The sequence below is a fragment of the Lissotriton helveticus genome, chromosome 1_1 (genome assembly GCF_964261635.1).
Source record: "Lissotriton helveticus chromosome 1_1, aLisHel1.1, whole genome shotgun sequence".
NCBI classification, from domain to species: Eukaryota; Metazoa; Chordata; class Amphibia; order Caudata; family Salamandridae; genus Lissotriton; species Lissotriton helveticus.
The window spans coordinates 1,436,208,102-1,436,496,459 of NC_136057.1; the positions used below are offsets into that span (position 1 = coordinate 1,436,208,102).

The following is a 288,358-nucleotide window of genomic DNA, read 5'->3' on the forward strand; positions in this document are numbered from 1 at the left end:
TATATAAAAACTCTGCTAGCTGAATTCAACACATTGCGCTGGTCGTACTGATTTTTGGCGCTGGGAGCTTGTTCTGTGCTGTAAAATCAGCACAAACTGCACCAGGTGGTACGCCAGGGGGTGCTTCTTCTTTCTGCCACTAGAGTACATTTTGTACAAGAGCATCAGCTTTCTTAACAAGAACGGTTGCAACCTGCCGCGACTGCCTGCATTAAAAAATCTCACTGGGAGGCTGTTAGCATTTTAAAATTGCGCTTGGGGATGCAAATTCCCTCTTGCCCTCACCAACGTTTGTGAGCTACGCATGAGAAAAACTCCACCACATGGAGTGATTAACAGATTCAGTCAGCCATGAGGTCCCACAGTCAACTGATATGGAACAAACTCTGCAAGCAAAAGTGAAACACAAATTTATAGAGCTCTACACACAGATTCCAATAAGTATCAGATGGCTTTACAAAGCCAAAGTTGTCTGAGATCAATAAGAGACCACCTTTAATTACAAAAACAGACACTGTTTTGGCTTAACAAGTTCATCCTCATTTCTTGCCTAGGGAGCCAAGATGTGAAAGACAGGCTCTAAACCTCATTGACAGGCACCTCCTTTAGATATAGCTGCAGTAATTCAAGTTATGCTAGGGCAATAACTCGCATTTTAACTATTATTTAATTCCACTGAACAAATGCCTAATTATTTGTCAGTATATGGCAAGCAAATACTTCAGAATCAGTTATATATTTTTAATAGTAGCCCATTAATTTCCTATTTTCTGTTGTATATGTTTGTACCCGAATTGTCATATTTCCATTGTGTGTAGTACCTTTATATGGTAGCTTCTACTTTTCTCATGGTTTATTGTAAGGAAATGGACCATTAGATGTGTGGCCTGCACAAGTAATGCTTCCACATTACTGGGAACCAAACACCCCATTGTAGTGCTTGACTCTCTCAGGGTAGCGGAGCAGAGCAGTCCAAGATCTACTCAACGGAGGTGGTATGGGTTAGTAATCACCATTAGATGGCATGCAATAATAACACTCAATAAATGATTGCCAGTCTTTGCTTTTTCTTTTGTAAAAGGAAAGGCACATTTATTACACACACACACCACTCAATACTACACAGTAATTTATAAACATACATAAGGCTGATGGAAATTCCTTTTGATGACATTGTGTGATCACCTCTGACCCCTTAAAGGGATCAAGATCAACAAACCATAAGTCAAAAACCAATGTTTCAGAAGTACATGCAATCAGCCATCATACCATGTGTAAATGAACTTTTTAATGTTAATAAAGCATATACATTCTGACCAGTAACATTATGATATTCAATGTCAACTTTCTTGTCTAAATAAAGCATTTCAATAAAGTAATTTTATTTAAAATTAACTTCACGTCTGTGAACTTTTTAAATACTTTCAACCATTGAAAACGCAATTATAGAAACAGCCTCTAGAAGGAATCTGAGAGAGAGAGAAACTTTGTTTATTTAGACCATGGTCTTTTAAACAGTACAAAACAAAACACGATCAGGATTCAAATAGTACGAACAGTCTAAATTCTACTACATCATAAATAATTTAAATTCAATACGTTAAAAGAAGGTGGCACCCTCAAAGACACACTATTCATTGAACCCAAATTTTACAGAAATCTCTAGGTTCCTAAAAGAATAAAAAGAAAAATTCACATTTGCAGAAGACCTAAAAACACTTAAGATCAATGCCCCTCCTTCAGTATCTCCCTTCCAAATTCTTTTATGGCCTTCAGGAATTTTCCCAATCCTATTGCAATTTCTAGCGAGGGCATATCTGTAAGTAAACAAATCACTTGGGCACGCGAAGTTATCTTATGTGATACAAATATAGGACGTATAAACAGTTTCCGTATGTCAAGTACAAATGTGCAATCAAGCAATATGTGCAACATGTCATTTCTTAGTCCTAGCCCACAGTTACAATTACCATCTGGGCCAATCAGTAGAGTCCTTATTTTTCCGTCTATCTTCCAAGGTTTAACCCCAACTCGGGTCCTTAGAATTTCGTATCTTAACCCTTGGTTGGGCAATATATCCAAGTACGGAAACCAACCTTCATTTACCTATTCTTTAACCACTGGACCGATTTTTTCTATAGCATATAATCTAGGTCCTGTGACCTTGAAAAGGACTGACCTTGTTCCCTAAGCGTTTTCTTTGTAAACTCGGCCATCAAGTAGTCCTGGGAAAGTCTCACATTAGGGCGCCCTGCTACTTTCTGGAGGATTCTTCTCACGTCCTTTGCCCAGCCAAGGCTACTTATTTGGATCTCCTCTCTACACCATTGTGAGACCTTCTGTATCACTCCTGGGTCTTGACGCTTCCAAAATCTTACCAGGGTCATTTGGGATTGCACACTCCAAGAGGTTAACCCTAGTTCCATTCTGATTGCTTGAACCATTGTACAGTTAGGTAAAGACAATAATATTTAAACAAAAATTCCCTCTTCCTGATCCCACACATGTTTACCACTAATGTATAACACCTCTGCCCCATACAATACTTGGGGGGGGGATCATTGCTTCGAATGCCTTTAACATTGGTTTGTGTGTCATATCGCCATATTCTTTATTAAACTTTTTCAACCCACATGTGGATGAAAAAGATTTTGCTTTTTGAGCCTCCAAATGGGTGCGCCATTTTAGCGCACTGTCAAACCAGAGGCCTAGATATCTATATTCTTTAACTGCCTCTAATTTGTCATGGCCCAAAAACCAATTAAAATTCTTCTGGCTCTTCCCAAAACATAAAACCTTGGTTTTTTCCATATTTACAATCAACATATTCCTATCACAATAATGTTTAAAAGCATTTAATTTCCTTTGAAGTCCTATTTCAGTTGGGTCAAGGATCACTAGATCATCAGCGTATAGGAGACAAGGCACTTTGTGACCACTCATTCTAGGGCTTGCGCTTTTTTCCACTTCTAGTGCCGCGGGGAGATCTGCCAAAAAAAATGAAAATAACAGGGGTGCCAAAACGCACCCCTGTCTAAGGCCATTCCCTACTGTTATCTTATGAGTTAGTGACCCCTGCGTGTCTCTAATGACCTGGGCCCAATCCCTCTATGTAGCTCTTTTAAAATCAGCAACAAGCCATCCGGGATTCTATATTTTAACATATCTTCCCAGAGTGTATTACGGTCCACAGAGTCAAACGCTGCCCGAAAATCGACAAAACAACAATGCAACTTCCCATTTTGTTCTATCGATTTCCGGGCCAGGGCCCATAGGGCAAAACAGTGATCTATTGTGGAATGGCCTTCTTTGAAACCACCTTGTTCCACTGGGATAATTGATCCCTCTTCTGCCCAAGTCTTTAACCTACCTAATATTATTTTAGCAAATATTTTTTCTCCACTATCGAGTAGGTTAATTAATCTATAGTTCCTTGGTGCGTAGACATCCCCTTTTTCATGGATCGGTCTAATTATCGCACCCTTCCAATTAATCGGAGTTGTCCCTGTTTCTAGGATTACTGAAAACATTTGGGAGATAAATTCAGCCCACCATGATGTCCGTGACTTGATTATCAAGGCTGGCAGGTTATCTGGGCCAGCAGCTCTTGTTAAGTTTAGGGTCTTTATCGTAGTAAGGACATTTTCTGCTGAGAAGTCTGGTTTTAAATCATCTAACAGACCACTCCAGTCCCCTTGTACTTCCTCTTCAATTTCTCTCCCCGGGGAATACAATTCCTTCAAATAATCCTCCCAGGCGCCCTCTTCTACCACACAATTCATTGAAGCAACTGAGGCCTCTGATACTGATCGAACTAGCTTCCAGAACAGTCGTATGTTCTTAGATTCTGTTGCCTTCAACAATTTCCCCCAGCATTTTTCCTTATGGGCTCTTTTACTACTATAAAGAAGCATGGTGTATTCTTTCTTTAGTTTGACAAGATTTTCTGCTCTAGACTTATCAATTTTTTTACGTAAATTGCGCTGTTCTCTCCTTAGTTCTCTTTTCTTATTTAAACAGTCTATATTAAACCAGCTACCTTGCCTAACCTGTGTATTTTGTTTACTCTTGTTGGCCTTTACATCTATTCTAAGTTCGACCTTGATACTTTGTACCACTTGATTTATTTTTTCAATGTACCAGGCCAGAATTAGCCCAGCTACACTTCCTAAAGTGATATTTTGTTGGAGCCTGGTTAACCTTTCTATATATTCTTTGGTTAACCATGTTGAAATGCGCCTGAGATAATCCATCTGTTGTATGATTACTTTCTCGGCAACAATCTGTTGGGAATATCCCAACTCCAATTCTAAAATTTTGTGATCACTATCTTCTATATGGTTAACCCTAAAGCCCTTTATTAAATCGAAGTTCCATGCTGGCATAAAAACATAATCTATGGGGCAGTTTTGTGTCCCTTGTTTGAAAGTTTTCTTTGCCGGGCAGTCTTGTGGAAACCTACCATTCAAGCAGAAGAGACTCTTGGTCGCTAGGTAGTTTCCCAGGCTTACATCATGCATTGAGCAAGGACTTTCAGAAAACTTTACTTGAATTATATCATAGGACTCCAACAATTCCAAATACATGAGGTCATGCAGCTTAGGGTTAAGTTTATGATTAAAATCTCCTACCACGAGATCCAGCGAGGGTGAAGCTAGGTGCCGAGCGGGTGCCGAGCGTTGCGGGCGGTGTGCCATTGTCGCTCCCACCCCCCTCCTGTGTTCTATGGGGCGTGGATCTATTTCTTTACAAACTCCTAGGTTCCTCACAAAAGAGGTAAAAAACCCCACTACTTACGAGTTTGTTTTTCTTTTTCTTTGTGCACCAATTTTACACATAGTGCTATTTTTAACTTTCACGACCATTGGCAAGGCGGGCCTTAGCGTGCCCCTCCTGTCATTGGCACACTCTCTTACCGGTCCTGATGAAAGCCCAGTAAATTTATACACATAATTGGGCAGAAACATGTTGACCTTCTTTACAGGGTAAACACCAGTATAAAGTAATTGGCTAGTTTCCCTTCACATATATTTTTAATATGTCAGGTTAACCAGTGAATAAAGTTTTTTGGTATAACCTCCGACATTTTTAATACTTTTCACACTTCATCTTCACAAGAACCAGCTCCGCAGTCTCCTGGCGTCGCAGCACACCGGGGAGGTACTCGATCTCTCCCGGTGGACCCGATGATGAAGCATGTCACCACTAGGGTGAGTGAGGGTTTCCTGAAAAAATAGTGTGTTTTTTCTTGAATTTTGGTCCTACCATCGGATCACTAACAACTGGCCTCAAACTTCACGTGCGACACCCGTCTCTCTCTGTATACACCTTACCTGGATTGGTCACTCTTCTTTTGATTACTTAAAATCTCCTACCAACAAAATCAAATCTGAATCGTACTTTTCACACAATAAATCTAAATCATTCTTAAAATATCCCATTTCAACCCCATATTCCTCCTGGGCACCCCATTGCATATACACATTTAAAACCAACACATTTTCTTTCTTATTACCAACAGCAATTAGGGTTATTCCACAGCAGAGCAGCCATTTACATGTTACAGTGAGCTGGGATACATTTTTCACTAACTTTGTAGATAGTAATGTCAGTAAACCCCCTGCAGGGCGGCTGGATCTAGATTTTACTGCCGGACGATAGACTTGCCGGAACCCATCCACTATGGGGGTCTCGCCACATAGCCAGGTCTCCTGGATACAAATGATCACATTATTTTTCGCCAGATCTTTTATCCGTTCAAGCTTTATTTGATTTCCTAACCCATTTATATTTCTGGAGACTGATTTTAGGCCATGTGGCTTCCCCATTACCTATTCCAGATCACTAAGGGTCCCATACCCATTGGAATCCTCTAAATAACGCTGGGAGGGCCCTGGGGGGCTAGTACTAAGGCTCCAATTCTTCCAAGAGTCCTCCGGAGCAGAATTCTTTATTATAATGTTAAGATTTCCCAAGCCTAACCCTGCATCTCTTTCTTGTAGTCTTACTTGCCTTTTTCCAAGCCCTGCATGATGCCTTAAAAAAGCTGTTTCGTGCAGAACGATCTCTTCGGCCCCTACTTCTTCAATGGGTACTAGCCGAATCCCTGCTTTTAATATCTCACTCTCTGCTCTCTCTATGGCAATTTTTGCCAGGTCAGAGTAAACTTGTACCTTAGTAAACTCTTTTCCATCAAAGGTTGGTTTAAAGCCCACCTGTCGGAGGTCTTTTGTGCTGATTCCTTTCAAGTTGGGGCAATGGGCGAATGAGTTAAGGAGAAGTGATCTATTTAAATACGAACTCTTCTTCTGTTTTTTTCCCGCCCCTTCCCATTTTTACTTGTTCAAAATACAGCCACTGTTTCCTTTAACCTCCATTCCTTTTGATTTTGGCCCCATATGTGGTTGTTATATATTAGTTCTAACCTCATCCTCTAATATGTTACTCAAATGATGCCACTCTTTATGGGTAGCAATTGTGGTAGGTTTTCTCGTTATATTGCTTGGGGCATGTTTTATGCGTCTAGTCAGCTTCTCCTTATTATTTTGTTTTCTACTGTCGATACCCTTTTTTGCTTGATTCTTTGCTGGTTTCTCTGCGCTTCCTATTCTTACTCTGCTCACACTCTCTCTCTTGTTTTTTGGGGTCTTTTATTTTAACACTTGTTCCGTTAGTCCCAATGGTTCCTCCATCTCTCTCCCTTTTCCCACTACTCTGCCTATACCCTTTCTTTGCGCGCCTTTCCTAATGGGTCTCCCCTGTCTTAATAAGGTATGTCTATTATAATCGCCCCTTCTTTTTACCAGCATTGGCCATCTTGAGATGTATACTTCGTGGTTGGCAGGTGGGGGTTCTATATTGCCAACCTCCTCCCCCACACAGTTGGTGTTATATGCTCGGGTCAGGAACTGGTCTTAACATTGAAGGCATTTGTCCCCTAATTCCTTGTAGTTCACCCTGAATTTTTGAAAGGTACGAATTCTGTGTTTTTAAAATGTCATGATTTGACATTGTCACTTCCAGGATTCCCTGGAGTGTTTTTTGCAACATTAATATCAAATCCAACATTGAGGAGGCCGGATTTGTAGAAGATTCTGGATTAAGCTGTAGAGATTGATAACAGTCTTTAGTACCCTTGGACCCTGTAGTGTGCTCATCGTACACTTCATGTCCCTTTGAGTTTACGTCCGAGGCAGAACCATCTTCTTCCTCTTGTCCTTGGTTTTCACTATTTATTTCCTTATGGTCGTGGAGTAGAGACAGCATTGGAGACGAGGATAGTCGGGGTGACATTATTGGTCTATTACGAACAGTTAAAAACTGTAAGGATTGGTTAATTAGATTTTCAGAGTCCAACATTTGTTAATCAAATATAACGGAGGAGCCTCCCTTCCATGATTCCTCCCCGGCTATTTCCAGATCAGATGCAAGGGGCTTAACTGGTGAGAAAACCCTTTTAAAATGTTTTCCCACAAAGTCTTTCAGGGAGTTTGAAGCTATTCCCCCCTTTCGTCCCACTTGTGATGACTCCTTGGGTATTTTCTCTTTTTTCTTCTGTATACGTTTGGATTTTGGTTTTAACCCAGGGTCCTCTGAGCTTTCTCCCGAAGCATTTTGATCCGTTGGGGGGACTTTAGGTATCTTTGTCTGTCCCAGTGCGCTTTTATTCTTCCTTGGAGCCATCAAATGAACTTTTTGACTCAGAGATTGCGACTCAGAGATTGCGACTGCACTCGACCCTAGCTGACTCAGCCCCTTATTCCCAATCACTGTCCTCAGGACAGGGGTAGCCAGTTAAGGTAAAAAAAATAAAAGAAAGAAAGAAAGAAAGGGGGAGGGAGTGAGAAAACTCCCTTTTACCCACTTACCTCTGTTGTGCTTTTGTGGGTATCCCTGCGCCGTGCCCGTGCCCATCTCTGCTTGCACTTAGGAGGCCCTTGCCTCTCCTTGGTTCTCCAAAAGCCTGTGACCCGAGTCCGGCCAATGCTGGCTCACGTTATCTTGCCACGTACCTTGCCCCTTGAGCCTCGTGCCTACGCCTTCCCCGGTTTAATCCGATTTCCAGCGTCTTCCTCCACTTCTCCACTCAGTGCAGGTGCTGGAGGGCTCAAGGGGCCATGCGGCGGCTCGAATACCGCGTCTATCACCTTTTTCCTACTCTCTGCCCACTCCGGCTATTGCAGGCTGGGGGCCACGGGGCTGCGGGATGCGGTGCGATACAGTCCGATGCTCGCGTTCTCGCGTCTCTCGCGACTTCCGCTCTGATCACGTGTAGGTCACGGGTCATGGGGGTTACAAACAGCACAACAGGAGACCACAGTAAGTCCTCTCAGGCGTTTCGATCCGGCGCCTCACCACAGATACTGAATCCTGGAACCTAGAAGGAATCACATTTTGATTGCAAATATGTATCCATAAACTTTACCCCTAGTGGGTGCTGTACAACCTGTGCATTATTTTGGACACCTTTAGGCTACACTGATTGTGACCATGTAGCCCCTAAAGGCCATCACATTTCAATCACAAACATGTAAATATAAAATGTACCCCTAGAGTGCGTTGCCCAACATATACTATATTTCTTTAACCACAATAATTGCAGCCATAACCTTAGCCCCTAGCTGGTGCTGCAGTCTGAGCTGTGGAGCTCCAACTCCAGCCTGGGGAGTGCTTGAAGAATGTAAGCAATTCTGGGTAGGTCACTCCTTCCAAGACTCAGTTAATTTAGGGTCAGTACTTTGGGGTAATTCTGCTGGGGATCGTTGGGAGAGCTCCAGTCCTCTTGCAGCATCCCACGCCCTTTTTTATGTAATTGGTGGTGCCCCCTGTCTGTTCTGGGGCCACCACACCATCAAAGGCAGAAAGATCGGCAACTGGGGAGGCACTACAAGGCATTATGGGGCCCTCCCTCCTGGGAGCGCACATGCTCTATTAACGGTTTTGTTGTGGGTTCAATGGGGCCATGCAGCCCAGCGCAGTTTTGCATCTCATCTGGGGGTGCCCGGTCTAAACCCGGGCACCCCAATGCCTCATATGTTGGGAGGCAGCCCAAGGAGCTGACCCCTGGCTGTCTCCAGCCAGCTCACCATGCAAGCAGCACTCTTTTGCGCTACCGTGGGAGCTGGCAGTTCTTACTCCAGCGGTGGCCGCCTGCTTCCCTCAGACACAGGTGCAGGGAGCAGGGCAGGGCGCACTCCCCCATCCTCCTCAGCACACAGGGTCAAGATCCACCACCCGCTTCCACCTCTCACCTCCCCGGGTGCTCCCCTGTCATCACCAAACATAAGGGGTCTGGAGTTGGGGGTCTTGGAACCCACAAACCGTCCTGGGGGTTGGGGTACCCTGGCCCACTGGATGCCAGGGAGGGGACCCCATGTACACCCCCTCCCTGCATTTTTCTTTGAAAAAAATAATAAAAGATCCATCATGCGGCAACCACTGGGCCCTGGTCTACCCCAGGGGTTTTTTAACAGCTTCACAGCAGAGTTCCACATGCTCCGAGATTGTGTCTGGGGTCGAAGAGCAAAATCCTTCTCTTGCTTATATCATAGGTTCCTGTGGAGCCGATTTTCTTAATCTTAGGCTCATTTTGCTCATAGTGGCGAGCCCAAGTCACTTAGAGCACTTTCCCTAGGCCTTCTGTCCTCTAAGGGACGAAATTTACAGACAGCTGGTTTCACTGGCTCCCTGCAGTAGCCTTCCTCCTTTTTCTCCTCAGGGGCTTCTCTCCTCCTTGGCACAGAAGTCCACTCTTTCCATCAACTAGTCCTCAGGGAGTGCAAGGGGGCCATCTTCCCTGTTCATGGGGAGAGCCCCATGGTCCTGGGATCAACTGAAGTCAGAGTTCTTAGTCTAGTTGACCATCAGGGGTCTTCAGGGGGTTCTTCATTCCGATTGCCCATGGCTGCAACCTGCAGTCCCAGTGTCCAGCAGAAAGTCACAACCAAGAGAAAGCACTTCCCCTTGTACAAGACCTTATAAATGGGGGCCAGTAGGTTCCAAACAGAGGGCACCTCTGGCCTGTCCTGGGGTGCCACATCACCTCTCTGCCACTGCCTCAACCCTCCCGTGCAGCCTTCTGGGACATTTCAAGATGGCATCACCCAGGTGTCACTTGCCACATCTGCTCTAGCGAACTCAGCTCCACCTCTTATTGACATCACTTCCAGGGCCTTTCCCACCAAATCTTCAAATGGAGCACCCTTCTATGTTGCCTCCAGAGGTTTGGGCTTCCTTCTATGTTCAGTGGACGTGGGCAACCAATCCCCGGTACAGTGTGACAGCTGATTGATTGATACAGATCATTCATCATCACCTCTTTCCTCCTCAGGAGCTGAGTCAAGTACTGTTAATTGCTCCCTTAGTGTGGAGAGGACTCTGTTCCTGCCACTGGAGAAACATTTAATTAACTTAGCAATACAGGGTGACAAAAGGCCTGAGCTCTGATCCTGAACTGACCCAGAGAAATATGACATTCCTGGACATATTTCTGGAACTTGCAGAAATGATTTTTCCAGACAGGTTGCACCCTTTGGTTATGTCTCTAGTATCTGTATGCCAAAGGGAAGCAAAGCTGCACTCTAAGGCAGCCTTCCCCCTGTGTGTATAATGGAGTGTCACTGTGGACAAGACAATAACTCACACTGACTTTCCCTGCAAGTGTACACTAACATTATGAGGCCTACTCCGGGTCAGTACCCAATCCTGAAGATTCCCCTCTGTGCCCTGTGCCAGTCTACCTGTGCGCAGTTACCGGGCTGCACACAGTAACAGTAGTCTCACATGCAGAGCCCTCACACATGGGCACACGCATGTGCACACATCTTCATGTGTAACCAGCCAAGTGCCCCTTACCCTTGCTGTGTCGCAGTGGCCTTATCTTAAAAGGTGGGCACTGGTAGTAAACATGTTCAGTCCATTTACCATGAGTTTACAGTGGGTGAGTTACAGGTTGTGAGACTCGCTCACAGTAAAGAGGTTACATGCCAGGTGGACAAAAAGCAAACAATCTGGGCAAATTTGATGGGCAGAAGCCATTTCCCTACAATTATCTATTATTAGTTGTATTTGTGTGTTTTATTATGAATCTTGTAAAATAGTTTGAAAACCAAAAAGCACAAGTATTACTGACCTCACGATTGCAATGGATAAATCATTAGCACCAGGACAACTTGTAAGTGATGCAAATATAAACTGCCTCCTCAGTGAAGATAATTTTATACTCCCATATCCTACAAAAGAAAGAGTATAACAAAACCTGCACATCCTAGAACTATATTGCAGTGCATTAATGAAAAATAACAATACTGATATTCCAGTAAAAAGGAACGAACAATAGTGGGCAACAAACTTTTTTGTTTCAAGGGCGAGCATCTTGGACACACTGTTGTTGCAACAATGGTATCTCGGCCGCCAAGGTGTCCTAGAATCGCAATATCTTGCATGGTTTTGAGGTTCCCGGATCTCAGAAACCGCTGCATGAAGCCCGCAGCTGCAGGTTGCGAGATTTACTCACCTGTAGTTGTTTTTCCCCCTGCTCCTGAGCTCCAAGCTTCTTCTCCTTGTTTCTCCAGCCCAAAATGGCAATTACCTGTCTGAAGGTTTGCAGCTCCCTTTTAAAGCTGATGCGTGGCTAGTCCAGTTCAGGTTTTAATTCCTGTTTCTTTGCCTTTTCCATCAGGGCTGTTTCTTCCTTGATTCCTTTCTGGTTTTACTAATCCTTTGTATTTCCTTTCATGTTATTTTTGATGTCATTTCCTTTTCCTGGCGTTTTACTACATAAGAGACTTTGGTCTGGTTGGAGGGTGTGTTGCAACAGAGCTGTGTTCCTTCGCTTGTTGCATCTCTTTCTCCACTTGCTGATCATGACCGCGGCGGTCACAAAGACCACCCTCCGCGCTTCCCCCACGGGCAATTGTTGTGATTGTCTGGCGGAGCGGTCAGCATGGGTAAAATGACGGTGGTGCCTAGCAGGCACCGTCCACCAGATTACAGTGCTGGTGTCAGCCAGCCTTTCCATGGTGGTGGAACCGCCAGGGAAAGGCTGGCAGGGGCTGGGTTTGGGGTCCTGTTGCGGGCCCCCTCTGTGGGGGGGCGGGTATATGTGCACTGTGTGATGGCACTGCATGGTGCCTACCACGTTGTGTATGGAAATGCACTACGTGGCATTTTGGCATTGCAAACGGTGCTGCAGCCAGCAGCACTGTTCGCAATGATAAGGGCCCTGGATACACCCGCCATAGTGGCGGGCACATCCTAACTCACTCAGCGGGACCGTCACCTTACCGGCGGACGGTCCCAGCAACGCAACGATGGCGGGCAGACTAATGTCCGCCCGCCATCATAATGAGACCCTCAGTTGTTAAAAATATTGTTTTTTTATTATTATTATGTATTTTAGTATATATTTTATATGTATGTTATGTACGTTTTTTGTATAGGAATTGTTTGTATTTTTAATCTATGTGTTACATTTTTAGTAGTTATTAAAACATTTTTTTTTAATTTTGCGCTTTTAGTTCCGTTGTGGGTTGTGGGTTTATAGGAGAATATGGTGGGTAGTCATTTAATTATATTACATTTATAACAACATTTTATTTGAATTTTGCGTTTTTGTTTCGGTAGCGGGTTGTGGATATATAGGGGAATAGGGTGGGAAGTAAATTAATTATATTGCATTTATTGAATAATTTTTATTTATTAATATTTGTTTAATTGAGATGTTATAGTGTTAAATGTGTAAAGTAATGTAATTTATTATTAATTATTAATTGGTTATTGATTAATTTTAATTCATTCATTGGTAATTAATTATGGTAATTGTGTAATTAATTCTAGGTGTGAGTTGTGGTGTTTTGAGGTGTACGCAGCCCCGCCCACCCTTTAGAACGCCCGCACCACGGCGGAATGTTCCCCGCGGTAAACGGGTTAAATAAATTTTTATTATTTCATTATTAGTTGTTAATAGTAATAGTTTTTAATTTTAAAAGAAGTTTTAATTGCGTTTTATTATTTTATAGTTAAACTTAGGTGTGTGTTGTGGGTATTATTGTGTTAAAGTGTGTGTAGTCAATGTTTATTAGTTTTTTATTAATAATATTTTTTAATTCATTATCAATTATGTTAATTATGTAAATACATTTAATTTAACATGTTGAGGTGTTTTGTTATTGGTGTGGTGTTATAGGTTAGGAAATAAAAGAAATACATTTATATTTTAATAATTTCTTTTTGTTTGGAAATATTTTCTAGATTAAAATATTTTTTTATTTTATTAATTTATTATTGTATTTATATAATATTTGTAGGTTTTTGTTATATGTAATTAGTTTTATAATATGTGTTCTTTTTATATGTTTAATATTTTTTATTTGTATTTTTTTAATTTTATTAATTTTTTATATTTACATTTTTTTATATGTACATTGTTTTATAAGTGTTTGAGTGTGAGTAGTATTTTTTTTTCTCTGCTATCCAACACTCTCCCCACTGTTGCATTCACTGGAGTGGGAATAGTAATGTTTACCCATTCACTATCCAGCACTTTCCCTACTGTTGCACTCATTGGGGTTGGAATGGAAATTTTTACCCCTCCGCTATCCAGCACTTTCTCTACTGTTTCACTCACTGGAGTGGGAATAGTAATTTTTATCTCTCTGCTATCCTGCACCTTCCCTTCTGTTGCACTCACTAGAGGTGGAATAGTAATTTTTACCTCTCTGCTTTCCAACACTTTCCCTACTGTTGCACTCTCTGGAGTGGGAATAGTAATTTTAACCCTCCGCTATCCAACACTTTCCCTACTGTTGCACTCACTGGAGTGGGGATAGATTTTTTTACCCCTCTGCTATCCAACACTTATCCTACTGTTGCATTCAGTCGAGTTAGAATACTAATTTTTACCCCTCTGCTATCCAACAGTTTCTCTACGGTTGCACTTTTTGGAGTGGGTATGGTAATATTTGCCCCTCTGCTATCCAACACTTTCCCTACTGTTGCTCTCACTGGAGTGGGAATAATACATTTTACTCCTCCGCTATCAAGCACTTTCCCTACTTTTGCACTCACTGAAGTTGGAATAGTAATTTTTAACCCTCCACTATTCGGCACTTTCCCGACTGTTGCACTCCCTGGAGAGGAAATATTAATTTTTACCTCTCAGCTATCCAACACTTATCCTACTGTTACACTCAGTGGAGTGGAAATAGTAATTTCTACCCCTCTGCTATCCAACACTTTCCCTACTGTTGCTCTTACTGGAGTGAGAATAGTAATTTTTACTCCTCCGCTATCCAACACTTTCCTTACTGTTACTCTTACTGGAGTGGGACTAGTAATCTTTACTCCTCTGCTATCCAACACTTTCCCTGCTGTTGCACTCAGTGGAGTGGGAATAGTAATTTTTACCCCTCCGCTATCCAACACTTTCCTTACTGTTTCACTCACTGGTGTGGGAATACATTTCTTTACCACTCCGTTATCCAACACTTATCCTACTGTTGCATTCCGTGGAGTGGTAATACTAATTTTTACCCCTCCGCTATCCAACATTTTCCCTACTGTTTCACCTTTTGGAGTGGGATAGTAATTTTTGCCCCTTTGCTATCCAACACTGTCCCTACTGTTGCTCTCACTCGAGTGGGAATATAACATTTTACCCCTCCATTATCCAACACTTATCCTACTGTTGCACTCAGTGGAGAGGGAATAGTAATTTTGACCCTTCCGCTTTCCAACACTTTCCCTACTGTTGCACTATTTGGAGTGGGAAGAGTAATTTTTACTCCTCCTCTATCCACCACTTTCCCTACTGTTGCACTCACTGGAGTTGGAATAGTACATTTAATTATTTTGCCATCCAACACTTTTCCTACTGTTGCTCTGATTGTATTGAGCAATTTAAGTTTAAATATTTTTCATAGTTTGTTTAATTTATTCTAGATTGTTGTTATATTTTGAATTGTTTATATGTATATATTATTTTTATATAATTTTAACGTTTTAAAATAAACTAAAGATAATAGTTTATTAATTATTTTAAAGTAAATATATATATATATAAATTATTATGTTTGTGTGTTTATTTTTTTTAATTAAGTTTATTTGTAAATATTTGGTAAAACTGTAATTACATTTAATTTATTTTGTTAAAATAATATTAATATGTAATATATATATATATATATATATATATATATATATATGCAGGATGCAGGCAGTAAACAATATTTGATTCCAGGTTTATTCCACACAACGCGTTTCGGCAAAAGCCTTGATCACGTGATTGTTTACTGCTGCATCCTTCCTGAGAGCATACGAATCTAACTTTTTCTTTGGGACATTGATGACCGGCGCGCTTCACCGGAGTGTACACCACCCTTCGAGGGTCCCAGCGCTCCAGTAGGAACTTTCCGTTATATATATATATATATATATATATATATATATATATATATATATATATGAAACAACAACCTCCTCTCCAGTGAAAGAAGCAGAAGCCACAGCCGGGGTGAGAAGACAGCTCTGTTTATTAGTAACTAAGGCGAATGCATTTCGGCCGGTGTGGCCTTCGTCAGCGCCAGTAAAAGTTCAAAAGGAATCCCACGATGTGCAATTTAAATGAGTCCACCCGCACTCTGGTAGGTGCAATGTAAGCTCCGCCCCTAAGCTCAAATTAGCTCAGTTCAGCTGGTCCAGACGATCTCGGGACTCAGTTTCCCAGATTGCAGCAGTGGCTCCCGGGTGAGTAAAGCTTAGGGACGTTCCGGGTAGAGTCCGGGAAAATAGCAGGGGGTAGGGCACTTGCACAGCGTTGACAGGACCCCCCAAGTTGCAGAGCTCCCTCGGGTCCCCGTAACCTCATCTGCCGTCAGTCCGATCAGGAAATGGGCGAAGGCGGGAGGACAGTGAATCCCGTCTGAGTTTAAGGTAAAATACCTAACTGCACCGCTGTTGTCTTTGCGAACTGCTGGCGAGCCTGGAGAATTTCCAAAGCAAGGAAGAAACAACAATGCAGCAGCATGGGCCAGAGTCTCCAGGCCACTCGCGATGAAGGGGCTTCTGAACGCGCTTCTGGAACACGCGTAGAATTAATGAAACAACAACCTCCTCTCCAGTGAAAGAAGCAGAAGCCACAGCCGGGGTGAGAAGACAGCTCTGTTTATTAGTAACTAAGGCGAATGCATTTCGGCCGGTGTGGCCTTCGTCAGCGCCAGTAAAAGTTCAAAAGGAATCCCACGATGTGCAATTTAAATGAGTCCACCCGCACTCTGGTAGGTGCAATGTAAGCTCCGCCCCTAAGCTCAAATTAGCTCAGTTCAGCTGGTCCAGACGATCTCGGGACTCAGTTTCCCAGATTGCAGCAGTGGCTCCCGGGTGAGTAAAGCTTAGGGACGTTCCGGGTAGAGTCCGGGAAAATAGCAGGGGGTAGGGCACTTGCACAGCATTGACAGGACCCCCCAAGTTGCAGAGCTGCCTCGGGTCCCCGTAACCTCATCTGCCGTCAGTCCGATCAGGAAATGGGCGAAGGCGGGAGGACAGTGAATCCCGTCTGAGTTTAAGGTAAAATACCTAACTGCACCGCTGTTGTCTTTGCGAACTGCTGGCGAGCCTGGAGAATTTCCAAAGCAAGGAAGAAACAACAATGCAGCAGCATGGGCCAGAGTCTCCAGGCCACTCGCGATGAAGGGGCTTCTGAACGCGCTTCTGGAACACGCGTAGAATTAATGAAACAACAACCTCCTCTCCAGTGAAAGAAGCAGAAGCCACAGCCGGGGTGAGAAGACAGCTCTGTTTATTAGTAACTAAGGCGAATGCATTTCGGCCGGTGTGGCCTTCGTCAGCGCCAGTAAAAGTTCAAAAGGAATCCCACGATGTGCAATTTAAATGAGTCCACCCGCACTCTGGTAGGTGCAATGTAAGCTCCGCCCCTAAGCTCAAATTAGCTCAGTTCAGCTGGTCCAGACGATCTCGGGACTCAGTTTCCCAGATTGCAGCAGTGGCTCCCGGGTGAGTAAAGCTTAGGGACGTTCCGGGTAGAGTCCGGGAAAATAGCAGGGGGTAGGGCACTTGCACAGCGTTGACAGGACCCCCCAAGTTGCAGAGCTGCCTCGGGTCCCCGTAACCTCATCTGCCGTCAGTCCGATCAGGAAATGGGCGAAGGCGGGAGGACAGTGAATCCCGTCTGAGTTTAAGGTAAAATACCTAACTGCACCGCTCCGTGTATATATATATATATATATATATATATAATCAATATTTTTTACACCTGTATTTTGTACATCGATTTTTTTGTACTTACCTCTGTAGGTATGGGAGTCGATATTTTTGTAGTCTATATTTTTTTATCAATATTTTTAACATCAATATTTTTAACATTGATATTCTATCATTGAACCGTATTCTGGGTTTTTGGTTTTCTTCATTCCTTTGACATCTTTATCCATCATAAAGCTTTCTTTTGCCTTTGACTTTTTCCTCCTGAAAAGGTGGCAGCTTCTCGAGAGCACTTGCATACCACATATTCCAGAGTGCATGGCATTGTGGCTTCCTGAAACAATTTTTTCAGAAGCTCCAAAAATGTTACAAAAAGGCATGAAAGGCCTTTAAGAGAAATGAATGCAGGCATTTTGTGAAATAAAAACCTACTTGCTCACTATGCACCTAATGGTAACACTATCAAGAGCTATATGTGCCTGAATCGTAAAGTCATTAAACCTGTGTGCAGTGAACCTGAAGATATACTCCATGTCGCAGTTTTGTTAAGTTGAACCAACCTCCAGAAAACAAAATGCATTTATCATTTCATCAACAGGTTGTTAAAGTCCGCATAAAAGCCACATAAGAACACACTGAGCAGAACTTGGCAGTTTCCCTTCACTGTTGAATGCCAAATACAGAAATCGACTGCAGGAATTTCAAGACAGCAAAGTCCACCATTTATATCTACAAACACACACCAGAAGAAAATAAATCGAGACAATATCAATCAATCAATCAATCGTAACACTTGTATAGCGCGCTACTCACCCGGAGGGGTCTCAAGGCGCTTGGGGGAAGGGGGCCGCTACTGCTTGAACAGACAGGTCTTGAGTTGTCTCCTGAAGGCGAGGTGGTCCTGGGTCAGCCGAAGGTGGATGGGGAGGGAGTTCCATGTCTTGGCCGCCAGGTAGGAGAAGGATCTGCCTCCGGTGGTGGCTCTTCGGATGTGTGGTATGGCGGCGAGGGCGAGGTTAGCGGACCGTAGCTGGCGGGTGGGCGTGTGGAAGGTCAGGCGGTCGTTGAGGTACTTGGGGCCCAGGTTGTGGAGAGACTTGTGTGCGTGGGTGAGGAGCCTGAACGTGATCCTCTTGTTGACGGGGAGCCAGTGCAGGTTCTTCAGGTGGCCGGAGATGTGGCTGCGTCGAGGGATGTCCAGGATGAGTCGGGCGGAGGCGTTCTGGATGCGTTGTAGTCTTTTCTGTAGCTTGGCTGTGGTTCCGGCGTAGAGGGTGTTTCCGTAGTCCAGCCGGCTGGTGATGAGGGCCTGGGTGACTGTCTTCCTGGTTTCGATCGGGATCCAACGGAAGATCTTGCGGAGCATGCGGAGGGTGTGAAAGCATGAAGAGGAGACGGCGTTGACTTGTCTGGTCATCGAGAGGGAGGAGTCCAGGATGAAGCCCAGGTTGCGTGCGTGGTCTGTCGGCTTGGGGGCGGTGCCCAGGGCTGGGGGCCACCAGGAGTCGTCCCAGGCGGAGGGTGATGGTCCAAGGATGAGTACTTCCGTCTTGTCTGAGTTCAGTTTCAAGCGGCTGTTCTTCATCCACTCGGCGACGTCTTTCATCCCTTCGTGGAGGCTGGTTCTGGCGGTGTCGGGGTCTCTGGTGAGGGAGAGGATCAGCTGGGTGTCGTCGGCGTAGGAGATGATGTTGAGGTTGTGTTGGCGTGCGATGGCTGCGAGAGGTCTCATGTAGATGTAGAAGAGGGTGGGGCTGAGTGATGATCCTTGCGGGACGCCGCAGATGACTTCGGTGGCCTCGGAACGAAACGGGGGGAGGCGGACTCTCTGTGTTCTTCCAGCGAGGAACGAGATGATCCACTTCAATGCCTTCTCTTGGATGCCGGTGTTGCTGAGGCGTTGGACTAGGGTGCGGTGGCAGACAGTGTCGAACGCGGCGGAGAGGTCCAGGAGGATGAGTGCCGCTGTTTCCCCGTTGTCGAGAAGGGCTCGGATGTCATCGGTGGCTGCGATGAGGGCGGTCTCGGTGCTGTGGTTGGCTCTGAAGCCGGACTGCGAGGGGTCGAGGGATCCATTCGTCTCGAGGAAGGCAGCAAGCTGTCTGTTGGCGATCTTCTCGATCACTTTGGCAGGAAAAGGGAGGAGGGAGATGGGGCGGAAGTTTTTGAGGTCGGTGGGGTCCGCTGTTGGTTTCTTCAGTAGGGCGCTGAGCTCGGCATGCTTCCAGCTCTCCGGGAAGGTGGCGGTGTCGAAGGAGGTGTTGATGACGTCTCGGAGTTGGGGTGCGATGGTGGAGTTGACCTTGTTAAAGACGTGGTGGGGGCAGGGGGCAGTCGGAGATCTGGAGTGGATGGTGTTCATCGTGCGGGCTGTGTCTTCGGTCGTCACTGCGGTCCAGGTGCGGAGGGTGGCGGTGGGGTGCGTTGGTTCGACGATTGGGTGCGAGGATGGTGCGCCGAAGCTGTTGTGGATGTTGGCAATCTTGCGGTGGAAGAATGAGGCGAGGGAGTCGCAGAGATCTTGTGAAGGGGTGATGTCGTTGTTGCCGGTGCTGGGGTTGGAGAACTCCTTGACGATGCTGAAGAGTTCCTTGCTGTCGTGGGCGTTGTTGTCCAGTCGATCCTTCAGTGATTTCTTCTTGGTGGTGTGGATGAGCTGGTGGTGCTTGTGGGTGGCGTGTTTGAGGGCGGTCATGTTGTCAGTGGTCCGGTCGAGGAGCCAGGCTTTCTCGAGGGTGCGGCAGGTTTTCTTGGAGTCCTTGAGTTCGTTGGTGAACCAGGGGGCCTTCTTGCTTCTGGGTCTGCTGGGAGGGTTCTTCAGTGGTGCGAGGTCGTCGGCACAGGCAGTCAGCCACTGCGTGAAGTTGCGGGCTGCTTCGTTGGGGTCCGGTGTGCTGGCAGGTGGGTTCTGGCTGAGGGAGGTGGTGAGCTGGTCGGCGGTGATCTTGCTCCAGTTTCTGTGAGGAACCTGCATCGCTGCTGTACAGATACTGAATAACTCAATATACTGCTCGGGGGGGGGGATATTGCCACTACAGAAGATACTTAAAGAGGACAAGGGTACCCCATTAATGAAACCTGGGGTTGAGAGTACTTGTAAATAATACAATGGTTTTGGTGGCCTCAACGAGGTCCTGAGGGGATATTGTAAATTATGAAGTTAATTCATAAAATTGAGTCTGGAGGAAGGTCTCGGTCGAATACCATATAGGTCAATTTTATTAGAATTTAAACAGAAAATATATAAAAAGGTTTGTAATAGCGATAATACATTTCTTATCAGGTGCTCACATATGTGACAAAAAAGTGCTCAAAGTGACTTTAGTGAATTAAAAAACATTTATATACATTTATATACAAAGATGTCACCACAAGGGTATTCCATTTTTTATTGTATATAATTTGTGTGGGAATACCCTTGTGGTGACATCTTTGTATATAAATGTATATAAATGTTTTTTAATTCACTAAAGTCACTTTGAGCACTTTTTTGTCACATATGTGAGCACCTGATAAGAAATTTATTATCGCTATTACAAACCTTTTTATATATTTTCTGTTTAAATTCTAATAAAATTGACCTATATGGTATTCGACCGAGACCTTCCTCCAGACTCAATTTTATGAATTAACTTCATAATTTACAATATCCCCTCAGGACCTCGTTGATGCCACCAAAACCATTGTAATATTTACAAGTACTACAGAAGATACAGCATTGAAGTTGCGGGCTGCTTCGTTGGGGTCCGGTGTGCTGGCAGGTGGGTTCTGGCTGAGGGAGGTGGTGAGCTGGTCGGCGGTGATCTTGCTCCAGTTTCTGTGAGGAACCTGCATCGCTGCTGTACAGATACTGAATAACTCAATATACTGCTCGGGGGGGGATATTGCCACTACAGAAGATACAGCATTGGAGATCTTAAAGAGGGACTACAACCTTGGGGAATACCGAATAAGAATTAAAAGCATCAAGCAGACAGTCAGCAACCAAAGAAGCGCTATCAACTGTAATAAAGACAGGCAGACCCGGAAACTAGAGCAACATTCATAGAGATTCATAGAGATTTTGCTATGAGTAGGTGTGGTGTACTCTTGTAGTACTTTTAGCTTACCTCTGAATTATAGTTGTAAACCGGGAGTACTGCAATTGTAAGTAAGTCACAGCAAATTGTGGGTGACTCAGCAAGGCCACATATCTGTAAATAATTAAAGAATAGTTCTAGTAGGACAAGAAAGTAATTTTATTGTCCACTGCTCCGAATATGAAGCAACAAAGAGATACTACAAGATTTTTAAATTATAATCACAGACTTTAAACAGCTCTTTGTCTTTTTCTCTCATCTTTTCTTTCTTTCTCTCCTTTCAGGTATCTCTCTTTCCTCCAATCTATAATGTCTAATTGATGTCTCAAGAAAGTTGAAGACAAAATTGTAATCAACTAAATAGTGTCAATATTGTACGACAGGAGTCCTGATAATAAAATACAATTGCAAGGTGTGGTCTCTTCTAGGCTTAAATGGGCTGATCTGTGGGTAGAAACATTGTTTCTGACGTTACCGGTTGGGCAAGACCGAACTGGGATTAAAACATTTCATCTGCCCCTGAAGGCTGAGGCGTGATAAACTGTAGCTACTCAAGGCCGAGGTGAGCAAAACTGGGGTTTAAAACACTGTATCTGTTCCCCAGGCTTAGAAGGTCTAAAGTGGTGTTTAAAACAGTGTCTAACACTAATGTATCCATTGGTATGGGAGCTAAGACTATGATTAAAGGCGTATCTCACCAAGAGATGTTCATTTATCTGACACACGTATCAATAGGGTATTACGTGGATCTTGGGGTGAGGAGGGAACAGGTGAGAAGGGGTTATTCATGGGGGAAGGGGTACCTAATCTTGAACATACGCAAAAGATTCCTTAAAAAACTATTGAAACATGAAACCGTGTGGAAGCTCCCCAAGATTGAGGTGGGATACCCTTTGGTTATATAATATTGCATAGATTCCTCAAGGCTGTGATGGGCTAAACCGGTTTGACTTTGAAGCACAATATCTGCTCATACAGGCTGAAGTGAGATAGACTGATGAATGAAACAATGCATTTACAATCGCATCAACTCCTCATCTGCCCTGCCAAATAAATACACTGAACACTGGATGTCCAAAAGGCGGCAACACAGTAACTCTGTCAGATACTCCATCCTACAAAATACTCTTCTTTCCCCTTCGGGGGTACCATGCTCCCAAATATGTCCTAATGATAGTCCTGCAAGCAGCTTTCCTGACCCAACATGCACATGATCTTGTGCACTTTCCACCTACCCTTCTCCTCCACCCCATCTCCCGCAAACTTAGCAATTCGTAGAGTCCTTCCGTCTCCCAGGTAAATCTAAACATTTTATCTGGCACAAGGAGCGCACTTGGCATAATTATGGACATTTTCTGTAGGATAACAATGGTCCAACCCATTGGAACAGTGATGTTGATATTTACTGACAGGTACATCAAAGTAATCTGTGGCACACAGAAACCTTATTTATAGGCACAAGGATAGACACAAAGGATGGAAGTTCTATATCATAATAATTGACATTTTATACGGCACTTTTATACATATGTTCTGTGTAAAACATATTTTACAGCACAATTTTGTCACATGTTCTATATCATAGCGATATAAATGATCAATGGCGCAATCATGAACATACTCTATGGCACAATGATGGACGTGTTGTATATCACAGTTGCTACATATTGTATGTAACTTTGCGTGAAGGGACCATCCAGTGTAGGCAGAAAAAAACAGCTCTCTTTACCTAGTCCTGCATCTCTAACAATCACCAACAATGGGTATTCCGGAATGTTTCTTTGGTAGATGTTGCCTGCTTGGGTTTTGCAACCTATTGTGACATCACTTAATGGATGGCACCTTAAATCATATATAATACATGTGTCTTACAACATATCTTTAGTTGCTAGATTGGGAATATAGGGAGGATGCGATGGCCAAGGTGCAGAGATCAGTGAACGAGAAGAGTGGAGCTGGAAAATAGGGATAAAAGGTAGATAATAAGGAGCCCAAAAAGAGGAAGGAAAAGAAGAAAGAAAGAGGGTGTTTGGGATGGGCAGCGATAAAGGAATGTTGTGGATAAGTGATAGAAGCAGGAGGAAAGAAACTGAAAGAGAGCAAAAGAAGCACTGGCCAAGACATGCTGAGAATTCCAAACCGCAGCAGAAATAAAGAAAGAAAGCAGCAATCATTTTGGTGAATGGTGACAAAGAGAGCTTGACAACCAAGACTTGAAGTGTGCATCCATCACAGCAGACTCCTAGTTCCTGAGTCAGAAAGGTAAATTCCACTTTTGAGTAATTTACACTTTTAAGTAAGTTTACTACTTTTTGACTATTCACAAAATCCGAGTGTAAATTTACTCCAAAAATGTAACCTACACTCAGATTTTGTGATCAGCCAAAAAAGTAGTAAATTTACTCCTAACTGTAAACTATTCAAAGGTTTGTAGCTCTCAGTAAGTTATACTTTTGTCATAAATTTATACTCAGCATATGTGAATAGTTAAAAAGAGATAAGTGTGCTCAAAAGTGTAAACTACTCAAAACTGTAAGTTACCTTTGTTAATCAGGCCCTGCGATTTCATATTTTTGTTCTATCTTTAACAATATAGAACTGCAAATATTTAAATCCCAAGATTGAAGCTGGATATACATAATCACAGGATGGCCCACTGCCACAGGCCAAAAATGCAAATAGATTATCAGATGTTTTCCAAGCTGGAAAGATGCCTCAGGAAACAACAGAATGACAACAAGACACCCACCAAAACCAACTGGTTCACAATAGGAGAAATCTTAAAAGCAATTGACAGCTTGGCAAATAAAAAAGCATCCAGCCCATATCTTATAACAAATGAGCTCTTCAAAAAGTAAAAAGAATAGTGGATCCCAGTTTTGCGGTGCCACTTCCCTCAAGTTTTCCACCTTCTGATCAAGCCCAGTAATTGTTCCAGCCTTTATGAAAGGGAAAATTGATGATGCAAAGTCATATAGTCTCATCAATGTTGAAGAAAGGTTTTCACCAAAATCATCCTCTAAACTCAGAATAAAAGATCAAAGAGAATAAGATAATGTCCCCTTGCCGGTGGAGCTTTGTCCAAGATATAGCTACTTTTGACCCAGGCTGTCATCCTAAAGTACCTGATTACAAAATATGTGACACAAGGAAAACTCTAACCCATGTTTGAAGAAAACTCGTAAGCATTCATCCTAATCAGTAGATGCACTCTGGTCTAAACTAATGCAATAGAAATGAACTCTCATCTTGTCAACCTCATTGACCAACTGTAGGCATATACCATAGCACAAGAATGCTACAGAGCATGGGATCTATCGACAAAAAATTCAAGCCAATGGAATTATACAACGATGCCTACAATCTCCCGACACTTCTCCCAGAAGTAGCTTACAACATGCAGGAAATAGGACAAGATAAGACTACAAACTTGTTGGCTTAATGGTTCTAGCAAGAACTCCATTGCTTAAACTGATGAACATAAAGGCAGTTTGGTGCAATACTACTTATAAAGTTGTGAATGTGGGATAATTACAATTTGAACAACTTTAGTAATGTAATCTTTAAATCACTATTTTGTAATTATGCTGTTTAACCTGTTAACTGATAGGTTCCATCTCACAATGAAGGTGAGGAGCATTTTTGGCAACTGAAAGCGTGATTTTCAAAAACTGCTGTACATGTAGAAACTAAGGGGATGATTAGGATGACGGGTGGACTTAGTCCGCCAGCCATCCTATCGGATTTCGGGACCGCCCGCCATAAGGGTGGGGGTTCCGTGGGGGGTATTAGGATGCGCTCGCCACAGTGGTGGGCGCATCCTACATTTTTAACATTGTGGCGGACGGTGCACTCAGCACCGCCCGCCACAATGCTAAAAATGCTTGTAATGCTTTTGCAAACACAAAGAGGCAGGCACCGCACGGTGCCTGCTGCATTGTGTATGCAAATGCAGGGGGTACCACAGGTACCCCCCATGTGCACCCCCCACCTCACCTTCACCATGAGGGCCCACAGGGGGCCCCCAAAGTGAAGACCGCCGGCCTTTCCGTGGTGGCATTGCCGCCACGGAAAGGCATCTCACAATGCCCATACTAATATGGATGACGGTGTCTGATAGACACCGCCACCATATTAAACCTTTTCGCAAGTCGACCGGGGCGGAAAAGCGGCGGACGATCTTTCCGTCCGCCGCGGTCCCCCCTGCCATAGTAATATGGTAGGGGGGGAAATGGGTGACGGGCAGGTGGCGGGCGGGCAAGGATGTCGGGCGAATCGCCACCGCCCTCATGGCGGTGGCGATCCACCCGGCATCCTAATGGGCCCCTTAGTGTACTGTTGATATTTTTTAAGATGGTCTATTTCATGGTTTCTTTCCCTCCCTTGACTTCAGCCCTGCACCTCTTTATAGAACAATGAAACTCACAGACATATATATATGTTCCTAGAATCTTCTGAATATCAGGTATAAATGTACGTGCAGCTCCTCCTTGGGGAGCATGACTTCTTGGCCTAAGTTGTCAGGCACTCTACTCTCTTTTCAGTGACACCATTCAGACTCAACCAAAAGAAGAATCCTTCAGTTTTTTTCCACACTAACCTGAGTGGAAATCGTCTAGAGCAGAATTCCCATGTGCTATTGTTATGTCCAGATCTTCAATCATAAGCAGGAATCATTCTGGTTAAGTATAGGTTCTTTATTAAGAAACCTTCACAGCAAGCACGAAGCAACGTCAGCTCAGTACAGGAACCAGGCAGTAACTGTCCAAGCTAGAACACTAAGCAAGGAACCTAGAGAGAACATTCTAAGCTATAGAGAATGAAGAGAGAGAGAGTATACAGACAGAACCATAGATACCACACATCTCCCTTCCCCAAAGAGAAAAAAAATGAAGGCAAAGAAAGGGAGGAAGAAAAAAAGAAGGAATAGATTAAAGATGATAGTCCTTGAGGTAGGCAGGAGCAGAAATGTTGCGAGAACTCCGCCTGAGAGGAGGAGGAAGATTAAGCTGAGCAGGAATGACATTGAAAGTCGAATCAGAACCAACAGAATGAACATCAGAGGCATGAACATCATTGTTGACATCAGAAGGAGAACATTGGTCCGACAGTGAGGAAGAAGGACCAGGAAGATCCAAATCATCACAACCATGAATGGCTGAAAAGTCTCTTTGATGAGAAGACGTGGAAGGCTGAAGATCCAAAGATGAGGAAACAGAAAGGTTGTTGTCTTCCTGGTCTTTTGAGTCCTTGGGAACAAAAGGATTAACAATAACAACATTTCTTTTACTCCACCACTTCCCATTGGAAAGTAACACGGCATTCCTGGAGACTCTGACAACTTTGGAAGTAGGATAGAATTTTGAGGAATGACGACTGTTTTTGAGAGGTCTTTTGACCTTGACGGAATCACCCACATTGAAAGTAATCACTTTAGTTTTGAATTTATCATCATAAGCAATTTTCATCTTGTTTTGCATAGAAACAACCTTGTTGCGAACCTGATCAACGTTGGGTAATTTACCATCAACCTTAGTTTTGTCAAGAACCCAGGGAGGGCTAAGCTTGGAAGAGCCAAAACGTTTCTTTAATAAGACAAAAGGGGTAATTCCAGTAGTGGAATGGGGTGTGTTATGATAGTTCCACAACCTTTCTTTAACAGCTTTGGAAACATCCAGATTCTGCATGCAGGCTAATTGGATGGTGTCTTTTAACATTCTGTTAACCCTTTCAACCATGCCATTTCCTTGTGGACTGTAAAGGGCAACAGTCAAATGTTTAATGTCAAGATTGGATAAGAACTTTTGAGTGACTTGGGACTTGAACTGGACACCATTGTCGGAGACAAGAAATTTCGGGATACCTTCTCTGTGAAAGAGGTCATCCAGAAAATCAATGACACCAACCGTGGAAGGATCAGACATGAACCTGCACTCAACCCACTTGGAAAAATAGTCCACCAAAACTAAGGCGAATCTCATATGAGGTTTCAAGTTGTACATGGGACCAATAAAATCAATGCCCAGTTTCTCCCAGGGGCCCTGAGGATAGGGAACAGGAATAAGGGGCGTATTCCGCAGCTTAAGGGACTTATCAGCTTCAAAACAACAAGAACACCTACCCACAAAATTTTCAACATCAATATCAAGATTGGGCCACCAGTAGTAGAGTCGAAGCCTTTTCTTGGTGCCTGTGATCCCTAGATGACCCAGATGAGCCAAATTCAACAATTTAAGTTTGAGTTTGTTGGGAGGAATTAACAAAGATCCCCTCATCAAAAAATCATCTTCAACAGTAAGTTCATCTTTGACTTTGGAAAATAAACGTAATCCAGAATCAAGATTCCTGTCAGCGGGCCAGCCCTTGATGACATGATCCTTGAGTACATTTTGAACCTTGTCCAATTTAACACAATCCAACCACTCATCCTTGCTGATGATATTCTCAGAGAACAACAACCCATCAACCATGCCTACGACACATTCAGAGTCCTCACAAAGTGAAGAAGAATTTACACAATCTTTAAGGGGACACCTAGAGAGGAAATCGGCACGGGTGTTTTTACCCCCAGGGATATGAGAGATGGAGAAATTAAAATCGTACATCCTTGAGAGTAATCTGACTAAACGAGGACTGAGATTACTGTGGTCTTTATCAGACAAAAGGAACACCAAGGGTTTGTGGTCAGTCACCAAAATAAATCTTCTACCCCAGAGGTAAGTCTCAAAATGCTTGGTTGCCCAAAGACAGGCCAGAGCTTCCCTCTCAATGGTGCTGTATCTGCGCTCTGCAGGAGAAAGAGATCTGGAAGAAAAACCAACTGTCTGTTCCACCCCGTCAACCAATTGAGACAAAACAGCCCCTAACCCAATGCCACTTGCATCCACCGTGACAATAGATGGAATATCATCTCTGAAAGAATGAAGAGAGGGGGCTTGAACAATGAGGTTCTTTAAGTGCACAAAAATCTTATTAAGAGAGTCATCCCAAACAAACTTTTCGCCTTTCCTGAGTTATTTTCTTAAGGGTTCAGTTTGCAGGGCAAAACAATCCACAAATCTTGAATAGTATTCACAAACACCGAGGAAAGATCTAAGTTGATCTTTGTTTTCCGGACTGGGACTGTCAACAATGGCTTTAATAAGGTCTTGTTTGGGAGAAATGCCACTGCTAGATATGTGATGGCCAAGGTAATCAATGCTATCAACCATGAACTTGCACTTTTCTTTCTTTACAGTAAAACCATTGGTTTCCAAAATGTTCAACACTTCAGACAGTTTCTTTAAATGGTCATTACCACACTTAGAATAAATAAGGATGTCATCTTGATAAGCCAACACATTGCTGCAATTGTTAAACATTTTATACATGAGCTTCTGAAAGACAGAGGCAGCAGACGCAAGCCCAAAAGGCATGCGTAAGAACCTGAAGGGACCAAAAGGTGTATTAAAGGATGTCAAATCACGGGAATCTTCACTGAGTTCAACCTGGTGATAGGCGGATCTTAAGTCCAAGCACGAAAAGACTTTAGAATCACCAAGTTGAGCCAACATGTCTTGTATTTTGGGCAGGGGAAAACAATCTATTAAAATGTTTTTGTTTAAAGACCTTAGGTCGATGCATAGCCTAATGTCTTTGCTGCCCTTTTTTTTCGCAATAACGATGGGGGCGACTCATTCAGAAGAATTTATAGGCTCAATAACTTTGTCAAGGCATAGCTGCTCTAGGTGTAATTTTAGTTGTGACCTAACAGATAAGGGAACATTCCTGACTTTATGGACCACAGGAATGGCATCCTTTTTGAGAACAATGCGGTGCTCAAAGTTATGAACGAGACCCAGCTTGTCCATGAAAAGAGCCCTATGTTTGGCTAAAAGTTGTTGTAGGTCAAGATTGGAGGAAGAGGAGACATCAACTAAAGAAATAGGACAGGATGTACCTGGTCTTAAAACCATGCCAAATTTGCCCTGATCTTTCCAACCTAAAATGTTGTACCCATTTTTAGCAACATATATTTTGGTAGCAATGGATCTGTCCTCAAATTTTATGGTATCATTGAAGAATCCCAGCATGTCAATGGAATGCCCTCCAAAGGAAATGGTGTGAATATCAGGAGGGAATAATTGGGAAGAATTCCAGTGTAAATTATATAAAATGTCAGTGACAAAGGTGATTGGAGAACCAGAATCCACCGTCACTTGAATTACTGTGCTACTAATGGTGATATCGCAGATGGGACCACCATCATCCAATTCAGCATCAATGTATAACACAATCTTTTTAGAAGAAACAACGGTACATACATTCTCAGGTTCAGAAAACTCAACATTTTCAATCGCATTAATTTTCACAGGATTTCTGTTACATACTCTGGTAAAGTGACCAGTACGTTTACAATTGAGACAAGTTTTACTCAGAGCTGGGCAACCTTTGAAATTGGCAAGATGTGAAGAAGAACCACATCTGAAACATGCAAAGTTCTTTTTAGGTTCTCTAGAATCTTTGTTTTTAAACTGGGGAAGTTTTGGTTTGATGTTTAGAGCACTGACAGCTTCAGTTATGGTGTCACCTTTACCTTTGTTCAAAACCCTTTGAGAAGAGACAGATCTCTCGATTCCCCTCGCAAGTTCAAGAGTTTCGTTGAGAGATGGATCCCTACAACAAAGCAATCTCTCTTGGACCTTTTTGTTATAACAGTTAACTACTATTTGATCTCTGAGGTAAGAATCGATATTACCATCGAATTCACAAGTTGCTATCAAAACTCTAAGTTCTGTCAAGAAGGTTTCAATTGACTCATACTCAAATTGATGTCTAGTATAAAATTTGTGACGCTCCACCACAACACTAGTTTCGTCAATGAAATATTTAGCTAATCTAGAAACAGCTTCTTGGAAACAATCCCACTCGGTTTCATGAGGTTGAGGAGAAACAGGTAAATGATCAAAAATGCGTTGACCTTCAGCTCCAAGACTGTTATAGAGTAAAGCTAATTTCCTGTCTGGTTCATATTTCTGACCATCTAATGCAATAATGTAACTGCCAAAACCCTTGAACCATTGTTTCCATTTAGTTTTAGGTACACCAGGCTCAGGAAGAAAATAAGGAGGTGTGACAATATTTTGAGACATGTCAAGGCAATAATGAGTACAGAGAATACAATAAAACAAACAAAATTAAAACACAAAATAATATCAGTCAATTAAGGGTTAAAGTACTTGTTAAGATGTGCACATCATCGAGTAGAATTCAATGAGATGTGCTGTGGTAGAAACAGAATCAAAGACTAGAGTGGATGAAAATCAAACCTGAAATCGAATAAGTTGTTTGAAATCCAGGACAGCGTTTATCAAAAATAGGCTAAAAGAAAAAAACGCTGTAATTATAATGAAGAGTGCGTAGCTCACCGTGACTAAAGTTGTGATGAGTTTGAAGAAACGAGCGCACGAAACTGAATGCGCTTGTAATTGAGGAAGGAATACTTGCGTGACCTTTACCAAGATGGAGTCACGTTGGATTCACGTAGGAAAAACGTGAGGCGCGTCACTCCGTTAGAGACCAGGCGGAGAACTGTGACGTGCGCGGAGGCTGACTGGGAGGAGGGACGAAGATGGCTGGAGTGGAAGACTCGGTCAGGTACGTTCCATTGGAATTCTCGAGCTGAAACTCGCTCGAGGGAGGGAACGTGGAGTCTATGTCGCTCGAGACAGACACGCTCGAGATACGCTCGAGGGTAACGGTTGCGCAGCTAGTTTGAAAGTGGCGCTGGACCGTGGAAAATAGTCAAAAAATTTTAAAAGTTGAATACGACCTTTGAAGAGAAATCGCGTATATTGTTGAAAGGTTTCATGCGCTTCTCGATGGTCGAGTAGGCCTCCCAGTGCTTCAGTGGGTGCTGAGGGTGTGAAGGATTCAGGAAAAATCCCAAACGTCGCCAATTTGTTATGTCCAGATCTTCAATCATAAGCAGGAATCATTCTGGTTAAGTATAGGTTCTTTATTAAGAAACCTTCACAGCAAGCACGAAGCAACGTCAGCTCAGTACAGGAACCAGACAGTAACTGTCCAAGCTAGAACACTAAGCAAGGAACCTAGAGAGAACATTCTAAGCTATAGAGAATGAAGAGAGAGAGAGTATACAGACAGAACCATAGATACCACAGCTATCAATGTGGGTCCCGTCTGACCTTTGTTCCTGGTTAAAAGGTATCAGCAATGCTCCCCATTGGCAGAATAATTCTTCCTTTTCCTTCCCCAACATTACCTCTACTGACACCCAACACATAAGATACTCACATATTCACGACTATCTTAGAGTGGGGTAAATGCGTGCATTAAACTCCTCGGAATAGAAACTACTATGTGGAATAGTGCACAGTAACTCTATGCCAACACAGTTATTCTGATGAATCTGACTAGTAGCATGTTACTAGTGTGATGTAACCGCATGTAACAATAATTATGTGTAGGCTGGAACTCATAATGGAGGATTCTGAGTCAATAATTCTCTGTGGATGAAAATCATCTGGGCCACCCAAGAAGCACTTACCAGCATTAAAACACCAAAGGGAAAATAAGAAAACTATTATTACACTTCCCAGGGTCTTTCCTTCAGCATTAATGGTGGCTGATTGCACTTTAAGAATCTGGAAATAGAGGCAAATAAGACTGCGCTCCATTAGGTGCTAAATGCAGCTCAGAGAAAACAATCACCCTGGACGTCATTTAGGGGTCGCTACTGTAACCCATGGCTTGTACTTTGAGACCCCTGGCACTGCCTTTGCGACCCCTGACCTCAGAGATGGCAAAATCACTTCCAGGAATTCAAGGCCAGCTCGTCATTACGGAAGTGGGTTGCACTCCACTTTAGTTGGTCTCTGTTAATTTTTTATTACAGTAATAGTGAATAACATGCTATTGTTCACAATTACTGTAATAAAGAATGGATTACAATTCCCTGGAATATGACCCTACCTGGAAGATAAGGTAAGTAAAAAAATCGTTTTTAAATATATGCTGTGTGCGTGCTAACGGGTGAGAGTGTGTTCAAGTGAGAGAGAGTGTGTGAATGTGTTTGTATGTGTAAGCATGCATGCATGTGTGAATGATAGTAAAGGTTGAATGGCATGTGATGTCACTTCCGGTACCACCAGGATTTTGATGCATTTGCGTTCATGAAATCACCTGGTGGAATCTTGCTGGAAGTCTACACAGCTGCTAACTGGTGAAGAACAATGGCATCCTTTTTTTGTAAACCTTTTTATTGAGTTTTCAGGTTCAGACAGAGGAAACAGAAACAACATCAATTGCGATTATTCAACTTTTAGTTACATTATGTTGCCAGAGTGTGGTGCGATTAGGTTGTCTGAGTGTTTGGGGGTGGTGTGTCCGACGCATGTGGTATATGCGTTTGAGAGTGCCCTGGGACGATAGTGTAGTGTTTGGTTCTTGAGCATCGCTAGTGTGTCTCTGTTGTTGACATGGATTGTCTACAAGTGTTGTTTTTAACAAACCAACTGAGGGTGTAACTTGGTAGGTGGAGCTAGGGATGGGTTTTAGGGCTTGTGGTAGCGTCTTGTCTTCGGCGGCCTGGTTACCAATAGGCCTTGCTTTCTTACTGTGGCGCTTGCAGGTGTTGTGAAGGGGTGGGGAAGGGGGAGGAGGCTCCCCGCAAGCAGGTGTCTGCAGGGTGAGAGGTGATGTGGGGCATGGTGTCACCAGGGTGGCCACCGGGGATTCCATGGGTGTCATGTGTGCCTGTTTAAAGCTGTGGAGGAGGCCTGCCCATGCCATGGATACGGGGTGGCGACGTATCCCTTGTGCCTCTTCTAGCCTGATCACATCTTCTTCTGCCGTGCCCCATTTTATGACTGCCACCATCCATGCTTCTATCTGAGGTCCTGTAGGTGAGCGCCAATGTAATGTGATGCTTCGTTTTGCTAGGAGAAGGGTTAACATTGCAAACCGCGTTTCTATCTTTTTCTGGTGCTTGAATATGCCATGATTCAGAAAAGGGGGTGGTGATGGACAGAGCATCTGAATTAAACAGAAAACTCATACCCAGTCAAAAGATCAGGGCTTGATCCATCACCGTTTTTTAGCTCACTGCACCATCCCAGTTCAGAACCTGGCTACATGCAAATTAGTCTGTCCCTGGCCCAGTGCATCATGGGAACAGGGCAGACCAAACTACCAAGCCAATTCTTTACTGGAAAGGAAACAAGCTTCCGGGGACCGGTTTCTGGCATTGCAGCCGTCTTCGGCCCGGCTTGCTTGAATCCTGATGGTTGGCCACCACAAGCGTGGAAGGGTATGCTCAGATGTTAGTCCCTTGCTCACTGCACCATCAGGATTCAAGCAAGCCGGGCTGGAGTGGGAATAGTAATTTTTACCACTACGCTATCCAACGCTTTGCCTACTGTTGCACTCTCTGGAGTGGGAATAGTAATTTTACCCCTACGCTATCCAACGCTTTCCCTACTGTTGCACTCTTTGGAGTGGGAATAGTAAATGTTACCCTGCCGCTATCCAACGTTTTCCCTACTGTTGCACTCTCTGGAGTTGGAATAGTAATTTTTACCCCTACGCTATCCAACGCTTTTCCTACTGTTGCACTCTCTGGAGTGGGAATAGTAATTTTTACCCCTACGCTATCCAACGCTTTCCCTACTGTTGCACTCTCTGGAGTGGGAATTGTAATTTTTACCCCTACGCTATCCAATGGTTTCCCTACTGTTGCACTCTCTGGAGTGGGAATAGTAATTTTTACCTCTATGCTATCCAACGCTTTCCCTACTGTTGCACTCTCTGGAGTGGGAATAGTAATTGTTACCCCTTCGCTATCCAGCGCTTTCCCTGCTGTTGCTCTCTCTGGAGTGGGAATAGTAATTTTTACCCCTACGCTATCCAACGTTTTCCCTACTGTTGCACTCTCTGGAGTTGGAATAGTAATTTATTCCCCTACGTTATCCAACGCTTTCCCTACTGTTGCACTCACTTGATTGGTACTAGTAAATGTTACCCTTTCCGCTATCCTACGGTAAAAATATTGTAAATGTGTTATTAATATTACGTTTATATATATATACTTACTTATGGACCATAAATACATTTCTGGTATCAAAAAACACATCCAGGAGTATATATCATTTAATATCAACTCCACTGCTATTAACCATGTATGGGACGCATGTAAAAGCAGCATTAGAGGCTATACACAGCAATATATTTTCCGGGATAATGCTGAAAAAATGAGGGCTAGAAAAGTCTACTATATTAAACATTTCTCTAGCCGAGCAACAACTTTCAGACGCTATAACACAAGGCAAATCTAACATTAAAGAGCTAAGTCTTAGACTTATTTCATTAAGGGCATCTCTCAAGAAAACCCTCAGGGAAAAATTTAGCACTAAAATCCATGAATACAAACTCGCACAATATGAAGGCGGTGACAGAATTGGGAAAATTCTGGCTTATAAGGTAGCGGATAAAAAGGCAAAAACTACTATTAAAAATATAAAAGGACTTGACTCTAAAGTCTATAGTAAACCAGAACAGATTTTGGGTCAATTTGCTAAATACTACTGTCACCTCTACACTCCAGAAAAAATACCTACTCTAGAAACAATAGAATCATATCTAGAGAAACATATTCCTGAAAGATTGGACTCAGAAATAACTAGACCACTAAATACTAACATTTCTATCGAAGAACTTGGCACAGCTGTAAAGGCACTCCCCCCAAACAAGGCTGCAGGTGAAGATTGCTTACCTGTGGAAATCTATAAGGTCTGTGAACAGGAACTTCTCCCTCTACTTAAACAAGTGATAGACTTTGTGGGAGAAACAGGAGCTGCCCCTGCTTCATTGCGTACAGCGAAAATAGTATTCTTTTTAAAAAAGAACAAACCACCGGAAGAACAGGGATCATACAGGCCAATTTCTCTAATCAACACTGATGCTAAAATCTTCGCCAAAGTACTTGCCAATCGTTTAGCACCGATGATGCCAATCTTAGTTAACTGCCAACAACACGGATTTGTGCTAGGTAGGGATACCACCACCCATGTCAATACTGCAATAACTGCTTTTGATGTCGCGGCGACGACTCTCACCCCACTCGGAATGATCATGTTAGATGCAGAGAAGGCATTTGACCGAGTGGGGTGGGAATATCTCTGGGCAACACTACTGGCTTATGGGATACAGGGGCAGTATCTAAGATGGATCCAATCTCTGTATAAGACACCTACAACAATTGTCAGCTATCTGGGGAATAACTCGGATAACTTTTCAATAAAAAGAGGCACTAGACAGGGGTGTCCTCTTTCACCCCTGTTATTCGCTATAGTCCTAGAACCATTCCTAAATGCATTAACTGCCCAAAAACATATAATCCCAATAGAACATGAAGACATGTGTCTAAAAATTACAGCTTTCGCCGACGATATAGCCATATACACTACTGATTTAATACGGGCTATACCTAAAATAATCCAGGAAGCAAGAGAATTTGGTGATATATCGGGTTATAGACTCAATGTCAATAAAACGCAAGTGATAGCAAACTATCAACCCATACTTCCGATCACAGGGCTTTGCCAAAATGCTACTTATTTAGGAGCGAAACTTACCTCTAACATTGAGAAAATCATCCCTTTAAACTATGATTCTTTGCTTAAAGATATTGCTTCTATGCTAAAAAATTGGAATAAAATACCTCTTAGTTTGATCGGACGTATCAATATAATAAAGATGAGATAGTCCCAAAAATACTATATTTGTTTAGATCTATCCCTCTACAATTAACTAAATTCTATATTAAGAAAATAGAAAGTATCTGTAGCAGCTACATCTGGGGATACAAAAAAGCTCGCCGATCAATGACGGTATTGAAACTGTCTATTGAAAACGGGGGACTAAATTTCCCAGATCTAAAAATGTATTTCTTCGCCACCTTTATACAACGCATACGTAGCCTTATGTCTAACGATGTCCCCACATTTTACCATCAATTTATGTTAGGATTGCAAAGCAATCAGTTCCTATTCCGGGTACATGACCCAAATTATTTCAAGAGAGTCAAATTCAAGACTGCCAGAGCCATCAAAAAAATTTGGGACCAAATAATGGATATTGAAAACATCTCTTTTTTTAATGCTGAACTCCCAATATGGGGGAATCCTGGGCTACCTAACATCTTCGCAGATGGCGCTTGCACTCAATGGAAAGATCAGAATATTAACAATCTCGGGAATCTTTATGGTCCAGATGGCCTTGTAAGCTTCAATACATTAAAAATACTCTTAATCAATAAAAAGAAAATTGAGAGTGTTGAACACTCAGACACTTTACAGTTTATCTATTCTAATCAGACTAAAGCCATTATCAGTAAGAGCTATATGCTCCTTAACAAAAGTCAAGTCGGCGATTGTGGCAAAATGGCAGATAAATGGATTAACAGGCTAGGAATAAACATCAATCCAAGCCAGGTCGCGGGTTCACTAAAACAAATAAATCGAGTCGTCCAGTCTTCAAATCTGAGGCTACAATTCTATAGGACAGTCACTCAAATATACTATACGCCTCAAAGAATCTCTAGCTGGACTTCTGGCAACATCTCTAACGAACGCACTAAATGCTCAAAATGCAATATGGAAGCAGCAGGCATAGAGCACATGCTCTATGAGTGCCCAAAACTTACCACCTTCTGGTTGGGAATAACTGATGTTCTTAACAGGAAGCATATACCAATGCATACACTCTCTGCTCATTTAGTTTTGTTAGACATACAAGACACTAACAGCATATACAAAGATCTGCTAACTATTATTTTTGCTTGTGCTAGATTGGCCATCACGCGAACATGGATTTCGAAGGAACCCCCTAGCGTCATGGAATGGTGGTATCTTATCCATGAAATACATACTATGGAACTCTCATTGGCCACACTAAGAGGCTCTAAAGCCCTAAACGGAAGGGAAAAAATATGGGGAACATTTATTAGTTAAACGGATTAATATTCTCGGAGACCGACATGTTATATATATATATATATATTTTTTTTTTTTCCTTTTTTCTTTTTTTTTCTCTTCTTTCTCTCTCTATAATGATAATATTATGTACAGAGAATCATGCATATATGTACAATTGAGTTGATTTTATTATTGTATTTTCTGTTCTTTCTTGCAATAAATAAAAAAAATTTAAAAAAATAAAAAAAAATATATATATATGTATTAACAAATCAATTTGTAGTTTTTTTTACTTACATTAATTATTTATTAGTTTTAAGGTTATTTAAGTATTTTAAGTATGTTTAAGTTAATTATATTTATTATTTCATTAACTTTTTATTAATTTAAATTATTTTTAAAAATTCGATATTTTGACTAACTATAGTTTTTTACATCAATATTTTTGATTCGATATTTTTGTACTTACCTGTTTGGAGATAGGAGGTCGATATTTTGGTATTCTATATTTTTACCTCGATATTTTTGTAACTCGATATTCTTGACGTCGATATTGTTTCAGTGATCCCATCCAGATCTGTAACTCTCTATGGAATGGTGCTTTACCTAAGACTCTCTCAACGAATCTCTGCCAGATGTCAGCTGTGTGTCTCACTACATAGGGGAGACTCGCCTCCGTCCCCTGCCCTTCATTAGTGCATTCTGAAGTGTCAATGTATCTGCCCTTCCAGCCAATAGGTGTTTTCCCAATTGTCTGCTTCTGCCAACCATTGAGTCGCAGGTTGTAATTGAGCGGTGTAATAATATAAGTCAAAGCATGGAGCCTCCAGACCACCCTCCTCATAGCTGCGTATAATAGTGTTGAGGGTTACTCTACTCCTCCTTCCGGCCCAGAGCAGTGCCGTGAGAATCATATTCAGTGTTTTGAAGACGCGTGCCTGTAGCGGGCAGTTGCGTTCTGTAATGCATATAGAGTTCTTGGGAGCATCACCATCTTGGAGATGGCCAGCCTGCCCATACGTGACAGTGGAAGGGTATTCCAAAATGTCACCGAGCTCTGTAGGGATGTGAGTACCCAATCTATATTCATGGCCAGCGCCAGTGTGTCTGACGGCGCAACCTGCATCCCTATCTCCCATCTAAGAGCCAGGTCCGGGAGATCTTCCAGGGCCACCGAAGCCAGTCCAGCCAATGGAAAGTTTAGAAATTTATTACGGTTAAGCCTCAACCCAGATACCTCTCCAAACCTATCCAATTGACGCAGCGGTTCAGGTACTGCTTCCAGAGGGGAAGCCAAATAGAAAAGTGCATCGTATGCATATAGGGAGGTAACTTGACTCGTCTCACCCACTCTGATTCTCCACTGATCCAATTCCGCTCTCAACTGGACCGCCAGTGTTTCTATGGCTAGGGCGAACAATAGGGGCGAAAGTGAACACCCCTGCCGAGTGCCCCAACCCAGCTGCCACTCTTTTGAGTGCTCACCCCCTAGTTTGACCCTCGCGCAAAGATCTACAAGTATGCCTTAATTGTATTTTACATTCACAAAGTAATTTGACCAAATATGAAAAAACATGTTTTTGAATCTTATATCTTCATGCGCCAAGCAAACAAAGGTAGAACGAAAAAAAGAACAATAAACTGAATGCTCTTCGTGACATTCCTAAACCTCAAAATGCAATTGGACTTGTATTGGAAACAGGCTGCAGGCACACCGAGCTGTAAGAGCAGATAAGTGTCCACTTTATAAAAGTGACCTATCTAAAATAGTAATGTGAAATCCAACCTTACCAGTAAAGAGGATTTATCTTTGCCATTCCAAAGATATAAAACATGACATAGATACTCCTTTCTAACCAAGGATTACAGCTTAAAGAGTGTATTAAGGAATTCCCTATGTTAATCTATGAGAGGGTTAGGCCTCACGGTAGTGAAAAGTGAAAGTAGGTGTTTTTCACTCAAAAGTACATGTCCTACGTTTTAGTAACATAGCATCCTCCCTTATGGGCTACCTAGGGCTTACCTTAGGGGTGACTTATGTGTAATAAAAGGGAAGTTTAAGGCTTGGCAAGGGGTGTTTAATGCCAAGTCGACACAGCAGTAAAACTGTGCACAAAGGCTCTGCAGTGGCAGGCCTGAGACATGTTTAAAGGGCTACTTGTATGGGTGGCACATTCAATGCTGCAGACCCACAAGCAGCATTTAATTTACAGGGCCTGGATACATGGTATACCATTGTACAAGGTACTTACAAGTAAATTAAATATGCCAATTGTGTACACACCAATGTTACCATGTTTAAGGGAGAAGCATATGCACTTTACCAGTGGTCAGCAGCGGTAAAGTTCTCAGAGTCCTAAGACCGACAAATAGATTCAGTAAAAAGAGGAGGTAAAGAGGCAAAAAGTTTGGGAGATCACCGCCTTAAGGCTGACAGGTCTAACAGTATGGTATAGGATTCTGTGTGTGTGTTTGAGTATTGAAGTCAGTCGCATCACTTTTGGAAGTCCCTGGTTTAGCAGGGGTCAAGAAGCACAGAGAGAATAGTTACTCAAATACTGGAAATGTATCGCCTGCATTCCTGTGGCTGGAGATTGGAGAAACCCTTAATGAATGGCAAAATATGCAACACAATACAGAAACTTTTGTTGTCTAATTTATGAGAAGGGTTATTACAGATGGATGATATGAGTGTAGAGTGCACTCAATCCCCTTTATCTTGCACAAAAACATAAGAAGCCCTGTGAGATAAATTTGCAATAAGAATCAGCCTTGTATGGGATGCTCCCAAAAATGATATGTACAGTACTTGTGTACAATAGTAATTCTTACCAATGTAAAAAGCCTGCTATGAGAGGCACACATGAGATGTTCACAGAAGATAGGTATGTGAAATATGCAGAATGAGGGGAATGGGCAAAGCTCAGATATGAGGTGTTAGTGGTGCAGACCAGAAACATATTGTTTGTGTGTGAAGCTTACAAATTAATACAGTGGGTGGAAGGTCACAAATGAGTAGTGGGTGGGATGCACTAAAGCACATAAAGTGTGTTATATGGAAGGCTCACAAAAACTATAAAATGCTCAAAACTAGCAAATATGCCTCATGCAAGATTCATTTGAGCCAAAATATTGAGCATTTAATTGAAACAATGACTGAAGGCGTGGAGGCCTTGCTCAAGACAATACTGATTTATTTACAAGTGAGATTTGGATAGTTGTGTATTAACAGTGAAGTCATCTTTGGGGAATAGTTATTACTACCAAAAAAAGGAGTGGCCTGGTTTGGTAGCCCCGATACACAACATCATTTTCTCGAAGTGTGTCTATTGTTCGTGTATTTGCTTTTATGTTAAGAAGCTCAGAGGAAAAACATACCCTATGTGTGATAATATTTACAATACTGGGATATGAGGGGAGGATTATTGCCGCCTGGCCACTTAGAGGACAATATTCTCCCAAAGGTTACAGAATTTAGAGATGCATGTTTTGATTTCTTGGAGAAACTTGATTATAGATATCCTTGATCTGGTAGTACGGAAACCATTGAGCCATGGAGGGGTTACTGATTCACTATGCCATTTTGAAACACTATTTCCCATATTTTATGGAATAGTGCATTATAGATATAAAAAAAACAACTTCTCATTTGTGGCCGCGGTACTTGATGGCCTTGTGTATTTAACCACCTCTTTGTATAACTGTGTGTGCTGCACTTAGGCTGATGATTTCTGTCTTGTGCGACAAATAATGTACAACGGATTTACTACGAGTAAATTTCATATATATATATATATAAATATATTTGCTCACGGGGTGTGTCCAACGATAGAGAAGCACTTGGGCACAGAAGAGCTTTACCCCATCAGCTTTATTTTGGTAAAAACAATCGGCCTCGCCAGACCTTCAAGCATCTGACTGCTGTCCGGACGCGTTTCGGGTGTTTCCCTTCTTCGGTGGCATCACAGTCTTTGGAGCACATTAGGGTCCCGCCTTCCTATTTAGCCATATCGTACGCCATTGATTGGCTGCTCTGATTGAATCTGTACGTTGCGTTGTGGGAGGCGTAGTCCATTCTTTCATCTGCTGATAGATGTGCTCTTTTCAATTCATGCTGTAATTAAGGCTCCACATGAGCCCTGGGAAGCGCAACTTGTTCACAATACACCTTCTGTGCCCCATATATAAAGCCACTTACTCCGTGACTTCGTGGCCCCCTTCTTCTGGGGTGGTGACTCCTCAGCAGCAGGACGGCCACTTAAAATATTTCCTCTCCAACTTCCATGAGGCAAATAGAGAGACACGAACCACTGTCAGTTAAGGCTTGATGTTAATTTATTTCCTCGAAGATATGACGCATTTTGGACTGCTCTAGTCCTTGCTCACATACATTCGAATGCATATCGCCATGTTTTTTAAATACGTTTTTTTGACTGCAAACCACGTGATACCTAGACATAAAAAAAACACTTAAAAGTTCATTCAGTATTAGTCAAATTGTAGTCTGTTTTAGCAACATAAGTATTGGTTAAGTGGCATATCGGCATTAATGTGATTATAATTACAAGCTGATGGTTAGCTCTCTGGGTGGGGAGAAGGAGAAAACCTTGGTAAGGAAGGCGAAGATTTTGTCCCAGAAGGGAGTAACACATACACAATGCAGTAGGAGATGTTGTAGGTCCCCAACTTTCTCATTACAGTTCCAGCAAGTGGCATTGTCTCTAATATTATGTGAGAAGAGACGCGCCGGTGTCCAGAAAGCTTTATGGAGAAGCCAAAACTTCGTCTGGGAGAGTGTAGGGCTTATTTTGTGTCTCGTAGTCGATTCCCAGGTTTTGGATCAATCCAAATCTGAAATTGGTAGTGAGGAGTGAGATTCCCAGAACTGAATAAGATCTTTATTAAGATTGGAATGCTGTGGCCGTAGAAGTTTGTAGAGTCTGGAGACCTGGTGGCCTAATTTGTTGAGATTACCAAGAAAGCTTGGGAGAGAGGGAGACTTTGTGGATAATTTTGCTTTGGTGATCGCTGTCTTAATGTTCAAGAAATAGTAAAACTCCAATCGATCGAGGTCATATTTGGTTTGGAGTTCATTAAAGGAGAGGGGGTAAGAGTCTCATGTGGGAAGAATATACCCTTATTGATCCATAGTTCATTGTGTAGCGGCTTTCCTTTGTAGAGTATAGAGGGGTTGCACCATAGCGACTCCCAGTCAGAGTGTCTTATTCTATTGTTCAAGAGTTTATCAATTTTCAGCAGGGAGAGTCTCGTGTTTTTAAAGACAGACTTCGAACAGTAAGCCGTATTCGCCTTAGCAGTGAGGATGGACGCTGGTGCAAGATTTCTAAAAAGGGCTTTTTCTACAGCCAGCCACACAGGAGTCTAGTCAGTGGGAGGTGATAGCCAATATGAGCCTTGTTTGGCAAGGAAGGCTGGTTGGTAAAGTTTGAAATCCGTTAGATTGACCCCTCCCAGGGATTTATCGAGGCGTAGCTTTTTTATACTGATCCTAGCCATTTTCCCTTTCCATAGGAACTTAGAGAGGAGATTATCTAATTTATGGTGGAAGTCTTGGGATAGGGTAAAGGGGACCATTGTAATGAGGTAATTAAATGGGGGGAGATTATCATCTTGATGGTCTCAACCGTACCCCACCAAGTTATAAAGCGGGGAGACCAGCCATCGAGTTGTGATTTAATTTTATTTAGTGTGATGGATTCATTATGATGTAGGGTTTCGAGAAGGAAGCTGCCAAATTCAGTACCCAAATATTTAATAAAGCCAGTCTGCCATGTGAGACCCGAGCTTCCGAGCATGTGGAGAACAGCCATTACAACGCGGGGATTACCCCACACTGCCATTACAACGCGGGGATTACAACGAAAGTCGTTACAACGACTTTCGCTGGAGGGCGCTGTTGGATAGGGAATAGTTTAATTTTCTATCCAACACCTTCCCTACTGTCAACGTGGGCTGGAGTTGGAATAGAAAATTAAACTATTCCACTATCCAGCGCCCTCCAGCGAAAGTCGGTGTAACGACTTTCGTTGTAATCCCCGCGTTGTAATGGCATGCGGGGTAAAAGCCCACGTTGTAATAACATACAACTGAGCATGTCTCTGGTGCCATGTATGTTTAGGGGCTTGACCTCTGATTTGTCCCGGTTCAATTTGTAACCGGAGTATATAGAGTATTTCTCAATAGACATCATAAGGGCTCCGATAGAGGTCTCTGGGTTTTCTGTGACTACTAAAATATAGTTCGCGTAAGCCGCTAATTTCACCTGTGTGTCCCCGAAATTTACTCTCGCTATGTCTTTATTTTCCTTTATGTCTGATAATAGTGGCTCAAGGGCCAGGAGAAACAGAGGTGGCGAGAGGGGGCAGCCTTGTCTGGTGCCTTGTTCTAAACTAAATGGGTTGGATGGGGTGCCATTAATGGCGATTCGGGCGGTTGGAGAGGAATATAGTGGCATTACCATATTAATGTAAGAATTCCCCAGATTAAAGGCTCTCATGCAATGCTCTAAGAAAGACCAAGAAACTCTATTGAACGTTTTTTCTGCGTCCAGGGTGATGGCAACCAAGGGGGCGGATATTGTTTTGGCTTCCTCAAGTATGTGGCATAATAACCTTGTGTTACCGTTGGACAACCGGTATTTTAGGAAGCCCACTTGAGAATTACTGATTAATTAAGAGAGGACGGCATTAAGTCTGCTAGCCAGAATCTTCGTGTACATTTTGCAATCCAGATTTATGAGTGAGATAGGCCGATAATTTTTAGTTAGGAGGGGGTCTTTACCCTCCTTCGGGATAACGATTATAGTAGCTTTGCCCATTGTATTAGAGTCACTGCCTGAGGTAGCAATCGAGTTGAATAATTTTAGAAGCATGGGGGTGGTTGATTAGTGAAATGCTTTGTAGAAGCCCACTGAAAACCCATCTGGGCCCGGGGCTTTATGGCTTATGAGGGATTTAATAGCGCCATAGATTTCCTTGTCCGTGAGGGGGGATCCTAGTGTAGCACTATCTTCGTCAGAGAGCTTGGGGAGTTTCAAATGGTCTAGGTATTTAATACAAGCGTCCGGCTCGAACGACATCTTATTTTTATAGACGTACTCATAAAAGGTTTGAAAGGAGGCTAGAATTTTGTCTTGTTTGGTGTAAGTGTTATTAGTGGAGTCTTTAATCGATGTTACTGTTAGTAGTTTTTGTCTGTGTTCGAGATAGGACGCAAGCAGTTTGCCTGCTCTGTTCCCCTCACATAGTTTCATGGCCTTGAATTTATTGATCCATACACCGGCGCGCCTGCTAACGATAGTGTTATATTCGTATTTCTTTTTGATTAGCTGGTCTAGAACCGGCTTGTTGTCTAGATTAGATGAGTAGGCAGTTTCTAGGGCCTTGATATCTTTCTCAAGAGTGTTGAGCTCTGCGTTTAATTTTTTATTAGTCCTCACTCTAATGCCAATAATCACTCCCCTTATGTGGCTTTTAGGGCATACCATACGGTGGAGATTTTCGTTTCTGGGGAATCGTTCAGTGCAATATAGTTCCTGATAGTGTTTTCTATCTGTCTCTTTCCCTCAGGGTCCGAAAGTATTTCCTCATTGAAACGCCAGCGTTTTGGGGGTAAAATAGAATGAGAGCCCGCAAGTTTAATACTAATACAAGAATGGTCAGAGACTAGCTTAGGCGCAATGTCTGTTTCTTCTATGAAGTGCGTGAAGGGGTTAGATATTAGAACATAGTCAGTCCTGGAGTATGAATTGTGTGGAGCTGAGTAAAATGTATAGTCCCTTCCATCAGGGTGTTGGAGGCGCCATGAATCCTTAAGGAGAAATTTGGTGCACAGACACGAGAGTGACTCGTGAGAGCGAGAAGGTTGGAATGAGCATTTGGATTGTCAGTCTAGTAAGGGGTCTAATGGGAGGTTGAAGTCGCCGCCTACAATTAAAAGTTCGTCTTGTGGAATATTCTCTATGGCTAAAGAGACAGATTCCCAGAACTCTGGGTCATCAGAGTTAGGACCATAAATGTTTACCACGTGTATGGGGTCTTTGTCTCTCATCAGGTGGGTGATTAGTAGCCTACCATCTGAGTCATGAGTGTGTGAGGTGATTGAAAGGTTTGATGTCTTAGAGACTAGAGTGATCAATCCTCTCTTCTTGTGAACAGCCGAAGAGCATAGTGTATGGGTGATCCAGTTGAGGTTTACAAAGCTTGCATCCTCCTCTGAGAGCTTAGTCTCTTGTAGTAATATGATATCACCTTTTGATTTCAAAAGGTAATCAAAGACCTTGTGATGTTTCACTGGGTGGTTGAGGCCCTTGACGTTCAGGGAGACAACAGTGAGATTTCCTAGAAGGGATTTGGGTTTAGTCATCTAGAGCGTGGTGGTCGCTGGTAGAGTAGATGACATTTGGTTTTGCAACCGTGAGAGTGCTGAACTGTGTTGCCGCCATCTGGGTGCCAACACGGCAATGTGTGAGTCTAGCTAATTGGGGGTTATGTGGGTTTTCTTCAATGAGAAGACATCTGTGAAGTCTAGATCGAGACTTGTGGTAAGCGCACTTCTTGTGTAGTATTACTGAAGAGACATTTTCACCAAAATAAAGGTAACAAAAAACAGATCAAAGGGAAACAACCAGTTCAGTTTTCAACCCCAGCCCCCAAACCCACCCTCCTCCCCTCCCCCCTCCCCCCTCCCCCTACCTTATCTCCGCCCTCCCTCCTGACCCTCCCCCACCCACCCAAGCAAATTGAACTTAGATGCTGCGACTGAGGGCAGCCTAGAGATATTGAATATAATACTAATGCATCAGGAGAAACAAGGTTAAGAACTGCACCCCATTAGCGGTGCGGAGAATAAAAATGCGCATAGGCGATAACAAAGTCAAGGACAGACATATCTTTAGAACAAAGTTAGTGGGCATGAACTTTGCAAACGATGCAAATAAGCGAAAGTTACATAGCATGCGTATTACAGGGTCTAAAGAGACAGCTTCCAATCAAACCCTAGGAGCTCTAAACGGTTATTATGAATTGTCCAAAAGGGGGTGCAGAAAGAGGCCCACTGACATATTAAAGGCACAATCGTTAACATTGTAAATATTGTAAGCTATTGGTAATTGCCAATAGAAGCAGACAGGTGGTAAACTCTGTAGTTAATTTGTCACTCAAAACTAGCAAGAGCTATAGTAAAAAATAGCCTAGGTATGGGTAGATTGAAGGAAGACAAGCTATATACTGTTGACAAGGCAAAATCTATACTGTTAAAGTAGAGACAACAAGGTCAGTAGAGACAGCAAAGTCAGAAGCAGTATACAACAATACCAGTAGCGGATAGTGATCAAGAATGTCAGGCAATAGAAGAGTCTTGGGTCTCCGTTTTCCTCTTGTTGGTGGAGCCACTTGACAAGTCCATGCACTGTGTCAGAGAGTCTTCCAAGTGTTGCGCCAGGTCACGGCGGTTTGAGTAGAGGAATGGTCTGCCATTTTCGATAATCATACATTTTGATGGGCCAGCAAAGGAGAATTGGATATTTTTCGCTTTCAGCTTATCCCTCAGGAGGAGGAATCCTTTCCTTATTTCAACAGTTTCTTTAGAGTAATCTTGGGTGAATATTATATGATGACCTTCCCACAAGATGTGGCGATTCTTCCTTGCAAACTTCAAAATGGTTTCAACATCTTGGTATCGGAGTGGCTTACAGATCAGGGGACGAGGGACTTTCTTCCTTTGGACATTGAATGTTGGTATCCTATGCACTATGTCTAGTTCTAGGCCATTTTCGAAAGTGATCCCCATTATCATTGGTATCCAGACCTCGAGGAAGGCCACACATGAGCCTGCATCTTTCTCTGAGTTCTCCGGAACACCAAAGAAGCAAATGTTCCCTCTCCTATTACGATCTTCCAGTTCGGCGTTTTGTCTTCTAAGGTCGTCTGTGGTGCATTGGAGATGCTTTATTATCTTTGATGATTGAGAGGTCTTGTCTTCTACGTCACTTAGGCGCTGTTCTGCTTTGCTGATGCTTTTATTCATAGCGCTCATGTCCGCACTAATTGCTGTAAGCTTGAGCTGCATGGTGTTGGTGTTGCTCTTGGTAGATTTGACTAAGTTATGTACTTCTGCAAGTTTTTTTAGAATCATATCCATAGTGGCAGTTAAGTCTGATCTGGCTTTGATGGGGGACTCTGAAGGTGATGGTTCCGGGCGCACCTTCTTAATATTGGACTTGCTTTCTCTATCAGCCATTGTCAAGACAAGTTGAGAGGTTTGCAGAAAAGAATCGCTGACGTTACTGTCTCTGGTGAGGGAGCTTCTCGCTCCACCCTGTCGGCAAGGGGGAATCCTGAATTGTACTATGCTCCAGGTGTTGTAGCAGTCATGAACTTCAGGGCGCAGGTAGATGAAAGGTTGAGCTGAGCAGCCCGATTGGAGATTCACCTGCAGGTCGCAGACAACACACCTGCCTGAGGATTGTCACTGATAGTGGTTGTAGAGATTGTGAAACACCAACAATAGTAAGAGCTGAGCAGTGAGGTCGATTGTTGACAGTCGATCACAGCCAGGTAAGTTACAGACATTGGATCTTAATCCAGAGGTAAATCTCCTCCACAGGAGCCCTCTGAAAGAAGGTACAACCTTAGGAAAAGGGACAATATTAGGAAACCTGACAGGTATCAGGATACTGATACACGTTCCTCTCATTCCTTTCAGGGTTCAATGAAAAACTTAAAGAGGGAAGGACAGACAACAAGAGCGTACAAAGTCCAGAGACAAGCTGCATGCTCAAGACTATACTTCCAAAAAAGAAGATAAAGTCAAACCGAAATCTCAGTTCAAAGAGGAAGGTTGCAGGTCTAAAGATCAGACATGTCCAGAAATCTGAGGACTAATGAACGGGGAGTGGACTCTGACGATGCTAGACAGTGCGACAGAAGTAACAATAGCTCACCAGAACCTGATGGAATTTCTGGTGACAGCGGACTTGAATGATTATATCACAGTGGAAACACCTGATACTAGAGTAAGTGCCCAACATAAATTATGTAAAATAACACTCCAAATGGAGGGGGACAAGCCCAGGAAAGTTAGAGGTCTCTTTTGGAAGAACCTGACATTTGGTTATGGCATTTTATTAGCTGAACAAGATTAGCCACCAGAAATCATCATGGACTACCCTTGGGGAGAAACAGTAATGCTACCAGCCTTTTCCGACCCTGTTCCCAAATATCTAAAATACACATATGCATGGGAGTGGGCGGTAGCCCTAGCCCCGGCATTATATAAAAACCATGTTGGATGGGATGAGGATTCAACGCACCACATAATTCCATTAAAAAATACTCCGACTCCACAGAGGCAGTATCCAATAAAGCAAGAAGCTGAAAAACAGGTCAAGGTGATCTTAGATCAACTTGAATACCAAGATTTGATCAAAACTCGAATAATCCTTTGGTTCCCGTAATGAAACCTGACAACTCATATCATCTAGTTTTAGATTACAGACATTTAAACACTTACATAAAGACATTTGCAGTACAAAATGCACACAGTGCCGCACTAATGAATCACTTTGTGCGAAAAAAGACAAAACAACACTAAATATCTCAAATGGATTTTTTGCCAAAATATAGCAACTGAAAGCAGGTATTTAACCGCATTCTCTGCTTTAGGCTTCCAGAGGCAATTTTGTAGACGCCCCCCAGGGGAATAAGAACAGCCCGGGGTTATTTTCGGCCAGAATAACTGAATTACTTCAAAATCTGGATGAAGAGGCATTGCCCCATGTGGATGATAGTTATCTAATGGATGATGACCTTGAGGAACATTTGAACAGAGTAAATACCATAATATTGGGATTTGCATCTGAGGTCTACAAATTGAATTAAAAAAATTCAAAGATAGCCCACCTCAATGTCCTTTTTCTGGGATATGAGCTTTCAAGTGAAGGGAAAAGCCTAGAAGCTAACTTTTTAGAAAAGTGTGAAATGCTATAACCTCTGAAATCATTAAAATATTTACAATCAATACTGGGTTTCCGTAACTTTGGCAGAACATACGTTTTGGATTACGCAGAAAGAATTAAACCTTTCTATGATTTGATCAAACCGTATTTTTCAGTTAGGCAAATGACACAGGAACACACAAATAATCTTTGTTCCCTACAAACTGATATGATAGCTGCAAAAGACTTACAGACCAGCATAAATGTACGCAACTTGGTGATCCGTATAGTTGCGGGTCAATCAGGATACACCTATCTAACATATAATGAAGGTGAAACAGTACCAATTGCATACAAATCACATTTGTACACAAATGCTGAGATGTTCTTTGCATCAACAGAAATGAGTCTTACAGCAGTACAGACTGCTGTAGTGAGAGACAGAGCACTGGCTCAGGGAAAGCTAATAACTGTCGTAACACCAGTACCAGCCTTGGAGGCAGCAACAAAGGCTAGCTTTCCTAATGCTAAAGCCTTACATCCAAGATGGATACAATGGGCTAATTCTCTCACTGCAACAGATGTAGAATACAAGTACGATCCAAATCTAAAAACACAAGCATTCCTGCAATATGAACAAGAATATTATCTCCCTAATGAAATTATACCTCTAGATCAGTTTGAATATATAATTTACACCGACGGATCTGATCAACCAGCCATTGGGAGTAAACAGCAATGCAGCGCCGCATGCGCAATCGTTAAAGGATGCATGCAGGATGGAAAGTTTTACCCGAGTTGTATAAAACCCCAGTTACCAGGACTTCACGGCACAGCTGGCAGACTTAAAAACCCTATTACTGGCACTGGTAAATATGGATCGAGAATTCTCCACACTAATCGTGTGTGATTCCTTTTACTGTGTACAGTCATACTAAGAAATACTTACACAACTGGGGACAAAATGGGTTCAAAGATGCAAAAGGTGTCACAATTAAGCACAAAACACTATGGGAACAGGTAGCGGAGTTGAAAAATGAACTACCAAGGGCTCACGTGATACAAACACTGAGTCATCAATGTGAATGCATTCAGGTTGAAGGGAATTCATTGGCTGACTAATCCGCAAAGGGGCTGTATGCAGGGCTTCCGTAGCTGCAATCACTTGTTAACAAATGAGAATAGACGGTGAGATTATGGTTGCAATTATTGCTACACGCAATAAATCAGCACTACCAAAAAGATTTCCATTCAAGTTCTCCTACAAGTTAGATGCCAATAACGTTCCATTTGCTCAAATTCCTGGAGTGGGGGATAGAGTAATACCAAATATGGTCAGAGGTTAAGTTTAATTCTAGCAGCACATGAGTGAATAGGATCTGCACAAGCAGGAGTTACGGCAACTGTTTCCTTACTGAAACAACGCTACTGGTAGCCAGGATTAACAAAGCAGACTAAGGTCTATGTCTTGAAATGCAAAATCTGCTGGCAGATGAAAGGCTCCACCACACCACGTCCAGTGCAGACACCGTTATTGATATCAGACAAACCACTCGTGTGTATTTATTTGGACCACTGCGGCCCCTTACAAACAAATGGGGCTTACAGGTATATCAGGGTTGCAGTGGATTCCTGCTCTAGATTCCTATGGGTGTGGCCCCAGCGCTCGGCTGATGCTCAAACTGTTATAAAAGATTTGCGAGTCTTTATAGGGACAAACGCAATTGGCACATTACCTTCTGACCATGGCCCCGCATTTAGCTCTAGGGCTTACAAGGAAGCCATGGGAGGTTTGGGTGCAGCATTGCAGTACTCCTCTCTGTACCATCTCGAGGAAAATTAGGTAGTGGAAAGGAAAAACCAGGACTTAAAGCAGTCTTTAACAGTATTAGACTCGGGTAAGAGCTGGGTAAAATATTTGTATGGAGTTCAACGAGCATTAAATAATATGCCAAGACATTCTCTAGGGGTGTCACTCCTTATGAGGTACTATTTGGGACAAGAATGTGGGTACCTGATCTTCATTATGAAGGCACAGTAGCAGATGAAAAACCTTTTGACATCCATAAATGTTTGACTGTTTTACAGGAACTAAATGAATCCAGAGCACTACAAAGCAATGTCCAAGTAAAGAGAACTGCCACAGGGAGTCAAGTCAGTCACGGCAAGACCTGTCTGGGTCCCTAAAGTTGGGGATCTTGTCAGAGAGAAAATAGCAAACAGAAAAGAATTTGGGCCATCATACTGAAAAGCCTGTACCTGTCCTGGCCGTTGAAGAACAAGAACTATACTCCTGCAGCTTCTTGCTGGAAAAAAGTAGAAAAGATTGGTCTCAATCGACCTAATCAAACCACAGTATGTGGCCGATACTGAATAGTAGGCCTCATGGACTCCTGAGTAGCCGATGCCCTCCTCTCGCTACTATAGAAGTTCAAACAGAAAGATTCATCACGTTTGAAGAGTTCCCTGCACAGAATGATGGACAATGCAATAATGCCATGGAACACGTTCCTCTTGAAACTGAAGTTCATAATCAGAATCAAAACCAAAATGAAAGACAAATTTCAATTCGACCAAACACAGATATCTATATCAACATGACTCAAAAAGTGCAAGCTACAGTTTCCACAAGACCTGCGGAAATACCGACAATTGATCGAACTGCATCTGGCTACTTCATAGACTGTGATACGTTTTCTTTTAATCCAAGTGAACGTGAAACAATGCCAGTCTAAGAAACACGCAACCAGCAAATTAAAGATTTTCTGAACTTTCTTAAAAAAACTTACCTGGTTTCACCTTGAATAGAACTCTGGGTAGTTACTGGGATACTTTTCTTTCTTGTCTGGATAGGCTTAGTAACTGTCTTTGGTATGCTTATAATTGGAACTTACCTTCGACAAAGATCTACAGCTCAAAAAGTGAATCTGATTCTGAAACCTCACCTATCATCACATCGAGAAAAAAGAGACTTGTCATCAGTGAACATTAGAGCAGTTCCTATGCCTGATGGTATAGTATGGGACAAGGTTGATTATGATATATTTGGACTGACAGAACTTTTAAAAATTCCATACTTATTTAAAATATCATTGAGTGTGATCATTACCTCCAGTCCATTTTTCCATGCTTGGGATTATGAAACTGTAAATAATATGCTGTTTGAATTAGAAGAATCTGCTGCATTTTCTAATAGTGAAATGTTGGAGGACACGTCATATTTTGAAACTATGCATTGCTATCAACATTATGGTCATCATTTTCGGCATAAATCTGCTAATTCCAGAAATGTTTTCACATACCACCAATGGGAACATTGCCCAACACCGCCGAAAAGCAGTTCAAAGACATTTGAACAGAAATTTCCATATTTTTCAGGGTTTAACACGTCAGACCCAGCCTCATGTTATTATACTTTTGCACAAACACCAACACAGAAAAATATGTTGACAAACACCAAACAAATTTGTTCTGCTTCCTTTATTGCACAGTTATCTGAACAAGAGTTTGACTTATGGAACGACACTATAGACTTAAAATATGTATGGGGTACTAGAGACTGGCAGGTCCAGGGAACAGAGGTGCTATTTAGACAATGCCTCATTCCTCAGCAAATCATGGTTTTGAATAACACCGTGCAACAAATTTCCTGTCTTGGAATAGCCAAGAACAAAGACTTGAATACACCTCGGATGCCCAAACCATCACTTACCGAGGGTAACATAACATCACAAGAAGGGATTACGTTAGATGAGATCATACAATACAACAGATCAGACCTGGATTAGACGGGATGAATGATTTGGCCCACAGACACCAATAGATGTCAGGAAAGATTCATGGGTAAAACCAAAGGGTTTAATATCCACAGGCTAGATCCACGCCATGTACAGAGACAACATCCAGGGGTAGTGACATCATATAGTGTTGGGAAGTTGTGCCTCGATTGTCTAAAAAAAATTGACACTGTCACAGGTTAAACCACACTTATCCTTACTTACAAAGAACGTGGATCTATGGGATTTTTTATTAGGTCCTAGAAATTCACGTCACAAACGTTTCTATTATGCTGTCTATAATGAAATCTGGAAAATATCCAAACAAGAGGCCGCGGAGAGATTATGTGAAATAGATTGTATAAACCTAGGGAAAGCTCTAGCCATGGTTAATAATGGTTTAACTACACTAACCTCCAGGATATATTCACTGGGCAACATTGTATCTTCTGCAATAGATAATTAGAACAGGATGTGTCCATATTACAACACAGGCAATAACAATTGCGTTCTATTATGGTGTTAAGCTGGATGCTGCAATCTTTGCATGCACGCTATGTGCCTTGGCGTTTCATCAACAGTATGCCTCTGTTTTCTTCATACAATCTAACAGAAAAACAAATAGAAATGGCACAAAGGGGAGCAAAATATACAATGCTGCATATTCAAAAACTGGATAGAGTAGCCTCTATAGTGGCAGAATCACCGTCCACAGAATGGTTAATCCATAGCCACATAACTCTACCAGTCACTACTTTCCAATTTCAATATTGCCTTGAATAAAAGCTGGCAGGCAGATATAAAGAAATTGGTAGGGAATTCATCAAGGAATCTTGGGATTATCATACAAATTTCGATGCCGGAGTGGGGATAGAGAAGTGTTTTTGAGCGGTACAAACTGTGAGAACACTTTAAGTGGATCACTCATATGTCAGGATATAATGGTGCATGGGGCCTGTAACGGATCAGGATCACTGACATAATATCGACTGACAAAATATCGACTACCCCAAATATCGAGGAAAAAATATCTACAGACAAAATATCGAGTTTGTATGTACAAACAGGTAAGTACAAAAATATCGAGTACAAAATATCGTTTACAAAAATATAGTTTTAAAAAATATCGACTTTATTAAAAACAGTGTTAAATTAAATTAAAATGTAAAATTAATTACTAAAATATACTTAAAAATACTTAAATTAAATTATATTAATTAAATATTTAATAAAAGTTATAAAAACATTTTTAACAATCATATTTGTTAAAACATATATATATATATTAACATAATATAATTAAATAATATCCAATATTATTAACGTACAATAGCAAAATGTAAAAAATACTATTCCCACTCCAGTGGGTGCAACAGTGAGGAAAGCGTTGGATAGCGTAGGGGTAAAATATACTATTCCCACTCCAGTGGGTGCAACAGTAGGGAAAGCGTTGGATAGCGTAGGGGTAAAAATTACTATTCCCACTCCAGTGGGTGCAACAGTAGGGAAAGCGTTGGATAGCGTAGGGGTTGAAATTACTATACCCACTCCAAATAGTGCAACAGTTGGGAAAGCGTTGGATAGCGTAGGGGCTTAAATTACTATTCCCACGGCAAAGAGTGCAACAGTAGGGAAAGCGTTGGATAGCGTAGGGGTTTAAATTACGATTCCCACTCCAAAGAGTGCAACAGTAGGGAAAGCATTGGATAGCGTAGAGGTAAAAATTTTAAAAGTTATAAAAAAAATTTAACAATCATATTTGTTAAAACATATATATATATATATATATTAACATAATATAATTAAATATTATCCAATATTATTAACGTACCGTAGCAAAATGTAAAAAATACTACTCCCACTCCAGTGGCTGCAACAGTGAGGAAAGCGTTGGATAGCGTAGGGGTAAAATATACTATTCCCACTTCAGTGGGTGCAACAGTAGGGAAAGCGTTGGATAGCGTAGAGGTAAAAATTACTATTCCCACTCCAGTGGGTGCAACAGTAGGGAAAGCGTTGGATAGCGTAGGGGTGAAAATTACTATTCCCACTCCAAATAGTGCAACATTAGGGAAAGCGTTGGATAGCGTAGGGGTTTAAATTACTATTCCCACTCCAAAGAGTGCAACAGTAGGGAAAGCGTTGGATAGCGTAGGGGTTTAAATTACTATTCCCACTCCAAAGAGTGCAACAGTAGGGAAAGCGTTGGATAGCGTAGGGGTTTAAATTACTATTCCCACTCCAGTGGGTGCAACAGTAGGGAAATCGTTGGATAGCGTCGGGGTTTAAATTACGATTCCCACTCCAAAGAGTGCAACAGTAGGGAAAGCGTTGGATACCGTAGAGGTAAAAATTACTATTCCCACTCCAGTGGGTGCAACATGCACGATCTCCATTCACAGTCCCATGCATGGTCTCCATTCACAGTCCTATGCACGGTCTCCAGTCACAGTCCCATGCATGGTCCACATGCACAGTCCACAATGCACGGTCCACATGCACGGTCTCCATTCACAGCCCCATGTATGGTCCACATGCACGATCTCCATTCACAGTTACATGCATGGTCTCCATTCACAGTCCTATGCACGGTCTCCAGTCACAGTCCCATGCATGGTCCACATGCACAGTCCACAATGCACGGTCCACATGCACGGTCTCCATTCACAGCCCCATGTATGGTCCACAAGCGATGTCCCCAGGCACGGGCCAAGCACAGCCCCCATGCACAGCCCCCATGCACAGCCCCCATGTACAGCCCCCATGCACAGCCCACATGCACAGCCCCTATGCACAGCCCCCATGCACAGCCCCCACGCACAGCCCCCATGCACAGCCCCCATGCACAGCCCCCATGCACAGACCCCATGCACAGCCCCCATGTACAGCCCCCATGCACAGCCCCCATGCACAGCCCCCATGCTCGGCCCTCATGCACAGCTCTCATGCACAAGTCCTCAAGCACTGTCCCCATACACAGCCCACATGCACAGCCCTCATGCACAGCCCACGTGCACAGCCCCCATGCACAATACTCATGCACAGCCCCCATGCACAGCCCCTATGTACAGCCCCCATGCACAGCCCCCATGCACAGCCCCTATGCACAGCCCCCATGCACAGCCCCCATGCACAGCCCCCACGCACAGCCCCCATGCACAGCCCCCATGTACAGCCCCCATGCACAGCCCCCATGCACAGACCCCATGCACAGCCCCCATGTACAGCCCCCATGCACAGCCCCCATGCACAGCCCCCATGCTCGGCCCTCATGCACAGCTCTCATGCACAGTCCTCAAGCACTGTCCCCATACACAGCCCACATGCACAGCCCCCATGCACAGCCCACGTGCACAGCCCCCATGCACAGTACTCATGCACAGCCCCCATGCACAGCCCACATGCACAGCCCCCATGCACAGCCCCCATGCACAGCCCCCATGTACAGCCCCCATGTACAGCCCCCATGCACAGCCCCACGCACAGCCCCCATGCACAGCCCCCATGTACAGCCCCCATGCACAGCCCCCATGCACAGACCCCGTGCACAGCCCCCATGCACAGTACTCATGCACAGCCCCCATGCACAGCCCCCATGTACAGCCCCCATGCACAGCCCCCATGCACAGCCCCCATGCACAGCCCCCACGCACAGCCCCCATGCACAGCCCCCATGCACAGCCCCCATGCACAGCCCCCATGCACAGACCCCATGCACAGCCCCCATGTACAGCCCCCATGCACAGCCCCCATGCACAGCCCCCATGCTCGGCCCTCATGCACAGCTCTCATGCACAGTCCTCAAGCACTGTCCCCATACACAGCCCACATGCACAGCCCCCATGCACAGCCCACATGCACAGCCCCCATGCACAGTACTCATGCACAGCCCCCATGCACAGACCCCATGCACAGCCCCCATGTACAGCCCCCATGCACAGCCCCCATGCACAGCCCCCATGCACAGCCCCCATGCTCGGCCCTCATGCACAACAAGGGGTGGTGATGGACAGAGTCTCTGAATTAAGCAGAGTACTCTCACCCAGTCAAGAGATCAGGGCTAGATCCAACACCGTTTTTTAGCTCATTGCACCATCCCAGTTTCAGAACCTGGCTGTATGCAAATTAGTCTGTCCCTGGCCCAGTGCATCATGGGAACAGGGCAGACCAGACTACAAAAGCCAATTCTTACACTGGGAAGGAAACAAGCTTCCGGGGACCGGTTTCTGCCATTTCAGGCGTCTTCAGCCCGGCTTGCTTGAATCCTGATGGTGCAATGAGCAAGGGACTCACATCTGAGTATACCCTTCCACGCTTAGGGTGGACAAAATTATTTACAACAAGGGGTGGTGATGGACAGAGTCTCTGAATTAAGCAGAGTACTCTCACCCAGTCAAGAGATCAGGGCTAGATCCAACACCGTTTTTTAGCTCATTGCACCATCCCAGTTTCAGAACCTGGCTGTATGCAAATTAGTCTGTCCCTGGCCCAGTGCATCATGGGAACAGGGCAGACCAGACTACAAAAGCCAATTCTTACACTGGGAAGGAAACAAGCTTCCGGGGACCGGTTTCTGCCATTTCAGGCGTCTTCAGCCCGGCTTGCTTGAATCCTGATGGTGCAATGAGCAAGGGACTCACATCTGAGTATACCCTTCCACGCTTAGGGTGGACAAAATTATTTACAACAAGGGGTGGTGATGGACAGAGTCTCTGAATTAAGCAGAGTACTCTCACCCAGTCAAGAGATCAGGGCTAGATCCAACACCGTTTTTTAGCTCATTGCACCATCCCAGTTTCAGAACCTGGCTGTATGCAAATTAGTCTGTCCCTGGCCCAGTGCATCATGGGAACAGGGCAGACCAGACTACAAAAGCCAATTCTTACACTGGGAAGGAAACAAGCTTCCGGGGACCGGTTTCTGCCATTTCAGGCGTCTTCAGCCCGGCTTGCTTGAATCCTGATGGTGCAATGAGCAAGGGACTCACATCTGAGTATACCCTTCCACGCTTAGGGTGGACAAAATTATTTACAACAAGGGGTGGTGATGGACAGAGTCTCTGAATTAAGCAGAGTACTCTCACCCAGTCAAGAGATCAGGGCTAGATCCAACACCGTTTTTTAGCTCATTGCACCATCCCAGTTTCAGAACCTGGCTGTATGCAAATTAGTCTGTCCCTGGCCCAGTGCATCATGGGAACAGGGCAGACCAGACTACAAAAGCCAATTCTTACACTGGGAAGGAAACAAGCTTCCGGGGACCGGTTTCTGCCATTTCAGGCGTCTTCAGCCCGGCTTGCTTGAATCCTGATGGTGCAATGAGCAAGGGACTCACATCTGAGTATACCCTTCCACGCTTAGGGTGGACAAAATTATTTACAACAAGGGGTGGTGATGGACAGAGTCTCTGAATTAAGCAGAGTACTCTCACCCAGTCAAGAGATCAGGGCTAGATCCAACACCGTTTTTTAGCTCATTGCACCATCCCAGTTTCAGAACCTGGCTGTATGCAAATTAGTCTGTCCCTGGCCCAGTGCATCATGGGAACAGGGCAGACCAGACTACAAAAGCCAATTCTTACACTGGGAAGGAAACAAGCTTCCGGGGACCGGTTTCTGCCATTTCAGGCGTCTTCAGCCCGGCTTGCTTGAATCCTGATGGTGCAATGAGCAAGGGACTCACATCTGAGTATACCCTTCCACGCTTAGGGTGGACAAAATTATTTACAACAAGGGGTGGTGATGGACAGAGTCTCTGAATTAAGCAGAGTACTCTCACCCAGTCAAGAGATCAGGGCTAGATCCAACACCGTTTTTTAGCTCATTGCACCATCCCAGTTTCAGAACCTGGCTGTATGCAAATTAGTCTGTCCCTGGCCCAGTGCATCATGGGAACAGGGCAGACCAGACTACAAAAGCCAATTCTTACACTGGGAAGGAAACAAGCTTCCGGGGACCGGTTTCTGCCATTTCAGGCGTCTTCAGCCCGGCTTGCTTGAATCCTGATGGTGCAATGAGCAAGGGACTCACATCTGAGTATACCCTTCCACGCTTAGGGTGGACAAAATTATTTACAACAAGGGGTGGTGATGGACAGAGTCTCTGAATTAAGCAGAGTACTCTCACCCAGTCAAGAGATCAGGGCTAGATCCAACACCGTTTTTTAGCTCATTGCACCATCCCAGTTTCAGAACCTGGCTGTATGCAAATTAGTCTGTCCCTGGCCCAGTGCATCATGGGAACAGGGCAGACCAGACTACAAAAGCCAATTCTTACACTGGGAAGGAAACAAGCTTCCGGGGACCGGTTTCTGCCATTTCAGGCGTCTTCAGCCCGGCTTGCTTGAATCCTGATGGTGCAATGAGCAAGGGACTCACATCTGAGTATACCCTTCCACGCTTAGGGTGGACAAAATTATTTACAACAAGGGGTGGTGATGGACAGAGTCTCTGAATTAAGCAGAGTACTCTCACCCAGTCAAGAGATCAGGGCTAGATCCAACACCGTTTTTTAGCTCATTGCACCATCCCAGTTTCAGAACCTGGCTGTATGCAAATTAGTCTGTCCCTGGCCCAGTGCATCATGGGAACAGGGCAGACCAGACTACAAAAGCCAATTCTTACACTGGGAAGGAAACAAGCTTCCGGGGACCGGTTTCTGCCATTTCAGGCGTCTTCAGCCCGGCTTGCTTGAATCCTGATGGTGCAATGAGCAAGGGACTCACATCTGAGTATACCCTTCCACGCTTAGGGTGGACAAAATTATTTACAACAAGGGGTGGTGATGGACAGAGTCTCTGAATTAAGCAGAGTACTCTCACCCAGTCAAGAGATCAGGGCTAGATCCAACACCGTTTTTTAGCTCATTGCACCATCCCAGTTTCAGAACCTGGCTGTATGCAAATTAGTCTGTCCCTGGCCCAGTGCATCATGGGAACAGGGCAGACCAGACTACAAAAGCCAATTCTTACACTGGGAAGGAAACAAGCTTCCGGGGACCGGTTTCTGCCATTTCAGGCGTCTTCAGCCCGGCTTGCTTGAATCCTGATGGTGCAATGAGCAAGGGACTCATGCACAGCTCTCATGCACAGTCCTCAAGCACTGTCCCCATACACAGCCCACATGCACAGCCCCCATGCACAGCCCACGTGCACAGCCCCCATGCACAGTACTCATGCACAGCCCCCATGCACAGCCCCCATGTACAGCCCCCATGCACAGCCCCCATGCACAGCCCCTATGCACAGCCCCCATGCACAGCCCCCATGCACAGCCCCCACGCACAGCCCCCATGCACAGCCCCCATGTACAGCCCCCATGCACAGCCCCCATGCACAGCCCCCATGTACAGCCCCCATGTACAACCCCCATGCACAGCCCCCATGCACAGCCCCCATGCACAGCCCCCATGCACAGCCCCTATGCACAGCCCCCATGCACAGCCCCCATGCACAGCCCCCACGCACAGCCCCCATGCACAGCCCCCATGTACAGCCCCCATGCACAGCCCCCATGCACAGACCCCATGCACAGCCCCCATGTACAGCCCCCATGCACAGCCCCCATGCGCAGCCCCCATGCTCGGCACTCATGCACAGCTCTCATGCACAGTCCTCAAGCACTGTCCCCATACACAGCCCACATGCACAGCCCCCATGCACAGCCCACATGCACAGCCCCATGCACAGTACTCATGCACAGCCCCCATGCACAGACCCCATGCACAGCCCCCATGTACAGCCCCCATGCACAGCCCCCATGCACAGCCCCCATGCTCGGCCCTCATGCACAGCTCTCATGCACAGTCCTCAAGCACTGTCCCCATACACAGCCCACATGCACAGCCCCCATGCACAGCCCACGTGCACAGCCCCCATGCACAGTACTCATGCACAGCCCCCATGCACAGCCCCCATGTACAGCCCCCATGCACAGCCCCCATGCACAGCCCCTATGCACAGCCCCCATGCACAGCCCCCATGCACAGCCCCCACGCACAGCCCCCATGCCCAGCCCCCATGTACAGCCCCCATGCACAGCCCCCATGCACAGACCCCATGCACAGCCCCCATGTACAACCCCCATGCACAGCCCCCATGCACAGCCCCCATGCTCGGCCCTCATGCACAGCTCTCATGCACAGTCCTCAAGCACTGTCCCCATACACAGCCCACATGCACAGCCCCCATGCACAGCCCACGTGCACAGCCCCCATGCACAGTACTCATGCACAGCCCCCATGCACAGCCCACATGCACAGCCCCCATGCACAGCCCCCATGCACAGCCCCCATGCACAGCCCCCATGCACAGCCCCAACGCACAGCCCCCATGCACAGCCCCCATGTACAGCCCCCATGCACAGCCCCCATGCACAGATCCCGTGCACAGCCCCCATGCACAGTACTCATGCACAGCCCCCATGCACAGCCCCCATGTACAGCCCCCATGCACAGCCCCCATGCACAGCCCCTATGCACAGCCCCCATGCACAGCCCCCATGCACAGCCCCCACGCACAGCCCCCATGCACAGCCCCCATGCACAGCCCCCACGCACAGCCCCCATGCACAGCCCCCATGTACAGCCCCCATGCACAGCCCCCATGCACAGACCCCATGCACAGCCCCCATGTACAGCCCCCATGCACAGCCCCCATGCACAGCCCCCATGCACAGCCCCCATGCACAGCCCCCTTGCTCGGCCCTCATGCACAGCTCTCATGCACAGTCCTCAAGCACTGTCCCCATACACAGCCCACATGCACAGCCCCCATGCACAGCCCACATGCACAGCCCCCATGCACAGTACTCATGCACAGCCCCCATGCACAGACCCCATGCACAGCCCCCATGTACAGCCCCCATGCACAGCCCCCATGCACAGCCCCCATGCACAGCCCCCTTGTACAGCCCCCATGCACAGCCCACATGCACGGCCCCCATGCACAGCCCACATGCACAGCCCCCATGCACAGTACTCATGCACAGCCCCCATACACAGCCCACATGCACAGCCCCCATGCACAGTCCTCATGCACAGCTCTCATGCACCCCTACTGAGGAGCTTAGCTGAGATTGAAAGCGGGCCTCGGACTGCCTGTACAAACGTTCGCAGAGCAGACACCACGCTCGACTTTGAAATGAGCTGAAGCGGATTAATGTCACTTTACTACAGGTAAAGCCGGTCTCAAGCAGTGGAGTAACCCTGATACTCCTTTCAGAACGATGGTTAACCCCAGAAACACGTATTAAAAGGAACTGAGCAGATTTCTTTACTGGTTATTAAAGTCTTACATTTCTTACAAAAGAATACTACTGCTTGGACGTTGTATTGAGTGTGAGTGATACATGTATGTGCTGTGTGAGCTAGAAGTGTGCCCCGCAGCACATGCCAGACAAAGCCGTGGTGCTTTGACCCTGCTGCCCAGTGACTGTCCGCGCCTGCCAGGCAGGCACCGGCCGCCCAGGGAACGCGCAGCAGGATCCGGGCCTGTGTTTCAAGGACAGAGGCGACACTTGTCACTGCCCTGAGACTGCCTGCGCCTGCCAGGCCGGCACTGTCTGTCCAGTGAGCGCAGAGCAGCATCTGGTCCTGTGTTTCAAGGACAGAGGTAGCGATTTTCACTGGCACTGCCCTGTGCTGTGTTTCCAAGGACAGAGGTGACCCGAGTCACTGCCCTGTCACTGTCCAGGGCTGCCAGGAAGGCACTGGCCGCCCAGGGAGCACACAGCAGGATCTGGGCCGTTGTTTCCAATGACTGAGATGAAGGGAGTCACTGCCCTGTAACTGTCTACAAAACATTAGCAGCCGCTGCTGGCATGACTCGCGGGTGTGGGGTCGGCTGGGGGTTCACGCAGGGTGGAGCAGATAAAAAAAACACTTTTTAAACGTACCTGACCGGGTCCTGCGCCGCCTCCGCTCGTGGCCGGGGCCCACGTTTAGCGTTTTCCTGCTGCTTTCCAGGAGCAGGAACAGGCATCCTCCCTCCTTTCCCCTAAGCCAATCACAATGCTGCAATGGCAGCATTGTGATTGGTGGGAACAGCGCACAGCCAGGCGCCTGTAGGGAGCCTACATAGAGAAAATGTAGAGTGCGCATGACTGGTTTGGTCCCCAGAGGGCCGACCAAACAGTCAGGGCCCACCTCTGCCAAGTGTTTGGGTGAAAAGTGTCTAATTCAGGCCCTAGGGCTGCCCCAGGCCTCTGCCAAGTGTCCGGGTGGAAAGTGTCTAAATCAGGCCCTAGGGCTGCCCCAGACCTCTGCCGAGTGCTGGGAAAAAGTGTCTAAATCGGGCCCTAGGGCTGCCCCAGACCTCTGCCGAGTGTCCGGGTGAAAAGTGTCTAAATCAGGCCCTAGGGCTGCCCCAGACCTCTGCCAAGTGCGGGGGGGTGAAAAGTGTCTAAATCAGGTCCTAGGGCTGCTCCAGGCCTCTGCCAAGTGCGGGGGTGAAAAGTGTCTAAATCAGGCCCTAGGGCTGCCCCATGCCTCTGCCAAGTGTCAGGGTGAAAAGTGTCTAAATCAGGCCCTAGGGCTGCCCCAGACCTCTGCTGAGTGTCCGGGTGAAAAGTGTCTAAATCAGGCCCTAGGGCTGCCCCAGGCCTCTGCCAAGTGTCCGAGTGAAAAGTGCCTAAATAAAGCCCTGGGGCTGCCCCAGGCCTCTGCCAAGTGCGAGGGTGAAAAGTGTCTAAATCAGGCCCTAGGGCTGCCTCAGACCTCTGCCAAGAGCCGGGTAAAAAGTGTCTAAATCAGGCCCTATGACTGCCCCAGGCATCTGCCAAGTGTCCGGATGAAAAGTGTCTAAATCAGGCCCTAGGGCTGCCCCAGGCCTCTGCCAAGTGCGGGGGTGAAAAGTGTCTAAATCAGGCCCTAGGGCTGCTCCAGACCTCTGCCGAATGCGGGGGTGAAAAGTGTCTAATCAGGCCTGTTAGAATTGGGGGTCTCTGGTTGGCGCAGGTAGGTACTTCCGACAAGCAGGGACCCTCTCCTCTAAGTCAGGGAAAAGGATTAATCTCAGGAAATAACCCCTGCTCACCCTCTAGGTAGTGTGGCGCAAGCAGTCAAGGCTAATCTCTGGAGCACATATGGTTAAGCATTTGAAGTATACCCCACAATGACCATCAACCCACCACACAGAGACACAAGACTGTAGGTTTAGTAAAAATATATTTTTTATATATATACTCTTAAGCAGGCTTGTACATACAGACTTTAAAGGTTCTCAACAATGGTTCCAGTTACTCTTTAAAGTGTTGCCACAGTTGTTGAATATCAAGGACAGTACTCAGAATGCTTTCACTCACTCACAAAATGGCTTCCCCGTACTTCAAAATGGGTCAAGTCACTTTACCAATGATGCCACAATGTTCAACAGTAAGGTATGGGCCTTAGTTGCCAAGTTCGGGGCCTAGAAGGGGTTGAATACTTCCACAGCCGGCTCACTGGGCTTCAGGCACGGTTTACGATTGCTATTGCGGTGTACGCTTAAGGTTTGGGCCCTCTGGAACGCTCCTGTTCGTTCCATACGATCGCCAGCAAAAGGCCCTACTAAACCTCACGCATCCCGCGTCAGATGCGTACGCTGCAGGCGAACCCAAACAAGGGGTACGAGTTGAGGCGTTTCAAGATGCCTTTGTTACTACCCAGCGGTGCGAGACGTAGGTTTCAATGCGACTCATACCGCATCAACAGATACCGCCTTGCCAAATTGCACGCGCCTCACGGACACTTCAGTCCGGGGCTCGGTGAAACGTACGGGGTGTACCAGGGTGCGTTGGTCCTCACAGGGGGTACGAGTCGTTGGCTGCAAGCGCGACTCGCTGGCGCACAGTTCGAGGCGCTCTGGGCACAGTACCTTGTCTTGTAGATCGGGGCAGACAGCTCTTTACTGAGGTCCGACGTTGCGGTGCTTTCCTGGAGGGCGGGGTGGCGCGGAGGCCATGGGGTCGCTTCTCCGTTGGTTGGCGGTGCTCCGGGGGACACAGGCTCACAAGTGCAGAGTCCTGGGGTCCTGAAGGGGGGTCGGGGCTTACGGCGATTCTCAGTGCGGCGGGGCGCACTTCAGCAAGCTCACGGCGGGGAAGCGAACCCGACAGACGTCCTTCCTTGCGGTGTGCTCTCCGGCTCGGGGGCAACAGGGTCGCGGTGCTTGTACCGGGCAGGTCCTTTCTTGCTGCGTGGGCTACGGCTCGGCTTTGGGCGGCAGATACTGTGCTCGGACCAGGCGGGGCTGGACTTTACTGTGCGGCTGCAGCTCTTGGCCAGATCACAGGTCACTTTGCTCGGCAGGACCAGGGCTGCACAGATTCTTCAGGGTGCGCGCTTGCACAGCGCACTCAGCTTCTCTTTGTGGGCACTGCAGGACAGGCAACACCATCAGCAGTTCCTCCTGGATGTATGACGTTACAACGCATACTTTTACATCGCATGCCTTTACAACGCAGTTTTTACAACGAATACCATTACAACGCATAGTGCTTTTAGGCGCTGGATAGTGATTTATTTAATTTACTATTCCAACTCCAGTCCCCGTGGATAGTAGGGAAGATGTTGGATAGTAAATTAAATATATTCCCTATCCTAGAGCGCCCCCCAGCACAATGCGTTGTAATGGTTTTCGTTGTAACAGTTGCGTCGTAAAGGCACTGCGTGGTAAAAGTTGCGTTGTAAAGGTTGTACACCGTTCCTCCTTCAGGGCGGGTGGTAACGCCCAATGTTCCTGGGGCGCAGTTCAGGGGGCAGGCTCACACGTAAGCCCTTGGAGATTGTTCACAGCAAAGGCACAAGTTGAAATAAAAAGTCTCTCAGTCTTCTCTCCTTCATGCAGCAAGGCACCCACCACAGGCCAGTCTCTCAGGATTAGAGACAGTAGACCCCCATGCAGCTTTTCCAGGTCCTCCTCTTCAGGCAGAGTTTCTTCTTGGCGTAAACAGGATCTGATTTCTTAGGAGCAGGGCTCCTTCTTTTATACACCATTTCTTTTGTTCTTGCAGGCCAGGGGGGCCTTTGCCTAATCCAGTCAGTCTCTGAGCACTTTGTTTTCCAGGCTCTGATTTCTTTTTTCAGAGTGTGGGGCAGGGACAGCAGACGCTCCGCAGGAGGTGGAGCCAACATTGTGATGACAAGCACAGTCAGGAGCACTTTGTTGACAGTCTTCCCTCTTCCTGGGCCAGGTGTCGGGCAGAGTCATCAGTCGCTCCCCAGGGGGCGGAGCCAGCATTGTGGTGACAGAGCACAGCCCTATTCAGAGTCAAGGGGCACTCCCACCACCCACTCTGGTGGAATCCCTCTATTCACCACCTGTCATCCCTAGCCCTGTCACTCACAGAACCCAGACAGCAGATACACATAAGAGCAGAGGCGGGCTGAAATGGTTAGGCAAGCAAATGCTAACTTTCTAAAAGTAGCATTTGCAAACACAGGATATTAAAATAAACTTTACTAAAAAAAAAGTATTTTATTATTCTGAGTTCAGGCATACTAAACTTGACTTTCTACCATCTTCCCTGAGCCTGCTGGGATTATAGAGTGTAATAATTCCAGCAGCCCATTCTGGCCTATGAGAACAGGTAACCTTACAATAGTGAAAAATGAAAATGGCTGTAATTCACTATTAGGACATGCCACACACATCAGGGCTTGTCCTACCTTATGCTTACAATGCACCCTGCCCTTGGGCCTACCATAGGGGTGACTCACATGAAGTAAAGGGAAGGTTTAGGGGCTGGCAAGTGTGTGCACTTGCCCAGCCAGCATGACAGTCCCAGACTGCACGCAAGTTCTGCAGTGGCAGACCCTAGACATATTTTAAAAGGCTGTTTCTGTGGGTGGCGCAACCAGCGCTGCAGGCCCATTAGCAGTATTGGTGTTTACAAGCCCTGGCACTCCTGGTGCACTTTACTGGGGACTGACAGTAAATCCAATGAGCCAATCATGGAAATCAATTACAGGTACACTTTACATTGGGAGCACTTGCACTGCGGCACGGATTGGCCGTGGTGCAGTGCCCTGAGCAGCGAACACCAGCAAAACATCTGAGGCACATCAGCAAAAAGTGGAAGGGAGACTCACGCCAAGGTGCCAGGTCCAACAGGCCCTAGGGCTGGCCCAGACCTCTGCCGAGTGCCGGGTAAAAAGTGTCTAAATCAGGCCCGAGTGCTGCCCCAGACCTCTGCAGAGTGTCCGGGTGAAAAGTGTCTAAATCAGGCCCTAGGGCTGCCCCAAACCTCTGCCAAGTGCGGGGGTGAAAAGTGTCTAAATCAGGCCCTAGGGTTGCGCCATGCCTCTGCCAGGTGTCCGGGTGAAGTGTCTAAATCAGGCCCTAGGGCTGCCCCAGACCTCTGCCGAGTGCCGGGTAAAAAGTGTCTAAATCAGGCCCTAGGCCTGCCCCAGACCTCTGCTGAGTGTCCGGGTGAAAAGTGTCTAAATAAAGCCCTAGGGCTGCCCAAGGCCTCTGCCAAGTGCGGGGGTGAAATGTGTCTAAATCAGGCCCTAGGGCTGCCCCAGACCTCTGCCAAGTGCCGGGTAAAAAGTGTCTAAATCAGGACCTAGGGCTGCCCCAGGCCTCTGCCAAGTGTCCGGGTGAAAAGTGTCTAACTCAGGCGATAAGGCTGCCCCAGGCCTCTGCCAAGTGCGGGGTTGAAAAGTGTCTAAATCAGGCCCTAGGGCTGCCCCAGACGTCTGCCGAGTGCGGGGGTGAAAAGTGTCTAAATCAGGCCCTAGGGCTGGCCCAGGCCTCTGCCGAGTGCGGGGGTGAAAAGTGTCTAAATCAGGCCCTAGGACTGCCCCAGGCCTCTGCCAAGTGTCCGGGTGAAAAGTGTCTAAATCAGGCCCTAGTGCTGCCCCAGGCCTCTGCCACGTGTCCAGGTGAAAAGTGTCTAAATCAGGCTCTAGGGCTGCCCCAGGCCTCTGCCGAGTGCTGGGGTTAAAAGTGTCTAAATCAGGCCCTAGGGCTGCCCCAGGACTCTGCCAAGTGCAGGTGTGAAAAGTTTCTAAATCAGGCCCGAGGGCTGCCCCAGGCCTCTGCCAAGTGTCCGGGTGAAAAGTGTCTAAATCAGGCCCTAGGGCTGCCCCAGACCTCTGCCGAGTGCCGGGTAAAAAGTGTCTAAATCAGGCCCTAGGGCTGCCCCAGACCTCTGCTGAGTGTCCGGGTGAAAAGTGTCTAAATCAGGCCCTAGTCCTGCTCCAGGCTTCTGTCAAGTGTGGGGGTGAAAAGTGTCTAATTCAGGCCCTAGGGCTGCCCCAGACCTCTGCCAAGTGCGGGGGTGAAAAGTGTCTAAACCAGGCCCTAGGGCTGCCCCAGACCTTTGCCGAGTGCCGGGTAAAAAGTGTCTAAATCAGGCCCTAGGGCTGCCCCAGACCTCTGCCGAGTGTCCGGGTAAAAAGTGTCTAAATCAGGCCCTAGGGCTGCCCCAGGCCTCTGCCAAGTGCGGGGGTGAAAAGTGTCTAAATCAGGCCCTAGGGCTGGCCCAGACCTCTGCCAAGTGTCCGAGTGAAAGTGTCTAAATCAGGCCCTAGGGCTGCCCCAGACCTCTGCCAAGTGGGGGGGGGTGGGGGGGGGTGTCTAAATCAGGCTCCAGGGCTGCTCCAGGACTCTGCCGAGTGTCTGGGTGAAAAGTGTCTAAATCAGGCCCTAATGCTGCCCCAGGCCTCTCCCAAGTGTCTGGGTGAAAAGTGTCTAAATCAGGCCCTAGGGCTGCCCCAGGACTCTGCCAAGTGTCCAGGTGAAAAGTGTCTAAATCAGGCCCTAGGGATGCCTCAGGCCTCTGCCAAGTGCGGGGGTGAAAAATTCAGGCCCTAGGGCTGCTCCAGGCCTCTGCCGAGTGCGGGGGTGAAAAGTGTCTAAATCAGGCCCTAGTGCTGCCCAAGCCTCTGCCAAGTGTCCGGGTGAAAAGTGTCTACATCAGGCCCTAGGGCTGCTGCAGGCCTCTGCCGAGTGTGGGGGTGAAGAGTGTCTAAACCAGGCCCTAGGGCTGCCCCAGGACTCTGCCAAGTGCAGGGGTGAAAAGTTTCTAAATCAGGCCCGAGGGCTGCCCCAGGCCTCTGCCAAGTGTCCGGGTGAAAAGTGTCTAAATCAGGCCCTAGGGCTGCCCCAGACCTCTGCCGAGTGCCAGGTAAAAAGTGTCTAAATCTGGCCCTAGGGCTGCCCCAGATCTCTGCTGAGTGTCCGGGTGAAAAGTGTCTAAATCAGGCCCTAAGCCTGCTCCAGGCTTCTGCCAAGTGTGGGGGTGAAAAGTGTCTAATTCAGGCCCTAGGGCTGCCCCAGATCTCTGCCAAGTGCGGGGGTGAAAAGTGTCTAAATCAGGCCCTAGGGCTGCCCCAGACCTCTGCCGAGTGCCGGGTAAAAAGTGTCTAAATCAGGCCCTAGGGCTGCCCCAGACCTCTGCAGAGTGTCCGGTGAAAAGTGTCTAAATCAGGCCTTAGGGCTGCCCCAGGCCTCTGCCAAGTGCGGGGGTGAAAAGTGTCTAAATCAGGCCCTAGGGCTGGCCCAGACCTCTGCCGAGTGTCCGAGTGAAAAGTGTCTAAATCAGGCCCTAGGGCTACCCCAGACCTCTGCCAAGTGGGGGGGGGGGGTCTAAATCAGGCTCCAGGGCTGCTCCAGGCCTCTGCCAAGTGTCTGGGTGAAAAGTGTCTAAATCAGGCCCTAGAGCTGCCCCAGGCCTCTCCCAAGTGTCTGGGTGAAAAGTGTCTAAATCAGGCCCTAGGGCTGCCCCAGGACTCTGCCAAGTGTCCAGGTGAAAAGTGTCTAAATCAGGCCCTAGGGCTGCCTCAGGCCTCTGCCAAGTGCGGGGGTGAAAAGTGTCTAATTCAGGCCCTAGGGCTGCTCCAGGCCTCTGCCGAGTGCGGGGGTGAAAAGTGTCTAAATCAGGCCCTAGTGCTGCCCAAGCCTCTGCCAAGCGTCCGGGTGAAAAGTGTCTACATCAGGCCCTAGGGCTGCTGCAGGCCTCTGCCGAGTGTGGGGGTGAAGAGTGTCTAAACCAGGCCCTAGGGCTGCCCCAGGCCTCTGCCAAGTGTCCCGGTGAAAAGTGTCTAAAACGGGCCCTAGGGCTGCCCCAGACCTCTGCCGAGTGCCGGCTAAAAAGTGTCTAATTCAGGCCCTAGGGCAGCCCCAGGCCTCTGCCGCGTATCCGGGTGAAAAGTGTCTAAATCAGGCTCTAGGGCTGCCCCAGGCCTCTGCCGAGTGTGGGGGTGAAAAATGTCTAAATCAGGCCCTAGGGCTGCCCCAGGACTCTGCCAAGTGCAGGGGTGAAAGGTGTCTAAATTAGGCCCTAGGGCTGCCCCAGGCCTCTCCCAAGTGTCCGGGTGAAAAGTGTCTAAATCAGGCCCTAGAGCTGCCCCAGACCTCTGCCGAGTGCCGGGTAAAAAGTGTCTAAAGCAGGCCGTAGGGCTGCCCCAGGCCTCTGCTGAGTGTCCGGATGAAAAGTGTCTAAATCAGGCCCTAGGGCTGCCCCAGGCCTCTGCCCAGTGTCCGAGTGAAAAGTGTCTAAATCATGCCGCCAAACATTAATCATCCCATACGCCCTCGAGTGACCTCTTAATTTCGCAGATCTGTTCATTTACTCACTGAATCTTAATATGAAACCGGGGAGAATGAGGAATTACCAGACAAATCGGAGGCAGAATTGCCCATGGATCCTAACAGTCTGGTAAGCCTGGTGTGCTGCAGAACAATCATTCTGGACTGTGGCTGTGGGTGCACTTTGGACCCCTCTCGTAGATGGTAGATCCTTCAACGTCACACACAAAGCCCACGGACATCCTCCTGTGGAATGGAAGACTGTCAAGGGTTCTGGGGGAAACAGTAAGGCGGAGCAACAAAAAAAACGAACAGGGAAAAGCAGGGCAGGTTTTCCAAACAATGCTAGGCGGTATGCCCCTAAGGGGGAGAAAGGAAAAGAGTGTGGAAGAAGAAGGGAGAGAACAGAGGAGGGTGGACGGAAAGGATGGTGGAGAAAGGACAGAGAAGACGGAGGAGTGAGAGGACAAAGGAGACTGAATTCCAAGGGAAGTGAATGCAGAGCAGAAAGACTATAGCGTGAATCGAGAGTGAGGTCAGGAGAATGAAGGGTGAGTGAGTGGTGAGGAGGAGAGGAAAAGGGGATGGATGGGGTGCATTAAGAAATAGGGAAGGGAGGAGAAAAGAAGGTGATGAGAGGAGAAGTTGATCTGGAAGAAAGGAGGCAGGCTGGTGAGAAGTAAGGGATGGGAGGGAGAGGAAGAGGGGAGAAAGCAGGGCAGTTGACAGTGGAAGAGTTCGATAAGTGATGAAATGGCGGCTGGATGGGGAAGATGAGGGGAGACTAGAGTGTGAAGTAGATGTGACGGAGAGGAAAGGGAACGCGAGAAAGGGGTGGGCCGGAGTGATGATGGACGGGGAGAGGGAAGAGAGAGGAAACAAGATTGGATGGAGAGAGAAAGGCGAGTGATAGTAAGGGAAAGTGAGAAGAAAAAGGGAAGTGGTGAAATACAAAATCGGGGGTAAGGAAAATGAGAAGAAAAGAGGCAGTGAGGAAAGGCAGGTGCGAGGGAAGGAGGCTAAAGGTGAGGCGAAGGGAAGAGGGAGAAGGAGCTCAAAGCAGAAAAAAGGTGGGGATAGGGAAGGAATTACAGAAAGAAGGAGAAATGGTATGCTGAAAGGTGAAAGGGTGTGATAGGAACGACTGGGCATGGAGGAAAGGAGCGGGGGAATGGACAGATTGAATGAGTGTACTGAAAAATTGGAGAGATTGATGGACTGAGAGAATTCGATAGAAAGAGCGGGCTGGGTGGCAGGAGAGTAAAGCAATGGATGGAAAAGGAGCAGGAGTAGGAAACGTAGGTGAAAAGAATTGGGAGAAAGAAAAATGAAGAAATGGAAATGGATGCAGAGAACTGGAAAATGGAAAGTAAGAAGGGATGAATGAAATACGGAACAGGAGAGTGGGAACAGGGGAACGCGGAAGAAGAGAGACAGAAGAAAAAGAGGGTAGGAGAGCGAAATGTAGGGTATGAGACAAGCATAGAAGAAAGAAAATATTAATGAATGAGGAAGTTAAATAGGAAGCAATGACTAAAGAAAGGGAAAAAACAAGAAGGATAAGGTGGAAGAAAAGAACGGAGAAATAGAGGGGCACGGGACAGGAGAGAGAGAAGGAGAGAAAATACGAAAACGCTATACATGTAAGAAGAGGGTGGACAATGGGGAAATGGAAGGAGGCGCTGTAACATGAGGTCAAAGGAAAGAGGAAAGGTAAGGAGGGGGGAGTGAAATATTGAAGGAGACGAAAGGAGAAAGCAACGAGGAAGGTAAGAAGGCGGGAAGGAAGGATGGAACGATGCAGAATCATTGTGCCCCTGGACACCCCCCCCTCCTCGTGTGCCTCTAACCCATACATGGCTACATGGCCCCACCGGAGCTCTAAGAGCCCCAGCTCGCCTCCCCGCACAACGCTCGTGCTCCACATTTTAGAGGGGCGTCATCTCTTGGACGAATGGGGAGTGGAGCGGGTTCTCCGCCCCATCCCCCATCCCACCGCTCCCAACTCTTTCTCGTAGATCCAGTTAGGACCCGTCACTCTACAGGAGTTGTTGCCATGGAGACGGGAGACAATGGTACTCAACCACCCTCTGGATTTCCATTGGCTGCTCTGTCTTAGCGGGTTCCAGCGCCCCTCGAACGGGTGTCTCCATGGCGACAGACTAGAGATTGGATGCTATATTCACGGAGGGTCTTGGTAGAGAAAGTGAGGGAGGTGGGGGCAGAGGACAGGGATTGTGGGGGAGGATCTGCCAAGGGGCTACTTTTCCCAAACCTTAGTCACGAATGATGCCCGCATTAACTGAGTGCCCAGGACTGGCACGAAGAGAGCCTATGCAGTGAGCAGCCGGGGCAGATGGGTCAGTTGAAGATGAGAGGACGCCAGCGAGAGGCTCTAGCCTCCATCGGTGAGTGGTGCTGCTGAAGGAACTAGAAGACCCCATCGGTCCCTTCAACTCTTCAACTGCCTGCTCAAGACTTTTTGGGAGGGATCCGGAACTAACACCAGTCCCGAGCCCCCTTCCATTGCTTGTGTAAGACTTTTGAAAGATTTGGGAGAGTCCATCGATGGAAGAAAGTATCCGATCCCAAGTGAGACTAACAGGAGGAAGCCCAGCTAGACCCATGTGAGGTCATAGAGCCTTCTGGGGCAGTAAACTGCCCTACACATACACTCGCCTCACACTAACAGAGGGTGGAGGGGGCCCACCACTGCATCACCAATACTACACCCACCTGAGACCAGCAAAGGGGCATGGCAGCCACTAGCGCAGTATACTGTGCTACACCGGTCCAGTAAACTGTGCCACACCCAGCAGTGACATACAGAACTCACTGGAGTAGAATAAACTACGACTGCCTGGAAATCGTTGCAGCTGATAACACCCCTCCTTAATGAGGACAGTAAGGGGTCCGGGAGTACTCAGCGGTCGAGGACACTCTATTGCCACCTGTATGGAAAGTGCCAAGCGGTTAATTAAACTCTATGACCATCTGCATGAGATCCCTGGGAACCTGGAAGATCTCAGGGGGTCGACCAGACCCTACACACAGGTGCATGAGGAGCCTGGAAGCGACCGTATCCAATCGTGCCAAACTAAGACCGGTGTAAAGCCACCTCTCCAGAAAACTCTTTTAGCACCTTCATGAGACCAGCAGAAGTCCCACTGGCCAAGCAAGGCCTACTGCTGCTCGTGTGTGGAGAGCGAGAAGCCTGGGAGAGGCCGGCATTTGTGTCTATCCTACTTCAACCTGCTTGAGGGAAGGCGGCGTGGGAGAGCATGAAACGCACAACACAACCTGCATCAGGCCAACCTGGGACCACTCTGTCTAGCCCATTCTAGGAGATGATCGTGGCCTTGTGAGGTTAGCAAGGCACCAGCACTGGCTCTTGTCCATTGCATAGGGCCTAAGCAGCACCCTTGTGTCAGGAAGAAGGGCCCAAGCGACTCTGTGTTTCATGCCGGAACCTATGACTCTTCCATAAAGCTGGCAGAAAAGACGAAGACCAGGAGTTCTGAGTGAACATCAATGGCAACTCTGGAAATCTTGGCAAGTCCAGACCCCTAAGGATTTCCACTGAGCGGAAAGGAAGGCGTGGACCTCACATGTGAAAGGTGCTTACAGTTTTCTTCCCCACTGGCCACCTCTACCCTCACTTCTTCGGTCCAGTGCGTCTCTTCCACTGTTACTTGGTACTGTCCGTCTCTACCATCACCCCTCACTCCTTTCCTTGGTTGTGTCTTTCGCGACCCTTATTCCTTGGTTGTCTTTAGCTATCCTTGTTCATTGGTTGTGTCTATCACCAACCCCTTTCTTTATGTCTATCTCTGCCCGCTACCGGATTGTGTATATTACAAACCTCGATCATGGTTGTGTCGATCAGAAACCCTATTCACTGTCGTTGCTTTTGCTACCCTCGTTCCTTTGTTGTTTTTTGTCACTCGCCCCACTCCTTGTTTGTGTTTTTCACTACACTCACACTCTGGATGTATCTATCTCTGCATTCGTTTCTTGTTTGTCTGTCATTTTTCCCATTTCTTGGTTCTGTCTTTTGTTACCCTCATTCCTTGGTGATGTCTCTTGCTACCCCTATTTATTAGTGGTGTCTGCTGCTACCTTCATTCCTTGGCTTTGACTCTCACTCGTCCCATTCCTTTGCTGTGTCTATCGCTGGTCTCATTGACCATAGGTATGTATACTGGTATCATTTATATAGAGTGAATGACCCTAGTCAAGGGCAGTGGAGCTCAGCAAAGAGCCACGAGGCAGAGAACAGGATCAGAGCAAGTCAGCAGCCGGGTGGAGGAGAGGTGGGCGGCCGAGTTCATAGAAAGGCAAGGGACCTTCAAATGTAATGTAGAGCGCTTTGAAGAAGTGTGTCTTGAGCTTTTTCATTAAATGAAGGTGGCTTGGGCTGTTGTGGAAGATCCTGGTTGCATAGATAGAGATGGCTTGTTTTTTTGGAATTGTTTTTCTTATACTTCTTTGTCACTATCCATAAGGTGTTGCATCTCTGGTGCTATTGGGAGCTTCTTGGTGACGTGTTCCTTAATGGCGTGATTAGTATTAAGGTTGAGTCTGATTGACTTAGCATAGAGGAAGTTGGAGTTGAATCCATGCAGGATTATGTTGTTGAGCCACATATGGAACGGTTGTCATTTGTTGCTGTTGGGAACAGAAATGTGGTCTTGATGTGTTTGAGTTTCCAGGCCATGTTGGACATCCTGGTGTGGATGAGGCACAGACAGTCATTCAGACATTAAGGGGTCCATTCAGAGACTACATTTTGTAGTACTGTATTGGTGCTACAATAGCACCACTAAAGTACTAAAACATGCTATTCACAAACCTATGAGTGTAAATTTCCACCTCCCCATCTCCTATCTTCTCTATGGGAGCTTACTACTTAGGCCCTCATTACAATGTCGGACGGACGTGGGGAAGGAACCACCCGACCATAGGTCAGCGGTTCTGACAACTTAATTAGGATGTGACCGCATATGGTGCAGTCGCAAACTTCCATTTTTCAAGGGCAGCTTGTGCGGCAGGCGGAAACCGCCCTCAGCACAAGCTCCCATTGGAAAATGGAAGTTTGTAAACATCCCTGCACTGTGTACCAGGCACCTCATGGTGCTTGCCACACGGTGCAGGGATGTTAATGCACTCATGGTGCTTGCCACAAGGTGCAGGGATGGTAATGCACCTCATGGTGCTTGCCACACAGTGCAGAGATGTTGATGGGGCACCATAAGTGCTTCCCGGGTCCATTTAGGGAGGGCCAGGGGGCAAGGGGGCTCTGCTGGGGGCCCCCAAAGTCGCTTTCCGGCAGCCAATCCATGTCCGAAAGGCCGACATGGATTGGCTGTCAAAAAACGACTTGTAATTCAGAGGGCGGAGCTGAGCCTGGTTCTGCTGTCATTGAAGGGATTACCATTCCGCTCATGTTCTGAAGGGCTCAAAGAACCAGTCGGAAGAGGAGTGGAATCCCCTTGCGGTTTTCCCTCTGTCCGCCGTGATCAATATACGGCGGTAGGAGGGAAAACTCTGGATGTCGGACGGAGAGCCTCCGTCCGCTTGTCGGATGCTCTCCGTCTGACATCCAAATCAAGCCCAAAGTAGTAAATATATGAGAGGCTGGGGGAGTGGATAAGAAAAAGGGAATACTTACAACTAAATTGAATAGGTAAGGGGGTAGTCATTTAGCCGAATCTCCACTGCTGAATTGACTTCCCTCTGCTTCATCGTTAAATCTGAGTCTCCAGCGGGTCTAATTTCCTCCACCATCTGGAACAGGGCTGCGAGATTATCCAGCCTAAGGTTGGTGAAGTAATGAGCCTCTCCCTGTCCTCTGGCTGCATTCCCCAACAATGGAAACATGCCATTGTGGTCCCTTTGTTAAAAAAACTCTACCGGATCTGTTGAAGCCTGAAAATTATTGGCCCATATCATTGTTGCCCCTTTTTGGCAAGTTAACAGAGAAGCATGTAAATAGACAGCTGTCCAATTTCATGGAGGATATTAACCCCCACATGCATCAACCTATTTAGGAAGTGCAAACGGTGCGAATCGGTAAATTCGGCCGTTTGCACTTCCTAAATACGTTTTTGGGATGCATCAAACAGAGTGCCATATTTCGCTATTTTTTGCATTTCTTAAAAATGCAAATGCAATTAAGGAATCGCATTTGTGCGATTCCTTAATTGCAATGCATCATTTTTTTAAAAATTGCGAATTTTGAAATTGGAAGTGCAAATTAACACGAGGTTGACCCTCGTGTTAATTTGCAAAAATTTATAAAAAAGCAAAAAAATGCATTTTTTAAACTTGCATGTTACAGACACACATTTCCTTAGGACACGTGTGTGTGAAACATGCACTTGAAAATACATTTCAGGGGTGCAGGGGGGGTCCTTTGGACCCCCCTCTGCATCCTTGCAATGCATCAACAAATTGCGAGTGCAAAAAAAAAAATGCAAAACGGCATTGATTCCTATGGGCCTCTAGGCCCATAGGAATCAATGTAATGCCATTCCTTAATTGCGATTCGCAATTAAGGAATCGCAATTTCCGAAAATTAAGAAATCCTAAAAACTTTTAGGATTTCTTGATGCATAGCATTTTGCATTTCCTAAATAGCGATTCCTTAATTTTCGCTATTTAAGAAATGCAAAATCCTAGATTGATGCATGTGGCTGCAAGCTCCTACACAGAACTCAATCTGGCTTTGCCCTTTTTTTAGCACAGAGTCAGCCTTGCTGCCTGCCTCCGAATCTGTACAGCGGATTATCGATGAAGGTAACACGTGGCTATTCTTATGCTCAATCTCAGTGCTGTTTTTGACACTGTATCTCACAATATTTTGGCCAAGCATGTTTGGAACAGGGACATTAGTGGCACAGCACTAAATTGATTAACCTCATTCTTGCAAGGACTTACCTTCCCCTTCTCACAAAAACCATGTCAGTTATCGATTCATTCACTGCAACAAGAAGTTCATCAGGGAGCATCTTTGAGTCCAACGCTTTTTAATGTTTAAATCAGCCCTCTGGCTGGGGTCATTGAGCAGTATGGTTTTACTATTATTATTATTTTATATGCTGATAACACACAGCTCGTCATAACTATGTCCCACAATAGTGAGTGGGTGGCCTCTTCCCTTCATGCGTGTCTGGTAGGTGTTGCCATTTGGATGGAATATTCATTGTTTAAAACTGAATGCTTAAAAGACTTAGGCTCTGGTACTGGGCAAGCATCTCAATGTTCGGTCCAAATCCTTGGTGGCCAGATAATCGGGGTCCTCCACCATTTCACGAGGTTAAGTACCTGGGCATCTGGTTTGATGAAAAGCTTTCTTTCGATGCCCAGATTAATGCCGGCACAGGAAAGTGCTTCAGGATATTGAGGCTCAAAAACATTCTTCACCTACCTCCTGATTCCCCCCAGAAAACAGTAGTCTAGGGGCTGGTCATATCCAGACTGGACTACTGCAATGTTCTGTATCTGGGTGTCACCCAATCGCATTTGAATAGGCTTCAACGCACGCAGAATGCATCAGTTCGGACTCTGCTTGAAAAAACTGCACTGGTTCCCAGTGAAACAGAGAATCACCTTGTGATATTTAGCACTGTATCTTTAATAGAATGTCGTAGATGTCATTAGCTATGTCAAACATTTAGTTGATGTAGGAAAGTTCTAATGTAAGTCAGTTGATGTTTGTTAAGCCTTGCATGTGGATGGGATCTTATATTCTTGGAATAAACCTCATTTGAAGAACTTCTACCTATCCTGAATTTATTAAGGAAGATATTTCACTGGCGTAGTCGGCATTGGAAGCTTTTTAAATCTACATGAAGATAAATTTCCATGTGAAGATCTCAACTTAAGTCTTTGTGAGTGAGAATCACCTTTAAAGACCTCTCTTATTGTTACTTGCCCTTTCCTGCCAAGGTCCTGCCTATTTGTAGTCTATGGTTACTCCCTATGATCCAGCCAGAAATCTGAGGTTGGCCACAGCCAAATTGGACTATGTTCCTTTCCTAGATTAAAAAAAAGCCAGAATTGGTGACTATGGTTTCAGTCACCCGGCTCCTAAAATCTGGAACTCATAACCAGTGGAACTTCAGCTAGCCCCCTCTGAACTGATTTTCAGGAAAAAAGTGTAAACCTGGCTTTTTGGTTCCAGCTAGGCTCTACTTGTCTGTGTATAACTCTTTTCCTTTTTCAGCCTTCTAGCGCTGGGACACTTCATGCAAAGTAATCATGCGCTTTAGAAATGGTATTATTATTATTATTAGTTGTAGTAGTGTGGGTGTAGGGAGGGGCATGCACCCACCCATAAAAGAGTAGCCCATTGCTATTCACAAACTGAACTTCTAACATTACTACAGCCAAAAAAAGCAGCAAATTACTCCAGCTCAAAGCTGTAATATACCCAGCACCACACATAGCCAACCATTGCTACTGCACTTTCCTCTCATACAAAATAATGGGACTTAAAATAAAGCCCTGTAGGAAATAATTGACAATAATATTTATCTCCCTATGGTAAAATATAGGGGACGTTTAAAAAGTACATTCAACTTTGTAATAAATAAGTAAACATTTGTTTATGTTAAATATAATTTTAAATTTATTTTACACATTTATTTTAAATGTAGAGCAAAACAAAAATTGCTATGACACAATTATCTTTGAATTTGTTTTTTTAATTAATTTAAATATACTAAGTCAAATAGCAGTTTTTTTCTGAGGTTATAATATAAAACAATCCCACTTAAATGAAAAAAATGATATTATGTATTATGTATTATGTCTCCACCTCCACCAATTTCAATGAAGTGGCCCAATGGTTGGCCATGTGTGGTGCTGGACTTACTACTTTTTCTTTTTTGGCAGTAGTGGCTTATACTCATAACGTTGGCTCCACCCCTTTTCTTAAGGAGGGGGAGAGGAGTATGTCTATACCTTGGAGCAAATTTACACTCTGATTTTGAATGAATACCAAAAAGTAGAAAATGTACTCAAAAGTGTGTAAACGTAAATTACTCACGCAAATAAGTTACCTTTGTGATTAGCTCTGTGAATGTCAAGGTTAGAGGAGACTTTCATATGGAGTAGTGTGACGTTGGTTTATTTATATATATTCATGCTGCTATTATGAGTAGAAATCTATGGGGCTTGATGTAGTGGTTCAAGGTAATGGGGAACCGAATGGGTCCCTGCAACACTGCAGGCACCAGGGTGCTTCTGGGAGATTGAGTTGTCCAAGTGGAGACGGTGGTAATTTTCTTGTGAGTAGAAGGAGAGACAGTAAAGGATATTACCGGTGAACACCATATGAGACTTTAGGGTGTGGTTGAGATGGCTGATGGTGCCAAAGGCAGCTGATCGGTGTATAAGTATAAAGAGACAGGACTCATCTTTATTTGTGGTTATGATGGGATTGTTTACTATCTGCAAGGTGCTTATTTCTGAGCTGCAGCATGACCCGAAGACTAGTTGCTAGAGTTTTGTGTTTAGACTCCTTTCTCAGTGATCTTGCTAATAATGATGGACCAGTGGTTGGCAGAGTCAATAAGATCTAGAGTGCATTTCCTGATGCACTTGAGGGCTTCTGGGAAGATGCCTTTGGTAAGGGATGTGCTGAGAGAGATTTTCCAAAGAGGGCTTTAATGAAGACCAACGTAAGACTTATTCTTCATAGCAGGGGACTTTGAGGCAGCAGATTATGTTTATGAGGTCTGTGAGAGAGGAGTTTGAAGGCAGGGGCGGCTCCTCCATTATCACAGTGGAGCGTCGCCCCACTAAAATGCACTTTGTAAAGTGTGCATGTCCCTCTGGCTGGCTGGCTTGCGACGGTCAGCCAAAAGCAAGCCAGCCAGCCAAAAATGAGAACTATTTACCTCTCAACCCAGATGTCTTAAAACAGCTGGGTTAAGAGCAAGTTCAGGGGTCCAGTGCCCACCGGACCTCTGACAGAGGCCACTCCCTCCTATTCTGACGCGTCTCTCATGCTGGTTAAGAGCATGAGACAAGCGCCAGGATTGGTTAAGGGAGTTGGCTGGGACCCTAATGTCGCAGAGAAGAAGAGGACCGGAGTTAGGAGGATGGCTGCTGCACAGTGAGTAACTTTTAATTTCATTTATTTATTTTATGTAATTTCTCTGCCCTTCCCCCCCACTCAGAGTTGTTGCCAGCCACCACTAGTTGAAGAATGTTATTTACAGGATGTTGCATAGTGGGGTGGACTGTAGCAGGGAAGCAGGCTTGGTACTTTTGATGTGTTGTTAGATATGTTGTATTTTTAACTAAAAAGGTTGATCTAATTGTTCATATATGCGGAGCATGTAGTAAGTGATACTTAATTTCTGCTGTTGGTGTTAGAACTGGCTATAGTGAGGAGTGTTGGTCAGAGGAATTTTAGTAGGGTAAGTTTATTGGGCTAGGGCCTCTTCTTCCTTCTTTCTTTTCTTCCTATCGTTTCTACTTTCTTTCCTGCTTGCAAGGGTTGCTCTTGTTGTAAGAGATGCATTTGGGGAACTAAAGTGCTGATGGTTTTGGATTGCACTGATGTATTTTTATTGGTACATGGGGATGCTTTGGGATTTGGGGATTGTGATGGGAAGGAAAATACTTTTGTGCTGTAGATTGTTGACAGAGAAGTCCTTAAATAATCTAAAAGCTTGCTATTCTCCATTGGGTTAGCCATGATGTATTGGTTGGCTTCCAAGCAGGATGATTGGGCTCACAAAATGAATAGTCCAATCCATGCATATGGGTGGTTCACTGACAGGCTGCACCATGATCAGCTAGTCATTTAGGATGAGTGTCTTGTTTTCTTAAAGATTACATTTTTGTGGAACGTAAAGTTTCTGAGGAGGTTGTTAAGTGGGTGTTGGAGGTATTGAGGAGGTCTACGACTTAATATATGAAGTCTTTGTTCTGTACTGAGGGATTGTTGAAGAGGTAGAAGATAGCAAGCAGGGTTGCAGACAGTAGGATGGCACCTGAGAGGAGCTTCTTCAGCCATGGGGCAGGCCAAGGACACCCTGTCAAAGACAGAAAGTCTTCCACCTTTGACCACATGGTCAGCACAATAAATGTTGTAGCCTGTGAAAACAAGGATTTCTAGGCTGTGTAAGAATGTTGGGATGACCCTTATTTCTGTGATGAAGAGTGCATCAAGGATGCAGGCTTTGAAGAGGTAATAGATGTATGTAACATAGAGATCACACATTAATAAGCATTGTATAGAGTATGCGCTTGGCTGTTTGTGGGTTCCTCATAGTAAGTGGAACCTTTTCGAGGTTACATCTGTGTGTAGTATTGGTGTGGTGTGAGGGCTTTTTTCTGGTCTTGTTCAGGGTGTGGTTGCGGGCACAGACAGTGAAGGAGGCTGGGTGAGGCACATGATGAATTATTACCTTGTTGGTATTTGCTGCTCTTCCAGTAAGGAACTTCGATTCAGGCCATAGGTGTTTTGTGGCCATAAGAAGTCCAAACAAGTAACACCCTTGTCTTTGTCTGCCTTTAGCTAAGGGCATTGAGGTACAAGGACACACTCTGGCAAGTTTTTTTGTAGTCCTTTGATGGGCTCCGATTTGAAGGCAATCAGTCCGATGGTGTAGGATTATTAGAAATTGTGGTAGTGTGCCTCAGGGAAGGCTCTGGGTCTTTTTATAGCTCATTACAGTCATTTGGTGAGCCCTGAGTGGCTGGAAATGGATATATGACGTTATAACGCATACTTTAACAACGCATACCTTTACAACGCTATTTTTACAATGCAGGAACCATTACAACGAATTACCATTACAACGCATTTTTTTACAACGCAATACTTTTACAATGCAATACCTTTACAACGTAAGTATTGGTAAGTATATAATATTTTTTTAAATGTAATTAATTAAATTTAATATAATTTATTTTAATTTATTATTATTTTTATTGTATTTGTACCCTGTATCCTTGTATTGGTAATTATATAATATTTTCTTTAAATGTAATTAATTAAAATTAATATAATTTATTTTAATTTAATATAAATTTTAATTTATTTTTACCCTGTATCCATGTACCCCAAAACCCAAACCTGGCCCTGAACCCTAAAAATACCCCTTTACCCAAAAACCCAAACTTAGCCCTGAACCCTAAAAATACCCCTTTACCCAAACACCCAAAACTGACCCTTAACCCTAAAAATACCCCTTTACCCAAAAACCCAAAACTGACCCTGAACCCTAAAAATACCCCTTTACCCAAAAACCCAAAACTGACCCTGAACCCCAAAAATACCCCTTTACCCAAAAACCCAAAACCGACCCTGAACCCTAAAAATACCCCTCTACCCAAAAACCCAAAACTGACCATGAACCCTAAAAATACCCCTTTACCCAAAAACCCAAAACTGACCCTGAACCCTAAAAATACCCTTTTACCCAAAAACCCAAAACTGACCCTGAACCCTAAAAATACCCCTTTACCCAAAAACCCAAAACTGACCCTGAACCCTAAAAATACCCCTTTACCAAAAAATCCAAAACTGACCCTGAACCCTAAAAATACCCCTTTACCCAAAAACCCAAAACTGACCCTGAACCCTAAAAATACCCCTTTTCCCAAAAACTTAAAACTGACCCTGAACCCTAAAAATACCCCTTTACCCAAAAACCCAAACCTTGCCCTGAACCCTAAAAATACCCCTTTACCCAAAAACCCAAACTTATAAAATTTTTACTATAATAATATACTTACCAATACTTACGTTGTAAAGGTATTGCGTTGTAAAACTATTGCGTTGTAAAAAAATGCGTTGTAATGGTAGTTCGTTGTAATGGTTCCTGCGTTGTAAAAGTTGTGTTGTAAAAGTAGTCAGTTGTAAAAGTTTCGTTGTAATGGTAACATACCGCTGGAAATGGGTCATATTGTGGGGTGATGCTGAAAGATGTGGTTCATTGGTTGTGTCTATAACTAGCCCCATCCTTTGGATCTGTCTTTAACAGCACTCATTCTTTGGTTGTGTCTAATGCTACCTCATTACTTGTTTGTGTCTATCATGAGATCCATTGACGGGTTGTATCTTTCACTATCCCTATGCCTTGGTGTTCATATCTCCAATGGTGTTCATATCTCTAATCTTGTTACTTGGCTACAGCCATATCTACCCTAATGTCTTACTCCTCTGAATCTCTCAACTCCCTTTAGTCTTCTCAGTACCTACCCATCTCCTGTTCCTTGGCCTTGTTCATCTATACCTTCATTTATTTGTTTTGTTTACTTGTAACCACATTCCTTTGCTCTGGTAATCTTCATTCCCTCCCTCATTCTGTGTCCTCTTCATTTCTACCTTCGTCTCTTGATCCTGTTTATCTCTACCTTCTTCCTTGTTCATGCTTATCTCTACTTTCTTTATTTAGGTCTCTAGATCTCTACCGTTGTTTCATGGTCCTGTTCATCTTTGCCTTGTTGCTTGGTTTTCTAGTCCTGTATTCTGGCGCCTTTGTCCTGTCTCTCTTTCTGCCCTAATTATTTAGTTGTATACTTATTTAGCAAGATTCAGTCACCATGTACATCTTTAGCTCATTTCATGGACGTGTTCCCTCTACCCTTGTTTCGTGATCTTGCCTCTGTGTACACTAGTTTGTCAACCGTACCCATCTCCACCCTTGTTCCTTGCTCCTGTCCATCTTTACTCTTGCTCCCTAGTATGTATCGCCTGTACACTCCCATAGTTTTCTTTATCACTAACATTGGTATTGATCCTCTGTTTCTATGTGTATTTCATTGTAGTATTCATCATTAAATTTATTCTGTGTTCCTTGTTTATTTCCATCTCTACCCTTGTTCATCTGTAATCTTGTTCTATGACCTATTTAGTTTTACGCTTCTTCCTTGGTATTTGTTCTCCATACTCATTACTTGGTCATGCCTAGCTCTACATTATTATTATTATTATTATTCTGAGTTTTGTATAGCGCCTGGTTACCAAATAGGCATCCCAGCGCTCGCCAGATAATAACGCTACCAAAGAATAATGCAGGGTTAAACAGAAAACAGGAACGTCTTTAAAAGTTTGCGGAACCAGAGAAGACTAGCTTCCGAGCGAAGTTGTAGGGGCAGTGAATTCCACAAAGTGGCCACATTTATCGAAAACCTTCTGCCACCGGTTCTAGCCCTCTTCACCCTCCCGACCTGAAGAAGATGTTGATGGTCGGAGCGAAGAGAGCGAGAGGCCTTGTAAGGCTGAACCATCTCCCCCAGAATAGGTGGGCCTACCCCATGCAGAACTTTATGGGCTATACAGAGTGATTTGAATTTCACCCTGTCCCTAATAGGGAGCCAATGCAGAGCCCTCAGCGCCGGGCGAGCAGACTGGCGCCTGGGGAGACCCGTCAAGAGCCTGGCGGCCGCATTCTGCACTTGCTGCAGTTTGTTCAGGGTAGATTCGGGTGCACCCAGGAATAACGCGTTGCTGAAATCCAGCCGCGAGATGATCAATCCCTGGATGAGGAGCCTCCTAGTGGACGCTGGGAGCAAAGGTAAGATCTTCCGGGCTGAGCGGAGCAGGCCAAAACACACGCCAGCAGTCTTTTTAGCATGAGTTTTAAACGAGAGGCCCTGCTCCAGCCACACCCCCAAGCTCTTGATCTCCTGCTTGGGGGTGGGTACCGGGCCCAGACAGTCAGGCCAGCTGCTGGGGGACAAAGATGGAGAGGAGTTCCCCAGCAGCATGAGTTCCGTCTTGGAGCCATTTAACTTTAGCGCTGAGCTGCACATCCACGTGTAGATCTTCTGCAGACACGAGTGCAGCCGGTCGGGATGATGCGCCGACTGGGAGAGGCCAACCACCAGCTGAGTATCATCAGCATAGCTGATGATTTTAATACCCAGCGGCAGTACCACACTCTCCAGGGGGGCCATATAGATGTTGAATAAGGTAGGGCTCAATGAAGAGCCCTGTGGCACCCCACACTGGAGAGGGATTGTAGATGATTTTTGATGGCCTTCCCACACCTCAAATGTCCGACCTTCCAAGAAGGAAGCAAACCATTTGAGAGCCACACCAGTGACCCCCACCCCCGACAGCCGTTGGAGAAGCACCTGATGGTCTACGGTATCAAAAGCAGCACTGAGGTCCAGGAGGATCACTGCCACTGATCCCCCCGAATCCAGAATGCTCCTTGCATTCTCCACGACCGCCAACAGGGCGGTGTCAGTCCCCTGACCGGGACGAAAACCCGTTTGGGAATCGCCCAGGAGGGAGTTAGCTTCCAGGAAGTCCGACAGGCGACTGTTTACCAACTTCTCAGCCACCTTACTAATACCCGGCAGCAAGGAGATCGGCCTAAAGTTGGCGAGGTCGGCGGGGTCCAGGTTAGGCTTTTTCAGAAGAGCCTTAACCACCGCCCCTTTCCAACTGGGGGGGACTATCCCTTGAGTGAGGGACAAGTTAACAAGGTCCGTCACTGGGCCACCGATGGTAGAAGCCACCTGTTTAAGATATTTAATAGGTGCTGGGTCTTTCGGGGAGCCACTCTTCATGGTCCTCAAAACCGAAAGAACTTCCTCCATCGTGACCGGACCAAGAGAGGCCAACTCCACTGATCGCATCCTAAGTTGGGAACTGAAGTTGTCCTCCAAGGAAGAAACCTCCCCCTGGCGGGGAAGGGAAGCCAGTATGTTGTCGATTTTAGTTTTAAAAAAGGAGGCCAATTCTATGCATTTTTTGCGTGGGTCCTCATGGATGACCTGAGGTTCGGGGATATTCAGTAGTTCCTTTATGACCCTGAACGACTCTTTAGAAGAGTTGGCCGCAGAGCCTATTCTCTCTTCAAAGAATCCCGCTTTTGCTACCCGAATAGCAGATTTATAGCTGCTCAGAGCCGCGCGATATTGTTTCCGGCTAGATTCACTCCAGTCTCTCCTCCAAGACCGCTCTAGCCTCTTGCATCCCTTCCTCAGGGTCCTCAATTCAGACGAATAACAAGGCGCCGAACCCACTCTCTTCCCCCTCGTAAGTTGTTTCTTTTTTGGAAGGAGGGTATCCAGCGAGTCCGAGAGCCAGGTGTAAAGATTGGCATCAGCAAAGATCGGGTTAGCTCCCTGAGGGGGTAGTGTAGCCTCCAGGTGTGCCGCCCAGGTATCAACTGCGAGCCTCGACCAGGCTCTTTCCAAGATGTGAACCCTTGGGGCCACCGCCACTGGACTATCAAATTGCCACATTGCGGACACCAAAAAATGGTCTGTCCAAGGCAGGGCCAAAGCCGGAGATGAATTGAGATAGTCCAGATTTGAAAGTATGGGATCAAGCAAGTGGCCTTTCTCATGGGTCACACCCGAGTTGGCCAAATTGATTCCAAAAGATTTGAGATCCTCGAGTAGATCTACACCCACGGCGTTAGTGGGGTCATCAAGATGGATATTGAAATCTCCGAGAAGGACAAAGTTGGCAGTTGAGGAAGCAAGAAGTGCGGTAGTTTCTAGGAGAGAGTTAGGGAAATTTCCCAAGGGTCCGGGAGGGCGATAAATCAACAAGCCTACCAAGGACACTGTAGGTGAAAGACGAAGGAAAAACTGACAGCTCTCACAATCAGTCACCCCTCCGATCTGAATCTTACAAGCCAACGTCTCTCTGAAAAGGATAGCAATGCCTCCTCCCCTCCCTATAGGTCTATCAAGATGGGATATAAGAAAACCTGGAGGGAGTGCTCTGACCATATCAGGGCCGGAGTTAGTTGAAAGCCAAGTCTCGGTAAGAAACAACACATCGAGCTCGTGATCCAAGATGAGTGAATTAATTTCAATGGCGTGACTCGGCAAGGACCGGCAGTTCAATAGGGCCATGGAAAGGGCGGTTTTCCCCGCCACTGAATTCTGGCCGGACAGACAGGCTCTACACGGTAAAAAAGGAAAGGTTCCCTCCTGTGAAAAACAACAGATGGTAGGGTGGGGCGGACGATAGGAGATAAGAACATCCCTCCCATATCGTAACCTATTGGTAGGCGGCGCCAGAGGAGCGGGCATGATGACAGGCCCTAGGCCCATCTGGGCCCGGACGGGCACAGACGGGCTGAACTCTGGCGTAACTCCGGCGTCAATTCGGCGTCCCCGCTGCGCGTGACCGCTGCGCGTTGGCATGGCTACCTATATACTGAACCAGCAAGGTAGAGAAAGGACTGATGCACACTGCTCCCACTCACCAAAGATGGCCGCCTCGAAACAGGGCGAAGGACCCGCAAAGAGCGGTGAGTTGTACCAATTAGGGTGCAAGTAGAGATGACAGAGATGAGGGTATGCGGGCCAGGCAATTTTAAAATCAAGGAATAAGTGCCCAAATTTAAAATAAACAAAAATACAAAAACGGGAGAGTTAAAACGAGCAGACTGCTACTGCACACGCACTACTAGTAAATAGCGCCACACGCTGGTCAAGGAACGCGCTGACCGAGGTTGCCTACCTATATACTCAACCAGCAAGGTAGAGAAAGGACTGATGCACACTGCTCCCACTCACCAAAGATGGCCGCCTCGAAACAGGGCGAAGGACCCGCAAAGAGCGGTGAGTTGTACCAATTAGGGTGCAAGTAGAGATGACAGAGATGAGGGTATGCGGGCCAGGCAATTTTAAAATCAAGGAATAAGTGCCCAAATTTAAAATAAACAAAAATACAAAAACGGGAGAGTTAAAACGAGCAGACTGCTACTGCACACGCACTACTAGTAAATAGCGCCACACGCTGGTCAAGGAACGCGCTGACCGAGGTTGCCTACCTATATACTCAACCAGCAAGGTAGAGAAAGGACTGATGCACACTGCTCCCACTCACCAAAGATGGCCGCCTCGAAACAGGGCGAAGGACCCGCAAAGAGCGGTGAGTTGTACCAATTAGGGTGCAAGTAGAGATGACAGAGATGAGGGTATGCAGGCCAGGCAATTTTAAAATCAAGGAATAAGTGCCCAAATTTAAAATAAACAAAAATACAAAAACGGGAGAGTTAAAACGAGCAGACTGCTACTGCACACGCACTACTAGTAAATAGCGCCACACGCTGGTCAAGGAACGCGCTGACCGAGGTTGCCTACCTATATACTCAACCAGCAAGGTAGAGAAAGGACTGATGCACACTGCTCCCACTCACCAAAGATGGCCGCCTCGAAACAGGGCGAAGGACCCGCAAAGAGCGGTGAGTTGTACGAATTAGGGTGCAAGTAGAGATGACAGAGATGAGGGTATGCGGGCCAGGCAATTTTAAAATCAAGGAATAAGTGCCCAAATTTAAAATAAACAAAAATACAAAAACGGGAGAGTTAAAACGAGCAGACTGCTACTGCACACGCACTACTAGTAAATAGCGCCACACGCTGGTCAAGGCGTGGTCAACATTGTTTCTTTGGTGCTGTCCATCTCTCCCCTCCTCACTTTTCCCTAGCCTCTCTATCGTCCTGCCTTTGTATGTTTATTTTTACACTTGTTCAATGGTTCTGATCATCATTGCCCTTATTCATAGACATTTTCATTTGTACAGCAGAACGAGTGTTGAGATTAGCACAGCCAAAGGATCTGGATATAGATGAGCAGGACCGAGGAATGAGGGTAGAGAGTACAATACTCTATATTTTAATTCATATGTTCCTATTCATCACTACCCCCTTACCTTTATTAAGCCCAGTACTATCTTAATTTCTTCTCTGAATCCATCTCTAACCATGTTCCCTTAGTCCTTCTTCTATGTAAAGTTCCTTATTTGGTCATGTTCACATCTACTGTCATTGCTTTGTCAAGGCCATATTATAGCCTTATAGCCCGCCGTAGAGGGCTATACCGGCTATTAAAGGCCCTCTCCAGCGTTAAAGGCCCCGAGCCGAAGGCGAGGGCCTTTAACAAGGGAGAGGGACTTTAATAGCGGTATAGCCCATCTACGAAGGGCTATAAGGCTATTAGAACATTCTGCCACTAGAGGACAGAATGTTCTAACAAAAAAACAAAGCCTTTTGGGAGCGTGAGGGGATTGGAATCCCCTCAGGCTCCCTGAAGCCTTTGTTCACAGCCAGAGCTGTGAACAAAGAAACATTGGAATGTTGGAGCTCCAGACTTATACCAGCCATTATAAGCCCGGAGCAGTCCATTGTTTTCAATGGAGCTCCCAACATTCCAATGTTCTAATTTTCCTTATTCCACAACCATATCCAGGTCTACCTTCATTCCTTGATCTTTTCATTTTTCCCTTTGTTCTATCCAGCTCCAACCCTATCCCTTGGTCCAGTTCACTTCTACAATTGTTCATTGGTTATGTTCTTCACTGCCTTTTTTCCTAGTCCTCTTTATCTGCATCATAAAACGTAAGCCTTGGTTTTAGCACTCTTCACCTATTCCCTTGCTACTATTCATCTTACTTTTACCTTTCGCGTTTCTCCATACTCCTGCGGGTTCTACCCTTGTTCCTTAGTCCTATACATCTCTCCTCATTTTCTAGGTCGTGTCCATCTCTTTAATTAGTCCCTAGCTTTGCTCATCTTTACACTCATTTCTAGTTTTCTACCTTCATTACACGGTGCATCTATATAATCCTTTCTTCCATGGTCCTAAAGCATGGTGCCTTCATTCTTTTATTCTATTCTTTTCTACCCTCATTCCTTTTATCTTCTAAACCACTACCCTTATTAATTAACCTGCTATTGTTAGCCTCATTTCTTGGTGCTGTTGACTACAAAAGGTGTCCCTTGTGCCTTTTCTTTCTACCCCTGCTCCTTGGTCGTCTTAATCTCTGCCCTCTTTCCTTGTTGCGGTTCATCTCAATCCTTCTTCCTTTGTCTTGTTCAATCTACCCTTGCTCCTTAGGCTTCTTCATCTCTCCCCCCCTCATTCATGCATGCTCTTCATCTCAAAGCCTAATTCCTTGGTCCTATTAAGTCTACTCTTGTTTTTTAGTTCTCTCCATCTGCCTTGGTGCTCTTCATCAATACTCCTTCCTTGCTTATGTTCATGTTTACCCTCATTGCTTGATGTCTTTCACCTTAACCTCTTGTTCTTTCATTTCCATCATTTATATCTTCTATCTTTGGACCTTTTCCTTGGTACGTCTTCTCTGTCGAACTGCAATAGAGAATGTTCCTCTCTTCAAAGATATAACAATGTTCTACTTTCCGCTGGCTGGTGGTTAATCTGAGCTTTACTGTGGTGCCTATCTTTTGTAACCAAAGGTTGGATTGGCATTCTTGCCATTGCCCCTACCAAGTGTTCCAAGATGCCCTCTGGATTGTGTGACTGCTTTTTACTTCGAAAGAATACGTCCCCACGGCGCAACATGGCAAAAGAGAAAGATTCCAAGACCAGGTCACGTGAGAGCTTGATGCCACAGGAATTAGTCTACCAGGACATCTCAGTCAGCTCCCTCGCTGAACAACCCCTTCTGGATCCAGTGACAGAGGCCAAGAGTGATCCCTTTGCCCCTTCTTTTTCCCCCTTCAATAGCCCGAGAATGGTAAGAGCCTAGACTTTATTTTTATAAGTTCTCCTATAAAGTAAAGCTCAACTGCTTCAATGGAGGAGAATCGAGAGCTGGGTATCATGAAAATGAATAATCGTTATGAGAATATGACAATGGGGCCCTGTGGATCAGGCGTTTGAGACACATTGAAACTTAATTAGAGTTTGGTGGAGCAAGAGCCCCACCGTAAACTGGCAGGGCTCCAATCCCACCAAAGTCATGGCGTGCCTGCCTCATTGAGAGGTGAGCAAAGAGCAGAGTTTCCACAGGATGAAGCATCAGCAGGTTCCCTGGTGGAATCATTTGACCTGGGGGCCTATCAACCATGAGGTAGCCCAGTCACAGAGATGGTCTACACCCTAAGTAGTCAATTTCCCTGTCCAGGATTGCCAAGTGATGACACTGACCATGTCACAAGTGATGTAATATGTGAGGTAATAAGCAGTGCATTGTGGGGGCATAAGTTATAGTTAACTAAGGTAACTATAACTGCTAACTTTCTCTGGTTTTGTCTGAGTGAAATCTGAGCCTAACTATAACATCCCTGTAACCTTTGGTTTGTTCAGTGAATTCCTAAGATTTTTTACATTCTATTTCCTAGCTATAATGTACATGTACCCTTTAGTTTTTTCAGTGAATTTTTAAGGTTGTTAAAATGTATTTTCTAACCTGTAACCTTTGAGAGTGAGTGCATGAGTGTCTCAGTGGGTATGTGAGTGAATGTCTCATTGGGTGTGTGAGTGGGTGTGTGAGTGTCTCCATGGGCCTGGGAGTGGTTGCATATGTGTATCACTGGGTGTGTGAATGGGTGTGTTTGTGTCTGAGTGGGTGCAGGAGTGTATGAGTGGTTCTGTAAGTCGGTGTGAATTTCCTCTGTGTGTGGGAGTCAGTATGTGAGTGAGTGCATGAGTGTCTGAGTGGGTCTGTGAGTGGGTGCGTGAGTCTCTGAGTGTATGTCTGAGTGGGTGCATGAGTATCTAAATGAGTGTCTTAGTAGGTCTGTGTGTAGGTCTGAGTGGGTTTAAGAGTGTCTGAGTGGGTTTGTGAGGTCCTCCATAAGTGTGTGAGTCAGTCTGTGAGTGAGTGCAAGAGTCTTTGAGTGGGACTGTGAGTGGGTGCCTGAGTCTCTGAGCGAGTCTGTGAGTCAATGCCCGAATGTGTAGTGGGTCTGTGAGTGGGTGCATGAGTGTCTTAGTGAGACTATGAATGGGTGTGTGAGTCTCTGAGTGCATCTGTGAGTGAGCGCATAAGTCTCTGAGAGGGTCTTGAGTCGGTGCATGAGTGTCTGAGTGGGTCTCTTATTGGGTGTGTGAGTGGGCAGGCTACAATTGAATTGGATGGAGGGGCTGCATGGCCCCTCTCCCCAGGTCAATTTCAGCCTGGGGACCCCTACCCCCGTGGCAGAGCCACATTTGAATGGGGGGGGGGGGGGTACACAGCCCCTTCCTGGGCCATATTCGGTCCCAGGGATCACAGGCCCACAGGAATTCTTCACCGTCAGAGGGGAAGATGGACGTTGAGAGGGTCCTCGGAAAATGCAACATTGGTCTTACATGCTGACTCCAAGCCAGTATTGAGGTGGGAACACTCCCTACCTGACAAGTTTGGACGCATAACCTAAGGGGTGGTGGGGAGGAGGGTGTAGGGTGAGTGCGAGGCTAAGCCGACACTCTGGTCTTCTGGACAGGCGTCATATAGGTGGAGTCACCCAAAATAGGTGGGGTAGACAACGAGAGACAATGGGAGACACCCACCGTACACAACAGTTTATCTTGGCAACTTCATATTGGGTGGCGTTGCAAGAATACTTCCATGGTAGAGGGTAGGGAGGGGCAAGTTTTGTTTCCGGGTTGTGTTCCACCTGGCTTTGGGAAGAGTTTCTGTTATACTTCAGGTTCAGGGTTTAGGGGGTTATTTTTTTGTTTCATGTTTTACACCACCAAAACTTGACCACTTACTTTGAGCAAACACCACATTGAACAGGAAGGGTGCCCGAGCCTCACTTGCGTCAGGAGATGACGGTGGAATAGAGGGCAGGTCCAGTGTCGAGATATATCCACAAGCTTCCAGTTCAAAGGGTGTGGGTCCAACAGCGGCCTTTGATGGGGTGGGAAGGAGCAGTTCTGGGGTGGGGGATTGTGGAACTCCCCCAGTTACGACAGAAGCACACTGGCTGGCAATCCTCTTATAGAACATTAACGACCTCCTGTGTAAAATTAAAAGAGGGGTGGTCACCTTAAGAGGCAAACCCCATACATAGCATTGCTCCAAGAGACTCGCCTGGTTGGGACCAGCACCCATGTCTTGATAGGGGCCGTTGCACCCTACTGCCCCACACTCGGTATACCCGAGGATCAAGTGGTGGGTTGCTATTCTGGTGAAAGAAGTCCCCCCTTCCAGGTCACAAAAAGATGTCACAACCCATTGGGAAGGTTTGTGGGGGTACTGGGGCTTAGAGCAAGGAACACCTATTGGTCTTTGGTGTCTACTCGCCCCCTATTCTCCACAGAGAAGTGTTTGAGACCTTGAGTCCTATGTTGCTGGAAGCGTCTGTAGACTTCCACATCGTCGGAGGGGATTTTAACACAGTTATGGATGCCTCAATCAATCAGGATTTATATAGTGCAGCTAATCACCCGATAGGATATCCAGGCACTTGCCGGCCCTGGAAGCTTATTCAAACAGCCTGGTCTTGAGGGGCCATTAGAAATCTGGAAGTGAGGTGATGGTCTGGAGCAGCGAGGGGAGACTGTTACATGTCTTTGCTGTGTTGTAGGAGATGGATCGTCCTCCACTTCTGCTCCGATAGATCCGGGGAGTGTGGGCCAGTGAAAGGGAGGAGAAGCGTAATCTTCTCAACGGATGATGCAACTTCAAGCGGTGGTTGATGTAGGCAGGTCCTTGGTTATGTTGAGCCTTGTGTGTGTGAGTAAGCAGCTTGAATTGCCATCTTCTCTGTACGGGGAGCCAGTGGAGTTACCTGAGGTGCGGTATGATGTGGATTCACCGGGGGAGGTCAAGGTTGACACTGGCTGCGACATTCTGTATTGTTTATAGTCTCTGTAACAGGTGTGTGGCGATTCCTACATAGAGAGCATTGTCATAGTCGAGTTAGCTGGTCATGAGGGCCTGTGTCAAGGTGCATCTCGTGTGCAGAGGAAGCCATTTGAAGATCTTATGCAGCATATATAGAGTGAAGAAGCAGGTGGAGGAGGCGGCATTGATCTGTAATTTCATGATGAACTTGTAAATTATGATTTTTAGTTTTCTGGCATGGTTGTAGGGTGTGGATGTGGTTTCTAGGTCTGATGGCCACCAGAAATCGTTCCCTGAGTTGCTGTTGTTGCCGAAGATCAGTACTTCCGTCTTGTCCATGTCCATGCTTTAGGCCGTTGTTCTTCATTCAGTTGGCTTCTCTTGTCATGCCTCCGTGGAAGTTGGTCCTGGTGGTGGTGGTAGGGCCATTGGTGAGTGAGAGGATGATTTGAGTGTTGTCTTTATAGGATATAATGTTGAGCCCATGAGATCTGACGATGTTGCCCAGCGGGTTCATGTATTTGTTGAAGAGAGTGGGGCTGAGGGATGAGCACTGGGGGACATTGCAGACAATATCCTTGGGTTCGAAGGTGAAAGGTGGTAGGTGGGTCTTCTGTGTTCTTCCAGTGAGGAAGCAAGTGATCCATCTAATCCAGTCCCCTTTCATGCTGATGTTGTGGAGTCTTTCTTTCAGTCTGTGGTGAAATATGATGTTGAAGGCTGCCGAGAGGTCGAGGATGATCAGGGATGCTGTTTCTATTCAGTCGAGGAGGGTTCTGATGTCGTCGTTTGCTGCAATCAGGGCGGACTCAGTGCTGTGTTTGCTGCAGAAGCCGGATTGGGAGGCATCGGGTAGCTGGTTCTGTTCCAAGTGTATTGTGAGTTGCTTGTTGATAATCTTTTCCAGGCTGGGAATGAAAGCAGGGAGATCTGATCCAGGAACACTGTTGGAAAGATAAATAATAGAGGGCACATCCCATATGCACTACATTTATGGGGAGAAGTGCAGATCACAACTGTTGGGACTGACAAAAAGTGCCTTAGTGGCCTGGGAGTAAGGCAGCGGCCTACCTGGGCTGGAGGGGCAGACTCTCCCTGCTCACCCCACTATGGATCAGCGACTCTTTGAGAGAGTTCACGGAGCTGCCCAAGTTGATTCCGTGGGCCAAGAATGGGATCTCCATGCTCAGGGATCTGGGATGGAACGGGGGCATTAAATCCTTCCAGGATCTATAGGCTGAATATGACCTACCTGACACTTATGTCTATCGATATATATGCAAATATGTCATGCCCTGCAGGCGGAAGGTATACAGTGGGATGAGCTGGAAGACTGTAGCACCCTAGAAAGCAGGATACTTCAGGACGACCTGCCCTCTAGGGATGTATGTCACTACAACGCATGCTTTTACAACGCATGCCATTACGACGCAGGTTTTACAACGCAAGTCGTTACAACGACTTGCGTTGGGGGGCGCTGGATAGTGAATAGTTTAATTTACTATTCCAACTCCAGTCCCCGTGGATAGTAGGAAAGGTGTTGGACAGTAATTAAACTATTCCCTATCCTAGAGCGCCCCCCAGCGCAATTCGTTGTAATAACTTGCGTTGTAAAAGTTGCGTCGTAATGGTAGTGTGTTGTAAAAGTTGTGTTGTAAAGGATGTTTCCCGCCCTCTAGGCCCATTTTGTTAACATATCACATTCTCCTAAACAACAGACCGGACAACCTATGGCCACTGAGAGCCAGGTGTGAAGTGGACTTGGGCCCCAGGGAAGATGCAGAATGGGAGGCGGCATTGATGCATCCACAGAAAGTGGCAATAAAAACTAATCATAAGATTATACAATTCAAGGTCCTACATAGGACATATTACTCAAGACCACCACTGTACATAAAGGGCCGGGCAGGGAACCCCAATTGTATGAGGTGGAGAGGGGCACCTTTTTTCATATTCTCTAGTCTGGCCCATATATACAGACACTCTGGAAGGGGGTAGTTGCTGAGGTAGCGGAGATCTTGGAGGCTAACATCCCATTTTCACCACAGTTTACACATTTAGGAACACCAGGAGATGCTGACATCCCCAGGCGGGAGCTCATATTCTGTGTACTGGTCTTCTACAATGCCAAAAGAGACATAACCAGTAAACGAGGGAGCCCTGACCTCCTACATAGGTGCCTCGTGGAAAAAAAGGTATGAGGCACTGTATGGAGGCAGAAAGAGTGGTTTATGAGGCATGGGCTGCTCAAGGAAATTTCAGAAATTGTAGGGACAGTGGTGGGCACACCATGGCCTGGATTGGACTAGTGTGGCTCCCTCAGGGTCCCCACTGGAAGAGGGGTGCACTGAGACAACTGAGAAGAGGGGAAACCTGGGATGGCTATCAGACGGGGGTGGACCCGACTCTCAGCTACTCTGCAATAGACTTGTCCCGCGACTTAGTATGGTGGTCAGTTCGTTTACCATGGACATTGATACGAGTGTAATGGTGGTCTGTTGTGTTGTATTGTTCTTGTGGAAAATAAAGATGAATAAAAAGAGTTTTAAAAAATACAGGTGCCCATCAAGGACTGAACGTGCGGTAGAAAGGATAAATCCTATCGAGTTTAACCCCTAAATGTTTGGCAATGGCAGCAGCTATAGGAGCCCCCCCAAGCCAGCAGTCCATAATCTTCCAATGTCCAGAGGGTCCGACTCGCCAAAGATCAGAATTTCCTACTACAGGATTATACACATATATACATATAAATGATGCTATACTTAAGTGTTGAAATTAGATTAAAACTATCCTTTTCCTTAGATCCTTTTTATGCAGCATGTGGGGGATTGGACTCCAAGATAGACAATTTCCTGGTGACCGCATAATCTAGCTAGAGCTGGTATGGTTAAATGAAGGCCGATCAGGATTCTGCCACTGGGCTTCTTTTATAACCACTTAGCCCCAGCCATTTTAAGGAAATATTAGCATCAATCCCCTAATCAATATCCCCCCAGGCTGCAATTTCTAACCACCTTTCAAAAACAGGTATTAAGCACTCGCAGGCTTGGAAGACATTGACTGACATCCTGGTAAGGAGAGTGATTGCGCTGCTGATGCTTGTGGGGCCAATACTGATCAGACTCATAGCCCCTGAAGTCGTGCGACCACTCTCCCGTTGCTGGTAACTCAGGGTGCTTTGCATAGTGATGATGGCTCAGCAAGTTTGTCTACTGGGATACTGGGAAATCTGGGTGCAATTCTGTAAAAGAGGGCGATCGAGGGAGTAATCATTTGTGTGCCCCTGCTGGACAATATCTGTTGTGTGAGAAAGACTGTTTCTGTGGGGGTATTCCCAACTCTAGATGTGGTCAGCTATTCCATCGGTTGGACCAAGGTTTATTTGATGGAGACCACTCTAACACACACCTTTCTGAGTTGATTTGAAAAGGTATAAAGGAGGGCGAGACTGGCTACCCATGGATGGGGGAAGCATGACTTTAAAATTCCTTAGCTGGAACATTGCCTGTCTGGCGTTAAAACTACAAATTGAGGGTTGGCAGACCTTTATCAAGGATTATGATATTGTGTTTATGCAGGAAACGTGGGTGGTGAATGAGATTGCATTTGATGTGTTTATGTGCTTCAAACTTCCCGCCTCTCCTTCTCCTGTGGGTTGTGCAAAAGGGGTTTTGACAGCCTGGTTTAAAGTTAACATTGAATGTAAAATCTCTCCCATCGTGACAGAAATGGATGTGGTGCGGGTCTTTGACCTTCGATGGGCAGCAAAAATTGTTTTTTATGGTGAACTTTCATAATAATGATTTCTGAACTAAGGGCAATTTGAATTTACAGGGATTGGTTTCTTTGATCAGTTCCCTAGCTGAGAACATGTCACAGGCAAGTAGACCTTTCAACCCTCTTTTGGCTGGTGACTTTAACTCCAAGTTGGGCATCATACCTTCTCTATCACCAACAATTTATCACCCTATCACAGAGGAAGTAGATCTTGATGTGAAGGATGCTAGGGGGCATCATGTGTGCACTTTTTTGGCATCCTTTGATTTAGAAAGCATGGTCCCCAATCTCACAAAATCAGCGATCCCAACATTCATTAGGAGGGGAAGTGGGACAATGATTGATTATGCTTTCTCCTCTCTGAATTTGCAGCCACTGATAATGGGGTGAGGTGCTTCCCTCAATCTATAGGGGTCATACCCACTACTATGTCAAACCAGAATTCCCATGAAGCATCAGAACACCACTGCAGGGTGTAGCCAGGTATAAACTACTAAAGATGCTGGGTATGGGTTGGTCTGGCGCTATGCCGACATGAGGCTAGTCATGAACCAGTTAATCAGCAGTTGGCAGAGTCATTTGGAACAGCTCCTGTCTTGGCTAAGTGAAAGTAATATTTCCTTCCAGGCTCAATGTGGCTTTAGGAAGAGTCTTGGCACAATTGAACAATGTCTTAATTTACATCTCAACGTGACTAAATACAAATATGCAAAGGACACTTCCATTCATCTTGTATTCATGGACCTATCAAGTGCTTTCAATTGTGTCAACAGATCCAAACTATGGAATATTCTTGTGGGCATGGGCCTTGAGGTGGACCTGGTTTCTCTCTAACAACTCCTACAACAGGTTTTCTCAGCCTCAGTTAGATTTGGGGACAATGGCGAGTGTACTCCATCCTTTAAAATCAATCGCAGAGTACGCCAAGGTTGCGTACTTGCCCCATTCAATTTTTTAGGTCTCGCCAAGGCAGCGCTTGCGCTGTCTCTTCGAGACATTCTATATTCAGGATATGTGCATAAAGCTCCAGCTACTTCCCGCCAATCTTTTTAATTGGCTACTGTCCCTGTCCATTGTATATGGTGGCTTTTCATTGGTTATTAGGCTTTGTAGTCCCACCTTACTACCTCCCTGGCTCGTTTTGTAATCTGAGAAAGAAAGAGGGTGGGACGATGAGCCAATCTTTAAGCAGGTCCTGCACACGTCGCTCCAGGGAGAACGTATTAGACACGGGGGTGTAGTTCCTAAAGGTAAATTGGAAGGGGAAGGGGAAAAGACAAAGCGTTTGTCATGTTGCCCTCACACACACCGAGAGGTGTCATGCTTCATCATTGGGCCTTGCTCCTCATCGGGCCGGCGCTGCAATGCTTGACGGGCTCACCCTTTCCGAGGCTCTTTGTCTGAGATCTTTTTTGGAGAAACCAATGGGTGCTTGCGGGTAAGGGGGCAGTGTGAGTTAATGTGCATGTGTAAGGTGATCTAAAATAGGTGAGGGTCTGTCCTAAGTTCAATAGGTTTAATGAAAAGGGTAGATCCTCCCTAAATAAAATAAACTGGTCGCCCAACAAGACTTTTGGGACTAGCCTGTTGTGGGGCCCTAGTAGTCCTCCCGGGATCCGGAGCGAGGGTATGCATACCGGCAAGTTGCGGCCACCCTTTTGAGTGGAGCAACTTTGTGCTCCTAACGACCCCTGTCAGGCAGTAGCTCCTGATACCTCGGGTTCAACAACGCCCAGTACAGGACTACTAGGGCCCCACAGCAGGCTAGTCCCAAAAGTCTTGGAGCCTGTTTGCTAATCGTGCACTTTGTTATTTTTACACATAGGTCCTGAAGAAGTGCCAACCGATTCCTCTGGAACACCTAGGCACAAAACATGTCGACCCCACCTTAGAGACCGCCCGGTAGGAACATTACATCCTCACAGGGCGACCAGTTTATTTTATTTAGGGAGGATCTACCTTTTTCATTAAACCGATTGAGCTTAGGACTGACCCTCACCTATTTTAGATCACCTTACACGTGCACATTACCTCACACTCAATGTTCCCTCTATTTTTTTTCCTCTGTGTGCGGCAGTGGAGGGTCTCTGTGCACTGCAACCATGGCTATGTGCGCCAGGAACCATACCGCGCGTGTCTGCGCCGCCAAATGGCACTCAAAACGTTAACTTTAAAAAGTGAAAAGATGGTACATTTTCACACATACAGCACCACAATAAGGGTCTTAAGGGCAGTTTGCAAATTGGATAAGCACTCTATGACATGAATTGGTTACACTGGCAAGTACACTTCAAGTTTAGAAAAGCACAAGACTTCAATGATGGTACCATCATAAGATTTTAATAAATATTCTTAACTGGAGCACAGTTCATTGGGTGGGGAAATGTTGCGAGCCTATACAATATCACATATACACAAGAAGGGAGAGGGCTGTTCAGACACGTCAAGTGGCATCACTAGATGGGTGACAGGGTTGCTTCTCACGGCGATCCTTGCCATTTTTCCAGTGCTGATAAACTCGGTCTAGGTCAACTTTCCCATTCAGGAGGTAGGCCTTTGTCCTCATCAGCATGTCCAAATGCTTCTGCTCTAGTCTATTCCTCAATTTGCTCTTGATAGTATTCATGAGGCTGAATCCTCGTTCACAGTCTGCACTCGATGCTTGAAATGTTGCACAGACATCAACAAGCTGAGACATCACACTATACTGAGCAGCATTGCGTACAGTGAAAATCACCATGTCTTGAAAGGTGCTACATAACCCACCCTTTACATGTTCTGTCACCACATATTTATACTCTCTGTACTATCGAACAACATCTTCTGGTGTTTCACAATCACCCAGGGACAAGACATTTTTATACTTTTCAACAAGTCTTTCAATATTCTCAGTCCCAAAATCAAAATGTGATTGTGTGGCTATTGCCTGGATCTCAAAACTTGCCCATTCTTTTAGCTCATCTTCAGGGAATCTTTTTTACATGTGCTCACAAAGAAGGGAAACAAAAGACAAAATAGGCCCACTGTCAAACTCTTGCCTTTCCTTGTACAACACCATCAGCTCTCTTACATTGCTGCTCCAAAAGACAGTGCCCCCAAATACTGTTGCTTAATTTGGCCAATCTTTGCTCTTGAATACTGTACAGCTTCAACAGTAGTTGAAGAACTTTTTGGGAATAGTTTGCACAAAGATGCAAATTCACCCAGAATGTCATTAAGTACTGCAAGGGAAATGTGGTAGTTGGAGTCCGATAGCTTTTTATAACAATATTTAGCAATTGGATCATTCTCCTCAACTTTCTCATGCTCAAAGTACTTAAGAACAGTCTCGTAATTACGAATTAGTGCACCAACAGCAAAATGCCTTGAAAGCCACCGGACTTCATTCAGTGGTCGAAAGTAGACAACTTCATATTCAGTGACCGATGCAATTTCATCCAGCTTTGACTTCCTTGTAGGAGATCTGGAGAACACAGTGTAGACAGTCCTCAATAATGTCTCCATCTCTTTAATCATTGGAACCCTCTTCCAGGCATCATCAACTCCCAAATCTTCTCGATGGGCGACACAATGCTGCTCAACTAGATGAGGAATGGATTATTTAAGGCGAGTAGCAACACCATTATTCTTCCCCATCATCACAGATGTGAACATGACCATTTTCATGAGGTCCAGTTCATTGGCAGTGTGGAATTCTTTCACGGCAGTAGTGATAGCCTCAGCATTACAGCTTGTGAGCTTCACTATGCCCCCAAACTGCTTTTTGTGCCCAGTTGATGTTACAGGTCGGAACTTGAAATACAGGATGAGCATTTTTGTAACAGAAATATCTGTGCTCTCATCAATTATCAAGGTGTGATACAAGGCTTGCCGAAGTTCTGTCATAGCTTCACAGTGTATCACGCTATTGATGGCCTCAAGGAACTCAAAGGCATAGTTCTTGCTCTTCCAGCTGTTTTGTGTGCCTTTATGCCCTCTGTCCCACTCTTTCTGCCCTCTGTCCCACTCGTTGTTTGTGCCTTTATGCCCTCTCTCCCACTTGTTTTTTCGTGCCTTTCTGTCCCGTGTTCCACTCGTTTTTGTGCCTATATGCCCTCTGTCCCACTCGTTTTGTGTGCGTTTATGCCCTCTGTCCCACTCTTTCTGCCCTCTGTCCCACTCGTTTTTGTGCCTTTATGCCCTCTCTCCCACTCGTTTTTTGTGCCTTTCTGTCCTGTGTTCCACTCGTTTTTGTGCCTTTATGCCCTCTGTCCCACTCGTTTTTTGTGCCTTTATGCCCTCTCTCCCACTCGTTTTTGTGCCTTTATGCCCTCTGTCCCACTGGTTTTGTGTGCCTTTATGCCCTCTATCCCACTCTTTCAGCCCTCTGTCCCACTCGTTTTTATGCCTTTATGCCCTCTGTCCCACTCGTTTTGTGTGACTTTCTGCCCTCTGTACCACTCGTTTTGTGTGCCTTTCTGCCCTCTGTCCCACTCTTTCTGCCCTCTGTCCCACTCGTTTTGTGTGCCTTTATGCCCTCTGTCCCACTCTTTCTGCCCCCCGTCCCACTCGTTTTTTGTGCCTTTATGCCCTCTCTCCCACTCGTTTTTTGTGCCTTTCTGTCCTGTGTTCCACTCGTTTTTGTGCCTTTATGCCCTCTGTCCCACTCGTTTTGTGTGCCTTTATGCCCTCTGTCCCACTCTTTCTGCCCTCTGTCCCACGGGTTTTTTGTGCCTTTATGCCCTCTCTCCCACTCGTTTTTTGTGCCTTTCTGTCCTGTGTTCCACTCGTTTTTGTGCCTTTATGCCCTCTGTCCCACTCGTTTTTTGTGCCTTTATGCCCTCTCTCCCACTCGCCGCCACCGTCACCACACGGAAAAGTGCCTCATGATCGCGCCGCTCGCTTTTTAAGAGCGGCGGGCGGCGCGACTCTCTAGCGACGTCCTGTGTGCGCGCTCCACGCTAGGTGGTGCGTGCTGACGTCAGGGGAGGTGCGCGGCCTAGACAAAGAGCCCCGGAAACGATGAGCTCGTCGAGCATTGCAGCGCCGGCCCGACAAGGAGCAAGGCCCAATGATGAAGCATGACACCTCTCGGGGTGTGTGAGGGCAACATGACAAAAGCTTTGTCTTTTCTCCTTCAAATTTACCTTTAAGAACTGCACCCTTCGTGTCTAAATCTTTTTGTAACCTCCCATGAGAACACCCCTATTACATGTGTTGTTACGCCCTAGGATTTAATTACAACCTCAAGGTACTATTTTCTTAAAGGCCTTCTGACAGGATACTCACTTTGTCCTAAACAAGCTTGGCAGTGATTACTTTACTCGCTAGCACATCTCACATTTATATTAGAATTCTATTAATTTCCTTTCATCAGCTAAATGCAGCCCCATTGGTACTCTGGTGCTTAATCTGGGTGAACAAGGAAGCAGAACTTAACCCGGAAGTAATTAGCAACTGCCTTTCCTGCAATTATTGGCTGAACATCCCTTGGCTAAAATATATAAGAAAAACATCTTTAGCCTTGGGCTGTGAATATCTTTTTCAAAAACCAGAGACGATCACAAAAAAGACAGAATGGGTTAAGGATTGCTTTTGTTTTATAAAACTTATTTTATTGTCAAATTGCACATACGTTGGAGGGCTCTGCACCCCAGATACAACTGCAGTATCAAACTTTACAGTAGCAAGGAGGCAATCAACTTTTTGAGTAACACCTAAAATACATGTTGAAAGTATACAAATAATACTAAAACCCCCTCCCTCGCCCCCCCAGAGTCGCACAACGTCCACAGAATCCAGTCCACGATTGTTACATAGAACAGAAGAGCCTTAGCATAATTACACGCACACACACAGACCCCCCCCCCTCCCTGCACCAGCACAAGCCCACATGTCCTAGCAATACCCCCAATGGAAGATCTTCCACAACAATTGGAGGCTCCAGCCACAGACCCCGATAGTCCGCCCATCATTTCCATATTTTGTAATGCTTACGTGGGCATCCCCTTGGTACAAAAATTGGCTGTTCTAGCCCCATACAAAAGTCCAGTCCATTCATCCATGCTGTCACCGAGGGTGCCCGTGGATCCCACGTGGGAGTTACGACCCAAGGATTACTTTATTAAGCACAGGCAGGCCACAAGGGAGGCTGTAGAAGTAGTGAAGCCAGCTGTGAGAGAATATTGTATGATCCAGATGTCCGCTGAATTGTTTCTTATTGGCTTTTTGTGCAGAATGTATATGAATGAACACTATTGACTCGGTTCAGATTAGGGTCTATTCACTGGATGCTATGTTTGCCACAAGGGCAATTTTCTTCTGCACATATATGCATTTGCCCGTGCAATGAGCAATCACCCCTCCTTACTGCACTTTGTTTTCTTCTGCAAATATTATCTTTCCTTCACATTGAGATTTTTATTGCCCGTTTCGAAGATATACATTTACCAAGTGCAGGGTCACCTTGCTCTTTTTCAAACAACTCAAAGAATATGACATCTGTAATGCAGTTGGCTGCTTGCTGAAAAGTATTTTAGGACAAAGGAAGAGTATGTTGTTCTAAGTGAAGTCCCATCATATGATACTACACTTTATGTCCCAAACTACTTTTCTTTGTTTCTTGTAACAATTGTACTACAGTATATTCATTGGTGATATTGTTTTTAAATAGTTTTAATTGTGGCTTGTATTTTACAGATTTAGCTAACACTGTGGCATATTTTTTTAAAATGTCTCTGCCAAAATGTAAAACTTATTTATTGTCTTTTTATCCATGTGTATTTTAAACGTGTCTATCTTTTAGGATCTACTTTGGTAGGATCGAATGAAGATAATTGATTTAAAAACAAAATACCACTCAAATTCACAAGGTATAGCTTACTGAGCTAACTATAATTTGCAGGTCTGCCAAGCATGCTTATTACCCCATATATTACATCATTTATGATATGTTAAATTACATTATAGTCAATTACAGCATAGAGTGTTGCTGAGTGTATATGTGTGGGCGCATAACATGGAAATAGCGTAAGCCTTGGAGGCAAGTAGCATTGTGTATGTTAAAAGTTATATGGCACACCCATTGACAACTTACTAAAATTTGGGGTGAAAGTATTACTCCATGATAAACAAGGTAAATGCTTAGTGCACCTGATGTCGGTTTCAGAGGTATGTTTCCAAGAAGGCTGTAGCTTCAACCTAAAGCCTATTGCAAAAAATCTGTGGTAAAAGCCAAAGCTTCTGTTGACAATAGATTATCCATTAGTGGATATTGGGCATGTACCCATGTTAAATATGTGTAATACAGTGTTACAGACAGATTCCATGTAATAAGGACATTTATAAGGTGTTGATGTTTATTCTCATAACTTCTCTGAAGATTTTAAGGCATTGTAGATTGTTGAATAATGTAGAATGAAGGAGTGTCCCACTTAGAGGTGGTTTATCTCACACTGGGGTTGTAAGCATGGCAATCACGTTTTGTGCTGTTGTGATATCTCAGGAATTATGTAGTGTATTTTAGCAAACTCCATAGGATCTGGCAGAAGGTATCTTCAGAAGCAAATGCATACATGTCAACCTCTTGACTTGAAATTGTGGGTCATGTGAAGTCTTTTAGAGGATATGTTATGTGTCATTTGTCAAATGATTGATGAAAGAAAATTGGCCATGGGTGTAGTGTTGAATTACTTCAAGTCTGTAAACCCTACTCGATTCTGTCACAATGATGGAATGATGTTAGCAGTGATGTCATCAATGATGTAATTTGAGATGTCATTAGTGCTGTCATCAGTTTAACATGTGATGAGTGATGTAATATTTCAGGTAATAAGCAGTGCATGGCAGTGGTGCAAGTTATAGTTAGCGCAGTATACTATAACTTGTGAATTACAGTGGTTTTTAAGGTTTTAAATGGCAGTTGTTATCCCTCAACATCTAACTATAACATCACTTTAAACTGTGTGTTCTTTTCAGTGACTTTCAGGTTTGTTTTGGTCAAACTTGGGCATAAACCAAAAACCCTCAAGCAATCCAGAGCCAACACCTCAGCTGCATGCAGCCTTTTGCTGTGCACACCAGGGGTTTCGTTCTTTTAACCTTTTTTCAATACTTTTTCAGAGCACAGGGACTAGGTCCCGATGTCCTGCAATGACAGCTGCAACATTTTCTTTAGAGTTGCAACCACCAATCAGATCACCCTGTATCACAGAACTGGTACCAATGTGCTGAATTGATGGATGGGGAAAAAAAGCTTCTTCAACCAGTTGGACGGTCCTATATTTTTAATTTTTGGTATTGCTGGACTCCCGTAGTACCAACCAACCAGATACCTTCATGCACAAGCTTCGCCCCTCTTTGACAGTTAATTTCCTAAAAATGGTAAAAGGAATTAAACCACATCACAAAAAGCATGGTTTTTAAGTAAAGTTCAAAATTGTTGCCAAATTCGATGTAGCTCTGCCTAGCCATTTTACCTGTATCATAGAAAAATGTCTCCTATGTGAATTAACATGGAAAATCAACATTTTTAAACCCCCTTTTTCTTGGCCCTCCACGTAATAGATAAGCAAAAGACAGTTCATGAAAGAGTCGAGGTGGCTAAACATTGTTTTGGGAAAGTTTTGTGCAGATTGATCAAACAGCGCCAAATATATTTGTGTAAACAAAAAAGTTCTTCCTATGGAAACTCTGAAATAAGCTTAACTACACATTTACGAGTGTGACACACTCACACACAAACATGCATGCACACACACACACGCATGCGCACGCACACACACACAGAAAAACCAAAGTTTTGGTTTGCTCTGGCTATAACATCCTAATGCAACATTAACGAAACCGCAGACATTCACTTAAAAACAAGAGTTAAACCAAATTAAACCACAAAAATGTACAAGTTATGTTTAGGACCACAATCTATAAGTCACACCACAGCTCTGCAAACCCTATTTCAGAAATACCAAAAGCAATGCTTACAACCTCATAATAGTTGTACCCATAAGTCACAACACCTAAACGTGCAACATAATTAATTATAAACATATACTCAACAACTAAATAGTACTATATTGATAGTCCTCTCTTTCCTAGTCTTCAGAGTATTGTAATATTCATTCTAATATCTTAGACGATTAACAACATTTGCAATTTTTAATTGTCACATCAAGCTTGAGCTCATGAGTATTGCTCCGGGCATGCCTTTAGTCATGTGCAGGATGGGATAGCTGCAAGGCATGTACCCAGCCCTCTATGGGCAGCCAACTCCCACTGCACAGTCTCTGGCGTTGCAGTGGGGATTAGCTGCAAAGCTCAGCCTATGCAAGGTGTTCTGCACCCAACAGAGCACTACCCAAAGCCATTTTGAGGTCCCGGCGCCCCATACTCCAGGGCTGATATTTAATTAAAGGGGAGGGATGCAATACCCCCCTCTCCGACCGTTTTGAGGTCCCTGGGACTCCATCCTCTGGGTCTAATATTTAATTAAAGGAGAGGAAGGCCCCTTCCCTGAGCCTTGCCAAGGCCCCAGGGACCCCATCCCTCATTGCAGGAATTTAATGTAAGGGGAGTGGGCTGCTCGCCCCCCGAACCTCACCGTGGCCCCCATTCCCAAAGGCCATTATTTCATTAAAGGGGAGACAGTGTGTACTCTCCCTCCTCGAGCCTCAAAATGTCCTGGGGACTTCATCTCCTGGGGCATGCTCAATGTTTGTATTCCAGTAAGGCCACCCCCATTATTGTGGGCCCTGGGCACCCATAATAATAATAAAACAATTATGAAAAAGGGGAAAACGAATAATAAATGAGTGGCACAAGCCACTTATTTATTATTCACTGCTCCTACCAAGGCGCATCCCATAATGCCCGACGGCCTTTTTCATGTACATATATTCTTGCTGGTGGTTCCCCTAGAAGAGGCAAGGGCATCACCAAACATTATTTTAATTTTGTGTGGGACTGCAGGTAGACAGGCCCTGCATCCAACCCCACGCCCTGCATGGCAATGCACATCTTACTTTACGTGAAACAAACTTAGAAATTCACTGAAAAAAAACTAAACAATAGAGTGCCGTTATAGTTAAGTATTGTAATATTTTGTTCCTTTGCATTAAAGAAACCCTTGGAAATTCACTGAAGAAACAAAGGTTTAAGGCACTCTATAGTTAGAGGAAAATATCAGTTAAAACATACCGTTTTAAACAAATAAAACCCCTGAAATGGACCAGTTATATTAATCTGAACTCATGCCCTAAAGTAACTATAACTCGTGCCCTCGCCTTGCGCTGCTTAGAATCTCACACTCAAAAATAGGGGGGAGGTAGAGGGTATAAAGCTAGATCCACCCTCCTTTCAGTATTGGACACAGAAAAAACAGAATACCAGATTAGGAACCTAGCTAGGGTGACGTGAGACCCCCAACTCAAGTCGAGTTAAACAGTCTTGTTCAGACAAGAAAGAAACATTTCTTTCTTGAGTCCTCTGTTTCACCAGGGTTTCCCCTTGGTGACATGCTTCATCATTGGGGTCCTCTCAATCCGCTGCGGATTGAGGCATGCTTCGACTTGCGAAATTACGTAGGAGCACTTATGTGAAAAAATTTGTTGTGCAGTGTTGTGACTCTTCCTCAGGACCACACAGGGACCAGCCCTGTGCGTTCCACTCCTAAGTGACCTAAATGTGAGGTAAATAAATAGTTAGTGAAATGTGATGTGCCACACCTAATCGTACCCCTGGAGACCTCATATTAACGTTAATATGCGGTCTCCAGGGGTACGATTAGGTGAATCACCGGTGAGGCGTGCTCTGCTCAAAGTGTGACCACGAGCCCCTCAACCCCTCCAGATCATGGGGCAATACTGAACCTCACATTAAATACTGCGATCCATTGAGTCAAATCATGTGTATTAAACAAATAGTGTACACACAGTAGGTGTAGCACATCACATTTCACTAACTATTTATTTACCTCACATTTAGGTCTCTTAGGAGGGGAATGCACAGGGCTGGTCCCTGTGTGGTCCTGAGGAAGAGCCTTGGGGAGGCTCGAAACATGTTGACCAATACTAGAGGCATTTAACTCATTAAGGTTACATTGTTTTCTCTAGTACCCCTGTTTTTAAATATACTGATTAGGAGCTAGAATAAAATTATTTTACCCACTAGCCAGCTACTTTTAACATCTTTTTTCTTCCACTCCACAAAACTGCACAACACATTTTTCACGCAAGTGCTCCTACGTAATTTCACAAGTCGAAGCACGCCTCAATCCGCAGCCGATCGAGAGGACCCCAATGATGAAGCATGTCACCAAGGGGAAACCCTGGTGAGTGAGGGGACTCAATAAATCATTTTTATTTCTTCTCTGTACAAGACTGTCTAACTCCACTTGATTTGGGGTCTCATGTCACCCTAGCTAGGTTCCTAATCCGGTATTCCAGCTTCTTATAATCTCACATAGTACATCACTCATGACATGTTCTATGACATCACTGATAAAATCACTTCAATATCTTAAATGACATAGTTGATGACAACTCTGCATGGTGGGGTGTGAGTTATACTTACTTTAGGGCATGAGTTACAGTTATAGCCCCATTGGACACTGTTTAGATCTGGCCTCAAGGGATGAGGCCTCTGGGTTGATTTGCATCACAGGGAGGGGAGCTGCACGTTCCCCTCCCTTAATTTGGAAATGACTTGTGGGGATTGGGGCTCCAGAGCCTTCTGCAGGCTTGGGGACAGGGGGGGATGCACCATATTATATTACATTTTCCCCTTTTACAAATACGGCGGGTCACTGGAGGATGGGTTCCCTGGGGCCAGAATTGCCTTGGGGTGTGTGGGGCTTGGTATCATACAAATGCACCAGTCCCTGGGGGAATGAGGTCCCCTGGGCCAAAATCAACTCAGGGAGGGAAGCCCCACACATGCCCCCTCACCATATTGGGAAAATATATGTATTTGACCCCAGGGGTTATTTGTTGATATCGAAAGATATAGGTGCCATTTCTTTTACTGTGATCCAGCTGGGGAACAGCAGGATCGAGTCAAAATTAAATAAATATTAAAAAAAACAAAAAACGTTTGGCCCCACGAAGGGGTCCCTCTGGACCACTCTCCCAACAGGACTAGGGAGTTAGGGTATCCCTAACCTGCCCTCTTATATTCTTTTTTTAAAACTTTTTCAGGACAGAGGACTATCGGCCAGATTCATCAACGTGAAATCGGCTCGCAAAGGGCCAGATTCTGAGAATCCGTCCCTTTGAGAGCGCTATTTTTGCATTTGGGATTCATCATCCCAAATGCAAAAATCGCAATTACAGACATCGCAAAATTGCGAGGAATCGCATTTAAGGAATCTCAATTAGAGATTCCTTAAATGCTATTCATGAACATTTTTAAAATTGCGATTTCGCAATATGGGGCCGCTATTTACCGCGAAGTGTAACTTCGTGGTAAATAGCGAAAACTTAGAAAAATGCACTTTAGTGCATTTTTCTAAGTTGCATGTTACACACACACACATGTCCTTGGGACATGTGTGTGCGTAACACCAGCGTCCAATATCATTTCAGGGGTGCAACAGGGTGTCCTTCGGACACCCCTGCACCCTTGAAAGCGCAAACTCAAAATGAGAATCGCTAATAGCGATTCGCACATTGATATGTCTTCCCATTCATTCCTATGGGCCTTCAGGTCCATAGGAATGAATGGGGAGTTATTCCTTATTTGCGATTAGCAATTAGCTAATCTCAAATAAGGAAGCTGTAGGAATCGTAAAATAAATTGCGCTTTGGACATGAATCCCGTTTTGCGAGTCTGTAATAGCGATTCCTTAATAATCGCTATAACAGACTCGCAAAACGGGACTTTGATGAATCTAGGTGTATGTCCCTGAGTCCTGTAATTGCTGGTGCAACAATTCTTTCCATGTTATGACCAGCCAGTCAGAGCGCTCGCTCTGAAAAAGCACCCTCAGCCAATCAGAAGGCTTAATTTTTTTTATTTCAGCCCAACGATCCAGATAAACAAAGTTTCTAATTGCTAATTTCTCAAAAACTACTGAACAAATTTACACCAATTCACAAAAAGCAAGTTTTCTCAACCAAGATCTAGCTTTCTGACAAATTTTGTGTCCTTCAGTTTCGCTGTTTTGGCTGTATTGCTTTTCAAAAATCGCTGTGGAAATTTTATGGGGCAATTGCATTTTTGGGAACCCAAACCACTTTTTCTAGGCCTACACTTTATGGATCACCCTGAAACTTTCCAAGAAAGAGTTGAGGTAAAAAGCACCCTTTCTGGAGAGCTTCGTGAAGATTCATTTAATGGCCCAAAGTTATTCGCAAACCAAAAAAGCCATTTCCTATGGAAAACGTACTTATGTAGTCCTACCTTTAACTAACCAGTGTCAATCTAGGTAATAAATATATAGAGCGGTTGTACAGCTTATTATTAACTACATGTTAATAGATAAAGAATTAGCAAAAACATGATAAAATCTAAAGTTAAAATAAATATGGACTACATAAATGTGTAGAAACCTACTATACAATGGTACTCTGAAATTAATGATCGGAAATAACTGTAATCTGAACTTGAAGAGTTTGAAAATGTAACATACAACTGTTTCAGCAGAATGGGCAGAGGAATGTGTATGCACAGGGAAGGTACACATACAGGGTGTGTACTGAGCAGAGAAGGGTGTGTGCAGAGACTTGTGATTGTAAAGCAAGAAGTGGTTTCTAACAACAGAGGGCAGAATCCACACCATTGTGTGCAACTAAGGCTTGCAAACAAGGCAACAGATTATGCCTATGACATTATGAGTCCCTGACTCAGGATCTGTTGACATTCACACCAACAAATTAAACTTAATACCACAGAAAATCTGTGAATCTGTGGTGTACTAAGTGTATGGGTACAGGCAGAACGATGACTGTTTATAGGGGAGGGGAAATGGGGACCATTGGAACAGTGGTGTACTCCCACAAAATATTAACTTTCTGTCTATTGCCAAAACCTGCAGATGTAAGCACCGATAAAGTGTGATCCGGAAATCTACCTTTTGCATAGATTTCTATGACTTCTAAAGAACACTGGGTACATCCCCCAAAATGTTTAAAAAAATGAATTTATAGGAGTAGCCTTAGCTGGGGAAATGAATCTTGATTCAATATTTATCCTAAACCTCTTCTCTTGCTTTCCATTTATTGCAGTGTATCAACTCCAAGGACGTATCAAGAACCAGTAACCAGCTGAGTGAAAAGAAAAACAGAAACATGTGAGTGGCAAATCACTGCAGCAATAAGTCATGTAAAAAACACACACAAAACCACTTAGATCAAAGACACCACTGCACCTGGTAGACCTGTGTGAGGCAAAATACCACCTTTGGATGCTTCATAGACATCACCAATGCACTCTAATATGCAACAGACTTACCTTCAGTTTTTACAGATGTCAACGTCAAAGTAAACTTTATTGATCAATTAGGTAAAACCATTACAATATAGGAGGGAAAATAAATAAATAAATATAAATACAATAAAAGTGATAAAAAGTCCATGCCAGGTGGGGAAGAGGGGGTATTCAGTGCCTAGGTCTGTCTGCTAGGTTGTTGGGGGACAATCTCTATGCAATGTGCACAGAGCTGCTTGCCGGCCATTCGAAGTGGGTTCAGTTTACTGGTCTGTCGACTAGGCTATTGGAGTCTTTCATTGTGCAAATGTACAATAGATTGTTGTTATCTTACCTAAGGCTGCCGGCAAGTCCGCTTAGCAGAGAGAGAGAGAGAGAACTTCTGCAAAGGTTCTTTTAAATTAGCACCAGAGGCAGTTGGCTTGCTATAAATATTCATCAGTGCAAACGTCCAAATGGTTTGTGTAGCCCATTGATAGAAAAAGTGCTTTGTGTAGGCAGGTTGGGGCAGCAAAGTAGGCTGGAGTTGCCTTAACCCATGGGCCATAGTTGTTGTGACTAAAAATGAACTGCACCCTTGTTGCCATGGGGAGCAGGTGGTCGAGGCAGGCAAAGCTGTCCTGGCAAGTGGGGTGCTTTCTTTTGTGCCTGGTCAGCTCCCTGAAGGTACTTTACTGTTCTGAAGATATCTGGGGGATCACCGGCATTTAGGCAAGTTATTATGACTTTTCTGAAGGTACGCTTCCTTGCCTGGTTCCAAAAGGGTGGGAGCCAGCAGCGGCTCCTTTGGTAAGCCGCACTGCCTGCACAGGGCCTCTCATTCTGCTCTTAACCATGGCGCTGCATGCGTGTTAGCCCCTTCCATGCTCATGACGAGCTCAGCTCGTCATGCAGTACAGTGCTCCTGTGCTCATGACGAGCTGAGCTCGTCATGACCACACCCGTTTTTATTGCTGTCCAGCACAGCAGGGGAATCGCTCTAGCAGCGATGCGGTTAGAGGGGAGGATGCCTAGGCGCTGTTTTAAAAAGTTAGCCTTAATCCTCCTGCTGAATGCCTCGCCCAGGTATATATTGCTGTGGTTTAAGGGAGGTGTAACCAGGGCTTTAAGTGGATGAAAAAACTGGAGGGTCTCACAAAGGGGCGTGGCCAATGTAATTAAGGGTGTGGCTTAAAACACGTAAGCTAAAAATCTGTGCTTATCATAGTGTGCCGCCCGACTAGTATTTTGCTGTTTCTGTCACTGAATTCAGATATATGATACACCAAGTAACATCATACCTACAACAAGTCAGGACTGTTGGCTTTGTCAATGGTTAGTTGCATAAGATAAATAAGCAGCCACTATGGCTTGTATATAATATCGAAAAAGCTTCCACTTAAAGCCCTGGTGACACCACAACAATGTTGCTGCTCCTTAGTTTCAAAAAGAGAAGGGAAATCCAGAGAGAAAATGACTCTCTTTATAAAAGATTTCCCTTGCCCTACAGCACTCACCTGGCATGACGTCATGCCGTAACTTTTCCATTAGTGAGACGTGAGCAGTGTGACCACGCCGACATCCATGTGCCTGCTGTCACTGCAGTCTGGAAAAAACGGACCACCTGTGGCAGTGCACAAAACAGAGCCCGAAAGAGACCCGCTTCGAGGCCCTAATAAAATAACTGCTGGTGCTCAGACCCGGTCTGACCCGGCCCACTTAAAGCCCTGGGTGTTACTGTTTACCTCAATCCATGCTTGGGCGCGTTTCTTGAGGGATGCATTGTCCTCCAGGGATGAAATTGGTTTTGAGTATTTATTTACAGAACTTCGAATTGTTTCAGGGCTAGGCGATATGGACCACAGATGAAGTAGACCTAGCAAGCTGATAGATCCTTTTAGGTATTCTCCTGCCATTGAGTTCATTTTTCATTTATTTGCAGGCAAACGTTGTGGTTGATGGTGTTCGGATTTAAACCTGTAGCACAACTTATGGTGGTAAAAGCAGCATGATATTCTGCTGACTGCTGACTAGGCTGAATTACGATCTGATTTGGGCAGGTGAGGTGTATTTTGGGAGTAGTAAGAATTCCCTGTAGACTCTTATAATCGTATTGTCCAGAGTTTTTGTGACATTACCCTGAATGCTTCACATCCATATGCCAGGGTTGGCATCACCTTAGCCCTTGCTATTTCTAAGATGGGGCTATATAACAGATCATTCAGGTTCCTGAATACCGCCCTAAGGCCAGCTGCCAATGCAAGCCCTGTCTTTTTTATTTCTTCCCTTTGGGGCTTGAAGATTCCTATATCTACTGAGTGCGAGTCCGTGGTATTTGTATTTGTTGACTTCATCAACATTGGTAGAGTGAAGAAACCAGCTGATGTTACCGCTTGTTTTACTGGAACAATTCATGATTTGGTTTTCTTTAATTTGATTGTTAGGCCATTTTTTATTGACTATTCTTGGGTCGTGTTCAGAAGATGTTACATCCCAGCCTTTATCCGGCTGAACAGCATCAGGTCGTCAGCATAGAGGAGATTTAAAAGCAAGCTTTGGGGCATGGGAGTTGACCGAAGACATGGCTGGTGGGAGCTCCACCAAAAATAGACTGAAGAGAGTGGGGGCCAGGACGCAACCCTGCTTGAGCCCGCAGCGTGTGCGAATGGCCCTTGAGAGGTTGTCCCCATTGCCCAGCTTAATTCTAATCTAGGTATTGGAGTATAGCTTTTCAATCACTTTTGAAAGCACTGGTGGAGCAGACCAGATTTATCATTTACTAGAAAGCCTGTTCCGTCGAAGTCGAAGGCAGTGCTGTAGTAAATGAAGCAGAGGTATACTGGTGACTTAGCTATTTTGGAAGAATCGAGCAGTAGGGTCAGCGCCATGACGTTTGTCAGGGTCCTGGAGGCTTCTTGCCCTACTGCTATTGAGCAGTGTAAATGAAAGGAAATATAAAGTGATAATAACGATCAGTTATTCTAGTTTGATGTTTCCTTTGAGGGTGGGCGTGTCTGCTATGCTCATGCAGGAGGGCAGGGGAGGAGTGGCTTGCCCACCCCTAAGTGCACAGTGACTGTTTGGTCGGCCTCTTGGGCTGCCCAAAAATGTCATCTGCACTTTCATATTTCTCCATGCATGCTGCATTACAGCTTGCATGGAGGACAAGCCCAGGCTCCCATTCCCTGGTTGAGCTGCATTGGCTGTTCTTACTGGCTTCCTGTCCCACAAGAAGAGCAGGAGCAAGGAACAGAGATGCGGGATACGGTGGCAAGATATGTGCATCATTTATTATTATTTGTTTTTCCCATTGCGCAACCCTGTTCCCCCCCCCCGAGCCCCCACACAATCCCCCGCCCCATGTGCCTACCCCCACCCTGTCACCCGCAAGTCATGCCGGCCACCACTGAGTGAAACCCGTATGGTCAATCAGGATGATTGATTTTGTGTTGCCCCAGTCGAGTAACTGTTCCAGTTGGATGCCGGTGTAATACTTCGCCCCATTATCAATTAGGGCAATCAGTCTACATTTTTCAGCTTTTGATTTGTCACCTCCCTTAAAGATGGGGGCAATGATGGATCCTTTCAAGGATGTTGGAATCATGACACCAGATAAACATGATTGAATATGGGACCAAGTGCCCTGCCCATTAGACTGAATTTGTCTTGTAAATGGCCTGGGGAATTCCATTTGGGCCAAGTGCACCAGTAATTCTGCCTTTTGTTACCTGTCTTTGGACTGTGGCTTCATCTATAGTTTGCAAAATACCAATGCTGCTGGGCAGTGTACCTGATGCACCGTGCTAGTGGGCTGAAACCGCTCCTGAAATTACTGGTGGGGTCTCTCGGCTAGCATTGTTATTGAAATGTGCAAAAAGAAAAGTGGCCCGGGCTTCCTCGGAAAGGTTGGACTCCGAGCATGACTGTGATGTGTTTTAAGGTATTAAGGAGCATCTTCTCAAGGACTTATCTCCAAGTTAACTGCACTTTATCGCAGCCAAAGTGGCAATAAATGTATCACCCCATTCACAAGCTGGTGCTAAAAGCCCATATCACCAGTTTACCTGCGATAACAGCCACAAAAAAATCTCCACTGATGACCCCGGCAACTAAAGCTAATGAGATGCAGATTAGGCGTTCCCGTGCCAAAAGCTGCGACAACACCTCTCCGCAACATTCTCAACTACCAGCCAGATCGGCGATAGCATCACAACACACGCAATAAGGCACGTTATCAGCAGGAATCTAACACTTGATCTGAACTGGTGGAAATTTGGATGACAGCCTGCACCACAAAAGGGAGCCCAGCCCACTGCCACACCTGAAGGGCAACAGATACCCAAGAGGGCTACAACACCCACCGCCACCACCCCCAGTACCCCCACCGAGCACCCCCCACTTGCCCCCCCGGCAAAGACATGTCACATCAACTTCATGAAATCATGTACCAAAGAATGATGTCGCACATCATGCATGTGTCATCACAAAAATGAGCATCACACAATCACCTCAGAATTATCAAACGTGAATTTATTTTAAACAAACACAGGAGAACATCAATGAAGATACATGGCGGCTCCCCTCGGGACAAATCCAGATAAGACGGTGTGTCATGCGCCCATCAAAAGACAGAGAGAGAGAGGAGGAGAGAGAGATAACCAGAGAGAGAGAAAGAGAGATAGGAAGACGGAAAGAGAGGGAGGGAGAGAGAAAGACAGAAAGAGAGGGAGAGAGAGAGAAAGATGGAAAGAGAGGGAGAGAGAGGAAGATGGAAAGAGAAGGAGAGAGAAAGACGGAAAGAGTGGGAGAGAGAGGAAGACGGAAAGAGAGGGAGAGAGAGGAAAATGGAAAGAGAGGGATGGAGAGAGAAAGACAGAAAGAGAGAGAGAGAGAGAGAGAGAGCAAGATGGAAAGAGAGAGAGAGAGAGAAAGACGGAAAGAGAGGGAGGGAGAGAGAAAGATGGAAAGAGAGGGAGGGAGAGGAAGATGGAAAGGGAGAAGGGAGAGGAAGATGGGAAGGGAGTGGGAGAGAGGCACAGAGAAAATAAGAGAGGGACAGGGAGAGAGAGTGCAGACACTGCGCACCCAGGCGTTACTGCTCACCTGCTGCCACCGGTGTGTCTCCAACCACGTGCCGGTATGTAGTGCAGTTCACCAGGTCCTACATCAGAAACAGATCCCTCTTCTGAAACAGAGTCCAGATTCATAGATGGCAAAGTACATACAAGTGCACACGCCATCACTGCCTGTCCACCCCTGCGCACCCATGCAGCTGATCCCCAGCCCCTCCCGCCGCCCAGCAGTGCCAGCCCGCCCCTGCGCACCCATGCAGCTGAACCCCAGCCCCTCCTGCCGCCCAGCGGTGCCAGCCCACCCCTGCTCACCCAGGCCTCACTGCTCACCTTTCAGCACTGGTGCGTTGAAAGAGGGCCCACCACATGCAGGTGCAAGCCCCAAGCCCGGGGCCCGCAAACATGGCACCCTAGTCCCGCTCTGCGGCACACCAGGTTGCACACTTGATTCTGGATCTTGATTTCACTATGGCAGAGGATATATCAGTGCACAGGGCATCATCGCAGGCTGCACACCCGCTCAGCCCTTAAGGTGCCACCAACTCTGTGATCCGCGAGGCAGCGCCACGTGGCGGTAGGCCCACCCTGCCCGCTGGCTCTGGCCTACACTGTGGTCCAGCAGGACACACAATTCTTGAGCAGTCCGGACCTCCAGGACGGGGCATCATTGCAGACTGCACACCCGGTCAGCAGTTAAGGTGCCCCTACCTCAGTGCACCGAAAGTCACCGTCCCGTGGTGGTGTGCCCCTGCTGGCCGCAGTGCATCCGGTGCAACCAAGTCTGTGCCCAGCAAATCATGGACCCTCTATGATTGGGTACCGTGGTGCGGACGCCATCATTTCACCTACGGCCCTGGGGAATGTGATGTTGCAGGGCCCTAGGCCCTCATGAATAAATAATAACCACACTGACACACCCAGATGGAGAGTAGAAATGGCGTCGAGCACGTGCGCCCGGCCCTTTTTATTGGCAGGGTCACATGTTCTGTGACGCGTGTGCTGGATGGGTGTGGTGTGGGTGTAAACCAACTGTGAGGGAGTGGCTGTGGCATGCTGACAACTAGACTTGTGATCTGCAGATCACTAGAGGGAAGACCTGGGACAGGTAGCGTTGTCGCCCCCCCCGTGGGCGTAAGCGGAGTGGGCTGGCCTGGAGTATGCCAGTCAAGCGTAAGGGTGTGAACAATGACCTCAGGGCTCTGGGCGTGGTTCCGTTCTGGGCTGGACAAGGAAGTAACTGATGCGCGTGTCCCTGTTGTAGTGCCGGCGCCACCCGGACCCCATTCGGCAATGTGTCACCCTGTGACTCAAGTCCCACAACATGAGCAACATGGATGTAAGGGGAAATCACTGACCCTACAGTCATCCATACTTCCACACTTGAATGATCATAGACTTGACACATCTGTGTGATTGAGAATGTTTAATGCACATTCAGTGGAGTGTTGCAGCTAGAGCAGTACAAGGGCATTCAAACCCCACATAACAATGTTTGCCCGTGGAGGGCCAGCGAGAGTCCTTCATGGAATGACAAGTCCAAAGGAAGAGGAAGAGTCCAGTCCATAATCTGAATGCTGTGTCATTGGCGATTGAACAGCATATGGCAGTCCATATTGAGGTCCAAGGTGAGTGTCGCCGAGTGTATTGGGGGACAGTGGAAGGTGATGATGCAGAGGGCAGAACCAAGCAGAAACCGGCCATATGGTGGAGATGAATTCTACTGCATCCTTCTTACCACGAAGGCAGGTTCATCCACATCTTCGTCCACTGCTGTTTCATGTGCCTCACGTGTGGGTGTGTATGAATGTACGGGTTGTACCCAACTATAGTTACTGGAACCTGGGTAAGCTAAGTAATAAGAGGAAGGGGTTCCAGCTCATTAGAACAATTTATAAATGAATTTCAATTATTAAGTTACACAGAGACTGAATCTGTCCACATTGTTTTAATCACAATGAGGAAAACATGATATATATCATCTCGTAAACAGTCAATAATTGTATTGAACAGTGCCCCGGTTGAGGGAGGGGGAGTGAGTGATAGCAAGTGAGGAAAAGGTGATGGGGAGTGAATATCGTGACAGAATAATCAATCAATTGAAAATGAGCCATTGAACAGTTACATATTCTGTACAAAGAAGACTTAAAAGTTCAAAACTGCTGTATTTACATATAACATACTCCATAAGTTCCAATAAATGAAAAGTTAGGGCATGGAGTTGTCATACAAAACAAAAAAGTTGTCGACGTTTCGACCCCCAAAGAGATGCAGGTAATTCTTATTATCCTTGCCGTGGGGTCTTCATCAGGACGGGTGGTGGGGCAGGTAACCTATTTAACATATACATTTGATTAGTTGGCTGACAAAGGATGTGTGTATTAACATCATCTATTAAAATAGCAACACAGATAATTGCATAAGCGGGCAGTGGGGAGCCTAGGAGTATGGTTAGAATCAACCAACGTCTGACTGATTACTGTTACCTCGGGCCCATACGTGGCAACGAATCGGGAATTAATTAAGTCAGGCCGAGTCAGATATTTAAACTTAAATTATTGTGCATCGAAACTGGGAGCGACGTGCAGAAACTGGCAACATGTTGGAATCGGTAGGCAGGACAAACACAGACAAGAAACCATTACCTGTATCGTGAATGGATACGGTATCTTGGTAAGGAAATTCTTTATGCTGTTTCTGAAAAAGGCACGAAATGATCGCTAAAACACGGCATAATTTGTAGCATGTTAGTTGTCAGCATGTTGTAAACGTAACTGAGGTTAAATTATTGTGGGGAGACTCACCAAAATCAAGCGTTCAAGACGCCTACCTCGAAGGTAATATAATTGATAGAAAGGCGTACTGCAGTGTCTGTCAGTTACTGAAAAGACAAAAAGAAGAAAGGCACGTTAGTGCCGGCTGACTACAGAGACTAAATCGGTAACTGCAAATCATAGCGGTACTTGGTTTGCGTAAAGTACAGGTGGGCGGCGGGGGTATGCCTCGCATCCGCAGACCTAGGGTAATGGCAATAACTCGGAACTCACCGGGTGCCGAATGAATCAGGCGCAAATGACGGTAGACTTCGCAATGGCGAGTCAGTCTTCCTGGTTAGTTAAGTTACCATGGAAATGCGGTCACGTGGTAGGGACTAATTCTGCTGAAACTGAAAGAAAGACTAACTGGCCAAGCGTTGCAGCGTTGTCATGGTAACTGAAACGCACGTTAGAAAGAACCGATCGTGTGTGGTTGGGCAGTAATAAGCACGGTTGTTACTGCTGTAGATTGATAGTAAGTTGGGACATAGGGAATACATGGTGACTAAATCTTCCAAATCTGAATAAAGAGTTACATATTGGTGAAAACGGCCGAGCATATCAGCATTATCAAGGTAACTGAAATACATACAAGGAGGAACAGATCGTGTGTGGTTTGCAGTAATAAACACGATTATTACTGTTATGGAGTACTCTTAACCCCTTCGACGCTCATGACGAGCTGGGCTCGTCATGAGGTAGCCTCCTCGCACGCTCATGACGAGCCCAGCTCGTCATGTAAAGTGCGAATCCGCAAAATCCAGCGTACGGGGGGGAATCATGCCGCACGCATGCGGTTAAGGCATGTGGAGTTTGGTGACTTGATTCTCCAAATCTGAGTAAAGAATTACATATTTTGCAAAAATATTGTGTCAGTTGGCCAAAAACATTATTACACATATGATATACAAAAATTACGGTCATTTAGAGAAATTACGGAATCGGGGAAAGGCGTACCTCTCACAAGAGGGTATAGGCCTAAGGTTCCCAACATGACTGCGCTGTTTGGGATAAAAATCGCAATGCAGAATACGTAAACATCAATAATTGTATATGATTATACACGCATGGGAGTTGGAGTGAGTGAGGCGTACCTCTCACATGAGGGTATAGGCCTCTCACGTGGGGTCCCTAACGAGGTTAAGACAGTGAACAGATCCATACATTGCACAAGTATTTCAAGGACATAGCCTGCATAAGAGCATGTACACTGAGTAAGCATGGAGCTGTTGGCCTGTAAATAGAATGAAACTTCACTAGCTCATGAGGGTATAGGTCACTTCAATATGATTTGTGCAGAAAGCCTCTTAGAGCAAGGTGGCCAGTTGAGAGAAAGAACTATCATGTTCATTCAGTCCCATTTCTATGGAGTTAAAGAAAAACATCCATTTCAACTCTCGGATGTTGAGAATGTTGGAGATGTTGCCTCCACGTGGGCCTAGAACCACTCTTTCAATCACTACCCATTTGAAGCTGTCTGGTGGGTGAGATGCTGTGGTAAAATGCTCTACTAGGGGGGCCCCTTGTACCTGACACCTGATTCTGCTCATGTGCTGTAACATTCGCATTTTGATTTTCTGTTGAGTCTGTCCTATGTAGATGAGTTGACAAGGACAGACAATGGCGTACACAACGTTGGTTGAATTACAGTTTGTGTGTGTTTTGAGATGTATTTGCTTGTTGTGGAATGAGAATTCTTTGGTTTGTATGGTTGAATCGCATGCCTTACAGCTACCACATCTGAAATGTCCAACTACAGGAGGTAGATTCCATAGAGTCGTGACAGTGGGGTCCTCCAGGGTGGTTAGAAAGGAGCGTACCACCTGATCCTTAACACTTTTTGCTTTTTTGAAAGCGTGTAAGGGTTTCGCTGGTTGTTCAATGTCATCGGATATCATGTCCCAGTATTGATTTATTATTTTTCTGATTTTGTTACTTTTCGTATTGAACGTAGTGACACATACGATCCTGTTGCTAGATGGATCCTGATTGCTCTTTGGAGACAGTAGTTCATCTCGCGGGTAGAACCAAGCTCTCTTGCGTGACTGCTTGATTAAGCGTCTAGGGTAGCCTCTTTGTGTTAGGCGGTTGGAGAGTTCCTCAGATTCCTTGAAGTAATCATCCTTATTTGAGCAGTTTCTGCGGAAGCGCAGAAACTGCCCGAAGGGCAGATTGTCCCGGAGGGCTCTGGGATGGTGACTCTGATAATGTAGGAGCGAATTCCTCTCGGCCGGTTTGCGATACAGTTTGGTGGATAGTCTGCCAGATTCCTCATATATACTTAGATCCAAAAAATTGACCGTGTGAGAATCAGATTCGATGGTGAATTTAAGAAATTCGGATTGCCGGTTCAACCAGTCGAAGAAGACATTTAATTCTTCTAGACCTCCCTGCCAGACGATGAGGATGTCGTCGATATATCTTACCCAGAGACTGAGATGGTCTCTGAATGGATTGACGTGATTCATAATGGTGTCTGCCTCAAATGCCGCCATATACAGAATGGCTACGTCAGGTGCAAAAGGAGCTCCCATCGCCACTCCCGATGTCTGGATGTAGAATTTATTCCTGAAGACGAAGAAGTTTTTTGTCATGGCTATTCTTAACAGAGCCACTATGAATTCTGTGGGTACCTGTGTCGGTGCTGGTCGTTGTTGTAGACATCGTGTGATAACTATGAGTGCTTCCTGTTGTGGGATGGATGTATATAATGAAACTACATCACACGTGGACAGCCTCTGATATTGCCGATCATAAGTCAAATTTTCTATGATGTTGATTGTATGCATCGTATCCCGCAGGTAAGTCGGTGTGGCTTCGGCCAAGGGTTTTAAGAAAAAATCGATATATTTACCCAGGGGCTCGAGGATCGAGCCACACCCGGACACGATCGGTCGGCCTGGGGGGTTTTCCATGTCTTTGTGGATCTTCGGTATTGTGTAAATTGTAGCTAGTCGGGGATGTTGTTGATTTAGGTATTGGAATTCGGTTGGCGATAGGAACCCTTGATCAAGCCCTGCTTGCGTTATTTCTTGGATTTCAATTGCCAGGGCTTTGGATGGATCCGAGCGAAGCTGTTGGTAACTTGCTCCATCGTTTAATTGGCGAAGAATCTCGGATTCATACGAGTTTAGATCTTGTACGACGATGGCCCCGCCCTTGTCCGCGGGTTTGATCACAACTTGGTCATTCCGGGACAATGCCTGTAGTGCCATCTTTTCTTTCTTGCTCGTGTTGTATTTCACAAAGAGTTTGGTGCTCAGAACTTTCTGCACATCCCTCCATACTACTGATTCGTATGCCAGAATCTTGTGAGACATACTCCCTGAGTACGGAACAAATGTGGACGGGGGTTTCAAACCAGTAATGGATATATCAGTTCTTGGTGCTGAATTGCGAAAAAAGTATTTCAACCTGATTTTCCGGAAGAATTGATACAATTCAGTACGAATAGTAAAGAGATCAGGATGGTTGGTGGGGACATATGATAATCCTTTCCCCAATATGTTGATCTCATCTTCATTCAATCGGTATTTCGATATATTGACCACGGGGCTGGTGGTAATGGGCGGTGCGCCTCCCAGTAGCTTTAGTTCACAATGTCCAGTAGTTGGTGTTACCATCTGTAGGTCTTGTTGCGGGTCGTCCGTTCTGACTTAATTAATTTCCGATTCGTTGCCACGTATGGGCCCGAGGTAACAGTAATCAGTCAGACGTTGGTTGATTCTAACCATACTCCTAGGCTCCCCACTGCCCGCTTATGCAATTATCTGTGTTGCTATTTTAATAGATGATGTTAATACACACATCCTTTGTCAGCCAACTAATCAAATGTATATGTTAAATAGGTTACCTGCCCCACCACCCGTCCTGATGAAGACCCCACGGCAAGGATAATAAGAATTACCTGCATCTCTTTGGGGGTCGAAACGTCGACAACTTTTTTGTTTTGTATGACAACTCCATGCCCTAACTTTTCATTTATTGGAACTTATGGAGTATGTTATATGTAAATACAGCAGTTTTGAACTTTTAAGTCTTCTTTGTACAGAATATGTAACTGTTCAATGGCTCATTTTCAATTGATTGATTATTCTGTCACGATATTCACTCCCCATCACCTTTTCCTCACTTGCTATCACTCACTCCCCCTCCCTCAACCGGGGCACTGTTCAATACAATTATTGACTGTTTACGAGATGATATATATCATGTTTTCCTCATTGTGATTAAAACAATGTGGACAGATTCAGTCTCTGTGTAACTTAATAATTGAAATTCATTTATAAATTGTTCTAATGAGCTGGAACCCCTTCCTCTTATCACGTGTGGGTGGTGCTGGACGTTCTCCAGCACTATGCGGCAGTGACACCTCAGAGGCTGGAGGTGGAATGTCTGCTGCACTGTGAGGCACGGACACTTCAGAGGGCGGAGATGTGGATGGAGTGGTAGCAGCAGCATTCATCAGTGCCAGGCCTTGTTGCAGCAATGCCATGAGGATGGTCTTGAGGTCATTGAGCAACCCAGCCACCTCTCGCTGGTGTGCAGCCGTGGCAGCCACTCTTTCCGCCTGTGTCTGCTCCATGTTCTTCATTAAGCTCCACATGTGTCCCAACTCCCGTGTGACATCGCCAGAGCCACTCTGACTGGACAGTTGTTCTAGTCTCTGAGTCTGGTCTCCAGCGATGTCAGCCATGGTCTGTTGGAGAGCATTGTCGCAGACTGTGGGTGTCCGTTTGGGACTGTAAGTGGTCCCTGATGGGACATAGACACCCAAGTATGGCATCTAGTTTGGCTACCATGCGGTCGAAGCCCAACCGCACATGTTCAGCCAGATTCTCCTGGCACCCCAACACACAGTGTTGGAAGGCATGTGTTCTTCGTGGGAATCCTGGGAGGCAGCCGTGGTGGTGGGTGCTGCCTGCTGTGTGGTCTGTGCAGGGTCTCATCAATGCAGCTGGGCCGCCCTGCTCCTGGAAGTGTGTTGCGGAGGCTGTCAATGAACTCTTGGAGGGCGTCGGCGTCGAAGCTGTGGTATTCCTCTTCATCATCAGAGAAGAGAGGTTCAGGCTGCTCTGCAGGAGGTGTTGATTCTCCCTCTGCAATGTGAAGGGAAGATGCAGTTTAACAATGTGTTCACATGTATGTTGTTGCATTGTACATGTCCACATACAGACTGCATGACTGTGTACATTGTGACTGTTTGGGAGGAGCTGCCTATTTGATGATGGCCAGTAGACATTTCGACAACATAACGGACGTGTGTTTGTACTTGTACATTATCACCTCACATTTCCCTGCAATGCCAAATGTGATTGGCCAGTTTCTACACACAAGCGGCACCAGTTGTGTCCTGTGTTCTGTTGTGGACGTGTTGCGGTTTGTATGTAGATGTGCTCGGCTTGTTATGTGTGTGTGCTGCATTTCGGGGGAGTCACCCCTGCAGCTCTGATTTTGCTGCCCCTTATCTCTTTCATGCGGTGTGCCTTTGAGTTCAGTGCTCAACAAGTGCTGAGATGTTGCATACTTGGGTACATTGGTCTCTTGGTGGGAGTTAGTGGCTGGGACATGGTTTGTCATCAGATGTGCTCTGCTTAATTGTACATGTGTGCCATGATGCCCATCTCCCCCGTACCTTAAGCCCCTGGTCGTTACTCTCCCTGGTGCTGTTGTGTACGGTCATTTTGAGCAGTGGCCGGTCCCCCAACTCCTCCCACCGTCTCCCCACTGATGACTGTGAAAACCATTTCCTCCATCTTGTCCAGCTCCTCCTGTGGCGCAGGACTGCCACCTCCAGCCTGCATTGCTGCCTTCTGGTTGTCGTTCGAGTTTCAGCTTTGTTTTGCGCTTGACGTCATTCCAGAGCCTCTTGACCTCTTCCATTGTCCTCTTCAGCACTCTGACTTGATTCACCTTGTCCACGATGGACTGCCATATTCCATTTTTTGTTGCCAATGACACAGTGGAGGTGATGACCAGTTGTTGATGGTGTTCTACCACCTCCGTTATCAGGATGCTGTTTTCCTGCGGACTGCACCGCTTCTTCCTACTCTTATTCTCCTTGGCCTTCCCTGACCCCAACGCCACAGGCTGGTCATCTGTGGGGCTTGTGGAGTTCTGGTTGTCCTCCATACTTGCTCGGGCAACATCCATTCTGCTTCGCTGTTGTTTGGCATTTGTTTGTCTGTTTTTTTCTACTTTCATGGTGATTTTTCCCGCTTAACGTGTGTGACTTGCAGGCCTGTCGCTGGTTTTCGCTGATTTTTGTATTGTGATTGGCCTCATCGCAACTTTTTTTAGTTCGTGTTTCGCATTTTTTCGGTGTCGCATTGACTTTATCGCGGAGATTTGATGGGTTATTGTGGGCCTATTGCATGGTACCGCCGTGTTGTGAATACAACGTTAACACAGCATTATTTTCCTCCAATAGACTGCAATAAGAAGAGTTGCGTTAAGCTACTTTTGCGGTAATTATCACATGTTCTTGAGAATATCCCCCTAACTGTTCTCCAGAAAGCATTGGGTTATAGTGCTTATGTTGGCTATGAGGGTTTCATGATGAGGGGACCAATGCACTGCTCTCAGAGCTTTGTTGAATTCCTTCTTCAGAAGTGTAATTGCCCTATTTGTGCACCTATTTTGTCCTAGCGTTTAGCGTTTACATTTGAAGCATGCTGTTGAGAGAAAGAGGCTATGAAGGCTTCCGAATTTTCTCATGGGAAGGTCTTGTAACTCAGGGTCTGTTTTAAGTGGTATTCAACTCCCTGTTCCAGGAATTCTATGGTGGTCAAGGTCCATTTTACCCTCCTTAGGTCGGCCAGGTAGATTGAACCAGGTGAGTCAGAGGTGCGGATATTCTCAGTCACATCAAGGACAAGTTCGAGCTCCTGAGGGCAAATGATTGTACTCTCCGTTCATTCACCCATTTTAAATGGGTGTACTTGCTGTAATAAAGAAAGAGATACAAACGTGTAATCAGTCAGGGAGTTGCCGTTGGTGGAATGGAAGGACATAGCTGGCGTAATGCCACCTTGGTAGATGCCGTTGAGGGCCCTAAAACCCAGATGTTCCAATTTGCCGAGCAGGTGGAGGCCTTTTTGGTCCCTCCTCCCTAACTCTGTGTTTGCTTGAATTGGGATGTCCCACTGGCGCACTTGTGCCTCAGTGAAGTCCCTCTTTGCTGATGTGCCAAGCAGATGCATATTAAAGTCTCCTGTGACTATAATCATGAAGGTCTGTGGGGTGCTCCTACTTTGAGGAGGCTGTCAGACAGCTTCTTCAAGGTCCCCACTTGCTCTTTATTCTTATTATTATTATTATTATTAAGTGCATGGCTACCCTGAGGCATCCCAGCGCTAACGGCAGAACACAGGCATAGGGAAGCGGCTACCAGTTGATATTCTGGAATAGCCAGGTTTTAAGACCCTTCCGAAAGGTGAGGTGGGATGTCTCTGAACACAGATTCAGAGTAAGAGAATTCCATAATTTAGCTGTGTTATATGGAAAGGAGCAACCCCCGCTCTGCATCCTTTGAATTTTAGGGACGTGGCTAGATTTAAGTTCGCCGAACGGAGTAGTTTCCTCGGACAATATGCCATAATAAGGGACTGGTTGATGCGGGGGCCCATACCTGTGAGGGTCTTGTGGGCAGTGCATAGAGCGTTGAATGTAATCCTCTCCACTATGGGCAACCAATGTAGGGTCTTTAGACTGGGCATGGTTGACTGCGTTCTGGGTGAACCCAACAAAAGTCGGGCGACACAGTTCTGTGCCACCCAAAGCTTCCTTAAGGTATATTTAGGTGCTCCTAGGTACAAAGAGTTGCCATAGTACTGGCGCGAGAGGACCAAGGCCTGCACCATAATTCTCTTTGCCCCCATGGAAAGTTGGGGAAGGACTTTCTGCAGCATTCTAAGGATGCCGTGACAGACCACTGACACTGCCACTGCTAGCTGGTCGAATTTAAGTGACTTATCAAGCCACACGCCCAAGCTCTTTATTTTAGACTTCGGGACTTGGGGGGCCCAGACAGGTTGGCCATGACAGTTTGAGCTCCTTGTTGGATGTGATACCTAGACACATGATTTCAGTTTTGTCTCCATTAAGTCTGAGACACGAATGTTGCATCCAGGTGGCTACCTTCTCCAGGCAGGATTCCAGGTCAGATGGAACATTAAGCTGTGATTTAGAGATACCAGCATAAGTGACAACGCTGACCCCATATGGATGGATGACCTCAGCCAGTGGCCTCATATACATGTTAAAAAGCGTGGGACTCAGGGAAGATCCCCAAGGAACTCCATAGCTCAGAGGTAAAGACCTAGAGGTGGATTCCCTGCAAAAACCTGGAATGTTCTGCCATTGAGGAAGGATTGGATCCAAGCGATAGCTCCTCCTGACACCCCGGCCCTTCTAAGCCTTTCAATAAGGATTTTAAAATTAACCGTGTCGAAAGCAGCACCGAGGTCAAGGAGGAAAATGGCCGCTGCTCCTCCCTGATCGATTATCTTTTTTACTTTTTCAACCACTAAAATCAAAGCGGATTCTGCTCCGTGGTGGGGGCGGAAACCCGTCTGGGAGTGGTGTAGGAGGACATGGGTTTCTAGGAAAGATGACAGTGTTGAGTTAATATGCTTTTCCAAGATCTTACTAGCATGGGTAACAGAGATATAGGCTGATGGTTGCTCAAAGCTTCCAGATTTAGACTTGGCTTTTTCAACAAAGCTTTTACCATGGCGTGTTTCCAGGCTGGTGGAACAAGTCCATTAGTGATGGAGAGATTAATCACATTGTTATGACTGGTATAACCACATCTTTCACCTTACACAAGATATGAGGGGGGGCGGGGTCTATAGGAGAGCCTGACTTTATTTGCGCAAAGATGTCAGATATAGTATCCATGTCCAAGAGTGGAAATTCCTCCAGAGTGTGCTAGGTGTAATCCACATGCCTATTTATGTTACAAAAGTCCCGATCAATGTCATTGCTCATTGGGGTGAGAAGATCGCTAGGCCCTGTGGAATCTGGGAATGTGTTGTATATGGTCTGAATTTTTCCCTGGAAGTATCCTGCCATTTCATTACATCGATCGGTAGTTATACCTGTAGAAGTATCCGGGAGGAAGCTCCATAAGTGACTTAGCAATACGGAAACATTTTTTAGGGGCATTAGCTGCTGAATTATTTTTGTTTCGAAGTACAGTCCCTGCGACTCTTTAATTGCAGCCTGGTAGCATTTTATGGACTCTCTGTATATCACTTAACTGGTCTCACTAAAGTCCTTCCTCCATTTCCTCTCTAACTGTTTGCAGGTCTGTTTAAGCAATCTAAGTTTAGGTGAGTACCAGGAGAGATTTTTTCTCTCATCCTGCGATGGATGTTTTTGACAGGGATGACTGTGTCCAAAGAAGATTCTATCCAGTGTGTAAAAGTCTTGGATGATACAATAATACTGGAGTCAAGTGTGGGTTTAGAGTTTTTAAGCGCTGATGACCAAGCCACAGTAGAAAGTTTAGACCAAGGAGCTGTAGTCCTTGAAATCATGTTGAATGGGTGATTTGAAGGAGAATGGGATCAATTAATGGTCAGACTATGGCAGGGGAATGTGTGTCTACTACCAGCTCCATGATGTTAGTAAATACGGGATCTAGGGTATGACCTTTGATATGTGTGGGCCCTATAACTTTTTGTATTAATTGAATTGCAGCAAGGTCTTGGGTGAGTTCCAAGACATCTCCTTTGCTTGGGTCCTCGAGGCGTAAGTTAAAATTCCCTAAGAGCGTAAGATTAGTAGATGAACTTGCCAAAGAGTCCGCCAATTCCGGTAGCGAATTGAGAAATTGTCCACCCACCCCCGGCGATCGATAAATGAGTATACCAGAGAAGGTGAATGTGGCAGTAAGTAGGATAGAAAAAAATAAACTTTTACAGTCAGGGACAGGGTTAGGTTCAACTCGGCATTTAAAGGAATCTTTAAAGATGATGGCAATGCCCCCTCCTTTCTTTCCCTCATGGTCTTTGCGCAGGATGTTATACCCGGAGGGCAGTGTGCTGACCACATCGGGTGCAGAGTCCTTGTGCATCCATGTTTCTGTTGGTTTGGTATCCTCTATAAATATATTTAGCTTCCCTGAATTGCAGCTGTTTGGTGGGTAAAGGTTTACTATGGTTGTGCTGGCTAAACATTTTTTTTAATAAAAGTAATGGAATGTACAGTTGGAATTAGTGATTCATTTTGAGTTTATGCCTTTGTGGTTCTGCTTACATGTGCGGGGTAAGAGTGAAGTAGATTAATTGTGGCTGTAAAGGTGAGTGGTTTATCTTAAATGAAAGAAGTATAACTGATCAGATAGCTGCAATAGATAAATAAAAAATTACCCAGGGAACACTTTTATTTTCATTGTATTATACCCAGTTCCTGTGGGTTCAAGGGTTACTCTCTCTCTCTTAAATATGTGCCCCCATGCCACTGTAATATGCAATATTTGGAGGTTTGCCCTTTGCTTCTGACTTTTAAAGCTGTGGACAAGTAGATTGTAAGGCCCCCTCTGATGTGTCCGAATTTTGCTTTCTTGGTCGTCGGGATAGCGCTGTGTGGGAACCCACAGATGGCAAATGGTTCTTGGGCCCAAGTCTCTTGAAGGGCAACCACAGAGAAGGTTTGAAAGAAAGTAAGGAGGTCCTCTTCTTCGAGCATGCTTGCGAGACCGGGTATATTCCATTAGCAGAATTGGATGGAAGCGGTTGTGGTTTCTGTTATATTTGCTTGTACTGCCCCAGGTCACCTTGCTGGTTGTAGATTGTTAAGGGGCCTTGCAATCCATCCCTACTCGTTTCTTCTAGACCCTGTCCTGTACTAAATCTTGGAGTGGCGAGTATGGTCACATGCAGTTATTTTTTCCTTGCTTAGTGAGTTTGCACCTAGTGCGTTTTTTAACACTGCTGTGGCACACACCTCTGTCACAGATATGCCAAATCACCAAGGGGCAGATTTACACGAAACTGACGCATCTGTACAGATGTGTCAGTTGCCCTGCACCTCCATACAAAACCCTTGCGCCACCATGGATGCGCCCTATTTACAATACGGCGCACCATGACAGTTGACAGATGCGTCCGAAATTCGGACTCATCTGTTGACCCAAAAGTGACGCATTGCTGGAGTTGTTGATGAAAATGGCACAATTCCAGGATGTGCCACATCAGATAGGTGAGTCCCATTTAAAAAGCCTTACGTCATTCCTTATGCATGGTCTTAGCAGGCATAGGGATTTGGGCGCTGTGAAGGCGTAGAGTGACGCAGTGAAATGTGAATTTCACTGCGTCAGTTCTACATGACTTTTTTAGGTGGGAATGCCCACCCTGCATACATTATACCTGGTGCAGGTATAATGTGACGCACCATGTTGTAAATGGGCTGCAATGTGGCGCATTGTTTACGCTGACGCTGCTTCACAAAAAGTGACGCAACGGCGGTGCAAAAGTGACGCAAGGAGCTTGTAAATCTGCCCCAAAGTGATAATATTGAGCTGAAGATTAAACAAAGGGCAATAAAGCACTGAAAGGGCTATGAGAGCCCAGTACCCTAAAAGAGAAAGGTTTTGATTTATTTCTAGATTAATAGAATTTCAACAATGTTCAACAATATCTTTCACTGTGGACAGACGTGTATTGGAAGCTGAGCAAGCCATCATGGAAATGCCCTCTTGATGGCCTTGTGAATGAATTAGATACTTGGGAAAGCCCATAGAGAACATCTTTAATAGAGAAACTGTAGCAAGCAGCAAAAATACTTCAAGTGTGAGTTGCAATGTCAATGGACCCATGCTTCACCACCTGAATCGTTGGAACATATATGCTAAATTCAGTAAACTTTTTTACACTTTCTTCAATTCAGCAAGCAGAAAAAGAATACATAGTTAAACCGAAACTCAAGATAAACTTGGAAGAGCAGATGCCTAACTCTTCTCTTGGGAAGAATGCGAGGAGACTTTGGGAAGAAGGTACAGTGAAGAATGACAGAAAGCTGACTTCACTACATCTTCAATTCACATTTTGTTGTACACTACATGTTTTATTGTCTGATGTAAGACCCCATCTAGGATTTAAAGGACACATTTCTTAGTTAGGTATTTGGGGGCATGCTGATGTATTGCTCTGTGTGCAAACATAAGGGTTTTCAATTTTTCACAGGTGGTCATCGGCATTCATGTCTTCAACGCAAGGTAGGCGTGTTTTCACATCACTAGATGCACAGAACCTCCATGCATCACATATTTTCTCCAACTTCCTACGGCATCCCCTACTCTCATATACCACTTTTTCAGCACCGTGCACAAGTCCCTATCTTTCTTCAAATCCTTCAGACCTGGCAGCTCCTTGCTTCCCATCATCTGGAAATATTGCACTCTGCTACAATTAGGCCCAATTGTATCCACAACTTAGAATACTTAGGGACCTCACCCTCTCCCCATATATACAACAGAAACAGTTTAGCTGAGGCCATAACTCTTATCAAAAAACGTGTCCAAAGGATTTGGAAGAAGAAGCCCACTTACATCCTCTCTCTTACATCTCCCAGAGTCATTATTTTCCATTAGGTGCAGGGCTACTCAAGAATAGTATGAGCTGAGTTGAATGTGTCTAAAACCATAGCATATTGCTATTTTGTGGGGCTTCATCAATGCTTCCTCCCACTTCTCCTGGTCAAATTCCCCCACATCTGCCTCCCAGTCAACCCTTTAGTCTCTGCAAGCTGTAAGGGGGGTTCCTAGGACCAGGGGATCAGTCAGTATCCTTGCATCCAAAGGAGAGGAATTCACTAGTTCAGTCCCTTTTTAGGTCTCGCATACGTAGCGCGCAAGCGCTGCTTTGCAGTGACCTCTTGGAATCACTCCGGGCTTTTGTTGAAACTTGTGCATGTTTTGCACTGTTTCCTATTAGTACTCGTGCTTGTATGTCGTTTCCCTTGCGGGAGCGAACATCGGCGTCATCTATTAGCAATTATCGTGCCTGCCGCTGCTCACTTCCCTAAGGTAAATGCAGCACGTCGCTTTAACTTTCACGGCCGCGGGCCGCGCTTGTCTTTCAGCGCTTGTTTCTCCTGCTCATGTTCATCCTCGGTATCGTTTTTTCTTTAACCAGCCAACATATTTTAACAGAAAGGGCCTATATGCAGCAGGCTTCTCGTATTCGTGTGTTATCCAATTAACTGTCTGCTGAAGGACTAAGCGAGAAACTGAAATCCGTCCAGAGCTGAAAAATGCTACGTGTAGATTGTGGATACCCAGGCAGCATTCACATTCTCGCGATTGACTGTTTTAAGAACATTTTTAATTGCCCTTGTGATGCAGTTGTTAGGGTTCTGAGTGTCTCTCAATGCCGTATTTGCATATACATGTCCTCTTTGATGCGCGTGCCTTTGAGCACGCGGCCACCTCACCGTAAGCTTTCGAGAGATCCTTCTGCGACAACATTAGGCGCCTGTCAAAGCAGCCACATATGTTGTACCCCTGTTGTAGCAGCATAAGTCGTGCTTTTCAAGACAACGCATCACAAGATTGTCAGCGTTTGTCTAATTGGAGCATCTGGTACACCAGCCTCAATTAATCACTCATGCTATTGACACAGCTCTTCGTTCTCCGGAAGAAGTTTCCAGACTATAGCAAAAAGTTATTGACAGGAAGAAGGTCCACAAAGCAAACAAATGGTACGTCTTCGCAACATAGTCTAGGAAAATAGCACTAGAGTGAAAAATAATACCTTACAGAAACAGGCCAATTTACAAAACCTTTTGGGCACATAGGTTGCATGATCAAAATGTGTGGAAACGTAGCTTGGACATCCCACTCCCGGTTTCGCAAAATCAGTATCTACGGATATTTCCAGTTTAAGGCAGCACTTAGAGGCAGGCACTGATTTCTTTTTATACTAAAACATGAGAGCCGGTACACAAAAGTATAAACCAGAATGACATGTAGTACTCCAGGACTAGTCTTTTGTATACTCTCACATGACTTCGTGAATCCCTCCCAATGTGCAGAGTTTTGATGGATGCGGACAAAGGTCTCTCTCCACTGATTACCACCCAGATTGCTTGATAGTAGATGCCTGTTGCCCCCTGTTTTTCTCATTGCATCTTTATGTATGCATGTATAGTCCCAAAAAGGGGTTAAGGGTCAGGAAGTTCAAGGGATACCATCCCTGTAAATAACAATATTATGTAGCAATACGGCATTTCTAAATGAATAATTACTGAGCTGTATTTGCTTATATCTCGACCACTGATGTTGACAATCAACTATTTAGCTTCATAAATTAGTTTGGATCTTTATCCTAACTAGCCAGCTGAGACATGAGAATAACGCTATCCTAAGGAGTAAGAGACAAAAAGAATAAAAGAGTTTTGTGATTTGCTGTGCCTGTATGACAGCCCTCTCTCACTGATGTATGTGCTTTGTTTCTACTCTTACACGTATGTCAAGTGCTGCTGAGATTGTGTTTTAAGAGGCAGGGCGATTATGCCATTTACTGTTATATTATATTGCTCTGTTTCTACTCTTACACGTATGTCAAGTGCTGCAGAGTTTGTGTTTTAAGAGGCAGGGCGATTATGTTATATTATATTATATAATATTTTATATATATATATTATATTATATTATATTATATTATATTATATTAAATATATTATATTATATTTTATATATATATTTATATATATATTCACTGAAAAAAACGTAGGTTATAGACCATATATAGTTAGGAATTAGCATTTAAAAAACCTTATTTTACTCACACAAAACCATTGAAATTCCATATATAGTTAGTTGCACTAACTATATATCGCGCACCCGCAATCCACTGCTGATGATGTCACATATTACATCATTCATGACATGGTCAGTGACATCACTGATGACATCACTGATGACATCTCAAATGACATCACTGATGACATCACTGATGACATCTCATTTGACATCAATGACCACATCACTGATGATATCATTCATGTGACAATACAATGCATCTCCTCACATTTTAATATAACCTCTGTTACACCCAGTGTTAAATACAGAGTATAATTTTTGAAACCATTGACACACCAATACTAGTTACTACATACGCACTCACTGATTCCTATGTCTACACACATATTCACTCATTCACCCATACAATCATTCATACATACAATCACTCATCTTTACAACACTATCATATGCACTCATACACCTATACAGACACTCACACTCTGCCACTCATCCATGGAGTTACTCACACACCTAGTCAGTCCTGTAAAGAATCAATCACACTTCCATTTTCTGATCTATACACTTAAACATAGAGTACCTTACATTTTCAAACATATACTAACACATACTTACTCTCTTATACAATCATTGATACAAGTACACATTGATCTGCACAGAGTCACACATCTCCCAGCCAGCGACACACACACTCAGTCTCCCATACAAATACTTGGACAATCAATCAATAACCCATATAGTTACTCATATAGCTACTGATCAACACATGCAGCAGTTTACAGAACAACAGACATAATAAAGCACAAATTAAGACAGTTTAGTCACTAACCCATGCACTCAGTGAGACACATTTAATCACTCACTCATACAGTCAGTCACCCACCTACTAAATGCTTCATCCAGACACTTATACATCTACTCATTCTTCAATATGTAAAACATATTTAAACTTTACAGAAACACACAGTCACTGGATGATGTCATCAGTGATGTCATCAGTGATGTCATTTGAGATGTCATCAGTGATGTCATCAGTGATGTCATTTGAGATGTCATCAGTGATGTCATCAGTGATGTCATTTGAGATGTCATCAGTGATGTCATCAGTGATGTCACTGACCATGTCATGAATGATGTAATATGTGACATCATCAGCAGTGGATTGCGGGTGCGCGATATATAGTTAGTGCAACTAACTATATATGGAATTTCAATGGTTTTGTGTGAGTAAAATAAGGTTTTTTAAATGCTAATCCCTAACTATATATGGTCTATAACCTATGGTTTTTTCAGTGAATTTTCAAGGTTTTTTAAATGCTAATCCCTAACTATATATGGTCTATAACCTATGGTTTTTTCAGTGAATTTTCAAGGTTTTTTAAATGCTAATTCCTAACTATATATGGTCTCTAACCTATGTTTTTTCAGTGAATATATATATATATTCACTGAAAAAACCATAGGTTAGAGACCATATATAGTTAGGAATTAGCATTTAAAAAACCTTGAAAATTCACTGAAAAAACCATAGGTTATAGACCATATATAGTTAGGGATTAGCATTTAAAAAACCTTATTTTACTCACACAAAACCATTGAAATTCCATATATAGTTAGTTGCACTAACTATATATCGCGCACCCGCAATCCACTGCTGATGATGTCACATATTACATCATTCATGACATGGTCAGTGACATCACTGATGACATCACTGATGACATCTCAAATGACATCACTGATGACATCATCCAGTGACTGTGTGTTTCTGTAAAGTTTAAATATGTTTTACATATTGAAGAATGAGTAGATGTAGAAGTGTCTGGATGAAGGATTTAGTAGGTGCGTGACTGACTGTATGAGTGAGTGATTAAATGTGTCTCACTGAGTGCATGGGTTAGTGACTAAACTGTCTTAATTTGTGCATCATTATGTCTGTTGTTCTGTAAACTGCTGCATGTGTTGGTCAGTAGCTATATGAGTAACTATATGGGTTATTGATTGATTGCCCAAGTATTTGTATGGGAGACTGAGTGTGTGTGGCTGGCTGGGAGGTGTGTGACTCTGTGCAGATCAATGTGTACTTGTATCAATGATTGTATAAGAGAGTAAGTATGTGTTAGTATATGTTTCAAAATGTAAGGTGCTCTATGTTTAACTGTATAGATTAGAAAATGGAAGTGTGATTGATTATTTACAGGACTGACTAGGTGTGTGAGTAACTCCATGGATGAGTGACAGAGTGTGAGAGTCTGTATAGGTGTATGAGTGCATATGATAGTGTTGTAAAGATGAGTGATTGTATGTATGAATGATTGTATGGGTAAATGAGTGAATGTGTGTGTAAACATAGGAATCACTGAGTGCGTATGTAGTAACTAGTATTGGTGTGTCAATGGTTTCAAAAATTATACTCTGTATTTAACACTGGGTGTAACAGAGATTATATTAAAGTGTGAGGAGATGCATTGTATTGTCACATGAATGATATCATCAGTGATGTGGTCATTGATGTCAAATGAGATGTCATCAGTGATGTCATCAGTGATGTCATTTGAGATGTTATCAGTGATGTCATTTGAGATGTCATCAGTGATGTCATTTGAGATGTCATCAGTGATGTCATCAGTGATGTCACTGACCATGTCATGAATGATGTAATATGTGACATCATCAGCAGTGGATTGCGGGTGCGCGATATATAGTTAGTGCAACTAACTATATATGGAATTTCAATGGTTTTGTGTGAGTAAAATAAGGTTTTTTAAATGCTAATCCCTAACTATATATGGTCTATAACCTATGGTTTTTTCAGTGAATTTTCAAGGTTTTTTAAATGGTAATTCCTAACTATATATGGTCTCTAACCTATGGTTTTTTCAGTGAATTTCAATGGTTTTTTAATAGCAAATATCATAAGCTGTCGAATGTCAAGTACGTGGTAAGTAAAAACATTTTCGTGTTTATGCACACTGATCTGCTTTGAATGCTGCCCCCCCCCCCTCCCCCTCATTTCTATTAGGAGTACTCTCTCTTTGCAGATAGTGAAGGGTAGTTAACGCAGGCCTTTGCCCCCGTTGTAATCCGTCGTGCCTGCTTCTCTCTCCATTTGATTGATTGTTATCCAAGCATTTACTGTTTTAGAATTGGTTCTCTTTGGTTCATTCTCTATTTACAAACAAGCACAGAGTCGCAATACTCTGTTTAGTCTTTGCAGATAGCGAAAAATCGTGTAAAAAAACAAAAGGAATCGAGCAAAATCAGTAGGCCACTAATGGGATCTCTTTTTGACCTCGCTAAAATAGAAACATTAGGAACAACCCCTCATGACAAACACGAAACTATTGAGATGAACTGAACTCCACACCATGATGGCTGCAATATAGCTAGGCTCCGCCACCCACCCCGCCCAAAATAACGATAAACTCTATGCAAATATTACAAATATATACAACACACCAGCAAAGTAACAGGGTAAAACATTTTATTAAACAACTATTTACATAACTATTTTATACTTTTTGTTGCCCGATCCGGCTAGCTCAATCGATCGAGCATGAAACTCATGCACTCTGATGGTTCAAAGTTTTGAGGAGTGCTTGTAACACTGTCTGAAGCCTATTTGCACTTGCTTCAGCTTCACTATTCTCAAAGTAAAGTGGGGGCTGTTTGAGGACGTGACTGCATTTGTGAACAATGTAATGCGGTGCCACCCTGAACCGCTTGACGGAGGCCCCCGAGGGACGGTGTGATCGCGCGGACTCGGAGGGGGCGCTTGGCTCCGGCTCCCTCCCCAAGTCGTGTTCTCCTGGTGTAGCCTGAGATCGCCCCCGACATAGGTGGCCGGCTCCCGGGATCAAGCGGAACTTTTTGCCTTTTGGTAACTCTTCCATTCTTGACCTTGTCCCACAATCCGTTTCACCTAAAGACACGCTGTAGTGGGGCGGCCCTTTACCATTTCAGTTGCCATTCCGCCCGCTTTTGCTACACTGTGCCTCTTCCGCTATTCAGCTGTTTACCGCCCGCTCTTTCGACTACAGCGTCTCGCTCACCATGTAGTTGAGTTGCTCCCGCTCTTGCGGTGCAGCGATAGCCGGCTGCCACAGTACTCTCAAAATGGCGGCCGGCTCTTCAGATTTGGGCGTGGTCCACTAAAATTGCCCTGCGACACCTTGGAACTCGGACGCTTGTCTGCTAGAGATTGGGCTCCATTCTCGAAAGCGTCCCCTCAGCCTTGAAGATTCTACAAAAGTCTTGGGGGCCCCCGACTCCCGCAGGCTTCTGGTGGGGAGCGGCTAGCATTATTGCTCGTCGAATGGCCACGACGGAGCTACGAAATGGTGGTGCTCTCATGCTAACGCCAGCTTCAGTCTGAAACATCCAGAAACACTGTAGACTACCAATTCGATCAGTTCCGGTAGCGCCCCAACGTGACCCGGTAGAGAAGAACTAGCCCTCCCCTCTTTCACTGATGGTTCTTGTTGCCTGTCCCTTCTGTTGTCATTTAACAGAACTATTTAGCCTGCTGAAAGGGGTTGTGTTCCGACCGCTGGTTGGTGGAGACATTTTGACTATATTCTGGACCTGCGTTGTCGCGTAATGCGTCATATGACGCGCCGCGTTAGCGCATCCGGAAGTGATCCGGGGCGCGACGCGCAGCGCGTAACGTAAGCATAACAGGTCATGTGACTTGTTAATAAAACTTTTCATTGGTTCATTTTACTTTTCTTATTCTAATGATGAAAGGCTTGGTCATATGACCTAAAAATTACGCTTTTTATTACTTTCGAACATTATTTTTTCTTAAATATATGTTATAATGTTCCAGGCTAATGTACTTTCCCGGAAAATTTACAACTGTCCTGCAAGTAAAATATATTCCTTTTTCGAGAAAAAGGGCGTTTCTTCGTCCCATGACGGAGCCGTTGAGCAAAAGAGGGTCGGCCTGCTGTCTTAGTCGCCGATACGCCTGAATATGAGATTCTTATCGATCACTTTATGTTGCAGGAGTAGAAAACACAACAGCCCTTGACCATTTATCTTTACTGCGTTCCTGCATATTATACCTTTTACCCTTCATGTAATTGGTCTGCTTTATTTCACTTGCCTTTTACTGATTCTAAAACAGTGACTATTATTAAAAACTTTACCAATGTATATACTACTACCATGTTTTCTTTTAAAAACCTTTATTGTGAAAATGTCATTATACAAATACGGGCCTATAACCACGTGGGCCGGCCACGGAGCAAACTGTAATCGTATATGATGAGTAGACATTTACACTGTAGAGGAACGTAACGGGCGGGCCATTAGGTTGCAAGAACTAAAGTGTCTAACAGTTGCGGAATCGGTGGACGTACATTTTATAATTAAAATACGACAGGGCCAGTTACAATAAAATTATCTAGATATACGTTTGCGGGCAAGTACCATGGGTGACGTTAATTCGAACTTTCAATAGTACAGTAATCAATAACACATCAGAACTTAATATCAATAGGGATATCGAAATATTCAATCTATTCTCGTCCCCGCCCGCCATGTGCTTCAAAACTGCATACGTATCTCGTGATATCAAGGTTGTGCAACCAGTACACAACAAGGAGTTACGACTCCCATTTATTCCGGCGCCATTTTGGGCGAGGACGGGCAGGTCCAAGATATAGTCAAAATGTCTCTACCAACCATCGACTATGATGATGTTCATATGCTGTATTTATTAGAGTAACACTCATCTGTCCACATGAAATTAATTTGCCACAATCTAAACATGTCATTTTAATCTTTCCAAAGTTCTTCTAAATATTTGGGACCGTTTCCCTTGCCTCTGATGCTGTCAGTGCCACTTCTTTGATGAATGTACTGGCAGGTCGGGGGTTCTCCTCCAAATCTCTCTTTTATGCAGCACTATAATTAATCGGTGCCACCTCTCCATATGACGATGCATGGTATAGTTACCATAACTATATTTTTTTTCGGTTCCTCTGGAGAGTACATCGTGGCAGATGAAGCGTGTAACGTACCGGGCATTTACCTTTTTTTGCATGTAGAGGAAAGGAAAAAAAATTCGAGCGTCCGAGTTCTAAGGTGTCCCAGGGCCATTTTAGTGGACCAGGCCCAAATCCAAAGAACAGGCCGCCATTTTGAGAGTCCTCTTGCAGCCGCCTGTCGCTGTAGCATCAAGAGCGGCCGAAACTCAGCTGAATGGCAACTGAAACGGCAAAGGGGCGCCCCACTACAGCAGACGAGCCTCCACCTAGGAAGGCCCGTTCACGCCGCCTCCCCCCCCCCCTTCGGGCACCCCACGCCGTTATTCGGAGCAGGATTGTACGATGGCCACACCAGTACGGCAACTTGCTAGACACCACCTCGGTGCCTACCGAATCTCAGCACCTTGTGGTGTCTTCTATTCAGAAAACATTGTTGTGCTGCCTTCGACCTATTCGCCGCAAGTGCGCACGCAACTCAGCTGCATAGCTTGCTAGACACCACCTCGGTGCTAACCGAATCTCAGCGCCTTGTGGTGTCTTCTATTCCAAAAATATTGTTGCGCTGCCTTTGCCCCATTCGCACATCGGTCCGCTACTGACGCCATCTCACAGGCCAACGGGGCGCCCCACGCCGACTTTCAGCATTGTAGGATGGCCACACCAGTGCGGCAACTTGCTAGACACCACCTCGGTGCCATCCGGATCTTGGCATCTCAGCGCCTTGTGGTGTCTTCTATTCAGAAAATATTGTTGCGCTGCCTTTGGCCCCATTCGCACATCGGTCCGCTACTGCCGCCATCTCACAGGCCAACGGGGCGCCCCACGCCGACTTTCAGCATTGTAGGATGGCCACACCAGTGCCAACGGATTTTCTACGCTTTTTATACCCTATGCCGCATAACAGGTCATGTGACTTGTTTAAAAAACTTTTCATTGGTTCATTTTACTTTTGGTTTCCTAATGATGGAAGGCTTGATCATATGACCTAAAAATAACACTTTTCATTGGATGAAAACTATTTTTTTTTCCCAAACGATGAAAGCCCCACCTTGTTTCTGGATGTTTCAGACTGAAGCTGGCGTCAGCATGAAAGCACCACCATCTCGTGGCTCCGTCGTGGTCATTCCGCGAGCAATCATGGCAGCCGCTCCCCACCGGAAGCCTGCAGGAGTCGGGGGCCCCCAAGACTTTTGTAGAATCCTCAAGGCGGAGGGGACGCTTTCGAGAATGGGGTCCAAGACCTAGCAGACAAGCGTCCGATTTCCAAGGTGTCCCAGGGCCATTTCAGTGGACCAGGCCCAAAAAGGAAAGAGCCTGCCGCCATTTTGAGAGTCCTGTGACAGCCGCCTATCGCTGCACCGCAAGAGTGGGCGCAACTCAGCTGAATTGCGGATTTTGACACAGTGGACCAAAAGCGGACGGAATGGCAACTGAAACGGTAAAGGGGCGCCCCACTACAGCAGACGAGGCTCCACCTGGGGAGGCCCGTTCACGCCGCCTCCCCCCCCCCTCCGGGGCGCCCCACGCCGTTATTCGGAGGGCGGCAACTCAGCTGAATTGCGGATTTTGACACAGTGGACCAAAAGCGGACGGAATGGCAACTGAAACAGTAAAGGGGCGCCCCACTACAGCAGACGAGGCTCCACCTGGGGAGGCCCGTTCACGCCGCCTCCCCCCCCTCCGGGGCGCCCCACGCCGTTATTCGGAGGGCGGCAACTCAGCTGAATTGCGGATTTTGACACAGTGGACCAAAAGCGGACGGAATGGCAACTGAAACGGTAAAGGGGCGCCCCACTACAGCAGACGAGGCTCCACCTGGGGAGGCCCGTTCACGCCGCCTCTCCCCCCCCCCCCGGGGCGCCCCACGCCGTTATTCGGAGGGCGGCAACTTACTGGACATCACCTTGGTGCCATCGTTCTGCTGCCTTGGAACTATTCGCACAACAGACCGCTACTGATGACCCACCCCCCGCGACGCCCCACGCCGGATACCGAAATCAGTGCGGCACCCAGGCAACATCACCTGGGTGCCGTCCAGAAATCTGGACGTTGTGCTGCCTTGGGACTATTCGCACAACCGACCGCTACTTCCTTCTTTTTCCCTAAAAATGTTTAAATGTTTTTACTGTTTTTGTTTTGTTGTATATATTTATAAGTTATTAAAGTTTTATAATCCTACTACTTTGTTGGAGTGCTATATATTTTTAATGTGACACATAATTGTAAAAACTTTGATGTACAAAGAGTCATCCCTGGAATCTTCCGCTTCAGGCTCGGTCCCCTCCCCAATCACAATACAGGATGGTTTTCAGATAGTAGGAACGCGTGTGGTGTGACGGATCTCATCGGGTGTGGGCCTTGATCTACTATAACTCCTTTGAAGAGGGGTGATTCTTTACAGCTGGGGCCATAAACTACATCTGCAGGGCTAGCTGATAGCCTGGGACCGGCCTGGACAATCGGACACAGAGGAAGAGGAGTGTCAGGGGGTGCGGTAGTGAATAGGGCGAAAGGGAGGTGTCGGGCGGGCACAGGGTGTGATTCTCAGGGAAGAGCAGCGCAGATGGGGGGAGGTTTATTGCCCATGCATAAGACAGAGAGCGGGGGTGACCAGTGCCTGGGGGAGATGCTTGCGAGGGTGGGGAGCCATGCTAAGGATCGACAGCGTGCAGAGAGTGAGTCTGGTCAAGTCATCTAAAATGGCTGCCGTGCACGACAAAAGTGTGGCATTTGAAAAAAGGCAAGATGGCGCAGACAATGTTTTTCAACACTTCCTGATTTCCTTCGAATCGAACGTTAACAGACGTTGGGGCATATTACCAAAGTTAAGCGATATTTATCCCTAACGATGCTTAGCAACGAATTTTTTACCGCTAAGCATCGTCAGAAATTATCGCAGATAAACCTTGCTATTATCAAGGTTTATCGCAAATGCGATAAAAAACGGCCGCAATGCATTAATATTGCTGAAAAGTCAGCGATATTCATGCATTACCGAGCTAATGCTCTTAGCCATGTTATCCACCTCCCATTGGATAACATGGCTAAGAACTGCTCAGGGCAGGTGTTACTTTTTGGAGATATTCGCGCTTAGCGCGAATATCTCCAAAAGTTGGTAATAGGAGATAGCGATGTTAGCGACTGTTTCCAGTCGCTAACATCTTGGCATGCCCACTTTGCATGTCATTAGTGATAAATATCACTGACATGCAAAGTGGGGCCCAAGATGGTCGCTATCTCCTACTAGCGGTCGCTAACTGGTGTTAGCGACAGCTAGGTAATACGGAGATAATTTTATCTCTGCTTTCTTGTCTTTTAAAGCCAAAAAAGCAGAGATAAACCCCCTTGATAATATGCCCCGTTATCTCTCCCACACTACCGGTCCCCCTGGGCTTAAACGCCGAGATGGTAGGGACTGCATCCCGTGAAGATAGGCCGAGACGTCACTCAGCAGAAAAAAAAGTTTTAAAAAAGTCTATAAACATACAATAAGTTAAAAGTCAATCATTCTTCATTCCTTGTAGTACGCTCCCCAGTCCGCTTCCCGTTACGCTAACCGGGCGCACCCCACCCAAAAAACGATATTTTTATTTTTTTTATTTTTTTTTTTTTGCCCCGCGGAGCCCTTTTAACCCCTTAATTGCTGCCGTCGGCCAACGGTCGTCACGGCCACTACCTCCCCAGTGCTGCGCACGACCGTTGGACGTCCATTCAGCACTAGTTCCAATGGACAGCGCAGCACTGGGGAGGTTTATTTACAAGCTCTAAAGGGGTTAAAGCCTCCACATCAAACCTATGGGGTCAGGGAGGATCTACTATGCCCCCTTATGGTCATTTGCCCCTTCGCTTTGGCCTCCTCTTGTCTCTCGATCCTACCGAGAGACAAGATGGCGGCCGCTACGGACTGTTTGGAATGTTTACAGACGCCGGAGAACCAATCAGCTTCGCTTCACAAAGCTCCGTAACGCGAAAAGTACGCGAACTGGAGCGCTGCCCGTTCCGCTGTTACAGATATATATCTTTTTTTGAACGTTAATTTCTCAAAATCCACTGGAGCACATATATTGAGACCTAGCAAAGGCACATCGGGCTACCAGTCCCTACATTTTCTCGGCCCCCCCTTGACGAAACCCCCCCCAAATTTTCAGGGGCTGCTCAGAAACAAAATGTTCCATTTTCCTGAAAATTTCAGCCAATTCCGTCCACAAACGCCAAAGTTATTAGACATAGAATTTTCAAAAATCCCATAGAGAAAAAATCCTAACTATATATACCTACTGGCGACCGCCAGTAGGTAATATATATATATATATATATATATATATATTATCTCACGAACTCCTGACTTTTCCGCCACCAAGATGACTGGAAATCAGGACGCGGACCACACGGTAGGTAGAATTAAAGTGCTATTTTATTTTCCATGCAGACATATATATATATATATATATAGAGAGAGAGAGAGAGAGAGAGAGAGAGCGCACAAGCAACAGGGAACTTTGCATAATGTACTTTATATATGACTAAAATATATGACTAAAATATACATTTAATTCTGCAATGCAAACTTGTAATGGAATGTATAATGTGCTGCATGGCTAAACACTTATAAGGTCCCAAAGGCGAGACCTATTGGCTATGCCAATGCTTGTTTAATATGACAGGGCATCTTTGACCTGCAGGTATTTGTATTTTTCAGACTCCACCAATTAATATTCTTTCCTGAAAGTCTCAGAGGATCATGTCTCCTTCCATGCATAAGTCTGCCAATTTTGTAATATCAATTAGGTCCTATTTGGAGGATTCTTCTAACTTTCTAGCTCCACCAATGCATCATTGTCCTCTGGGTGGGGTTGTGTAGATCTTTGTGTAGCAGGTTTTTGTATAGTGCTGCTGGGCAGTCCCTGTTGCCCATTACATATCTATCTGCCCATCTATCTGCCCTGACCGCTGGTCCTTTTTGAGTTGCAAAAACCCAGTCATTGATGATTGCCAGCTGTGTGGCCCAGTAATATTTATTGACATCTGGTAAAGCCCCCCCCCCCGTCAATTTGGGTAGTGCAATGCCGGGAGGCCCCCAATTCCATAAAATCAATATAACTACAGTCTCCATTTTTTTAAAGAATGCTACTAGGATGTGGAAGAGGATATTTTGGAGTGCATGAAGAAACCTAGGCTGGGGCACCATCTTAAACAGGGCCACCCCGCCTAATAGTGACAGGGCCAATTTTCCACTGCCTAACATCACTCCTAAGTTTGTCTAGCAAGGCATGTTCTGATCAAGGAATAATCACGTATTTGTTGTCACATAAATAACTTGGTATTTGAACCCCACCCTTGCAAAGGGCATTTCGCAGTCTTCTGGCAACCTTGGGATTTCCCCACTTAAAGTGTGTATATAAAATTTTCCCCAATTTATTAGATGGCTAGAATATGTCCCAAAGTTTCTAAATGTCTGCATAACCCCAGAAAATGACAGTTCAGGCTCTGCCATGTAAAGCAACACATCATCAGCATAGAGGCGGCATTCCATCTCAATCCTATAATAGGGTGAATCCTGTTGGATCCAGGAGGTAAGGAGCTCAAATGCTAACATGAAAATCATGGGCAACAGTATGTTGACCTCTCTGGTCCCTGTCATAACTGTTGACCTCGTATCGTTTACCTTTACCCTAGCCATCAGTTGTTGGTATCGGAGCCCTATCCATTGCCTGTATTGTGGGCCAAAACCCAGTCTATCCAGGACCGCAAACATGTAGATACACTCTAGAGTGTCAAATACCATTGTGACATCCAATTAGAGCACTAGTATTTGCTCCTGTATTTTACCGGCATATCCCAAGACTCCGGATAATTGTCAGAGATTAAGCTTCATTCCCCTATTTGGCATACAGCCAGATATATCAGGACGGACCAGGGCTGAAATTATTCGCTTCAGCCTAGTCAACAACACTTTGACAAGTATTTTGGCTTCAACATTTAAAAATTATATAGGTCTATTAGAGGCACACTTGTCTGGTGGATTGCCCTCCTTCGGTATTATTACTACTATGTTGGCTAATCTCTGATCTAACTGAAGTCTGTCCTGGTCCCAGGCCTCAAAAAACATCTTGAGCATGAGTGGGGATAGCTTGGCAGCCATGCTTTTATATCATTTGATGGGCAACACATTGGGTGCCACTGCTTTCCCCGATTGTAGATCCCTGATTGTGACAGCAATCTCATCCGCTCCGATCTCTGCCTCCAAAGCTTGCTTGTCTTCAATCGACAACCAAGGGAGTTGACAGTCCTTAAAGTAATCCTGTATATCCTCTGAGGACTTTGCAACAGTGAATGTGTATGTTCTTGAGTAGCAGGACACAAATTCTTTGGCAATTTTAATGTTGCCCCTGGTCAACGTCCCTTCTGTGGTTAAGGATTATAGGTATATAAGCTTCTGATGATGGTAGCATTTGAGGATCAATACAACATCGAACCAACACCCCCCACCTCCCGCCATCCCCCTCCCTTGCACCGCACTTCCCACGTGGAACATTATACAGGCGTATAAACATACAGGCATATATCTGCGCTGGCCAATCCGTTAATTAGAATGGAGAGTCATTAAATAGTGAGTCTGTCGATAGGATCTGAATTTGCTGACGTTGGAAAGATGGAAAGGTCAATGCCCTGGTAGTTGGCCCACGTGGTCCAGATCTTCCCATGCTTCTGCGGGCAACCCCGAGCCTGAAACACCGCCACTTCCGAGGACATACATTTATCTAATGCGGATTTCCATGCCGCCACCCCCGGGGGAAGGAGGACTTCCACTGTTGAGCAATGGCACGCGTGGCCAATGTAAGTCCTAAAAATAGTAAATGTCTTTTGTATATGTTCCCCCCAATATCATCTGTACTGTGGAGAAGAGGTAGTCAAAGATCTGCTGGGAGGTCCCAGCCTAGCACTCGCCCCAGGCAGGACAGTACTCCCAACCAAAAATGATGTAGTGCAGTACAGCCCCAGACCGTGTGTAAAAAGGATCCGTCTTCCAACTTGCATCTGAGGCAGGTGGAGGATGGATTAGCCCCCATCTTCCAGAGATGGAGGCGGGTGTAGTACACCCGGTGAAGATATTTAAACTGGATCAATCAGTATCTAGAAAACACCGCTGAACCCCTGGGGCTGGCGAGGGCCTCAGTCCAGTCATCGTCTGAGAGGGTCGGTACATCTGCCTCCCACGCTGCCCTCGTTCAGTGTCGGTTTGTCTTGGAATGGGTGGCCAGTGTCTGGTAGAGTTGGCGGATTTTATGTCCTCCCAGATCCCCCATCAGCAGTCTACCCTCCAGTGGGTGAAATTCTGGTAATGTCGTAAGGTTCTTAATCAGAGGAGACAGAGCGTGGCAGAGCTGAAGGTATTTATGGAATTGGGACTTGTGTAGATCAAACTCCTCCTACATCCTTTGGAAGGATTTAAGTGTGGGTCTGAGCATCACATCACCCAGCATCAAGATCCCTATAGTATCCCAACGACGGAATCCGGGCAAGGCCGAGACCGGTCGGAGGCGCGTGCCCCGCCAGAGGGGAGTCTCGCACGTCAGCATACCCCACCAACCCATGGACCTGGAGACGCTTCTCCATATCTGAATAACCATGTGACAGGCCGGGGGAGGGCTTCCAGGGTAGAATTGCTGTACAGGAGATCCAGCAGTGGATATACCTCAAGGAAGAGTTGCTCCTCCACGTAGGCCAGATCGTTTTGCGGGTTATACCACCAATCATTAATTACCAGTAGCAGGGATGCCCAGTAGTACGACTGCACGTCCGCCACTGCAATGCCGCCACAGTAGGTAGATTGGACAGAGGTCGCCAGAGCCACCCGGACCGCCCCGCCGCTCCACAAGAAGCTATTCAGGAGTGCATTTATTTGACAAAACCATGACGGTGGGATAGAATATGGGTAGTTTTGCAGTCTGTAGAGCAAGCGTGGCAAGGACACCATTTTAAAAATCTCCCTTCTGTGTTTTTAACCTGCAAGACTCAATTTCTACTGTGATCTCTGTGCCGCAGTCAATCCAATAGTTTCCCTGATCTATTTCCCACGTCCTATAACCTCTAGAATAGAATAGAATAGAAAAGTGGTGCCAGTGCCCTTTTCAGCATGGTCTCAATATTCAAGCATAGCCTGTGGGTTGAGCCAAGGAGCTGCTCTATATTTTCCTTTTAAATAAACTTGATTTGTATTTTGTACTTTTAACTAAGCAATAGGCACACTACTGACAGTCATTTTGAAAATAGCGCAATGTGAACAAAGCAAGCATCTGTATATACTGAACTTTAAACCTTAGGGATAGGAATATATGAAGGTATTCCCCATGCATTTAGGACGCATGTGTTCCGAACGATGTCTTAGTACGAACTTATCTTTAGGACGCATTTGCTCAGCATGCAAGTTGTTCTAACAACTTACCTTGGTGGGGTACTACATGTTGGAATAGTTTAATTTACTATTCCAACTCCAGTCTGCGCAACAGTAGGGAAGGTGTTGGACTTTATATCCAACACCATTCCACTAATACGCCCCCCTCATTAGCACGTCATTGTTACGACTTGCATGCTGAACAAATGCGGGCTAATTCCGCATTCGTTCTCTTGCTGGCGCTGTGTTGGCACAGCGTGATTCCAGCATCATCCGAAAGGACGTTTCCCCAGGGAGACATCTAGAATAACGATATAATCTGCCCTGTGTCAAAGGTAATGATGGCAGTCAGGCACTTGTCCAGAAATGTGCCTGGGCCACCTAAACTAGATGGCTGTAAACAAATACAGTGAAATGACGAGAAGATGCTCTGTACTAAGGATTCCCTCTTCTAGTGCTTACTTTGTAATAAAATAAGTCCCAGGGTTCTCGTCAGGAGGTCAGTGCAGCTTGCAGCACACATTGCCCCTGCCATGCTGCCAATGATAGTAACAACAGGACTACTAACTATAACACGTCTACAAGTGTGATAATTCGGACTATTTCAAGCATCCAAAGCTATAAGAATGGCTTAGGTTGCGCGTAATAGTCATTTTTAATATATCTTGAATAAATAATTACCTGTTGTGGTCATCTCTAAATTAGCCAGATAGTGCCACCTTGTGGCAGATTGTGCCAAGCTAGAACAACAAATGGGACACTATGGGTCAAGCTATGTGTGGCTAGAAAGCAAACAAACAATGACATGAACTGCGTCACATTTATGTGTCATCACACAAATCTAAAAAACCCATCTGCCCACCCAATGGCGGAGCTTCATCATCTGGGATTTTTTTAGAAAGAAAAAACCCCAAAATATCTCATCCAAGAGCCCCTCTAGTTGTTATCGTGGGACATACAAGGAGGGATCCGCCAGTGATGTGCCATTGCCAGGATGGAAATGGTGGTGCTGGGGGAAGCAAAAAGGTGAATTGCAGTGTAAAAATGAAAAAGTGCAAGTTACAATTAACTATTATAATGCCAAAGAACAGTTTATTAGGCGGTCATTATAATGCCAAGATTAAAATAGTGTAATGGTAGTCAAAATAGATGGTGACTATCCACTGATGTTTCAGGAGGTCGACATGTTTCAGCCAGACGGACGGAAAGTAGTCCAGTGGCTTTCTTCAGGACCAAAAAATATATGTAACACTACTGCAACTAAGTGAAAAAAGATCAATAAACACAGAGACCCTACCATGTGACGGTGTTCCAGACCTGGAAAGGGTGTCTCTGGAGAGTAGTTTGTATCCTGAAAAGTAAAACGAACACAAATATACACAATGACACATACAAAATGGACACAGACATTAGACCATAGAATGTTGAAATCAGAAGCCACATAGATCAGTGCTGTTGTCAGTGCATTATATCAGCAGACTGATATTGGTATCCATATGGTATGCCAATTATGAACTCACCCAGACCAATCTTGGGATCGGACCTCACCTCTCCTGGCACTCGCTCAGGCAATGAGGCCCCGCTCTGATGACATGTAAAAGAAAAGGAAAATATATAGCAAGAAAAACATATTATCCTGACATTCAATTATATTTTATATACAATCATGACCATTGACTGTGCCAAGCGCTGATGTTGACAATTAAGTGCCAGTGCCTAGCACCTGAAACCAACAGCTCAAATTAAGCACTCTCCTCTTGCAACCTATCTATCTATGTCTTCTTTTTTCTCTTGTAATTAATGATATTGCCTGTCCCTTGATCAACGTTTTGTATGCCTCTAATAGTTTGATCCCTGAGATTACAGTTCCGTAATTTTCTGTCAGTGCCAGTAATGACCCCTCCATATATCCTTGCTTTTAATATACTAGGGGTCCAGAATTCAATCGCTGACATCTTTAGCCATCCCCCATACTTCAACCCAAACAGGAGAGGGGTCCAAGATTCCTTTCGCCAGATGTCTGGCCTTGGCAAATTGGCCAATTTGAAAATGCTGCATCATAATATAGTCTACAACAAGCATTTGCAATGCAATAGGTCTCACATTTACACAAGTTTGAGCTATTGACATTGTAAATGACAATGCCTTTTATTTTTGTTTTCCTTTTTAAAACATAAATAAAAGGCTGTGGGCCATATGTAGGAAGCCTAATTGCGAACACAAATGCTGAAATTCGCAGAATTTCAGCATTTGCGATCGCAATTTGGGCAGTGTGCTATGTGGCACACAAAAACTTTCACGCAAAATAAGGAATCGCAAAATTTGCGATTCCTTATTTTGCATTTGCATTTAAGGAATCGCAAATTGCGATTCCTCAAATGAAATGTAGGAAGCACCCAAGTTGTGCGAATTTTGTCTTAAGGAATCGCAAATTACCACCAACTTGAGGTTGGTGGTAATTTGCGATTTCTTTGAAAAATGCATTTTTTTGCATTTTTCAAAGTACCATGTGATGCACATACATGCCCTTAGCGCATGTAGGTGCACCACATGTGCACACATGTTTATTTCAGGGGTGCAAAAGGGTGTCCTATTGACACCCTTGCACCCTTAAAAATGCATTCTCAATTTGCGATTCTCTAATTGAGAATCGCAAATTGAGAATGTCTTCCCATTCATTCCTATGGGCCTTCTAGCCCATAGGAATGAATGAGAAGGTATTCCTTATTAGCGAATCTCAATATGCGATTCGTAAATAAGGAATAAGTGGGATTCGCAAAAAATTGTGCTTATCCTACCTACATTGCGTTTTGCGATTCTCTAATTGTGATTATCTAAAAATCGCTATTTGAGAATTGCAAAACACAAATTACCTACATATGGCCCTTTGTCATTTACAATGCCAATAGCTTAAACTTGCGTAAATGCAAGACCTATTGCATTGCAAATGCTTGTTTTTAATGTTGTTAGACAATTAAAAGAAGTCTTAATACAGCTTTACATTATACATTGAAAATGTGTAGAGGATCACACAGTAGTCAGTTGGAGAAATTCAGGGTACGTCCCGCAGGTGGATGCTATATAGGCAAAAACGTACCCACAAGACTACAACACCCGTATTTGCCAACTTCATTGTGTGAACCTCCAGATGATGAAACGCTGAGCCGCTCAGGTAGTAAGCAGAAATGTAACTTGCAAATTCGCACAGATCTCTTTGTTGAGTGTGCCCCCCGCTGAGATTAGCCCCCACCGAGGAGCCTTCACCAGGCGCTGGAACCGTGAACGTTCAATCTAAGCGGGAGGCCGTCAGCACCGAGTACCGTCCGTGGAGCAAGGCTGCCAGAGAGGCTTTCTTTCAGGCGGAGCGCCCCGACCCCCTCCGTCCCCTCACCTCTGGGCGCTGGTACCCAGCTCAGAACTCTCCATAAGGCCCTCGTGATTAACAACCCTGTGGGTCCGGTCTGAGCGTGAGGGGTTTCAGCACCAAACTCAGTGGTGCGATAAAGCTGTTAAGAGGCATCCAGAGCGGAGCACCCACAGCCTGCAACGGCAGCCCCCCAAACCCCCTCCCCAGGCCCTGCCGGCTCAGTACTGAGTAATGGGCGTTGGGGTGCGGGGTAGACTACTCAAAGCCGGACAGAGGACACGGGAATGTGCATTTTCCAATCCCGTTATTTCTATTTCACTGCGAGAGAGGGTGGCGTTAGTGGTAACTACAGTAAATACAGGAAACATGCGAAAGTGCTGCGGCTGCACCCCAAAAGGAAGGACTACCCCCTCCGGTGCCACATCCTGCAAGCAAAATGGTGGCTGGTTGGGTGGGGTACCTGCATTACCCAAATATTATCATCGGCTCTGACCCTTAAAGTAGACATTTTCTCGAGAATCATTTAAATATGTATTGGTTTTCGTCAACTGCTACCCGACTCATGGTGCCAAAAAACTTGTGCCCACAGAATACACATGCTTCGAGGATCCTGAGGCGCTTTTCATGGCACTACATTTTATGGTTGAGGATTACGTTTTGCAATCAAATTGAATTATATTATTCCCTCGCTCACTTCAATCTGTTCCATCGGATGATCCTCGTCCTGTGCGAAAAGCATAGATACCAGCATCTGACAAACAAAGAGGGAGAGTTAAATGGGAAAATGAATGTCCCTAACCAGCGGCCCAATGCTTTATTGTTTATTATGCAACTCAGGCCGCGTCATTGTTGCTTAATATCTATAAAGAAATACAAACGTAAAATAATTTTAAACTAACGTGTGGCGAGGTCAACAGGTGAACATACACATTTCTCTTTTAGAGCCATCCCACTTGGACGGGCTCGGGTTGACTTGCAGCTGGCGTAAAAGGTGTATTATCTTCTTTATGGGGCCATCTGTTTGGACGCATAAAGAAGATAAGAAACCTTTTACCACAGCAGTAAGTCAAAGAAGCCGTCTGAAAGGGACGGCTCTAAAAGAGAAAAGAGTACGTCACAGGATGCTCCTTTCCAGTGGATGGCCACCGTTTAGCATGAACGCTGATGCAAGCCAATGGAAAAGAGGGGCGGGGCTTAACCCTCGCTAGTGAAACTACCTCTAAAACATTAAATCTTGCAAGCTCGACTGTGCATGTGCGCAGCCGACGCCAGCTCGACCTAAAAAAAAATATAATGGGCACCTGAGTAAAACGTATATTGTTTCACTACTGTAGTTGTGCTTGCCATATATCAAGAATTCCAAGTGCATTGGGGCCCCAACCTCCCGGGCGTCTCTCTTGGTTTCCCTAATTCTGCATCAATCACCAGATTTAGATTTCCACCAAGCACTGGAATGCCTAGGAGGAGCTGAAGCAACAAGAAACTAATCTCTAGGGGTGTGGAAGCTTGAAATTTAAGTAGGACATAGACTGCCTAAAGTTTAGCGTCATTCCTTCCCTCGGCCTGGTCTGTGTCACATATCTCCCTTACATATGATATCGGCACATGATTGTTGGGGGATGAATGGTGCCGACTACTTTACTAGGAAACCCACTCCCCTGGAATTGAAGGTGTAATCCCCATGTGGGTACACCTTGTAGCCATACTTGTCAAGTGCCTTACAATGATTTCCTTAGGTGTGTCTCCTGTACCATGACAACATCTGGGGAGGGCCGTTTAAGGTATTGCATAACAACTCCTCTTTTAAGTTTACTGCCCATGCCATTTTCGTGCCAGGACAAGACCTTTAATGTGATTACTGTCGTCATCTAGGTCTTGTCCCTCCCTTTCCTGGATTATTTCTGGATAGTTTTCTCGTCCCAAACATCTCTATACTGGGTACATATATATGTTTCCCCTCTTTCCAGATTAAACTCTGCTGGTGACTATAGTAGAACTTAATGAAAGCAGTCCCCAACCCTCTCTACTTATCCCTTCACTGAACTCTCCCTTCCCTGTAGCCCTGCATGTTAAGTTCCAAACTACCCCCCCAACTTGCAGAGTTAACATTAATAATTTAATGTTAAAATATAATAATAATTAAATCTAATTTAATGTTAAAATATATAAAAATAGTGCATATTTAGTTTTACATTATTATTTAAATTCAATTTGGGTTATTGAATATGTTATAATTAAATAATCAATATGTACTATTTTTACATTAAATTATATACATATTTATTTTGAATTATTTTAAATAATTAAATTTAACATTATTAACTATGGGATTTTTTTTAATCTGTATCTCCATTATTTTCTATAGGAAGATGTTCCAGTTCCAGTGGTAGGCCATGTGTAGGGATGTATAACGTTACAACGCATACATTTACATCGCGGTACATTACAATGCGGTTTTTACAACGCAAGTCGTTACAACGACTTACGTTGGAGGGCGCTGGACTTAAGAGTAGTGTAATTTACTATTCCAACTCTAGTCTACATACAGTAGGGAAGGTGTTGGATAGTAAATTATACTATTCCTTGTCCTAGAGCCCCATCCAGCGCAAGTTGTTGTAACAACTTGCATTGTGAAAACCGCAATGTACTAGCATCGCAATGTAATCCCCGCGTTTTAAGCGATGTTTCCCATGTGTAGTGCTGGACTTACTACAAAAGTGTAAGGGCCTGATTTAGAGTTTGGCGGTTGGATTACTACATCGCAAATGTGACGGATATCCTGTTCAACTTGTTACAAGTGCAATTGTTTGTAATGCACTTGAAATAAGGTGGACAGGATATCCATCACATTTGTGACAGAGTAACCCCTCCGCCAATCTCTAAATCAGGCCCTAAGTTAGAACAGAAGTGCAATTTGTGAATACCATAAAACAGTAAACTTACTCAAAAGTGTAAACTTACCCAAATGTGTAAGTTACCTTTGTAAATCAGGCCCTCTCAGTCAACCATCACTTTAGCTTTTCTTGCTCAACGAATAGGCTCCAACCATGTACTGGCAAACTCACTGTAGTCAACAGAATAATGTAAACTAGGTTATCAAACTTTGCTGAAAAACCCAGTGGCATAAGCAGGGCACAATCGCCTTAGTCAATAATATCTCCATCGCCCTAGACACCCTGCAGGACATATGCTTTACCCAATTTTCACCTCCAACAACCACGTCAAATACATCCATATCACAGAACTCACATGGACCAATCACACCATCGTCCACTTCAGAATCTCCAGCCCCCACACCACTACCCCCAAGATGAACAACCCCCCCCCCATCAGAGGTGGAACAAAATCTCAGAGACTAGCTGGGCGAACACCCACAACACCTCCAAGCCTGCTACTGCCACCAACCTCCAACAGGGAGTGAAAACTTCAGTGCCTGGATCACCAATTGCGATGACAGCGTCATCCCCATCAAAAGCAGCATCCAGAGAAAATCCTACAAAAAGGCCAGCTAGTACACCCAGGAACCCAGAACTGCGAAACAAGACAGCAAACAGTTGAAGAGGAGATGGCGCACCAGCAAGGACACCTCTGACAGGGCAACCTTCAAGACCTTCCTCAACCTCTACCACCGCCTGCTGAGGCCAACAAATAAGACAGCTCTTGCTGCACACATCAAAACCAGTGCCAACAGCAGCAAGGAATTTTTCAACATTGTTAAGAAATTCTCCAACCCGGATGCCAGCGAAAACAACATCAAACCATCATAGGAGCTGTGCAACAAACTCACCCACTTCTTCCATTACAACATCGCAAACATATACAGAAACCCAACCCACATCTACAGACTTTCTCGCTAGATGCACCACTAAGGTAACCAACATGAACCACACACCATTTCCCAAAACGTGGAAACATGCCAAAGTCAGCCCACAACTCCAAAAAAGCCTCCGTCGACCCCAGTGAACTCAAAAACTACCAGCCAATCTCCCTGCTCCCATTCCCAGTGAAGGTACTGGAAAAGATCATCAATAACCAACTCATGACACACATAGAGCAGAACCAGCTACTTGACGCCTCCAATCCAGCTTTCACAGCAATCTCAGCATCAACGACATGGGAACCCTCCTCGACTGTGGACAAACAGCAGTTTTGACCCTCCTCAACCTCTCGGCAACCGTCAACTCTGTATCCCGCATCACACTAATCGAAAGACTCCACCACATCGGCATCCAAGGGGAGGCGCTCCAATGGATCACCTCCTTCGTCACCATAAGAACCCAGAGGATCCACCTCCCATCTTTCACCTCTGAACCCATGGTGATGACCTGCGGTGTCCCCCAGGGCTCATCCCTCAGCCCCATGCTCTTCAACACATATATAACCCCTCTGGCTAACATAATTTCCTATGCAGACGATACCCAACTCATACTCCTAATCACGGATGACCCCACCACCACCAGACCAACTTCCACAGATGCCTGACAAATGTCGCCAACTGGATGAAGATCAACTCCCTACAGCCGAACACAGACAAGATGGAAGTACTGATCTTTGGCAACAGCAGCAACACATGGAACGACTCCTGGTGGCTATCAGAACTAGGACCTGCACCCACTCCCTCCAACTACACCAGACACCTTGGAATCATAATTGACAATAAACTCACCATGAAATCAGAGATCAGCGCTGTCTCCTACACCTCCTTCCTCACTCTGCGCATGCTACATAAGATCTTTAAGTGGCTACCCCTATACACGAGACACACAGTGACACAAGCCATCATCACCAGTGACTGGACTACGGCAATGCCCTCTATGTAGGAATCGCTGCACACCTCTACAGAGACTTCAGACCATACACAACACTGCAGCCAGACTCATCCTTGGCCTTTTCCGATTAACCCACATCACACCCCACCTCAGGAAACTCAACTAGCTCCCCGTACATAAGAGATACCAAATCAAGCTGCTGACCTACACACACAAGGCTCTACACAACCAAGGACCTGCGTACATTGATCACCACCTCAACTTCCACCAACCGTTGAGAAAACTACACTCCACCTCCCCTTCACTTGCCCATACTCCCGCCTCTACCAAAGCAGAAGTGGAGGACTCTCCTCCCGCTTCACAACAAAGACCCAGATCAGCCTCCCCATGCACCTCCGGACCATCACCTCACTTCCAAAAATCCAAATGGCCCTCAAGATCTGGCAGTTCGAATAAATCTCTGGGACTTGCAAGCGCCTCGATACCCTATCAGGTAATTAGCCACATTTTATATATCCATATTAGTTGTTTGATTGATTGAATATACAAGATAGCACTTTGGATCTCCAGCAAGGCTGCTCAGTGTCTCTCAGGGGATTAAAGCCAGATTTATTATTGCCCAAGATATTATTAGCTTGGACATAGTAATGCCACTGACAAACTGTAGCTTTCGCTTATAGTTTTAACAGTAAAGAGAAAAGAAACCCTCTGAGAAGCCCGCTGAAGCCTAATAAATGTTAAACAGAAAAATATAACAGGCAGGAAAAATGCTCTAATTGTGAATTTGCAATTTTAATGAACCAGTGCATCGCCGTCAGAGCCACTGGAGCTACAATGCTACATTCACTTAATTTCTGACCTTATTTTACAAGCAGAGGGTAGGACATGTGGTTTGATATGAAACTTAAGATAGCCGCAAATGTGCAGATGCCCAGCTCTTCTCATGGGAATAATACAAGAAGACCTTTTGACAGGAATACACCAGGGTACGGTAGCAAGCTGACTTTACTAAATCTGCAGTTTCTTCCTTGTCTATGCCAACTTCAAAAAGAAACTACGCTTACTCGAGAAGCCAGGCTAAGGGTGCAATGTACCATACCATACCATAGCATTTATAAAGCGCTTGGCTACCACCAACTGCTGTGTCCCGTACCGTACTAGACCGAAATACAAGATGGCAGTGCAATCAAAATGCATGTCAATGTGTAATAGTGGAAATGCTTTGGTAGTACTTTAAGCAAATCTAAAAAGGAATTTACAGGTTAGATCAATATTTTTTTGTACCTGAACTGTCGAGGCACGTGTTTTTTTTAGAAGAGAGGCGGCTCATGTTTCTTTCGGTACTGTAAGAAGACGTAAATTAGCAGTTGGTAAGGCCCAAATAAAGAGAACTGTGCATTTGTGAGAATCCTTGATAAACATTGGGAGGGAGCAGTCCCGAGGCACGGTGTGGGGTTAGTAGTTTATTTAGGAGCCATCATCTCCTCTGAGAAGTTACATTTTAACTAAAGTTGGATTATTTCCCATATGGATTATTAGACTTTGGAATTAAAGTAATTTTGTACCATGTTGAAATTGCCTGCTGGGCAGTCTGGCACTCTGCCACTGTAAAATGGGCCAGCATGAAAGGGCCAGTGTGTGGACATTTTTTCTTTTTTTTTAGTCCTGTGGGCTGTGACGGGTTCAAAAAACAGTTCCACACACAGGTCCTTTCAAGCGGGCTCATCTGGCAGTGTCAGAATGCCAAACTGCCTAACAACCCAGGCCAAAACTGATTACGTACCATCTCCCACCAGGTCTTCTGTTGTTTAGTAATGGTATCTTTAGTAAACGGGTCATTGAGCTCTTTCAACAACCCAAGGAGTTCTTTACAGATATTCGTACTTCTCTAGTTCTGATCGGTAATTTGTCATATTTAGCTTTAAATATAGCACTTCATAAATTTTCTGCACTTCATCCACTAATGGTTGAGGTTTGTATTGTGATCCCTTCAACCATGCCATTTCTGCCTTCCTCAAATGAGCCTTATACGTTCTGCAGAAAATCATGTGACAAATAGACCACAAAATCCTGAATCTATGTGCAAACCAGTCAGGCAAACAAATACAAACCACTTCCGGTCTATTTGTTTTAAACTTTATTTTATCATGCCTTTCTATAAATCCAATATCATGTCTTCAAATACGTTTAACAATGCACTCGTATCAAACTGGATTTGCAGTTCTTCTTTGTTAAAAGAGTTGTATGAATTATCTCCATAAAATGAGTGCCACTATTTTTTTTCTTTAATAGAGACTCACAATTTATCTCTTCCAAATTCTCCCTCAATGTATATGTTTTACATTCCCAATTACCCCTTGTTTTAGAGGTTTTGCAGTCTCTCTTAATTGGGTTTCCCATTTTCAAATGGGTATCCTCTATATTAACGAGATGCACGTTTTCCTCCTTGAAAGGGATTTACTAATTCAGCTTCTTGCAGAGTCTTCACAATTTATTCTCCTTCAAAGGGGTTTCCAAGATCTCCTTCTTTAAAGGGGTTTAAAGAGTTACTTTTTTCAAAGTGGTGGCACATTTTTACATTTCAAGCTTGTTTTCCAATTTTTCTCCATAATGTCGGTTTGAATCTGTGATTCCTTAAATTTAATTCCCAATGTATGTTTCTTCAAAGGAGGTTTCACAAATGTACTTTCTTCAAAAGGGTTGTCACTGAATTCTCCTATTTAAAACTACTTTCACAATGCGCCTTTCACTCTGTTTATGTTCTCTCAGAGCAAGACAGATGAATTCACGGCTGAGTTTCTTGCTTCAAAGACAGGATACTGTGTCTGAGCAGAATGAATCTACTGTGGAGGAAACCGAGAGACTCAACAAGGCCACAAGGTGAGAGTGCAATACAGAGATTACCGGTTCCGGTGGAGGCTAAAGTCATGGGCCATTTTATGTGGGTGGGTTGATGGAGATGAACTGGGGATCATGACAACATAATCACGCGAGCGCCCATGTGTCTGTGGCATCAGTGTGCTAACAGCACACCCTCATGCATCATACATCAAGTGCAGTATCTGTCTATAGAAATACAAGGCGTCTTGGGTGGGAAACGGCCATTACAACGAAGCCGTTTCCACGAAATCGTTAACCACGCATGCAGTACAACGCATGCGTGGTTACCACGAAAGCCTTTACCACGCATACCTTTACTACGAGGTTTGTAGTAAAGGTATATGTGGTAAAGGTAAGAAGTAAAAAAAGGGGGGCTTGGGGGGTCTCCCCCCCAAAAAAACTCACCTGAAGTCACGTCAGGTTATGTATTTAATCAGCGTCGTTTAAGAGAAAAAGGAAAATAAACTTCCGCTTTCTCTTAACGACGTATGACGTCACCACGCAAGCAATCGAGGTAAATGTTATGCGTGGTAAACGAATTCCGTTGCAACGGAATTCGTTGTAACGTCATACATTTGTCTTGGGTTTCTGGGCTGGATGAGGTGTAAAGCCAATCCAACAAACAGAGATCTACCTTTAGCAGTCTTACTTTAAAATGGACAATCCCCTCACTTTCCAGGGAATGATTGCAGCGCTTTCTTTACAGTAATTAACCCTAAAAAAACATATTCACGACTGTTATGTGGTTGCACCTTCCATGATCGTTCTCAAATTAATTTTAAAATGTAGCTGGTCTCATACATCCTTACCCCACTGTGCACTTTCTGTACAATAAAAAAAATGGCTCCACCTTTTAATCACAGCCATTGTGGCATATCAGTGGTCTTGCTACTTTGCCCAATCCCGTCACTTTGATCCCATCCATGGACTTCCTTCAAGGGCTGACCCTTGAATAAATTAAAATAAAATAAAATAAAATACAACTACCAAGGGTGCGTCACAGCACTTTCTGGCATGGAGAGCCAGTACCTCTTTTACCCACTGAACTCAATTGGTGCCTCTTTCACCCACTAAGGTAAGTGGCTGTGGAGTGTTTATACTACAGGGGAGGTTAGTAGGTGGAAATAAACTCAGAGGAAGATCCTGTGCTATAGATTCATGAAATGCTATTGACGGATATCTTTCTTCTTTATCATACGCAGGCCCTCATTGGAGGAGGTGATGAGCTGGAGCCGGTCTCTTGAAACTCTGCTCTCCTCCAGCTGTAAGTGGTTCTCTTCTTCCTCTCATGTCAGATTCCCATGTTCCAGTCTGGACTTCCAGGCTCTCACCTGGTCCTCCTTATGCTTCACCTTTCACAGAAAGTACAAGTACTTGTATAGTGAGTGAATGAATGAACTTATTTGGTGCAGCCCTAAATTCTACATCCTCAGGCTACCTTCTGGTTGATTGAAAGGTCAAGTGGAATTCAATAAAGATGTGTAAGATGTTTTGTTGAAAGTGAGTTGGCTGGGCTTGACACAGTTGTCCATGTTTGGCCTATTCCACGACCAGGATCATTAAAAGTCAAAGTATCTGTCCTCTTTTGAGCAGTTTTAGATTGAGCATCCAAAGGACAAATACTTTATTTTACTGTGGACTTTTGGATTACTCCACAGATTTTAAGGTCTCGCTGAGTGAACGTGCATGCGTTCTCAGCGAGACTTAAGTAACGGCTCTCAAAAATGCACCCAAAGACGGATTACCTACAGTGCATGTGTGCGAGCGCGTGCACATCGCACACCATTTGCCTCAATCAATCAATCAATCAAAGCATTTAAATAGCGCACTACTCACCCGGAGGGTCTCAAGGCGCTTGGGGAGGGGGGTCCGCTACTGCTCGAACAGCCAGGTCTTGAGCTGCTTCCTGAAGGCGAGGTGGTCTTGGGTCAGGTGGAGGCGGGTCGGGAGGGAGTTCCAAGTCTTGGCGGCCAGGTAGGAGAAGGACCTTCCTCCTGGGGTGGCTCTTCGGATGCGGGGGACGGCGGCGAAGGCGTGGCTGGTCGATCGAAGCTGGCGTGTGGGAGTGTAGAAGTTGAGGCGGCTGTTGAGGTATCCTGGGCCTTGGTTGTGCAGGGCTTTGTGTGCGTGGGTGAGGAGACGGAAGGTGATTCTCTTGTTGACCGGGAGCCAGTGCAGGTCTCTCAGGTGTCCGGAGATGTGGCTGTGTCGGGGGATGTCGAGGATGAGTCTTGCTGAGGCGTTCTGGATCCGCTGGAGTCTCTTCTGGAGTTTGGCAGTGGTTCCGGCATAGAGGGAGTTTCCGTAGTCCAGTCGACTGGTGACGAGGGCCTGGGTAACCGTCTTCCTGGTCTCGGTGGGGATCCACCGGAAGATCTTACGTAGCATGCGCAGGATGTTGAAGCACGACGAGGAGACGGCGTTGACTTATCTGGTCATGGAGAGGGAGCGGTCCAGGATGAAGCCCAGGTTGCGTGCGTGGTCTGTTGGTTTGGGTGCGCTGCCCAGGGCAGGGGGCCACCTGGAGTCATCCCAGGCGGAGGGCGAGGAGCCCAGGATGAGGACCTCCGTCTTGTCCGAGTTCAGCTTCAGGCGGCTGTTCATCATCCACTTGGCTACGTCTGTCATCCCTTCGTGTAGGTTGGCTCTGGTGGTGGCGGGGTCGTTGGTGAGGGAGAGGATCAGCTGGGTGTCGTCGGCGTAAGAGATGATGTTGAGGTTGTGTTGGCGTGCGATGGCCGCAAGGGGGCTCATGTAGACATTGAAGAGGGTGGGGCTGAGCGAGGAGCCTTGAGGAACGCCGCAGATGACTTCGGTGGCTGCTGATCTGAACGGGGGGAGGCGGACTCTCTGTGTCCTTCCGGCGAGGAAGGAGATGATCCATTCAAGTGCCTTCTCTTGGATTCCGACGTTGCAGAGGCGCTGCACTAGGGTGCGGTGGCAGACCGTGTCGAAAGCCGCGGAGAGGTCCAAGAGGATGGGGGCCGCTGTTTCCCCGTTGTCGAGCAGGGCTCGGATGTCATCAGTGGCTGCGATGAGGGCGGTCTCGGTGCTGTGGTTGGCCCGGAAGCCAGACTGCGAGCGGTCGAGGGATCCATTCGTCTCTAGGAAGGCGGCCAGCTGCTTGTGGACGGTCTTCTCAATGACTTTGGCCGGAAACGGGAGGAGCGAGATGGGGCGGTAGTTTTTGAGTTCGGTGGGGTCCGCTGATGGTTTCTTCAGTAGAGCGCTGAGTTCGGCGTGCTTCCAGCTCTCTGGGAAGGTAGCAGTGTCGAAGGAGGTGTTGATGATGTCCCGCAGGTGGGGTGCGATGACGGCGTCGGCCTTGTTGAAGACGTGGTGCGGGCAGGGGTCGGTTGGAGATCCGGAGTGGATGGAGTTCATCGTGCGTCGGGTTTCTTCGGTGTTGATCGGGGTCCAGGCGTGGAGGGTGGTGGTGGGGGGTGCAGGTACGGTCGTGGGGTGCGTTGGCTGTGTGGTGAAGCTGTTGTGTATGTCTGCGATCTTGTTGTGGAAGTAGGAGGCGAGGGAGTTGCAGAGGTCCTGTGAAGCACTCATGCTGGTTTGCTTGCAGCCAGCATCAGACTTCAAAGGAATCCGCTGCCCCACCCCCGCCATTTCTGGCTTTGCTCGCTGAAGGTTGTCATGCCCAAGATCACACTCGATTAAACAGCCGAGGTAATGCGCCCATAAATTATATTGTCGCTTCCTGCTACTTTGGTGTCACCTCCGCTGTCATCATTGGATCCCAGTCTTTTGCTATCTAGATGTTGTAAAATAGACATGAAAGTTTTAGTAATGTCCCGATTAGGGTCACTTTCATTAAGTCTTACAGAAACTACACTTTATGCATTCCTACGCATTCTGGTCTCGTTTCTTAGAGGTTTATGGTGCTGTTCATTCACACTTGCCAGAGATGCCGAAAGCGCTCTTTTAAGCTCCTTATTTATTATGTTCTAAGAAATGTTTTATTGTGTACTATTACGTGATGCCAATTTCTGTGTGAAGTCCGTGCATTGCAACAAACGCCTAGAGGCGCTGCTGAATTTTGCACAGCCTGCTGGCAGACTCCTGCAGGTTTACCACCACACCCACCTCCACCACCACCACGTCCACCACACACCACCACCATGTCCACCACCACTACCACCACCACCACATCCACCACCATGTCCACCACCACCACGTCCACCACCACCACCTCCACAATCACCACCTCCACCACCACCTCCACCACCACCACACTCACCACATCCACCACCACTACATCCACCACCACCACGTCCACCACCACCACGTCCACCACCACCACACCCACCTCCACCACACCCACCTCCACCACATTCACCACCACCACATCCACCACCACGTCCACCACCACAACGTCCACCAACACCACGTCCACAATCACCACGTCCACCACCACCATGTCCACCACCACTACCACCACCGCCACATCCACCACCACATCCACCACCACGTCCACCACTACGTCTACCACAGCCAACACCACTATGTCCCCCACCACCATGACCACCACCACCACATCCACCACCATGTCCACCACCACCATGTCCCCACCACCACGTCCATCACCACCATGTCCACAACCACCATGTCCACCAACACCACCACCACACCCACCTCAACCTCCACCACCACCACAACATCCACCACCACCACCACACCCAACACCACCACGTCCACCACCACTACATCCACCACCACCACGTCCACCGCCACCACGTCCACCACCACCATCTCCACCACCACCACACCCACCTCCACCACATCCCCCACCATATCCACCACCACGTCCACCACATCCACAATCACCACCTCCTCCACCACCATGTCCACCACCACTACCACCACCACCACATCCACCACCACATCCACCACCACCACCACGTCCACCACCACCATGTCCCCCACGTCCAACACCACTACGTCCACCACATCCACCACCACCACGTCCATCACCACCATGTCCACAACCACCACATCCACCACGTCCACCACCATGTCCACCACCATCACGTCCACCACCACCACCACACCCACCACCACCACATCCACCACCACATCCACCACCACTACATCCACCACCACCATGTCCATAACCACACCCACCACCACCACAACATCCACCACCACATCCACCACCACCACATCCACCACCACCACATCCACCACCACCACATCCACCACCACCACCTCCACCACCACCACGTCCACAATCACCACCTCCACCACATCTACCACCACTACATCCACCACCACTACGTCCACCACCACCACCATGTCCACCACCACCACGTCCACCACCACCACATCACAACCACCACCACACCCACCTCCACCACATCCACCACCACCACCACATCCACCACCACTACCACCACCACATCCACCACCACCATGTCCAACACCGCCATGTCCACCACGTCCAGCACCACCATGTCCACCACATCCACCACCACCACGTCCATCACCACCATGTCCACAACTACCACATTCACCACCACCACCACCACCACAACATCCACCACCACCACAACATCCACCACCACAACGACATCTACCACCACTAAGTCCACCACCACCACGTCCACCACCACCACGCCCACCACCACCACATCCACCACCACCATGTCCACCACCACCACGTCCACCACCATCACCACATCCACCACCACCACATTCACCACATCCACCACCACTACATCCACCACCACTACGTCCACCACCACCACGTCCACCACAACCACCACACCCACCTCCACCACCACCATGTCCACCACCCACCACCACCACCACATCCACCACCATCACATCCCCAACCACCACATCCACCACAACCACATCCAACACCACCACGTCCACCACCACCACATCCACAATCACCACCTCCACCACCATCTCCACTACCACCACTTCCATCACCACCACATCCACCATAGCCATAATTCACAGGGAACAATTCACCTGTAGGACGTCCAACGCCTATATCAAGGACTGCGAGAGTTGTCAATTCTCCATCCAAATCTCCTCAGCCCATTCCCTGACAGGGCTACTGATCTATCGCCCCCCAGGTGCCCCAGGCAATTTTATCAATTCCACTATCGAATCTGTATCACAACTAGCCTCGTCCACCTCCAACTTCCTGATGCTAGGTGACTTAAACCTCCACTTTCTGGACCCCACGGATCGAGTAGCCTCGGACCTTCGACATGATCTAACATCTTTAAAGATCCATCTAGTAAACAACGAGCCTACCCATGAGAAGGGCCACCTATTGGACCCTATCCTCACCAATATAGCAACGATTACCACCAAATCACTTGTGACCCTCCCATGGACGGACCATTTTCTGGTCCCTATCTCCTGGGAAATCTCCACACCGATCCTCCCAACCTCTAAAACCCAGGTTTTCGACCGACAATGGCGCAAACTGTCACCTGAGAAATGGGCTGCCTCTCTTGCAGACTCCATTCCCGAGCTCTCCTCTGACCCCACTATGGCGGACAAACAATTCAGTGATTGGATCACCTCATCCCTAGACACGATGCTTCCGAAAACCATCACCCTTAAACAGTCCAAAAGATTATCCCCCGCTTTATGGTATACTCCAGAGCTTAAAGCTCTGCGCCAAGAGTGTAAGAAAACCGAACGCTCTTGGAGACGGGACAAATCAGAAACCAAAAAAAACATCTACTCTATTTCTCTTCTAACTTATAAAACCGCTATTCGTAAAACCAAAAGCATGTTCTTTCAGGAGAGAATTGAGAAAGCGGGATGCTCCAGTAAGGAAGCATACGTCATCCTTAAAGAGCTTTTAAAACCTCCGGAACTTGGACAGGGACCCCCCTCCGACCCTAAAGCCGACCAAGAGAAATGCCAACAACTGGCTAATTTCTTCCATGACAAAATCCGACTAATTTTGGATTCAATTCCTCCCTCGAGTCCGGGGGAAGAAACCGTTTCGTCACACACGGCATCTCCCACTTGTCTTTCCACGTGGGGACAGGTCACTATAGATGAAGTGAGAAATACCTTCAATTCCATGAAGAGCGGCTCCCCTATGGACCCTGCTCCTTTTCGGATCCTCAAGGAGGTAGCCCCTACAATCATCCCCTCCCTCACTCAGCTGATCAATACCTCACTCCAACAAGGAGTTGTACCCCTGAGTTGGAAGACGGCTGTCGTAAAAGCCCTACTGAAGAAACCTTCTCTCGACCCTGAGAATCTGGCGAACTACAGGCCCATTTCCCTACTCCCAGGAGTCAGCAAGATCGCGGAAAAATTAGTCAATAGGAAACTCTCGCAGTTTCTGGAGGCCAATAACAAACTAAAAAGTTCCCAGACCGGCTTCCGACCAGGGCAGGGCACCGACATCGCCCTCCTGGCAGCGGTAGAGGAGGCCAGAGCACTACTGGATGGGGGAGGATCAGTGGCAGTGATCCTCCTCGACCTTAGTGCGGCGTTCGACACCGTTGACCACCAACTCCTCATCGAAAGATTGGCAAGAGTTGGAGTGGAAGGTACAGCCCTATCCTGGCTTTCATCCTTCCTGGCCCAACGGACCTATCAGATCTGGGAGAAGAACGCCCGCTCCTCCGAAATGCCCCTCCAATGTGGTGTGCCCCAGGGCTCTTCCCTGAGCCCCACATTATTTAATATCTATATGTCCACATTGGAGGAGGTTATCACCCCATTCGGAGTGAGCGTCGTCAGCTATGCTGACGACACACAACTAGTGGTGTCTTTGTCCCACCCTAAACAACAGAAAGCTGATCTCTTCAACTGCCTTACGCAGGTCCACCGATGGATGAATAGATCAGCCCTAAAGCTAAATGGGACAAAAACCGAGGTCCTCATACTTGGTCCAAAAGGAACCTCACTCCCCCTGGACATCTGGCCAGCCTGTCTAGGTCCTCCCCCCGATCCAAAAAAAGAGGTAAAGAGTCTGGGTGTATGGATTGATTCTGATCTCTCATTCACTTCGCAAGCAAAGAAGGTAGCAGGGACCTGCTTTGGTTTCTTAAAATCTCTGAGGAAAGTCCTGCCCCTTCTCCCCCCCAAGTCCCAAAAATTGCTAATCCAAGGTCTCATAATTTCGAGACTAGATTACAGCAATGTGATTTATTTGGGCGCTCCTGAAGCAACCCTTAATAAACTTCAGAGAATTCAGAACACCGCTGCCCGGATTGTTACAAACACCCCTACCAGATCATCTGCTAAACCTGCTCTCAAACTTCTTCACTGGCTCCCCATAAGGGAGCGAGTCAAATTCAAGGCCTTGTGCCTCGTCTACAAAACTTTGCATAACCAAGGCCCCCCAGTTCTCAGCAACTTTGTCACCCCTTACATAACCACTAGATCCCTCCGGTCTACCGCAGAAAACCTCATCAATACTCCAAGATTCAGGAAAGCCCGATCAGGAGGAAGACGCTTTTCGGTACAAGCTGCTCATCTTTGGAATTCACTCCCTCGCGACCTGCGTCTTGAACCTCAATATCTGCGCTTCAGGAAGCAGTTAAAGACGCATCTCTTTCCCTAGCTTTTTTATGCCCCCCCTGTTTGAATTCTCACCCCTCCTCTCTTTTGCTCTCAGCTCCTGATCCTCAGGTCTGCAGAATTAGGATTTTTTAGCGCTGGGATACCTCCGGGTGACTACGCGCTTTATAAAAATAAATAATAATAATAATAATAATAATAATAATCCACCACCACAACATCCACCACCACCACCACGTCCACCACCACTATGTCCACCACCACACCCACCTCCACCACCACCACATCCACCACCCACCATCACCACATCAACCATCACCACATACACCACCACCACATCAACCAACCACCACCACCACCACATCCACCACCACTACGTCCACCACCACCATGTCCACCATCACTATGTCAACTACCACCATGTCCACTACCACCATGTCCAGCACCACCAAGTCCACCACCACCACCACACCCACCACTACCACCACATCCACCACCACTACCACCACCACATCCACCACCACCGCATCCACCACCACCACCACATCTACCACCACCATGTCCACCACATCCACCACCATGTCCACCACCACCATGTCCACCACCAACAATGTCCAACACCAACAATGTCCATCACCACCACGTCCATCACCACCACGTCCATCACCACCATGTCCACAACCACCACTGGCACCACATCCACCACCACCACACCCATGACCACTACCACATCCATCACCATATCCACCATCACCACATCCACCACAACCACATCCACCACCACAACCACCACCACAACATCCACCACCGCTACCATGTCCACCACATCCACCACCACCACATCCACCACAACCATGTCCACCACCACAACCACCACCACAACATCCACCACCACCACATACACCACCACCATGTCCACCACGTCCACCACCACATCCACCACATCCACCATTACTACATCCACCACCCCTACGTCCACCACCACCACGTCCACCACCCCCATTACCATCACCACCACCACACCCATCTCCACCACCACCACCACATCCACCACCACCACATCCACCACCACCCTGTCTACCACCACCACATCCGCCACCAATACATCCACCACCATGTCTTTCACCAATATGTCCACTACCACCATGTCCACTACCACCAAGTCCAGCACCACCAAGTCCACCACCACCACACCCACCACCACATCCACCACCACTACCACCACATCCTCCACCACCACATCCACCTCCACCACGTCCACCACCACCACCATGTCCACCACATCCACCACCACTTCCACTACCACCATCTCCAACACCACCATGTCCACCACCAACAATGTCCACCACCAACAATGTCCATCACCACCACATCCATCATCACCACGTCCATCACCACCATGTCCACAACCACCCCTGGCACCACATCCACCACCACCACGTCCACCACCACCACATCCACCACCACATCCACCACCACCACATCCACCACCACAACCACCACCACCACCACAACATCCACCACCACCACCACATCCACCACCACCATGTCCACTACCACCACGTCCACCACCACACCCACCTCCACCATCACCACCACATCCACCACCACCACATCCACCACTACCACGTCCACCACTACCACTTCAACCACTACCACGTCCACCACTACCATGTCCACCACCACAACCACCACCATGTCCACCACCACCACGTCCACCACCACCACCACCATGTCCACCACCACTACCACAACAACCAACACCACGTCCACCACCACCATGTCCACCACCACCATGTCTACCACCAACACCACAACATCCACCAACACCACCACATCCACCACCACCACATCCACCACCACCACGTCCACCACCACCACGTCCATCACCACCATGTCCACTACCACCACACCCACCGCCACACCCACCTCCACAACCACATACACCACCAACACCACCACATCCACCAACACCACCACATCCACCACCACATCCACCACCACCACATCCACCACCACAACCACCACCACCACCACATCCACCACCACCATGTCCACTACCACCACGTCCACCACCACACCCACAACCACATGCACCACCACCACAACCACCACCACCACATCCACCACCACATCCTCCACCACATCCACCACCGCTTCCACCACCACTACATCCACCACCACCATGTCCACCACCACTACGTCCACTACCACCATGTCCAGCACCACCACATCCACCACAACCACCACCACAGCCACCTCCACCACCACACCCTCACCCCCACACCCACCACCACCACGTCCACCACCACTACCACCACATCCACTACCGTGACATCCACTACCACCACTTCCGCCACCACCACATCCACCACCACCACGTCCACCACCACCACGTCCACCACCACCACGTCCACCACCACCACCACCACCACCACCACAACATCCACCACCACCACAACATCCACCACCACAACGACATCTACCACCACTAAGTCCACCACCACCACGTCCACCACCACCACGCCCACCACCACCACATCCACCACCACCATGTCCACCACCACCACGTCCACCACCATCACCACATCCACCACCACCACATTCACCACATCCACCACCACTACATCCACCACCACTACGTCCACCACCACCACGTCCACCACAACCACCACACCCACCTCCACCACCACCATGTCCACCACCCACCACCACCACCACATCCACCACCATCACATCCCCAACCACCACATCCACCACAACCACATCCAACACCACCACGTCCACCACCACCACATCCACAATCACCACCTCCACCACCATCTCCACTACCACCACTTCCATCACCACCACATCCACCACATCCACCACCACAACATCCACCACCACCACCACGTCCACCACCACTATGTCCACCACCACACCCACCTCCACCACCACCACATCCACCACCCACCATCACCACATCAACCATCACCACATACACCACCACCACATCAACCAACCACCACCACCACCACATCCACCACCACTACGTCCACCACCACCATGTCCACCATCACTATGTCAACTACCACCATGTCCACTACCACCATGTCCAGCACCACCAAGTCCACCACCACCACCACACCCACCACTACCACCACATCCACCACCACTACCACCACCACATCCACCACCACCGCATCCACCACCACCACCACATCTACCACCACCATGTCCACCACATCCACCACCATGTCCACCACCACCATGTCCACCACCAACAATGTCCAACACCAACAATGTCCATCACCACCACGTCCATCACCACCACGTCCATCACCACCATGTCCACAACCACCACTGGCACCACATCCACCACCACCACACCCATGACCACTACCACATCCATCACCATATCCACCATCACCACATCCACCACAACCACATCCACCACCACAACCACCACCACAACATCCACCACCGCTACCATGTCCACCACATCCACCACCACCACATCCACCACAACCATGTCCACCACCACAACCACCACCACAACATCCACCACCACCACATACACCACCACCATGTCCACCACGTCCACCACCACATCCACCACATCCACCATTACTACATCCACCACCCCTACGTCCACCACCACCACGTCCACCACCCCCATTACCATCACCACCACCACACCCATCTCCACCACCACCACCACATCCACCACCACCCTGTCTACCACCACCACATCCGCCACCAATACATCCACCACCATGTCTTTCACCAATATGTCCACTACCACCATGTCCACTACCACCAAGTCCAGCACCACCAAGTCCACCACCACCACACCCACCACCACATCCACCACCACTACCACCACATCCTCCACCACCACATCCACCTCCACCACGTCCACCACCACCACCATGTCCACCACATCCACCACCACTTCCACTACCACCATCTCCAACACCACCATGTCCACCACCAACAATGTCCACCACCAACAATGTCCATCACCACCACATCCATCATCACCACGTCCATCACCACCATGTCCACAACCACCCCTGGCACCACATCCACCACCACCACGTCCACCACCACCACATCCACCACCACATCCACCACCACCACATCCACCACCACAACCACCACCACCACCACAACATCCACCACCACCACCACATCCACCACCACCATGTCCACTACCACCACGTCCACCACCACACCCACCTCCACCATCACCACCACATCCACCACCACCACATCCACCACTACCACGTCCACCACTACCACTTCAACCACTACCACGTCCACCACTACCATGTCCACCACCACAACCACCACCATGTCCACCACCACCACGTCCACCACCACCACCACCATGTCCACCACCACTACCACAACAACCAACACCACGTCCACCACCACCATGTCCACCACCACCATGTCTACCACCAACACCACAACATCCACCAACACCACCACATCCACCACCACCACATCCACCACCACCACGTCCACCACCACCACGTCCATCACCACCATGTCCACTACCACCACACCCACCGCCACACCCACCTCCACAACCACATACACCACCAACACCACCACATCCACCAACACCACCACATCCACCACCACATCCACCACCACCACATCCACCACCACAACCACCACCACCACCACATCCACCACCACCATGTCCACTACCACCACGTCCACCACCACACCCACAACCACATGCACCACCACCACAACCACCACCACCACATCCACCACCACATCCTCCACCACATCCACCACCGCTTCCACCACCACTACATCCACCACCACCATGTCCACCACCACTACGTCCACTACCACCATGTCCAGCACCACCACATCCACCACAACCACCACCACAGCCACCTCCACCACCACACCCTCACCCCCACACCCACCACCACCACGTCCACCACCACTACCACCACATCCACTACCGTGACATCCACTACCACCACTTCCGCCACCACCACATCCACCACCACCACGTCCACCACCACCACGTCCACCACCACCATGTCCACCACATCCACCACCACCAAGTCCACCACATCCACCACTACATTGTCTACCACCACCATGTCCACCACCATCACATCCACCACCACCGTATCCTCCACCACCATCACATCCACCACCACCACATCCACCACCAACACGTCCACCACCACCATGTCCACCACATCCAACACCACCATGTCCACCACCACCATGTCCACCACCACCATGTCCACCACCACCATGTCCATAACCACCACATCCACCACGTCCACCACCACCGCATCCACCACCACAACATCAACCACCACCACATCCACCACCACTACGTCCACCACATCCACTACCACCATGTCCACCACGTCCACCACCACCATGTTCACCACCACCACATCCTCCACCACCACCACATCCATAACCACCATGTCAACAACCACCACATCCACCACCACCACATCCACCACCGCCATGTCCACCACTACCACCACATCCAACACCACCATGTCCACCACCACCATGTCCACCACCACCATGTCCACCACCACCATGTCCACCACCACCATGTCCATAACCACCACATCCACCACGTCCACCACCACCGCGTCCACCAACACAACATCAACCACCACCACATCCACCACCACTACGTCCACCACATCCACTACCACCATGTCCACCACGTCCACCACCACCATGTTCACCACCACCACATCCTCCACCACCACCACATCCATAACCACCATGTCAACAACCACCACATCCACCACCACCACATCCACCACCACCACGTCCACCACTACCAGATCCACCACCACCACGTCCACCGCCACCACGTCCACCACCACCACCATGTCTACCACCACGTCCACCACCACCACATCCACCACCACCGCCACCATGACCACCATGTCCACCACCAACACCACCTCATCTACCACCACATCCACCACCACCACGTCCACCAACACCACGACCACCACCACCAAGCCTACCACCACCATGTCCACAACCACCACGTCCACTACCACCATGTCCACCACCACTACATCCACCACCACTATGTCCATCACCACCATGTCCACCACGTCCACCACCACACCCACATCCACCACCACACCCGCCTCCGCCACCACCATCTCCACCACCACCAAGTCCACCACTACACCCAGCACCACCACCACCACTATCACCACCACCACATCCACCACCACCATGTCCAGCATGTCCACCACCACCATGTCCACCACCACCACCACGTCCATTACCACCATGTCCACAAACACCACGTCCACCACCACATCCACCACTACCACGTCCACCACTACCACTTCAACCACTACCACGTCCACCACTACCACGTCAACCACCACAACCACCACCATGTCCACCACCACCACGTCCACCACCACCACGTCCACCACCACTACCACCACAACCAACACCACGTCCACCACCACCATGTCCACCACCACCATGTCCAACACCACCACATCCACCAACACCACCACATCCACCACCACCACCACCACATCCACCACCACCACGTCCACCACCACCATGTCCATCACCACCATGTCTACTACCACCACACCCACCACCACACCCACATCCACAACCACATCCACCACCACCACCACCACGTCCACCACCACCACAACCACCACATCCACCACCTCTACGTCCACCACCACTATGTCCACTACCACCATCTCCACCACCACCATGTCCACAACCACCACGTCCACCACCACCACCATGTCCACCACCACTACCACCACCACCACGTCCACAACCACCATGTCCACCACCACCATGTCTACCACCAACACCACCACATCCACCACCACCACGTCCACCACCACCATGTCCACCACCACCACCATGTCCACCACCATCACATCCACAACCACCATGTCTACAACCATCACCACCACATCCACCACCAGTACATCCACCACCACTATGTCCACCAACACCATGTCCACCACCACCATATCCACCACCATACCCACCACCACCACGTCCACCACCACCATGTCCACCACATCCACCACCACCTCCACCACCACCATGTCCACAACCACCACCACGGCCACTATCACGTCCACCACGTGGCCACTACCACTTCCACCACCACCACGTCTACCTCCACCACCACCACATCCACCACCACCACATCCACCACCACGTCCACCACCACATCCACCACCACATCCACCACCACGTCCACCACCACGTCCACCACCACCACCACATCCACCACCACCAAGTCCACCTTCACGTCCACCACCACCACGTCCACCACCACCATGTCCACCACCACCATGTCCACCACCACCACGTCCACCACATCCACCACCACCATGTCCACCACCACCACATCCACCACCACGTCCACCACCACCACGTCCACCAACACCACGTCCACCACCACCATGTCCACCTTCACCACATCCTCCACCACTACGTCCACCACCACCATGTCCACCACCACCACGTCCACCACAACCACCATGTCCACCACCAACACCACTATGTCCACCACCACATCCGCCTAAACCACCATGTCCACCACCCCTACGTCCACCACCACCACATCCACCACCACCACCACCATGTCCACCACCACAGTCACCACCACCACCACACCCACCTCCACCACGTCCACCTCCACCATGTCCACCACCACCATGTCCACAACCACCTTGTCCACCACCACCACATCCACCACCACCACGTCCACCACCACCGCGTCCACCACATCCACGCCCACCACTACCATGTCCACCACCAACACCACCACATCCACCACCACACCCACCCCCACCCCCATCACCACATCCACATCCACCACCACGTCCACCACCACGTCCACCACCACGTCCACCACCACATCCACCACCACATCCACCACCACGTCGACCACCACCACCACATCCACCACCACCAAGTCCACTTTCACGTCCACCACCACCACGTCCACCACCACCATGTCCACCACCACCATGTCCACCACCACTACATCCACCACCACCATGTCCACCACCACCACATCCACCACCATGTCCACCACCACCACGTCCACCAACACCACGTCCACCACCACCATGTCCACCTTCACCACATCCACCACCACTACGTCCACCACCACCATGTCCACCACCACCATGTCCACCACAACCACCATGTCCAGCAGCACCACCACTATGTCCACCACCACATCCACCTAAACCACCATGCCCACCACCACCACGTCCACCACCAACACGTCCACCACCACTACCACCACAACCAACACCACGTCCACCACCACCATGTCCACCACCACCATGTCCAACACCACCACATCCACCAACACCACCACATCCACCACCACCACCACCACATCCACCACCACCACGTCCACCACCACCATGTCCATCACCACCATGTCTACTACCACCACACCCACCACCACACCCACATCCACAACCACATCCACCACCACCACCACCACGTCCACCACCACCACAACCACCACATCCACCACCTCTACGTCCACCACCACTATGTCCACTACCACCATCTCCACCACCACCATGTCCACAACCACCACGTCCACCACCATGTCCACCACCACTACCACCACCACCACGTCCACAACCACCATGTCCACCACCACCATGTCTACCACCAACACCACCACATCCACCACCACCACGTCCACCACCACCATGTCCACCACCACCACCATGTCCACCACCATCACATCCACAACCACCATGTCTACAACCATCACCACCACATCCACCACCAGTACATCCACCACCACTACGTCCACCAACACCATGTCCACCACCACCATATCCACCACCATACCCACCACCACCACGTCCACCACCACCATGTCCACCACATCCACCACCACCTCCACCACCACCATGTCCACAACCACCACCACGGCCACTATCACGTCCACCACGTGGCCACTACCACTTCCACCACCACCACGTCTACCTCCACCACCACCACATCCACCACCACCACATCCACCACCACGTCCACCACCACATCCACCACCACATCCACCACCACGTCCACCACCACGTCCACCACCACCACCACATCCACCACCACCAAGTCCACCTTCACGTCCACCACCACCACGTCCACCACCACCATGTCCACCACCACCATGTCCACCACCACCACGTCCACCACATCCACCACCACCATGTCCACCACCACCACATCCACCACCACGTCCACCACCACCACGTCCACCAACACCACGTCCACCACCACCATGTCCACCTTCACCACATCCTCCACCACTACGTCCACCACCACCATGTCCACCACCACCACGTCCACCACAACCACCATGTCCACCACCAACACCACTATGTCCACCACCACATCCGCCTAAACCACCATGTCCACCACCCCCACGTCCACCACCACCACATCCACCACCACCACCACCATGTCCACCACCACAGTCACCACCACCACCACACCCACCTCCACCACGTCCACCTCCACCATGTCCACCACCACCATGTCCACAACCACCTCGTCCACCACCACCACGTCCACCACCACCACGTCCACCACCACCGCGTCCACCACATCCACGCCCACCACTACCATGTCCACCACCAACACCACCACATCCACCACCACACCCACCCCCACCCCCATCACCACATCCACATCCACCACCACGTCCACCACCACGTCCACCACCACGTCCACCACCACATCCACCACCACATCCACCACCACGTCGACCACCACCACCACATCCACCACCACCAAGTCCACTTTCACGTCCACCACCACCACGTCCACCACCACCATGTCCACCACCACTACATCCACCACCACCATGTCCACCACCACCACATCCACCACCATGTCCACCACCACCACGTCCACCAACACCACGTCCACCACCACCATGTCCACCTTCACCACATCCACCACCACTACGTCCACCACCACCATGTCCACCACCACCATGTCCACCACAACCACCATGTCCAGCAGCACCACCACTATGTCCACCACCACATCCACCTAAACCACCATGCCCACCACCACCACGTCCACCACCAACACGTCCACCACCACCACATCCACCACCACCATGTCCACCACCACCACCAGTCACCACTACCACCACACCCACCTCCACCACGTCCACCTCCACCATGTCCAGCACCACCACGTCCACAACCACCTCGTCCACCACCACCACGTCCACCACCACCGCGTCCACCACATCCACCACCACCACCACCATGTCCACCACCATCACCACCACATCCATCACCACACCCACCACCACCTCCATCACCACGTCCACAACCACCACCTCCACAACCGCTCCAAATACCACTCAGTGCCACGTAATTACAGGCCACATAATTACACTGCACTCTATCAATGTATCTATCTATCGCCCTCACTCGATCTATCACCTCATACTTACACTATCTATCTATCTATCTATCTATCTATCTATCTATCCCCCTCACTCTATCTATCTTTCTATCTATCTATCTATCTATCTATCTATCTATCTATCTCTCTATCTATTCATCTATCTATCTATCTATCTATTGCCCTCACTCTATCTATCTATCACCCTCACTCTATCTATCTGTCACCGTCATTCTATCTATCTGTCGCCCTCACTCTATCTACCTATTGCCCTCACTCTATCCCCCTCACTCTATTTATCTATCACCCTCACTCTATCTATCTATCTATCTATCTATCTATCTATCTATCTATCTATCTAACTATCTATCCATCTATCTATCGCCCTCACTCTATCTATCTATCGCCCTCACTCTATCTATCGCCTTCACTCTATCTATCTATCGCCCTCACTCTATCTATCTATCGCTCCTCACTCTATCTATCTATCTATCTATCTATCTATCTATCTATCTATCTATCTATCTATCTATCTATCACCCTCACTCCACCACCACAGTCACCACCACCACCACATTCACCTCCACCACGTCTACCACCACCACATCCAACACCACCTCGTCCACCACACCGCATCCACCACGTCCACCACCACCACCACCATGTCCACCACCAACACCACCACATCCACCACCACACCCATCACCACCTCCACCACCATGTCCACAACCACCACCTCCACCACCGCTTCGAATACCACTCAGTGCCACATAATTACACGCCACATAATTACACTCTACTGAATGCATCACACACTCCACACAATACCACTCAGTGCCACATAATTATATGCTACATAATTACACTGCACTCAATGCAGTATACACTCCACAAAATACCACTCAGTGCCACATAATTATATGCTACATAATTACACTGAGCTCAACGAAACATACACTCCAAATACCACTCAGTGCCACATAATTACACACCACATAATTACACTCTACTGAATACAGCACACACTCCAAACAATACCACTCAGTGCCACATAATTACACGCCACACATTTACACTCTACTGAATACAGCATACACTCCTCATAATACAACTCAGTGCCACATAATTATATGCTACATAATTACACTGCGCTCAACGCAACATACACTCCAAATACCACTAAGTACCACATAATTACACACCACATAATTACACTGCACTCAATGCAACATACACTCCAAATACCACTCAGTGCCACATAATTACACTATCTATCTATCTATCTATCTATCTATCTATCTATCTATCTATCTATCTATCGCCCTCACTCTATCTATCTATCTATCTATCTATCTATCTATCTATCTATCTATCTATCTATCTATCTATCACCCTCACTCTATCTATCTATCTATCTATCTATCTATCTATCTATCTATCTATTTATCTATCTATCTATCTATCTATCTATCACCCTCACTCTATCTATCTATCGCCCTCACTCTATCTATCTATCGCCCTCACACTATCTATCTATCGCCCTCACTCTATCTATCTATCGCCCTCACTCTATCTATCGCCCTCACTCTATCTATCTATCGCCCTCACTCTATCTCTCACCCTCACTTTATCTATCGCCCTCACTCTATCTATCTATCTATCTATCTGTCTATCTATCTATCTATCTATCTATCTATCTATCTATCTATCTATCGCCCCTCACTCTATCAATCTATCTATCTATCGCCCTCACTCTATCTATCGCCTCATAATTACACTATCTATCTATGTATCTATCTATCTATCTATCTATCTATCTATCGCCCTCACTCTATCTATCTATCTATCTATCGCCCTCACTCTATATATCTATTGCCCTCACTCTATCTATCGCCCCTCACTCTATCAATCTATCTATCTATTGCCCTCACTCTATCTATCGCCCTCACTCTATCTATCTATCGCCCTCACTCTATCAATCTATCTATCGCCCTCACTCTATCTATCGCCCTCACTCTATCTATCTATCTATCGCCCTCACTCTATCTATCGCCCTCACTCTGTCTATTGCCCTCACTCTATCGCCCTCACTCTATCTATTACCCTCACTCTATCTATCGCCCTATATCTATCTATCTATCTGTCTATCTATCTATCTATCTATCTATCGCCCCCACTCTATCAATCTATCTATCTATTAAACTCACTCTATCTATCTATCCATCTATTGCCCTCACTCTATCTATCGCCCTCACTCTATATATTGCCCTCACTCTATCTATCGCCCTCACTCTATCTATCTATCTATCTATCTATCTATCTATCTCCCTCACTCTATCTATCTATCGCCCTCACTCTATCTATCTATCGCCCCTCACTCTATCAATCTATCTATCTATCGCCCTCACTCTATCTATCTATCGCCCTCACTCTATCTATTGCCCTCACTCTATCTATCTATCGCCCCTCACTCTATTAATTCCAACTATTTATTCTACCTCACTCTATCTATCGCCCTCACTCTATCTATCTAACTATTGCCCCTCACTTTATCAATCTATCTATCTATCGCCCTCACTCTATCTATCGCCCTCACTCTATCTATTTATCTATCTATCTATCTATCTATCTATCTATCTATCTATCTATCTATTTATCTATCTATCTATCTATCTATCTATCTATCTATCTATTGACCTCACTCTATCTATCTACAGCCCTCACTCTATCTATTGCCCTCACTCTATCTATCTATCGCCCTCACTCTATCTATCTATCACCCTCACTCTATCTATCACCCTCACTCTATCTATCTATCTATCTATCTATCTATCTATCTATCTATCTATCTATCTCTCTATCTATTCATCTATCTATCTATCTATCTATCTATCGCCCTCACTCTATCTATCTATCACCCTCACTCTATCTATCTGTCACCGTCATTCTATCTATCTGTCGCCCTCACTCTATCTACCTATTGCCCTCACTCTATCACCCTCACTCTATTTATCTATCACCCTCACTCTATCTATCTATCTATCTATCTATCTATCTATCTATCTATCTATCTATCTATCTATCTATCTATCTATCTATCTATCTATCTATCAATATATCCATCTATCTATCTATCTTTCTATCTATCCCCCTCATTCTATCTATTGCCCTCACTCTATCTATCTATCTATCTATCTATCTAACTATCTATCCATCTATCTATCGCCCTCACTCTATCTATCTATCGCCCTCACTCTATCTATCGCCTTCACTCTATCTATCTATCGCCCTCACTCTATCTATCTATCGCTCCTCACTCTATCTATCTATCTATCTATCTATCTATCTATCTATCTATCTATCTATCACCCTCACTCCACCACCACAGTCACCACCACCACCACATTCACCTCCACCACGTCCACCACCACCACATCCACCACCACCTCGTCCACCACACCGCATCCACCACGTCCACCACCACCACCACCACCATGTCCACCACCAACACCACCACATCCACCACCACACCCATCACCACCTCCACCACCATGTCCACAACCACCACCTCCACCACCGCTTCGAATACCACTCAGTGCCACATAATTACACGCCACATAATTACACTCTACTGAATGCATCACACACTCCACACAATACCACTCAGTGCCACATAATTATATGCTACATAATTACACTGCACTCAATGCAGTATACACTCCACAAAATACCACTCAGTGCCACATAATTATATGCTACATAATTACACTGAGCTCAACGAAACATACACTCCAAATACCACTCAGTGCCACATAATTACACACCACATAATTACACTCTACTGAATACAGCACACACTCCAAACAATACCACTCAGTGCCACATAATTACACGCCACACAATTACACTCTACTGAATACAGCATACACTCCTCATAATACAACTCAGTGCCACATAATTATATGCTACATAATTACACTGCGCTCAATGCAACATACACTCCAAATACCACTAAGTACCACATAATTACACACCACATAATTACACTGCACTCAATGCAACATACACTCCAAATACCACTCAGTGCCACATAATTACACTATCTATCTATCTATCTATCTATCTATCTATCTATCTATCTATCTATCTATCGATCGCCCTCACTCTATCTATCTATCTATCTATCTATCTATCTATCTATCTATCTATCTATCTATCTATCTATCTATCTATCTATCTATCTATCGCCCTCACTCTATCTATCTATCTATCTATCTATCTATTTATCTATCTATCTATCTATCTATCACCCTCACTCTATCTATCTATCGCCCTCACTCTATCTATCTATCGCCCTCACACTATCTATCTATCGCCCTCACTCTATCTATCTATCGCCCTCACTCTATCTATCGCCCTCACTCTATCTATCTATCGCCCTCACTCTATCTCTCACCCTCACTTTATCTATCGCCCTCACTCTATCTATCTATCTATCTATCTATCTATCTATCTATCTATCTATCTATCTATCTATCTATCTATCTATCGCCCCTCACTCTATCAATCTATCTATCTATCGCCCTCACTCTATCTATCGCCTCATAATTACACTATCTATCTATCTATCTATCTATCTATCTATCTATCTATCTATCTATCTATCTATCTATCGCCCTCACTCTATCTATCTATCTATCTATCTATCTATCTATCGCCCTCACTCTATATATCTATTGCCCTCACTCTATCTATCGCCCCTCACTCTATCAATCTATCTATCTATTGCCCTCACTCTATCTATCGCCCTCACTCTATCTATCTATCGCCCTCACTCTATCAATCTATCTATCGCCCTCACTCTATCTATCGCCCTCACTCTATCTATCTATCTATCGCCCTCACTCTATCTATCGCCCTCACTCTGTCTATTGCCCTCACTCTATCGCCCTCACTCTATCTATCACCCTCACTCTATCTATCGCCCTATATCTATCTATCTATCTATCTATCTATCTATCGCCCCCACTCTATCAATCTATCTATCTATTAAACTCACTCTATCTACCGCCCTCACTCTATCTATCTATCCATCTATTGCCCTCACTCTATCTATCGCCCTCACTCTATATATTGCCCTCACTCTATCTATCGCCCTCACTCTATCTATCTATCTATCTATCTATCTCCCTCACTCTATCTATCTATCGTCCTCACTCTATCTATCTATCGCCCCTCACTCTATCAATCTATCTATCTATCGCCCTCACTCTATCTATCTATCGCCCTCACTCTATCTATTGCCCTCACTCTATCTATCTATCGCCCCTCACTCTATTAATTCCAACTATTTATTCTACCTCACTCTATCTATCGCCCTCACTCTATCTATCTATCTATTGCCCCTCACTTTATCAATCTATCTATCTATCGCCCTCACTCTATCTATCGCCCTCACTCTATCTATCTATCTATCTATCTATCTATCTATCTATCTATCTATCTATCTATCTATCTATCTGTCTATCGACCTCACTCTATCTATCTACAGCCCTCACTCTATCTATTGCCCTCACTCTATCTATCTATCGCCCTCACTCTATCTATCTATCACCCTCACTCTATCTATCACCCTCACTCTATCTATCTATCTATCTATCTATCTATCTATCTATCTATCTATCTATCTATCTATCTATCTATCTATCCATCTATCTATCTATCACCCTCACTCTATCTATCTATCGCCCTCACTCTATCTATCTGTCTATCTATCTATCGCCCTCACTCTAACTATCACACTCACTCTATCTATCGCCATCACTCTATCTATCTATCTATCGATCGCCCTCACTCTATCTGTCCATCTATCTATCGCCCTCACTGTATCTATCTATCTATCTATCTATCTATCTATCTATCTATCTATCTATCTCCCTCACTCTATCACCCTCCCTCTTTCTATCTATCACCCTCCCTCTATCTATCGCCCTCACTCTATCTATCACACTCACTCTATCTATCGCACTCACTCTATCTATCACACTAACCCTATCTATCACATCACCACAGCATCACTCAGCACCACCACAGCATCACTCCGCACCACCACAGCATCACTCAGGGTCACCACAACATCACTATGCGCTACCACAGGATCACTGAACGCCACAGCTTCACTCGTTGCCACCACAACATCACTCAGCGCCACCACAGCATCAATCTGTGCAACTATTCAACAACAATTGGTTCAAATATGTTCTCTCAATGTTTCAAGCTTTATTACAAATGCCACAAAAAGATGTTAATATTTAACTTCTGTTCAAGGATTTTCGTCACAATAAAATACACTGAACATAATCTTCACAAAAGTTATTTACAAAAGTTATTGCCATTATAAATTACAATAACTTTTATTTAAGTATTAATTATTAAAAGAAAAATCAAAGCCTTTGTTATTTGTAATATCAATACATCTAAGTCACGTAAATACAACACATATTGCATAACAAATGCTATAGGTGTCTTATTTGCGAAAGTTATAACTATTGGCATTGTAAATGACAAAGCTATTAATTTCGCTATTTTAAAAACCAACACATAAATAAAAAAATTGTCATTTACAATACCAATAGCTCAAACTTTCCTAATGCGAGACCTATTTCATTGCAAATGCTTGTTTTTACATGCGGCAGAGGGTTATGAAGGTGGAATTGGTTTTGATAGAGAGCCAGAGGAGTGATTTTAGGGTCGAGGAATGGAGTCCTGGGGTTAGTTCTAGCTGGCAGTCTGTTGTTGTGTTTATAAACACCTGAACTGAAATATTCACGACAAGACTCGATGTTGCATAAGATGGTAAGGATGAGATGCAAGGCAGGCGTTGATGCAGAGTAAGAGTGTATCCTGAGGACAGAAGTCAAAATATACCGAACTGGCATATTTAGGGTCGGAGTCAATTTGTATATTGCTGGCAAATCCAAAATAGGAAATAATTTAAAGCAAACTGGAATATTTGGGACAGGAGTCTATCTATGTAAAGCGAGCTGCCATATTCAATATGGGAGTCGATGTAGAGTGAGCAAATATCCAAGACAGGAGTCGATGTAGACTGCTTGGCATATTTAAGACAGAAGCCTATGGAAAATGAGCTGGCAAATCCATAAGGGTGTCAAATGCAGAGTGAGCTGGACTATTTAGGATGGAATACTCATGCACCGTGAGCAGGCATATTCAGGATGAGAGTTGATGTAGAATGAGCAAGCATTTTTAGGATGGAAGCTGATGTCCAATGAGCTGGCATTTCCAAAAGAGAAATCTATGTACAGTTAATTGTCATATTCTGGACAGGAGTCGATGCAGAGTGAGCTGCCATTTTCAAAACAGGATCTGAAGTAGGATGAACTCCATAATAACGGAGCCTATACACAGCGTGCTGGCATATTCACGATGTGCCGCAAGGCAGAGTGACCAGGCACATTCAAGACGGGAGTCGATGTACAGTGACTTAGTACATTTAAGGCGGGAGTCAATGCTCATTCCCAATAGTGTTTGGAATGCGAGAGGACAGTAGGCTCTAGCAGAGAGTCAGGATGCACTGATAGAGACTAGTGCACGGGGAGAGACTTGAATTGGACTGGTGAAATATTGGAATGCACTGGTAAAGAGATAGGTTGAGTTGACAGCTTTAGATTGCACTGAGCAAATGCTAAAATACAGTGATTAGTATATTAGGATCAGAATGATACACCGATACCGAATTAGAATGCACTAATTCATTTTGATTGGAGGCAAATTCGAATACATAGACACAGATTTCGAGTTTGTTGGAGTCCAGGTGCTTTTTATTTCACCATAAAAATAAAGACACTCTAGGGTATGTTATTTATCTGGTGCGATACATAGCCTCTATTACGAGTTTCTAGGGAATAACATGCAGATGTTTTTTGCGCACATCAGAAAATCCCCATGGTACAGTAAATGCCATTACCCTTTCCCCTCAGTTTGGCTAGCCGAAGTTTAATGAAGAGGGAAATATTTAGTGCACCCAGTAATCACCTGATGCAGTAAATTTCACCCAACTCATACTTCCAACCCCTGCACAAAAAGGAGCTTATGTAGGGTTCAGAAAACACTAACCACCACGTAATCAGGGCCGTTCATAGAGAGTTAGAACTCATTGATTATGGTTAGAGTGCAGATATAGAGAAATTGAATCAACTGACTGATTATGAGTGCACTGGTAAAGAGACTGAGTGCAAGGCCAGAAATGTTTAATGCATAGATTAAGGGTTGGATTGCACTGACAGGGTGTCACCACCTTACAGTTGGAATGCACTGGTAGATGGATGTGAGAAAGTGCCCTCTTTCTGCATGGTAGCCCCCACCTTTTACAGAACTGCTGATGTGCTTTGACTGAGTGTGCCCTGGGCTCCTGCTAATCAGGTGCCAAGGGCTTATGCTCTTTCCCTAAACCTGCATTAAAACCAAAACTCAATTGGCATCTGTGAGAAGTTGGCCTGATATATGATGTTTCCAATTCTGGAACCACCTTGTATCAGTCCAAATAACCCCTTATGGTGTCTGGTTGTAAGTCAACCTTGTAGACAAGCTATCTTAATGGTAGCATAGACTAAGCAGCCTTAAAGGCTTAACTCAAGAGGTCGTGTTAAGCGAGCTGTTTTACCAATCACAGTCCTGTAATATCAAATGAAAGAACACCACACAAGTATATATTATAAAAAATATATGTATTTATCACTTAAAATAATCCCCAGTATTCTTTATGAACAAAGGGGCACAAGCGTTAAATCAAAAGCACAGTATAACATACAAAGTTGCACAATTATGGATGAGGGCGAGGGGCCACTCAAACCATATACTAAAAAAATGGTATAAGAGATACCAATCGATCAGTGGTTAGGCCTAGGGCCTAGGGAATCGCTGGGAGCAGTCGGGACAAGCAATGCTGAAGTCGGGAAAAGCCCGCGGGATTCGGGTGCAGCGCTGAAAGCGCCCACATGCACCAATGTTAGTCAATGGTGCGTAAAAGTTACACAAGTAGAGTTTAAGGACACTTCCGCTGAACCTAGAAAGACAAAACTTTAGACACAGGCCCTAGAGATGTGTACCAGTGTGAGAACACCGGCGTTGCAATGTTACCTCACCCACAGGAAGTGGGTGCATAGGGTCGAAGTGGCGTCGGGTTTCGTCACGCAGGTTCTTGGTGCTTGAAGCTGAAGAGGCTGCAGGCGATGGGAAGGAGAAGTGTCCGGTGGGATCCAAGAGTGGATCCAAGTCGAAAAGTACCTGAAAGCAGAGGGGACAGAGTCTGGGTCACTCAGCAGTGACCAGGGTGGAACCAGGACAGAACCAGGCAATGTCGGGCGCAATCAGGTGGTTGTCGAGGAGCTTATCTCTGCTGTCACGTGGGCTCTGGGGCATCTGCGACGTCCAGGAGCGGGTCACGATTTGTCCCACGTAGGCTCTCGCCGTCGGCGCTGTCGGCTTCAAGATTGGAGCAAACAACACTTGGCAAAAGCAATCCACGCGGAACTGGAAGATTGCTTCTCACTCGGACCAGGAGGGTCAGAGTGGGGGCTCCTTTTCAGGGAAGCTGGTGTAAATCTGGAGCAACCAGAATCACAAGTCGTATTTCAAGTTTCGTTGGCACAGGGGCCACAAGCCGGGTGGCAAGTGACCGGGCCAACGCGTTGAGCCAAAAGAAGCAGAAGGGCCCCACGCAGCACTCGTCGAGTGTAGAGGGGCGAACTTCGGTGCAAGAGTGGCTCAGGGTTGGGGCTTCTCAAATCCCGGTGTACAGCTTCGAGGGTCACTCTTGGGCTGCACGGTCAGTGTCTCGTGGTCTTTTCAAAATGGCATGCCCCACGCTTCCGGTCACCTCCACGGGTCTCAGCTCTGCAGGGACTGTGGATCGGGCTGTAAGAAGGCAGGCAAGCTTGATCTCGTCGATCTCTGTCGCTCGAGTTCCGGCGGGAACTGCAACAAAGCAGACGTCGAGGGCTGGATGGTGCCTGTTTGCACAGGGTGGTCACTCCTTGACCACAAGGGAGATTCTTCAGTCTTCTACGTTGAGTAGGATGTCGAAGGGTCCAGAGTTTCGTTTCTTATGTTTCATCAGGATAATCTGAAGTGCATTGGCACTGCTCCCAGTCTTATACTAATCTAGGGGGCTGGATTACCTGCTAGGTCCCCTCCTATGGGTGGGACCCAGGAAGGGGGTGGGTACACCCCTTTCCTTTGATCCAGGCCGCGCTGGGTCGGGGGCTGGAGTGCCCCAGAACCGGTTTGGCCGGATTATGCAAGGGGCAGCCTTGTGCGCCCCAAGCAGTGTCTGGTTTCTTTCAAACCTCCCTGCTACAATCCACTATCTCCTGTCTGGGGGGGGGTGACACCTCCCTGCGACAGGAAACCCTTTGTCCAGGCCTCCTTGGCTGAGTTTCGGTCAGCTACAGGGGGTCAGACTTGTGTCTGTGGCAGAAGCATCCATTTTGTGGATCTGAGGCTCCTTTTAAAATTAACTGCATTTCAGTAAAGTAACATGTCTTCTCCCTTTAGAGGGGTGGAATGCTATCCCCGTCGCCAGGACTGGCGAGGGGATAGTATTCCAAATCGTATGACACCTTACACAACATGTTTTTATAAAGCCAAACCAAAGTTGCTATATAACCGCGAGGATTATAATGCACTTAAGAGTATATGGTATGGCATTATCCCGGAACAGCTTAGGGAGTTGTTCCCGACAGCTGCAGACAGGCTCAGCTCATGCTAGAGCTCCATCTCACATTAAACCACACACTCTGCCTCCAGGATTGATAAGGCCTTCCATAGGAGTGGCTCACAGGTTTATATGTGTCCAGATAGGTTTAGATATAGGCATACTATATCTAAGCAAGGGGTGATTACACCACCTTGCCCCAGCTGAGTGATCAGCCAGTTGTGTCAATTTTAGATAGCCAGCCAGGGGTGGCAAAAGATATGCTGCAGCCCCTGGTAGGCCTTGGATGCACCTATGCCCTGGGCACCTATAGTGCTCTGTACAGGGGCTGATAAAGTGACCCAAGCCAATCTAGTTATGCACCTAGGGTACATGGAATCCATTTTACAGAGAGAGCAGATGGCCTGGGGCCCTGATTAGCAGGGAACCAGGCCAACTAAGTCAAAAACCAGCTAAACACAAGGCAAAAAATCTGGGGGAACCATAGTCGGGTAGCCACCTTCCTACACCCCCCCCCCCCCCCCCAACGAAAGGAGATAAGGCTATCCTTGGCCAGGTAAGCCTATATTGCCTGAGTAGCCATATAAGGAAGTACCTGCACTAGCATGGGTACCCCCTGTCTCATGGTCCACTAAGCAGTCCCTCACCCTTGGGGTATTAGAGGGTCTCCACCATAGGGAATCACTACCTTGGGTGTGTTTATGCAAAGTCAAAGGCTGGTTTGGATATGGAGTATTGAAGCGAGGCTCCACTAATTTAGGGCTCAGCTTCCTCCAATTATCTTCCACCATGTGTGCCTTTTTTTCTTCAACTGAGTTGGCACTGTGCTCTCAGTGTCAGCCTCTGGCTACCTAAAGCTGGAGGCTGGGTCCCTCTGTTTGGTTTGCTGGAGGGACAGTTCAGGTTTGGGCCCTTTGGGTCCCAGGTTTGGCTGTGCCCAACAGAATCCATCTGTGGGAGGTCCCTAACTGTTTTTAAGGGGGCTCCCTCAGGAGTTTTTAAAGTTTTCACCTCACTAGGGCTACTAATCTGTTGATGGGGGTGCTTTATTTGACAGGGGGCCCTCTGGGTCTCACTGTCCTTCTTGTCCTCTGCAGCCCTGGGCTGGCTAAGGCAAGGTAGAGAGGGGCAGGTTACCTGCTCCAGACTGGGTCCCACCTGAGAAGGGTCCACTGACATCAGAGGCTCTGTCAGGCTAGGCCCAACCACCTCTGGGGCAGTTCCTTCATCAGGGGTAAGATCAGATCCCTGAGGAGGCTGATCCTTTCCTAAAGTCTGGTGAGGGGGAGATTTCTCGTCCTCCTCTGTGCTCTCAGTTTGTGTGGAGTTATCCATCATTTCAGGCTTCACAACACACATATCAGTTTGAGTTTGGGCTGTGGCCATCACAGCCCCACCAACCTTTTCAGGAGGGAACTCAGTTTGGGTTTCTGCTGTTATCATAACAGCTTTGCTATTCTGTTCAGGAAGAGCTTCTGCTAAAGATGGGTCTGAGTCTTGCACAGCCCTACCAACCTTTTCCGGAAGGACATCTTGAATTGGGGCTGTAGCCATTACAGCCCCACTAACCTTTCCATTGGAATTTACCATTCTAGAATGGGTTTCCTGTTCAACCTCATCCCAGGCTGAGATTTCCAAATGATTACCAAGTAGGCAGTCTACAGGCAAGTTTGGTGACACTGCCACTCTCTTTGGGCCAGTGACACCTCCCCAGCTGAGACTTACTACTGCCATGGGATGATTTGTTTGGATTCCATCAATGTTTGTTACCTGGTATGTGGCACCTGGTAAAAGTTGCTTAGAGGGGACTATACAGTCAGCCACCATGGTGATGCTAGCCCCTGTGTCTCTAAAGGCTTCAACTTTCAAACCATTGATGATGGGTTCTTGTCTATATTTGCTCAAGGTATTTGGGCAATCAGATAAGTTGGCAAACCCCATGCCAGTCTCATAAACAAGTTCATTTGGGGATGGGGACCTGTATAGGCCAGGGTCCACCTGGGCTCCAAAAGTAAACCCACCCAGATTCCTGGGTGTGCTCCCACTTCCTGGGGGATTACTGCTGACAGTAACAGGAGGTGTTGGAGCTGGCTTTGGAGGTATATTCTCTTTATTGCCATTCTTGGGACAACAGTTGTCTGTTTTGTAATGCCCAACCTGTTTACAGACATGACAATAAGGCTTTTTCTCAGTTGAAGAAGTGTCTTGAGACCCACCCCCATTCTTGGAGTTTTGGGGCCCTGGGGAAGTCTTTTCTTTACTTTTATCCCCACCCTTATCTTGAGGCTTGGTAGACTCCTTCTTCTGGTTACTGTCCTGATTCTTAGGCCTAATCCTGGTTCTGACCCATTTATCTGCCCTCTTTCCCAATTCTTGGGGAGAGGTCAAATCTGAGTCCACCAGGTGCTGGTGTAAGAGCTGGTTCTGACAATTACTTAGGATCTGCTCCCTCATAATCAAATTATACAATCCTGTGAAGTCATGTACTTTGCTGCCATGTAGCCAACCCTCCACAGCCTTAGTAGCACAATCTACAAAATCAGTCCAGTCCTGAGTCTGTGTCTTCTGGGTGTCTCTGAACCTTAACCTGTATTGTTCAGTGGTTAAGCCAAACCCATCTATCAGAACACTCTTCAGGACTTTGTAATTGTTTGCATCCCCATGTCTGACAGTGAGGAGCTTATCTCTCCCTTTCTCAGAAAAGGAGTACCATAAGATTGCAGCCCACTGTTCCTCAGGAACCTGCTGTACCATGCAGGCTCTCTCAAGAGCAGTTATCCACTTGTGGATGTCATCCCCTTCCTTGTAGGGGGCACAATCTTTGTCAGGTTTCTACTATCATAGGACCTGGGTTTCTCTCTAGGAATATTGCTGCCACCAGTGGCATCTAAGCCACACATTTTCTGTTCTCTTGCCAAAGCAAGTCTAGCTTGAGCCAGGGCTACCTCCTCCCTCTCTATCTGGAGTTTGACAGCCCTCATTCTTGCCTCATGCTCTTTCCTCTGAGAGGGAGTCATTCCTCTCTGAGATTCTCTTGAGGCACTAGAAATATGAGAGTCCCCTGCTGGAGATCTCACTCTTCTGTTGCCTGGGAGAATGATGTTATGGGATCTGGGGAGGTGCTGGCCCTCTCCATTCCCAAATAGGTCTAAATTGGCCTGGCTAAGCCTGGCAATAGGTTACCCCTCTGATCCTGATTTTCAGGGTCATCTACATCTGAGTCCTCCTCTCCTTCATCCACTGGAGTGGTCTCATTCTCAGGGGGTTGTACTCCATCTCCTGATTCTAAGGGAGCTGCATTCACCTTATCTAAGTCATCCTGTTATAGAATGGCTATCAGGGTAGGACTGGTGGGACTTCTGCCCCTTTTTAGCCCCCCTTGAAATGCACAAGGCAATCAAGTCTTTGTGGCTAAGTTTGTCATAGCTGGAAGTTGCCTTGGTCAGGTCAACTGTCACAGGCAGAGAGCTTAGAGCTTCACCTGTGCCAGACATGACTCTAGTGTGGTGTAAGTGATGCACCTACCTACACTAAGTGTTTCCCTACTGTACCTTGCTAGTGAGTTGTAGTCAGGGTGTGCTAATCCCTTTTATCTACAACTACTAAGTCCAGTAGAACTTAAATATGCTAAGCTTTTGATTTATATGTACCTAAGGTACTTGATGTGATCTTTCAATTTGATAAAAAGATTGCAATGGTAAAACAACAGCAAGCTCAAATCCGCACCGCTGCGCACCAATGTGAGAAGTTGGCCTGATATATGATGTTTCCAATTCTGTAACCACCTTATATCAGTCCAAATAACCCCTTATGGTGTCTGGTTGTAAGTCAACCTTGTAGACAAACTATCTTAATGGTAGCATAGACTAAGCAGCCTTAAAGGCTTAACTCAAGAGGTCGTGTTAAGCGAGCTGTTTTACCAATCACAGTCCTGTAATATCAAATGAAAGGACACCACACAAGTATATATTATAAAAAATATATGTATTTATTACTTATAATAATCCCCAGTATTCTTTATGAACAAAGGGGCACAAGCGTTAAATCAAAAGCACAGTATAACATACAAAGTTGCACAATTATGGATGAGGGCGAGGGGCCACTCAAACCATATACTAAAAAAATGGTATAAGAGATACCAATCGATCAGTGGTTAGGCCTAGGGCCTAGGGAATCGCTGGGAGCAGTCGGGACAAGCAATGCTGAAGTCGGGAAAAGCCAGCGGGATTCGGTGCAGCGCTGAAAGCGCCCGCATGCACCAATGTTAGTCAATGGTGCGTAAAAGTTACACAAGTAGAGTTTAAGGACACTTCCGCTGAACCTAGAAAGACAAAACTTTAGACACAGGCCCTAGAGGTGTGTACCAGTGTGGGAACACCTGCGTTGCAATGTTACCTCACCCACAGGAAGCGGGTGCATAGGGTCGAAGTGGCGTCGGGTTTCGTCATGCAGGTTCTTGGTGCTTGAAGCTGAAGAGGCTGCAGGCGATGGGAAGGAGAAGTGTCCGGTGGGATCCAAGAGTGGATCCAAGTCGAAAAGTACCTGAAAGCAGAGGGGACAGAGTCTGGGTCACTCAGCAGTGACCAGGGTGGAACCAGGACGGAACCAGGCAATGTCGGGCGCAATCAGGTGGTTGTCGAGGAGCTTCTCTCCATTGTCACGTGGGCTCTGGGGCATCTGCGACGTCCAGGAGCGGGTCACGATTTGTCCCACGTAGGTTCTCGCCGTCGGCGCTATCGGCTTCAAGATTGGAGCAAACAACACTTGGCAAAAGCAATCGACGCGGAACTGGAAGATTGCTTCTCACTCGGACCAGGAGGGTCAGAGTGGGGGCTCCTTTTCAGGGAAGCTGGTGTATATCTGGAGCAACCAGAATCACAAGTCGTATTTCAAGTTTCGTTGGCACAGGGGCCACAAGCCGGCTGGCAAGTGACCGGGCCAACGCGTTGAGCCAAAAGAAGCAGAAGGGCCCCACGCAGCACTCGTCGAGTGTAGAGAGGTGAACTTCGGTGCAAGAGTGGCTCAGGGTTGGGGCTTCTCAAACCCTGGTGTACAGCTTCGAGGGTCACTCGTGGGCTGCATGATCAGCGTCTCGTGGTCTTTTCAAGATGGCGTGCCCCACACTTCCGGTCGCCTCCACGGGTCTCAGCTCTGCAGGGACTGTGGATCGGGCTGTAAGAAGGCAGGCAAGCTTGATCTCGTCGATCTCTGTCGCTCAAGTTCCGGCGGGAACTGCAACAAAGCAGACGTCGAGGGCTGGATGGTGCCTGTTTGCACAGGGTGGTCACTCCTTGACCACAAGGGAGATTCTTCAGTCTTCTACGTTGAGTAGGATGTCGAAGGGTCCAGAGTTTTGTTTCTTATGTTTCATCAGGATAATCTGAAGTGCATTGGCACTGCTCCCAGTCTTATACTAATCTAGGGGGCTGGATTACCTGCAAGGTCCCCTCCTATGGGTGGGACCCAGGAAGGGGGTGGGTACACCCCTTTCCTTTGATCCAGGCCGCGCTGGGTCGGGAGCTGGAGTGCCCCAGAACCGGTTTGGCCGGATTATGCAAGGGGCAGCCTTGTGCGCCCCAAGCAGTGTCTGGTTTCTTTCAAACCTCCCTGCTACAATCCACTATCTCCTGTCTGGGGGGGGGTGTGACACCTCCCTGCGACAGGAAACCCTTTGTCCAGGCCTCCTTGGCTGAGTTTCGGTCAACTACAGGGGGTCAGACTTGTGTCTGTGGCAGAAGCATCCATTTTGTGGATCTGAGGCTCCTTTTAAAATTAACCGCATTTCAGTAAAGTAACATGTCTTCTCCCTCTAGAGGGGTGGAATGCTATCCCCGTCACCAGGACTGGCGAGGGGATAGTATTCCAAATCGTATGACACCTTACAGAACATGTTTTGATAAAGCCAAACCAAAGTTGCTATATAACCGCGAGGATTATAATGCACTTAAGAGTATATGGTATGGCAGTATATGGTAGTGGAGAAGTGTGGCTCACTGGTTAGAGGAGGCAGACCTGGAAGCAGAGGTCAGCCCGGGACCAGGGTTCAATTCCCGGCTTGGCGGGGTCTTGAGTCCTAAAATGTCCATGGACTCGACAATTCTCGCTCCGGTGCCTACTCGATTCACGGGTTCACACTCTGCGACTCTGGGCAATAGCTTGCTTAATCTCCACAACGGCCCCTCGCGGCGGGATGCCTGGCTTTCACCTTGCGGATACCCTGCCGGGGTTATCTCACAGGGAAATACCAGGACGGGTTCCCTAAGCAAGCGCTTAGAAACCGCTCGGTGATTTGCGCTATATAAATTCCTGTACATTTACATTTATATGGCATTATCCCGGAATAGCTTAGGGAGTTGTTCCGGACAGCTGCAGACAGGCTCAGCTCATGATAGAGCTCCATCTCACATTAAACCATGCACTCTGCCTCCAGGATTGATAAGGCCTTCCATAGGAGTGGCTCACAGGTTTATATGTGTCCAGATAGGTTTAGATATAGGCATACTATATCTAAGCAAGGGGTGATTACACCACCTTGCCCGAGCTGAGTGATCAGCCAGTTGTGTCAATTTTAGATAGCCAGCCAGGGGTGGCAAAAGATATGCTGCAGCCCCTGGTAGGCCTTGGATACACCTATGCCCTGGGCACCTATAGTGCTCTGTACAGGGGCTGATAAAGTGACCCAAGCCAATCTAGTTATGCACCTAGGGTACATGGAATCCATTTTACAGAGAGAGCAGATGGCCTGGGGCCCTGATTAGCAGGGAACCAGGCCAACTAAGTCGAAAACCAGCTAAACACAAGGCAAAAAATCTGGGGGAACCATAGTCAGGTAGCCACCTTCCTACAGCATCTCTGGCCACAGGCCAGCCCCTGGTAAATGGTACCACAGGTACCCAGGGCACTGTGACCAGGGAAGACCTCCAAGGGCTGCAGCACTTATTGTGCCACCATTACAGGCTCTGTACCATTACACACACACACACACTGCCTTTGCACACCGCATGTCTTGTAGCAGAACAAAGTGAAGAGTCGACATGGCGCACATCCCTGTGTGCCATGCCTACAACTCACTGCCCTGGCATAGATCAGTCACCGCTCTAGCTGGTTGCCCTATACCAGTGGTGAGGGTATAGGTGCCTGAGCCCTGTACCCCTACAGTGTCTAAGCCCATTCTTACGGAAAAAAAGGAAACCCTATTCTGTCTGTATATATGTTTGGATCACAGGCTGTCTACCACATTTAAATAATATTGATTAGGTACAGAATGTAGAAAAGTCAGCTATACTTCGACCAACATAATTCAGAGAAGTCAGCAACACTTTGAACAACACAATGGATAAAAAAAATAGTATATGTTTTTTTATATATTAATTGTTTTAATGTGTACTGTGTTTATGATGATATATATCGAATACATTTTCCTACTGTTTTTATCCATTGTGCTGCTCAAAGTGTTGCTGACTTCTCTGAATTATGTTGGTCGAAGTATAGCTGACTTTTCTACATTGTGTACCTAATCAATATTATTTAAATGTGGTAGACAGCCTGTGATCCAAACAAATATACGGACGGAATAGGGTTTCCTGGTTTTTTCGTTGGTTTGACCCCATCCCTACTCTGAACACTAGGGTTTCTCCCTCTTTTTCTTACATTTAAGCCCATTCTAAGACATTGTAAGTGCAGTGCTGCCATTAAGAGTATATGGTGCTAGGAGTTTGTCATTACAAACCCCACAGCCCCATAATGGCTGCACTGAAAACTGAGAAGTTTGGTATCAAACCTCTCAGCACATTAAACCCACACTGACACCAGTGTGGGATCTAATGAAAAATGCACACAGAAGGCATCTTAGAGATGCCCCCTGAAACACGACTTACCACTAGTGTCCAGACTGAGTGGCTACTTTCAACTGCCACCACCAGACATGTTTCTGGGCCCCTGGGTAGAGAGCCTGCTGCTCTCGGGGGCCTGAAACAATGCATATTCTGGGACGAGGTGCCAAGCCTCCTCCCCCAGGATGGGCAGGGTTCACGAAGGGGAAGCTTCAAAGGCTTGCTGCCTTTGTGAGCTTCCCCAGGCCACTTGCTACTTTCAGCAACTGGTGCCCACTTATTCTGACCCCACTCTGCGTAGGAGAACCGGCTGGAAAAACAGGTAAGGAAGAGAGGTGTGCCCACCTCTGCCAACTCTACCTCTCAGGTGGGGACGGCGAGGTGAAGCACAACTCTCAGTCCCCGCCAACTTGCAGATGGGGAGACTCAGCCAACCCGTGAAAAGTTTATGCCCCCCTCCCACTGGAGGGTGGCATAATAGGGGGGTGTACCCACGCCATTGGTCCCAACATTTTTACCTACCTGTAACGGGCACCCCTGAACCTTGCTTCCTCAGACAAGAACATGCAAGAAGAAAAGAAGAAGGATCGAACAGCCATGCCGAAGCTGACAAGAGGAGGACGCCCATTGACTTGGCCCCAGCCCTACCGGCCTGTCCCCACCTCAAACCTGCTCCAACGAAATCCTGGTGTGTCCTGTAGCCAGTAACCTCGAGAAACCCAGAGGACATGCCTTCAATCCCCAAGAATCTGTCTCTTGTTCAAACACCAGACTCCAGCTCCGCAAGGATCCGCGAGTTAGCACCACTCTGCACCCGACGCCCACGGCCCGAGTTCGAGTTGCCCAACACCAAGAGGAGGTCTCCCCAGCAATCCTGACCAGAGATCCGGTGACCCCTGACCTGCCTCAAGCCTCCAGCCGACGCCTGCAGCCTCAAACCGGAAGGTCCCCCCAACCGCGACCTGGAATTGGTAAGAAGATCCGGCCGTAAAAGGTACCCCTGCACCTAACGCCCCACGGCCTTGGGTGGCCCAACCGACAGTGTCTTACCAACCCCCAACATCCCAACTTACCTCTCCACTGCAGGCTCGGGGACCTTTGTCCGAGCCTGCAGTGCTTTTGCAAACCGGAGACTCCTTTGAAAGCTACAGTGCTTCCGACGCCAAAACAACACTATGCACCCGGCCGCCCCAGTGCCGCTGAGAATGCAACTTTTGTGCTGGCCTTAACCCCCATTTTCCCTGAGCTTAAGTCCAGGTGCTTTGCTCCCACAACCCAGTGGCCTGCTCGTCAGCAGCCGCCAACCAGATGCCCACTATCCCCCGTTGGATAACATTGGGCCTCAGCACTCTGCACCCGGCTGCCCTAGTGCCACTGAGGGTGTAACAAGAGTGCATCCTTGACCCTGGGGGACCCCTGAGTCTAAACACAAAACACCAACTCCCACAACAAAGTACTTACCTTTAAACCGATAACACTATTTTCCTCCGTATGATAACATTGACTGTTTTTCTATGAAAAGTTTCGAAGTGTGGAGTTGGAAAACCTAAAGAAATTCTTTAAAATTGTACTAACTAAGCAAAATACTTTTACTTAACTGTTTACAGGAAATGTCCCAGTGCAGTATCCTGGCATACTATTCTGTGTAAGAAAAGTAATCTCAAAAGTAACTTACCTGTAATTTCACTAAAAATTCTATACAAAGTATATTTACTGTATCCTGAAAGAATATATGACGTTACAATGCATACACTTACAATGCATGCCTTTACAACGCAGTTTTTACATCACAACATCCTTTACAAGGCATACATTTACATTGCATACCACTACAATGCTTTTTTTATTAAACTACACTTACAACGCATACCATTACATTGCATTTAAGGTAAATGTTGGATAGTGTAGGGGTAAAAATTACTATTCTAACTCCAGAGTGTGTGCCAGTAGGGTAAGTGTTGGATAGTGTAGGGGTAGAAATTACTATTCTAACTCCAGGGGGTGCAACAGTAGGGTAAGTGTTGGATAGTGTAGGGGGTACTATGCCTTGTAATGGTATGCGTTGTAATGACATGTAATGTAATGCCTGCGTTGTAGTGACATGCAATGTAGTGTCATGGGCTGTAGTGACTTGCAATGAAATGGATGCGTTGTAATGACATGCATTGTAAAGGGTGTTGCGGTGTAATCCATTCGTTGTAAATGTAGTGCAATGTAATGGTTGCGTTGTAAAGGTTGTTTCCCATCCTGAAAAGTATTGCATTATCAGTAACACTATTGTGATCAAATCAAAGTACTTTTACCATTGCAATTCAAACTGTGTTACAACTGTATATTTACTGCAAAGTATTTATCACTTACCTGTGCCAGGCTTGCTTGGTTCTAGGAAATAAAATAACTAAAAGAATGTTTTTATACAAAAACAACTGGTCTGAAGTTCAGTCTTTGAGTGTGTGAATTCATTTGCTGACTGAGTGTGTACAGCAAATACTTAAGATTGTCCTCTGATAAAGCCTTGCTGCTCGCCCACACTACCATAAATAGAGAGTAAGGTATTATCTACTTTTACTGCTGCCTACCTTTGGAGTTCCACTGGACTCTGTGCACACTATACCTCACTTTGGTATAGTATATACAGAGCCAGCTTCCTACAATGGGTAGCATAAAATAACTAAAGTGGTTATTTGGAGGATGGCAGAAGTAAGATACTCGCTGTAAACTGGTGAGTGTCCAGCTCCACCAACCTTGCTGTTCCTCACCTCCTTCAGAGGAGAGGAACCCCTGGGTTTCTGGTGGCAGAGGCACTGTCAACCCCATCATGGAAAACCTTTCCGTGGCAGTCCTCATGCAACAGACCCGCAGGCTTCTGAACCTCTGTAGAGTGGCTTATTTAGAGCGGATCTTCGGATGTGAAGACATGTCAGACATGGCAGTCCCAGGCTGGAGAAAGGCAGAAATGCACCTATCACAAAGGTAGAAAATTCCCTGCTCATCAGAGGTATGTCTTTTTTTAGAAACAAAGCCTTGCTGTACAGAGCAGACATGCAGTTTGCTTTGGTAAACTGTGGCATTTGCACTCATCTCAGAATCAAGGTTTAAAAGAAACTGAGAGACTTAGAATACTCTGATCAGGGATTAGAATGTACTGATGCTAGAATGTTCTTATCAATGTTTCAAATTCACTGACTGACTTAAAATATTGTGATCAAGGTTTACAATGATCTCGTAAAGTAGCGTTAGAAACTCTGATGCAGGCTTAGTATGATCTGATATTGTTTGGATTATCTGATCAAGGTTTAGAATGCACAGATAGAGTTAAAATATTCTCGTTGCGGTCAACAATGCACTGATGGAATTAAAATATGCAGCTCACGGTTTAGAATGCACTGATAGTGGACGAAAACTAATCAAGTTTTAGAATGCACTGATAGAGTTGAAACCTCTGATCAGGTTTAAAAAGCAGCCAACGGGGACTCATGGATGAGGCAGACTGGCAGGAAGCATTGGCATCTCCAAGGGATGTAGCAATCCCTTCGAGGGTTAGACTGCTACAACTGAAAATCCTACACAGAACATACTACACACGTACACTACTACATAAATTGGGAACACTGACACACCTCTCTGCCTGAGACAATGCGGCCTCCCGGGGACGTTCATACATACTATCTGGGAATGCCCAAACATCAAGTCGTACTGGGCAGCAATTATGACTACCATGTCACGGGTCACAGGGATAGAAGTCCTCCCAGAACCAAAATGCTGCCTTATTATTATTTGGGAACCATCAGACCTCAATCATTCGGACCAGGGCTGAGTAACACTCGGCTCGACCCTGGCAAAAAGGAATATAGCTCTTAACTGGGGATCTGGGCAGACCCCAACCCTGCAAAAATTGTGCCAAGATATGGACAAAATAATGGTGACTGAGAAAGCGGTATGTGTACATAGGGGATGCCCCAAAAAATGGGCCCGCATATGGGGAAAATGGAACACCTATTGTGGCAATATATGTGAGCCCCCTCAAGAGGACACAATGTCCGATGTTCATGAATAATTAGAAATAATCCCCCAGATGCATCAAAGTTATGTTTTGCGAGTCCTTAATAGCGAATTTTAAGGATTTGCTATTAAAGACTCGCAAAACGGGATGCATGTAGGAATCGCAATGTTATTTGCGATTCCTACTGATTCCTTATTTGCGATTCGCTAATTGCTAATCGCAAATAAGGAATGGCTTTCCCATACATTCCTATGGGCCTAAAGGCCCATAGGAATGAATAGGGAGTCATTCCTTATTTGCGATTAGCAATTAGCGAATCGCAAATGTGCTGCAATTTCAAGGGTGCCAGGGTGTCCAAAGGACACCCTGTTGCACCCCTGAAATGGTAATGTTCACTGGTGTTGCGCACACACATGTCCCAAGGACATGTGTGTGTGTAATATACAACTTAGAAAAATGCACTAAAGTGCATATTTCTAAATTTTTGCTATTTACCACGTAGTTTGAATTTGCGGTAAATAGCGACCCCAGATTGCGAATTCGCAATCTTGGAATGGTTCATGCATTGCATTTAAGGAATCGCAAATTGCGATTCCTTAAATGCAATCGCAATTTGAGAACTCGCAATTATTTGCGAATTCTTAAATTGCGAGTGCATGAACCCTTGATGCATCTCAAATGCCATTTTTGCGGGCGCAAACGGCCGAATTTTGCGATTCGCACCGTTTGCACTCGCAAAAATGCTTGATGCATCTACCTGTAAATGAGAAGACAGTGACGCTGAGCACTATATCCACTTAGAGTTATTCCTTGTTTTTCTAGTAAACTGCAAAAGACACAGGAAATTAGGAAACACCATAACTGTAAGCATGTGTGTAAAGATAATGATGACAAAAAATGATTTGATGTTCCTGTACTGATTGTTATTTGTTGTAAAATAAAAAATATAATAAAAAAAAAAGCAACCAACGATAGAGTTAAAATGCTCCGAGTACGGTATACAATGCACTGATAGTGTTAAAAAAAAACATCAGCTCATGGTTCAGAATGCACTGATAGAGTTAAAATGCTCTGATCATAGTCTAGAAAGCAATTACAGAGTTACAGTACTGGGCTCAAGGCTTAGAATGCACTGATGGAGTTAGGGTTACATGGTAGCGCGTCTGAGTGAGTGAGTGATTGAATAAGTGAGCGAGTGAGTCAGTTCCCTCCTAAAGCACCTTTAGAAATGATACTGTGTCTAGAATTGTTTGTTACAGGCTTACGCCTCATTGATAAAGCGTGCTACATTCCATTGCATTCTCCATGTATCCTAATTCCCCCCCTGGTTCTCCCTTCTAGCTGGTGTGGCCACATTCCGCTCTTTCCTACAGAGCGAATACAGCGATGAGAATCTAGAGTTCTGGTTGGCTTGTGAGGAATACCGCAGCACCTGCATTACCGAGATGGACCACGCTGCTAGGAGGATATTCACAGAATTCATAGGTGTGCAGGCACCGAAAGAGGTGAGCCAGACGCCGGGGTCTAGACATTTAGTCCTCTGCTGTATTATTGACCAGAGTTGTGTCCCAGTGTTTGTGAACCCCTTCAGCGCTCATGACAAAGCCAGCTCGTCATGGGCGTTACCTGCGCTACGCGCATGACGAGCAGGCTTTGTCACGTAACGCGGGGTTTTCAAATTTTCAGCGCGCAGCGGGAAAACCGCTAGCACGCATGCGGTTAAGCAAGATTTGCCCATGAAATTGGCATGGTAAGGAAATTCAGTTAGTTCAAAGATAATGTAGCATGGAGGACAGGAAGTGCCATCAGAAGACCGGAAGTAGCATTTAAGTACCGAGTGTAACTTTTAGAGACAGGGATTATCCTCCCAAGGCAGTAACAAATATTGAGAGATATGGAATGTTATTCAAGGACAAAAAATATTTTTCAGCCAATAAACAAGATTCACGGGCAGGAGGTTGGATTTAGTGATGTACAATAGCATTCGACAATAAGAAATAGCATTCACAGAGTGGAAATTAGCATTCAAAGACAGATAGCAGCATTCCGCCTAAGAAACAAAATACAGAACACAAAATGGCACTGAAAAATAACACAGTAGTCAGGGAAAATAAATAGAATTAAAAAACATGAGAAAAGACAGAATTGAAGACGGGAAGTAGTAATTGGCGAATAGAAATAATTCAGACAAGAATAGTTTTCAGGGGCATAAAGCATGCTTCAAGTGCACGAACTGGCATTCAAGGACGGCCATGAAGTAGCACTGAATGGCATGAACTAATATATTCAGGGGCATTAAATAGCATGGATTAGCAATAAAATATATATAAACAAGAAGCATTTACCCACGGACATGAAACCGATTTGAAGGACAGATTATGGGAAAATGAAAAGACTTTAGGGAACAAAATTCATGGACAACTGGAAATACAATAGCATTTAATAATATAAAATAATATTCAGGGACACTGAGTAGTATTCAGGACATGGCATGGAAGAGCACTCAGACACAAAAAATAGCCTTCAGTGGTAGAAAACAACTCAAAGACAAGAAGCAGCATTGAGAAGTAATAAATAACATTCAGAAATTGAACATAGAATCCGGTGACAGACAAAAACAGCCAGTGGCACAAACTAGCTTTCAAGGAAAGACATATCATTTAGGGGTGGATAACAGCATTGAGAAATGACAGGAAGTGGGATTCAAGGGCAGTATTCAATAAAACAGCCAGAGGCATTGTAAGGCATGGGTGAAGTGGGTAATTGCCCGGGGCCAAACCCTCCCTGGGAAAGTACACTTTCTGTTTACCTCGCTTGCGTTTATTTATGTAGCTCAACCTTCAAGATATAATTCAAAATCGTTAGGAACCATAGGGCTTGAATAGGAAAAACAATAGTAGTAAAATTCAAAGTTGTTCCAAATAGGTGCCCTCCAAATATTTTTTGCCTGGCCCCCAAAATCCTTGAGATGGTACTAAAAACAGCATTTAATGACTTTAAATAGCATTTGGAGGCATGAACTAGACCTCAGGAGTTTGAAACATTTAAGAGCATGAAATAAAATTCAGGCACATGAAACAGCACATCAAAAAGACAATCGACAGCAAAGAGGGACATTATACCGCCTTCGAGCACATGAAAGGGCATTCACGTGTATGACGTAGCATTCATTGACTTACATTATCATTCAAGGTAGGGTGACCAGGCGTCCCCGTTTTGCCAGGACGGTCCCTGTTTTTAAGCAGCTGTCCCAGCAAATTTCAAGAAATTTAGCTCATGTCCCCGTTTTTGGAGAGGGTCGACTGAAAACGGTGGGAGGTGGTTTTTGTGTTTTACAAAGCAGGGATAGTTAGCAGTTGTTTCAAGAAAGCAATTTAATTAGCAGGCAGACTACTGGGATTAAAAATAGCGTTTTATGTATGTTCTTACTGCCTGTTCTGTAATTCTCTACTGGGGCGCGCTCTCATCGCTTGAAGTAAAATTGCAGTCCTTCTATTTTTGTGAAATGTCCCCGTTTTTGGCTTTAAGATTCTGGTCACCCTAATTCAAGGGCAAGAACAGCGGTTAGGAGTAAGATATAGCATTTGGGTGCCTGAATCAGCGTCAAGGGTATGACATGGTATAGAACTATAGATTCGACCTAGCGTTCAGGGGAACATAAGATAGCATTCAAGGATAATTGACAGCGCTGAGAGCATGATTTAGAATACTCGAAGCAGCATTCACAGGTACAAGATAGCACACATCATGTACATGAGATAGCATTGGCAGACATGAAATAGAACTCAGGGACATGACGTAACACTGGGAGCCATGACCTAGCAGCAAAAGGGAAACAACCTTTACAACGCAACCATTACATCGCACTACACTTACAACGCAGGAATTACATCGCAACATCCTTTACAACGCATGACACTGCAACGCAGGAATTACAACCCATGCCATTACAACGCATGACACTACATCGCAGGCATTACAATGCATACCATTACAACGCATAACACTATATCGCATGACACTACAATGCAGGCATTACAACGCATACCATTACAATGCATACCATTGGAGTTAGAATAGTAATTTTTAACCCCTACACTGTCCAACACTTACCTTACTGTTGCACCCCCTGGAGTTAGAATAGTAGTTTTTACGCCTACACTATCCAACACTTACCCTACAGTTGCACCCTCTGGAGTTACAATAGGAATTTTTACCCCTATTCTATCCAACACTTACCCTACTGTTGCACCCTCTGGAGTTACAATAGGAATTTTTACCCCTATACTATCCAATACTTACCTTAAATGCAATGTAATGGTATGCGTTGAAATGGTATGTGTTGTAAAGGTAGTATGCGATGTAGTGGAATGCGTTGTAAAGGTAGTTTTTTGAAATGCGAAGTAATGTCATGCGATGTAATGGAATGCGTTGTAGTGGATGTTGCAATGTACAAACTGCGTTGTAAGTGCATGGGGAAACATCCTTTACAACGCAACTGTTACTCCGCACTACCATTACGACACAACTTTTACAACGCAAGTCATTACAACGACTTGCGCTGGGGGGCGCTCCAGGATAATTTACTATCCAACACCTTCCCTACTATCTACGGGGACTGGAGTTGGAATAGTAAATTAAACTATTCACTATCCAGCGCCCCCCAACGCAAGTCGTTGTAATGACTTGCGTTGTAAAACTTGCGTCGTAATGGCATGCGTTGTAACAGCATGCGTTGTAACGACGTACATCCAAGTGCATGTGTTGTAAATTTATGCGTTGTAACGTCTTACATTCGCAGCAAAATCACACAGCTTTCAGAGAGAGGAAATAGTATTCAATTAAATCAAATAGGATTCGAGGGCAGACAACAGGATCCAGTAGCACAATAAATGCCCTCATTACAAGTTAAGGGTTCAATTCCAATGCCTGGGTAAAGACAAATTTACCAGCTTTGTGATAATTACCAGCAGTTTTTCCCTGATAAATTAGGGAATTAGAGAAAAAGGCAAAACATGCCGAACACTATGGGGTACATTAGGATGGCGGGCGGACTTAGTCCGCCCGCCATCACGCCGTAAAAAAAGACCGCCCTCCATAAGGGCAGGGGTCTCGTGGGTGTCATTAGGATGCGCCCTCCACAGTGGTGGGCGCATCCTGCATTCCTAACATTGTGGCGGGCGTGCGGTGCACTCAGCACCGCACGCCACAATGCCAGGAAGGCATGTTGTGCACTTCCATGCACAACATGTCATGTCAGGCACCGCGTGGTGCCTGCCATGTTGTGCATGGAACTGCAGGGGGGTACCATAAGTACCCCCTATGTGCACCCCCCACCCCCCCCGGAGTCCCAGGGGGCCCGCAACGGGCCCTCCAAGCAGACTCCGCATGCCATGCCGCCACGGAAAGACATGTTCAAGGCCACATAGTAATATGGCTGGCGGTGTCTGTCAGACACCGCCACCATATTGAACCCCTTTCCACCCGGTCGACATGTTGACCGGCGGAAAATCGGTGGATGGTGTTTCCATCCGCTGCGGACCCCCCAGCCATTGTGATATGGCGGGGGTCTTTTCTGCGGTGGCGGCAATCTGCCCGCCATCCTACTGGAGCCCTAAGTGTTAAATACCAATTCTGCATGTTATGCCTCATTTTAAAGTTTAAAACTCAGAACCGGATGTATTTACCACGCATTGGCAAATGCCTCACCAAATCCACCAACTTGTAAAGAGGCCATAGCGTTCAGAGACATGAAATAGCTTCATGGGCCTAGAAATAGCATTTAAGGACGGTGTATAGCATTTAATGACTGGGAAAATATGCACAGACATGAAACAGCGTTCGGGCAATAGCATTTTATTCATGGATATTGAATAGCATTAAAAAATGTCAACGATTATTGAAGGGCATGAAATGGTATTCAGAAGCCTGAAGTAACATGCAAGAGGAGTAGAAAAGCGAATGTGGGATATTTAGAGCATTCAGGGGGGGTTGTAGCATCTATCATGTAGGGGCAAGGAACTAGCAGACAGGGAAGTGAAATAACATTAAGAATCAGGAAACAGTTTGGTCAATTAATAGAATCCGGGAACAGAAAACAGGATTTGGGATATGAAATAGTGATCAAAACATGTAGCAGTATTCAAGGTCACTAGGGCCCTCAATACGAGTGGCCGGTAATTGCTGCAATATTTATCGCACCTGATCAAATTCTTTTCTACTGCTGAGTCGAATTTATCGAGTGCGATACATATCACCCAATTACTCATTTTGGGGTAATAAGATGCATATTTTGATGCGAACTGCACCAAAATCTGTATGTTCTGGTTAATACCACACATTCCCCGCCAAGAAATATTGCCTTGTTTGGCCTACCTAATTGTGTTATATGTGGTAATAGTAATTAGGGCCCTAATTTGCATAATGTTAGTTTCAGTTCTGAAGGCTACTTTGAGTCCCGCATGCGATGTAATGTTTCTGGATACAGTTTCATACTCCTGCCACTATGTCATGTATTGCAATTAACCGGGCTATTCGTAATGAGGGCCCTATTAGCATTTAGGGACAGGAGATAGCATTTGGGTAGGAAACTCTAGACTCCACCATATAGGTGAATTCATAAACAGAAAAAAGCTGTTGAGAACATGAACTGGCCCCTAAGCAGAAGACATTACCTTTTCAGGAACACAAAATAATGGACTGAAAAACAGTTTACAGGAACATGGAATCCTGTTCAGAGATTTGAAACTGCATTCAGAAACATTATATCTAATCAAGGAAACAAAGTGGCATTCAGGAACGGAAAATATCATTGAAGAATACAAAATGGCATTTATACTCACTAGGGCCCTCATTACGATTGGTCCATTTATCTTATCACAATTATGAGTTTTGGGATACATATCTGCAAGCTCAGGCTGGCTGCAGGGGACAAAATATTGTTCAGGGGTATGAAACTGCATTCATAAATATTACATCTTATCAAGACCATGGCATTCATGTACCGAGAATAACACTGAGGAATACAAAACATGATTTATGTATGCTAAGACACTCATTACGAGCAGCCTATTTAATTCCAATATGTAATTAGCACAACTATTCATTTCGTGAGCTATATTGGTAGGTTGAACCGCCTGGTATTTTGTAAAGTATGTGAATTTTGGTGCAGTAAGCATCAAAATCTGCATTTTATTTCCCACAAACTTGCAATTGGGAGTTTTTTGTTATCACACTTGCTAAATTCCAACTGAGCTGAGTTGGATTTTATCACTACCTATAAACGTCACAATAATTACAGGGTCACTCGTAAAAAGGAACTAAGGGCAGGATTACAGGCGGCCTGTAATATGGAGATCCTTGTGAAAATACCTGCATGCAGGGGGGGGGTGAACCCCCACTTTAGCATCTTCAGCGGGGGTGGGGTGCTTTATGGGCCTCTTCTGTCAGCAACTGACGGACAAAGGCTGATAAATACTGCAATAAAAGAATACAGCATCAATAGAAGGGTAAGCAGAGCACAAAAGAGTGAAAGATGGGCAAACAGAAAGGGAGAGGTGGAAGGAATAGTGAACGGAAGGAAGAGTGAAAGGTTGTATGGACGAGTGCGTGATTGGTTGGATGGATGGCAGAGTGGGGGATAGATGGCATAGTGGAAGAACAGTGGATGGGTGGAAGGAAGGGTGAAATGATGTGTGGATGAGTGGGTGGATAAATAAGCAGCAGGTGGTTGAGTGGGTGAAAGGATGAGTGAATGGATAGGTGGATAAATAGGTGAAAGGATGGCAGAGTAAAGGGGTAGATGGATGAGTAAGTGAATGGATATGTGGATGGACAGGTGGAAGAATGGCAGTGTAAAGGGATGGCTTGATAGGTGGATGCACAGGTGAAAGAATGGAAGAGTAAAGGGATAAATGATGAGTGGGTAAAAAAGGCGAGTGAATGGATGGCAAAGTGGATGGGCAAATGGATGGATGGGTGAATGGCAGAGGGGATGAGTGGACGATGGATGGATGGGTGGATGGTTCAATGGATGGATGGATGGAAGGATGGGTGGGATGGGTGGATGGATGGATGGATGGATGGATGGATGGATGGACGGACAGGCGGGTGGGCGGGCAGACAGAGGGATGGTAGATTGGATGGATGGTAGAGTGGGGATAGATGGTAGAGTAGGCGGATGGAAGGTAGAGTGGGGGATGGATGGTAGAGTGGGCGGATGGATGGTAGAGTGGACGGATGGATGGTAGAGTAGGCGGATGGATGGTAGAGTGGGCGGATGGATGGTAGAGTGGGCGGATGGATGGTAGAGTGGGGGAGGGATGGTAGAGTGGGCGGATGGATGGTAGAGTGGGCGGATGAATGGTAGCGTGAGGGAATGGATGGTAGAGTGGTCGGAAGGCTGGTAGAGTGGGGGGATGGATGGTAGAGTGGGGGGATGGATGGTGGAGTGGGCGGATTGATGGCAGAGTAGGCGGATAGATGGTAGAGGGGCGGATGGATGGTAAAGTGGGCGGATGGATGGTAGAGTGGGGGGATGGATGGTGGAGTGGGTGGATCGATGGTAGAGTGGCCGATGGATGGTAGAGTGAGGGGATGGATGGTAAAGTCGGGGATGGATGGTAGAGTGGGGGGATGGATGGTAGAGTGGGGGGATGGATGGTAGAGTGGGGGGATGGATGGTAGAGTGGGGGATGGATGGTAGAGTGGTCGGATGGATGGTAGAGTGGGGGATGGATGGTAGAGTGGGGGATGGATGGTAGAGTGGGGGATGGATGGTAGAGTGAGGGGATGGATGGTACAGTGGGGGATGGATGGTAGAGTGGGCCGATGAATGGTAGAGTGGGCCGATGGATGGTAGAGTGAGGGGATGGATGGTAGAATGGGCCGATGGATGGTAAAGTGGGCGGATGGATTGTAGAGTGAGGGGATGGATGGTAGAGTGGGGGATGGATGGTAGAGTAGGCGGATGACTGGTAGAGCGGGGGGATGGATGGGAGAGAGGGGGATGGATGGTAGAGGGGGGGATGGATGGTAGAGTGGGCAGATGGATGGTAGAGTGGGCGGATGGATGGTAGAGTGGGGGATGGATGGTAGAGTGGTCGGATGGCTGGTAGAGTGGGGGGATGGACGGAAGAGTGGGGGGATGGATGGTAGAGTGGGGGATGGATGGCACAGTGGGTGGATGGATGGTAGAGTGAGGGGATGGATGGTAGAGTGAGGGGATGGATGGTAACGTGGGGGATGGATGGTAGAGTGGGGGATGGATGGTAGAGTGGGGCGATGGATGGTAGAGTGGGGGATGGATGGTAGAGTGGGGGATGGATGGTAGAGTGGGCGGATGGATGGTAGAGTGGGGGATGGATGGTAGAGTGGAGGATGGATGGTAAAGTGGGGGATGGATGGTAGAGTGGGGGATGGATGGTAGAGTGGGCGGATGGATGGTAGAGTGGGGGATGGATGGTAAAGTGGGGGATGGATGGTAGAGTGGGGGATGGATGGTAGAGTGGGGGATGGATGGTAGAGTGGGGGATGGATGGTAGAGTGGGCGGATGGATGGTAGAGTGGGGGATGGATGGTAGAGTGGGGGATGGATGGTAGAGTGGGCGGATGGATGGTAGAGTGGGCGATGGATGGTAGAGTGAGCGGATGGATGGTAGAGTGGAGGATGGATGGTAGAGTGGTCGGATGGATGGTAGAGTGGGGGATGGATGGTAGAGTGGGCGGATGGATGGTAGAGTGGGGGATGGATGGGAGAGTGGGCGGATGGATAGTAGAGTGGGGGATGGATGGTTGAGTAGGTGGATGGATGGTAGAGTGGGGGATGGATGATAAAGTGGGTGCATGGATGGTAGAGTGGGGGGATGGATAGTAGAGTGGGCGGATGGATGGTAGAGTGGGAGATGGATGGTAGAGTGGGGGATGGATGGTAGAGTGGGCGAATGGATGGTAGAGTGGGCGAATGGATGGTAGAGTGGGGGGATGGATAGTAGAGTGGGCCAATGGATGGTAGAGTGGGCGGATGGATGGTAGAGTGAGGGGATGGATGTTAGAGTGGGGGATGGATGTTAGAGTGGGCAGATGGTTGGTAGAGTGGGGGGATGGATGGTAGAGTCGGCGGATGGATGGTAGAGTGGGCGGATGGATGGTAGAGTAGGCATGGATGGTAGAGTGGGCGGATGGATGGTAGAGTGGGCGGATGGATGGAAGAGTGGGCCGATGGATGGAAGAGTGGGCCGATGGATGGTAGAGTGGGCGGATGGATGGTAGAGTGGGCGGATGAATGGTAGAGTGGAGGATGGATGGCAGAGTTGATGAACAGTGGATGGATGAAAGGAATATTTAAAGATGTATTGATGGATAAAATAATTAATGGATGACAAATTGAAAAGGTGAAATAGTGGTAATCAGTGAGTGGATGGAAGGTTGAAAGGATGAATGGACAGATGCTTGGGTGGAAGAGCTGAGGGAGTTATTCTAGTGACTGTTGGGCTCAGTTGCTTCACTTGTGCCAACAAAGGTTTAGTTTCAATTGAGGGTATTTTAAGTGTCTGGCTACTCCCTTGCCTGAATGTGCAGGGATCACGACTACAAGTGGTGTAATGCTTATCACATCCATTATTTCTAGGGGCAATAAAGACTGCGCCAATGGTTACAATTTGGCAGGTCAAACCTATCAGAATTTAACAAAGGAAAAGGTCCAGTTTTTTGCAGTAAGCACCAAACTCTTCATCTTCTGTCTCAAAAAGTCAGAATAGGTGATTAGTAATGCCAGCCAATAAATTCTGAACACCTCGGAGTCAGAGTTTATGAGATGGTATAAATATCACATCCAACATGGGCCCCTTGTAATCAGGCCTTAAACCATCTTTAGGGACTAATTCTCAGTTTGTTGGAGGAGTACGTGATATTTGATTCACCTGATAAGACCCAACACTATGGGGTTCGCAATTAATAGGGTGCGATAAATAGCACCTATTCTAAGCATTTTGGGTATAACATGCAGGTTTTGGTGCCTAATTAATCAAAATCTGCATGTTATGGGAAATCCCCTCTTAAATTCTGCTTACATTTAATGAACTCTGATGTATTTACCGCACCTAGTAATTACCGGGTGTTATAAATACCACCCTACTCTGAATTACGACCCCTGTAGAAACAAGAGTTATATGTGGAAGTTGGACTATACCAACCAACTGGGAATCGGGACCTTAGAGTCACTACTTAGCATTCAGTGGAGAAGAAATAGTATCCAGGAAAAGGACATGGTATTCAGAGGTATGAAATAGCATTCAGGATCAGAAAACAACACCAAGGAACAGTAAATAGCATTCAGGTACAGGAACTGAATTTAGGAACACAAAATAGAATCAGTGACAGAAAATAACATTTAGGGACAGGGAACAGCTTTCAGTGGCACAAAGTATTAGGTTTATCAAAGAGGAAACAGACACTTGTAACACTAAGCCATTGGTTATGTAAATTTTAGAGTGACCTCAAAAACCCTATGCAATTTGGAGTATAGCGGTATATATGGTTCATCCGCCCCGCATATGAGTTAGTGGCCGTTTATCATTGGTTACTCTAAATGAGTGATTTAGCCAGCCTCAACCGGAGGCACCTCTGGCATATAGTGCAGTGTCCAGAGAAGGAAAAAAGGTGGTGTGTCAAAAACAAAAGAAAAACAAAAGAAAAAAGGGAGGTTTGTTAAAATAACTGGAAAATCACCCTAAGTAGTTTTATTGATTGGTGTGATTTCCAGATTGTTAAAAAACTGGTACTACTAAGTTGATCGAGTTACTGGATCACAGTAGTTATTAAAAACACTTATTACATAAACGTCGACATGTTTCTGCTCTGTCGGCCCATAGGGGTCTATAGAGCATTCGTCAGGACTAACAATAAAATAGACAAACAGTGTTTGGATTACTCACACCTTTTGTGTTGCAATACGTTAATAACCTGTATATTTTGCAGGGTATTTACTCCTCTGGTTTCTAAAAAGAAATAGGGAGAGAACATCGAAAAAAAGACACACACATTTACTGGCAAACCTGATTTAGGCTAGTGCGATTAATAGAATAACATTATTATTCATTCAATTCTTGAAGATTCAAGACATTTCATCTCTAAAATGGGGGAGGGTAGTGTAACCGGGTTGAGCTTATCGCGCTGCTGACAGGGTAATGAAAGTACAAAGCCGGCACATTCAGCAAGGGTACGTAACTTCTAGTGCGCGTTAACCTTTTATCTAGCAAGCAATGTGGGTGAGTTGTTTTAAAGAGATGCCGCCTAAGGAGCGCGTGGATTGAACTTATCGCGCTGCCGACAGAATTGTAAGAATACATAGCGGGCACATTCAGCAAGGGTGCGTTTCACTTAGTATATAGCGAGTCTAGCATGTGCGATGTTTTTAAAGAGATGCAGCCTAAGGGAAGCGTGGAAACGCAGGGAGCCTTTTTAGGCGAGATATGCGAATTAGTTACTGAACGCAGCACGTTCTCGTACCTTGTAACAGAGAGTACTTGCTTGCGTCGGGGGGCCCTCAGGACTCAGAGCTGTATTTGGAAAGTATTATTCAGAGACAGAAGATGGCAATCAGCGACACCAAGGAGCATTCAGGGAAACAACGTAGTATTATGGACAATAAATTGACATATAATAGTAAAGGGAAATGAATAGCATTCAGAGGCATGAATCAGAACTCAGGAAACATAAATTGTGTTAATGAAAAATGCAGTCTGATTGCCACAATATTTCCTTCTCCTTCTGTAGATCAATCTGGATTCTCATACTCGGGACTCAATTCTCACCAGCTTGACCCAGCCGACGCTCTGCAGTTTCGACACAGCCCAGAAGCGAGTTTATAGTTTGATGGAAAAGGATTCCTACCCGCGTTTCCTACGATCGGACCTCTACCTCCACTGTATGGAGTAGCAACCGGTGGAGAACACCACTGCAAGTGGTTTAATCACAAACGCTGCCAGCAGTCTTATGACCCATGTCAACCGTTGTCTTCCCACACACTACACAATTTGTTCTTAACAAGTACCAGCCATTTCACCGAGCATGCCACCAGGAATTTTTGTAATACAGCACGTGCAGTCTTACCACATACATCACCAGCGATCTTACAACACCTGCCACCAGCAGACTTACCACGCGCATAACCAGTGGTCTTACCAAGCATAACACCAGCTGCTTTGATCAGCAGGCCACCAGTGGTCCTACTGCACATGTTACCATGGATCTTAAGAAACACTCCACAACAGACATACCACACACTATGGTATAGTACCGGAATATCTGTGGTAGAACAATATAATAGCCAGAATGTCGACTACCAAGACATCATGGCGGTAAGTATATAATGTAAGTATAGATACTGCTCTTAATTCCACGTATATGTACCATGGCAATATATTTATCTTCAAGTTATGTATATGTGGATTGAGGATAGTAAAACTATACTTACCTACAAAAATGTATCTTTACTATATTTTGGTAGTCAAAATTCTGGTTATGATATTTATGTTCCGCAATGTTTTTATGCTTTATATTTTCACATACAATTAGCACTCCACCATTGATCTGATCATAAGCACCCCAGCAGACTAGGTCAGCACATCACCAGCGGTCGAACCAGACAAGCCATCCATAGTCTAATAAAGCCAACCATCAGTGTTCTTGCTGGGTAAACCAACACCTGGCTTACTGTTCACAGCACTAAATGTCACATCACATATGTCACCAACACACTTACTAAGCACACCACCATTTGAATTAAAACACACCTCCAGTGGTCTTCCCATGTACAGCGCCACCAAGCACACACAGCACCTGAAGGTCTTACCACTCATGACCAATGCTCTTACAAAGCAACTCACTAGAGGTCTTACTACACATGTGGCCAGCAGACGTATGCATACGTCGCAAGCCGTTTGACCAAATAGGACACCATGCACTGACTACCTAGCTTAGCAAGCACACCACCAGTTTTAGCACACATGGAACCAGGGATCAGACCACACAAACCACCAGTGGACTTATCAAACAGGCAACCAGTGTTTTTACCAGAAAGACATTTTGCAGTCTTTAAACACACTTCCAGTGGTTTTATAAAGCTAATCTACTTTCAGCTGTTTAAGCCTGCCACCAGTGCTTTTACAACAGCCGCCTCTAGTGGGCTTACCAAAATATTCACCAGTAGTCTTAACAAGCACTTCAGCAGCAGTTTTAACAAGTACATGTTTGCAGTCTGACTAATCACGCCACCAGTACTTTTACCATCCATACCACCACAAGTCTTAGGACACACATTTCTGAGCACCTCTCCTATGGGTCTCACTACCAGCGTACTTGCCGAGTACACCACTAGAGGCCTTATAAAACACACCACCAGCTGCTTATTAAGCATATCGCCAGTAATCGTATCACACATAAAACCAAACGTCTTACCAAGAATGATATCAGTGGTCTTGTGAAGCCTGCCACCATCATTCTTTGGCCCAAATGTTACCAATGATCATAATAAGCACACCTCACTGTTCTTACCAAACACACATCAACAGTAGTCTTACCAACAAACCCATCAATTGTATGTCAACAAGCAAATCCGAGCACTCCAAGACAGTCATAAATGCAGTAATCCTGAGGTAGTAGTCCACTTGACAGGTTCTATGCTGATTTTACTATTTGCCTTTCATTTTGAAAAGTTCAATATTGGATTATTTCTTCTTTGGAATATGACCTGGCAGTGAAAATTACTAATAGCCCTGTGTGAAGATGTTGGGTTACACCTCCTGGTCTCGAATTGAGAAATTGGATTAAAGTGGACTACTACCTCAGGATTACTGTATTTATGACTGTTTTTCAAACATCTGGACTGCTCAGATTTGCTTGTTGACATTACTTTCCTTTCACCATTGGAGGGTATATTAGGGTTGTTTATGGTAATCAACCCTCTTTTCCTTGGAGAAGCACATATACATTGCACTTGTCGACTTTACGGCCCCTAAATATATTGCTGATCGCCCATATTTGTTTCTTTCTTTTACCTGGCCACCATATCATTTTACCCATCAATGGTATGTTAAAGTTGAACACCAGTGGTCTCAGACAGCATGCCTCTCACAGCCCTCATAAATGCTACCAGCTAATTCTCTTACCACACATGACACCCAATTGCCTTATCACACATACCCACGTAGGTACACAACCACACCTAACATGCCACATCCGTCTTTTGAGGAATATCAGCAGAGCTACTACCACACACGCCACCAGTGGTCCTCCCAAGCGTGCTCTACGTAGTATTTGCAAGTATGCCTACAGTGGCCTTACATATCTCATTATTTGAGATCAGCTCAGGGGCGAACATGAAGCTGATCTCACCAGGCACCCCCACATGAGACTGATCATGAGACGAGTCAACGCAAGATAGCATTGTTTCAGGCATGGTGTTCAACACAAGAAGACCATTCTCAACCAATGTGTGTGGTTTCAGGAACTTAGAGAGCAAATAAGGGACAGACCTCTGTGACTGAGCAGAGGTTCTACGTCAGAGTGCATCTGAGACAAATCTCTCCAAATGAGCACTGCTTTAACTCCTTAAAGACCATCTGAGACGGAGCTCACCAACTGAGCACAGCACAAAAGAATGAGATCTCACCCGGAACAACACCTCCAGGGCCATAGTTAGCGCATTATACATATCTTAGTGAGCGTAGAGCCATCTGATTGAGACTGTTCGTTGTTGGGCTGAATATACACAGAAAACCCTCGTCATAGGTTTTTTGCTTGCTTTGGAGTGCACCCTGCGTGTTATCACTGGCTTATACCCAACTCGACCACAGATAGGAGTTTAAAGATGGTGAAATGATTTGTATCCTAGTAAGGTGGGTGGAAGATTCTCTGAAACTCTGAACTGGGGTTTGGTGTCGCACCGTGCGGCACAGCTTAGTTGGAAGATTCAACGCAGTAGTGACACTCGATGTCCAGTCACGGTAAGGCGCAGGATGAAGTCCTGGAGGGAGTAGACATTGATATGACAGCAACATCCAGAGGCCAGTCACAATATGGTATTAACAGTGATCCTGAATGGAGCAAATACAGGTGTAGCAGTGACTACTAGTGGTCAGTGACAGTAAGGCACCGACCGAGGTCCTGGAAGGAAGAGACACCAGTGCAGCAGTGACACCCAGTGGCCAGTTATAGCGTGCTATTGGCAGTAGTACTGAAGGAGGCACAGACAACCATGTCACAGTGACACCCACTGTCCATTTAGATTATGGCATCGTTAAAAATCTTGGAAGAGCACGCGCACACACAAACTCACACATAAACACACGCACATGTGCACACATAACAATGCCACTTGGTTGCCAATCACAGTGTGACACCAAAATACGTTTTGGCAAATAGGATGGGGTAGTTTACAGGGATTTTCTGGCCCTAGGTGAGGCATGTTGTTTACAGCTTTGCCTTCTGTTTGAGAAAGGTACAGACAAAGGCACAGCTACTGTCATTAAAACAGCAAGATGCACAATTCCACTACTGCCAGTAGCAGCACGGCCTGTCTCATCCGCCTCATAGCATACTGCCTTGGTTAAAAATCTGACGTCTATCAACAGCCAACCTAAAGTACAAAAGAACAGCAACACGCTATTTTTTTTGCAAGAACACTTGCGTGGACAAAAGCACACATCACCAAAAAATGAAACTTCAATCCATCGCTCTCCATCTCTTGAGAGGTACCAAGTGACCGTGGCCTAGGCACGCTCTGGGAGAGTCAAACTCCTTTTCAAGTGATCTTGGATGAGGTACATTGGAGGTCCCACTAGGAGGTTCCCATCAGGGGGTTCCTCAGTTCACACTAACTCACTCACTCTGGGACCCACGTTGTACCTCGGCCTCAGCATGTCTATAAAAAGTTATTTTGATAACATTTTTACTACTAATAAAGATTATTTTAGTTTTTCTACTTCTGTCTAAAGTGCAATGTTCTTAACACAGACACACAACAGTCTTTCAACTTAAAAGAATACACCCAATCTTCTTTGTGATTCCAGGTTTAACTTGAGGTTGACAAAATGAACCCATTTCACAGTCCTTAATGGGGAACAACCACCAATGGTCCCTCAAATTGTTAAACTCACATACTGCAGATAAAATAAGTTACCCACCTGTTGTGCTAACCTCTACAGTCCTAGGAGCCTGGGATGATGGTATGAAGAGCTGCAGAAGCACCTTAAGGTGATTACACTGGCCGTCTCTCAGTCACCCCCCTGCTGTCCATGTGGCTTCCCTCTATGCCACACTCACGGGGTCTTTGCTGACCAGTAGGGTCATCTCAGTGGGACTTGAGCTGTGTGGCTGAAGGGTGGGACTTTGTGAATCTGGTGTGTGGTGTGGGGGGGGTGGTGTTCAGATACCACTGTGAATGAGTTGCACCTTTCACTCACGTCAACATCTGAGAGCACCAAAGATGTTGAATTTCTTCATTAAAAAGGAGAATTGAGTTCACCCAATCCTTCAAGTTGGGATGAAGAACATTCCATAAGACTGGAATGAACAAGCCAAATGGGTTGGCTATAGTGTGCCACCTTATGTAAACGCAGGCGTTCACAAATGCTGTTTAAACATTTTGCATTCACAAAAGCTGTTTATCACTTTCAAGCCCGGCCTACTGGCATTGACGAAGCAAGGGAAAAGGTAGAACAAAATATTGCTTTCCTTTTAGAATGCATACAGGAGATAAAAAAAAATTGAGTGTGCATTCAGGTGTAAAATTGTCCCTCATGCATTCCAATGGGAGTACATACTGGAAGGTGGAATGTTACACCACACAGCCAACAACATGAACTAGGACAGTAACCCTCCTCTGGATGGAGCCAAAGCCCACTGGATGTGTATTTTAAAGAACTTATAATAATACTGCTCTGTCAAGCAAGGTCGAGATATAAAAAGGTTTGTAGCGAAAAATATGGAGTTGACCTACTGCTGACAGTTAGAATGCATTGCACATATGTGCAGCATGCACTTCATACCATAAGTCTACCTTTCACTGTTTCTGCAAGATCTCACACTTTAGCTTGCTGTCCTGTGGCAGTCTGTAAACACTGCTCAGATAACTGTTCTTTTTTTGAGGCCAGGGCTCAACCCATCTTTATGTCACCCTACTACCCTAGGACCACTTCTTTCACTTGTGCGGTGCTGCAGGGCTCTTACCTAAGCCCCACTCTTTCAATACATATGTGCCAACACTTGGCTCCCCGGGCTGGGCTTTTGGCCTTCTGATTGTGCTGTACACATACAATATTCAAAGAATTATATGGCTGTCCAATATTTCTGATGCATCACCACGATTTAATAGCTGCATGTCTGCAGTTGCCAGCTGGATGCAAGAAAAGGACTTGAAACTGAATGACGATAAAATGGAAGTCCTCTTATTTGGCAAGTCTTCTACGTCGTTGTCCCCCAACTGGTGGCCTTCTGAATAAGGGGCTAGTGCCGTCTTAAGCCATGGGCTCGCTGGGCAGTTGCACAGGGGCCCCATGCAGACCAGAATTTAACACTCATTTTCAGGTAAACATTCTTATTCCTGTGAGTGGTTGTGTAGGCAGGGCCCAGTGCACTGCTTTTCCCGGGGACCTACAATGCTGTTAAGACTGCCCTGTAAGTTCCTTCCCCTATTCCAGTGAGTTCAGCCAGGAGTCTGAGCTTCCACGGTAAACAATAATCTGTCCTTTGCTCAACGGACAACCACGCTTTCCGCAACAGGCTTTGCCATTCTGAGGACCTGGAGGAAGATCTTTACCCTCCTTCCTGGTCATCAGAAGAACAGTGGTTCAGGCACTAATTACTTCAATGCTAGACTACGGTGACGCCGTTTACCAAGGCAGCGCTTTAAATGGGACAAAATGAGTGCAGGTACTCACCATGTTGAGGCGTGGTCTTGGGGTGGAGTGTGGCGTGGGCTAGGGGCTCACATTTAATGGGATGGAGATTTCCTTGTTATGGATATGTGCATGATGAGAAGAAGCATCCATGGTACCTCTGGAGTATTCCTTTGGTCCTTAGATGTACAAAAGGGTACATTTAATATTACCTTTCAAATTTTACATGTTTTCATGCAAGGCACATGAAAGACATGTTTCACTCATATGTTATGTGCAGTAACGGATGGTGTGGGCTGGGCACTTTAAGAAAAAAACTTTGCAAATTAAACACCATGATCTTATTCTGTTTAACAACAGGTGTTATCCGTTTAACATCATTATAATAGGGTATATTACCCAATGCCCAAAAACTTCAAACCACTTATACCAACCATGTTGTCTTCAGGCATGTTTTTCCACACCATGGTCTTTATATTAGCCAGAGAGATTGTCCCTAGAACTAAAAAAGGATATTTTCAATTAATCGCCTGCACCCCCAACAATGACCTTCTCTTCTTTTGGCATTAAGATGAAACGTAATTACATTCTTACAAAACCACCAGTATCACACCCATGAAATAGTACGGCGATAGGTTTTTTTCATAGCAGTTGTAGAGTCCAGTAAACAGACTCTGGTTTTAGCCTAGCTACTAAGGGATGTTAAATAACAAAATGGGCACTTTTGAGAGGATGCCTGATGATAACTCCTATTAAAAAGGATTACAGTTTGAGATTACAGACTGGAAACCATGCCTGCCATTGAAACCACGCCAGAAAATCCAAGTAGGATTTATGTTAAGGGCCTACCTGCCTGCGGAGTTGTGGACGCATTTACCAACTGGTCTGGTTGTCTGTTTTTTTAAAAATTGATGGTGCTTCTCTGCATTTGTGGCGCTCTTGTCAACACGAATGCACACCTGTCAAGCACCAATGATTTTAACATAACTATCACTTTAAATAAATGCCTCTTAATGCAGTGATATAAACTGATGTAGCAAGGTGAAACGCTTCAGTGTGTTAAAGAATATACTTTTCATTTAATTTTAAAGAGACTTTTTCATATTTTTACATGTTTGTTGGTGAAAGCTTGACCCATGCACTGCTCTTAAAGTCAATCCAGACTCTTGGCTCGGCTCTGACTGGGCTCGCACACCTGTACCTCTTGCAGAGCCACCCCATTCCTACAAGAGAAAATGGCCTCTTCAAAACAAAATACAGTTGTGTTGAGACAGTGCGGAAAAATCAGATCCTCACTTGAGAGACAGAGGGGGCCTTGCACGTACTACAAGTGAACCCTGCAATGTGTGATCCATGGCAGGACTGTGGTAATGCAGAGCTTATCGGCTGGCAGATATATATCAGCTGTGGTGGACACTGCAGACAACACTCACACATGCACACACAAGCACAGAGACAGACATGCACGCACACAAAACATTCAATATTGTTTTTAGGAATGCTTACATTTCCTGATGTCCACTTTGCTAAACTTCGATTTTCACCAGGGCACAAGTCCTAAAAAAAAGGAGTAGGGGGACTCACCTAATTAATAAGTATGCAAGTGGCATCAGGGCGCTTGACATCACAGCGTTTGACATCACGGCACGTGACATCACGGCGTGTGACATCACAGCGTGTGACATCACAGGAAGTGGCATCACAAGAAGGGACGTCAGATCTTAAGCCCTCACATATATGTTTAGCAGGTGTATCATGAGTACATTTCGAGTATACTTGTAAACCTCCTGATTTAGGCAGAAGATTCACACTTTTGTAAGCTTCACATAAACCAATGTTGCCTTTTGTCAGCGTAAAGCTTCCTCTACCCATATTGGTTTAAAAGACAAAAATAGTGATATTTAAATTATTACTACACCTCCTCAGGGGCAATAAGCGCTATATAAATGCTATTTATTTTGTGCAAATACTGGTAAAGATCAACACATCTGACATTCTTCCAGTGCATGTAAAGCTCATAAACAGGGACTGAACAAAGTGAAAAGCTGCCTCTCTTAAGTATGTGTGAAGTGCTAACAAGGCGTGAGCCTTTATTTCCCCTTTGCTGCATTTGCTTCTAGGAGTGAGGCTCCTGCCTGCTGCCAGCCAGGAGACTCAAACAAAAGGAGTTCTGATGGCCCTTCAAATTCGGCCTTTGTTATGGGTTCAGCAGGAGTCTGAAATAAGAAAAAAAAACTGCACGTTGTTCGGGTCGAAAGCAGATAACAGGGTGCAGGCGCTGCTGAAAGTGTCCCGGTGTTTGGAAGAATTCAGCATCTTTTTAAGAGGGGCCCAACTTCTCTGTGAAAAAAAGTGGGTGGACGCCGTCCACCCGCGTGTACCCCCGACTTGTGCCCTGATTTCCACCCTCTCTGCCCTACTGTCACTAGCACCACCTACCACCTCAACCTGGCTACAAACAGGGGCTGGCGTACTCTGCCATACTATCATGTAGTCTTCACTTAGATTTCCCGCGAGTCGCGTGACATGGCTGTCAGCAAGCCCTGCTTACATACCATAGTGTGATTGACTCCGCTGGACCTGATTGGACCCTGTGCCATTAATCACAGTGTGACGCACGCTCCTCCCAAACGGCCCGGCAGCTCTGAATTAATGTATATAAATACGAGCCGCCGCTGAATTATTCAGCAGTAGCACAATACAAGGGTAGAATGGCACTCTATTTTCAGAGTGCTGCATGAAAGCCGGTGGCGTAACGAACCTTGAAGGGGCCCCCCTGCAGGGCACGTGAAGGGCCCCCCTCTGGACTCAATCTAGAGCTCTCTAGCAGAAGTGCGGTGCTGACGGGGCCCCCTGGAGGGTGAGGGCCCCCCTCCCCGCGGGGGCTGCAGGGGCCTGTGTTACGCCCCTGATGAAAGCAGAGATAAAGGGGCATATTATCAAGGGGGTTTATCTCCGCTTTTTGGGCTTTAAAAGCCAAGAAAGCGGAGATAAAATTATCTCCCTATTACCTAGCTCTCGCTAACACCAGTTAGCGACAGCTAGTAGGAGATAGCGACCATCTTGGGCCCCACTTTGCATGTCAGTGATATTTATCACTAATGACATGCAAAGTGGGCGTGCCAAGATGTTAGCGACTGGAAACAGTCGCTAACATCGCTATCTCCTATTACCAACTTTTGGAGATATTCGCGCTAAGCGCGAATATCTCCAAAAGCTAACACCTGCCCTGAGCAGTTCTTAGCCATGTTATCCAATGGGAGGTCGATAACATGGCTAAGAGCATTAGCTCGGTAATGCATGAATATCGCTGACTTTTCAGCGATATTCATGCATTGCGGCCGTTTTTTATCGCATTTGCGATAAACCTTGGTAATACCAAGGTTTATTTGCGATAAAAATCGCCGCAGCTTACCGGTAAATTTTTGTCTCTAACCAAGCAATAGCGATAATTATCGCTATTGCTTGGTAATATGCCCCAAAGTCTTTTCGGTTGTTCAGCAGCACCTACGCTGCTGTACACACATATTCCACTGAGCTTGCCCTGCCGCCCCATGAGAACTGGTCCAGATTTTTCTTTGGCCAAGGAGAAGTTCCGGTTAAGTGGGCCAGGTCCTGCCAGTGATCAGCACTGGGAGCTTCTAAAAGCAGGTGCCGGGACAGGTCCCTATTGGACTCTCCATTTTTGCCTGCAGGGTAGAGGGAAAAAATCTTAACTCTGCATCATTCACTGCTTTTGACGTAACTTCAAAGAGACTCATTTTTCAGTTTTACATAGCGCAAACATTAGCACCACTTACATTTCACAAGGACATATTCATGTTTTGAATTATAGGATGGTCACTGAGCCGACGTGAGGCTCGAACCTGCTTTCTCAGTTTGAAAGGCAGCAACTCTAGCCTTAGCCACAACCTCGCCAACAGCAATGTAAGCATTTGCTCTATTATATACAACAAAGTCATAGTTGTTGCCTATTTATCTTAGGCAATGTACAACCATTGACAAAGCCAGTAGCCTTGGCTTGTGTAGGTGCAATGTTACATGTTGTGTCATATATCTGGATGAATGGACAGTGCAGCAAAATACCAGTGGGACAGAGCCAGGAGTACACATTTTTAACTTAAGTGTTTTAAGCTACGCCCTTAATAACACCGCCCACGCCCCAATGAGAGACCCCTCAGTTTTTCATCCCACTTAAAGCCCTGGTTCCAGTGATTAAGGGCAGAAAATTCAGAAGTGCCAGTGTTCAGTTCCAGTGAGTACCGGTCTATACCTGACTTCCGTATACATTGTCTCCAGATAATCCAAAACGCAGCACCATATCTCACCCTGAGCTGCCTTCTAGAACATTGATGACTGCCTACCTCAGGGAGCTGCGCTGGCTGTTGGTCAAAAAGTGTTCCATCTTTAAACCATTATTCAGCAAGAAACTGAAGATTTGGTTGTTTTGATACTTTACTGTTTTTGATCCGCAATCTTATGTAGTTTGGCTGATCCTAGCGGCAGGAGGCTCACCTTTAACTATCAGTCGCGCTTTACAAAAAGTATTAGCATTCAACATGACATTGGTCGACATGCTTCAATTTATGTTTGTCTCTGTCTCACACAAGGAGTCTCCGCCATCTTGTTTATTCACACGTTGTTGCACACTCTGGCGGCCCTCGCGAGGAAGCACCTGCAGAATGTGCTGCAATTGTTCAGTGCAAGACACATCACAGTGGTGTTGTAAATACGCCACCTAAATCACAAAAACTCCAAGGGAGGATGAGCTGGAGAAGCAGAGTTTACAAGTCATTCATTTTCCTTTCCCTGTGACTCTAGATATATCTAACTGCAAACGCTCTCACTGTTCTGATAAATAAGATTTTTTAGCATGCACGTTTTCAAAGGAGTTTTAATGATTGCCCATTAGAAGGAGGTGCTCTCATTTGCATTTGAAAGGCTGTCTACGCCCGCTCACCCACTGGGCTGTCTAACCTGTAACTGCCTACAAGAAAAAAGACAGCCAGATACTACATTTTATTTTGCATTTCACAACTCTGGCTTTGACACTTGAGCACAGTATATGAACATGTATTTCTTTCAGCCAAGTGCATGTTGCATTGTTGGGCTGTTAGTTTTGCTTCTAACTGTTTCATTATGGGCTCAAAACCAGAGTGTGCAAAGTTGTGTTGGGTAAAATGCCAATATTGACTGGATGTGTTACACATGACGTGGAGCCACTTGTCGACTAGGTTTCAAAACGTGGACAACTCCTTTTCAAAAACTATTTGTTCCACATGTAAAACAAAAAGTATACCCTGCTCACATATTTCATGAGGATACACTCATTCTCTCACATACACAAGACAGGTTGAACACAGGTAGCTAACACACTAAAGAGGGCGTGAAAGACGTTAAAGGACAGTTGTACGATTTTAACAAACATACAAGAAGTACAAAACTCCTGCAAGAAACAGCCATGTACCTTGTGGAATTACTATACATTTATGTACTCACATACGCTGGTGTTTACCTACCCAGTATGTCATGCTTTATCAGTGGATTCCATATCTTGCACTGGGAAGCATTCAAGAGTACTAGTGTTCACTGATTGTACATTTTGCCAGCTATGGTGTAAGAAAACAGGCTTTTTGCAGGTTCACTCTCACTTTTGCCTCCATTTTTACTACTAGGTGCTGGTGTTATGACTCCCAAATGTACGAGCCTGATAATCAGGACTTAGGGCATGTGCTCTGACCCTTAAAATGGAGTATGCTTAATTGGCTTATACCCAATTGGCTTAGGCTAACTTACTTGTCTTTGGTATATGGTACAAGGGGTATCCAAAGGCTGTATTTTAGAGTATCCACTCAGGGACTCCAGTGTTTGTTGTGCCACCCTGAGTGGGATCAAGTAAAACATGGGTCGCAGTCTGTCACTGCAGATTGAAAGCACAGTTTGAACTGCTAACTCTACTTTGCCATTTAAGGTAATGGCTACCCCATTCCTCCCCTTTTAATATATGTAAGTCATCCCTAAGGTATGCCTGTGAAGCCTTTTGGCAGGGTGCTGTATTTTAAAAGAATTGCATATAGCCATGTCTGAACTGGGGTGGCAGAGTGGGCTAAAGAACGGTGATGGATTAAACCCAGATCTTTTGACTGGGTGTGAGTGTTTGATTGATTCAGATGCTCCGTCCATCACCACCCCCTTTTGTACCGTATTTTAAAAGGTGGCACATGTACTTTTACATGATCCAGCAATAAAACCCCTAACTTGTTGATTTTACCATGGAGAGGCTAGTAGCCCTATTGGCAAGTACAGGGTTACAGACTGAGATCTCTGCACTTCTTTTGTTCTAAAGGGTACTACTAAAGTTGGTACTGTGAGGTATCAAATGATTCAGTGCATTAATTCGATTTATAGGTTGAATCAAACTTAATGTTAATGGCGGACAAAGTACAACTTTACAAGCTGCCACTTTGGTTGCGCAAGAATGCTAGTGCCAGTTTACGGTTGCACACGAGGTCTATCCCTGAGACATCTTGCTGTCCAACCTCGGGAGATGTGAAAACAACTCCCACAAAAGGTAACAATAGAGGCCTGTCACTAGAGTAGGTGTCACCTCCTCCTGGCAGGTAGCTGCACGGGTGTTGGCCTAAAAGGCAAACTTAAAAAGAAAAAGTTGTCTTTGAAGGGCAAATGGTGAACACTTGGGAGAGGGGCTGACCTATTGTTTAGGAGACAGGTAAACAGACTGACAAGCAGCCAGGAGAGGGAAAACCCGTTGCCAAACCAGTTGCTCAGGGGCTTGCAGTCCCCTTGGCAGCCACACATCTGGGTTGGGCTAGGGAGCTCTAAACACAGAGAGAAGGGTCCTGGCTTGTTGGGAGTGGGCAGAATTCTGAGACAGCCAGATCCCACCATTGGGAGAGAGGAAACCTAGTAGCCCACTGGCTACTGATGGCGTCCACTCCAGGGCATTCTCTGGGCATAAAAAGGCACCCAGAACTCAGATCCCGTTAGACTGGAGAAGAGGATCAAAGAAGGACTGCCCTGCTGCACCAAGGACTTGATGAAGAGAGACTACAACGATGTGGACTGCACCTGCTGAACATAGCAGCAAGCAAAGGAGAAGGGACTGTGCATGCTGGGTCTGGCTCATGGAGAAGTTGTTTCCTGAGCCCAGCCAAAGCAAGAGATCCAAATGTCAGGTGGCTGACCTTCTGTTGGCATCACACGGCCACAACAGCTGAAGGAACTTGCTGGGGCAAGTTGGCAGCTCAGATCTTTGCATCACTGCCACTCGCCCCCGTGCAGCATCAGAGACTAGGACCCAGCCACGGTCCGTGCAGGTAACAGCGATGGGGCTGAATAAGGGGGGATTTCGAGGGATGATGCAGAAAAAAATCCAAATAATTAATTTTCCCCCTGCATCGTCCCTTGAAATCCCCCCTTACAAGGGCCCACCGCTGTTACCTGCACGGACTGCGGCTCCTAGGGCCCAACGCTCAAAGTTGCACCTGATTCTGCTGGACCCAGGAAAGTCATTGGTGTACAGCTTGGTCGTCCAGAAGAGAAGTTATCGCCCATGGAAGGATTTGGCTGTAACCGCAATACCATGGCAACTGAACTTCTACCAGGAATGAGAGGACTTCATGTGGCATTGACAACTGTGGCCAGGACATCTCACTCCACTCGTGGGCTGAGTAGAAGCCACAGAAAGACCTCCGTCCACAGCATTGTATCCACAGAATCCTTGAGCATCTTCAGCACCCTGTATCTCTTGCATCAGGAGCACTTCCATAAAACCTATAGCAAGAGGATAAAAGTGACTGAAGACTGCTTCTTCCACCAAGGTAACTGTTCCTGGGGGCCTTGCTGGTCCTCTTGACTGCCTCCCTGCCAGAGTTGGTCACCTAAAGTAACTGGAAGTAATCCCATTGATACTTACCTACATTTTTCCTGGGGGAAAAAAGTATGTAATGCTCATTGAATTTGTCAATGCTTGTTTGGGGTTCAGTGTAAAAGTGAATATTTACTATACCTTGTAAAATCTGTATCTCAGGAACTCTCCAATGGATCTTCTTGTTCTGGTATCTAAAATATATTTTAAAAAATCAATTTTTTTATAAATTGGTGTATAATTCCTTTAGTGTGTCATGTATTTATCCATCAATTGTTTTGGCGCTGTTTTAATGCTTAACACATTGTGTAAGCTTGACTTCTCAGAGATACAGCTACCCAGGGTTGAGGTAAATATTTCACGAAAGAAACCTACTGGTTCTAAAGGGGTTGGTAAGTGTATTACACAGTGAGGTTGCATAACCACACCATATATTACACCCTATTTCCTCACATATGGCTTCTCTTGTCGAGGTGATGTCACTAATATAGACATTTACGTTCTCCCTTTATTAAATTGTCAGACCTACATTAAAGTTGCACGTGGGTGAACTAAAAATATGTTCTACTGGTGTCTCCCTACCACAACATTAAAAACAGGAGGGCCAAGCAACAGACCCTACTTCTCTTTTCCATCAACATATTTCAGTGCTCAAATATGCCCCTATGGGGATGTATGACGTTACAACGCATACTTTTACAACGCCTACCTTTACAACGCATTTTTACACCGCAACATCCATTACAACGCACACCATTACAACGCATGCCATTACAACGAATTCTTTGAAACTACCTTTACAACGCATTCCACTACAACGCATACTACATTTACAACACATACCATTACAACGCATTACATTGCATTGCATGTAAGGTAAGTGTTGGATAGTGTAGGGGTAAAAATTACTATTCTAACTCCAGGGGGTGCAACAGTAGGGTAAGTGTTGGATAGTGTAAGGGTACTATGTGTTGTAATGTTATGCGTTGTAATGGTATGCGTTGTAATGACTGCGTTGTAATGGCATGCGTTGTAGTGGTGTGCGTTGTAGTGGTGTGCGTTGTAGTGTCATGCGTTGTAATGACTGCGTTGTAAATGCATGCGTTGTAATGGATGTTGCGTTGTAAAAGTTTCGTTGTAATGGTAGTGCGTTGTAAAAGTTGCGTTGTAAAGGTTGTATACCGCCCCTATGGGCTTAGCTGTCTTCCCCCGGAATACAGGTTTCTTGAATCAAATATTGTAACATAATCCCTGCTTCATAGAGCATGTTCACCCGCTTCAGAAGGGGGCAGGCGATGGGACGAATTTCCTGAGGTCCCACCCCTTGACGAGGTCTCTCAACAAATTGTTGGTGAGTATGTCCACATGTGCAGTATGTTTTGCATGGCGAGTCATGATTCTCCCAGCCGTTGCTATGAAACAGGCAATGTCCAAAATGCCAAGCCACACTTGCAACTTATTGGGTGTGGACAATAGATGTGCCTAGGCCTTGAGGATGCAAACCGGGTGCCCAACACTAAAGCATCTCCTACCTTGATACCAGTGTCAAGAGGGCAGTGGAAGAGAGGCGCTGATGGCCAGTTCCCATAATTCACCATGGACCCATCCGTGTTGAAGCCTGTATGTTAAAAAAACTGCTCTGAGAAGGTTGTGGAGAACAGCACTTAGCTTAGCCTGGACCTTCGCCCCACTGCAAATATCAATGACTGCCACTTTATTTATAACTTTTACATGAAAAAGTACTTTGGATTGCTTCACTTTAGCACCTTAGATTATACCACTGCACTAAATTCCCTTTACTAAAAATTAGCGAACCACACCTTTTCTGCAGTGACAATTTTATTAATGACTAAAGTTGTCTGGTTTCTTCTAAAAGCCATTTTTTATAAAAGTATTTATTTAGTGTTTTATAGAGCGCAAACGTGACCCGTTAGGGTATCAGAGCGCTTTACAGAGATAAACAATCTATTTACAAAGATTAGGAACAGGCGATCATGAGTACACTTGGGGGTGAAAGTACAAACGTCAGCAGGAGCAGCGGAAGACTGCACAACACAAGCCTCTGCCCATTAAAGTGACAGTGAAGAGCAAAATTAAGCAAAATGATAAGCATCGTCCATGATACAAGAATCATGTAGGTTACATCTATGGAATCAAGATAGGCTTAAACAGGTAGTATTCAAGTAAAGAGCAAAAGAGCATCATTATGGAGTAACATTAAGGTTTGTTAAACTATACACAATATAGGTTGTTGTACAGAGAACATCCTGTACAATTTCAAGGTGCTCTCAAATGTAAAGATCATTGAAAAGGAGGCACAGTGAGGAAAAGTAATTTACTAGGGTAACACTGTATGCTCTAGCGCGGATGCTGGGATTGGAACCAGGTTTCGTTAACAGGCATTGTGCAGTTCAGATACTGGATATATATCGTGTTCTTTCCCCGTTCAGCCCTGTTGGCGATTTTATCACTGACTCAAAAGGCAAATCAGTTGTCTTGTGCCTCCTATACAAGGACTTTATTGTTGCTATAGATTAAGCTACATTATGGTCTGTTAAACTATATACATGAGAAGTTTGTGTACTGTGTGCATCCTGAACTGGTTTATTTCAAGGTGCACTCAGATGCGATGATCAAAAGTAATTGCCCAGGGCCACACCATTTGGTTAAGCTGGGAAGCTGCGATAGAAACCAGGGTCTTTGTGTTAGGGCCCTACTACTAACTGTACCCTTGATCCAGTATAAGCTTCTGATTGGCCTGGACTGGTAATGTGTGTGCATTCAAGATTTCATTTTTTTATGAGATGGGGCAACTTCATTGGAAACACCCCTCTTAATAGAACAGATACACCTTGGGCAGAGACTGTGCAAGTTTCCCTCTTTTAGAAGACAGGAAGGGCAAAGGTAGCATCAGCACAAGCTTTTCCCATCACAGGACAGGTACAAATGAGGCAGCAGCAGTGTAAGCTTCACTCCCTCACAGAAAAGGGACAGGAAGGCAGTAGCAAAGCAAGCTTCCCTCTCTCACAGAAGGCAGAAAGTGCAGTGTTCCATTTCCCGCAGAACAGATCCAGCAGGGCAGAGTTGTACGAGCTTTCATCGCCCACAGAACATGTACACTTAAGGTGTGAGTGGTATGTAGCTTAAAGACAGATCTCTAGAATGAGTGCCAGACCTGCCAACTCACACGGTGCCACCGTGTGACACACAATATCTGCTCCCATCACACTGTCTCCCACTGAGGAGCTGATATCACACGGTGGCAGCAGGAAAAAAGAGCTGAAAACCACTGTAAACAGTAGTTTTCAGACCGTTTTGGGGGTCTTTGAACTGCCGAGATCAATTTTAGAGTGTGAAAACACTCCAGGCCATCGACACCAACGTCAGAAACCTTTTTTTTGTTGGGAGGAGGGGGCTTGGGGGCAGCGTGGGGTTCAAAAGTGCCTCATAGGTATTTCTCTGCACGAAGTCCCGCCCCTCGCCCCCTCCTCATAGGGTGAGATTGGTCTTCAAGTTGGCAGGTATGGAGTGCTTAACTCATTCAGAAGAATGTATAGGAGAATGAGTGAGAAAATATACGTATTCTCTGTCAACATTCTCATTTAGGTGTTCCGCGTCAGCAGTCTGAAAATTCAGCGGTCGTCACTCAATGACCTAGTGTTTGTGTTAATTCCTTCATTTTGCATGTATTGAGAAATTGCAGTATCCTAGTAGGGCAGCATTATTTGCGGCAGCCTCACCACGACACAGCTTAAGTCAGACAGGCACACAGCGGCCAACCTCTTCAAAAAGGTTTTGAATGCGTGCGCATCAGGCTCTGTGTAATCCCATCCTTGGTACTGCAGCTGTACGAAGAGTTGAGGCCGGCTACTTGTCGTATGTCTAATAATGAAGTAAGGCTCTTATTATCGATGTGCTAAGGATGCTGCACAGAGTGCCTTTCAAGAGGAGGTGGGAGTGCGGCGTGCAGGGTTTCCCTTGAGAAGGAAAGAGCTGAATCATCAGTGTAGTCAGTGTATCATGGGGCTAGGGTGACCAACCATCCGTAAATTTCATGGACAGTCCGTAATTAGGACCTCACATCCGTTGTCCGTCAGGATCCCTCTTACGGATGCATTTTGTCTGTAATTTTGGCCATCACAGGGAGCAGCACTGCTCCCCTGCAAGAAGCTGTAGCCCCTTGATGGGGGCGCCCCGAACTCCTCCTAGAGCACAAGAGCAGCCCCACCCGCTCATTGTCATTCAGTATGCCGCTGATTGCCACATACAGAATGACAATGAGCCAGTCTGTGCTGTTAAAGCATGTGGCGGCCCCCTCCTGCCTCAGGGTACAGCAGGGCTTTCTGTTAGATGGATAAAAGGTAAAACGCCCATGCTGCGACGTGAGAAAACAGTTTATATAAGGAAGCCTGTGAAACAAGTAAAAAAGAACAGGTTATAGTTCTTTTACTGTTTCATCATTTTAGAACTGACACATTTTCAATATAATATTCAAGGAAGCCATGGTTGCTGCTTTTTTTTATTTTAAGCAACTTACAACCATTGACAAAGCCAATAGTCCTGGCTTTTTGTTGGTGTAATGATACTTGCTGTATTATATATCTGGATGCAATGACAGAAACAACATAATACCAGTCGGTGGTTACGTGTTTTAAAACACCTAGGCTAAAAATCTCTGTGCTTAGCATAGTGATGCTAAGCACAGATTTTTAGCCTAGGTGTTTTAAAACACGTACTGAATTACATCGAACACCCCCCTTTGAAGAGACCCCACCGTTTTTTTACACCACTTAAAGCCCTGGAAACAACACCATGTCACAGTCACCTTACGTCCTGGCACTGTGCATCATGCATGACTCATGGCTTCTACGTTTTCAGATTGCCCATGTGCAGGGACATAGTAAACTCTCCCCCACCCCACCCCACCCCTTGCTTTAGGAACTACAGCAAGGTGAAGTTCTTGATGGGCTTCTTCTGTCTGCAGCTCTGCCGACAAAGGCTCAGCTCAATGTGAAAAGGTGGGTGAGTAAATAAGTGAAGGAATGTGTGACGGCTTGATGGATTAGTGAATGGATGAACGAAAGGGTGAATGGATAGATATTAAAAGAAAGGATGGATGGATGAGTGAATGAGTGGAAGTATGGATGAGAGAAAAGGTAAATAGATGGATGTATGGGTGGAAGGGTAGATGGATGGGTAAAGGGTGGATGGGTGGGTGAAAGGATGGATGGATGAGTGAAAGGGTAGATGAGGGGCGAGTGAATGGGTGGATGAATGAGTGAAAGGATGGATGGATTGATGAATTGATAAGTGAAAGGGTGAATGGATGGACAGATGAGTGAAAGGATGGATGTAAGAATTGATGAGTGAGTGAAAGGGGGGTAGATGGACAAAAGGATGGATAGATGAGTGAAGAAGTGAAAGGGTGGATGGATGAGAGAACGGATGGATGGATGAGTGAAAGAATGGATCAGTAATAGGTTCAATGGATTGATTCATGAATGGATGAGTAGATGGGTGGGTGGAAGGATGGATGGATAAGTGAAAGGGAGAGGAGATGGAGAGAGAAAGGGAGGATGAATGACTTAAAGGGTGAATGGGTGGAAGGATGAGTGACTGGGTGAATTGATGAGTAAGTGAAAGGATGGCTGGATGGGTGAAATGGTAAATGTCTGGATAGATGAGTGAATAGATGGATGGGTGGAAGAGTGGATGGATGACTGTACGGATGGATGGGGTGAAAGGGTGGATGGATGAATAATGGATGAGTAAAAGGGTGGATGGAGGGATGGATGAGTGAAATGATGGCTGGAAGGATACATGTTGAGTAGGTTTGCAAATGGTTGAATTTGTTTGGAGGGGCGTGGCTTGGACGCCGATGGCGGAGGTCGCCTAGCGTCTCAGCTCTGCGGCCGGGCTCCTTGTTATCCTGACACGGAGGGTCCCTGGTGACACCAGTACCCCTCCAGCACACTCCGGAAGACCCGCTTACCCCCCCACAACCTTGGTGGCCCGCGGGGACCCCTGGGCGGGGAGTAAAGTCAAGGGGCGACGGCGGCGAAGAGGAGCCCAAGTTGGCGCCGACGCTGAATTGTGGGCGACCGAGGCCCCCGAGAAACGCGTTAGCCCTGCCGCATCAGGCGTTCCCCACCCCCGCCGACACAGCGACAATCGCCTGTTATCCCGGGGTCCTCCAGGCCGGGGGCCCGAGGCTGTGATCAGAGGAGCGGCGGAGACGTGGGGGAGGGGCGCCGAGACCCGACAGCAGCCGGGAGAAGGTTGGAACTTGCGCCGGCGGGGGCAATGTGTGCGCCTGACCCGGAGCTCGCCGAGTGACGCTGGCGGACCGGCTGTAGCCATAGCGGGACCCCCCTGAGCCCCTGGCTGACCTACCTGCGAGGCAACAAGCCCCATGACGAGGCACTGAGGAGCGGCGGACGGAGGAGAGGAGGTGCCGACGGAGGGCCCATTGGTGAGGCCGCCTTTCCTAACGGGACGCTGCGCGAGGGGGACTGTGGAGCACTGCTGGCCTGGGGGAGACGCTGGAGGATGCTGCCCGCCGTAATCGCGGGAGGGAGTCCTACACACGAACGCTGCACAGGGGTGAGGATGCAGTGGCCCTGCGGGGACCTTCAGGGGGCCTGAGGCCCAGGGATACAACCCCGGCCCACTGGGGGGTGGCGTTTCTGCTGCTGCCCTCCCCCCGGTCTCCTGTGCGATAGCACACACGTGCTTTCTGATCGGACGGTGACCGAGCACAGCCGCGATCAGCGCCCCGAGGACTTGCGCCGCCCTGCCCATCGCCCGCCGGCCTACTGACTGGACTGGTGGCCGCACAGGGGGGAGCGACTCCGGCACGAGTTCGATCGGCCCCGACTCAGAGGCGCCTGGCAGCCGTGCACCTCCAACCATGGGGAAACCGAAAGGCCCGAAGGGGGGTGCCCAGGCGGCATCGGACGCAGAGCCGCCAGACAACGAGGAACGATCTCGTGTGGACAACCCGGGGGACTCCCCTATTCAAACGCAGCTGGACAAGATCCTGCAGGCGATCACGGAGACCAGATCAGCTTTGAGAGGGGACATTGCGCAGGTGGCGACGGGATTGGGTCTACTACGAGCGGATCATGGCAAGCTCTCTGACCGAGTGAAGGAAGTTGAGGGGTCGGTGAGACAACTAGAGCCGGCGCAGAAGGTTCTGGACGCATCAATGAAGGACGCCTTGGCCCGCATAGAAGCGCTTGAAAAGCGGGCGGAGGATGCGGAAGGGAGGAACAGGAGGAATAACATTCGTGTAGTTGGCCTTCCCGAAAAAATCGAAGGCGGGGACATGGTGGAGTACCTGAAGAACTGGCTGCGGGCAACTGTGGTACCGGAAGGCTTGTCCCCTTTCTACACTTTGGAGCGGGCGCACAGAGTACCTGCCCGACCCCCGCTACAGGGCCGACCTCCCCGTCCGGTGGTGGCGCGGCTGCTCCATTTCCGAGACAGAGACCTTCTGCTTCAAGCTGCCAGACAGAATGGTCCTTATCAGGTGGACAACAGCCGAGTGAACATTTTCCCGGACTACACCTATGAAACGCAAAGGCGTCGGTCATCCTTTCTAGCCGTCAAACGAGAACTACGAAATGAGGGCATCGAATACTCCCTACTGTTCCCGGCACGACTTCGTATCATCGTGGATGGCACCACCAAGTTCTTTGACACCCCGGATGAGGTATGCGGTTGGTTGGAACTGTACAGAGCGGGCAAGGATGGTTTCGGGGCTTCATCTCAATCCACGATGGATGTTGCACCACCGAGGAGATCGAAGAGGTTCCGACACCGAAGAGGTAGGACTACTGGGCCATCCACGCTGGAGACTGCGGCAGAACGACGTGGAGCGTTGGAAATGGTTTCTTCCATTTCTGGCCCATCGACGGAGCGCGGTGCAGCTCCTTCAGATCCGGGAGAGAGTGGGGGCCAATCGGACACGGAGGGCTCCGGGACGGACAGCGTGAGACTTCCGGTGGTTACCCCCGAGACAGCTGAAGGACTACTGGATGAACAATAAAGATATGGGGTGAGGAGGCTCTGGATGGGGGGCTGCGGGGATGAGGATATACGCGGGGGGCGAGGGGGCTCAGGAGAACGAATGGTGCAGTCAATGGTTACGGGAGGGGGTTGTGGGGACTCCCTTAGGCACATTTTGATACTGTGGAGCTCGGCCGCGCTGCGACCTGCGGAGGGGTCCCGCGTCGGCGCTAGGCCCCCCACACTGCCCTTAAGGCACGCCTACGGTGACTACCGGAAGGATAGAGGGAAGGGAGGTCTTGGACCTTATAGTTTGGATGGGGACTAGACGTTGCAATTTGGAACCTGTTCTGGGGAGGGTGGTTGGGGGTTCATGTTTACAAGTTGAGTTACAATCAGTGAGGGGGGGACTCGTCATCGGGGAGGTTGTTGTTGAGCATATACCATTGGCTGTGCAGTGCGCGGAGAGACTGATGAATGCGATATGGGACAATGGCTGATTTCTCAAACCTGAAATGCGTCACCTGGAACGTACGGGGCCTGCACACCATGTCCAGGCGTCACAAGGTCCATGCTTATTTAGTGCGTAGGGGAGTACAGATCGCACTGCTGCAGGAAACGCATCTCAATAAAAACGAGGGACTTGCGCTACAGCGTAGATGGCGGGGACAGGTATACTGCACTTCATACTCGGCTTATGCGAGGGGCGCGCTGATCTGGATTAGGGCGGGAGTACCCTTGCAGGTAGTTGATCACACCATAGACCCAGAAGGGAGGTATGTCGCGTTAGCAGGGAAACTTGGGGGCAGGGATTTGAGCGTCTGCTGCATTTATGCGCCCAATACGGACCAGCTCGCCTTTTTTAATGCATTGTCCGGCTCTCTGGCTCGTTACTTGTCGGGACCTGTCCTGATGGGTGGGGACTTTAACTCGGTGCTCGACGTTGACTTAGATAGATCACATCCTCCTCTTCCGGACTCCCCGGCCCACAGAGTGGCAAGGGGTAGACTGACTTGGCAGACTGGGTGGGGACTAACGGATATATGGCGGGCCCATAACCCGGATACTCGAGATTACTCACACTTTTCGGGGATGCATGAATTGCATGTGAGGTTGGACAGCTTCCTAGGGTCTAGGGAGGTGGCCACAACGGCGGTGCGATCTGAATATTTAACGAGAACGATCTCTGACCACAACCCGCTGTTGATAGACCTTAGATGGATTCAGGGGGTCCCTTGTGTGCCTTCCTGGAAATTGCGGCCGGAGTTGCTAGAGGATCAGGTATTTCGCGGAGACCTGGAAGATAAGATAGCAAGCTATTTTGCAGTTAACGAGGGTACGACGACGGAGCGAGCCACGGAGTGGGATGCCTTTAAGGTTGTGGTGAGAGGTTATTGCATAACGCAAAAGGTAGGAGTGCGCCGCGTACTTCTGGAAGACCTAGCCAGAGCTGACCGGGTCCTCCGTGACCTTGAGCTTTCCCGCCCTGGCCGCCCGGAGCTTCAGCAGCAGGCCCTAGCGGCTAAGGAGGCAGTGGCGGTGGAGGTTGAGCGACTACGTAGCTATGACTATAAGACCTACCTGTCTAGATCGCTGGCGGAAGGCGACAAATCGAGTGCGTTGTTAGCTTGGCTCGCTAACCCTTCTAGGAGCTCTTCGCCCACCGTGGCGATGAGGTCGGACGGGAATGGGGAGGTTTACACTCCACCTGAAATCCTTCATTGCTTCCGAAGTTACTACGAGCGGCTGTATCGTAGTCGGTTACAGCCGGACACTTCCCCGACGGATGCTTTCTTGAGGGACCTGCCTATCCCCACTCTTGAATCAGTCCAGGCGGAGGCCCTGGGACGTGATGTGGAGCTAGGCGAGATCAAGGGTGCGATCAAGAGAATGGCGCGTAACAAAACACCGGGCCTAGACGGTCTGCCGGTGGAATTTTATTCCACATACTCGGATATCCTAGCCCCAAAGCTCCTACAGGTTTACAAGGAGGCGAAGACCTTGGGTAGATTGCCGGGCTAGTTACGGGAAGCACTGGTGTTTCCTCTTCTGAAACCGGGTCGTGAAGGCACGGACCCGGCCTCTTATAGACCACTATCCATGCTCACGGTAGATTACAAGATCTTGAGTAGCATCCTAGCCGAGCGGTTACTGGAACACATGTGCTCCCTGGTACACGCCGACCAAGCAGGCTTCATCCCCAAACGCAACACGACCATGAACATCCGACGGCTTTTCAGACTGTTAGAGATGGAGCACGAGAATGCTCCCAACCCTATGATTCTCTCGATAGACCTGGAAAAGGCCTTCGACAGCCTGGAATGGGTCTACCTACACAGAGTTCTCGAGAGATTTGGATTAGGAGAGGGATTCCTGAAGTGGACCGAAGTACTGTATACCGCGGCGGTGGCCAGAGTGAAATCGGGCCGGCTGGTGTCCCAACAGTACCCGGTGGAAAGAGGCACGAGGCAGGGTTGCTCGTTGTCCCCTTTGCTGTTCGCTCTAGCTGTGGAACCGCTGGCTATCTCGATTCGCACGGGAGCCTACTATAGGGGACTGCAGACTCCGCTGGGCCCCCAATACATTTCCCTATACGCTGATGACCTGTTGCTCTTCCTCGAAGACGCTGATGCGGCCCTGACGGGAGCAGATTCGGTGCTCACGTCCTTTGGGGAGTTGTCGGGACTTCGGGTAAATTGGGCTAAGACCTGCCTGTTTCCGGTGCGCCGAGATGGCCTCCAGCCGGATACTCACAGAGTAATCAGATGGGAACCGGCCTGCTTTAAGTACCTAGGGGTGCATATTTATCATCGCCCGATCGACATCCTGGAGGGTAATATCTTCAGGGGCATCCGAGCGCTCAAAGGCAGCATGGCCTTTTGGTCTGCCCTGCCCCTGTCGCTGGCGGGGCGCGTTGCTCTCTTAAAAATGGTGGCGCTGCCCCGATTGCTGTATTATTTTCGAACGCTCCCGGTGTGGATCCCCAGATCTGTTTTTCGGGGCCTGGACTCTATGATAATATCGTTCCTATGGGGGGCAGGCCGCCGTAGAGTGGCGCTCGGAACTTTGATGCGGCCGAGGGCGGAAGGAGGATGGGCGGCTCCGGACTTTGAGACGTATTATTTAGCGGCCCAATTACAGTTCTACACCCAAGAAATCGCGCGTGAATTCCGAGGCCCGGAAGAGCTGAGGGGCAGTGGCACACCCAGGCATGTTTTATCGTATATAGCGCTGCAACAAACATTGGAGCTGAAACACCTCACTCAGGAGGACCGAACCGTACGCTCCTGCTGGAACCGTGCACATCGCAAGCTCGGTGGCTCGCGACCCTATGCCCCGGAGATCCCGTTGGGAATGCTTACTGCATTACCCCACGGCGGAGACTGGTCTCGTCTCCGTGTTTGGGAAGACATGGGGATACAGACGATGGGCGACCTTTACGAGGATGGGGGGCTGCTGCCCTTCCAGACCCTTTTGGATCGCTACGACATCCCTAGAGGCGATTTCTTGATCCACGCGGCACTCACAAGAGCGATTCAGGCTCACTGGAGGACCGGTCGCGAGGAACCGCAGCTGTCGACGACGTGTCAATATGTAATGATGTCTGCGGGGACGGTTAAGGCGGTATCGTGCCTCTACTCAAGAATGGTGGAGGGGAGGTTGGCCCCCTTGACGACCCTTAAATCCAGATGGGAAACAGACATAGGTAGGGAAATTCCAGAGGCCACTTGGTCCCAGCTGCTGCGGAGGACCTGGAAGGGGACGAGAAATGCACGCTTCCAGTTGGTCCACTTCTATGTGCTGCATAGAGCCTATCTGACCCCGGTGAAACTACAGCAGTATTTTGGTCTGGAGACGGCGACCTGCCCCAGATGTAGAGCGCCCGGTGCGGACCTTCTGCATATGCTATGGTCCTGCTCTGAGCTGACCTCCTTTTGGTCAATAGTGGGTGACACGTTGACCGCGGTAACTGGTAGATCGCTACGGGTGGACGTGGCGGTAGGACTTTTACACTGGTTTCCGCCTACCCCCAAGACTAAACTCACCAGTAAATTCATTGATTTGGGCTTGCTGTTAGCCAAACGCGAAATTACCAGACACTGGAAGGCGCGAGTTGGTCCGTCGGGCGATAAATGGCGCAATGAAATGCTTAAATGGGCGGGGAGTGAAAGCACACTAAGATTCCAGCAGGCGAAGCGAAGACAGGATGAGCGGGCATTAGAGGCGGCGCAGGCTTGGGAAACGTTAGTGCAGACCCTGCGCGACCATGGCGCACATGCTGACACAGACAGTGCGGAGGGAGACGGCCTAGATCCCACTGTAGCGCCGTAATAACTTAGCGCGGCGATACCGCAGCAGACTCACGGCCACTTTATCCTCAGTCGACCACACACAGCTTGACTTACCGATGACGAGTGGGGGGGGGGTTTGGTTGAAGGAAGTGGGATGTCTCTGTTCCTATGCAGCATTGAACCGATGAGTACTGTTGGACAATCCCATCTTCCTCTAGGGGGACGGGCGAGTGGAGGGAGGTTGGGGGGCCAGTTTTGGGGTAGTTGATTAAAAGCAGATGTGAATTGCTTTAATACCTGTGCTTTGTTCTGCGACTGGAGAGGACCACGCTCTAAGAGACTAACTTACGCCGCCTGACCTCCGGGTTGTGGGCTAAATGGCCGTGTATAGAGAACAAGTGGTTCCCACCCACACTAGATTGCGAGTTGATACAGGTGGCAACGTTGTACTTCCTTATATTTCCTGCAATAAAAATATATTTACAAAAAAAAAATGGTTGAATTTGTTTGGATATAAATGGGCAGACAGATGGAAGGACAGAATGAATGGTAAAAGACTGAATCTATACTACTATTATAAAGAGAGAACTGTGTCCTTTGAGCCAGGTAAACTCAAAAAGTACACCACCAATCGCAACACCCAATACAGCGTTGGAAAGGGGTGGTCCAGTAGATGGACATAGGCTATAAAAAATAAAACGTTATTTAAAAAATAAACAATAAAAAAAGGTAGTCCCTAAGAAGTAGCACCGGCCGTGTGTGCTAACAACGTGTGTGCTGACATCATCGGAGGACAGGATCGCGAGGAGGAGCGGACAACAGCGCGGGGTGGAGCGGAAAACTTAGCCAGACTGGAGGGAATGAGGTGCGTGAACCGCAGGGAAGAGCGGTGAAGTAAGGCGGACTGGAGTGGAATGGAGGACAACAGCGCATGGAGGAGCGGAGAACGTAGCAAGACTGCAGCGCCATGAGGTATGTGAAATGCGGGGAGGAGCGGTGAAGTACGCGGGGAGGAGCGGTAAGTGAGGCGGAATGGAGCGGGATAGCGGACTGCAGCGGGGCGTGTAGACTGGTTTGGTGTAGTGGGGGGCGGTAAAGTGAGGCGGACTGGAGCGGGATAGCAAAATAAATGATAGGTTTTAAACGGCTTTCACATTTGGTGCAGACATTTAAGTGAGAGTAGTGGGGGGCGGTGAAGTGAGGCGGACTGGAGCGGGGGCCTGGGTTTGTGCGACTGGGAGCAAGCGCTGAGGTAAGGTGCATGCAAGCCTGAAATGCTGCCCCCAGCCCCCTTCTGCCCCGGGCAACGCTGGGACAGGCTGCTAGTGATAGATAAAAGAATGATTACACCTTGTACCACCCATTATCTTAAGTAACATTTCCTATACGTTGACTTTCATGTTTATATGAGTCATTGTCTCTATATAATGTGTGTGTGATGTAACGCACATCGACACCCTGCCCTACATACTTGAGATGAGTAACACTATAAAAGAAATTAAATACACACAAGAGACGGTCTAAGTGTAGATGAGGGGCACCATTGGAGGCTGGTAGCAAGGATGGACTGGCCGAACTGGGCATCAGGTGTTTCCCTGGGAGGCTGGAAATGGGGGGAGCGGTTTTGTTACTGTGGGCTGGCACTGCAAAGTTCCTTGTATATCCAGTAGTTTTCAATCAACAATAAAAGCGCCCTCAAATATTCAGGTGTGGTTCGCCATTGCCTGGTGACTAATATACCTGCTGGAGCGAGATGCGAGTTTTGAATCATCTAAGGTAGCAAGCTGTTGGCATACTGAAAAACCGTGAAGTGCACATTTGTCTCAACCTAATATAAACTTATTTTAACTTGTACTTAAGTGGTTGCCTATTTACTTACTTATATACTATTACTCGACCTCTTCTGACGCGTCTGTAAAACGTACCTTTTGTCCCGAAGTTTTGTCTTGAATTTAGACCTCTTGTCCTGAATTTTTGTCCTGAATTTTGCCCCTTTGTCCTGAATTTTTACACTCACCGTCCTGAATTTGCACCCATTCCAGTTGGTCACCCTAAATGGGGCCAGTAGCAAGAAAGGGAATGACCCTCTCCCCAAGCTGTTTGAATTATAAAATACAGCAATTACCATTATTCAGAGGGCTCCTCGGGCCTCTGGGCCCCGGGCACCACCGGAAGCTATGCCCCTCGGCCCAGTGAGCACGAAAAGGGCATTTTAGAAAAAGCCACTGGCACAATGAATTTAGAGGTATCCAAAACAGGTCCAGGGCGGTTGGATCCTTGCCCGTTTTTCTGGAAGTTCCCATAAAACATGTTTAACCACAAGTAATCTAAAATAAAATATTTGCATAGCAAGTGGTTATCTGACATGCATCCTGCTCTCCTGGGTCTATGTTGGACACCGTGATAGTGTAAGAACTTGGACAAAGCGTGGAAGGACCTGCAACATGAAGTGTAATAGGCGCCAAAGGAGTCCTACTTCAAACAGGGGCCGGCGCAATCGGCCAGTACCTGTGTGTATGAGGTGAGGTGCCCCAGCCCACCCCTCCCTTCAGGACACAGAGCCGCACGGAAAGACACCTGAAATCGAACACAGAAACGGAAAATAAAGCAGGGTAAGCCACATCAGAACACGCCCCCATGTCTCCGTGACAGGGTGCCGGCAGAGCTCATCTCCCTTAAGACCCTTGACACCAACCCAAGCCGTGTCAGCACACCTCCCCGCCCTTCCTTTAGGGGGTGTCAGAACACACCCATCTTGCTCTCTCCACACCCAGGGTATGCAGCAGTGCAGAACACACCTCCCTTGCCCCCCTACACCGCGCTGTCTGGCATCTGGCGTGTCAACCTCGCCCTACTGCACGACACGCCCCCCCCCCTACATTTTGCAGTTGTAAACCACACATGCGTCCTTCCTCCCCCTTGACGCCAAGACACGCAGTGACAAAATATATCCGATCCCCTCCCTGACAGCGCGTGCAGTGCCAGGACGGGCCGCTGCCTCTGCCTTCGCCACAAGACACGCCATGACTGAGAGAACACAGTGCCTTTGTCTCCATGCCCCCGGCGCCTGCAATGCAGACACTCCCACTCCCACTCCCACTCCCCACAGTGCAGACAGTGCAAGAGCACGCTCGTATTTTCCCCTCTACTGCGGCGCAAGCAGTGCAAGGTCACAGCTTTCGTTCGGCTGGTGTATTCGGTTTTCTGTCTCCCCCCTGCCGCCTTCACTCTGGTGCGGTGTGAGGCCTAGCACCCTTGGTCACACTTCTTGCAGTACACCCCCACTCTCCCTTTATCTAAGGCCCGCGCGTGAACACGGAGCCTCAGAACACGCCATCGGTTCTCCACTCTTATGACATCATCCTGTGACAGAAAACAACCCTTCATTCTCCATTAGTACAGCGCCTTCCGCGCGCACCCTTTGCCTCTGCCCCTTCATTACAATGTATTGATTACCTGAGCACATCTGTCTCTCCTGTTACCGTGGTGCAATGCGAGCCAAGCATCCTCCGGGCACCCCGGGGCCTTAGGTGCCAAAGCGCCCCCGCCCCGCCCTCTTTCACTCCAGGGCCCTACAGTGCCAGAAGATATGCCTTCCCTTCTCTCCTGCCTCCAGTGTCAGCGACAACCCACCCCTCACTGACTGTCCCTTCATCCTTACCCGCTGCATGAATGCAGAGCCAGAACCCAGGGCCTCTCCTTCCTTCGCCGCAAACCATACGGCCCGTACACGAAAACCCTTTCTCACCGACCGAGGACCTTTATTTTCCATTCACGGGGCTGCCTGATGACACATCCAATTCGTCCTGTACCCTACTGCCTCCTGGAGTGCCGGGACACCTCTCCCCTGTTCTCACGTCACCCTGTACTAGCATACTTCCCAAGTCCCTTTGCCGTATATGCTCTAGGCTGGTGAAAGCCGGACCTTAAATGCAATACTGGGGAAATGCTCATACACCCATATCTCCCACTTAGTCCTGAAATTGAATATCGACCAATCTCCTACTGACCCGCCTTTCTCCCTTGGGCGGTCGATACCATGGGCGATCACCGGTTCTTGCGAGGCAAGAGTGATACGGTTAATGTTGCTTCTAGTGTGCTGAGATGCCTCCCGTGTATCACTGTGTTTTTCTCTGGGTCTTTCGCCCCCATGCGTTGTTTTAGGAGTCTTTTATTGAAGTTCCTTCCCATGTTCCATAACATACAAAATCCAATAACGCAGAATTTGAGGTTTTGTGGCCGCCCACGGCTCACGTAGTGGGCCACCTAAAAGGGCAGCCACCTAAGTGCCACTTAGGCACACAAACACCCCTCTAGTTCTTGGGACCATGGAGAGGAGTCCCACAGCCCGACGCACGGGAGCACAATATGGGTGCCAGTGCCAAATCCCAGGAGTCTTTATGGCAGGTCCCTGGAGGAAAATCATCGGCACACCACTAGTCCTTAGGGCAGTTGTAAGCCTGAACAACCGGGGGCTTGCCTTGCAACGCTCTGCCCGGAAAAGGGCGTGAGTAAGATGGTGGACCAGTGGTCTACAGGATCCAAGGGAGGGGATCCCATCATAACTGGTAGCACTGATTGGGGTGGCCACAGGGCAATTTGGCTCGTCAGGCGGGCAGGGCAGTGTAGGTCATTCACCGCTGCCTGCCTAGGATCGCCCGTAAGTTAACCCACCATGTTGCATACTTTTATGTGGAATAAACCTACAGGAAACTTTTCCCAACGAAAAATTGTGTTGTGTAATTATTTATTCCATTGTGCATGCTAAGTTTTGCAAAGGTGGGGAGTGTTGCCTATATAGGCACCATGCTCTATGTTTGTGTGTCTCAGAGGTGGTATATAGTTGGATTTATATAGCGCCTATTGCCTCCATAGCGCCTCAGTGATATTGAAGATGTGGCTGTTTGTGGACAGTAAAGGACTTTCAATAGGTGAACCTGAGCTGCAAATGGCATAAAATACATTTCACTCAAGAAGCATGTGCCAATATAAACCACAACTAACATGGACCCAACCAAGACTCCCTGTGGGGAAATATGATTTCCCCACAATGGCACATTATAAAGTGCTTTCGTGCGAGAGAGAGGTATGTTTTGAACAATTCATTATACTGAGGTACTGGGTTTTTCAGAACCGGTACTTAACCGGTAACCCAGCGGTGCCAGGGAGCACACCCAAGGACCTCGAGTTCTTTCCTGATTCAGACCACAGAAACTCAGAGTCTTCTAGGTGAAGTCAAGGATCGATTTTATTGGCTGCAACCAAGGTAACAAGCGTCCTAGAAGTACAACACACAGGAAGTATGTTCTCAGGAGACTGCCGCAATTCACAAATACAGGCTTCTTCTTTTATACAAAATATTGTGCTTTAGGCAAACATTCTTTACATTTTACTATACTATAGAAAAGTTTCCATCACAAAGGAAAAGCAGAGTCATGATGACAAGGCCATAGTTCAGTTTGTACAACCCATAATAAATTACTCGGCAAGGCCCAACATTTTCATCAGATATCGCTGGACCCCTTATAAAACCGGGCACCTCCCCATCATAAAGCAAGTGAGAGAAAAGAGCAGGGACAGGTGTGAGCGAGATTCGGCAGGGTGTGTGTGCGATGAATGGGTTTATGGCCTGTTGAGCCTTGATGCTATCTTGTTCGGCCACTGGGAGAGGAACTGACCAAACAGGTTCGGCCTGGGGCAATGGTTCCTACTTGCCCAGGTCAGAGAAAAGTCAATCAAGGTGTACGTGTCCTTTTGAATCGTATTCAGCTGTATTATAAGCCTATGTAAAGGGCAACTCACAAAATGGCTGCTGTATCCAAAATGGAAGCCAAGGGTTCAGAAAGAAATTGACGATTTCGAGGTGAAATCGTCACTCGAAATTGACGAAAATGTTTGTACATAGTGTACTAGCCATTCTCGGTCTTTTGACATAAAAATCGTCATGCTACGACGAAGTTTAATTCTCGAGTCCAGAATTTTTCAGAACTACAATCCCTCCTTTTGCCCTTACATAGGCAATTAATCTATCCTCATGTTAATCTGAGTCCAGATCTATATTCCTAAAGTCATTGAGATGTTGCTGTAACATCATCCTAGTACTTAGTTCGTCTCTTGATACAGGTTTCCTTACACATGATGTAACACAGAGGCCACGTATTGCATGAGCACACTGTACGCTCAGACAGAACAGGAAAAGAATGGCTAAGACCATCCCAATGACCATCAGAATTTTCCATCCCCAGCCGGATATCAGTTCCCAGAACCACCCCATTAATCCCATTAATGACCAATCTCCTTTATCTACATGAATAGATTCGGAAATCTTATGCAGTTTAGAGATGGCCTGGTACTCTGTTGGAGCGTTATCTGGGATGAAAACACAGCAACTCGATTGGATCAATCTACATACCCCACCTCGGTCTGCAAGTATGACATCTAACGCGACCCTGTTCTGAAGGGTCATAAGACGATCCGACTGGAGCTCAGCAGTCAAGTTACTAAGGGCACCGGCAGTTTCAATCACGGTGGACTCAACTACCCTTGTCAATTGCCTTATGTTCCTGCTGTTAGCCATGGATCCCCAGAACGGCAGAAAACCCTTTGCAAAGTCCCCAAATTCTTGACCTGCAGTGTCTTCTTTACTCAAGACACCTCTAACTACCCTTGTCTATGGTAATCTGCCGCTGCTGTGTAGGTGGGAGGTAACAGGAATGAAACAAAACATGAGCCCGAAAAGTCAGGGGGCAACCATGTATAGGCTCTATCATGACAGATGAAATATGTACCCTTAGCTGCTAAGAACGCAGGGGAAGTCTGAGACCCAAAAACATAAGTTTCTGTACAGACACTCTTCCCTAACTGAGCTCTGGGATTCTTGCCAGTACCTTGCAGACACAGGTGACCCTGATGGGGTACAATCCAGATCGGGGACGATCCCTTAGCTTGCTGTTTCTCGCTCAGAGTAGCTTCATATCCGGTCACGTTCCAATTTATATATGCAAATATCTCATCGTCCGGGGTATTTTCATAAGAGATTTCTCCCTTAATCATGTCGACTATACCCTTAACCAAAGCACTATTCTTGGGATTGTCTTTTACAGAACGTAGGGGGTGGACTTCACGTGCGTATATGAACATTGTTCTGTATGCCCACACAGAACCATTATGGCTGAAGGGTAGAACCAGATCAGGGATACCTTTATCTGTTGTGTGAGGCATAAGACCACACACCCAACAGTTAGTCGTGTTCATTACTAGTTGGTGTTGGTGCAACAGCTGAACAAAGGAGTTATTAATGAACTCTAACCTTCAATTGGATTCATGGTCAGGAAGAGGGTGGAAAGAATGAGAGGAAACAGTAGGAGGAGGTATGGGCGATGCAGTGGGTGCAAATGTTACACAAAAAGAGAATAAAACATAACTTATTAAACATATCATCATACTGAATAACATACAAATGCACAATATCAAAAAGCTTTTCCTTGTCATGGTTTCACAGATCCTGGTTTTAAAGTTCACTCTTTTGGCAGGTCTCTTCATCTCGGGAAACTCCATCCTCTCTAAAGTGCTGCCCACGATGGGAGGTTGATTCTATGTGGCAGAGGGAGGAATCATGGTCAGGAGAGCAGTGATGTCGGGGACAACAGGGAACTGAGGGACCACGATCTTATTCACCTCATGCAGATCAATCACAAAGCGGTAGACATTGGGGTGATCATCTGGGGAACCCAATGGTGCCCTTTATAGGATGGGCAGAATAGGGCTATTGCAAACATTCACAGATGTCTCCTCAACATCCCCAGATGCAATAAAATCCTGTAAAATCTGCAGCAGCGCCGGTTTTCCTGTCTTTGGTATCTTGTACTGAGGAAGACGAGTCAGAACAGCATTGTCTTTAACTCTGATGGAGCCGGAGGTATCAGCAATAGCCCTACGTCCGTGTCACCTGTAGCCCATAATGTCATCGGCACCTCCTTAAACTCAGCGGGAAGGGGCTCATGCTTTGACAAACATCGCTTGGCATTTACCACATTGGGTCCTATTGTCATATAAACGCCATCTGGAGAGCACGAAATAGTTGCATGTAACTTCTTCACCAAGTCCAAACCCATTAAATTCTCTCCGCAATTAGATGTCAATAAGAAGGGCGAATCTACGGCTAAAGGACCGATGGTTAGGACCAGTGGCTCAGAGATGGGGCTCACAACCGGTATGCCTGGGAAGCCTACCAAAAACGATATTTTGGCCAGACAGGGCTGCCCCGGGGACCAGTGAACGAGAAACAGAACTATTCATTGCGCCTTTGTCCACCAAGAATTTCTTCGCTGAACCCTGCAGATAAGCAGTAACATAGGGTCCACTGAACTGATCTCTCAACCTGCCCTTAGCTGTCCCAGCCGTGGGTAAGTCCTGCCACTTCGTCCAAATCATAATCATCATGGTAATACTGTCTCCCCCTCGGATCATCAAAATAGTTCTGCTCAGACCAACCTGGCTGCTCCTCACCTCCCCGGCCTCCGCCATAGCCACCTGTTCCCCGGCCTTGTCCTCTGGATCCCCATCCTCTTGGAGCCTCAACCCTTTGCAACAGCGTCGGACACCCACTACGCCAATGCCCCTCCTCCTCACAATACACGTATTGGTTCGGCCCCACGGGCGTAGTATTCCTGCTAGTGTGGAGCAGCTGCCAGACAAATACCCCGTCCTCTACTGTTGCCCCAGGACGCCTGTTGCATCAACACGTTCATCTTCAACTCCTTATTTTTCTTCTCTACCTTCTCCTTCTCTTCGTTCTGTCGGTGCTCGTAATACTGTGTCAAACGTAATATTACCGATGGGGGGAGGTAGTCCAAGTGCTCCCCGAAGCCTGCAACTGAGTCGCGATCTCAGGAAGCGGTTCGTAACAAATCTGTTAACAAACAGCCGGACGCCTCCCTCCATCGACAAATCCTGTCCACTAAAATCCCAAAACACCCCTTCAAACCTAGTAAAGAAGTCGGATACACTTTCATCTTTCTTCTGGCGACAGGCTGTTGACCTATCCTAATCTACCCTTCTAGGTGGGATCAAGTGCATATACGTGATAATAAGGCATGGCAAGGCTAGTATCTCAGACTTTGGCTTTATGCCACACTTCCTCTCTTTTCCCATCCCCAATCTCGTCTCAAGTGCCACCCAACTCCACTACGTGGTCCTGCATGTGCACCTGCGGCCAAATATCAACCGGCACCAGTAAACCGAAAAACATCTCACTATCGGCCAGCATCATCACTGTCGGCGATGCAGCCTCTGTCAACTCTTTGTAATAGGCAGTCAAATTTTTCCTAGGGTCGGGCAACTGGGTCTTAAGAGACAAAACCTCACTCCTTTTCCAAGGAGTATAAACCCACTGTTTCTGGAAACAGGCCTCTACTTGCTCCCTGATGACTTGGTCCTGCCCATTTCGAAGCTCCGGTATTTCAGGGTTGTAGATGGGATGTACTTCCCTCATCGGAAACTGAGACACTGCAATTGGGCTCTTTTGATTCAACCTGCCTCGGTATCCAGTCAACATGGTAACTTTACTAAAAACGTAATTAGGGGCCATTCCAGCTGCATACACACTGTCCCGAATCTAATAAATAATGTGGGGGAAACACCATTAAAACACTGCTCCCATAGCCCATTCAGTGTAGCCAACATATGCTTGAGGGTGTGCTGTTGCACGAACGGCTCATAATCTTTCAATACATTCCACACATCCTCCACAGTGTAAATTGGACCCTGGGCCCACTGAGTGGCCTGGTCAGCCACCATCTTCTTCTCTGCATCACCGCTTTCAAACTGAATTAACACTTGCCCCATTCTTTCCTTAACGGCCTCCCGATCTCCATCATCCAGACCCCACACCTGTGTCCCAGCATACAAGGGCGAGGAAAGGGAGTGAGGGGAGGACACACTCGTAGATGTTACGGGAACTGAGGACACTAATGTCTGTGTGGTGGGTGTAAGCCAGGGAGGGAGGGAAGAGCCAGGGGCAACGGGCACAGCGGATTAGCCTATAATTGCTGCAGTCTTGGCGATGGAGCTGAACAGCAAATGAGGTATGCTCCATCTGAAACGCCTGAGTCAGGGGCAGGGGAACCGGAGGCAGGAGCATGGGAAGCGAGGTGCTGGGTTGGCGGAGCTGCTGCATATTCCCTTTGAGGGGCATTAGGAGGAGGTGGCGGCACATCTAACAGATCCTCCACAAAGGATCACCTTCTTCGCCTGTGACATAAGACTTATTACATTGCAATCTAAACTTCCGGTCAGCACCCTCTAAATCCTTTTCTATTTTCTCTCTCTCGTACGCCATAGCCTTTTGGCGTTACTGTCGACGTCTTCCCCCTCCGGGCCTCCTTCTCTGCTCTTATCCGCCTTTGTTTAGCTTCCTTTTGCCATATCTGAAGATAGTCAAACATTGATAGTCTGCTTCTTTTTGCAAACAATGTATCCTGCAAGAAATTCAATGTCTGTTCATGAAAAGTGCCTGTCAAAGGCCACTGTAACTTGGCGTTGTCCCTCGTATATATATTTGTGCCTTAATGTACTAAACATAATAGGGCCATTCTTCACATACATGTCGAAGTTCGGGGTGCCTTCTGGAGGCGCAGGCTGCCTCTCTTCCAATCGAGCATCAGCAGAACAACAAGGGCACCTCAAACAGCAAAGCTTGCTAAAACAGGACATCTTCAAGAATAAAGAGAAACAAATTCGCTACTTGTACCCAGCAAGTGACTTACCAATTCCTTCCCAGAGGTCCGTCTTTGGACCGCACTGAACACTCAAAAACCGGTCCGCAGACTGCACCAATTCTTCAAATCAGCATCACAAGTCTCAAACACTAGTCAAACACCAGGCGTTTTCAAGAAAAAGCTGAATTACCAAGTCACCTGGCAGAGGGTCCACAGACACCCTGTATCCCCAAAGCTGTCTGCAGACCTATCAAGTTCACAAACAAACCAAGAAATGGTCTCCAGACCATATCCAAATTATTCAAGACAGCGCCATATTTACCAAGAATCAAGACAAACGCACCTGGTGCACACAGGTTGAACAAAGTTATTCTCCACTGCCGACTCTTCGGACCAAACAGCCAATTCCAAGGGTTTTGCCTTTCAGGACCCCAGCCGGGATGACCACTAGACGAGGCACCGCCCGATCAGACAGACGGGGCAGCTGCGAGAACTAAGCTCGGTCGTGTGGGGATCCCCGATCCGGCCGTCCGACCTGGCGCGACCCCGTCCTCCACACCCGGATACGGGCGTGGATGGAACACCCGATGGAGTCCCTGTTTGGGCGCCAAATAAAGCAAGAGGCCCGATTAGGGTCACCATGGTCACTCACGACCACCTCTCTGCCTTCCCAACAAAGGAAGAGTCGGTCAAACAGTAGAGAATACAACAACTTCGTTTATTACTAATGCGTTGCAACGGAGCCCAGTCTGACCAGTCTTCTGAGATGATTGCCGAGGGACTGCCCCCGTCCACACGGTGACAAAAAATATACATTTCCAACACCTCTAGAGTCCCACCCAAACTGGAATTTTTTCCAGCTCAGGCCATGGTAAATAAAGAAGGCAAACAAGGATGAGCCATGGCACAGGGCTGGGTACATGCTATCCCGACCCCAAGGCAGCTCAGCAAGTGTCTACCATTTTAAGATGTGGGAACAGGTCTATCTAAAAGCAAATGTATGCAACAAAAGATAGTACATTCATTAATGCAGCGAAGCTTCAAACTTGAGAAGTACAAGCTGGAGGCGCAGGGGCAGCCTTTCTGCTGGGGCAAGCCTTATGAGACAGAAGCTTGATCTTAGTTACAGAACAAGATGGGGCTAATAACGATGGCGCCATGAATGCTAACTTAACACGGAATAGAGTTTGAGCATAGCAAAAGGGAGCATTTCAATTCTGTGCATTACAGAAATAACATTTTAAATCTAACATCGCATGTGACATCATAGGACATAACATCTGAGGAAGTGGCATCACAAGCCATAACTTTACAGGAAGTGACATCTCAAGAAGTGACATCAGATCTTAAGACTTCACACATCTGTTAAGCGGGTCTATCATGAGTGCATTTGAGGTCTATCATGAGTACATTTGTATGTCTTCTCCAGTCCTGGTGCATGCAAATGAATTTCACCACACAGGAGCTGTGGTTAAGCATCATGAGTATACAAACAAACACTCCTGATTTATGCAGAAGACTCACGCTTTTGTATGTTCGACATAAAATATTGTTGCCTTTTTTCAGCGTAATTCTTCCTTTATCCAAGGATTGAACAAGCTAACTCTGCCTACCCCAGCCTACCCCATTAGATGCAATATTCCATATGCAGCACTTATCCATGTAGAGGGTATTGCTTTAGCTGCCTGCACTCTCCAGAGGTGAGACCGCATTCCTATGCAAAGTACGCTTACTCAGCGATACCCACCACTTAATGTGTCTCTGGTAGATACCTGCACTAATTTTTTAGGAGACTGGGGATACTTTTTCACCAGCAGACCTTGACCCAAAACAGGGTAGAAAGACAGAAAGGAGAAAAAGAGATAATAAAGCAATGCTTCAGTTAGAAAACAGGATAAAAAAGAATCAAAGCAGCTGTATTCTGCACTACCTGAAGTCTCGCCAATAAGGAGTCATTAGTGGCCATAAGCAGGACATTTCATCACAAAAGGGTATAGTAGCTTCACGGAAGAGAAAATCAACTTTTTCCCTATTTGGGTAAACGAGACAGAGTCCAAAGTAGGGACTTCATAGAACTACTATCAGAAAATAAGGGAAGACCATTCTTATGGAAGAGGAAGTGTCACACACATATTTGTAAACACAACAGTGATGGACAGAATGTGGATCAATGTCACACATTCACCCCAGTCCAAAGATCTGGGCCCAAATCCATCGTTTTTCCACTCCACACCACCCTGGGTTAGACAATGGCGATATGCAAATCAGCGCTGACCCTGTGCCCCATGGGAACAGTCCAGTCCGAACTACAAAAGCCATGTCCTTCCCAGAACGGAAACAAGCATCCGAGGACCGGCCCGGTTTCGAGGTAACACCTCTCATCAGCCCGGCTAGCTTGATTCCAGTGGTGTGGAGTGCCTGGGACTCACGTCTGAGCATACCCAGTACACTTAGAGCGGTAATTGCAAACACAACAGTGATGGACAGAATGTGGATCAATGTCACACATTCACCCCAGTCCAAAGATCTGGGCCCAAATCCATCGTTTTTCCACTCCACACCACCCTGGGTTAGACAATGGCGATATGCAAATCAGCGCTGACCCTGTGCCCCATGGGAACAGTCCAGTCCGAACTACAAAAGCCATGTCCTTCCCAGAACGGAAACAAGCATCCGAGGACCGGCCCGGTTTCGAGGTAACACCTCTCATCAGCCCGGCTAGCTTGATTCCAGTGGTGTGGAGTGCCTGGGACTCACGTCTGAGCATCCCCAGTACACTTAGAGCGGTAATTGCAAACACAACAGTGATGGACAGAATGTGGATCAATGTCACACATTCACCCCAGTCCAAAGATCTGGGCCCAAATCCATCGTTTTTCCACTCCACACCACCCTGGGTTAGACAATGGCGATATGCAAATCAGCGCTGACCCTGTGCCCCATGGGAACAGTCCAGTCCGAACTACAAAAGCCATGTCCTTCCCAGAACGGAAACAAGCATCCGAGGACCGGCCCGGTTTCGAGGTAACACCTCTCATCAGCCCGGCTAGCTTGATTCCAGTGGTGTGGAGTGCCTGGGACTCACGTCTGAGCATCCCCAGTACACTTAGAGCGGTAATTGCAAACACAACAGTGATGGACAGAATGTGGATCAATGTCACACATTCACCCCAGTCCAAAGATCTGGGCCCAAATCCATCGTTTTTCCACTCCACACCACCCTGGGTTAGACAATGGCGATATGCAAATCAGCGCTGACCCTGTGCCCCATGGGAACAGTCCAGTCCGAACTACAAAAGCCATGTCCTTCCCAGAACGGAAACAAGCATCCGAGGACCGGCCCGGTTTCGAGGTAACACCTCTCATCAGCCCGGCTAGCTTGATTCCAGTGGTGTGGAGTGCCTGGGACTCACGTCTGAGCATCCCCAGTACACTTAGAGCGGTAATTGCAAACACAACAGTGATGGACAGAATGTGGATCAATGTCACACATTCACCCCAGTCCAAAGATCTGGGCCCAAATCCATCGTTTTTCCACTCCACACCACCCTGGGTTAGACAATGGCGATATGCAAATCAGCGCTGACCCTGTGCCCCATGGGAACAGTCCAGTCCGAACTACAAAAGCCATGTCCTTCCCAGAACGGAAACAAGCATCCGAGGACCGGCCCGGTTTCGAGGTAACACCTCTCATCAGCCCGGCTAGCTTGATTCCAGTGGTGTGGAGTGCCTGGGACTCACGTCTGAGCATCCCCAGTACACTTAGAGCGGTAATTGCAAACACAACAGTGATGGACAGAATGTGGATCAATGTCACACATTCACCCCAGTCCAAAGATCTGGGCCCAAATCCATCGTTTTTCCACTCCACACCACCCTGGGTTAGACAATGGCGATATGCAAATCAGCGCTGACCCTGTGCCCCATGGGAACAGTCCAGTCCGAACTACAAAAGCCATGTCCTTCCCAGAACGGAAACAAGCATCCGAGGACCGGCCCGGTTTCGAGGTAACACCTCTCATCAGCCCGGCTAGCTTGATTCCAGTGGTGTGGAGTGCCTGGGACTCACGTCTGAGCATCCCCAGTACACTTAGAGCGGTAATTGCAAACACAACAGTGATGGACAGAATGTGGATCAATGTCACACATTCACCCCAGTCCAAAGATCTGGGCCCAAATCCATCGTTTTTCCACTCCACACCACCCTGGGTTAGACAATGGCGATATGCAAATCAGCGCTGACCCTGTGCCCCATGGGAACAGTCCAGTCCGAACTACAAAAGCCATGTCCTTCCCAGAACGGAAACAAGCATCCGAGGACCGGCCCGGTTTCGAGGTAACACCTCTCATCAGCCCGGCTAGCTTGATTCCAGTGGTGTGGAGTGCCTGGGACTCACGTCTGAGCATCCCCAGTACACTTAGAGCGGTAATTGCAAACACAACAGTGATGGACAGAATGTGGATCAATGTCACACATTCACCCCAGTCCAAAGATCTGGGCCCAAATCCATCGTTTTTCCACTCCACACCACCCTGGGTTAGACAATGGCGATATGCAAATCAGCGCTGACCCTGTGCCCCATGGGAACAGTCCAGTCCGAACTACAAAAGCCATGTCCTTCCCAGAACGGAAACAAGCATCCGAGGACCGGCCCGGTTTCGAGGTAACACCTCTCATCAGCCCGGCTAGCTTGATTCCAGTGGTGTGGAGTGCCTGGGACTCACGTCTGAGCATCCCCAGTACACTTAGAGCGGTAATTGCAAACACAACAGTGATGGACAGAATGTGGATCAATGTCACACATTCACCCCAGTCCAAAGATCTGGGCCCAAATCCATCGTTTTTCCACTCCACACCACCCTGGGTTAGACAATGGCGATATGCAAATCAGCGCTGACCCTGTGCCCCATGGGAACAGTCCAGTCCGAACTACAAAAGCCATGTCCTTCCCAGAACGGAAACAAGCATCCGAGGACCGGCCCGGTTTCGAGGTAACACCTCTCATCAGCCCGGCTAGCTTGATTCCAGTGGTGTGGAGTGCCTGGGACTCACGTCTGAGCATCCCCAGTACACTTAGAGCGGTAATTGCAAACACAACAGTGATGGACAGAATGTGGATCAATGTCACACATTCACCCCAGTCCAAAGATCTGGGCTCAAATCCATCGTTTTTCCACTCCACACCACCCTGGGTTAGACAATGGCGATATGCAAATCAGCGCTGACCCTGTGCCCCATGGGAACAGTCCAGTCCGAACTACAAAAGCCATGTCCTTCCCAGAACGGAAACAAGCATCCGAGGACCGGCCCGGTTTCGAGGTAACACCTCTCATCAGCCCGGCTAGCTTGATTCCAGTGGTGTGGAGTGCCTGGGACTCACGTCTGAGCATCCCCAGTACACTTAGAGCGGTAATTGCAAACACAACAGTGATGGACAGAATGTGGATCAATGTCACACATTCACCCCAGTCCAAAGATCTGGGCCCAAATCCATCGTTTTTCCACTCCACACCACCCTGGGTTAGACAATGGCGATATCCAAATCAGCGCTGACCCTGTGCCCAATGGGAACAGTCCAGTCCGAACTACAAAATCCATGTCCTTCCCAGAACGGAAACAAGCATCCGAGGACCGGCCCGGTTTTGAGGTAACACCTCTCATCAGCCCGGCTAGCTTGATTCCAGTGGTGTGGAGTGCCTGGGACTCACGTCTGAGCATCCCCAGTACACTTAGAGCGGTAATTGCAAACACAACAGTGATGGACAGAATGTGGATCAATGTCACACATTCACCCCAGTCCAAAGATCTGGGCCCAAATCCATCGTTTTTCCACTCCACACCACCCTGGGTTAGACAATGGCGATATGCAAATCAGCGCTGACCCTGTGCCCCATGGGAACAGTCCAGTCCGAACTACAAAAGCCATGTCCTTCCCAGAACGGAAACAAGCATCCGAGGACCGGCCCGGTTTCGAGGTAACACCTCTCATCAGCCCGGCTAGCTTGATTCCAGTGGTGTGGAGTGCCTGGGACTCACGTCTGAGCATCCCCAGTACACTTAGAGCGGTAATTGCAAACACAACAGTGATGGACAGAATGTGGATCAATGTCACACATTCACCCCAGTCCAAAGATCTGGGCCCAAATCCATCGTTTTTCCACTCCACACCACCCTGGGTTAGACAATGGCGATATGCAAATCAGCGCTGACCCTGTGCCCCATGGGAACAGTCCAGTCCGAACAACAAAAGCCATGTCCTTCCCAGAACGGAAACAAGCATCCGAGGACCGGCCCGGTTTCGAGGTAACACCTCTCATCAGCCCGGCTAGCTTGATTCCAGTGGTGTGGAGTGCCTGGGACTCACGTCTGAGCATCCCCAGTACACTTAGAGCGGTAATTGCAAACACAACAGTGATGGACAGAATGTGGATCAATGTCACACATTCACCCCAGTCCAAAGATCTGGGCCCAAATCCATCGTTTTTCCACTCCACACCACCCTGGGTTAGACAATGGCGATATGCAAATCAGCGCTGACCCTGTGCCCCATGGGAACAGTCCAGTCCGAACTACAAAAGCCATGTCCTTCCCAGAACGGAAACAAGCATCCGAGGACCGGCCCGGTTTCGAGGTAACACCTCTCATCAGCCCGGCTAGCTTGATTCCAGTGGTGTGGAGTGCCTGGGACTCACGTCTGAGCATCCCCAGTACACTTAGAGCGGTAATTGCAAACACAACAGTGATGGACAGAATGTGGATCAATGTCACACATTCACCCCAGTCCAAAGATCTGGGCCCAAATCCATCGTTTTTCCACTCCACACCACCCTGGGTTAGACAATGGCGATATGCAAATCAGCGCTGACCCTGTGCCCCATGGGAACAGTCCAGTCCGAACTACAAAAGCCATGTCCTTCCCAGAACGGAAACAAGCATCCGAGGACCGGCCCGGTTTCGAGGTAACACCTCTCATCAGCCCGGCTAGCTTGATTCCAGTGGTGTGGAGTGCCTGGGACTCACGTCTGAGCATCCCCAGTACACTTAGAGCGGTAATTGCAAACACAACAGTGATGGACAGAATGTGGATCAATGTCACACATTCACCCCAGTCCAAAGATCTGGGCCCAAATCCATCGTTTTTCCACTCCACACCACCCTGGGTTAGACAATGGCGATATGCAAATCAGCGCTGACCCTGTGCCCCATGGGAACAGTCCAGTCCGAACTACAAAAGCCATGTCCTTCCCAGAACGGAAACAAGCATCCGAGGACCGGCCCGGTTTCGAGGTAACACCTCTCATCAGCCCGGCTAGCTTGATTCCAGTGGTGTGGAGTGCCTGGGACTCACGTCTGAGCATCCCCAGTACACTTAGAGCGGTAATTGCAAACACAACAGTGATGGACAGAATGTGGATCAATGTCACACATTCACCCCAGTCCAAAGATCTGGGCCCAAATCCATCGTTTTTCCACTCCACACCACCCTGGGTTAGACAATGGCGATATGCAAATCAGCGCTGACCCTGTGCCCCATGGGAACAGTCCAGTCCGAACTACAAAAGCCATGTCCTTCCCAGAACGGAAACAAGCATCCGAGGACCGGCCCGGTTTCGAGGTAACACCTCTCATCAGCCCGGCTAGCTTGATTCCAGTGGTGTGGAGTGCCTGGGACTCACGTCTGAGCATCCCCAGTACACTTAGAGCGGTAATTGCAAACACAACAGTGATGGACAGAATGTGGATCAATGTCACACATTCACCCCAGTCCAAAGATCTGGGCCCAAATCCATCGTTTTTCCACTCCACACCACCCTGGGTTAGACAATGGCGATATGCAAATCAGCGCTGACCCTGTGCCCCATGGGAACAGTCCAGTCCGAACTACAAAAGCCATGTCCTTCCCAGAACGGAAACAAGCATCCGAGGACCGGCCCGGTTTCGAGGTAACACCTCTCATCAGCCCGGCTAGCTTGATTCCAGTGGTGTGGAGTGCCTGGGACTCACGTCTGAGCATGCTTGATTCCGGTCTGGGAAAGATATGGCTGTTGTAGTTCGGACTGGACTGTTCCCATGGGGCAACAGGGTCAGAGCTGATTTGCATAAAGCCATTATCTGACCCAGGGTGGTGTGGAGTGCAAAAAAACGATGGACTTGGGCCCAGATCTTTTGACTGGGGGAGTGTGTGACATTGATCCACATTCAGTCCATCACTTGTTGTTTTTTGCAATTGCCGCCCTAAGTGCGCTGGGGATGCCCAGACGTGGGTCCCAGGCACTCCACACCTCTTGGAGTCAAGCTAGCCGGGCTGAAGAGAGGTGTTACCTCGAAACCGGTCCGGTCCTCGGATGCTTGATTCCGGTCTGGGAAAGATATGGCTGTTGTAGTTCGGACTGGACTGTTCCCATGGGGCAACAGGGTCAGAGCTGATTTGCATAAAGCCATTATCTGACCCAGGGTGGTGTGGAGTGCAAAAAAACGATGGATTTGGGCCCAGATCTTTTGACTGGGGGAGTGTGTGACATTGATCCACATTCAGTCCATCACTTGTTGTTTTTTGCAATTGCCGCCCTAAGTGCGCTGGGGATGCCCAGACGTGGGTCCCAGGCACTCCACACCACTTGGAGTCAAGCTAGCCGGGCTGAAGAGAGGTGTTACCTCGAAACCGGTCCGGTCCTCGGATGCTTGATTCCGGTCTGGGAAAGATATGGCTGTTGTAGTTCGGACTGGACTGTTCCCATGGGGCAACAGGGTCAGAGCTGATTTGCATAAAGCCATTATCTGACCCAGGGTGGTGTGGAGTGCAAAAAAACGATGGATTTGGGCCCAGATCTTTTGACTGGGGGAGTGTGTGACATTGATCCACATTCAGTCCATCACTTGTTGTTTTTTGCAATTGCCGCCCTAAGTGCGCTGGGGATGCCCAGACGTGGGTCCCAGGCACTCCACACCACTTGGAGTCAAGCTAGCCGGGCTGAAGAGAGGTGTTACCTCGAAACCGGTCTGGTCCTCGGATGCTTGATTCCGGTCTGGGAAAGATATGGCTGTTGTAGTTCGGACTGGACTGTTCCCATGGGGCAACAGGGTCAGAGCTGATTTGCATAAAGCCATTATCTGACCCAGGGTGGTGTGGAGTGCAAAAAAACGATGGATTTGGGCCCAGATCTTTTGACTGGGGGAGTGTGTGACATTGATCCACATTCAGTCCATCACTTGTTGTTTTTTGCAATTGCCGCCCTAAGTGCGCTGGGGATGCCCAGACGTGGGTCCCAGGCACTCCACACCACTTGGAGTCAAGCTAGCCGGGCTGAAGAGAGGTGTTACCTCGAAACCGGTCCGGTCCTCGGATGCTTGATTCCGGTCTGGGAAAGATATGGCTGTTGTAGTTCGGACTGGACTGTTCCCATGGGGCAACAGGGTCAGAGCTGATTTGCATAAAGCCATTATCTGACCCAGGGTGGTGTGGAGTGCAAAAAAACGATGGATTTGGGCCCAGATCTTTTGACTGGGGGAGTGTGTGACATTGATCCACATTCAGTCCATCACTTGTTGTTTTTTGCAATTGCCGCCCTAAGTGCGCTGGGGATGCCCAGACGTGGGTCCCAGGCACTCCACACCACTTGGAGTCAAGCTAGCCGGGCTGAAGAGAGGTGTTACCTCGAAACCGGTCCGGTCCTCGGATGCTTGATTCCGGTCTGGGAAAGATATGGCTGTTGTAGTTCGGACTGGACTGTTCCCATGGGGCAACAGGGTCAGAGCTGATTTGCATAAAGCCATTATCTGACCCAGGGTGGTGTGGAGTGCAAAAAAACGATGGATTTGGGCCCAGATCTTTTGACTGGGGGAGTGTGTGACATTGATCCACATTCAGTCCATCACTTGTTGTTTTTTGCAATTGCCGCCCTAAGTGCGCTGGGGATGCCCAGACGTGGGTCCCAGGCACTCCACACCACTTGGAGTCAAGCTAGCCGGGCTGAAGAGAGGTGTTACCTCGAAACCGGTCCGGTCCTCGGATGCTTGATTCCGGTCTGGGAAAGATATGGCTGTTGTAGTTCGGACTGGACTGTTCCCATGGGGCAACAGGGTCAGAGCTGATTTGCATAAAGCCATTATCTGACCCAGGGTGGTGTGGAGTGCAAAAAAACGATGGATTTGGGCCCAGATCTTTTGACTGGGGGAGTGTGTGACATTGATCCACATTCAGTCCATCACTTGTTGTTTTTTGCAATTGCCGCCCTAAGTGCGCTGGGGATGCCCAGACGTGGGTCCCAGGCACTCCACACCACTTGGAGTCAAGCTAGCCGGGCTGAAGAGAGGTGTTACCTCGAAACCGGTCCGGTCCTCGGATGCTTGATTCCGGTCTGGGAAAGATATGGCTGTTGTAGTTCGGACTGGACTGTTCCCATGGGGCAACAGGGTCAGAGCTGATTTGCATAAAGCCATTATCTGACCCAGGGTGGTGTGGAGTGCAAAAAAACGATGGATTTGGGCCCAGATCTTTTGACTGGGGGAGTGTGTGACATTGATCCACATTCAGTCCATCACTTGTTGTTTTTTGCAATTGCCGCCCTAAGTGCGCTGGGGATGCCCAGACGTGGGTCCCAGGCACTCCACACCACTTGGAGTCAAGCTAGCCGGGCTGAAGAGAGGTGTTACCTCGAAACCGGTCCGGTCCTCGGATGCTTGATTCCGGTCTGGGAAAGATATGGCTGTTGTAGTTCGGACTGGACTGTTCCCATGGGGCAACAGGGTCAGAGCTGATTTGCATAAAGCCATTATCTGACCCAGGGTGGTGTGGAGTGCAAAAAAACGATGGATTTGGGCCCAGATCTTTTGACTGGGGGAGTGTGTGACATTGATCCACATTCAGTCCATCACTTGTTGTTTTTTGCAATTGCCGCCCTAAGTGCGCTGGGGATGCCCAGACGTGGGTCCCAGGCACTCCACACCACTTGGAGTCAAGCTAGCCGGGCTGAAGAGAGGTGTTACCTCGAAACCGGTCCGGTCCTCGGATGCTTGATTCCGGTCTGGGAAAGATATGGCTGTTGTAGTTCGGACTGGACTGTTCCCATGGGGCAACAGGGTCAGAGCTGATTTGCATAAAGCCATTATCTGACCCAGGGTGGTGTGGAGTGCAAAAAAACGATGGATTTGGGCCCAGATCTTTTGACTGGGGGAGTGTGTGACATTGATCCACATTCAGTCCATCACTTGTTGTTTTTTGCAATTGCCGCCCTAAGTGCGCTGGGGATGCCCAGACGTGGGTCCCAGGCACTCCACACCACTTGGAGTCAAGCTAGCCGGGCTGAAGAGAGGTGTTACCTCGAAACCGGTCCGGTCCTCGGATGCTTGATTCCGGTCTGGGAAAGATATGGCTGTTGTAGTTCGGACTGGACTGTTCCCATGGGGCAACAGGGTCAGAGCTGATTTGCATAAAGCCATTATCTGACCCAGGGTGGTGTGGAGTGCAAAAAAATGATGGATTTGGGCCCAGATCTTTTGACTGGGGGAGTGTGTGACATTGATCCACATTCAGTCCATCACTTGTTGTTTTTTGCAATTGCCGCCCTAAGTGCGCTGGGGATGCCCAGACGTGGGTCCCAGGCACTCCACACCACTTGGAGTCAAGCTAGCCGGGCTGAAGAGAGGTGTTACCTCGAAACCGGTCCGGTCCTCGGATGCTTGATTCCGGTCTGGGAAAGATATGGCTGTTGTAGTTCGGACTGGACTGTTCCCATGGGGCAACAGGGTCAGAGCTGATTTGCATAAAGCCATTATCTGACCCAGGGTGGTGTGGGGTGCAAAAAAACGATGGATTTGGGCCCAGATCTTTTGACTGGGGGAGTGTGTGACATTGATCCACATTCAGTCCATCACTTGTTGTTTTTTGCAATTGCCGCCCTAAGTGCGCTGGGGATGCCCAGACGTGGGTCCCAGGCACTCCACACCACTTGGAGTCAAGCTAGCCGGGCTGAAGAGAGGTGTTACCTCGAAACCGGTCCGGTCCTCGGATGCTTGATTCCGGTCTGGGAAAGATATGGCTGTTGTAGTTCGGACTGGACTGTTCCCATGGGGCAACAGGGTCAGAGCTGATTTGCATAAAGCCATTATCTGACCCAGGGTGGTGTGGAGTGCAAAAAAACGATGGATTTGGGCCCAGATCTTTTGACTGGGGGAGTGTGTGACATTGATCCACATTCAGTCCATCACTTGTTGTTTTTTGCAATTGCCGCCCTAAGTGCGCTGGGGATGCCCAGACGTGGGTCCCAGGCACTCCACACCACTTGGAGTCAAGCTAGCCGGGCTGAAGAGAGGTGTTACCTCGAAACCGGTCCGGTCCTCGGATGCTTGATTCCGGTCTGGGAAAGATATGGCTGTTGTAGTTCGGACTGGACTGTTCCCATGGGGCAACAGGGTCAGAGCTGATTTGCATAAAGCCATTATCTGACCCAGGGTGGTGTGGAGTGCAAAAAAACGATGGATTTGGGCCCAGATCTTTTGACTGGGGGAGTGTGTGACATTGATCCACATTCAGTCCATCACTTGTTGTTTTTTGCAATTGCCGCCCTAAGTGCGCTGGGGATGCCCAGACGTGGGTCCCAGGCACTCCACACCACTTGGAGTCAAGCTAGCCGGGCTGAAGAGAGGTGTTACCTCGAAACCGGTCCGGTCCTCGGATGCTTGATTCCGGTCTGGGAAAGATATGGCTGTTGTAGTTCGGACTGGACTGTTCCCATGGGGCAACAGGGTCAGAGCTGATTTGCATAAAGCCATTATCTGACCCAGGGTGGTGTGGAGTGCAAAAAAACGATGGATTTGGGCCCAGATCTTTTGACTGGGGGAGTGTGTGACATTGATCCACATTCAGTCCATCACTTGTTGTTTTTTGCAATTGCCGCCCTAAGTGCGCTGGGGATGCCCAGACGTGGGTCCCAGGCACTCCACACCACTTGGAGTCAAGCTAGCCGGGCTGAAGAGAGGTGTTACCTCGAAACCGGTCCGGTCCTCGGATGCTTGATTCCGGTCTGGGAAAGATATGGCTGTTGTAGTTCGGACTGGACTGTTCCCATGGGGCAACAGGGTCAGAGCTGATTTGCATAAAGCCATTATCTGACCCAGGGTGGTGTGGAGTGCAAAAAAACGATGGATTTGGGCCCAGATCTTTTGACTGGGGGAGTGTGTGACATTGATCCACATTCAGTCCATCACTTGTTGTTTTTTGCAATTGCCGCCCTAAGTGCGCTGGGGATGCCCAGACGTGGGTCCCAGGCACTCCACACCACTTGGAGTCAAGCTAGCCGGGCTGAAGAGAGGTGTTACCTCGAAACCGGTCCGGTCCTCGGATGCTTGATTCCGGTCTGGGAAAGATATGGCTGTTGTAGTTCGGACTGGACTGTTCCCATGGGGCAACAGGGTCAGAGCTGATTTGCATAAAGCCATTATCTGACCCAGGGTGGTGTGGAGTGCAAAAAAACGATGGATTTGGGCCCAGATCTTTTGACTGGGGGAGTGTGTGACATTGATCCACATTCAGTCCATCACTTGTTGTTTTTTGCAATTGCCGCCCTAAGTGCGCTGGGGATGCCCAGACGTGGGTCCCAGGCACTCCACACCACTTGGAGTCAAGCTAGCCGGGCTGAAGAGAGGTGTTACCTCGAAACCGGTCCGGTCCTCGGATGCTTGATTCCGGTCTGGGAAAGATATGGCTGTTGTAGTTCGGACTGGACTGTTCCCATGGGGCAACAGGGTCAGAGCTGATTTGCATAAAGCCATTATCTGACCCAGGGTGGTGTGGAGTGCAAAAAAACGATGGATTTGGGCCCAGATCTTTTGACTGGGGGAGTGTGTGACATTGATCCACATTCAGTCCATCACTTGTTGTTTTTTGCAATTGCCGCCCTAAGTGCGCTGGGGATGCCCAGACGTGGGTCCCAGGCACTCCACACCACTTGGAGTCAAGCTAGCCGGGCTGAAGAGAGGTGTTACCTCGAAACCGGTCCGGTCCTCGGATGCTTGATTCCGGTCTGGGAAAGATATGGCTGTTGTAGTTCGGACTGGACTGTTCCCATGGGGCAACAGGGTCAGAGCTGATTTGCATAAAGCCATTATCTGACCCAGGGTGGTGTGGAGTGCAAAAAAACGATGGATTTGGGCCCAGATCTTTTGACTGGGGGAGTGTGTGACATTGATCCACATTCAGTCCATCACTTGTTGTTTTTTGCAATTGCCGCCCTAAGTGCGCTGGGGATGCCCAGACGTGGGTCCCAGGCACTCCACACCACTTGGAGTCAAGCTAGCCGGGCTGAAGAGAGGTGTTACCTCGAAACCGGTCCGGTCCTCGGATGCTTGATTCCGGTCTGGGAAAGATATGGCTGTTGTAGTTCGGACTGGACTGTTCCCATGGGGCAACAGGGTCAGAGCTGATTTGCATAAAGCCATTATCTGACCCAGGGTGGTGTGGAGTGCAAAAAAACGATGGATTTGGGCCCAGATCTTTTGACTGGGGGAGTGTGTGACATTGATCCACATTCAGTCCATCACTTGTTGTTTTTTGCAATTGCCGCCCTAAGTGCGCTGGGGATGCCCAGACGTGGGTCCCAGGCACTCCACACCACTTGGAGTCAAGCTAGCCGGGCTGAAGAGAGGTGTTACCTCGAAACCGGTCCGGTCCTCGGATGCTTGATTCCGGTCTGGGAAAGATATGGCTGTTGTAGTTCGGACTGGACTGTTCCCATGGGGCAACAGGGTCAGAGCTGATTTGCATAAAGCCATTATCTGACCCAGGGTGGTGTGGAGTGCAAAAAAACGATGGATTTGGGCCCAGATCTTTTGACTGGGGGAGTGTGTGACATTGATCCACATTCAGTCCATCACTTGGTGGTTTTTTGCAATTGCCGCCCTAAGTGCGCTGGGGATGCCCAGACGTGGGTCCCAGGCACTCCACACCACTTGGAGTCAAGCTAGCCGGGCTGAAGAGAGGTGTTACCTCGAAACCGGTCCGGTCCTCGGATGCTTGATTCCGGTCTGGGAAAGATATGGCTGTTGTAGTTCGGACTGGACTGTTCCCATGGGGCAACAGGGTCAGAGCTGATTTGCATAAAGCCATTATCTGACCCAGGGTGGTGTGGAGTGCAAAAAAACGATGGATTTGGGCCCAGATCTTTTGACTGGGGGAGTGTGTGACATTGATCCACATTCAGTCCATCACTTGTTGTTTTTTGCAATTGCCGCCCTAAGTGCGCTGGGGATGCCCAGACGTGGGTCCCAGGCACTCCACACCACTTGGAGTCAAGCTAGCCGGGCTGAAGAGAGGTGTTACCTCGAAACCGGTCCGGTCCTCGGATGCTTGATTCCGGTCTGGGAAAGATATGGCTGTTGTAGTTCGGACTGGACTGTTCCCATGGGGCAACAGGGTCAGAGCTGATTTGCATAAAGCCATTATCTGACCCAGGGTGGTGTGGAGTGCAAAAAAACGATGGATTTGGGCCCAGATCTTTTGACTGGGGGAGTGTGTGACATTGATCCACATTCAGTCCATCACTTGTTGTTTTTTGCAATTGCCGCCCTAAGTGCGCTGGGGATGCCCAGACGTGGGTCCCAGGCACTCCACACCACTTGGAGTCAAGCTAGCCGGGCTGAAGAGAGGTGTTACCTCGAAACCGGTCCGGTCCTCGGATGCTTGATTCCGGTCTGGGAAAGATATGGCTGTTGTAGTTCGGACTGGACTGTTCCCATGGGGCAACAGGGTCAGAGCTGATTTGCATAAAGCCATTATCTGACCCAGGGTGGTGTGGAGTGCAAAAAAACGATGGATTTGGGCCCAGATCTTTTGACTGGGGGAGTGTGTGACATTGATCCACATTCAGTCCATCACTTGTTGTTTTTTGCAATTGCCGCCCTAAGTGCGCTGGGGATGCCCAGACGTGGGTCCCAGGCACTCCACACCACTTGGAGTCAAGCTAGCCGGGCTGAAGAGAGGTGTTACCTCGAAACCGGTCCGGTCCTCGGATGCTTGATTCCGGTCTGGGAAAGATATGGCTGTTGTAGTTCGGACTGGACTGTTCCCATGGGGCAACAGGGTCAGAGCTGATTTGCATAAAGCCATTATCTGACCCAGGGTGGTGTGGAGTGCAAAAAAACGATGGATTTGGGCCCAGATCTTTTGACTGGGGGAGTGTGTGACATTGATCCACATTCAGTCCATCACTTGTTGTTTTTTGCAATTGCCGCCCTAAGTGCGCTGGGGATGCCCAGACGTGGGTCCCAGGCACTCCACACCACTTGGAGTCAAGCTAGCCGGGCTGAAGAGAGGTGTTACCTCGAAACCGGTCCGGTCCTCGGATGCTTGATTCCGGTCTGGGAAAGATATGGCTGTTGTAGTTCGGACTGGACTGTTCCCATGGGGCAACAGGGTCAGAGCTGATTTGCATAAAGCCATTATCTGACCCAGGGTGGTGTGGAGTGCAAAAAAACGATGGATTTGGGCCCAGATCTTTTGACTGGGGGAGTGTGTGACATTGATCCACATTCAGTCCATCACTTGTTGTTTTTTGCAATTGCCGCCCTAAGTGCGCTGGGGATGCCCAGACGTGGGTCCCAGGCACTCCACACCACTTGGAGTCAAGCTAGCCGGGCTGAAGAGAGGTGTTACCTCGAAACCGGTCCGGTCCTCGGATGCTTGATTCCGGTCTGGGAAAGATATGGCTGTTGTAGTTCGGACTGGACTGTTCCCATGGGGCAACAGGGTCAGAGCTGATTTGCATAAAGCCATTATCTGACCCAGGGTGGTGTGGAGTGCAAAAAAACGATGGATTTGGGCCCAGATCTTTTGACTGGGGGAGTGTGTGACATTGATCCACATTCAGTCCATCACTTGTTGTTTTTTGCAATTGCCGCCCTAAGTGCGCTGGGGATGCCCAGACGTGGGTCCCAGGCACTCCACACCACTTGGAGTCAAGCTAGCCGGGCTGAAGAGAGGTGTTACCTCGAAACCGGTCCGGTCCTCGGATGCTTGATTCCGGTCTGGGAAAGATATGGCTGTTGTAGTTCGGACTGGACTGTTCCCATGGGGCAACAGGGTCAGAGCTGATTTGCATAAAGCCATTATCTGACCCAGGGTGGTGTGGAGTGCAAAAAAACGATGGATTTGGGCCCAGATCTTTTGACTGGGGGAGTGTGTGACATTGATCCACATTCAGTCCATCACTTGTTGTTTTTTGCAATTGACACACATATTTGTGTCATGCTTCATCATTGGCAACCTCTCCCCTCTCTGGTAGGACCCTGCCACCAGGGCAGACGCAACCTCCTGACGAGCCCTGACAGGAGAGAGTCCTTATATAAAAACTACTGGACAAAGGCAGGGTGCAGGTCAATTAAAAATACCTTGTGGTTCCCTAGTACATCACCTTTAATATAGGGGACCTCAGGTATATCTAAAAACTGAGTTGAGGCAGTATTTTCAAGGGCATTGGCTCACCTGTCTCTCTCAGATGGCATGTTTCTGCCCTAATGCTTAGCCTTAACAGGTTTGGGTCACTCTTCAGGGCTGTGGATGCCTAACTTACTAAGGCGGCCTAGTCTCCGAGCTACCTATAATGATAACTAAAGAAACACAGGTAAGTCATACTTGAGTGTGGATTAAGGTATAATAACCCTAGAGTTTAGGGGATACCTGCATCCTGGTCTGGGAGGGTAACAATGTCCTTTATAGTCACACGTACATCAAATGGCTCATCTTGCACTTCCACCTGAGCGAGACTGCTCCCAGTCGCTGGCATTACCACAGTCAAGACAGTGAAAACTAGGGCCTGAAACAGGGTTTTCTTTGCAACAGTTGGCAGCCAGCTGAAGACTTTCAGCAGTACCTGCATAATAGAAAAGCATGTGCCGCAAAATGTAGAGACGTGATCTTTCAAGGCATGTGCCTAGTCTAATTTTAGTCCTGAATTTTTCACACTCAGCTTGTGAGAGGATGCTGTCCCAAGTTTAGGAGGCCACCACTCAGGGAACCAAAAATCCTGAGCTTTTACAAACAGTAATATTTCTGTCTTATCACTATTCAGTTGCAGACAGTTTTATTTTTTTATTTTATTTATTGCATTTTGATATACAGAACACAAAAGACAAGCAATACGCCCACAGTCCAGTCAAGTACATCGTGCTGAGCTCATTCACACAATCATACAGTGCATTGTAAAAATAAGGACATATCCATATACATTACTTTAGCCAGGTCAACACTTGTAAACATGTTATTGTGTACATATGTTGATGAGGAACTAATGCGACCTAACACCGTACATTCGATTATACCCACATGTCACTCTCCACACTTGGATCAACGAAGTAGCTTTCTGCCTTGTCAGAAGCCACCCCCTCAGGCTCTCCTGTCTCTTTTCCAATTAGATAATGCTGAAACAGGCTCCAAAAGCTTTTTCGGATGGTTTTGAGGAGGTAGCAATTTGTGTATACCTCAGGCTGGGTGTTACAATACAACATATCCGTCGACCAATCCTATATTTTTGGAGGAGGGCCTTTAGCCCACCGCATGGCTACCCGCCTCTTGGCCAGTAACAGGCCAATCGTGACCAGTCGCCGCACACTTTTGGCAGTTCTTTTATCATACCCCAAAAGAGCAACAAACGGGTCTGGGTCCATTGGTAGTCCAGTTATATTGTGAAGGGTCCGGAATACCCGATTCCAAAACTCCTGAATTTTGGGGCAGGAGCATACAACGTACAGGAACCCGGCCTCTGGCTCCGCACAATGAGCGCGGATGCAGAATCTCTTGAACCATATCTAAATAGTCTGGCTGGAGTGCAATACACCCTATTCAAATATTTGAAATAAATTAGGCGATGTCTGACATTCAGCGATACTAGCCTAGTCATCTTGCAGCAGTAGCTCCAACCATCATCCTCTATTATGTGTCCCAAATCCTTTTGCCAGTCTAGGTGAGCCCTAAGCGGTGATCTGCGTCTGTGATCTTGCACCAAACTGTAAATGCTAGAGACCAGTTTATAAGGGGAGGAGATTAGATAACAGTTGGAGACAGTTTGCTGTCATCAGTGCAGCAATTCTCATACAGTCCAGAAAACAAAGCTTAACTCCATCATAATCTTGTCCAAACGAGATAACCAGCTGGGTGTCATCTGCATATGAGATGACATAAAAGCTGCAGAATTTAACAATCTGGGCAAGGGGGGGCTATGTAAATGTTAAGCAACGTTGGACCCTTTATTATTCCATCAATAAGGGCAAGGGGGCAAGGGGGGGCTATGTAAATATTAAGCAATGTTAGACCCTTTAAAGAAGACGTGATGGTCAAACACATCATGGGGTGCGCCACACAGCACTTTCTCAGCGACTATCAGTAAACACAGTCTAGAAGGGGGACTGCAAGTGACTGTGGGCTGCACAGGAAAAAGCATTACAGGCGTGCTTTGTCTATTTAACCCACACTGCTCAGTGTGCTCAGGCTGCGTTACGGCCGGGGTGCAGTCCTCAGACTAAGCAAGCTAAGCGTGCGGTAATCAGGTCTCTTCAACAGCATGCCATGGTTTTCTGCCAGCATGCCCAAGTGAAGGCTAGTTGCTCCCTGGGGGCTCACCTGTTACTTTTCACGATACCAGCTACAGTCCGCCTGCACGGGCCAGGCTGTTGAGCAGCGGGTGAGGTCCAGGGCGCGACAAGGACCCTGCCTCAGCCTCTCATGAATCTGTGCGGCACTGGCCATGCTAAGGAGTCACTGGTAGATGCTGCAGCTGGCCTCCCGCCGAGAAACGAGGTATAAACTTATGAGCAGACAGCAGCGCACCTGGACTCTCGACTCTGAGATTCAAGTCCTGCCGCTTCTGTTCTGACCAACCTCACTTCCTTCTCCTGTGTTCCAGGATGTGAAGGAGGCAGAGGTCACATCCTGATAGTCCCCCCCACAGAGACAGCCAGTAGCAACCACTTTCTTGAGCAGACCCCGCACCGGGTCTCGGTAATTCAGCAGTGTCAGTTGTCTGAAGTCAATGACAGCCGCCAGGGGCAGGAATGCAGCCGCAGATTTGTAACATTGTAGCAGTGCACTCTCAGCCAGAGCTGAGCTGCACTTGCAGACAAGATCTTTAACTGTTTATTGACTGAGCCACTAGCTGCTGGCAAGTATGCGGGGAGCAGCAGAGGCGGCGCACAGGTGTCACAGGCACTGGCGCGCGAGCACCCTGGTGTAGCTAGTTTCAGAGTGGCATTAAAAATGCGGGACAATGCATTTCAGTGCATTGATGCGGAACACCACACTGAAATGCGTTAAGAGACACACCTGATGCGTGATACTTGGCAGGCCTGAAAATAACACCGGTACAAATTCAGCATATTTGTGTGGGACCCTACTTTTGGCAAGGTGGTGTCCACCCTGTGAAAATAGTGTGTGGACGCTGTCCAATTCTGTGTACCCCCAACTTGCTTTACTTCCTCTACACCCATATTACCAGCAGCCCCCCCCCACGAACTGCCACTGCTCGGTCACATCACTGACCACATTTTTGGGTCCACAGGAAATCAAAGGCGATTATTTCACTGCAGTGTGTTTTAATACTGACCAGAATGTATATATGGATTAGGTTTTATACATTCCCTGTGTTAGAATCAGAATTATTTCAAATGTGTGTGGGTGGGGATAGCAGTAGTATCACCTAAAAGGAGATTCGTTTGCAATTCTGATGTCATTAACTATTGATGTGGAGACAGATGTATGCTCCGGCCTTCTAGTGACAGAGTAGACTTAACAAGCCTTTACCGTAGAACTGATTCTGGTATATCACAACGAGCAATTTGAAAACGTTAGCTAGCCCTCATTCTTTTGTAGACATTATCTTTGGTTACTACTGGCAACCGTGGCTATGTACTTCCAGAAATGGAAGACGACGGTGCTCCTGTGTTAATTTTTCAGTGTAACAAAACTTTGCGACGACGGCTTATATATCTCTAGATGACTATGCCGCGGTTCGACTCGTAACTGCGTATAACAGCGCTGTCATTTCCTCGCTGGTAAAGAGCGAAAACAGACTTCTATTGTCTCACTCTGCCTCGTCAGCCATTTTGAGGCGAGGCTGCGGCGCATTGGGGTTGGGGTGCAGTCTGGAGAAGAACGCATGCTCAGTTCGACCCAGGCTCGCCGCATAGCCAGAGCAAGGCGTCGAATGAAAGGGCGCGCGCCGGGAGCAGGGGGAAGGGAGCCAGTGACGCATTCTCCCGCCTCCGCCCGTCCCGCGCGCCTGCGCAGCGAGCCAGCGCGGCGTTAGGCTAGGGAAACAATCGAAAAAGGGCGCGCGCGCCAGAAGGGCGAGGTTCCGGGTGGGCTGAGTTGAGCCTCGCTCTGGCGCCGGTGACGTCACATCATATAAAAAGAGAGGCGCGGCGCGCACCAGTTCTGCAGACCGCGCGCTTAGACCAAGAAGAAGCAGCAGCTCCCAACACCGCTGCGACCGCCTGCGCCACCCACCCGTGATATTATACAGCGAGCCCATCAACAATCATGAGGGAGATCGTGCACCTGCAGGCAGGACAGTGCGGCAACCAGATCGGGGCCAAGGTGAGCGGGTGAAGCCTACTAGTAATAAGGACCCGAGGAGGATGCCGGGGGCGAGCAGGTGGCACCGTTTAGTAAGGGGGCGGGCACAGTGCTGAACAAATGTGATTAAATTGTCAGTGGTTCAAGGGGGTCGCTAGATTTACTTAAATAAAAGCCAGCCGTTTAAAAGTACTGTTTTTTTTGTGGGGGGGAGGGGGCGTCTGCCTTGCACATGGTCTGCGATGACCGGTAGTTTAAAATGGCGATCGTCGGGAGTGGAAGACTCGACCCCGCCCCTAAAGATAGAGGGAAAGCGGCGCCATTTCTGGGTGGGGATGTACGTGTAATGTTGCATCACTTCCATCTATGAACTTGCCCAACATTTAGCTACGTGGAACAGTTGTCTGAAATATCAGCAGTAATTAAAGCATCGACCGCCTAAGTTACTCGTGTATGTGGCGCGGATTCGTTTTCAACAGTCTGTATGATAAACCTCACGCCACCGGACGTGACGAGCTTCATAGCATCCTTTCTCAAGCATGTCGATCATTTTGGGTCGATTGCTTTTTTTCCCCACGGGAAAGCGTTTCTTTTATGTTAATAATTATAATAAGACCAGTCATTCAGATATCCGTGCACTTTAAATAGATAACAGCCTACCCGAATTAACTAATCTAGCGTTAGACTTGCATTCAGCAGGTGTGGGTGATATATCTTCCTTGATTTAAAAAAAAAAAATCAATCCAGTCTTGGATGATCGGTTATTCAACACAAAATAACATCTTCTAAATGTCGCCATGTCCTCTTTGTAGTGGCACTGTCAAAACTCTTCTAGCTGGTTAAGTCCGGTGATGAAGCGGTGACGTTGAGAGCCCAGTGTAGAAGGGACTTGTTAATTTCCTTCTCTCTGTAGGAAGTGCACGCGCACAATAAACGTTGCTGGGTAATGTCTCCCGAGTGCAAAGATGACCTCATGGTTCTAGTGCAGCAGGCTTCTTGTAAAGAAGGGGCAAGGTATACAACATGTTTCCTATTAGTCACTACTAGTCCATCACCAACATATATAACCTGCATTCACGAGGGCATCTCGAGCACGAGAAAAAGTGCGACTCGAAGATTCAAACATGGTATGGTATGGTACACATGATTGGGGGGATGCTGAAACCACGTAACGGAATGTGGGTAGTACGTACACCTGTCGGACCAAAAATCATGACATCTCAACCACAGCGCATATAACGTACCGGTAAACCACCAGTCCATAGTTGAACGACTAGGCATCGTCGAAAGTGTCAAAGGAGAACATAATCTTATTTATCTGAAAATTAAGAAGAGCGACCATGAGCCATCGGAGCGCTGTACAGAGTAGCAAAGTAAAGGTGTAAATAGTGAACCATGTACATATGATAGGCAGAAAGAGGAGTTAAACAGCCGGCAGCATGGTGATATAGAGTAACCAAAAAGCAATTTCGAATAGGAAACCCTGGCAGTGAAGACAGGCCTATTGCAGGTATTTTAAAGGAGCAGCCGTTTTCGTTCTTTTATTGAACGGGGTGGCAAGGTTGTATCTATTTCAGGAGGGTTTCTTGGATGGCTGCATGTTTACCGCATAGGATCCAAAACACAAGGCGTGTTTTATTGCTCTCTTGTGCTTAAGAGAACCGAGAGCCGGTCAGAGGCTCTTGTTCCCACCCGCTGACAGCGCGCTCTTCCCCTGCAGGCAGGGAGCGGCGCTGCACGGCCTTCGTGGCGCAGAGCTGAATCACGGCTCTAAAATGGAGTCCGGATCTCCAGGCTGCAGTACCGCCGCCGCCCGGAGGGGGCGCTCCGGTATTGGCTGCATCGCAGCTGCGTGCCAAGATGGAGATTTCTGCACTGATTCGCGTTGTATCGGATAGTTCTCTGGGGCTTCTTGGTGTGCGGATTAACTGCCTCCATGTTATGTTGTATGGCGGCCACGCTTGTGTGAATCAAACAGCTTTCTTCTGCATGGTCAAACACGGATGCTTCCCCAGCGTAATCATTCGAGAACCACTTTTGATGGGGTATAAACGTTTTAGCCCCGCTCCTGGATAGAATAAACGGGGTTTAGTGAGTAATGTAGTCGCGTTTTGTCATTGTATCGCGCATCGGACTGTGACTGTTCCTGAAGTACAATCTAATAAAACATCGTTACTAGTTGGACTGGTTACATGTCGACAGGCGTTACATTTCGATGTGAATCTACCCCATAATATCTCGTGCAGGATTAAAATCGAACGCACGAGGTCCCATCCCACAATATCCGAAACTGGTCATTCTTGAGCGTTCAAGGCCTGTGGTGTGGGGCTTTTTGGTAAAAATGGTGTATGTCATATTTCAGGACACACCCTGAGATCTTAAGGCACCGAATAGGCACGAGGAAGTCTCAAACTGTTGGGCTAGCAGTTAAATGGTAACATTAATTCAGTTGAAAATTGAGAGGCGCCGGTATAAGATGCTATTTTGAATATATGGGTGTTATTTTAGTGGCCGCTGTGCATGTTGGCAGATTGAAACGGGGCCCAATACTAATTAATATTGGTGATTTCTTTACAGTTTTGGGAAGTAATCAGCGATGAGCATGGCATCGACCCCACAGGTACCTACCACGGAGACAGTGATCTTCAGCTGGAAAGGATAAACGTGTACTACAATGAAGCATCAGGTATGTTTCCATGCAACGTCTGATCACTCGTGATGTGGCGCCATGGTCTCTGACGTTAGGTGAACTCATGTGATTTGTTTATAATCCTTGCTTTCTAACTTCCACAGGTGGTAAATATGTACCCAGGGCCATCCTCGTCGATCTGGAGCCAGGCACTATGGACTCTGTGCGGTCGGGACCATTTGGACAGATCTTCAGACCAGATAACTTTGTCTTCGGTAAGGATTTGGATTTTTTTGTAATTGAGTGTATAGTTCAAAGGCAGAGTTCGCAACATTCCCACATGTTCACGGCCCAGCAATCCTGTACTCCGAAACGGAGCTAATTGGTACCTACAGAGTATTTCGCTTTATGCGTAGTGGCCCGGCAGCTGTGGGGTTTGAAGATGCTCCTGGCATTGGCTGTCCCATGAAGCATGGTCGCAGTTTCCAGTAATAAACCGTGTTATTTAAGGGTGGCATTTGCATGCACTTTTTAATCAACGCACGGAGTTCGTCTATTAAAATTGTTCTTGGTAAGTGTATTCAGCTCCAGAAAGTAGCCCATCTTGCACAGATGGAGCATCTAAAGAATAGGACTTGCCTACTGCTTGAGCGATCCTACCTAGTATTTGTGGCTACATGTACTTTAGAATGGTGATGAGGCGTGGTGTTTAAAACCTTTTCAGATATGATTCTTAGATTTTGAGAATAATCCTGAGCTGCTGATGGTGTGCTAGTAAATCCATAAAATAGGACTGCCGTAGTGACCACCTTACGGTTACTTACACTGATCCTCCCTGCATCAGGAAGGGTTTCGAACAGCAAGAAGCTGTCAATTCGGAATTCTCTACGTCAGAGCTCTAATCCCCCTGGCACATATATACTACGTGCCGTTTCCCCACTGCCACATGACATCTCGTTAGTATGAAGTGTTTTGCCCATAACGCCACTTTTCACCGGATGTCATTTTGAGTACCTCCTGTAATATGAAGCATATGATATAAAGATGTGTCCATACTATTATCTGGTTTCAGATCTCACATTGGGTAACTTAAGGCTAGTCTTTTTCAGTTTACTATTTTGGTCGATTAAACGGAAAATGCTTCAAAGACCTGGTCCTGTTGAAAAACTTGAGGCATGTGTAGCTGTAGATACGCATGCTTAGCCTGCGTCTGTCATCTAGTGTTGGGCACAGATGTGTGAAGTTGTTGTTCGAATCTTTATGGGTGATTAGGTGCAGCGACTCCTTGCTTGCGTTGTTAGTTATTCCAAAATACCTTTTCGCCACAGAAGAAAATATCAAATGGTAAAAAGGCAACACTAAGTATGAATTGGTACCTATCACCACTCATCCTAGTGGCTCCCCCACATGGGCACAACGACCATTGTTCAACCTACTACTAGAACTCTCAGAAGTTCCACCCCAGTTAGTCCAACTGGCAGGACCCAACTCATACCGGGCAGTGGTTGGATACCCCGATCCTTTAGTAAGACACCACTTTGTTGCATTCCCAAACCACAAAGGAAAGACCTGTTCTAAATCCGCCCTGGAAACATGCATTGGTTGCAGGAATGTACATTAACGCATATCTCACTAGGTTAGACCTCTCTTGTTCTCCATCCTCACCTGCCAAGTAAAACAAATGTAAAAATCAGTAGTATCGAGGCTCATGCGCATTGCGAGCAAAGGGAGCCGTTGCACCTTGTGACGCCATTGTGAACTTGCACCTAACCTAAATGGTGCAATTATGCGGCATGTGAATCTGTTCTCCTTGCCTAGCGCATTATGGTGAGCTAAACTGGATCTATCAACCTCGTATGCTAGGTGCTATGAATCCACTAGGCTAGCTAGTCAAACACACGTCCAAATATTGATTGTAAATGTTATTGTTTTGGAAACATTGATTCTCGTACTTCTGTTTTTAAGGCATTAAATTTGCTTATTACTTAACCTGGGTTTCTTTGTCGTGTGTAGGTCAGAGTGGTGCTGGCAACAACTGGGCTAAAGGTCACTACACAGAGGGTGCTGAACTTGTGGACTCTGTCATGGATGTAGTGCGAAAGGAGTCTGAGAGCTGCGACTGCCTCCAGGGCTTCCAGCTGACCCACTCCTTGGGTGGTGGCACCGGCTCTGGCATGGGCACGCTGCTCATCAGCAAGATCCGCGAAGAGTACCCCGACAGGATCATGAACACCTTCAGCGTGGTGCCCTCTCCGAAGGTCTCGGACACAGTGGTGGAGCCCTACAACGCCACCCTGTCTGTCCACCAGCTGGTCGAGAACACAGACGAGACCTTCTGCATTGACAACGAGGCTCTGTACGACATCTGCTTCAGGACCCTTAAGCTGACCACCCCCACATACGGAGACCTGAACCACCTGGTCTCCGCCACCATGAGCGGTGTCACCACCTGCCTGCGCTTCCCCGGCCAGCTCAATGCTGACCTCCGCAAGCTGGCTGTCAACATGGTGCCCTTTCCCCGTCTGCATTTCTTCATGCCCGGCTTTGCCCCCCTCACCAGCCGCGGCAGTCAGCAGTACCGTGCCCTGACAGTGCCAGAGCTGACACAGCAGATGTTTGATTCAAAGAACATGATGGCAGCCTGCGACCCTCGCCACGGCCGCTACCTCACCGTGGCCGCCATCTTCCGAGGCCGCATGTCCATGAAAGAAGTGGACGAGCAGATGCTCAATGTTCAGAATAAGAACAGCAGCTACTTCGTGGAGTGGATTCCAAACAACGTGAAGACCGCAGTGTGCGACATCCCGCCCCGCGGCCTTAAGATGGCTGCCACCTTCATCGGCAACAGCACAGCCATCCAGGAGCTCTTCAAGCGCATCTCCGAGCAGTTCACCGCCATGTTCCGCCGCAAGGCTTTCCTCCACTGGTACACCGGCGAGGGCATGGACGAGATGGAGTTCACCGAGGCGGAGAGCAACATGAACGACCTGGTGTCAGAGTACCAGCAGTACCAAGACGCCACTGCAGAAGAGGGCGAGTTCGAGGAGGAGGCGGAGGAAGAAGTGGCATAAATCTCTCCACACTAATAACAATGGACCATACTGCCAACACTGGCATGAACTTTAACGCTGGGCCAACTAGCATCCTGCTGGTGACTGGTCGGCTCTCGTTCAGGGATGCTGGCTTTGTGTAATATGGTTATTGCTGCACTGCATTTGTCATTTCCTGTTTGTGGGTGCCCGGTCTAGTCGTCCAGACTAGTGCTCGGCCTTTTAGCATGAGTTGACCACACCCTTCTCCCCCTCCCCCTCCCCATGTTGCGTTTTGCAGTCTGCCGGGCTTCGGTCTTCTCACCATTGTTTGGTCGGATACTGGAAGCAGCTTGGGACCGCGTCGGTCCTGAGTTATTCTTTAGGGGAGTTCTTTGAGATGCGGGTTTCTGTTTACAATCAATAGTCAAGTGAGCAGGCTCCTAGTCAACACATCCTGGGTGGAGTGCTGGAGAGGAACCCCATTTTTGTTTTGTTTCCATGTAGCTTGTCTCCAGGCTGCTTGCTAACCTTTCCTGTCCCTTCCCTGTCACTCCTGTTTCGTTCTTTCACTCGTTTCTGTTGTCTGGCTCAAGTCCCAGCGTTCTTTTTCACTGTTTCAGAGCGTCTGTCCTGTATGGTGTGGTAGTAGGAGCTGAGAAAGCAGTCACTTGTGAATCATGGTGTCACGATTGAACCTCACATGCGAAGAAGCCTGTTGAACCAGGGGTGGGGTTGGGTGAACAATTGAGATCGTAAGTACTTAAGACGCCTCCATGTGACCACAATTAAAATGAGATCAAGTGCTATTCCTGGTGTCTGACTCTTTTTCTGCATGGGGGGCTGGTGGAGGGGTTTATAAAGTTACGTAATTTCGTAGTTTAAGAAATTAATTTTGTGGTGTCAAAGTGGATTTTCTTGTGGGCTTTTGGAAACGCAACTAAAATGTGCATACTCGCCCGGGGGTAAGTTAACAATCGGCTAGTCTTGAACGATTCTTTTGGATTGAAACCAATTGACTGGAGACCGCAGAAGCTTGGGGGGGGGGGTGTAAGTCCGTTAGGACGTAACTGATTGGCTTACATTTTGGGATTGTTGGCATTGCTAATGGCCGAGCGAACAGCGAAGGGCCACTGTTTTTTTTTTTTACCCCTTTTTTTGATTAGAGCGGATTTTAATTTTGTAACTTATCCGCCATTTGAGCCTTCAAGGTGAACGTGTTAATCTGAAGAGTGCACCAGGCATTCTTTATATTTCTGGAGACTAGAAGCATGTTACCTTTTACGCTGAAACGGCGTTGCTCTTCCTAGCAGTCCAGAGCCGAACATCTAAACAGGCGTGTCTACAACCTGTGGGCCTCCTTGCACCCAAATACACGCCGATTTCCCTTGTAGAGCCAACATGGGGGCGGGTTTTACAGCAATAGCTATCAACATCAGCGGCAATGGCAGACACTGGCAGCTGAGCCAGAAAACGCTGGTCATGGTGACTGCAGGGTTTTATCGTTGCATCCTTGAGATCGGACGCCTTTCCAATCCCAGAAGTGCAAAAATGTGCGTTTAATGGGGTGGGAGTAACCCCACAGCCCCTCTTCAGGTTGTACATACGAGTGAGTTCTAGTCTTATGTCGCCTTCGGGCACTGCCCTGAAATCAACCTTCCGGTTTCCCCATGGCCACTTACGAACAGTTCCTCCATACACCATCCTGGCATTGACCTCCGCAAACTCACCTGGTATCCTCCCACTGCCAAATTATAAATAGCCAACCGTTAGACTTCCACCGAGGTGTGACGTGTTACTGAGCGTGACAGTGACTTCTTGCGTGACCTACGAACAATTGAGCGTGACAGTGACTTCTTGCGTGACCTACGAACAACTAAGTTGCTGCGATGTGTTGAATTGCTGGGGTGCTGGTTATTCTTCCTCGGGCAGCCCGTCCATAGTTGGGTGCAGTGTGTAGGCTAACGGACTGGTGGGGGCAGCCCTGTTCGAATGCTCGCGTAGACAATCTGCCTGCTGTGTACATGATATTTCGTGGCACAGTCCGTGTTTTTCGCGGCAAGCTAGTCGAACCGTTTGATGCGATTTGATACAGTATCGAAATCTGAGAACACCCGCCCACGCTCGATGGGGCAGATATTAGTTGATCCCGTGGTAGTCAATGGCGGATACTGTAGCTGATCCCATGGCGGTCAATGGCGAATACTGTAGCAGATTCTATGGAGGGGGATACTGCGTAGCGGATATTTGGGGGGCGCAGGTCCCGCTGGTTAGTTGTTAAAAAGTAGCCTCCGTTTGTACCTGCGAGTCACCAGACTCCTTTATTCCCGGACGGTGTATCTCAATTCGCTGTTACCCTAATGTCGAGCCACAATAGGGTCGGGCTGTGACGGGAAATGGGGCTGGGCATTACATTTTAGCCTAAATAAGTGCCCTACTTGCTAGTTCCGTTAGTTTTAAACCTTGAAACCTGTAAAGGTTCAATTGCTAGGAATGGGGGCAATTATCTGTGCATGCAATGTTTCTTTTAATATCTGGGGAAATACAGAAATTCGGCCCAGCATACTGTGAAACAGCCCGGAGATCGATCAACTACCGGGCCGGTCTGATGGCTCAATCAGACCAGTCCTTCAGGCACTACCAGATTGCCCAATAGATCATAGTGGGGGCCAATCGGCTGGGGGCCTCACCCGCTTTTGAACTGAACTGGGGGTGTGCGCGTTCTGAGGCCGAGGTAGCCACACCAATGTGCTGGACCCTTGCTCTTAGGCCCTAGGTTATAGACTCTGTGTTGCACCTATTCGACGATCAAAGGCGCTTTTAAACCCGACGCGGGTAGGGAACGCGTTTTAAGAGTAGGAAACCACCGCGGATGTCTGCTCAAAGACTTCACGTGTTCCCTAAATCGGGCCACTGGAATTGAGAGGGATGGCCAGCTCGTTTACTTTAAACCTGTATCGAGAAAATGCAAGTTTTGTTGCGAAATATGGTACGATCTGTGATAGTATTACGTGAGTAGTTTGAAGACGAGAAATGGTACGTCACGCCTAAACCGTTTCAATCTGGTTGCCTTCACACGATACGTACACGTTCGAGGTGATGCCACTTTGCCCATCTATTTCTCGAGCTAACGAGTACGTTCTGGGCTCTGCTCGGCTGGTTATGTAGGGCTGCTAGGGGGCGCTTAAGCCACCCTTAAAACATGCTACGGAAAAGCAGCATCCACCAGCTGAGGTGGGCAGGTCCGTCCTGCTTGCGGCGTGTAATAAACCATCTTCCGGTCTATGGCTTCTGAGAGTGATTGAGCCTCCCCCTGAGGGAATCTGCGGCCCCGAACAGGAGTCTGTGAAAGGATTTCGTAGTTGTGCACTTCAGGCATTCTTGAAAACAAAGTACTCATTGGGGTCCCCCGGTTCAAGAGTATCCATCCTACTCTGAACCATACCGCCTGCCTGATAGTCTTGAGCAATACAACAAACATTTAATGCGTTACGAGGCAGTAACAAAGGCTGCGCTATACCAATATCCGTTTTAACGCCAGCGTGGGGTGAACCCAACTGGTAGTGAATGCACTGTCATAGGACACGGACCACGAGGCCAGATGTACAGCAATACAGACCGCACCCCATAACAAACGCAGGACCAAATGACCGAACTCTTATTATTCATTTGGTGGAAAGTCCCTGGGCCTTTCCCAACAGTTACTCAGGTCCACACCGCGCCAAGAAGCCACATAAATGCCAAACTGCTGAACCGTTGTGGAGAGTATTGGGCAACACTGCGACAATCCAGCTACTTAAGCTGCATATAACCGTATACTGCCCCCCCTCTGGTATGCGTTTTAAAAAAACTTCAAATATTTTTCACATGCGATGCTACAAGTACAGGAGGATTTACACTAACAGCATGGTACTTGCTGCTTCTTTGAACCGTACCAGGTTTATTAAACCGGCTCAGTTGTGTAGTCGGCATAAACGCCCGTCTGATGTACACCACCCGGTGGTTCTGGGCAAATCACTTAATCTCTCCGTGGATAACAGACTGTCAGTCTGTAATGTAACTGGTGCTCATGTAACAGCCGGAGGCATCCGTGTGACCTAATACGTGACTCCTGTACCTTAAGTAACTACAGGTTCCCACTCTGTCCCAGAGTTGATTTAATCATTGATGAAAGTGGTACACAGACTGTCAACAAAAGAAGGGCAATTAAAGACCCCTAGACGTTCCCTACCATATAGTGAAAAAGCTAGGAGGGTACATATGTTAAACGTTTCTTAGGGATATGTATCCTGACGTAGGCCATCGACCATGAGAGTGGCGACCTACAGCAGAAACGCATTGATACAGCAGATAGGGTATTTGGGCAAATAGGGTAATGGTGTTTACGTTTGCCCATATACCCTGATAAGGAACTTTTTAATCCTGCCAAGTGGGATCCATAGTAGAGACTGGATACCTACTTGCGCAGTTTTAATGTTTTCTCTGCATGAGGGATCCCTATGGTAGGATTTCTTACTTTTCTATATTCTGTCTACTCGGTTCTCCTCCCTGGATGTTGGCCTGCACCAGGTAGTGGCCCTATCAGGAAGGATGCCGCTCATTCTGTGGGTGAGGGCAGTATTTGCACCCTTTTTGGATTTCCAAATTGGGTCCTTCATTTTGTGTAGGTGAAGAAATGTTTTTCCTACTGTCCTAAAATAAGACTTTGAAATAGGAGCGGATAGGTTGGCACATGTCCTAGAGAGTAACGTACATAGAAAACGTGTTCCTGTATTGCCTTTTGAGCAGTGAGTAGTATAGCTCATATAAACCACTGATACCTTTGGGTCGCATTCTCGCTATATAACCGCCTCCTCCCCCGGTTTCACTTACATAGTCGTTGTGACTACTACAGGTGCAGTGATGTGTCCAGGGAGAGCAGCACAACCGGTCTTTGAAGTCCAGCTGTCTTGTTTATGGGTGGTAGATTAGGCCAATAAATCTAATAGTTCAAATAAAGTACAATATAAGTATCTTGTTGGAGGAAATGTGCTTTTGTCCACTCAAGCTGCCATTAGTACACAGTTATGGCACTACAGTGTAGGGAAAAAAAGCTAGTGCGCACCTGCATGTTGCTGGCAGTCTCACTAAATGTGATGAGTCCTAACATATGATGGCCTCGAACCTCAAGAACTTGTCACCTGTTTCTGTAAAGCCAGTTATGAACCTGTCTTGTGATGGTAGGGCTTGAATATGTCTGGAGAACGTAGTTACTGCTGCTTCATTTTGCTGCAGTTTCCTTTTAGGGGCCTGCGGCGGAGAGAATCCGTATTCTCTGACTGGGCGTACAGTTCTCACTTGTTGAACCTACATTGGGACGTGCCTTTTGGACAGAATATGCCCGGTCTAGGCAGTGTAGTGTTGTCATGGGATTAACTCTGTTGAACTAGAAAATTTCCCAAGCCATATTTGGATAAATCATTAGTGTGTAGCACCACCCTCATGAGTTACCTTGTTCATGAATCACTGGGACTCGGTACAATCTCATCTGGAACATGCCTAGACTCCCATGAATACATTTTTTAGCTTCAGTCCTTTCCCATGATGCAACCATTTGTAAACCAAATACGTTTAACTATTGAAACCCCAGCAATAATGGACTATTGTTGCTTCCTGTGTTATAAGCAACCGTATTTGAAATGGGTCACTGTCTGTTTAGTCTGGCATGGCAAATTAAATCAAGTCTGGTGTAGGCTGTTACAAAGTGAAGGCCCACATCTGCTCTGAATATGGTAAATGCTAGTTATTTCACTCAAACATGGTTGGTCCACAGGATGGCACTAGACGTTGCATCAGCCAATCCTAACTAGTATAGCAGTTTTAGGTGAAGTGGAACTTTCCCCAAGATAGTCCAGGATACAAATGTTAATCTAGCTATAGTCTTGAATATTTGGGGGACTTATCAACATTTTAGGATTGTAAATCCAAGTTAGGATCTCTGGCATATCGGTGTATGCCTTCAGCGGTCAGTTGAAGGCTGTAGCATGACATGATTCAACCAATGTTTTTATGATGTGACTTCCCGATCAGCAAAGCAAGTTGGCCTCATGACCGATTTGGTGAGGTCTTGCTGTGACATCTTGTGAATCCAATGTGTCTGGGTGATCCGAGGTTGCCTGTTTTGCAAAATAATTTGGATTTGTCATCTATTGAAATATAGAGATGCTTCTGGGGCTCAAATTTATATTCGCCCAATGCAAGCAGTGTGTGGTCAAAATGATCAAAATGTAGGTTTGAAGCCTTGGCATGCATCCCTCTAGGAGACTATTTGGTAAACTGGGGGAGGTTTACCTTGGTGGGGTATTACAAATTATTTGAGGAGGTGGACGATGCAGCACTTATCACGCATACTCTGTAGGTAAAAGCAGCTCTAAATCTAAATAACAGGAGCTCTAATCTGGAGAGAACTTTTTAATCTCCTTCAAAACCAGTATGTGTTCGAGAAGTCACTGCCACCATACGTGCACCCATGCAGTTTTATATAGCCCTTTTTACATTCACGGTTTCCTTCTAGTTCTACTTCTATGGTGCACTGTCACAGTTTTTCCTTTTAAACTCATCCTAGCAGGTCCACGGGGCATGCTGGTGATGGGCATTGGGCTATACTTCGTTGAAGGGCAGAGAATAAAGAGTATTACTTTAATTTGAGTGCCTCTGTCACACCAATGGCTCTGGTCCCACCAAGGTATGTCCATCTGCTTTTCGCCTACTGCGTCTTTATCCTTTCACATGGTCATGGGACTTCAGGTCAACCTTGCTGCGGTCTGACTCACCCCGTCCCTACATTTTATCTGGCCCTGGCCTGTGCCATGCTTGCCAGTACCTCCAAATCCATCAGAATATACCCCTCCCATACAGGCCATATGAAAACCCTTTCTGATATCTCCTCAATGTCACCAGCTTCTGCTTGACTACGGAGCTTTCCAGCCCCTCCACAAACTACTAGAATGGCCCAGAAAAGATTTTCTGCATTGGAGGGGGAGTCCCCCGCACCAGAGCTGCTCACTTCGGCTCAATCATGAACTCACTGCTGTCTGAGGGTCTGCCTGGACGGAGGGGGCTGTGGTGACACACATCCGCCCAGCTCCACACCACCATCAGATGTGGGCCAAATCACTGTCTGGGAGCGCACCAGCTTACTTAGCCAATGGTTCTGGCACTAACCCCTAGAGGTGATCCAGTCCTGGACCAACCCCTGGCCATTCTTACAAGGGGGTCTCCTTTGCGCTTGTCTGCCTTGCGCACACAAAGCGGTCTGCCCCTTCAGGGCTGGCTGGGCCTGCCTCCAGATAGTGCCCAATGTTTTTGAGCTGCCCGCAGCTTTCATGTCTTCCAGCTGCTCCTGGAACACTTCAACAGGACTGCTACCAAGCCCAGTGGGGTTCTTGCTGCTCTGCTACCTGGAGCATTACAACTGCTGGAGAGATCAGGATATTAACGGATTAGGAAGCACCAGCGGGAGCTTGGGCAGACCTGACTAGTTTGCTATGCGTCCTAGCCACGGCCCACCCTCTCTCACAGAGGCTTTCTCACCGTAGCCTAGCAATAGACACAAACTAATGCCCTTTGCAGTAAGATAATGTGTGCCCGGTCTCAGTTGAGACTTGTCTTTCTTTTAGCTGCACCTGCTTGTAGATTTCCATTAAGGGCGGCACATTCTTGGTTCAGAACCTACATAATGAATCTGTTTCCTGAAGTCAGTCCCTCTGCAGCAATCCCAAGAGGCTGGTCAGACTGGACTCTGCTCGAGTGTACCTGAATAAAATATACTTGGTTTGTAATCTGTCTGACTTCATTTGTATGGAAGGCTGAGAGGTGGTCACGAGTGACCCGGGTGGCCCTAATCGGGTCACTTCTTTCACATTGGGAAACAGCGAGTGACCACTCCACCTCATGGATTCTGAGACAGCGAGTCCCCCTAGCAGCCCAACAGCAACAAGATGCAAGACCTTCCTGTCTTTCTTTGTGCTGATGCCCTTTTAGCAGCCTAGTGCATGCATGATTGTTTTTGTGCAGGAAGGGGGACCTTCCTGCACAAAAACAATCCTGAGTCTTTTTCCTCTCTGTGTCGTAGAATAAACATAGGAAGAGGGGAAAAAATGAGAAATAATTATTTCTCCTCATTACGCCTCTCCTGGGAGACATATTTCGTGGGATGATTATACCACCCCAGATGTTCCAAATGTCCCTCAGGATGACTTATACCCCTCAAGGTCTTCCCCACCGGAAGACACAATAGGGTTTAATGCAGTGGTTCCCAAACTTTTTTGACCCGTGGCCCCCTTGACATATTGGCCATTGGCCGCGGCTCCCCGTTTTACTTTTTTGGCAGGTGGAGGGGGTTGTACGCCCAGCCTCGGGGTACTTCAATTTTTCTCCCTAAAAATAGTTGGGATGAAGCCAATGAAGGTTTTATACTCATAGATGTAACAAAAACATATATATCAGTTTTTAAATATAACATTTTTGTTGCTTAAGTAAGTCAGAAACAATACTCTGGGGTCTGCATATGTATTTTTTTAAACTATTTTTTATTTTAAATAATTGCATCTAGCTAAAGATGTGGCACAACCTTGTTCAAAGGTGGCATGGAAAAAAAATAAGATGCTACCCTAAATATTTGCTTTCCACTGATCACTTTCTCTTTCTCGAAAAATATACCAGAAAAACTAAGTTAACTCCTATTTTCCTTGCTTAAACTGGTGTTGTTGCAAATGTCTTGTGATCTGCCTTACATCTTGGCTACAGGAATTCGCAGTAGGCCTCGTGATTTCAGAAATCAGCTGTAAAAATGTATTTATGTTGAGAAGTTCACATGTGACTGGAGATGTCACCAGTTAACTGTAATTAGGAAGTTAAGAGGCTGGGCTTTATAAAGGGATTGCAGGAAGTTATATATTTTGAAGATTTATGGTGACTAAAGGACATTTAAGGCAATTAAGCCGAGCACAGGAGTAATACAACCCTTGCACCTTGAAGTGAAAATTGGGATGGGCTGCAGGAGTCTTTCGTGCACAGGTGTTTGCAAAGGTGAGCAAGTGATACTCACTGCTGCTGTCCTAGCGCTACTCTAATTCTGTGATGAAAATCCTTGGGGCGGCGCTATCTTGCACCCGCTCCAGTCCCCTCGTCTTCCCTGCTTCTTGCTAATGATGCCTCCATGAATTGCTAGGTTGAAAATTACTAAAAACAGGCACAGCCCTTTTGAAAACAAGCCCAAAGAAGCTCAAGCCCGACAATACCAAAAAGCCTTAGCACAGGTAGTATGCACTGGCAATGTACAGACACATTTCAGAAATACCTTCTGTACACTGCGTGACCAATTAGCATGAATGTATGCTGCTAGAATACAGTAACCTACACAGGCCGTCTGTACACAGATGTTTAGGGCACAGGGTTATGGTGTGCAGAACACATGTATTCATGTTACAGGTCTATGCAAAGAGATTACTGCGTTCACGTATTTTGTGCACTTTATGCATGTGGGAGAG

At 46.8% G+C, this 288,358-nt stretch overlaps 2 protein-coding genes across 2 annotated transcripts; both read left to right on the plus strand.

Annotated features, from left to right (window-relative positions):
* The first annotated feature begins 72,802 nt into the window (after window positions 1–72,802).
* Window positions 72,803–214,852, plus strand: LOC144773266 (regulator of G-protein signaling 5-like). The gene is made up of 7 exons (XM_078658178.1): window positions 72,803–74,129; window positions 90,718–90,998; window positions 112,016–112,080; window positions 160,145–160,255; window positions 161,458–161,519; window positions 203,148–203,311; window positions 214,581–214,852. Exons 2-7 carry the CDS (start codon window positions 90,762–90,764, stop codon window positions 214,740–214,742), a joined length of 801 nt encoding a protein of 266 aa, XP_078514304.1. The 5' UTR covers window positions 72,803–74,129; window positions 90,718–90,761; the 3' UTR covers window positions 214,743–214,852.
* Window positions 214,853–272,893: 58,041 nt separating this feature from the next.
* TUBB4A (tubulin beta 4A class IVa) lies at window positions 272,894–279,637 on the plus strand. The gene is made up of 4 exons (XM_078685367.1): window positions 272,894–273,191; window positions 275,748–275,856; window positions 275,964–276,074; window positions 277,813–279,637. The coding sequence occupies exons 1-4, from the start codon at window positions 273,135–273,137 to the stop codon at window positions 278,868–278,870; spliced, it is 1,335 nt and encodes a 444-aa protein (XP_078541493.1). The 5' UTR covers window positions 272,894–273,134; the 3' UTR covers window positions 278,871–279,637.
* Window positions 279,638–288,358: the final 8,721 nt, after the last annotated feature.

Excerpts from the sequence above, each read along its gene's own strand:
- LOC144773266 (XM_078658178.1), top strand. The coding sequence starts at position 90,762 with ATGCCCTCTGGATTGTGTGACTGCTTTTTACTTCGAAAGAATACGTCC. Across the intron at positions 160,256-161,457 it reads AGACTCAACAAGGCCACAAG|GCCCTCATTGGAGGAGGTGA; the intron begins GTGAGAGTGCAA and ends TATCATACGCAG. Across the intron at positions 161,520-203,147 it reads AACTCTGCTCTCCTCCAGCT|CTGGTGTGGCCACATTCCGC; the intron begins GTAAGTGGTTCT and ends TCTCCCTTCTAG.
- TUBB4A (XM_078685367.1), top strand. The coding sequence starts at position 273,135 with ATGAGGGAGATCGTGCACCTGCAGGCAGGACAGTGCGGCAACCAGATC. Across the intron at positions 273,192-275,747 it reads GCAACCAGATCGGGGCCAAG|TTTTGGGAAGTAATCAGCGA; the intron begins GTGAGCGGGTGA and ends ATTTCTTTACAG. Across the intron at positions 276,075-277,812 it reads ACCAGATAACTTTGTCTTCG|GTCAGAGTGGTGCTGGCAAC; the intron begins GTAAGGATTTGG and ends TGTCGTGTGTAG.